The following is a 270,173-nucleotide window of genomic DNA, read 5'->3' on the forward strand; positions in this document are numbered from 1 at the left end:
TATCTAATTAATTGAAATCATGAAACTTATACAATTTAACAATAATTTATAAAAAAAATAAAAATAATTTTTTTTTTAGGGCACTATGAAATGTTTTTTTTTTTTTTTTGTTGTTGTTGTTTTTTTTTTACAAATTCTGTTTTCTTTTTTTTTTGTTTTCTTGATTGCATTTTAATGGTTTAATTAAATTGTAATAACCAATGATTTAAAATGTAATGATTTAAGCAAAACTTTCTTCAAAGGTTAAACCAACCTTTTATTTTGACGGGTTACCGTGTAGACCTTTGAGTCTCTCTGTGTGTTTTTATGATATGACCAAAGTTTTTCTCAAATCAAGCTAAAATGCTGCTGAAGTCAAGTGACTCTCTGTGTAGAGGAAGTTCATGCATTCATGTCCTCACATATAGACTGAAAACATCGCGAGCGTCATGCGTGCCTCAGTGTTTGTGTGTGTGGTAAATGAATTAAACCGTGCGTCTGTGCCACTCATTCACAGACACACGCAGAACATGCCTGATTCCTATTTTAATAGTCTTTATGCGGTTTAATATTCACAGACACTAGTCTATATCGCCATTTTATTTAAGTTTAGTGACCTACTTTTCATCCAAGATCTGACAAATTCCGTGAAATTCCGTGTTATAATAGGTAAATTCCGTTTTTGGGAGATTCTTAGACTATGGGCACTTTTATGTTCTTTGGTCATATTTTTAAAAAATATTGGACAAATTCCTCTTTCTTTGTCAAACTAACAATAAAACCTCCTTAAAAACTTTTTTAAGTTTTGCATTGCATTGCGGGAATGAAATCATATGGTCCTATGTTTCCCAATGCCAACCCCAGTAAAACATGAAGACGAAGAAGAAGATATGAGCTTGAGCTTTAGAGATGCATGGGAAAATGTAGCTTGTGTGGACGCTACCGCACTACTTGATCAAAAAAAGAGCTTCGCTACTGAAAAGCTATTTGATTCAGAAAACAGCGACGCTACCACCACACTACTGAGAAATGTAGTTAAACTATAGCTTCACTACTTTTAGCGACACTACTGCCCAACACTGCCTGTTAGTATAGCTAACACAACAACAGCATATCTTGGTTCTGTGAAACATAGCAAAACCAATGTTACTCATGAATGGAGGTTTTCAGGATTTCCCCCTTCGGTCTCTCCAGCGCTGAAAGCTTGGAAACCTAAAGCTCTTGCCTGATCATAACCCTTCTTTTTCCAGTGATATTCCTCGGAACTTTTCTTTTTTGTAATATCTCTCAGCCATCTGTCTTTACAGTCTTTCTTTAAATCTCCCTCTTGCTCACTCTCTCTTTTCCATCATCATGAGTGGACACGCCCCCTACTGCTGATTGGCTAGAGTGTTGTGGCGCTCTGTCTGATCCACTTTCAACAGCGTTTCTCAGAAATCACTTACTGCACCTTAACCCTTTAAAAGGTAAAGAAGTTCATTTTGGAATTATTATTAATATATTTTATCAGACAGCATTTAAGTCTTTGAGACTCCAAAGATAAAGGTGAAAAGTGAAGTCAGTCTCAGCAGAAGATGAAGATTAATGAATAAATGAAAGGATTCAGTCACATATGATAGGCTACGTGTATGTGAACACATTTACAAAAACAACACAACAAAGACAGACTTAAACTTTGTCATTATGTGGTTATATGTTTTTCTTCACTGTTGTCGTCACAGGTTTTATTTATTTGATTTTGGCTCCACCTTGTGGTCTTTGTCGGAATGAACGTGACATCTTTGGGCAGTTCATCTAAATAAATAACTGGTTACACTATAAAAACATTTCCCCTTATATAGCTATATATACATTTTGACCTAAAATGTTGTTTGTTGTTGGTACAATACAACAGTTTTCTATGTAATGTTAAATGATAATTGTCATTCATTCAGTTAAATGTTAATAAGATTGAGAGTTAAATACTTTCAATTAGATTTTAGGTGTATTTTTGAATATATTCATGGTTTTCATTGCCATTAACTTAGCATGCTAACAGGAATGCTCTTTTTATGCTCTGCATTCTTATTAAGTATAGATAATTATAATAATAAAGTCATCTTATTGTTCAAAGGTCAGTAGTGAAAATATGTGAGATTGTCCTACCTGTGTCATGTCAGAAGGAGATAAAGAGCTCTTTGTTTTTTTCTACAACAGGCAAATATAAGCTATTGTTCCGCTTGTGTCTCGGGGACGGATAACGCCTGTGAGCCTTAAGAAGAACAGAGTCCTCTCGTTTCATTTGCTTAATTACCTAATTAACACAACTCTAATTACTCCCTTTTTGAGCATGAGTGCATATTGAGAAGATGTTACATAACGTATAGTAATCCTCAATTAATTTGTTTTAGAGTGCCACTTTATCACAACAAGACCTAATCCACAAGGGCATCAGTCATGCCAAATCTACATGATGTCAATACGATCCGAACAAAATAGGCTTACTTTTATTTTCATTTTGGGAAACACGCTACAACATGTCAGTCTTGAGAAAACGGCCTGGATTTTTCTGGAAACATCTGGAATATGTATTAAAGTTGTGTTTTATTATAGTGGTGACCTTTTAACCTTAACGGGGAATGTTATTTACTATATACTACTATATAAAAGGTTAGAGAAATTCACATAGACACATTCTCTATAAATTATTTCAAAGTCAAATAAAGGTGTACAAATACAATATCAAATACAATATCAAATACAAATACAAGTCAAATACAAATACAAATATATATAATCTGTGTTATTTTATAGTGTGGTGTCATAGTGAGTCCATGCATTCATGACTGTACTAAGTTAATGAAATTAAATAAAAAAATCTATTTGACCTAAATAATTTGGATAATCATTAAAAAGGTGAAAAGAAAGAGGCTTAGATGTATTTCCTGTCTCATGTACATACTGGTTTAAAACATATTGTTATATATATATTCTAATATAATCATTTTGATATGCTGGTTTGCTGCTCAAGAAACATTTATTAAAAATTGTTATTGGAAATAAAACATTGATGGCAATAATAAATGTTTCTTGAGCAGCAAATCAGCATATTAGAATGATTTCTGAAGGATCATGTGACACTGAAGAGTAATGATGCTGAAAATTCAGCTTTGCCATCACAGAAATAAATTACATTTTTTAAGTATATTAAAGTAAAAAACTGTTCTTTTAATGTAATAATAGTTCATAATATTACTGGTTTTACTGTACTTTTGATTAAATAAATGCAGACTTGGTGAGCGTAGAGACTTCTTTCAAAAGCATATTTCTTTAATGTTTCCAAACTTTTGACTGTATCTTTATATTTTAATGTTTTTTTGTTTTTTTTTGTATGTCAGAAGATGTCTGTCTCTTTCTTGAAAGTATTCTTTGTTACTGACAGTGGACACAAAGTGGAAAAATAAGTCAAATTGGAGTATTTCTCCATGAAGGGTGTGTCTGTGATGGATGTATCCGTCTCATGCCTGCAGGCGTGCAGTTTTTCTGGATAAGAATATAGGCCAGTGACGCCCCTTGACATTAGATTTCATACCATTAGTAATATGTCCTGGGACAAAGCATTGTAATGCATCTCCTTGTGCTCTGCAAATGTCAAAACAGTGTTTATGAGGTACATTTGATTTTTGGAGAATTCTTCACATGACAAGAAATGTTATTCCAACAATCAGTTTAATAAAATAGATTTTAAAATATATCTGAGAAATAAAGGTAGCTCTGGAATGTACAGGTTTTGCTGCAGGGTTATTATCGTTAACTAAAAAAAAAAAAAAAAAAAAAAAAAAAAAAACATTTCTGTTAATTGAAACAAAAGCTGAAATAAAATATTATTATATATTATTCTCTTATAAAATTAAATTAAATAATATTTATAATATTAAATATTTATAATATTAAATACAATTAAATAATATTTAATATGATTAAATATTATTATATTATTTAAAATAAATATTATTTGAAAAACTTAAACTAAATGAAAATTAGAAATGTTTCCTTGGCAATAAACTGAAGTAAGTTTAAGCACTAAAATTATTAAGTGAAATAAATCAAAATTAAAACTGAGATAAATAAATAACGCAACAGTAAATAGCAATGTTATGAAATGTAAGAATGACAAAAGCACACAATGAAATGACTAAAAATGTAATTAAAATTAACAGGAAAACTCAAAATATAAAACTAAAAGATAATTAAAAATATTAATAAAACTATAATAAAAAATAACATTGCCATATTCTAATTGGCTTGTCAAGTGATTGAAGTAAAAAAAAAAAAAAAAAAAAAAAAGTCCCAGATTACTTATAATTCACTGGATAAAATTATTTTATGATACAAATGTAATTTTTGACTGAAATAATTTGAACTCATTTTCCACTGTTAATTAACTGTTATTACTTTCACTATAACTATTAATATTCTTTTTATCTCTAGCAACCAATGTTTCCCTATGCATTTATTTTATGACAAAACTATAAATTTAGCTCCAAGTGTCTGCAGGAGACACACTATTCCAGAGGGTGGCGCTCTATATCCGTGAAACACCTCAACTTGGGCCCATAAAGCAACATTAAGCTTCTTTCAAAAATTACTGTGCATTTCAGTCCTTGATCAAGGACAGTCAGATCTCTCCCTTATTCCAAGATCTTAGATGAGTGCTGCTCACACTGAATGCTAACCGGCCTACAGAACTGACCAATGATTATAGCCTTTTTTTTTCTAAAACATTTTTTTTAACGGGTTATCTAATTATATAAGTTTATATAAGGTTTACTTCACACCTATACAACAACTCTGTTCCCTGCTCACTTTTGGGATTCCTCTTGAAATGTATTAGCTGATATGAAATACTTTTGGGTATGTATCTAGCCTATATATAAAAGTATTTCATATCAGCTATATATACATAATTTATGTATACATGTTTGAGTTGCAGTTTATACATATATTATACCCTTATACATGTATTTACATTTTAATATAAAATATTTTGTGCTACCTTTATTGATTAGTTCCAGGAAACTTAAGTGAATATTGTAATATAGTATAGGCCAGGGGCGTAGAATTTAGTAGGGACGCTAGGGACGTGTCCCTACCAATATCCAGTGACACTGATATATCCTTAGCAATAATTTCGATCAAAACTTAAAATATATTTATATTGATGTCCCCGTCCCCACCAATTTCAAAATCAAACCTACGCCACTGGTATAGGCTAATATTATGAGAATTGTGAATTTAGTTACGCCTAAATCTGGTTATAACCACTGTTAATAGACACTAGTATGTTGATATTTAGACTATTAAATCCCCACACTCTCTGCACTTCCCTTCTTATGGGTTGTCCTTCTCCTGAACTTTCACCCCCCACCTTGTCTTGCTTCACTGGACAATTTCGAGGAAAAGACAGACAGAAATTCTGCATTTACATCAGTTGCAACTACCAAACTAGCAAGCAAAAATTATTAGAATTATGTCAACCGTGAAAAAAAGGTTATCCTATTTTCTATGTAACTCACGTAGCATATCTCGGACTTTTTTTGACACACTTTTGTTTTGCAGCGCAAAGATCTGCAATGAATGTTGTTTACAGCAGGTGGATGTGGATATGACGTCACGGGCGTAGAACATCAAAAAATAACAACATCCAAATCCGCGATTCTCTCTCTTTTCTGTGTGTGAGCAAAGGCGCAATAAACTGTAATAACATACGAAGCAGCTCCGTGTAGAAAGGCGGCGTGAAACGGGCTCGAAACTGCGGCGTTGCTCCCAGTCCAGTGTTTGCAGCTGAAGTTAGTACCGCTGGCGGAGTGATATATTTGTTGGTTATTTACAGTGCGTTTAATAGCACGCGCTCATGGTATACAAGATCGCGTGAAGAGTTGAATTTGTTATCGTGCACAAATTTCCGTGTCTATCTCGTCCCTGTCAAACCCCGGTAAGTTCATTCACCTCCTGCATTCTGCAACATTTTAGGGCACAATATGGACACAGTTTGTCTTTGTTATCTAATTGTTGCCTTATTGTTTTTAAGCAATATTGGCGTAATGAGCAAATTAACACACAACATTATTGTTCGCGTGTATAATAACTACTGTCCGGGCGATGCATTTTATTTGTAGTCTTTAAGTACTTTTCAGAACTTAGCTCTTTAGCTAGCAAGTTACGCTGTTCGTTTTTTTTTTGTGTGTGTGTAAACAACATATCGTTACATATGTGTGACAGCCCTGGTGTGACGTGATGCGTAAAAACAAAGTTATTGAAATCGCGATTCGCTGCTATCGATGGCGTAAAAGTTTGCGAGCCGAGATTTCTTTCGGTGTTCAGTGTTGTATAGGGGGCTTTTCCCCACGTGTTCCCTCAACCACAAACAAACTTCTACTGGTGCATCTCTTGGTTTGGAGTTAAATATAACGTTAACAGTGCAAAATAAATCTGTTGAGAATATCGCGACGGTTTCCCCCGTGCATTAAAAAAAAGCTCAGTGCAGTAACGTTACTTATCATCCGGTTGAGTTATGGAGTTCAGAGCAGAAGCGTTCAGAATTAAGTGTTCAGCAAGAGCAGGCTGTGTTTCAAAACCTAGTGAGCTGCCTAGTTAGACAGCATTTTGAGCATCATATGGGTTATGAACGTCCGAACGCGCCTGTGAGTTCCATAAACGCTGTCTCGTCTCAGGGTTTGAAATGGAGACACAGCCGAAGTGCAGCTCGAGTAAAATTGGTTTTCAGCATCACTGTGTTGTAACAAGTGTTCGAGATAAATGTGCCTTAGCTCGTACTTTCTGAATGTGAACCACACAACCGGTGGATAAATAGCCTACATTTAGGCTACATAATAAAATACAAAAGTTTGAAAAAGTGCAGGAAATAAACTTTTAAATTGTATGTAACGTTAGCTGTCTTGTACTTCAACACAATAAAAGTAGCTCTTTTCGTTTAGTAATATGTCAGTTTTGTTATTATAATTAAAAACTTTATTTATATACTATATACTATACTATATTAATACTATATTAAATACTATATAAATACTATATTTGCTCCCACTATCGTTTTTTTTTTTTTTTTTACTAAATATATAATTTAAATATTACATTCTGTTGTTTAAACATTCACAAATTAAATAAACAGAATATTTCTACATCGTACTTACAATTATTTAACATATTTTACAATGTTATATTTTATATTATTTATCTGTTTGCACACATTCAATGGATCCAGATGTAAATCAGTAAGTGCAGATTTTTATTTTGAAAGTGGAAAAGAATAAGAAATGTTGCTTTTTGCATTTGTTTGTGTATGTTGTTATTATTATTAAAGGGAATAAACTGAAATTACTAATCATTAATTGTATTATTTACCATAACCATTTTTTCCCCTCATTGATTCACATAAATGTAACTTTTAAACGTCTTTTCAAATCACACTTTTAAATGGGAAAGCAGCAGCAGCAGCTTTAGCACCCAGCATTGGTAAGGCTCAGTTCTTTGGGTTAGTCATTGTCTGAGGGAAGGAGAAGACGAAAAAAAAAAAAAAATGCTTTTTTTTTTTTTGGGTAGGAGAAGTAAAGTAAACAGCCTCCAACAAGCGAACCTTGACAACCCAGATTAAGGAAAACACTGGAGATCAAACAGTGCTGCTGCTGGGCCGTTGTCATGAGCTGCCTGAGAGGGAGAGACAAAGAGAAGGGCAGAGAGAGAGAGAGAGAGAGAGAGAGAGAGAGAGTGAGATCACTTATGCAGAAATGGACCTCTGCAAACGCAGACTGACCCAGGATTAAAAGCACTGGCTGAACTTTTCTATACAACTTTTCGGCCTTGATGCTCAACAGCAGGAGAGCCTGAGTTATTTCATCCGTTTCATGATGGGAGCGCACTACTGTACACACCAAGTACCTGTAGTAGAAAAATACAAATCTTATGCCTCCATGCTGTATTTTCTTTCCCCATATATACTTTTTCAGATTCCAAAAATAGATTTGTGCGTAATGTTACTCCGTCATGGTATTACAGGAAAAGCGTGCAAATTTTTCATTCCAAAGCTAGTATTTTCAGATTTACTCGCAATCGTTCAGAAGATCATGATGAGTCAGATGTGTGTGGTGGTTATGGCACAGAAAGGTTTTTAACATCTTCACTGAGGTAAAGTGTATTTAAATGAACTGAAATCTGAGAATCGTAGAGGTTAAAGACAGCTCACCGAATAATGCTTGAAGTTGTGATGTCTGAATCATAACGTGGGAAAGAGGTTGCCGCGTCCCGTGTCTTGCTGTGTGTTCGGGGCAGCTGTTGTGTCTCTTTAGCGTGTGGCTTTCATGCTGGGTTGCCTGGCTAGAGAAGCCAGGCCGTTGGCCAGTCGCTGGACGGCTTAGGCTGAGGATGCAGCCAGGTTCTTGTTTCTATGGCAACTCTGAACGCTGTCAGCGTGCGGCGATAAGTTTTTTTTATAAGTTAATTATAGCTTGTTGTTGTTGTCACCTCAAAGTCACACTGAGGAATCCAGGTACTTTATCATTTGTGTACTTGCAGGCAGTTGAAAATTATACAAGTGGACTGGAAGTTGCCACTTTTTTTCTTTTTAAATATCTCACCTAGTGAATATAAATAAGTTTTTGGGTGAAAATGTGATGATTCTTTCTTTCTTTCTTTCACATTTATTTATTTACATTTTAGAATAATAGTAAAATCATTAAAATTATAAATATCACTAATGGAAGTATGGGATTGTAAGTGACAATTTATTTTTATTTTTTTATTGTATAAGAATCATCAAAACTGCCACCCGTATCTAGATTTCAACTGAGGTGCCATCTGGGATGCTTTTTAAATGGTATTAAAGTTGTATCTATTTATCCTGGACATTTGACAGCTGCTTTTCCTTCAATATTCGTACCAACTAATGCAATTATTTTCATATTTAGCATCATTCACATTTATCTGCCAAAGTTTTTTTTATTTTTTTTTTAATGTAAGCATGAGCCTTTAGATCAAATGTTTTTAAGATGATGTGAAACTTAAATTCATTCACTTCTGCCCAAATGTATGACTGTATTTATATTCAAAACAATGTACTAAAATTGAATGAAAAGAGTTTGAATCAATGCAAAAATGTTTTAGTGATCAATGTACAGTAAAGAGAAATTGTTGACTTCTAGCTATAGTCATCTTGTATGTCCTTTTATTGGATTGTAAATCCAAATGGATCGGATTAGAGGCTGGATTAAATGTTGAAATGGTGTGATACTCACAAGTCCCTTTATGCCAGCTGTGAAGTTGACAGCTGAGCTGGGATCAGCTCGTTGGATCAGTTTCTCACTGATCTAGCCCCGAAGAGCTGAAGAGCAGCAGCCAATGCCTGAATTTCTGAATCCTTAAGCAGTATAGATGCTGCTCTTTCCAGGAATTCGAATCATTGCATTTGTTGACATTTATGTCATGCATAATGTGCAAGAATTCTTTCCCTCATTCTTTCTGTGCAAAAATTGGCATTGATATTGTTAGTTCAAAAAGAAACAGCTGGAAAAGCTACGGCATGCAAGAACTGCATACAGTGGTTTTCATTTCTTGTGTGATTTTTATTTTTTTATTTTTAAATCTGATGTAATATACAAGAGTTCTGCTTGATTGGTTTACCCAGAAGTTCAGAATCAGATTTTTACCCATAAAAATGAATTAATTAGATACATTTTATTCATTTTAGGTTTGATATATTTTTATTATTTTTATATCTACATTTAAAAAAAAAAAAAAAAAAAAAATTAGTTGGGGCTGGGCGATATGACCAAAATCTTATATCTCGATATGAGTCATTTTATTTTACAAAAATGATTTATGACAATATAGTTATTTTTGCTTCAAAATTATGATATTGAAAGTTGATATTTCATAAATCTCATCACCAATCACAAAAAAACTAATACTAGCCTAACTAACATAAGTAAAAATTTAAATAAAAAATGAAAACTCAAGCTCATTGAAAATTAAATAAACAGTGATCAAATAGGATCAAAGAAACTACTATAGAACAAAGATACAAATGAAGTAGACCTACCTGAAAAACTGCTAGCACTAGATACAGCAGGTCTATAAAAATACTACAAAAATTGTGTAATCAAATGTACAAAAACACTACATAGTCTTCACTGTGTAAATTAAATATACATTTATATACAGGACTCCCTGGAAGAAGAGATTTTATATCTCAATGGGACTATCCTTGTAAAATAAAGGATAAATAATAAATAAATGTATTCTTATTAAAGTTACAAAAGTGATTCTGTCAAGAGCAATGAATTTGTTTGATTAACATTAATGACATAGACGGCAGCACATATATTAGGCTGCTGTCACTTTAAGACCGAATGCACTGATCTAATATACTGATACACATTAGGGTGACCACCTGGTTATTGATTTTGTGCAATTTGTGGGAAATGTGTGTGAGATAAATGTACTTCTATTATACTATGTAATTGATTTTTATTAGTTGGAAAGACTATTTGGAATCATATTGAATGATAACGTTTTAAATCGCCAATAAGCTTTGTTAATTGTGACCGGTTCTGTGACTGGGACTCAATTTGCCCAGGTTGAATTGATAATACAGTAGTCAACATTTGAAGTGAATCAAAGTTCATCAAAGTTGTCCTAAGACAAGAACGGGTATTGTTCAAAATTCATGTATAACTTTGATGAAAGTTTTTGATCCACTTCAAATGTTGACTACTGTACAGGGCTGCACGATTATGACAAAAATCATAATAGTCGATTATTCCCTTGAATTGTAATCAATTACGATTACCACAATTTACATTGAATGATGTTTTGAATAGTTTGGCCATGGGACCCACATTTCCCCATGGTCATCAAGCCGCGACCCACCTTTTTACACTGTAAAAAAAATATATGATCATTAAGTTATGACAACATATGTTTTTGGGTCAATGACGTATAAGGATTTTCGACAGGTCAATTTTAAAATACAAAAAAAAAAAAATACCTGTTGCAATTGTTCAAACATTAAGGATGTTGTGTACACCTAAATTCATTTAAAAAATTTCATTTAAGTGATTTTAGTGTTTTTTCATCTAGATGAATTGTCCATAGCCTTAAAAAATGTCATGTGGTGCGACCGTGATTTATCTTAAAATTAATTAATTTCCTTAACATGCTTAAACATTTTTTTTACAAGTTCTTAGTAATTAAAGTGTTTAGAAACCAAGTTTTGCATTTCTTTTGAGTTTTTGTAAATAATGATCTCGTTTTTTGTTCTATAATTTCTGAGTTGCCTTCTTAAATCTAGTTAACAGACTTACTTTTCCTGTAAATCACATAAAACTGATATAAATGTTTTAAAAATATCATTTACTAAAGCATACTGTATCAGTGATTTATATTTCAGCCACAGAAATAAGATATTTTATTTTACATTTAATACAGTGATTGCTTTTATTGGTCGCACCACATGATAAGTGGTCGCTCCAAATGACACGAAGACCTTATATAGTTAAAAATCTATTTAAAGAGATCAATGAACAATACATTTTATACAATTTTTTTTTATTTAAACCAGATTTCATACAAATTTCACAGAATTTTCCTGAACATAAACTTTTTTTTATTTTTATAAAATCACATCACAAACACAAGTGCACCATTTCTTTTAACTTGACTTAGAATTTCTTTCTAACAAATAATAATGTTATAGATATAAATTATTTCATAAATTATTGTATACAGGCAACATTTGGGGTCAATAGTTTTTTAAAGTAATTAATACTTTTATTAATCAAGGACACATTCAGTTGATAAAAAGTGACAGTAAAGATAATAATGTTACGAAAATAATGTAATAATAGCTATAATGTTACGAAAGATTCTATTTCAAATAAATGTTGTTCTTTTGAACTTTCTATTCATCAAATAATCCTGACATATAAAATGTATCACAGTTTCCACAAAAATATGAACATTGATAATAATCAGAAGTGTTTCTTGAGCAGCAAATCATTAGTGACCCTGGATCACAAAAACAGTCACAAGTCGCACAGGATATATTTGTGGCAATAGCCAACAATACATTGTATGGGTCAAAATTATTGATTTTTCCTGAGAGACTTTTTATTTCAGCATACACTTAAGTCTCTGGTAGTTCCTATTGTGCTGGGTTCTCTGAAGTATCGTGGTTGCCTCTCATAAGGTAACATGCTCAAAACACACCACGCAGAATAATGTAAGCGGCTTCTTTTTTTTTCTTTTTTTTAATCGCGGCTTTGAACGATTACGTAATCGTGGCATCCGTAATCGTAATCACGATTAGAAATTCGATTAATTGTGCAGCCCTACTACTGTATAATGAACTGAATAACAGGCTAGTATAGAAAAAAATCACATTTTATACTAAAATAAATTTCCTTAAAGTCGACATGAAATCAAAATTGACCCTATTTACTTTGTCAGCGCATATTACTAGTCTTGTGGTGAACAATTAATATGTGCAAGTTAATACACAGAAAAAAAAAAGTTTGCCGTGGTAATCTTTAATCAAAATCTGAAAAGTTACTTCCGGTCTGGAATGGTGTTCCTTTTCTGATGACGTCAGTTGGACGGCTTGGGTTGAAAACGCTTTAACCACTCCCCTTGACTGTGCGTTCACATCGCCGCCGGCGAGAGCGTCAAAGTGGCTGGAAGTCATTCATTTTCAATGAGAGCCGGCGTTACTGTACGTTCACAACGTTCTCACCGCCGGCGAGAGCGGCAAAATTCGCTCTCGCCGCCCTGCCAACGACGCCGGAGAAAGATTCGGGGACGCTCTGACGTAGTTCGAAGTAGACCAATGTTTACATTTGCGTTCTCTGGAATCCTCTTTGGCGGAGGACTTCTACATTCTGATTGGTTGCCGCCGAACTCGCCGGAGCTCGCCGTCGGCTCTCATTGAAAATGAATGACTTCCGGCCACTTTGACGCTCTCGCCGGTGGCGGTGTGAACGCACTAGTCTGCTATGAGCAGAGATGGAGAGGAGGAGCGCTAAAGTAAAACCATGCCCTCTGTTCAATATTCTGTTTCACTTGTAAATACGTCACAACACTGGAGAAAAGTCGTTTGCAACTTCCGGTTCACGGGGCCTTTAAGTAGCGCCTTGTTTATTTTCCTTTATTAGACTATGCAAACAATAAATGTCTTTACCAGATTCAGTTCATCTTGAACTTTTGTTTTTGTTGGATCTGGCAGGTTTAATCTGGATGTTATCCAGTACGAGTCTAGAAGCAGTCCTGGCTGTTGTAGCTATATTTATGAGATTTGATGTCATCTACACTGGTTCCTTTTCTTCGCCTATGCAGTCGTCATCAGCAGAAATATACATGGATGTCTCATTAATGGCTTTTTCTATGGGCCGCTATACGTAAGCCGTCCGCCATATTGGAACAGTCAAGATATTGGAACTCTAGCTACAACTGTAAAATGCGGGACAGGTGGTCACCCTAAGACACAAGTGTTTTCTTTCTCAACTGTTTGCTTTCACTTAAGACCTAAATGACGGTGTTAACAAGATTACTCACAAAGACGGGCATTTTGGCACATACGTGTGTTTATTTGACCATTCAAGCCCAATAAGGCACCAAAAAGAATTCAGTTTATGTGCAAGCATTTCAGGTGTGTGCGCTCTGAAACGGTCTCGTTCGTTATACCAATTGAGTCCCTTTTTCACTGCTTATTGCGCTTGAACGGTTTAAAATCAATGTTTTTTAAACCGTAAGGCTTAAAAACAGATTCAAATAATACGCTTTCATGACGGTGCAGCACGATAACATCACGTGAGCTTAACCACGATAGTCGATAGTCCAAAATCTCTACCGGTTGACATATTTCTTTTTTCAAGATAATTTTCAACCCATTTTATCTGATATTATCAAAACTCAATTTTGATATAACTTTATAAGCTTGAAAATATCATCTTGGCGACATATACACTACCGGTCAAAAGTTTTAGATCGGTAAGATTTCTTAGCCTGACTACGTCAGACTTCCTACTTCCGCTCAATTTCATTTCGCTTCTGTATTCAGTCTGAGAAAGCGTAATAGCTTTCCGTTTTCCTCCGGCCTGAAAACAGCCGGCCAATCAACGAACAGAGGGTGGGCTGAGAGCCGTGACGTAGATGCTGATTGTACCGTGGATGCGTAGATTTACTTCACATAATCTGCAAAAGTCGTTCACAGCCATGTTCACCCCGGTATTTCGCTCGATGGTTTTGTTTTCGCATCATACATGTGTTTACAGTGGAAGTTAGATGCGGCTGAGCATGCGCATAACACACGCCATAACCAAACGTTATGTGATTGGCTTACGGGTAACCAATGATTTTAAACTTCCGACATTGTATTTTCAGCATCATTACTCCAGTCTTCAATGTCACATGATCCTTCAGAAATCACTCTAATATGATGATTTGATGATCAAGAAACATTTATGATTATTATCAATGTTGAAAACCGTTTTTTAAATTTTTATTTCATGATGCTATGATGAATAGAAAGTTCAAAAGAACAGCATTTATCTGAAATCTAGAGCTTTTGTAACATTTAACTCTACCGTTCAAAAGTTTGGTGTCAGTAAGAATTTTAATTTAATTTTTTGGGGAAAGAAATAAAATAAATCAATACTTTTATTCATCAAGGATAAACTGTACAGTTAAACTGTAAAGTTACAGTAAAGACATTTATAATGTTAGAAAAGAGTCTATTTTAAATAAATGCTGTTCTTTTGAACTTTCTATTCATCAAAGAATTTTGAAAAAAATGTGTACACGACTGTTTTCAACATTGATAATAATAACGAAGGTTTTTTGATCATCAGCTCATCATATTAGAGTGATTTCTGAAGGATCATGTGACATTGAAGACTGGAGTAATGATGCTGAAAACTCAGCTTTGATCACAGGAATAAATTACAGTTTAAAATATATTAAAATAGAATAATAACAATAATTTTAAATTGTCATAATATTTCACAATAATACTTTTTTTTTAATAATTTTTGTTATCAAATAAATGCAGCCATGGTGAGCAGAAGAGACTTCTTTTAAAAACATAAAAAATCTTACCGATCTAAAACTTTTGACCGGTAGTGTATAATTAGCAGATTTCACAACAGCAATGTTTTTTTTTTTTTTTTTTTTTTTTTTTTTTTTTTACATTGCACAAGACATGCGCAAGTACAAAAACTCTGAGCCATATGCTTTAACATGAACTCCGCTGGCTATGGAGACCTTCACACCATTTTTCATACCGAGTCAGTTCAGAATTTACACATCATAACCTTTCTTGCACTTCTGAAATCAGAGCAGTGTTGCTGCACTAAATAACAGAAATGTATATGATAAATCTAAACTTCACTGATTGCCTTATCATGACACGTTAGACATTCAAAACTTTTTCACATTGTTGGCTCTTGACTTTGGTATGATCTCAGATCCATACTTCACGGCCAGTAGTTCAGATTTGCTCCAAAGCAAATATGATGAATAGATATAATTATAGACTGTATGTTAGAAAATAAATATTTAGATTTATATGTATTCTTTTATATTTTATGAATATATTGTTTTATTTTAATAATAATAATATATATTTCTTCTTCTTCTTCTTCTTCTTCTTCTTCTTCTTCTTCTTCTTCTTCTTCTTCTTCTTCTTCTTCTTCTTCTTCTTCTTCTTCTTCTTCTTCTTCTTCTTCTTCTTCTTCTTCTTCTTCTTTTCCTTCTCCTTCTCCTTCTCCTTCTCCTTTTCCTTTTCCTTCTCCTTCTCCTTCTCCTTCTCCTTCTCCTTCTCCTTCTCCTTCTCCTTCTCCTTCTCCTTCTTCTTCTTCTATTTTAATCACTTGCCAAGTTCTGAAAATGATTTACAATGCTTGAAGAATACTTTCAAAACAGAGGAGAAACATATTTGGAAAAGGATAGAGTAGATTGTGATATTGTTGACTGGTAATTAATGTGCGTTTTGTCTCAGCCTTTGAGACGTTTTGTCTCTGCTTACGTGTTTGTTAAAGGGACATCATTTAAGTGCCCTCCAAGGGAATCGAGTTTTTCCTCCCTCTCAATAGCAGCATGCTCTCAATTAGAGTATGTTTAATCAGGAAACCGGCTCGAGTACTAATTACCTTATCATAGCATGCATGTTAATTAGTTTTCGAGAAGGTTTCTTTTTTTCCAATTGAATGTTCAAATGAATTCAAAGGAGAAAAAAAAAAGAAACGATGGAACTTTTCTTTGATCTTCTGTTTACAACTATATGTATGTGTGTTTATACCAAAATGTGGCCTATTTGCTGGTTTGAACTTCGAAGCAATTTTGGTGGTCTTAATTGACGTGTTGCTTGTTTATTTGATATGTAAGGTCTCATCTGATGGATCATTATGAAAGCACGGCAATTATCTTAAACGCTCAACTCGGTAGCAAACCTGCCTCGTTCACATGAAAGCGATAACATACGGCCTTTTTTGCTTGCCGCTTTGAGAAACTGACTGAAAGTGAATAATTTTGAGTCATTGTAACCTCACTTCAAGAAGCTGTTTGAAAGATGCTCCAACATTTATTTCAGGTCCAGAAAGTTCCTGACAAAAATCTGTACTTTGTCAAACAGGTGGTGATATCCAAGCTCTAAAGAAAAAATCAAACTCTGTAACAGAGCACCATTTGTTGGTTCTTTGTTTTTCTAGTGCAGAGCGAAGTGTTGAGAAAGAGGCCTGAGAAATGTACTTGGGGATTACTGGATATTTCTCTAAAAGCATTTTGATGTTATGAATGAGCATAATGTAGCCTACGATCTTCTGAAGCGTGGATTGATCAATTGGCCAATGCCGAGTGAACTTCGAAGCTCGAAAATGAGAGAATCAATCTTTTGATTTAATATCATAGCGGCGATATGGGAATTTTGAGTGCATTTCTGTGTACTAGATATACAATTGTTTACAGTGATTAAATGGATACTTTCAGGAGGGTTTATCACTTGCAGTTTATTGGTACAATACACTTTTTTTTTTTTTTGCTATGATTTAGTGTAATGGTTAGAGCAAATTACACTTTGATTAATGAAAAATGGATCCATATTCAAAACCAAATGTCAACCTAAATTGAATTCAGATTGTGGAACCTTTTTTTTTTTTCTTGATTGATGGTAAAGTCATGAAATAAAATCATATTCCTCAGTCCTGCAACATTGACTGTTGATTGTTGTATATTTGTGGTTTCAGACTCCTCAACGAGACTAAAGGGATTTAAGCATACAGTCTACGATCACCTGTCAATTTCTACCTTCTGAAACAGTAAGAAACTTCATACTTATTCTTGTTACACAAGCTCTTTTTCATTTAAAATGGATTTTAATGCTACTTAAATGGCCTTTTTTTTCCCACACATTTCTTTTTTCTACTGATATATCAGCCCATATTTATATATTTTGAGATCATCAGCATTGAACGATTTTTTTTTTTTTTGAGAATTATTACATATATTTGCATTATATGGGCAATTGATCACCCCAATCAGCCAATAATAACCCATTTTGGTCTATGTGTCACCGTTTTGCATTTGCTCTAAAAAAGTCAGCAGATCTAGCAGTAAAAATGGAGTACAGCTTCTACAATCAATTCCAAATACAACCAAATAATAATAATAAATAATAATAATGTTTATTTTTTATAGTGCCTTTCAAGAACCCAGGGTCGCTTCACAAAATAATACAAACATTAAATTTCAATTCAATTCAATTTCATACAAATGAATTCCTAAGCATAAAAGATATGACATCTGAAGTTATCATTATTGAGAATTACTATTCTCCTTAAGTTTAGATGGTTCTCCTTTATTCTGCAATTTCAGAACCGCTTGCTTGGATAAAAATGTTTTTGTTGTCATAATTCAGTAACATAGAAAGTACCATCCTTAAAAAAGTCTTTTGTAAAAATAGATTGCCAGATGTAAATATGCTTCTGCATTTTGGTGTGGTTAAACATCACAGGCCTGTCCTTTATCAGTGCGTTTGACAGTCTTGCTGTTTGTCGCGTGCACCGCACCATTTGGATGACAGTGGTAACTGGCAGTCGAATAACCAAATTATTTAGTCATGGGTTTTAAACGGGCACGACGGCAAATGGATGTCAAGTAAATGATGCAATTTATTCCCCTTTTCCTCCTCCTCGCCAGGCGGGCTGCCACGGGACTTCTGCCAGCCTTAAATAAGTGTTACCCAGATGGCACTCGCATGACGCCCACTTGGTTACAGAATTGTTCCGCGGGAATAACTCGGCTTGCCACAACAAGCAATAGGTCAATTGAGCAGCGAGTGCCTGTTGCTTGACCCGTTTTGCATATGCAAATCTGCTAATGTTGTGTCATTTCGGTAAATTCCAGGGGAAGGCAGGCTCTCGGGGCTTCCTAAATGAATTGGAAAGGAGCCCAGTTAATGAGGGCGGAGGAGAGAGAGGTAAAAAGAGACGCTTGCTTCCTCAGCTCGCTTCCTTGCAAGTACATCACTTCCAAGTGTCTCGGCTTTGCTTGAGCTGTGGTAAAGCGAAATGTCTGTAGTTGGGCTCTCGTGGTAATGGGATAGTCCAGCGAGCACTTGGATAAGTGATTTTTTTTTTTCACCTCTCTCGCTCTATAGTCTTTTTGAACAAAATTCTATTTTTAGGAGGTGTGGAAGACAATGCCATGGTGTTTTCTCTCTCTTTTCACTCCATCGGCATCCCCTTTCGATACCTATTTATTTATCTCTCCTTTTCTTTCCGCTTTGTCTATCCTTTTCTCACTTTCACCTTCCAACCCAACCTCTTATTTTCTGCCATTGTGCGAAATGTTCCCAGTGAAATCTTGGGTAAAGGCTACGGCTTTTATGCCGGTCAGTGCGATATACGTCTTTGTTGAATTTGGTCACGATTAACAGTGTTGTTTGGTTGTTTTACTTCACATCAGTCATGTCATGTTTTGACATCCTTATTGACAAACTAAATTGAAATGGTACAATGCTGATATTGGCAATGCTTTGCCTGGAAAATATACAAAAAAGAAGTGTTACAGGAATCTCTTATCATTCTCAAAATTTGTCAAAACTTGTACAGCGTGCGTCCGGGCTTAAGTGAACTGTGTCCTCTGCATCTCCCTAACGTGCTACAGCTGCAATCGATGCTGCCCGAGCCGACAGCAGGAGCAGGACAATGTGGAGATGATTTTCTGCTGCCAAGACTTAAGTAAACAATCCAACAATCCATAGCCCCGATTCCCTCGCAATACAAGCTCAGCTTACAACAACCCAAAGACCTTGTTTTCATTTCTCATGCTTTTTACTAAACAAACGCTCACACTGCATATCACAATTTTTACCCCATTGGCAGCCTGTTACATTTTGTAACGTTATAGTTTTACAAACAGAACATTTTCGGTTGCACAAATCCCTTGAATACAAAGGTTTGAACTGCAGAATTTGAATGTTGAAATAGATGGATTTGTATTTAGTTTATACATCACATCATATTCAATAAATAGTTGGACTTGGACCAGGATGGAAGAACACTTCATTTTCAAGAATGCATTACATGTGTTGATTTTCTTTCCATTACAATTCAGTAAATTCCTCTTTATTTCAAACAAGTTTCAGTTGAACTTCATGTAGAGTGTGACTAATTTTATTTAAAATTCCAACTAATGAATTGAAAGGGAGCCAGTTTAGTAATCTAGTTTTAACAGTTTATTGAAAGTCTGCTTTCTCAAAAAAGAAAGAGAGCATGTCTGTGGAGAGATATTTGTTGGTGTGTTGCATTAATATTCAGTTAGAAAAAGAGAAATTTTAGTATAATAAAGTTGGCTGTCTAGATTGTGGTCCAGTTTGGGCTTTTCTAAACAAGCGGCAAATTGGAGAGCGGTTTGAATCTGTCCGTTTGCATTCGATTTTGCAATCACTCCTCTGTACTGTAAGATGCCAGTGTGTAAAATCAAGCCAAAGAGTTTTTTTTATTATTTTTTTTACAGGCAGTAAAATTGATTGTTTTAGCACCTTACAAATAACAGCAATAATTGGATGTGCATATAACCTCAATTATCAAAATTTAAATGCTGTGGATTCTCCTTTGGAATTTAATTATATCGCAGCTTGTTATCGACTATAAACCCAAACAAAACAATCAAAACATATTAACAGGCTCAGCGTGATAAGGGAAACAATCTTCTAAACTGAGATAAACCATCTCATGGATTCCTCGAGCAACCCCCTCACCTTGTATTTGCTCTTGTGTGATCTCTCTGAAAGCATCAAAGGATGCAAGCTCTCTCTAATGTTTCTCTTCCTTCTGCCCAGAGAATAACCCCTCGATCACACTGCCAGCATTCTTTTTTAAAAGCGCAAAGAAAGATGAATTTGAGCCGTAAAGGCGCGTATCACAAGGGCTTTTTATCCTAAATGGTCCTTAGAATTGTTATCTATAGGGATGGCGCATTCCCAGCACTGTCGTGTTCAATCAAGTGTCCACTTAGCCGCGGCCAGGAGTAATTGTCCCCAAGTGGGCCACACACTGACCTGTTAATGTCTGTGTTGACCCTCTAACCTTGTCAGCACGTCTTGGAGAAGAGCTTTAAATCATCTCGATCTCCTCCGGCTCTTCCCGTCCTACCGGGTCAAAACGGAGACCGCCTCAGGCAGACCACTCCCTTAAATTGTCCTGTCTTTGGTAGGTCATTGTCTTGAGGATGAGGTCCAGATTCAGGATTCACACTTCTTTATCGCTGCACAATCATGGTGGTAATTGTTCAGTGCTGTGTAGTGCAATAGTAGATGAAACACGCATACAACTGTATGATAATGCAGTAAAACTATAAAAACACACTATAAAGAGTATTTACTGTGTGTGGAAAACTTATAATTGGATTTTAGTGTGTCTGTGCAAAACTTGTTACCACAATGCTAGTTTTTGTGGTTGGCTGCAAGAGCATTGCTGTGTGGTTGCTAAGTTATGGCTGATGTTTACACAGTGATGTGTAATAATTAAGTTTGCAGATTTTTGAAAAACCACCAGCACCACCAATAAATGTTCTTCGGTGGTTCTTTGCAGCACCTGAGGTTCTTGGGTCTTTTTTATCAAGAACCATTTTTCACTGTATATATATGGCCAGAGACTTTATAAGGAGAAAAGATTAGGGATGTTCAGATCAGGATTTTTGCAGCCGATACAGATTGCCGATTTCTTATCATATGATCGGCCGATACAGATACAGATTCCAATCATTCAAGTTTTATATAATGTGTAAGCTTTCTGTTGACTCCTTACACCCTGAAGGCATTTTTAATGATTTCATGTCTAATTGGCATACTTGAAAGTAATGGCTTATAGCTCTACAAAAAAGTGTCATCAAGTACATGGTCTCATTTGATAGAAAACCTTTTAAATTTAGAAGAAAATAGATTTTGATCTATTGCTTAGAAAACCCCAGAAAAAGTGATTTCAGTTTATTGATTTATTATTCATTTTTGACATGAGTATTAGAAAAAGTAGCCTATATCTGACAGGCCATAAAATCAATTTTGGACTTGTTCGCAATCATGTCAACTGCATCTGGGCCAAATTTTGCACGGGCAATAACGTCAGCTGCGGTTCTTGCTCTCTTCTCTCAGATGGTGAAGTGACACACACCCGCCTCCTCTCACTCACTCATCTCATTCACTCCGGTAAAAAGTGCTTGCATTGCACATAATTTTACTCATTCCTGCAGGTTTGTTGCTCAGATCAAAAGCGCACTGTGCGCGCGCCTCTCAGTCTCAAGCAGCTTGTGAGTCGCAAGTACCAAAATCGTTTGGTATTGATAATTATTGACTTTTTTTATAACTTTTTTTTCTTTTTTTTTTTGCAGTAGAAAAGTTTTAATTTAACTTTCAAAAACATCTGTAATAAGTAGGGGTGTAATGGTTCACAACATTCATGGTTCGGTTCGATACGTTTTCGATAAAGCAAAAAGAAAGAAATGCCTGAGAAATTTCCTTGATTTAAAAAAAGAAGAAAAAAATTTTTTTTAAATAAGTTTTCCTACATCTTAAAACTTTTAGTTTTATAAATGGGGGTAATCTTTGAAGGATGAACAAATAATGTTTTGTTCATCACATTAAAAATAACATTTAAATATAATAATATTTTAGTTTTGAAGTGCTGGAAAAAGATGTCACTCCGCCCAAGTAGCAGTGCTTCGCCTTCTGAGAATATAGTTCCCAGTATGTATAAGGTTAGAAGATGGCTGTCTCACATGTGACCTTGTTATTTGTACATGCTGTGACTATTACAAATCACAACATGTAAATAGGAAAATGTTGGTGTTATTTTGTCACTTATTGGGAGCAGTATGCTAGCTGGAGCCATTTACCTCCAGTCTTTGTGCTAAGCTAGGCTAGCGGTGGGTGCGTCACACAGAGTTACGGCACGCACGGATATGAAAAGGGTATGTATGGAGTTATTTAACTCTGGGGATACGGTGAATAAGCTAAAGTCCCAAAAAGTCGGCGTGTTCCTTTAAAGCCTATAACTAGTTCATTCATGGCACAATGTTTCTCCTGTTTTCCACGTCAGCGTTGTTTGATCCGTTAATAACGGAGAAATTTGAATGCTTATCACTGGATCTCACAGCTATGTTATTACTTCAGTGGCGAATTCAAATGCTCAGATTGGATCTCCAGCAGTGTGTAGAAACAGTGTCGCTTGATCAAGATCGGCTCGTGCTGCACCGACATTGATAGTCCAAACTGATAAACGGTCCGTGAAGCACAAAACAATGAGTTGCTCAGTTTCGTTCTGCTTTCATCACGTTTGCCATTTGATGTTGGGCAAAGTTGTGGTGGTTGCGCCAGAGATGCGCGCGCATTTTAATGAAAATATCGAGCGCTATAGACCTTATGTAGCCCCGCCCCTTTTCAGCGCTGCACTCGTTGCCTTTTGTCTTTCGGCCTGTATTTTCACAGTGATCTTGCGTATTTATGAATGAACGGCTCATTTTAAAATCTTCCTGGTCGACTGACATTTGTTAAGACATCTGCTTTAAACATTACAGTCCTCATGATAACTTTCGTTAACTTTACATTAAGTAAATCCACTTCAAAAGCTAATTACTCCTGGACAGCAATGCCATAGAAATATACAGAGCGACAGCAAAAACGGAAGTTAAAAGACAATATTCTAAAGATTGTTTCTCTGGCGCATAAGGTCTATATCGAACATTTTTTTAATATCGTTACAGATAATGGTGTACAGAATCGGCCAAGAAATTTGCAATCAGTGCATCTCTATTTTCAGATATTATTCCTGATTTGAAAATGTTTTGCTTAGTTATGTTTTCTGTAAGTTCCATCATCACAACAGTAGGTGGCAACAAGTGACTTGTCTTTGGGTGATTTATTGATTTGTTCAAAAACACTGGCTGTGTCCAAAAGCTTAAAAATTCTGCCTTCGGAGGATGCTTTGCTACGTCAGCTAACGTCAGCTGCGGTTCTTGCTCTCTTCTCTCAGATGGTGAAGTGACACACACCCGCCTCCTCTCACTCACTCATCTCATTCACTCCGGTAAAAAGTGCTTGCATTGCACATAATTTTACTCATTCCTGCAGGTTTGTTGCTCAGATCAAAAGCGCACTGTGCGCGCGCCTCTCAGTCTCAAGCAGCTTGTGAGTCGCAAGTACCAAAATTGTTTGGTATTGATAATTATTGACTTTTTTATAACCTTTTTTTTTTCTTTTTTTTTAGCAGTAGAAAAGTTTGAATTTAACTTTCAAAAACATCTGTAATAAGTAGGGGTGTAATGGTTCACAACATTCATGGTTCGGTTCGATACGTTTTCGATAAAGCAAAAAGAAAGAAATGCCTGAGAAATTTCCTTGATTTAAAAAAAGAAGAAAAAAAATATTTTTAAATAAGTTTTCCTACATCTTAAAACTTTTAGTTTTATAAATGGGGGTAATCTTTGAAGGATGAACAAATAATGTTTTGTTCATCACATTAAAAATAACATTTAAATATAATAATATTTTAGTTTTGAAGTGCTGGAAAAAGATGTCACTCCGCCCAAGTAGCAGTGCTTCGCCTTCTGAGAATATAGTTCCCAGTATGTATAAGGTTAGAAGATGGCTGTCTCACATGTGACCTTGTTATTTGTACATGCTGTGACTATTACAAATCACAACATGTAAATAGGAAAATGTTGGTGTTATTTTGTCACTTATTGGGAGCAGTATGCTAGCTGGAGCCATTTACCTCCAGTCTTTGTGCTAAGCTAGGCTAGCGGTGGGTGCGTCACACAGAGTTACGGCACGCACGGATATGAAAAGGGTATGTATGGAGTTATTTAACTCTGGGGATACGGTGAATAAGCTAAAGTCCCAAAAAGTCGGCGTGTTCCTTTAAAGCCTATAACTAGTTCATTCATGGCACAATGTTTCTCCTGTTTTCCACGTCAGCGCTGTTTGATCCGTTAATAACGGAGAAATTTGAATGCTTATCACTGGATCTCACAGCTATGTTATTACTTCAGTGGCGAATTCAAATGCTCAGATTGGATCTCCAGCAGTGTGTAGAAACAGTGTCGCTTGATCAAGATCGGCTCGTGCTGCACCGACATTGATAGTCCAAACTGATAAACGGTCCGTGAAGCACAAAACAATGAGTTGCTCAGTTTCGTTCTGCTTTCATCACGTTTGCCATTTGATGTTGGGCAAAGTTGTGGTGGTTGCGCCAGAGATGCGCGCGCATTTTAATGAAAATATCGAGCGCTATAGACCTTATGTAGCCCCGCCCCTTTTCAGCGCTGCACTCGTTGCCTTTTGTCTTTCGGCCTGTATTTTCACAGTGATCTTGCGTATTTATGAATGAACGGCTCATTTTAAAATCTTCCTGGTCGACTGACATTTGTTAAGACATCTGCTTTAAACATTACAGTCCTCATGATAACTTTCGTTAACTTTACATTAAGTAAATCCACTTCAAAAGCTAATTACTCCTGGACAGCAATGCCATAGAAATATACAGAGCGACAGCAAAAACGGAAGTTAAAAGACAATATTCTAAAGATTGTTTCTCTGGCGCATAAGGTCTATATCGAACATTTTTTTAATATCGTTACAGATAATGGTGTACAGAATCGGCCAAGAAATTTGCAATCAGTGCATCTCTATTTTCAGATATTATTCCTGATTTGAAAATGTTTTGCTTAGTTATGTTTTCTGTAAGTTCCATCATCACAACAGTAGGTGGCAACAAGTGACTTGTCTTTGGGTGATTTATTGATTTGTTCAAAAACACTGGCTGTGTCCAAAAGCTTAAAAATTCTGCCTTCGGAGGATGCTTTGCTACGTCAGCTAACGTCAGCTGCGGTTCTTGCTCTCTTCTCTCAGATGGTGAAGTGACACACACCCGCCTCCTCTCACTCACTCATCTCATTCACTCCGGTAAAAAGTGCTTGCATTGCACATAATTTTACTCATTCCTGCAGGTTTGTTGCTCAGATCAAAAGCGCACTGTGCGCGCGCCTCTCAGTCTCAAGCAGCTTGTGAGTCGCAAGTACCAAAATTGTTTGGTATTGATAATTATTGACTTTTTTATAACCTTTTTTTTTTCTTTTTTTTTAGCAGTAGAAAAGTTTGAATTTAACTTTCAAAAACATCTGTAATAAGTAGGGGTGTAATGGTTCACAACATTCATGGTTCGGTTCGATACGTTTTCGATAAAGCAAAAAGAAAGAAATGCCTGAGAAATTTCCTTGATTTAAAAAAAGAAGAAAAAAAATATTTTTAAATAAGTTTTCCTACATCTTAAAACTTTTAGTTTTATAAATGGGGGTAATCTTTGAAGGATGAACAAATAATGTTTTGTTCATCACATTAAAAATAACATTTAAATATAATAATATTTTAGTTTTGAAGTGCTGGAAAAAGATGTCACTCCGCCCAAGTAGCAGTGCTTCGCCTTCTGAGAATATAGTTCCCAGTATGTATAAGGTTAGAAGATGGCTGTCTCACATGTGACCTTGTTATTTGTACATGCTGTGACTATTACAAATCACAACATGTAAATAGGAAAATGTTGGTGTTATTTTGTCACTTATTGGGAGCAGTATGCTAGCTGGAGCCATTTACCTCCAGTCTTTGTGCTAAGCTAGGCTAGCGGTGGGTGCGTCACACAGAGTTACGGCACGCACGGATATGAAAAGGGTATGTATGGAGTTATTTAACTCTGGGGATACGGTGAATAAGCTAAAGTCCCAAAAAGTCGGCGTGTTCCTTTAAAGCCTATAACTAGTTCATTCATGGCACAATGTTTCTCCTGTTTTCCACGTCAGCGCTGTTTGATCCGTTAATAACGGAAAAATTTGAATGCTTATCACTGGATCTCACAGCTATGTTATTACTTCAGTGGCGAATTCAAATGCTCAGATTGGATCTCCAGCAGTGTGTAGAAACAGTGTCGCTTGATCAAGATCGGCTCGTGCTGCACCGACATTGATAGTCCAAACTGATAAACGGTCCGTGAAGCACAAAACAATGAGTTGCTCAGTTTCGTTCCGCTTTCATCACGTTTGCCATTTGATGTTGGGCAAAGTTGTGGTGGTTGCGCCAGAGATGCGCGCGCATTTTAATGAAAATATCGAGCGCTATAGACCTTATGTAGCCCCGCCCCTTTTCAGCGCTGCACTCGTTGCCTTTTGTCTTTCGGCCTGTATTTTCACAGTGATCTTGCGTATTTATGAATGAACGGCTCGTTTTAAAATCTTCCTGGTCGACTGACATTTGTTAAGACATCTGCTTTAAACATTACAGTCCTCATGATAACTTTCGTTAACTTTACATTAAGTAAATCCACTTCAAAAGCTAATTACTCCTGGACAGCAATGCCATAGAAATATACAGAGCGACAGCAAAAACGGAAGTTAAAAGACAATATTCTAAAGATTGTTTCTCTGGCGCATAAGGTCTATATCGAACATTTTTTTAATATCGTTACAGACAATGGTGTACAGAATCGGCCAAGAAATTTGCAATCAGTGCATCTCTATTTTCAGATATTATTCCTGATTTGAAAATGTTTTGCTTAGTTATGTTTTCTGTAAGTTCCATCATCACAACAGTAGGTGGCAACAAGTGACTTGTCTTTGGGTGATTTATTGATTTGTTCAAAAACACTGGCTGTGTCCAAAAGCTTAAAAATTCTGCCTTCGGAGGATGCTTTGCTGTCTTTGATATCCCACAATTCATTGTGTTAAATTCTGTGACAGCTACGCTAAAAAATGCCGTCTGAAAGTTGCAGTTGGTGGTCAGTTTGTGTGTAAATGTATGTTCTTGACCAACATTTTCCACTTTTGATGTAATTTTTAGTGAGAAATTTATATTGTAGTTAGGGTTGTGCCAATGGCTGACCAATCATCGTGATGCCACACCCCCCACCCTGACAGACCAGCCCAGTCTCACGGCAGTTCGTGAAATGGTCATGTAATTGAATCTTTTTATTCGTGTACACGGACACGTTTATCTGTTTGTTTGTTTTTTTCATGATGGTCAGCACGATTCCGTAGTGTTAAAAGAGCGACTACGGTAGCGAGTAGTATGAAAGGCAGAAAATCCAGTTGGTTGGGGTGGTGGATGGGTCAAACAACACAGAACTTTCACCCAGGAGACCGGGGATCGTGTCCCACGTGTCAAGTTTCCTAAACCCAACCATCCCGTTCTTTTTTTCCTAAACCCAACCGTCCCGTTGTTCTTTTACTAAACCCAAACGTCCCGTTCTTCTTTTCCTAAACCCAACCGTCGTCCCGTTCTTCTTTTCCTAAACCCAACTGTCCCGTTGTTGTCCAGCGTGTCATGGAAATGTAAGCCCACCCACTACCTTTTCCTTAACTTAAGGGGCTGTGTTCATTTCACAGAATTTTCGGCGATTCTTGCAACACTGTATACAGCTTCTCTGCTGCAGCCTGACTGGCAGAAAGAATCATGCTACTTTTTTCCCCTTACGTGCAACTTATTGGAAATCCCGGATGAGTAATTAGTTGGGTTATAAAATAACAAAATTCTAGGAAATTATAAGTAGAATTTTTTTTTTTTTTTTTTTTTATGTAAAGAGATATTGTAAAATAAAAAGTGCTTAAGAAGTCTGCTCAGAAGTCTGTCTGAAATCAGTTTCATGAGGTACCTTCATGTGCGAACGCTGCCTGCAAAGTCATTGCCTGTAGGGCAGCGAGGCAACAAATCAACTGCCTAAGCTTTCGGATACAGTCACTGATTCATTCAGCAAACAAAACATGTGACTGTCTTCATGAGCGAGTCATTGAATCATTCATTCAACATGGATTCATTCAGTAACAAAACTCAACTACTGAATGTTTGCTGGATAATTCTGCTGTAGCTTTGTTTGGAACTATTTCATTGTATAGACCTATAGTCTGGGACAGGTTAGTACCTTTAAAAAATTTCTCCTTGAGAAAACAAGGATGAGAGGGATAGAATACAGTGCTGGACTGGACTGGACAGGACTGTACTGTCCATTGTACAGCAATTCTGATTGTTCAGCTGTTAACTTCTTTCTGAAAAAAAAAAATTCAGTAGACGAAAACTCCAAAGATTACGCGATCTATCCCTAACAGCCTCGTTTTCATCTGCATTCAATTTAATTTAGCGCCTAACCTGACTACGGTCTATTAACTTCTTTTTTATTGTACTGTTGTGTAAAAGCAATATTACACATAAGCATGCAAAGGCTCAGAACATAGCATATCAGATTGCATTCTAAGATTAAATAATTACGTTTTTGCAAGCTTAATATGCAGAGATGTTTGTAAGTAAGCAATTTCTAGAATACATTCTTTGAAGTTTAAAAACTGTGACTCCGTGGTGCTTTCCAAACGTTGCTTTATTTGTTGGAGAATCCTGGTCAGCCTGGCATAGCAACAGTGACTCAGTCAATGGTGTTAGTTTGGGGCATAGCTATCTGTTTGACTGACCAATGGCAGCCGTGGAGGAGTGTTTTAGGAGATCTGTGTGAAAACAGTCATTTATGCAGTATGTTGCTAAGTGATATGCTTCACATTTAAAGAGTTTTTTTTGTAATCGTGTCATGTAAAATATTTGGTAGCAGGTTAAATTGCTCTAATTTTTTTCTCTTTTATTTTAGATTATGCATCTCATTGTAATTGATGGGTAGACAGCATATTTGATATAAAGCAGAAACAATATCATGAGTGTAGTACATTTTATCACACACAATGTGACTTTTCTCTGGTCTTTTCGCAGTTGTGGGAAATTTGACACACAAATAACTGGCAATTATCAAACTACTCTAAAGTGGCTGGTAACTGGTTTCTGTCTGAGACTGACAGTGTTGGCAATTTGTGTGAAACGTGTGGATTAAAACCACATGTTGGAGATGCCGAGGGGTGTTGTATTGAGCAGCTGGTATGCCACCAAAATGAAGTAGCTGAGTCAAACCTTTGTGAGTTCTTGCGTGCCTAGAGATGTTATTGCTTTGAGGTTGATCATTCATACATTGAACATGCATGTTTTCACATCAATCTACAGGCCATTCCTCATCATGACAAAGCCAAGCCCAGATTTATAACTTAGCATATGCAACAAAGGGTCCATAATGACAAATTTAAAAATCAATCCATCTGTGACAACTTTGCAAATTTATTAGAAAAGAAAAACTGAAATAAGTGCATAACACTGAGTTAAGAGTTTAAATACTTATGTATAGTTAAAGCACCTTTACAGCCTTTTTGGGTATGATGTGACAAGCTTTCCACATCTGCTTTTAGCGATTTTTCTGCCATCCTTCTCCTCAGATCCTCTCAAGCACTGTCAGGTTGGATGGGGACCATCGGTGGACACTGAACAGCCATTTTCAGGTTACTCCAGAGTTGATCGATTGGGTTCAAGCCTCTGGCTGGGCCATTCAAGGACATTCACAAAGTTGCCCATAAACCGCTCTTGCATTGTCTTAGCTGTGTGCCTAGGGTCATTGTCCTGTTAGAGGGCCTGCCCAGTCTGAGGTTCTGAATGCTCTGGACTAGGTTTTTTATTAAGGCTAACTCTATATTTTGTATCGTTGAGCTTTCCTTCTACTCCAACAGGTTGCCAGTCCCTGCCTCTGAAAAACACCCCCACAGCATGATGCTGCTACCACCACATTTTACTGTTGGGATGGTACAGTATCGTGCAGGTGATGAGCATTGCCTGGTTTTCTCCTTACATGATGCTTGTAACTGAGGTTCGCCAGGCCAGAGAATCTTGTTTTTGTCACATTCTGAGAGAGTCCTTTAGGTGTTTTTTTTTTTTTTTTTGCTAATTCCAAGGGGGTTTTCATGTGTCTTCACTGAGGAGAGGCTTTAGTCTGGCCACTCTGTCATAAAGCTGAGATCGGTGAAGTGTCCTGTAAATTTCTCGCATCTTCATAAATGATCATGGAGCTTAAGTAGAGTGACCATCAGCTTCTTGGTCCGCACTCTAACCAAGGCCCTTCTCCATCAATTGCTCAGTTTGGCCAGGAGGTCAGCTCTAGGAAGAGCCCTGGTTGTTCCAAACTTCATCCATTTAAGGATAATGGAGGCTACATGCTTCTGTGAACCTTCAATACAACATAATTTATTTTGTAGTCATCCCCAGATATGTGTCTTGATACAATCCTGTCTCTGAGCTCTATAGGCAGTTCTTTTGACCGCATGGCTTGGTTTTTGCTTTGATATGCATTTTCAGCTGTTAGACCTCTTATTGAGATGTGCGCCTTTCCGAATTATACCCATTCAGTTGAATTTGCAAAGGTTAACTCCACTTGAAGTGTAGTTACCTCTGTATGTGAATTTGGAATGCTCCTGTGAGCTAACTTTCAAGTGTCCCAGAAAAGGGTATGAATACTTACTGTATGCAATGCATACTTATGAACTATAAAATGTATGTGGATATACACTGGTTGCCTTGTCATTTAAGAATTAAGTAGACAATTAGTGCGTCTGACTAATCTAGCTACATTTTTTACTCTGTCTTTTTGACAGTTATGTATGGAAGCTTGTTTCCGCCACAAACATTTTAAAAGATAATTGCGACTTTTTATCTCACAATTGCGAGTTTACATCTCGCAATTCTGAGATATAAAGATCAGAATTGCGTGAAATAAAGTCGCAATTTTATAAAGTCAGAATTGCGTGAAATAGTCGCAATAGGCCTATGTCACGAAAAAATTGAAGACCGGAAGTACGTCTTTTAGTAGGGATACGGCTCTTCCGGTTAGCTTTTTACAATGGCGGAGTCCGATAGATACTGCTGGACCAAATCTCTCCGCAACCTGCCTGAAGTCACATATGACGATGTGGTTCGGATGGTAAATGAAAACTCTCAAGTGGAAAAGCGTGAAAGCTGAGTTATGGCTGTCTACGTCCTGACGCAGAGCAACCCGGTGCACTACAACAACAGCGGCGGGCCGTTCGCCAGTAAGTTAAACGTTTCTATGGTAACAGCGAGTTGGACCAATCAGCAGACGTTGCTGCTATGCTTAGGATTGTGGGTAGTGTAGTTTTTTTTTCATAAGATCGCGGATAAAACATGTTTTCCTTAAAACAAGGTTGATTTCATACAAACTTATAGCTTTACAGGAGCAAAAACCTTCGTTTCACAACCTCATGGCTCGTGGTCAGTCTACCTCGGATGGTTTAGACATTATGGCTGATAATCTAAATCCTTATTGAGAAATACTGTTGACCGGAAGTTCTGAATCCCTACTCCGTGTTCCGGAAGCAGGAAGTGTGACATAGGCCTATTGTGTGTTATAAAGTGAGAATTCTGACTTTTTTTCTCGCAATTGCGACTTTATATCACGCAATTCTGACTTTATAACACATAATTGCGAGTTTATATCTCGCAATTCTGACATCTTTTCTCAGAATTGTGAGATATAAAGTCCAATTCTAAGGAAAAAAAGACAACTTTTTTTTTTTTTTTTTTTTTACCTCAGAATAGTTTATATCTCACAATTCTGACTTTATAACACGCAATTGCGACTTTATATCATGCAATTCTGACTCTATATCTCCCAATTGCGACTTTATTTCTCAGAATTGCGACTTTATATCTCGCAATTGCGACTTTATATCTCGCAATTGCGACTTTATTTCTCAGAATTGCGACTTTATTTCTCACAATTCTGACTTCATATCTCGCAATTCTGAGAAAAAGTCACAATTATGACTTTTTTTCTCACAGTTGCGTTATATTAAGTCAGAATTGTGACTTTTTTTCTCAGAATTGCGAGATATGAAGTCAGAATTGTGAGAAATAAAGTAGATAGAGGAGATAAAGGAGATAAAGTTTTTTTTATTTTTTTATTTATTTATTATTCAGTGGCAGAAACAAGCTTCCATAGTTATGTATTCATACGGACGTCTTTAGTTTTTTTTTTTTATCCTGCCAAAGAGATCATGTTTGTTTAATTCTACTTCCTGTTGGTAAAGATGTCAATTTTTATTTAAAGGTTTATATAAATGTGGCTGATTTTTTTTTTTTTTTTTTTGTCACTTCCTCATCCAAGTTTGGATGATCCATCTTTATCCTGGAGTAGTTTCCACCTCTCTTTCACTTTCATGTGCTCTAGCTTTTCTTCAAATACTACAGTACTCCTCCCTCCTTTTCTCTCTCTCTATACCTGTAGCTATGTCCTATTGCTCATTTTAAACTCCCTATTTTTGGAGTTCAGTGATGTGAGAGTCATAAATACCAGCGAGGGGTCTTTTGGGATCGTGTATTTTCTGCAGCAATGACAAGAACGCGGGCGGCTAATCAGAGCGGCTCTTATCTGAAGCTGCTCAGCGCCCGACACGGAACAGAGGAATTCGGCCAACTAAGGGGGTTAGAGCTTGCTGAATTCCATGCAGAGGAATTACATGGAGATGAGCTGTAATGCAAGAGTTGATTTTTATTGGGTCTGTTGGGGGCAGACTGTGAATATTTGGCCTCTAGGTAGGGATGGGCCTGAGTTTGTATGTACCAGTTTTTTTTTTTTTTTTTTTTTAATTATTCAAATCTTAGTGTTCTGATGTGGGTTTTTTTTATGTGTGTGTGTGTGTGTGTGTGTGTGTGTGTGTATATGTGTATAGAGAGAGAGAGAAATATACAAAAAAGTCTCAAAGTCTTTATTTTTTTACATTGTTGCTAAATTGATTCAAAATATTTGAAATAAAAATAGTAAAATGTAGTAAGACATCAAGGCATGCGGTTTTTCACTAAATAATCAGTATTTTATTATTTTTATTCCTGCACCAATATAAAACTGCAAACCGAAAGTACAAAAAAATAATAAACAGCAATATTAATAAATGTTTAAAACAAGAAATATGTTTGTTTTATTCACACAAATTTCCCAATTCAATTTGCATTTGCTAGTCATGTTTAAGCACTATTAAGATATCTCTGTCTTGGCTCTCTCATTGTGACAAGAGTAACCGGTGTGCTGTAGTCTTTTGGAAAATTAATAGGCAAATAAAAAGTGCATTAAAATCATTGCAATGTTCACAATGTTGGTTAATTTTATATTGCCATCAAAATACTTTCAAATACATCGTAAATATTAAATGTATCGCCTAGCCTTCTGTTGAATAGCATGGCATCAATAGCCAAGCAATTTGCCATCGCACTAATAAAATGACTCCAAGCAGACCTGCGCCGGGTTAACGGAGGACAAACACTCCTCTCCGTTTTCGTCACTTTCTGTTCTCTCTCTTTTTTCACCATCTCACATTCTTTTACCCCCTCCTTTTTCTGTCACTCTCTCTTTTTGTCTCCCCGTCGCTCTTACTAAGAACACACTTGAGTAACTGCTGACCTCTGCAATAAGCGTTTTACTATGCAAATCACCTCCACTGATGCTGATTGGTCTAAGCCACGTGTCACCGACTTACGGGATCTGACAAAATGTTCCAGAGAATTCTGTCATGTAGTGTGTGGCCGCAGCATTTTCTTAGATGAGTCGTCCCTCGAGTCACTACCATTCATCAGAACAGCACTGCAGATTTGAGCTGATAATCAGATGTTCTGTATAAATATCACAAGTGTCAGAAATGCTTGCCGTTGAACATCTGAAAATGCGTTAAGATGCATTTAGGTCAGTTCTGGAATTAATTTGTCACCAAATTAAGCATTTGTGGTCGGATTTCATCACGTTTTGCCTTTTTCCTTTCTCATTTGAGTCATCATCCAGGTTTATGTGGGTTGAGTGAATTTAAGGGACTTCCCCCACCTTTAGAGAATGGTATCAATTCCTGTGTGTAATTTTGCTGACCTTAATATGCACTTGTGTCTCTCTCTTGTCTTTTACTCATTTTGTATTTCAGATTGAGTTGGCTGCACCGTATCCAATGGTTCCACCCCTGTGTTCCCTTTACTGAATTCTGATTGGAACAATGGAATGTAAATCTCATCCATACAAGTGACTGTGGTATGTTCTCTAAAGTTTTCTTCATTGAAACCACATGATTGAATATTATCTGCTGTGCTGCATCTTTTTTCTTTTTTCTTTGCATTGGAGTGATAACGATGTACATATTTCACTACACCCGGATGATTTTTTTTAATCACTCTTTCATATCTCAGAAGACATGATTTGTTGCATCGTGTTTTTTTCACATGCACTTCAATTAAATCTCAACTTTGTCTCAGAAGTTTCTCATAAAATGCCCTTGGGAAAAAAAAGGGAACAAATAAAACATTTGTTGACATACTGTAAGTGTTTAGTTTTGGAAGAATTTGAAGAAAGAAAAAAATCCTGACACATTAAAGAGATCTCCTATGTCTTGTCTACGAGAACAGTCATCCTGAAACCCCAAACTTTCTCAAAATATATATATATATTTTTTTTTATCTGGGCTGGGTTTGTTTTCTTCTACTCAATGGTTGATCAGAAGCCCCTGATCAGAAGCAAACGTGACATTTGTGCCGAGGTAATGGAATCCTTGCACAATTAAATCCCCGACTGCGAGGTGAAGTCGCTCCTTCCATCCCTCCATCCTTCTCCTTTCCTTTAATCCGCAGGAGGGACGGCTGTGATGATGAGACCGTCTCAGCACGTCGCCCCTCTCTTTTGCTCTCCGTGCCATTTTTTTTTTTAACTTCTCCACATAAACATCTCTCTGCCTGGCAATTAATTACCACAAATGTCAATTAACCCCCTCCTTCCAAAAAATAATATCGTAGGAGAATTAAATTTCAATTATAAAAATTACGTTGGAAGGCGGCAACGTTAAATTGCTTTAATGAATTGTGCTGAAGGTGACAGTTGTTATTTTGCAGCCCATCGTGGCGGGAGACCTTCCGCCTGCTCTGATACAATGTGAAGTGGAGGATGAATAGAGGAAAACAGAAGGATGGGAATGAAATGAGTGTTGAGAGGAACAGAGAGGACGCATTTCCTGCAGTAACCGCTGTACGTAATGCCTCATTTGTGGGATACAGCAGGCAATGGCGTGAATCATTGTTCTGTGCCAGCGAGAGAAAGCACTTAGGGGTCTCTTTCTCTCTCTCTCTTTCTCTCTCTCTTCCTCCCTTCCTTATTTGACTTGCACAACTGCTGATGGTGCATTTGCCCACCGGTTTTGCTCCAGGACCGTTCCTCCATACGCTATCATATTTAAAGAAATAGTTCATGCAAAAATGAAAATTCTTTCATCATTTACCCACCTTTTATGTTGTTCCTAACCTGTATGTTTTTTTTTTCTTCATTCTACTGGTTGTTCTTTCCCATGCAAATAGTTCACATGGGGACTGGTGGTTTCGAGTTTCAAAAAGGTCACAGAGAAAGGTGAAAGTATCAAAAGCATGGTCCATATGACTCACATGCTATATTACAAGTCTTTTAAATTCTTACGATGGGATTGTGTGAGGAGCAGATCAAAATAAAAGTTGTTTTTCACCAAAATGCTTCCTGTGCAGTGAGCTGTTTACCTTTGTGAGTTAAATTCGAGAAGTTCAGTTTGATTCAGTCGTCATTTAGTCTTGTTCTGAGAGTTAGATGAACCGATTCTGTCTCAAAAGAATGATTCCTTCACAAATCGTGCATTTGTTGTAGAGAGGAGTTTTGTATTTGTCTGCCAGACTATAAAATGACTATAAAAAATACTTGCATTGTGACTTGTTTTTAACCTCTTTTTACATAAGACCAGTTAGTAACCACCCAGAACACCCTGGTAACTTCTAGGGGTGTAACGGTTCTCAGTAGAAAAATCGTACCGTTCTCCACCCACAGTTTAGCATGCACTTGCATCGCGGTTCATCTCGAATCTAATGATGCATACGCATCTATAATACGGTTTGTTGAAAATAAAGTGTAAAACAGACAGAGTTGGGCTGTTTCTGTCAATGGATGCGACGTTAAACCGAGGTCCTGACTCTCTGTGGTCATTAAAAATCCCAGGATTTCCTTTGAAAAAAGAGTAGGGGTGTAACCCCAGCATCCTGGCCAAATTTGCCCATTGGCCTCTGTCCATCAAAATGGCATCCCAATTATCCCCATATAAACGGATTGGCTTCATCACTGTCTCCTCTCCACTAATAAGTTGGTGTGTGGTGTGCGTTCTGGCGCAGTATCATCCAGGTGGATGCTGCACATTGGTGGTGGTTGAGGAGATTCCCCATTCTATTTAAAGCGCTTTGAGTGCCGTGAAAAGCGCTATATAAATGTAATTAACATTTAAATTGACCAGTCATTTATGCCATCATCACCCCAGGTGTTGATAGCACGCAAGCACAGGTATCTCAGTGAGAGCAGCCTAATATTCCTGCTGTCTGTGTTTTTAATGTTAAACAACAAAAGACAAGGAAATCACTTACTACTCTTGACTGAATAGCTTTTGTAACTTTAATAATAAATCTTTATTTAATTTATACAGTGAAGATTATATGCAATGTTGTTTTACATTTGATTACTTCAAATTCTGTACCTGAAAACTACTGTTAAATACCCGAAAAACCTGAAAAGAACTATTTTATTTGTATCAATGATCTATTGTATTTGTTCTTATCTTTATTTTATTTTTAAATTACAGTAGTCCCTGAACACAGCACATATCGTACCGTACCGAAACCATGACCCTAAAATCGCGATAAAAACTGAACCGTGAGTTATTTGAACTGTTACACCTCTAGTAACTACCTAGCAACCACTCATGTTGGAAAACACAACTCTCATTCTCTTCAGAAAATGTAAAAAGTTAGTTACTACATTTCTCATTTTTTGTTTAGTAACTAGTTACTAAAATGCATCACATACTGTAATTTCTCACCATAATTTATTGTAACTTGTGTGTTCAAAAGGTCTCATGATGTCTTGTGTGTGTTGGTATGCCCTTTGTGTCTCTGACATTTCACTATGCAGAGTGATCGTATGCGTGTGAGTGTGTATGTAGGGAGGCATGAATAATATCTCTCAAAATAGAGAGGTCACCCAACCGTTTTTTTTCCAGAGTTGAAGGTTAATTTGAAGCAACAATAAAACAGATGCTACCATTTCCTCATCATCTACTAATAATAAACTTACAAACAATCTGTAATAAACTTTGGACAATCTCAGCACACCCCTGCACTTGAGTTGGACTAGCCCAAGACATCTCCACATATTCTCACCATCAGTGATTAACATCTCACTTTGCTGACAATGATTTTCTTTGTTCATCTGATTGTAAAGTGATAGAGAGAAATATTAAATTGGACCTTGATGCTCATCAAAAGCAAATTTCATCCTATAGGAAAGAGAAATCAGGAATGAGATCTCTATGACATCTCTTTATTTTTCATTCACAGTAGTTAGAATAAATGGAAAGTGACTTGACTCCTGATAAACACCCCAGAAGTATTGCATGTACATTATTTGCTTTAGAGCAGTGATTCTCAACCTTTTTGACTCCATTGTCCAACACAATATTCAATGGAATTATGACAAAATTGCTTTTTTCCAAACTTTTCTTTTAGCAGAAACTGGTAATGTTAATATATTAAATTAATTATTCAATTTATGTCATTCTGAGACCTCTGCCACCTTGTTGAGAACTACTGCCCTAGAGTTTCAATCCATGCTATACAAAAAGTCAGAGATACCAATATGATCTCAAAAATTCTCATGAAATTCTCCCACAATCACGTTATCTGACCTATTCAATCGACTTTAATATTTTTGCTCTATACACTTACTGTATGACAATTTGTCATTTCATTCATGGAGGAACATTTGAGACAAAGTTGAACTTTGAAGAGTAACTCCATGTCTCCAAGTCTCCGGAGCTAAAAAAATAAAAAGAGCAACCCTTGAGCAATAAAATTATCCTCTGGGATTGGTTTGACAGATAGATTAAGCAAATCATTGTAATTGTACCATTGCCCATCAGTCAGTCAAGCAGAAAAATGCTGTTTAGTGAATTGAGTACAGATTGAATCATGTTTTGGCCAGTTGCATATTTGTGGCTGTGCAATTAACAACAGCCTAGCAGCCCCCCACACACAGTTCAAGACCACCCCGACGGGCATGGAAATGCAAGTACTGTGTGATGTTTTTCTTTTTCCAAGCATCTGGTTATTGACGGCTATCCACAGGGCCGGACACACACGCATACATTTACATTGGGCCTACAGCCCTCTGACCGGGCAACTGAAACTCAACACTCATTTAGCAGTGGCTCAACATATGGCCCGCTTCACAACTTAACACAGCACACACACACTAAAAAGTTCATTAGATCAGTAGCCTACCTTAATTGCCTCTGTGTAACACACACTGCAGGCTCAATGCTGTATGTGTCCACCTCACTCAGGGCTGATTTTATGAACACCTTTGTTGTACGTCCTTGTAGTTGCAGCAAGTTTGTTTCCCATCCTGTCATATTTCTCTTAATTCACTTCTCTGTAATAAGACTTGATTTGATAAATTAATTATGTTCGTTTTTGAATACGTGTCATTTCTTTGAAAAGGTCAGTGCTAAATCAGTAAATTAGTCATGCATTTTCACACAAATATTTTCTTTCTTTCTAGATAAACAGGAAAGAAAGGTCTTTAATATCTCAGGAGACGTAAATGAAACATAACTGAGAACTTCAAGTAATGACTTGGTTTCAGAGGTTTTTTTCTAAATAAAAAGACACAAATGAGCTTTTTTGCCACGTACACAGTTCAGTCTCAGGAGTGAAAACCACATTTAAAAGCGAGAGTGAGTCCCCTAAATTATCGCTCTGTGTGTACGGAGCACGACTCATTCCAGAAACTGTGAAAGTTTAAAAATATTAATTTAATTTTTGGTCGTCTTGTTTCAGCTTGACCCAAAGCAATCCAGTCTATGGAGTTGTTAAAGTGAGCAATATTTCGGTCTTAAGCATTTCCATTTATTTTTTAAAAAAAATTTTATGAGCTTGTTCTTGTTTGCTGATTTGCTTGCAAGATCTAGCAACACGAATGAGTCAGGCTCTTGGCGCTTTCCCAGTGATTTCTTACACAGCACATATAGACAAGAGATAGGCTACATGCACATTAAAATACGTATTTTAACATGCATGAGAGATGTATCAAATTTAAACAATGTTTCACCTTCAATTTATTGGGGGGATTTTAAATAGAAACAAGGGACCATTGTAAAGGTTAATGGCACAGCTCAATTTTCAATTTGATTAGAAATGTTTGAGATCACATTGAAATCTCTGACTTTTGATTACAGACTTACTAGATTGTATCCTGAGCATATTTTGAGACATTCACTCTTAAAAAAGGTTCTTTATTAAAAGTCCCATTGCACAATTTATTTATTTTTATTGTGGAAAAAGTTTCTTTAGATTATTAATGTTCTTAACACTAAGAAAAAATGGTTCTGTGGAAAACTGTTCAATGTTCTGTTTCATTGCGATGATAACCTCCTTTTGGAACCTTTAATTTTAAGTGTGTTGAGATCTCTGCGGAACTCTTGCGACAGGTCAAATATTAGTCTTTTTCTCAAGAGAAAAATCAGCAAGGCAAACATCTTCAGTTCCTCTCCTTTTAAGCTCATTGCTTTGTGGGAGTAACAATTGAGATATTAAAGAGATCTCATTTGTGACTTTCTCTGTTAGATTAGCTCTGCAATATAACCGCAAATCAGTCTGATATTAATGACTGCTTTAGTGGTGTTTATTCAGTCTTATTCACTGTCCCTTCTCCGCCTTCACAAAAGCTTTGTTACACCTAGCTTCCTAACTTCCTGTTTCGCTGGCCGGCGGTGGGCCCATGTCGTAACAGTGAGCATCAGGAAAAGAACACAAGTCCGGGATGGAGTCCTAGGCAGCTGGCCGTGTGTGTGTGTTTGTAGGAAGCACCAGAGCAACTTGCAGCGAGCAGCAAATTAACGCCCATATCTCCTATCTCTCCCCTCTCTTTTCACTTTCCTGTTTGGACTCGAAGGTGATTGGAGGCAGAGGCTGTGACAGTTGACGGAAGCAGAGAGAGAGAGAGAGAGAGAGAGAGCAAATAAAAGAGAAAGCATTTATTTACAGTGTGATGCTAGCTAAGAATGCGGTTTCACACAGGATGTGCCCCCCTGCTTCGGTCTGATGGGGGCAGGCTGGAGCTCGGGGTGGTGGCCTGTATTGTGGAGCTGGTCTAGATTCTGGGCTGGATCCACCAGCACACCCTCAACGCTGTTTCCTGTCTGGGTGAAGAGAGATGAGAACAGGTTAGCGCAGGTCACTGGGAAAGAGAGCGGAGGATGAAGGACTGTCGAGGGTGTGTGAGCGTGGGGGGTGTTTAATTGTCTCAGATATGTAGAAAGGTCATGTGTTGGGTTTTTTGGGCCCTTTACCTTTCTAGTCACCGCAGTGAACCAAATGCAGTCCCACAAGAAGAATCAAACATCCTACCAGTGCTGTATAGCATTGAATCAGCGATTAGCATGTGACGCTCATAGTCATTTGAGGTGGATGTCCTCCACAAACCCCAGAAACAATCAACAGGCCGATGTAAATCAGATACACTTCCTTCGTCATATTCCTGTTTATGGGACCAATTTCAACTTCTTTGTCATCTTACATCAGAGATATCAGTATTTATTTATTTTTTTCTTAGAAAAGGAGAATAGTGAGTTTTTTTTTTTTTTTTTTGAAAAGGCTGTGAAATCTATTTGTGAATATGCAATGGGAGACCAAGTGACTTGTTCTTTGACATTAAAATTCTCCATCTAATCATATAAGGTTAATGGCCTTAATGAGGCCTAAAAACGCAATGAGACATCAGATCTACTTTTTATTCACGGATCGCTTGTCTAAATAGGAGAAGTGGCGCACTGACCGTTTAGCCTTGCACTAATGACAAATTCTGTGAAGTTTGAGCTGAGAGAGCAGACTTTGGGTAATGATGAATACATTGAACATCATGAAAGCTTTATTAAGGAGATATGGTATTTTGATTTCAAGGTGTTATGATTTGTCCTTGTTAAACTACTTTCTGTAGTGGATGATGTTCACTGTTTGATATAGCACCTAATTTGCCATATTTTTGTGGATTTAATTGGATGCACCTATTGGATTTCCTATACATATACACCAAAGTTCAAAAGTTTGTGATCAGTAAGATTTTCCTTATGCGACCAAAAATAGTAAAAAAAAAAAAAAAGAAAGAAAAAAGAATTAATGTTACTATTATTATTTTTTTTAGCAAGTGAGTCAGAAGATGATTCATAAGAGCTCTTGTCTGATTTAGTGAGTTCATTCAGTGAAGGGTTCGTCAGACTGATTTAAACCAGGAACTCCTTGGTCCACGCTGGGCATACAGGACATTGAAGTAAAATATGATTTTTCCTATCCATTTATAACTATCTGTTTTATAATAATTTTTTTTTTGTCTATACACTGTCATTCAAAGGTCAGCAAACATTTTTTGAAAGAAATGAATACTATATTCAGCAATATGCATTAAATTGATCAAAAGTTACATTAAAGACTTTTACATTGTTAAAAAAATTATATTTCAAATAATTGCTGATCTTTTGAACTCTGTTAAAAAAGTCCCATAAAAAAAGTATCTGTAAAAAATGTGCAACCGTTTTCACCATTGATAATAATAAGAAACATTTCTTGAACACCAAATCAGCATATTAGAATGATTTCTGAAGGACCATGTGACACTGAAGACTGGAGTAATAATGCTGAAAACTCAGCTTTGTCTTCACAGAAATAAATTCAAATTTAAAACATATTCAAATAGAAAACTGTTATCTTTAATCATAATAATATTTTACAATATTTCTGTTTTTACTGTATTTTTGAGAAAAGTCATGGGGATCATTTGAGACTTTCAAAAACATTAAAAGATTTTACTGACCTCAAACTTTTGAATGGTAATGTAATTCTATTTAATAAAATATAATAACATTTAATTAATATAATTTGTTTTGAATGGTACACTAGGAAGTAATGTACCAGAATAGTGAAAAGGGGCAACAGCATGCAGAATTACACCAGCAAGGCTCAAACTTACAAACCCGAAGTGTCAGAGCATGTGCGCTAACCACTAGGCTACGGCTCAACTAGATCTTCATGTAGCTGACGTGTTTGTGCCTGTCCCCTGGAGAGCAGGAACAGGAATCTGTCCATTAAAGCGGTCTCTGAGAACACTAGTGTACACTAGGCCAGAGGGGACAGGAGCAGTAAATCTGTGAAAGTGGATCTAGACCTGACAAACATGTGCAGAGCTGAGAAATCCAAACAAACAACAGGCCTGTTTATCTCCCGGTTGGGTTACAGAAACACACACACACACACACACACACACTACACTACAGCTTATGCTTCCTGAGTAGAGTTGTAGCATTTCTGTCATGTGGCTCTTTAGTTTCGTCTCTTGTAAACACAATTCACATCTTTGTTTTTGAGTCCATTATCTAGCAGACCCAATAGTCAGTCAATACAGTCTTACGGACTGCACCATTTTGCATTGATGTATGTATTTATGTGCTGTATGCAGAAAAGAGCGGCTCTTTTGTGAACATGGTGTAAACAGCCATGTCAATAAACCCATAGACCGTACCGTATCAAGCTACAGTAGCTATTAAAAAAAGGCTAATATCTGTGGCTGAATTTCTTTTCTCACTCTTTTTAAAAAATAATGTTAACGTGGCATTGTAAAAGAGACGGATGATCTATATGGCAGATTGATCAGCGGGTAGAGACCCCATTATCTCTTTCCGTGTTAATTACAGTGTGCTCAGCTTGCGTGTCAAAAGACGGATAACTGACGAAGGTAAAAGACCTTATTTATGCTTTCGTACTCAGCTGGCGGCAGCTTTCCTCTCTTTTTCTTTTTTTTCGCCTCCTCAGCGCTGTATATTTATCGTCCAGTAATATTACACTGTCAAAAACTATCATCTCTGCGGAGATATTATTCTCTATCGTCACCTTCACAGGAATCCATTTGGACCAGCTCGATCTCAAGTTACCGACTCTTCCTCTGCATGCGGAGTGGCTGAGCAAATTTGCACAGAGATTTTTGGTCGCCCCCCGGGACGGCAGAAAGGTAATTCGGGTTGCGTAAATCAATATGTGGGCAGCCCAGTCATACCACAACGAAGAGACATGGCACCGATCTTGGAATGCCCTGACGTTTTTGTGGCTTTTAGTGGGGTCACATTTTGCTAACGGAAAAACAAAAGCAGAAAGATGCAGGGGGAAGTTTCAGTCACAGACACCCAGATGCAGTCGACGCTCACCTGAATAGTTTTAAACTCAACTAAACCTGCATTTTCAACTTTAAATAAATCATTGTTTTTTGTTTTGTTTTTGTCAGACAAAACTATAAATGGTTTTAAGGGATAGTTCACCAAAAAATAGTTCCAAACCTGTGTGAGTTTCTTTCTTCCTCTTAACACAAAAGAAGATACTTTGAAGAATATGAGTAGGCAAACAGTTGATGGGCCCCATTGACTTCCGTAGAATTTTTTTCTTTTCATATCATTCAGTCAATGGGGCCCATCAACTCATTGGTTACCCATATTCTTCAAAGTATCATCTTTTGAATTCAGCAGAAGAAAGAAACTCATACAGGTTTGGAATAACATGAGGGTGAGTAAATTGACAACATTTTCATTTTTGGGTGAACTTTCCCTTTAACATTTGCGTTATGTAATTTTACCATAAAATACTGTCAAATTGATGTTTTTTGCTAGTAAAAACTTTCTTACCATATCATTTACCATGAAAAAAACTAACAGGACATTCCAAGAGGTGTGTGACATCACATATGATTATATTTTTTAATTAAATAGTTTTGTTTCTTCTCCTTTTTCTTATAGGTGATGTACATTAGCTTGCTTTGTTACATTTTATGCGTTTTTTTTTTTTTTTTTAGTGTTGTGTGTTACCTTGATGATGGGTTTAATATGTTCTAACTATAGCTTGCATTCAACAAGGTAGTTTTTAACTAGTACGTTAGATGTCAACAAACACAAAACAAGATGTGTGAGAGTTTATGAAGACGGACTGAAAACAGTCACGTTTGGTAGACCTTACACCAAGATCACGCAGCATATTTATTGTTTGCGCTGTGCCGACGGGCCCTTTCTTCTGAAACACGCAGCAGTGAAACCCCCATGAAGGGACTTTTCAACCCTGTGTTACAGATCTCTTCCTTTTTTTTCTTCTTTCTTATCACAGAGCGTGTGGTGTGAGAGGTAACATCAAAACAGTCTTTCCTGTGGTTTTGTGTAAGGGTGTCTGTCAGACCTGCAATCCTCAGGCCTTTGTTTGCACCTCTCACCAGAAAAAACACACTGTTATACACACTTCAATACACACACATTGTCTCGCTCTCCCTTTCAAAACCATTTATGCTTTTCATCACTTCCTGTCTGTTGACCACACCGAAACAGTTTTCTGAAAGGCTGTCTGGAGTCAAGCTTGATAGCTAGAATTGGGTAAACAACAACAATGAAAAGTTGATTCGCTTGGTTTATTTGCACAGAACAGAGTGTCCTGGCCAGGACTGTTTGAATTCAGCATAGTGCAAGGTGAATGTCATTGTTTTACCATTCCTGCGATGATAGCATTATCGTCTATTACTGCACCACATCGGTATGGTAGATATTTTGGTATTGTGTATGCAATACAAAGGAATTTATTTGGTTTTATGTCTGTTGAAATATTTGTGTCTCTGTTATGTGTGGATGTTATCATGTTATCAGGCGCCAGATGTTACGGTGAGATGTCAGAGCATCACCTGGTGGACCAGCACAGAACATAGGCCCTCGTTCAAATGGCAAACCCTCACATACTGTATAACTATGAGAAATCATATGGACATTTGTTTCTGCCTCAGAGTAAAAAAAAAAAGTGACTTTATTTCAAGTAATTGTGACTATGTATCTCTGTGACAATTAAATCTCACAATGTGATGTTTTAAAAAAATTTTTTTTAGATATATTAGGTAAACTATGTAACTTTTTTTGTTTAAAATTAACATTTTAAATAAGTCAATACATCATCAGTTCTTGTTCCAAACCATGTTTTTGTCTCACCCTGATTCATTATGGTAAGCCAGCCTGTTATAAGTGTTTATATTATAGACCTAGTGAGATGGTTATCACGGGAAATTGCATACATATATCGCCCATGTCTTGTCATATCCGTAAATGGAGAAAAGTTGACGCATGTGGGAGTGGCATAGGTTAGTTGCCACAGTGAGTGAGAAAGATTGACATGGAGCAGCTAAATCTTGAATCTCCGGGGAATTGGTGTAAAAAAAAAAAAAAAAAAAGCAGAATAGATGCGAGTCAGCTGGCAAAAAGAGAACGCTATCTCGTCGCATTCGTAATAAAGAGCTTGTAATAAAACGAGAGTCAACATCGGCTTGGCTTTTTGGCGATGCAGAGAACTGAGGGATATTTCTGAACAGGATAGTAGGTATTTTATTGAACTGATAAATCACGTGTAGCTCTCTATCATATTTGATTTTAAAGCATTATTGTTAAGGGTGATTTCATTATGATTGTTTTAGCACTGTGCTGGAATTTATTTTCAAGTAATTACTGTGTCTAACTCTTTCCCCTCCATTTACGAAATTTCAATGTTAAATGGTAGGGGGCGCAATTACGCGTCTTCTGAAAGAGTAAAGAATCTCTGGATCAAAACACAGGCAAAAAAAAAAGAGCAGCAGAAACAAGCGTTTTTTTTTTTTTTTTTTTTTTTTTTTTTTTTCAAGCAGAGGCTCTGTTATTTCTTTTGAGAAATGACATGTTCAGTATTAAGATACTCAAAAAAAAACAAATGATTCTGGGGGCCATTTAAATTGTGAAAATTATACAAAATTAGGGCGGTGGCTGGCAACTTTTTTTCAAATTCACTGGTGGGGAAAGAGTTGATGGGTATAGCTACAGTAACGTCTTCAGCTAGTCAGCTTGAGATCCTTTCCATCTAAATTGGTTATATTTCTTAAGCCTAGTAGTGAATGTTTTATGAGCAGTAGGTTAACCATATTCATCCGCACAGACACACCGAAGCACAACCAAAACGATTTTATTCTGCAAAATGCTTGGGGGGCCAAAAGTTACATAGTGTACCTTTTTAAATGTTATCTTACAATTACCTTTTTATTTTTTAACTGAGGCCGGAATGGTTTCTGTAAACTTACATAAACCTGATTTGTGTAATTTCCATGTCACTGTAGCGACACCAAATATAACTGCGAAAAATGATTGTTTCCAAACAAATTGGCGGAACACCCCTTATCTTCTATTGGTCAGTCTGGCAAGTGGTCCCGCTCCCAGACTCAAGCTATTGGTTGAACCAGAAGTTATGTTTTCACTCAATATTCTGAAAATACTGTACAGCTGTTTAAAATCTTTGAAAAAATCCATCAACAGAAGGTGTACTTAACATATAAATAATGAAATAAAAATATTATCGATATTGTAGTATTGTATATAGATATATTTACATTATATTTTATTTCATATTATTGTCTATTCATGATTTAACAAAATAATTACACAGCAATCTTAACAGTTTAAAAAATGTCGCAAAAATCTTTTCTCAAAATATCTTCTTTTATGTTCCACAGTTTTGTACGTTTTGCAAATGGAACAAAGTTTGGGAAAATGCAAAGCTTAGTCAGACTGAAATGTCTGTCCACATTTACTGATATAGTGGTAGAGTTCAAGCTTAGACTGAGAGTATCCGCCAGAATAAGATTGGGGGAGGCCTGATGGGGTCAAGAAGGGTCGTAATCTTAACAGGTGCCACCTCACTTCACCATCGACACGGCTCCCACAAACCACCGTCCCAGTGTATTCAAATGCAGCATGTATTAAAAACACTCACGCTCACCTCTTATCAGATTACCATGCCTTACGATTGGCCTTCCATTGGCCTCTTTATTTAATAGAAGGTTCCTTTCTTCTTTGAGATGCCATAGAGTGTTATATCACTGCGCTTGAGCACTGTTATCTATGTTGAGGCCTGTTCTTGTAATGGGCTTTATTGATCTAAACAACATCAAGCTGGCCGTGATGTTATTAAGGTGAAGATAACTTCACTGTAACTTCCACTCAAACAATGTATTAGTGTTTTATTGGGTTTAAATAACTTTGGCTTTTAGACGCTAATGCAGCCGGTTAGTCACCCCGCTCTTTTATGGCTGCAGGATCTTAATAAAGCTTTCCTCTTTACATCCTGCTGTGTGTGAGTGTGTTTGTGTGTGTGAGAGAGGACAGGAGATGCCAAGTGCTTGCTGGGAAGTTTCTGCGCCTTCAGTAAACAGCAGGAACTCTAAATAATCTGAGTAATTATATGTTGGCGTTATCCGCATTAAGCACCCCGTTATCAAACCTTATATCGCGCCGACCCGGACCTTTAAACTCGATTCACATTGCTGCTGTTTTTTTTCTTCCTTTGTCAAATTAAAATATGTGGTTAGAATTATTTGTGGTTTTAGAGTCATTTATTAACTGCGTTTCGCAGTGAACTTTTTAAATGGATGTTCGGATGTGTTTTTTTTTTTTTTTTGGTCTTCCAAGGGCACACTGAATCCAATATTTATGAAATAACGATCCCATTCATCTACAGGCATATTTTCTGTATGAAATTTAATTTGCAGCTATTTAAAGCCATGCTTTTGGTAATGAATTATTTTGTCATCCTGCTTCTGATGAGATTCATCTTTAATAACTGTAACAATTATTTTATTAAAAAAGCCATGCATTATGGCTATCTCAGCAAGGTCTACAGTGAACGAGGATTCTCATTAGGAGGGTATTATTACCCCTGCTGGGCTTTCATTCACACTACCCAACTTAAATTACATTATGTGTCAACAATGTTTGCATTAAATTTAAGCAGTCATATTTACCAATTTTTCCCTCTCTCTCGCTCCCTACTACTGACACATTTAGATGTATTAAAAAGATAAAACACAGTTCTTGATCTGATAGGATGGCTTATTGAACGTTTACCTCAGTGCTGACTTTTAATAACACAATAATATTGAATTTGTATGCTAGTTGTTTTATATTAAAATGTTTTTGAAGGCTGTAGCCAGACATATTGTGGTCTTGAAGTTGCAAACTTCTCAGACACACAGAGAAAAGATGGAGGCATGCAAAGCAAAGCTTCTTTTGACATTGCAACCACATAGCAATGCAATAACAACTGCTCAGAACATCTTAGCAGCCATTTAAAGAGCGAGTTCATTTAATAACACTCATGGTGTTCCAAACTTGCATGACTTTCTTTCTTCTGCAGAAGCTGTTTTCAAAACAACATGGGACCCATCTGACTTTTATTATTTGGACAAAAACACATTTCACAATATATTATTTAGTGATTCAGTGAAGAAAGAATGCATGTTTGGAATGACACAATAAAACAAATTGGTGTAGGAATTAATTTGAAACTAGTTCACTTCGAAATTAAATGTGAAATTTTGAGGCAAAAAGACTAGTATTTTCTTGTAAAACATACTGTAATGCTTTGTTTTATTTACGACTTTGAAAAATCTTTTTTTACAGAGTAAATGATGATAGAATTTTCTTTTTGGGGTGAACTTTCCCTTTAACAGTGGACTGACAATCAGTCAAACACATTTTTTTGTGTATTGTGGGAAGATTTGCATGGGTAATTGCATTCATTTTATTCAGAAAATTATAAATAAAATTCTATTTTGGAGAATATAGTTTTGTCTAGCAGGTGTATTTGGTAACAAATTGTGGTCTGGTAAGCACATCAGACCTATGCGATGTCACGTTCTTTTTGGTGAAAACATCTGATGTTGTGCTAAAACGGGGATTTTTGGTGGAAACTGATCTATAGGTGCATGACAAAAATCACAGCTGTGCACAAAAAAAAGGCCAGACTATTTGCATATTAAAAGCACGACCAGCATTACTGTATGACAAATGTTGCAATTTTTGTTCTCTAGTCTCTCAAGGAAGTCGGAACGTTCCAATCGGAAACAAATAATGTGTAATACCTATTTTAATGCTTCCCCATTTTTTTTTTTACCTGATGCCTATAAAAAAATCTGCCCATCTGCAAACATGGAAACCAAACATTGTAGGCTTTGTTCCGCATTTTACCACGGCGCACTGTACACAAACAAAATGTTTATGGCTCACTAAGCTGAACCTATTCTGGCCCGAGACAGAAGCGAAATTACTGAATGTGAGGTAATCGGTTATTTCAGTTTGACCACTTCCTTAAACTCCTGCTATTACATAGTTATATGTAGGGAGATGTTTCCAAAGAAAACCTCTGACTCTCCTGTAGGTCTAATGGCTTGGTTGATTGTGGAAATCAAATATTTAGCTGGACTTAAAAAGTAAAGTGGAGACTATGATTATCTATACCTGGAAATTGCAGTTTTGGGGAGAGGGCACAGTCTTTAGAGTCAGCCATTCTTCTATGCCTTTTTTGTCCTTTTGCAACATCTAGACTATGACCTGGGAATTTTGCTTCTGTTAATATAATGATACATTGTATATATCACAGTGATAATTTAATGTTATGCAGGAGACAAAAAATAAATAAATCACCATTGTAAGCTGTTTTTTAAGCATGAATAAATATCGAGATTATATATTAAATAGCAGCAAAAGGCTTTTAGCTATATTGCCTGGTACCCAATAAGCAAAAAAAAAAACTTTCTTTGTCAGTTTTTTTACATCATTGGAAATTTGTCTTGTTTTAAGCAGAAGCCATGAAAGAATTAAAAAACCCATCATGCGTGATGTTAACACAATGGTTGTAAACCTATATCGACACTCAAACACAGTTTGATCCTGTCCATCCTTTCAACTGTCACATGGTCTTCGTTATCGTCACTCCACGAGTTACGGTAATCTGCTAAATGTAGCCGCCTCTCCCAGCATATTACTTGGATGTTTAACCCTTTTCTCCCTTCTTCAAGGACAAACGGTGTACGTGACGGGAGATCTCTGTGCGAAAATCCCCGAGCTCTCTTGAAGCAGCAGATCCCTTTTTCAACGCCAGCTGTTCTTCCAGATAAACTCTGCGGCGTGCTCGCAGATTCTCTTAATATGATTCCGCAGGGTCGGGCTCAGGAGAATAGACGCGAAACAAGCGTGCCAGGAGAAAGAGAGCGTTGAATTTTTCATCAGCAGGCCCTCGTAGTGCTGCAGCACTTTTTTAGTAGGCGGCCGGCTCATTCATGAGCAGATGTTCAGCGCAGGTCCAAGCTGCAGTTAGCATGAACTCTGCTGCCCTCTCAGCCGTTGGCTGCAAGGACGTTGGCAGCAACCCCGGCATCTGAGAATTCATTCCCGGCAAAAAGTGTTGAGCGCCGCTTCGGCCAGACCCCTTTTTTTAGCCGCGTTGCCCAGCCCAGGAGCCGGCCAGAAATGGAGGAGGGCTTTTCTTTTGACAGGCCATCAGTCTTCGCTCTGACACTGATGAAAGACTCGCCCGGGTCAACTCAAGGGACCGGCCCCAAAAATTCCTGAAGACAATTTTGCTCAAGTTTATCATTAATTTTTTTATGACGTCCTCTGTATGAAAATAAGCCACCTGGCACCAAAACCTAAACAGCCCCTTTTTGAAAACAAAAGCAGCCTTTTTTCCGTCATTTGCGTGAAGGTACCCTTGAAACGGGGAATTGGTATATCAGATTAATGCAGGTGGTTTAGGGGAACGCGTTGGTCAGGCTGGTCGCTACACTAAAGCCCAGCTGCTGCTGTGGTTAGCCAGGTGGTTCGGTTAGTGTGGTGACCTCAATAGAACCCAAGAGACTTGAATAACAACCAATACAGATGAAGCATTATCGTGTTTCATTTACATAACACTGTTATGTTGCCATACGTCCATGTAGCCTTTTCCCGTCTAAAACGGCTCGAACGCCAAACCTGCATATGTTCCGCATGGAAAGTGTGAAATGTTTTTCTTCTTCTCCGTTGCGACGCATGTAAAGCTGTAATTGAAGGATGATGAGGTTTTTAGTCGTCTCTTTTTTTTTCTCCCCCTTCAAGCACTTGTTTCTTCAGCACGTCTCCTACTTCACACTATCTAATTGGCCATTTTCAGGTTGGGTTTATGAGAGCAAAACTAATTAGTGTTTCTAAATTCAGAGAGCAAGAAAAAGGGAGGAAAAAAAGGAAAACACGGTTGAATGGATTGTTCTGGTTTCCTCTCTGGTGTCAGGCTCATAACAATGAAATAAAGAGTCTAATCACTTTTAAACTGCTGTTTTTTTTTTTTTTTTAACCAACACTGAATGTCACTTTCTCTCCTGGCATTTTGTTTGGCACGATCACAAGCCTGGGAATAAAGCGAGTGCTTGCCCTCTTTACAAACTTTTTCCTTTGTAATTCGTGGGAAGGCAGTGCAGGGGAAAAAAACAATGCTCATGTTTTTAGGTGGGGTCGTTTCTTCTTTTGATTCGGAACGTCCTGGTGAAAGACGGGGGAGGGTGGAGAGTTTACAGTAGCGTTGACTTTTGCCCGTTACCTTTATTCAGAGAGCTCCAGCTGCAGCTCGCCCTCAGGAAGGCCACAACGGGCACGCACACACGCCGGCCCTGTTTGAGTTGGCACTCGCAACTTTTGCTGCCTCTGCAAGACAGACACCAGGGGCGTCCGCGCTGGCCAGGCGGGCCGCCGTTCTTCTAATCAGGATGTGCCTTTTCCACCTCTCTCAGGAAACACATTTCTGCCTCTCCCTCCCCTCGGCGCTAAAAAAGCGAGGGACGGACTTGAGGGAGAAAGTCGGTGAAGATGAGTGACAGGATTGGAGTCCGAAGGGGATTGGACTAATCTGAGTTTAGTAGCACTCCCTCAACACCTCACCCTCCCAGTCTCCACTGGGCCTTCATTTATATTGAATAAAAAAAAGTTTATAGGTCAGTTTAACAAAGTGCCGTAAAACTCGCACTATTTTTATTTTTCTACCTTGCTGCCGGAGGGATTTGCGTTTTGAGGGCCAGTAATTAAGAAGCTGTGAATCCAGGGTTAGGGAGGAAGAGTGTTTAAATGCAATTAGAGCACCCGCTCGAATCAATTTGAACCCAATTACAGTTTTCGTAAATGTGCTATTATTTGTTTAATCAAGGGAATTTTGCCCTCTTAAGATGCTAAAAATGTATCGCGATATTATTTAAACACGGAGCGAAAATAAACTCGACGGAAGCGGTTAATGAACAATTTCAAAGTGACCTCTCTCCGTGTGCCCTCCCTCGTTACCTTGTTCTTCTCCGAAAAGAAAACTCCATTTGATTTGTCTGGAGATAAAGCTATCACAATATCGCTGGATAATTAGCACAAAATCCACATCAGTTTTTTTTTTTTTTTTTTGGGAACTGGATGTGGAGCACCAGTCTCTGATGATTCAAAGTTTCAGTAGATTTCCTCATTTCTCACTGATGTTTTTCCTGTATGTCCTTCTCTCGTCTTTGTCTGCTCAGTCTTTCTACCTGCTGTCTGTTCTGCAGGCAGGAGCGTGCAGTGGTCCAGCCCTGTGGATGCTGAACGGTACGTCTTACGGTTTTAACTGCGTGAAAACGCATTTGGACACTCTAGCCACACTTCTGAATTGATTTCATTGCAATAGATAACTAAATATTAAACCAAGTGGCATTTGGTAGCAAAAGATGCGCTACTCAAAACTGCACTTTATATGAGATATTCTTGTAATTACTTTAAACCAATTGATCCCAAAGTCATTTTAGTGAACGTATAAAGTCAGTTCCCCTCGAGTCCCCCCCACACCCCTTCAATTACTATATGAACAGCAATTCTGCTTTATGTAATTTAAACAATCCAACAATTTTTTTATGAAATGTTATAATTTATTTATTGAATTAAAATAAATACCTCTTGTTTTAATATTTAATTCCTACATAATGCAGTTTATTTAAAAGAAATGCCACTTGCCAAATGCCAATATTTAATTCCCATCAAATGCTTTTATGTATTTCTTTAGAATAAATACCACTTGATTTAATATTTAATTATTTATTATTATTATTTAATATTTTATTTATTTATTTATTTCAAAATTTGCTTTTTATATTTAATTCCTGTCTAATGCATTTATGCGTGTATTTCTTTAAAATAAATGCCCCTTTTATTTATTCTTTTATTTATTCAAGTGTTTGGTAATGCATATATATATATATATATATATATATATATATATATATATATATATATATATATATATATATATATATATATATATATATATATATATATATATATATATATATATATATATATATATATATTTCTTTATATACCAATTGTATAAATAAATTCATATTTATTTAAATGCCACTTGGTTTAATATTTAATTCTTACCTAATGCAATGACATTCATATGTTTGTAAGTGTCACTTAGTTGTCTAGGTAAAACACATCTGTTGGAAAGTGCTCACAGTTTAGATGTATTTCGGCATGCTGTCAGCATGTACGCAAGGTCAGTTCTAGTTGAATAGTCTGAATTCTAGTCTGAATTCGAAGACTGTACACAGTTTAACGTAGTATACCACCACAGTTGTTTTTGATCCATGTCTCTCACGGCCTTCACTTCCTGTGTGATGTGTAAACAAAACAAACAAACCATGACACTGCCCACATCACAGTGCCAGTCTATGTTCAAACGCTGTTGTTTACAGTAAATGTTCATATGTTAATGACCTTCAGTCACAAAAGCATCCGTTTGTGGCGCATGACATGCCGTATTAGTGCTTATTAGCATATTGTCTTTGAAACAAGTGCTCAGCAAACATTAACCCACATATGCATCCAAATGTTTCAATTCTGTCATCAATGTTTGATGCGAAATACATGTTTTAGTCAGTCTTTTGTGATGCACTGTGAGTTTAATGGAGCTTCTGCAAAGTCAATTCCTACTAGCTTGGCTAGACAACGTTCTAGAAAAGTGCTTCTAACAGTTTTACCCACTAGTAAAACTGTGTACGTTACTGATTGATAGTAAATGGAAAACATGAATGTAAATTGTGTCATTTGATAATGTAAATGGAGAGCCGAGCTATTTTCCCCCACCCCCATAAAGAAATCAGCCCTATTTACATAGTCAGTTGTGCTTATGAGACTTATGGAAATCAATCTCTTGTCTTTTTCCAACTACACAATTTCACGTTAGTTCAGAGATCACCGATTTGAAAGTCAATATGGTGACATTGGCTCGGCTCCATGTTGGTAACATGAATTAAACATAACAAACAAAACAACATGTTCTTCCAAAAAACTTTTAGATGAGTTGTAATGCATTAATCCCTCACATTGCATGCGAATGAACTCAAAATGTATGATTATTTCCTCTTGAATATTGATTTTTTTTTTATTTATTTTTTTATGGCGTTTAACGGAAATTTAGCTCTTATGAAAGTCCAAACTTTTGGCTATCTGTGTTAAAAAGCACTCCAAATATGTTTAAGTGCAGGTTATTATTATTTAGTTATTCAGATTTATGACCATAACAGAAAGCGAAAGCAGGTGGATTCGAGCTTGTCCATTAAAGTGTACTTTGCAGGGTCCAGTTTTAAAGTGGCCAGCAAGGCAGCTGTGACGAGAGTAATTGAAGAGGGTCTTCGTTTAAACGTCTTGCACATGGTTTTCCACTTTCTTTAAAAGCACTTTTAGGACTCATAATTGTTGCAGATGGGTTATGACTAATGAGGGAACTACATTTATGACTCAACATGAGGACATGAAAGCTGTTCTTGCTGTTGAATTTAACCTTTTTAATATTGACTAATTATTTAGGTTAGGAAAGATCTTAAGGCACAACGCGGTACTTTAATACATTCCATTAGTTACATTAGTCGACACCTTTCAGAGCTTTTCTACCTCGTTTTTGTAATATCTTTGAGATGCATTTGACTGTAGCCTCACATGCTTGTGCAGAATATAACATTTAATAATTGAACTGTACAGGTCGGTTGACTGTTTAATAAGACCTTTGAGCAGTGATCACACCTTGGCTGAATGTGGCCCAAATCTTTTTTATTTTTCTTAACTAGTGACATGTGAACAGAAATTATTGAACGAGTTTCTGCTTTTTTGAAGGCGTGAAAAGTCTGTTCAGAATTGTGCCATTTGCAATGTCTGTTCCCTGACTAGTGTTTGATATAAACAGCGTTTTACTTTTCTTTTCTTTTTTTGCAATTTTGAGGCTTTAATCCATGTCTGTTAGCTTTGAGGTCATCTATATGCAACTATCTGTATGCTTTTAAAAAAGTTTATTGGCTATTTTAAAAAAGGACCCCTTCGTTATGTTCCGCCCCAACTTCCTGTGTAAATAGGAAATACCTCAGCACAGGAAAGAAGACTGTGCTTGTCAAGCCATTTCTTTAAAAGATCATGCAAACAACCATACAAAAAAGAAACTGAGCAGAAAATTGGACTTGCACACTGTGGTTTGTGCTGCGAACTTTGGTTTCACATATACATATAGGCTACTCTTCTTTTTTTCCGTTTTTGTCATTTACGCTATACCGTTCAAAAGTTTGGGGTCGGTAAGTTTTTTTATTTTTGAAAGACTCTTGTGCTTTCCAAGGCTGCAATTATTTGATAAAAATACAGTAATATTGTGAAATATTATCACAATTTAAAATAACTGTTTTCTATTTTAATATCATTTAAAGTGTAATTTATTCCTGTGATGGCAAAGCTGATTTTTCAGCATCAATCCTCCAGTCTTCAGCGTCACATGTTGATTTGGCTGCTCAAGCATTTCTTCTTATTATGAATGTTGCTTTACATTTTTGTTGAAACCATGATGCATTATTTTTATAGAAATAAAAATGTAAATAGAATAGAAACTCTTAAAGAATTTTATTTGAAATCTTTTTTGTAACATGATAAATCTCTTTACTCGCACTTTTAAATAAATACAATTATTCTTAATGTGTCCTTGCTGTTGCTTTTAAAAAAATAAAATTAAATTAAATTACTGACACCACACTTTTAAAAGGTTATATCTATATGTATATGTGTGTTTAAGCAAACTTATTAAGTCATTAGCAAAACTGTTCACTTTATTCACTTCAGGTGAAATAACTTTTTTATATTTTTTGGTAAATTTTTTCAACATCTTGCATTTAATTAGAACTAACTAATTTAATTTAGTTACTGTCACGTTGTCTCGTTTTTAGTAGTTTTGAGATTGCAGTCTTTTTTTTTTCTACGCGCACACATTGGCAATGTCATTTTGTCCAGAATGGTGACATAAGGGTCAATCCCATCTGTCCTCCCCCTCTCTCCCTCTGCTCGGTGGTGTTATACGCCCCTGCTTCACGCAGCTCTGCCAAAGCGACTCACCCCAGCCTGTTTGTGCCCTGTCTCTGTTTGTAAATACACAGACGGAGGACGCGGGTGCTGCTCGGGGTCATGACTGCCTCGCGGACGCTCGAAACCCAATGTGACAAGCAACAGATGAGTCACAGCACCCGGAATCTAAAGAAGCAGATAGTTTCTCTCTCTGTCTCGCGCTCTCTCTCCCCTTGGGTCACGTAAAGATTAGTGACACCTTCGCTGGCATCATATAGGCCTCTGCCAAATCCTGCCATATAATCCTGCCTCAGTGCCATTTCCCTCCCCCTTCCGTTTTCTGTGTATCTTTCTTTCTTTTCTCACCCAGTCATATTCAGAGCTTTGTTCTCGTTTAAAGATATGGCTGGTTTTCTCCATGCCAATTAAACATGAGGCATATTGGATAATTTTATATAAATGTCTGATTGCTTCAGTGTGTTGTTTTTTTTTTTTTTTTACGTCAAAATATATGCATGTATGTGTGTGTTAATATATATATATATATATATATAAAGAATGGATATATCTATATATGTATGTTTGTTTAAGCACACTAATTAAATCATTAGTAAAAAAAGGTTATATATATATATATATACAGTGAGGAAAATAAGTATTTGAACACCCTGCTATTTTGCAAGTTCTCCCACTTAGAAATCATGGAGGGGTCTGAAATTGTCATCGTAGGTGCATGTCCACTGTGAGAGACATAATCTAAAAAAAAAAATCCAGAAATCACAATGTATGATTTTTTAACTATTTATTTGTATGATACAGCTGCAAATAAGTATTTGAACACCTGAGAAAATCAATGTTAATATTTGGTACAGTAGCCTTTGTTTGCAATTACAGAGGTCAAACGTTTCCTTTAGTTTTTCACCAGGTTTGCACACACTGCAGGAGGGATTTTGGCCCACTCCTCCACACAGATCTTCTCTAGATCAGTCACGGAGTTTGAGCTCCCTCCAAAGATTCTCTATTGGGTTTAGGTCTGGAGACTGGCTAGGCCACGCCAGAACCTTGATATGCTTCTTACAGAGCCACTCCTTGGTTATCCTGGCTGTGTGCTTCGGGTCATTGTCATGTTGGAAGACCCAGCCTCGACCCATCTTCAATGCTCTAACTGAGGGAAGGAGGTTGTTCCCCAAAATCTCGCAATACATGGCCCCGGTCATCCTCTCCTTAATACAGTGCAGTCGCCCTGTCCCATGTGCAGAAAAACACCCCCAAAGCATGATGCTACCACCCCCATGCTTCACAGTAGGGATGGTGTTCTTGGGATGGTACTCATCATTCTTCTTCCTCCAAACACGTTTAGTGGAATTATGACCAAAAAGTTCTATTTTGGTCTCATCTGACCACATGACTTTCTCCCATGACTCCTCTGGATCATCCAAATGGTCATTGGCAAACTTAAGACGGGTCTTGACATGTGCTGGTTTAAGCAGGGGAACCTTCCGTGCCATGCATGATTTCAAACCATGACGTCTTAGTGTATTACCAACAGTAACCTTGGAAACGGTGGTCCCAGCTCTTTTCAGGTCATTGACCAGCTCCTCCTGTGTAGTTCTGGGTTTATTTCTCACCTTTCTTAGGATCATTGAGACCCCACGAGGTGAGATCTTGCATGGAGCCCCAGTCCGAGGGAGATTGACAGTCATGTTTAGCTTCTTCCATTTTCTAATGATTGCTCCAACAGTGGACCTTTTTTCACCAAGCTGCTTGGCAATTTCCCCGTAGCCCTTTCCATCCTTGTGGAGGTGTACAATTTTGTCTCTAGTGTCTTTGGGACAGCTCTTTGGTCTTGGCCATGTTAGTAGTTGGATTCTTACTGATTGTATGGGGTGGACAGGTGTCTTTATGCAGCTAACGACCTCAAACAGGTGCATCTAATTTAGGATAATAAATGGAGTGGAGGTGGACATTTTAAAGGCAGACTAACAGGTCTTTGAGGGTCAGAATTCTAGCTGATAGACAGGTGTTCAAATACTTATTTGCAGCTGTATCATACAAATAAATAGTTAAAAAATCATACATTGCGATTTCTGGATTTTTTATTTTTTTTTAGATTATGTCTCTCACAGTGGACATGCACCTACGATGACAATTTCAGACCCCTCCATGATTTCCAAGTGGGAGAACTTGCAAAATAGCAGGGTGTTCAAATACTTATTTTCCTCACTATATATATCCAAATTATTAAAATAAAAAGAAACTTAACAATACACTCTATTAATATATCAAATTTTAAGGACCATATCTTTTCCCAAAAAAATATGTTCATCATCTTCACACACTTATTCTGACATTTTTTGCAAGATATTCAGTCATATTTTTTCTTTAGAGACAGATAGACAGCACCGAGTCAGTATCTCCCTCTCAAACTCAAAAGATCAAAGCATCTCTCATCTTGTCCTTCTCAAAATCTGAAAATCCAGCTCGCCTTTTTTTTTTTTGCCAGCCGCACAAAGTAACAAACGCTAGCCGGCACGCTTGGGCCCAGGATTACGATCCTTCCGGAATAATCTGTCCATCTTTTTAAGCAAATAGCTTGGCCTTCCATAACCAAGGAGAACAACGGACGTGCATCGTTCTTGTTGACCTGATGAGGGTGTTTAAATGCTAAGCTGGATGGGATGATGGGCCCTGAATCTATTTGCCAACTTCAACTGCTAATTTGACCTTGCAGTGTTGACCCACATCGGAGTTTTTTCAGACGCTCTTGTAAGCAACCTGTGTTAAATTCATGTGTGTCTCTAGGCTGGTTTTCGACAATAATCACCCAGAGCTTGCAGTTATGCTATATGTAAATGTACTATTATCAACGCATCCAATTTGGTTAAATGGCGTAGTGTGGGTGGCTGTTTTGATCCTTGTACCTACAACACTTACTTCATACTTTGGGCACTTATTGTGTTAGTTTGGTGACCTTAGTGTTTCTAAAAAATGATGTCACAGTAATAGGAATTGTGACTGTTTAGTATGTATCTGATTGATCTTTGTCAGGCAGGAAAGAAATGACAAACCGCTATCATGTAGTGTGTGTACCTGCTTCATACTCGTATGGAAATTGCTGCCTTATATCTAGATCTAAAGTGAAGCATTTAAATATTCAAATATGGATCCAAAACAATTTGCAGGCATTACTTTGCATAGAGTGTTATTTGTTGGTGTGGATTGTGTTGGAACAAAGAGCGAAGGCTGGCCGATGGGAAGCAGAAACGGATACGGCCATTTCTCAGAATAGCGGGAGATAAAGGTGTTGGAAGTGTTGAGGCTACATATGAATACTGGTAAGTTCTTTAATGGAAACTAGTTAAAGTATTGGCTTGTGTTTTAAAGCAATGTACAGTGGTTATAAGTGCATTTTTGTATACATTTTTTTTTTTTTTTTTTTTTTTTAAATATTAAGACACTTTTTTTTCTTTTTTTTTTACTTTGTGGAGTTTTGATTCAGTTGCATTTGGAATTTAATGGAGCAAAAAAGAAGGTTGTCATAATTTACTGACCCACATGTAGTTCCAAACCTGTATGATTTGCTTTCTTCCTCAGAAAACAGGGATATTTTGAAGACTGTTTACCATGCTCTTTTCCATGTAACTACAGTGGAGTGTTTAAGAGTGAACAATTATGGAAAAGCACCATAAAATGTCAGCATTTCAATAGTTTTTCACTGAAAATCTTCACATCCTGTGTAGCATTTCTTGATGCTTTCATCAGAGATGTAGCAATATTAAATTCTTGAATGATTCATTTGAATCTTTTAAGTTAATCTATTAATGATTCATTCACAAAGCAAAATTATTTGTTCTGGCGTTCATTTCAATGACTCAATTCAGTTCCAGTGGTTATACATTTTCTTAAAAGCTTCTCACACAAAGAATATATCATATTAGCCATACTGTATGGATAACCTTTGTGATGCTTATGGTGATTTTGTGTTCTTTTTCAAAGCTTGAAAGTCCTTTATTGTAATTGCATGGTCTTCGGTCTTCAGCATTTCTCCTGTTGTGTTCCATAGAAGAAAGTGCATCATACAGGTTTGGAACGACATGAGGGTGAGTAAAGGATGACAGAATGATCATTTTTGAGTGAATAAACCTGCTTGAGAGTTGTGTCCACGTTGCTGCGGCGCTGAAAATGGCCCTTAAAACATCATCATTTCTCTCCACATTTCAACACAAAAGACTCTATTGTGGCCATGCTGTGCTGATGTTTATTTAAAGTCTCCTCTCTCACACAGTAACGTACGTTTCACCCAAAGAAAACACACCACCCCCCTCTTCACAGTGTATGTGAGAGTGTGTGTCCATGAGTGGGAGGGAAAGAGAGGGGGATAAAGGAGAGAAAGAGTGGAATAAATTAAGAAACATCAAGTGGTGATTTAGTAGGAAAGATAGAGACAAGACAGAATGTGCTGGGGATGGGACGGATAGACAGGAGAAATAAAGGGGGTTAAGAGATGGAGGAAGACTGGGAAAAAATAGGCTCGCTGAATGTTTGACAGGGTTAAACACAGTGAAAGATTACCAGAGAAATCTAAGACATCTGTAGCGAGTATCAGCGAGAGTTTTAATTAGGAGGAATCAGCGGTTTTTAATTCTTTTCTAGGTGCTTTGCAATAACGTAGAGATGAATAATTGAAGGGAAAGAGCTGCCTCAGAACACTGTTTAAAGCTAATGTCATAGTCCAGCCACTTGATGTAGTCATTTATCTTATCAACTTCAATTTCAATGAAATAATTGTAGTCATGTTATGTTGCAGAAGGAATTTCTTATAGGAAAACTATATAATATTTGGCAATGGAACAATATGTTTTTAAAAACATTTTCAAAATAAAATGAAACTTAGGGTGTTTTGGGTGGTTGCTATGGCATTTTAGGCTTTTAAAATAAATCAATTTTATTGTCTACAAGGGTAAAATTGTCAAATTTTGTAATGTAATAGCCGCATGATTTGAGGTACAATTCATGCACATATCAGTCAGCACTAGTTACACATTGAAGCTTATTATAGAGGTTTAGAACATCCCCTAACCCACAAGATGAGCAATAATCATAGTGATTTAGCCTGCTATGGACTGTGGAAGGAGATTAATCTACCCTAAGTTTTACTTGAATGGTGTGAATCTGTAAGTGTCCAGTGGGGAGGAGTTTGGCATTCAAATTAGGTTCTAAATTATTCACGTAATGCATGATATTCCCCAGTAGAGGTGCAGCACGTCACAGTGAATCAACTAATAGCATTTGATTGTGCTGGTCTTGTGACCTTAGTGTAAATTAACAAGTTTTACAATCATATCCGTAATGTTGACAGTCTGATTTATGCTTTAAGCATACTGTCGTTGTTTTGTTAACCATATAAACCAATAACGAGGGAAGGATCTCGATTGCTCTTTTAAAGCTGCTTTAAAAATCTCCCATCAGCTCCACTGATCATTCCTTTTGTTGAATAATTGATTTTTACTTGCTTTTTGAGTAATTAATATCTGATCAAATTAATATTAACACTGCCTGAAATATTTATGATGAATGATAAAACTATGAACTATCTGCAAGATGATAAATGGCAAGAAAATTCCAAATTAAGATAGAGCCATTTCATTTTCATCTCGAGTTTAAGAAATAAATGAGAATAATTTTTCCAGCTACATGCAAATTAGACTAATTCGGCTCTATGTTGGACGGCTAAAGACCTAAATGAAGTTTGTACTGAGGGGGAGATGACATTTGATGTTTTTTTTTCATTTGGAAGCTTGATTTATACATGATTGCAACCAAGAGAGTTAACTGAATATGTTTAACCCTTAAACACATTTTCCCATTCATCCAAATACAGTATAGGGTTGCTAACGATCCAAGGTGTGTAAGAGTGCAAGTATATATTTTTTTCTGCACAACAATAATTGAATCTTTGATGACTGAATAAGTGCAATTCCCCTTGTCTGATACACACACTCATAGTTACCGCAGGCAGAAAACAAACAAATAGGAAGTATCATCAGCAAAACTTGATATGTCTCAGCGATTTACTGCAGAGCAAGTACTGAACACATTCAAATATTAGTGTCACTGTCACTTGATGGTGGATCTGCTGAAGAAGCTGTCAGCGATCAAAATCGAATATGATCCAGATGCCGAATGTACTGGGAAATGAGCTGTGATGAGGACAGTTATGATGGTATCTGCTCAAACTGAAACCTCCAAAATATGCTTTATTTTATTCTTCTGTAATTGTTACTATAATATCAGGAGAGTTTTGTATTACTCCATCCGTGATCCTTCCGTGTTAGATATAGATCCGGGTCGCTAAAGACCCGAATATGTAAAAATGATTTGCGAAACATTCATGCATTTAAGGGTTAAATACCAAGGTTAGATGACATCATATCACCCATATGATACATAGTGGGTACATGGAGATGAACAAAACCGATGATGTCCTGTGGAGGCGTATTCAAATCAAGAAGTCAACCTAAAGCAGTTTTTTTGAGATCTAGTTGTTTTAGGCAATGTGTGATTATAGGATGTTGCCATTTGAAGGTTTTGCCTTTATGGTGCACATCGTAATTAAACATATTAAATGTGAACAAAGATTTTAATATCAAAATTCAGTGGAGTTATGAGTTATTGTACAATGTAAATGTACAAAACATCCTGTTTCTTTGACTGTTTGGATGGAATTTATTTATTCATGGTGCGGCAGCTCTCATTGTGGATATTTTTACATAACAATGTCTTGTCAGAATTAAATATTCATAGTTATCTGAAAACAATCCATGGTTTGGACTGAAATGATAGTTGCTACAATAAATATAGCCACTTGTAATGATAGTTCTGAATTTTAATGCCGGTTTATGAACATAATAAAGGCGACATGAAAGACTTGCCATTCAATATCAGATAGCCAAGGAGAAGCAAATGATTTCAAATATTAGATATTTAAATTATTTTCAAATGAACAGAGAAGTGAGCAGAGAGAAGGGCGAGGAGTTTCCCCCGGTGGTCCTTCGGGGGCTTTGTTTCTGTGGCGTGGCTCATTAGCGAAGCGAGCTCAGAACCGGCGCACACACACACCGAGCAGAGGCCCTGAGCGTGCCGTCGACATGCGTACGCTCTCTCTTTGCGGGAATGCTGACCGAGAAGCTGTCCTGATTAAAATGACAATAGTCTAATTAACTCGACCTCTGTGTCAGTGCACAAAACAGTGCGAAAAAAAGGAAATTGGCAGGCCAAGCGACTATTTCTTTGTCTCCGTCCAGAAGTGAGAGATTTTCTCTTCCTGTCGCCGCGTGGTGCGCCAAACCATTTCAGAGTAGTGTTAATGGCAATTATTTTCATAAGCTAATTAAATCCAGGGCCTGCTCTGTGTTTCTGGTTGCGAACCCTTGAGAGACTTAACTTAGGGCTAGCGCTACAAGCACCTTTAAGTAGCAGTCTGGTAGTAATTGAGAAAAATTATACACTTATAAAATGTTTGCATTTTATCTGATTCTAATCTCGAATTTGTGAAATTGCTCATTTTTAGGCAGAGCCAGGGCGACTTAGTGGGCTAACCTCCCTCACCCCGTTTTTCCTCCACCCCTTTCCAAAGTCAGCGAGAGAGAGATAAAGAGGAACAGAGATGCCAGACGAAAGGAAAGGAAACCATTTCGCTGACAAGTAGAAGAACACTAAGCCAGATAACGGCGGATCTTTAAAGCTCTCATACAGACACCATTCTGAAAGTTGTATTTTCCTCTTGCCCCCGCAATCTGTTGCCATTATTCGATTGGTTAATCTCATCTGAGGGCGGAGAAGAAAAAACAAGTGGAAAAAAAAGAGAGAGAAGAAGAAAAGAACCGCTTAGATGAGTGGAGTGGAAAGTGCTTTCAGTTCTATTATCCTTCTTTTGGTGATTGCGGCCCATAGGGAGATAATTACGCTTTAGTCTTGAGTTAATGAAATGAAAACTTTCTTTCTTTTCTCTCGGCTGAAAAGGAACGGTTGATCTTTTGTGCCACTATCTGAAGGCATCTCCCACCCTTGACAGGGGCACATTGAGGATGCGTTTTGTTTTAGGCTGAAAAAGCCCCCCCTCTCCCCGTACGCACACACTTGGGCTGTCAGTTGAGCAGCGATATGACACATCCTTCAGCATATTGAGTTGCCCGTTCCTCTCGCTTCAGATGCTCTTCCCTGTAGCTCTGCTGCTAATAAAATACACCAAAAAAACAAAACAAAAAACAGAGAAATACTCTCCATATAACACACAGCCTTTGCTCAATAGCTCAAAGCAAAAGCAACTTTTTGATGCAATACAATTATGCAATTTCGATTCAACAGAATAACTCATCTCATTAGCAAATTCGGATTTTATTTATTTTTTATGAAATAAAAAAACGAAGATTATAGGAGAAATTGAAACTATACAAAATGTAATCAGGCTTAATTTTTTTTATGAAATAAAAAACCGAAGATTATAGGAGAAATTTAAACTATATAAAATGTAATCAGGCTTAAATCATTTTTTTTATATATATATATATAAAAAAAAATCATTTATCATCAAATTTACAAAATTAAAAACTGAAGCTTGTTGGAAAAACTGGAATGATCAGATGCAATTTGTTACAGGTTAATGCAGTTCTTTTTGTAGGATAACTAGAATGAGCAATGAGATCTAGTTGAGAAATATTAAGTAAATGTGAACAGAGTTAATTTGTGTAATTCAGATAACTAACTATTTCAAAGTGAAGCTGTGGCCTTCTAGTTATGGTGATAAACGTAATAATAAAAGCAACAGTAGTTAATGCACTTAATACTTTTAGCTTAAAGTCATCATCTTATCGTCATATTTGTGGAACAGTTTTGTTTGTTGGTGTGGAAAGTTTATGTGGAAAATGCAGGTTTGAATCTCGATCATGTCCCAATTGCATTCTTGCATTTCTCTCTGCCGTTTTCTGTGAAGCAAAAATTGCCAAAAAAACAAATTAATAAATTCTAGCAATATTAATTGAATCATTAAATAATAAAAAGATTAATATATGTCATAGAGCTTTTAACTAGACATTTCTAGCTTCAAATCATCTTGTGTTTGTGGTGAAAGTTTGTGTTTGTGCACCGTCCCCGTCCACATCTGGTTTGGGACTTTAGGACCGGAGTAGTCTGACCCCTCCTCCTCCTCCTCCTCCTCCTCCTCCTCCTCTCTCACATTTCATCATCTGTTCTGCAGCTCTCCACTTCTCACTCACTCGTTCTTTGGCCTCGCTGGATCCATCTGCTGTTATTATTTGCCTCTGATAATTGGCTTGAACAATGGAATGCCTGTGTGTCCCCCTCGCCTTTGAAACAAGACACCCTGTTTATTTTCTGGAGGTCCTTTCTGTGCTCTCTCTGTTTTTTCCCCTTCCTCACTCACCTCATCCGTCAATCCCGTTCCCTTTCCCTTTTCTCTCCCCATCTTTCTCTATCTCTCCTCCTAAGTTTTTCGCTCTCTGCTCTTTTTTTTTTTTTTTAAGCGAGTTGTTAAAGTCACACATGTAAGTGCGTTTATGAATGAGTGTCAGGCTCGGGATTCTTTGCAGGAATGAGTCGTGATTGCTCAGCTTACCATCGATCATGTGATGTTACATTTCTCAACAGCCACTTTAAAGTCGAGAGAGGGGGAGAGCTGCAAGAAGTAAAGCACAGCGTTACTGAACTGCACTGTCCTTTTCACCTCCACCTTTGTCAAAAGTTGTTTTCATTCAAATTTGTAAGGTTTTAAGTTTGCAAGAAAATTGGAAACATCCGATGCAGAAAGAAGGTTCTATATAGAATCTTAAAGGGTTATGTCAGTTTATAGAACTTTTAGGGGTTCCCATAATGGCATTATTATGGATTAGTTAAACAAATCTTTTTTTTTTTTTTTTTTTTTTTTTTATGAGTTGAACAGCTTATAACATACTTTATCAGTACAAATAATTGAAATAATCTTTCAAATAAATGAAAGGATTGTGCAATTATTTAAGACATTTTCTCCTTATATATAACCTTTTTGGCGTAATGCGTCCTTTAAAATTGAGTAAAGAACCCTGGGGAGTGGAGAAATTGGAACTATAAGATGTAATCAATTTGTTTTTAAGAATTTACAAAATTAAGAACTGAAGCTTGCTGGAAAAATTGATTCTAAATTTAAAGAACTTTTTGTTGCAGAACTAGAATGAAATATGATAAGGTATAGTTGATAAATGTTTCCCAAATGAAGTAAAAATAATGCACTTACTCCTTTGGGAATCATCAAACCAAACAATTTGAGTTTATCTCCACTGTAGTCCATTTCTCCTCAGCTGTAGTTTGATTAAAGTAGTCCAGGGCCAAGACGGGACAGGTATGCGTTTCCCAGCAGGCACTGGTGCGATCGGTGCCAGCCCTTCATTTGCTGAGTGTTTGTGTTTATGCAAACGGAGGCCCTCTTCCTGCATATTCAATCTTCGACTCAGGCTTTTGTTGTGTTTAGTCCACATACCTCCAGCCCCCGAGACCAGAGTGCATGTGTGTGTGAGCCAGAGAGCGTGAACGGGGGCAAGGCTGCCGGTTGCACACTGCTCGCACCTCACTTACAACTTGATAAAGAGGCAGCTGGTGAAGAGAGGACTTTTGTTATAGTGTGGATCAAAGTGTGGGACGCTGGAGTTGTTTGGATTTGGCTTGCGGAGCACTGGGTTATGTTCATGGGTGAGTGTTCACAGACTTTAAGCGATGCATTTATTCTCCCTCTTCCTCGTCAAGCTAAAAATACTGAGTAAAATTCTTACATTTCTGACTATGCATCTCAGATCCCTGTCGTTCTCTCTCTCTCTCTCTCTCTCTCTCTCTCTCTCTCTCTCTCTCTCTCTCTCTCTCTCTCTCTCTCTCTCTCTCTCTCTCTCTCTCTCTCTCTCTCTCTCTCTCTCTCTCTCTCTCTCTCTCTCTCTCTCTCTCTCTCTCTCTCTCTCTCTCTCTCTCTCTCTCTCTCTCTCTCTCTCTCTCTCTCTCTCTCTCTCTCTCTCTCTCTCTCTCTCTCTCTCTCTCTCTCTCTCTCTCTCTCTCTCTCTCTCTCTCTCTCTCTCTCTGAGCAAACCACACTGTATCTGCCTCCGCTCTCCTGTCCAATTAGATCTTTCTCACAAAAAGAGAAGTGAATCTGTATTGGGAGATTTTGCTCTTTCCTCAGTCACTACACTCACTCTCACTCTGTCTCTGCACAGGGAAATGGAATTTGTGGGTTATTGATATTAATAGTACACAGCATCTGTGGTCAAAAGAGAGAAGAGAATGGATGAGAAAAAGAGAAAGAGAAGGGGATTGGTGGGGTGAAAGAGGAAACATGATGTCAGAGGGGATGTTAAAGCATTGCTGATATAAAAGAAATGAGCCTTAAAAATGTGTGACATAAAAACAGAAGTGGTGTTTTGTTTGTGTAATGTTTAGTGAGTGATGGACATAAACTATCGTTCAAAAGTTCGAGGTCTGTAAGATGTTTTTAATGCATTTGAAAGAAGTCTCTTATGCTCACTATAGCTGCATTTATTTGATCAAAAATGAAATATTGTGAAAATTGTTAAAATAGAAAACAGTTATTTATTCCTGTGAAGCCAAAGCTGAATTTTCAGCATCATTCCTCCAGTCTTCAGTGTCACGTGATCCTTCAGAAATCATTCTAATATGCTTATTTGGTGCTCAAGAAACATTTCTTATTATTATCAATGATGAAGACAGTTGTGCTGCTTAATATTTTTGTGGAAACTGTAATGCAGTTTATTTTTCAGGATTTTTTTTATATTTTGATGAATAGAAAAGTATCAATTAAACGATGAATGAAAAAAAATTGCTAATGAAAGCTATTGTGTAAAATAAGTATTTATACTTTTGTTTAAATTCAGCAATTTTGTGTATATATTATTTGCTACATATACTGTAATATTAATCAGCAATATGTAGGCAACCCTGATATCGGCATCGGCAGCAGCCATTAAAAATTGGATGATGCATATTTTCTGTTTTCAAATAGATATTCTCAAATGGTTTCCATTTTTTTTTAAGTGTGTTTTGAGTAAATATCATGGAGCGTAAGTACAGGTTTTTTTTAAAGTACAGTACGTATTTGTGTGATTAAATTGTATTAAATTGAACATTACTGACCCTAACCTCTAGATATCCATATTGGCATTTGTCATTAATAAAACTATAATATTTCACTGCTTAAAAAGATAACATTACATAACTGGGTTGAAACCCACAGTGACCAGTGTTAACCCTTATAGCCTTAGGCTTTAGCTGAATTAATGTCATCGGGGGAGAGGAATTGAGAATGAGAAATCGCTTTACAGTAGTTTCATGCTCTCATGGCACTGGTCCGTACTCAAAAAAAATAATAATATATATATACATATAATCCAATTACAAAAAAAGAAACAGAAAGAAGAGGGGAAGGTGAGCTTAGAAAAGAAAACAAGTGCAGCTTTTTATTTATCTTTTGGATGATTTCATTAGAATGTGTTTTGAAAGTCTGGCTGGGCCGTTTCTGGTATCCAGAGTGAAAGAATGCTCTATTCAGCTTGCGCTCTTGCCTGTTAACATTTAAATAGTGTAAAGAAATGCACTGCCTTGTTTGTTTTGGGATAGGAACGAAATACCGCTGCCTTGGTATTAAGACTGTGAAAGCTGTGTGTGTGTGTGTGTGTACTCTGTGTACTTTGTTCTTAGCTCAGCAAAACGTGAGGGCAGGTCTGAAAAAATGTCTAGACTCAGACAGCCTGACAGTCAGCAGACTATGTACCGACTCGCTCGGCCTCCAGAAGCTCAAGTGACCCACGTACAAGCCAAGATAAATTAGGTTTCTCGTCTGTTTGCATGTCGGAAACCGCCGTTGTTTACACGAACGTGGACGTGCAAAACAATGGGCGAAGCCTGCTTGTAAATGAATTATAAAAATGACTTTCAGTTTTTTTTTTGGGAATAGTTTAAATGAATCAGGCTCTGATGAGAGAGTGAGTGGGAGAGAGAGACCTCTGTTCAGTCACCTTTTTGTCAGGCTTTTGTAAACAGCTGCATTTGTCTCAAAGTGAGTCATGTAATTTTCCTGTATTTCAGAGCACAGACAGTGACTTGGAAAATCATGTGCACACACCCTAAAAACAAACACAAATGGACTCAATATAGATATCACAGCCTGTCCTCTGCTCAAGTCTCTTTTTTGCGGTCTCTCTCTTTCTCTCTCTCTCTCTCCATTTTCTCCTTTTCTGATATGATTGTATTTTTTAGATCAGTTTTTTTCTTCAAAATATTAAACGTTCATAAAAGTAGTTCTGAAGTCATACAATAGCTTTGTACAGTATGTGGAAATGACTGAAATTTCACTGTAAAATCTTTTAGCTCTCAAATCTCATTCGTCCTTTTAGCATATTCAAACTTTGAGCGTTAAGAACATGTGAGAACCAAAAGAATTAGGTGTCATTTACATCAAACCTGAGTTTGAATATGTGCATACACAAATGAGGTTTGTGAGAGCAACATGATTGGAATGACATCAGTAAATAATTTTTGTATGTTCCTAACACAAAGCTATAAAATACATCAGGGCCCAGTTTCACAAACAGGGTTTAGATTAAGCCAGGATTAGGTTCTAGTTCAATTAGGACATTTAAGTAGCTTTTATAAACATGCCTTAGAGAGAAAAAAAAAAAGAAAACAAAAAAAACACATTGCTGGTGTGAATCTTGAGACAAAACAATGGCACTGGCATATTTTAAGATATTTTAAGATATGTCAGAATAAGTTGCTTTCAGTTAAAACCGTTCAAACATGCATTTTAGTCTGGGACTAGGCCTCGTCTGTGAATTCGGCGGCAGGGTTATTAATAAAAAGTACATAAAGGTGATGCAGTGCAAATTGGGTATATTGCAGTTAACCTGGTTAAGAATTTAATCATATTAGATTTATTAATGGTAATACATAATCCTGGTTCTTATGAATTTGAGTCAAACTGGATATATTGCTACTATTACATGAATCTCAATATTATTATTATTTCATTAATGTATTATTGAATATGCATCACATTAAGTTTATTTGTTTGATTTGTTAAAACTGTGTAATCCAAATAGATGGAAATTTTATATACAATCAAAATACATAAATCTTAAATATTAGGCCTGAATGTTTTTTGAGTGTATTGTATAACTTTTTTTAAAACAAATTTTTACAATTCGTAACATTTTATGATTTTACGCAAAAATAACCAAGAGTGTTAATTTGAAAGTTCTTTGTTGTTGTTGTTGTATGGAATGAGGGAGAGTAAATGATGACAGAATGTACATTTTTCTTTTAATAATCTTTACACGCACTTTTGACACGTTATCACAGATCACACCCTTCTACGCTATTTTTGAGCACGTCAAGCCTGCTTGGTAAAGGACACTGGATAAATGTGCTTTTTTGACCAATAGGGGAGGAGAGGAGCTGGTGGTCACAGCCTATGAGCTACACTCAATTGCTGCATAAATGAATATGCTAATAAGCAGGAATGTTCATTTATGACCCCACTGCAGAAGTAGCCACAGATATGCTATTTAAGCGTTTGCAAACCGATTAATGGAATGGATTTGCTTGGTGGTAAATATTCATGTGCTCTTGTGTTTTTGGTGAAGTGAGCAAAGAGATGGTCCATTAGATGGACTGAAGAGGCGTTCATAATGACCACCAGGGCCTTTTCCGTTAGGATTGGCTTAGTTTTAGCCAGGAATTGGCTGGAGTGTGTGATTCAACAGCCTGTATGATGTAAATGTGGCTGAATAAGAACAATATTTTGTAGAAGTCCTCTTCAGGTCTGGATTTCCAAATGAGATTGTTGATATTCATGTGCATGCTATCATTTTTAGCCATTGTTGTCATGTATGACCAAAGTTTTTGCTGGCCATATCTCTAGGTCAAACGCAATTAATAGGGATGCACCGATATGACATTTTGGCCGATAACCGATATATTGGCCGATAAATCTAAATCCAAAATTAGCTCAGCTACGCAACTACTACTTTGACGCTTCAAAAAGTTCATAAAGAGATCGTAAAACTAATCCATATGAACTGAGCGGTTTAGTCCAAATTTTCTGAAGAGACACAATCGCTTTATATGATGAACAGATTTAATTTAGGCTTTTTATTCACATATTAACATTGATCAGCGAACATAAACTGAAGCTTGACCGAAATGGCTTGACGCGCGAGAACAAACCTCTTGCTGAAGCTCAAACGTGCTGCGTAACATGGGGATGAACCTCATTGGTTCTTGCTGAAGCTCAAACGTGCTGCGTAACACATGAGAATGAACCTCATTGGTTCTTGCTGAAGCTCAAACGTGCTGCGTAACACATGAGAAATGAACCTCATTGGTTCTTGCTGAAGCTCAAACGTGCTGTGTAACAGGAGAATGAACCTCATTGGTTCTTGCTGAAGCTCAAACGTGCTGCGTAACACGAGGATGAACCTCATTGGTTCTTGCTGAAGCTCAAACGTGCTGCGTAACACAAGGATGAACCTCATTGGTTCTTGCTGAAGCTCAAACGTGCTGCGTAACACAAGGATGAACCTCATTGGTTCTTGCTGAAGCTCAAACGTGCTGCGTAACACGAGGATGAACCTCATTGGTTCTTGCTGAAGCTCAAACGTGCTGCGTAACACGAGGATGAACCTCATTGGTTCTTGCTGAAGCTCAAACGTGCTGCATAACATGAGAATGATCCTCTTTGGTTCTCACGTCAAGTGAACATGCTTGAGCTTCCGTTTACCACAAATGATGTGTGAGTTGATATTTATTTTATTTACTTACTTACCCACCCACCCAGTGAGTTTTCTTAGATGATTAGTTCACCCAAAAATTAAAAATTAATTGTCATCAATTACTCATCAAATTGTCATCAGCCTACGCAACTACCACTTTAATTCTTCAAAAAGTTCATAAAAAGATCGTAAAACTAATCCATATGAATTGAGTGGTTTAGTCCAAGTTTTCTGAAGAGACTCGATCGCTTTATATGATTAACAGATTTAGAATTTGTTTACTGTACTTTTTATTAAGGTAAATATCACTTTTTGTGCAAAAAAAAGTGTCAAAATATGATGTAATTGTCTATTTAGGGTGCATAGAATGCTAGATGTTAAATTAGCCTCAGAAACACAGCAATTTTATTCCAGTAAATGTTTAAAATGTAATTTCCACCACAGGAAAAATGGTGATTTATGAGATGTGATGGAAATAACATTTTTTTGTGACTGTTTAGAAGGGAAAAGACTTTTGGACATTTTTAGCGAGTTACCAGCACAAGAACTTAAGGTTTTTTCTGTCTGTCTCTTCGCTATCATCTTCAGACAATATTTAGTCCATGTGATCATCTAGTTGTCTCTCCCGCCACGTTTCCTCCATAACACACCCATGAAGCCGATCATCTCAGCAAGTTCCCCGAGCACCAGAGTGCTGGTTCTTTTCCTTCTCCAGCTGGGTCTAACGTATGAGTGTATTTATTCACTCCCCAGGCCTCCTCCACCCCGCTGCTCAAAACACCAGCATTACCTCCAACTGCATGCATTCAGTCTGGACTGATATCGATTTAGCAACACATTACGGTGCTAAAAACTAAAAGGTAACTGCTGTTGCGCGTCTCTCTTCCTATCCCCCCCCCGTTCTTAATGCAAAACGTTCTCATCATTAGAATGAGAGAGCATTTGTCTAAATGAGCGTTAGGCATTTCAGTAAACTCATTTAGCACCTGAGACCTTAGCAGGTGATTTGAATAAATGATGTTTAGCTTTTTAAGCTGAAAAATTCATCACTTGTCACCACGAGCTATTGATTCATAACAGCAGGGATGACATGTTAATTGAAGTCTAATGAATTAGAATAAGAGAAAATGGAGTCAGCACAAGATATGCGGAAAACTCATATATGATCCTGGTGGTCACTTGTGTTTTTAGTCATTTTTAAGTAAATGCTGACCACCCACCTTAACAAGGGTGTTTAACAGATAATTGATGCAGAGACATGGACAGGCTGTACCAATGTGTTTTATCTGCGCTCACTTTACCTGAGATAAACAGATTCACTCTGCTCAAACGGCCAGCAACTGTTTTGACTGGCAAATGTAAACTGCATATTTGTTCACGTTCGGCTAAGCTTTCATGCTTTTATTCAAATGCCCGAGGCATGTTGGCCTACAGTATCTTTCTCAGTAGTGAAGTATGAGAATATGCTCTTAGAGTGTATTTTTGAGTCCAGACTGTAAATGCGAGCTTATGAACCTTTTGCCTTTTTGGCTTTTGGTTGCCTTATAAAAAGCCATACAGTGATGGTAATACTATGATCCTTTGAAACTGGCACCAAAATATGTCCAAAATATATATTTTTTTTTACTTTTTTGTTGATGGTACAATATTTAATTTAATGGAGTAGTGCTGTGATATACAGTATACTATGGTACTGATTTGTTACCATAATTATATACTATGGTATGTACTTGGTGTTCCAGGGTGTTACAAATGCACGCCACCATTCAGAAGTTGGGGGTCAGTAAGATTTTCTTAAAAAATGATAATACTTGTATTCAGCATTGATGCAATCAGTTGAACAAAGTGCCATTTTCTAATGTTACAAAAGTTTCTTTTTCACATTAATGCTCAAAGAATCCTGAAAAAAAGTGTATGTATGTACGCATGTATGTATGTGTATATGTGTTTCCACAAAATATTAAGAATCACTTAACTGTTAACATGACTTATTATATTTTTGATAATAATAAGAAATGTTTCTTGAGCATTAAATCAGCATATTAGAATGATTTAGAATAATCATGTGACACTTAAGACTGTAGTAATTGGCTGTTACAAATTCAGATTTGCCATCACAGTTACTAGTTGAACACAGTTACTTAGTAGTTTTTAAAGTTACTAGCCTCTCAGCATTTTCACTGGCCACAATTTAGAAATTTTTGGGAATGCTCTTTAAGACCGGCATTTTGAAATAATTTTGTGTGTATTTGACTGTTAAAGCGCAATAAGCAGCAAAAAAGAACTCAATTTAGTACTGAGAGGCCTCTCTATGTGCGCACACTTTGGGTGTGAGCACAAAGTCTGCAGGAATGAGTAAAATTATGCGCAATACGCGCAGTCGCACGCCAAAATTCAAGCTCTGTAACACCAACAACATTCATTCCGGAGCAAATGGAACGAGTGAGTAAGAAGAGGCGGGTTTGTGTGTAAACTTGCTGTCGGAGAGATGAGAGAGAGAGATAGCGCAGCTGGTATCGTGGATCTATTCTGCGGAAAATGAGTTTTGGAAGTGTTTCAGATATTTCAGTATCGATGTGTATTGAAAAATCTATATTTTTGACAACAGTGCATTGCACTTAGTTTATTATTTCAGATGCCTTTTTAAAAGATTATAAGTGAAAAATGTATATATTATATATGTATTTCAACCTGCCAAAGTGGCAAGTGACTGAGTTACACGCCACTGCTGAAATCCACCCGCATTTGGCGGGTTGGTCGGTGTTAATGTCAAGCCCTGAATGCAACTTTTGCTTGATATAAAGGTAAAGTTTAACCCTTTATGGTTTGATAAGGATGATAAATCACTCACTTCCATATTGTAGCTTATGGTTTAGTAATGCTGCGGATATAAGTGCTTCTCTCAAGTTTTGCCAAGTAGATGATGTGCTTCTGTATGTCCACTGTTGAGTTCTCGTTGGTTTATCTGCAACATCACAACTCTAAAATAGCTTACTTTAATGTAATTTCGTATGCACAGAGATGACTGATGGTTTGTGACAGCAGCAGTAATTTTACAGCTACAGCTTTTTCTGTGTGTTTGTTGTCTCTGCAGGGCAGGGAGGTTAAACGCAGCGCTGGAACTGAAGACGGACGCAAATAAGCAAGTCCTTGGAGAAGGTAAACAAGTGATTCATTATTAGACTCCATTGGAGCCGAGTGTGTGTGTTTGTGCTTGTTGACAGACTAGAAAGGGCAGGACTAGTGCTAGTATTCTATATAGTTTCTTTATCTAGTATTCTATATATTTTTGTCAGCAGCCATGTCACCCTGTAGCCCAAGACTGGTTGCCCTCTGAAGCTAAGTAGGGTTGATCCTGGTTAGTACCTGGATGGGAGACCTCCTGGGGAAACTAGTTTGCCGCTGGAAGAGGTGTTAGTGAGGCCAGTAGGGGGCGCTCACCCTGTGGTCTGTGTGGGTCCTAACACCCCAGTATAGTGATGGGGACACTATACTGTCAAAGAGCACCATCCTTCGTTTGAGACATTAAACCGAGGTCCTGACTCCCTGTGGTCATTAAAAATCCCAGGATGTCCTTCGAAAAAAGACTAGGGGTATAACCCCGGCATTCTGGAAAAATGTGCCCATTGGCCTCTGTCCATCATCATAGCCTCCTAATAATACCCATATAAACTGATTGGCTTCACCTCTCCACCAATAAGCTGGTGTGTGGTGTGCGTTCTGGCTCAATATGGCTGCCGTCGCATCATCCAGGTGGATGCTGCACATTGGTGGTGGTTGAGGAGATTCTCCCCTTCTATGTAAAGCGCTTTGAGTGCAGAGAAAAGCGCTGTATAAATAAAACAACAATTTGATTTGTTGCTGCTCTTGTCTTTGTATACTTTTCTCAAGGTTGAGAGAAAAAGAGGTTGTTTATTTTTGTCAAAGTTTACCGCTAAACAGGACGGTTTATTTGCCCTACTGCACAGGTCATTTTGAGACATGATTTGGCTAACTTGCTGAGTCAACACATTTTAAATGGTCATTGTCAGTAATTAATAGGACTTTTTGAGTTATCCAGGTACTACGACAAGGAAAAATTGTATTTGAAAACGATGATTGATTTCTGAATAGGTTTCCCAACCTGTCTGATTCAGAATGGAACAGCCCTAATCAGCTGACATGGAGACCAGAGCAAACCATAGAAGTGATGTAGTACTGTACATGAACACCCCATGTACAGTATTAAGGCGCAGGGTATGAGAAGGACTGTGTTTGTGTGTCTGTGTTCTCTGACAGTATGGTGGACAAGGAAGGGACTTCCCATCCTTTCCCATGAGCTCATGCTTACATGCTACATTCACACACACCCAAATACACAAACCTTGTTCACTATGTGATTGATTTCTATTTTGTTGTTTTGCATGTTGTTCTTTCTATTTTTCTCACCATAGAGCTTCTTAAAAAGCTACTGTTGATCTCCCTCTTGTCATTACACACTACAAACACTGTAAATCTTATTGTAATCAGTATCTTTGTCTAGTTTTTCAGCAAAAATATATAAATATTCTTAAAACAAATGTACATATAATTTGCATTACAGGCAGACTTATATAAAACATAATAAGATTTGTTTTCAGTGAAAATTTCATTGGCAAATTTTTTCAGTTATAAGTCTGACAAAACATTTTTTGCTTAAACTAAATGCCCAACATTACCAAAGAAAAAGTTGTCTTGCTTTTGATATCCATTACATCCCTGGTTTTATTGTTTTTTTGTTTGTTTTTTAAAGTGCTGCCCACAATGCTATTGGCTTCAACAAGATTAGATATTTTAGATATTTGGAAAACAGGAATATTAGTAATAAATATTTATTTATTTATTTATTTATTTATTTATTTATTTATTTAACCACCCACCCAGTGAGTTTTCTTAAATTGTTAGTTCACCCAAAAATAATGAAAAATTGTCATCAGTTAGTCATCAAATTGTCATCAGCCTACGCAACTACTAGTTTGATGCTTCAAAAAGTTCATAAAGAGATCGTAAAGCTAATCCATATGAATTGAGTGGTTTAGTCCTACTTTTCTGAAGAGACTCAATCGCTTTATATGATGAACAGATTGAATTTAGAATTTGAATTTATATTTTATATTTTATATTTTAATTTATATGTGAATAAAAGCCTAAATTCAATCTTACATCAAATAAAGCGATTGTGTCTCTTCAGAAAATTTGGACTAAACCTCTCAATTCATATGGATTAAGTTTTACGATCTCGTTATGAATTTATGAAGCATCAAAGTGGTAGATGAGTAGCTGTCAGTGGAGGGACAAAAATCTCTTCAGTTGCGTTACAAAGATGAACTAAATTTTTTCGAGTTTGGAACGACATGAGGGTGAGTAATTAATGACAGAATTTTAATTTTTGGGTAAACTGATGGGTGTACTGTAGGGTTTGGCCATACCATTGGATTTCTGGGAAGGGTGTAGGTCTATCTCCCTTTTTTCTCTCCCTTTTAGCAACTGGCCAGCCAAGATAAACCTCATCATACTAAACGTTTTTGCACAGGATTTGCATATGTCAGTGTTTAAAAAAACAGTTTGAGGTGCAGATTATAATGATAATGATGCTGAAGTATTACATGATTTTGATAATTTCACACACTTTCAAACTTTTTAATTTATCATGCACTTTGGTATAACGCAAAATGACTTGCTTATACATTCGATTCAGTTCACTTTCCAACAGAAATGCCTGTTTACTTTTGTATGGATGCCTGGTATAATCTTATCCCCACTCAACCACTCTTACGTAAGTTAAAGTAAGTGTATATCCACTTAAACCCTGAGTACTTTTTCAGAGAGCTAAACAGCAGGGGAAAATATAATATTTGCATGCTGTGTGGCGCCTGCCAAGGGCTAAATTGGAATGCCTCTGAAGATCATACACTTGATTATTTACTTTATTTGCCTCATCCTCTCGTTTTACGGCAACCACAAAGATGGAAATTCTGAGGTAACACCAAATGAAAAGTTGTATATTGATGCATGTTAGGGCGCAGAGGTGGATTAGGGTCCATGTAATAGCTCTTCCGAGTACATTTTATTGCTTACTACAAAAAAAAAAAGTAATTCTGTGTATCAGCATCAGGTTGAAAATTGCTTTGTATTAGCATTAGCATTTGGTAAGCCCCTAATTCCCCTGTTTCTACAGCTGAGTGTGTTTCTATGCATTTACAAGTGCTTCCGATTTGTAGGAGTTCACTTAAATCTCTTTTTCTGCCAAAGCTATGAACATAATAAACAAGCCAGCATGGCTAAAGCGCCACACGGGGGAGATTGCTAACGAGAAAGTTAAATGCTTACGCTAGTCACACAGTTGTTTATGCGCCCGTGTGCATAACTCCAGAGAGGATTTTAATATGCTGTAATAAAAAGTTTTTAGAGCGGTAACATCTTGAACTAGAGAATTAGCACTAGCTTTGTTTTCTGTTAATTATGAAATTGTCAGCATTTTCTTACAATGAAGTACTGTGGAAGTGTCAGATGTCAAAATTGTATGGATGATTAACACAATTATATATAGCAGTATTACCATGGTGTCCAAAACATACCTTTTTTGTGTATTTGTACCGTTTATAACTTGAATATAAATTGAATAACAAAATGATGATGTTGTATCAATTAGATTTTTGGAAACAGTCGAGGTCAAAACAGAGGTGGAACAGATCCAAATTGACATTTCAATTTTTTGATGCATTTAAAACTGGCTACCTTTCCTTTCCGTGCCTTAAAAAAAGTCACGTGTTTTTTTTTTTTTTTTTTTTTTTTTTTACTTGATGAAAGTGTACTTCTCTGAATGCATATAGAAAATCACAATTACAAATCCATTATGTTTTTCATGGTATTGATAACTTAATGAATTCTGCTCTCTTAGAGGTGGAAAGGCTTTGATATAGTTGGTCTGCCACTGCGTCGGAGCGAGTCTTCGTGACAGGATCTTTGTACTGAATGGAAGTGATGGCAGTCAGGCTGGCAGCAGTCTCTGCTTCTGTCAGAGGAGTTGTCTTCAGAGAGATGAAAGGAAATCTGTCCACAAAAACGCTCCGTGAGGAGTGTGTGCGAGAGTGTTTGTCACGTATATCACAAAGCTCAGTTTGTCTTCTTTTCATCTGAAGACATTCGCTGTTTTTCCTTTCTTTCTTTTTTTGCATCACTTTTCAATTTCTTCATCCAGCTGAAAGGAGATGACCGTATTTTAAATGGGTCAAATTGAATGAAATACTGATTTTTAGGTGGTTCTTTCAACATGAAATGTATGCATTTGCTTCTTTTATTGCTTAAGTAAGGTTGGTCTGTTCTTCCAAAGTACTAGCAATGCAAATACACCACATGGTTGAACTCATTTTGGTAAGACGAAAGTGAAATCATTAGCACATTGTTGAACATAAGCAGCGAATGGGCTTACTCTATATATAAGCATGCTCTCTATATAAGCAAGACTAACTATGGGCTTAGTCTTAGCGTGCCTTCCTTAAAAATACACCAGATCAAGTTCATAAATCATCATGACAATTGAAAGTATATGTCCTTAATGACTTACACAGGTTGATGTTTATTGTTTTCTATCTGACATTTGCTATATTCATGGTCAATATCATTTTGGCAGTGTCTCGCTGCTGTATTTATTTGAGGAAGCAAAATCCCTTTTAGGGATGAAGCACCTGGGCCTGGATGCTTAATGGAATAGCTTTAACATTAAGTAAATAAACAGCTTGCATTTGAAAGGTGTGTGTGTGTGTGTGTGTGTGTATCAGAGACAAAGAAAGAAGGGTGTATTTGTGCTGTGGGTAGGAAAGGAGATACGCCTACACTGGTTAGCTGAAGTTTTGTTGTGGCTTTTAAACTGAAATAAGAGTTTGACTTTGGACTTTGTTAAAGGTGAAACGTGTGATTTCTTTGCCACTTTCGGCACCAAATTGAATTGCGAAAATATTGTTATTGCAATTACTGTAATGCATTTTCCTTTGTAAGGGAAAGTCATTAACTGATTTCACAATGGCATATATCAGTGGTATCACTTTGGTTGGTGATTTATGCAAAGGCCCTACTTTTGTACTATTTTTATGGTTTGTAAGTTAGCATTTTTCAAACTGGGGTCAAATTTTCTGGGTGTCTGCTGAACATTTCAGAAATTATTAAAAATCCATTGATTCATTTGATTCAAAATAGTAAACTGAAAATCAAAAAAGTTGTAAAGGAAGAACGACTGTTCATATAATCAAATATGGAAATAATACTAGACTACAATAATAAACTGTTGGGTATAAAGTATAAAATGCAATATATTAGAGGCCTGCGAACAGTTTGTGGTTATGAAAGGGGCCTTTGTTTTTTTTTTAAAAGTCTTTGAATGCTTTGCTTTGCTTTGAATGAAACATGTCTTTTTTATGGGGAAGTTATCACTTTTTAAATTGCTCTCTTTGCACTTGGGCTGTAATATGTAATTTTTTGGGCTAAAAGACTAAATTACAAACTGGCATGCATTTTACTTGTCACTTCTCTGGTTGAAGTCGTCTTCCCTGTAGACTGAAAGCTAATTCAACATTATCAAAAAAAAGAAAAAAAGGAAAAAAAAAGTGACCAGGCACGTTAAAAGCAGATCTGTTTACTGTGTGTTTTGCAGCAGGTCGAGGACTGGCCGCTTTAGTTGTTATTCATAAACACAGTCCTCCCAAGCTCGGGGGAGGGAGGGAAAAAAGAAAGAAGACGTGGAAAAAAAGAGAAAGAAGCAAAGAGCTTAAGTCCAGGATTGAAAACAGGAATGACAAACACCATTAGCTGAAAAATTTCCATCTCATTGCAACTATGTTATTGTTTACTTTAGCATACACATCCTAATATGGTTTCATCTCTGTTAAAACAGTGCAGAAGGAAGGCCAGGGGCCCGGCCCAGGGTAGGGGCCTTTAAACTGACACTTAGACAACAAGAAACATATCTCACAGGCCTTGCCCTCTCATTATTACATTATTCAACCTTATGATCGCTAATGATAATTAGGCTTTTTAATTATCTGGGTTCTGGGTTCTCTTTTTCCCTGTTCACAGCCATTCATATTTCATCTTTTCCTCACTAGTTTGCTTAACAACGGTTTGTTTGCCGGTTTCCTATTAGAACAGGAAGTTGGGGCAGGACATATCAAAATAGCCAATAGCCTTTAGTTGACATAACAGTCATAATTTGCTACTTGCGGACACAAATGTGTGTAGGATGAATCTTAATAAATATTTCAGATTTTTTTTTTTTTGTTGGTATAATGATAATTGGGAAGAAAATGGAAACAATACTGTAACAATTTTCTTAATTGTCATGACAAAATATAAATATATATATATATACACTCACCTAAAGGATTATTAGGAACACCATACTAATACTGTGTTTGACCCCCTTTCGCCTTCAGAACTGCCTTAATTCTACGTGGCATTGATTCAACAAGGTGCTGAAAGCATTCTTTAGAAATGTTGGCCCATATTGATAGGATAGCATCTTTCAGTTGATGGAGATTTGTGGGATGCACATCCAGGGCACGAAGCTCCCGTTCCACCACATCCCAAAGATGCTCTATTGGGTTGAGATCTGGTGACTGTGGGGGCAATTTTAGTACAGTGAACTCATTGTCATGTTCAAGAAACCAATTTGAAATGATTCGAGCTTTGTGACATGGTGCATTATCCTGCTGGAAGTAGCCATCAGAGGATGGGTACATGGTGGTCATAAAGGGATGGACATGGTCAGAAACAATGCTCAGGTAGGCCGTGACATTTAAACGATGCCCAATTGGCACTAAGGGGCCTAAAGTGTGCCAAGAAAACATCCCCCACACCATTACACCACCACCACCAGCCTGCACAGTGGTAACAAGGCATGATGGATCCATGTTCTCATTCTGTTTACGCCAAATTCTGACTCTACCATCTGAATGTCTCAACAGAAATCGAGACTCATCAGACCAGGCAACATTTTTCCAGTCTTCAACTGTCCAATTTTGGTGAGCTCGTGCAAATTGTAGCCTCTTTTTCCTATTTGTAGTGGAGATGAGTGGTACCCGGTGGGGTCTTCTGCTGTTGTAGCCCATCCGCCTCAAGGTTGTGCGTGTTGTGGCTTCACAAATGCTTTGCTGCATACCTCGGTTGTAACGAGTGGTTATTTCAGTCAAAGTTGCTCTTCTATCAGCTTGAATCAGTCGGCCCATTCTCCTCTGACCTCTAGCATCAACAAGGCATTTTCGCCCACAGGACTGCCGCATACTGGATGTTTTTCCCTTTTCACACCATTCTTTGTAAACCCTAGAAATGGTTGTGCCTGAAAATCCCAGTAACTGAGCAGATTGTGAAATACTCAGACCGGCCCGTCTGGCACCAACAACCATGCCACGCTCAAAATTGCTTAAATCACCTTTCTTTCCCATTCTGACATTCAGTTTGGAGTTCAGGAGATTGTCTTGACCAGGACCACACCCCTAAATGCATTGAAGCAACTGCCATGTGATTGGTTGATTAGATAATTGCATTAATGAGAAATTTAACAGGTGTTCCTAATAATCCTTTAGGTGAGTGTATATATAAATATAAATGTAAAATAAAATGATGATTAGAAATTTGGTTGAACAATTTTAGACCATTTTTATAAATTACCAAATTTATAATCATATTTTCTGACAATTAAGAAAATTGTGATAATTTGTGAAATTGTGATCTTAATTGTCATTAAAAATATGATTATAAATTTGATCATTTATAAAAATTATTTAAAAAATCTTTTTTTTTCTTCTTTTTTTTTATGATAGTTGGGAAGAAAATGGAAAATTTAGATTTTCTTAATTTTCCTGAAAATATTATTATAAATGGCCAAATTTATAATCATTATTTTATTTTATTTTATTTTATTTTATTTTATTTTATTTTATTTTATTTTATTTTATTTTATTTTATTTTATTTTATTATTATTTTTTTTATTATTATTTAAAGGAAATGGAGACTGGAAAGATTTTCTTAATTGTCCTGAAAATATATGATTCTAAATTTGGTCATTTATAGAAATGGTCTAAAATTGCTTTAGACCATTTTTTATTATATATAAATGGTCAAATTTATAATCATAATCAATTTTATTGATTTATTTTAAATTTATTTATTTATTTATTTATTTATTTCTATCTTTAGTTTTTGGATGAATTATTTTTTTTTTTTGTAAATTCATTAGTATATATATCTCTGTTCTTTCGTCTTGTATCTCTCTCTCTCTCGCTCTCTCTCTCTCTCTTTCAGTCTTTCAGTCTTTTGTTTGTTGTGGTTGCCTGTTCACTGGTTGTCTGTGTTTGTCTTGTTTAGGTATATATCAGCAGGGGATAAGGGTTGGTGTGTTTCAGAACAGATTAGTGTAGTCACAGGTTGTGTCCCTCCTGTCACTGCTGCGCCCTCATACATGAGACTCTTCAAGCGCTATATGACCAATCAAGCTCTTTTATCTTCTTCTCTGATTGGTGAGTAACTTTAGGACCTTTATTCTGCTCATGTCTGTAACGTGTTTAAGAATCCTGTCGATTTAATGAAGATGTTCAGAACACATGGCTTATGTGATTAGTCAGATGAGCCTTCATCAAAGGGACCATGAAAAACGCTAATGCCAAGACAAATGACAGGACATGGATATGGCTTCTTTTTTTATGTGTGTTTTTACAGCAGATCCTTCAGGAAATGGCGCTTAAAGGCTAGATCTCTTTTCGCCCTCTTCCTTGTAGGTTAAGGATGTGGCCGGCCTCGCCTCAATCCTAAAATCCTCATGCTCATGATATTTGCTCAGCCTTATCTGCAGCTGTAGATGAATGGCATTCTGGGACATTGAGGAATGTTGAAGGTCATCCACTGTAACCTTATATCTGAATCAAGCAGAGCTTCAGTGCAGGCTCACCTTATCTATGGGCATATTGTCATAACATGGATTTAAATGGAGATTACAATTTTGGGGTGTTTTTTCAACTTTTACTTTTTTTCTTTACCTTTAGGTTTGGACATTGAAATGTGCACTTTTTTTTATCTATAACATTTTTATTTCAGTTTCATATCAGTTTGCAAATGAGCTTTAAATTTTTTTTAAATGTCTATCTGTCGATCGTTCTATCTATTTGTCGTTCGTCCTATCCATCTGTCGTTCGTTCTATCTTTCTGTTGATCGTTCTATCTAGTGTTCTGTCTGTCCTTCTTTTTTCATCTATCTATCGATCGTTCTGTCTGTTTTTCATCCATCTATCTATCGTTCTGTCGATCGTTCTATCGTTCTATCTGTCGATTGTTCTATCAGTCTGTTGATCGTTCTGTCTATCGTTCTGTCTGTCTTTCTCTTTTTTTTCATCTATCTATCGATTGTTCTGTCTGTTTTTCATCCATCTATCATTCTGTCGATCGTTCTATCTATGTGTCGATCGTTCTATCGTTCTGTTGATTATTCTATCTATCGTTCTGTCTGTCTTTCTCTTTTTTCGTCTATTTCTATCCATCTATCGTTCTGTCGATCGTTTTGCCGTTCGTTCTATATATCCATCTATCTGTCTAAAAATCGATCGTCCTATCTATCGTTCTATTGTTCTGTCGATCAATCCGTCTTATCTGTCTGTCATCTCTTAGACACTACAGACAGTAGTAAATCAGTGACTATATTTTGCTGTCAAGTGTTTTTGCTACTTTCAGGCTGGAATAAATTTCTTTGATTAGGTTTGGTTGTGTGAGTAATGAATGGGGCCACATAGATTCATTTTTAGATCTTTTTTCCCAAACGCTGTCTGGCTCAATCCTGCCTAATAAGTGCACAGACAGATACACTATTGTCACCTCACTGAATGGAGGCGGATAGGACATAAGTAATCCGTATTGATTTTGACATTACAATGTTGTAAGTGATAACTACGTTAACAGGCGCTATAAAACCAAAGCCCTAATTAGGCCGTATTTCATACTCACCATTAGGTAGGCTTTTTAATTCAACGATGATACCCAAGTGATCAATTTTCCCTGCGTTTTGTGTTTTAGAAAAAGCAGTGTAAAAAGCCAGCTCTGTCTTTGAGGCAAAAGGGAACGGCATTGTTTTTAACCTCCTCTTAATGAACTTTGTGTGGCCGTTGTTTGCAGACTTCAAGGTCGAATTCGTAGAATGGCTGCACATTTTTTGTAAACATGTTTACATGCAGACATGTGTCAATACAGTAGACGTGTACAGGCTCAGAGAGGCCATACCGGTTAACTCAGTGTTGTTGTTTTTTTCTGATTACCTTATATGCACATGAGTCTGTTTGTGCAAACGTCTGTGTGGCCAGGCGCTCATGCACCTGCAAAAAAATATAGTTTCACAACCCCATAATGATGCTTCTGCTCACAATGAGCATCTGTTTGTAATCTTTTCCACAAGTGTTCAAAAAAAAAGAAAAGAAAGAACTAAAGGCAAAAAAAGAGAAGAATGCTTGAGCAGCAGTGGTATTAAATATGAATTAATGGAATGAAGCCTAGACATGGTTGTAGCGACAAAAAAAAACATTAATAAAATTTATGTGACTGGCACGTAGGTACATTTGGACTTAGTATCCTTTAATTAGAAGTGAGATATTAGCATTTCATAGGGATTTACACAGGGAAGACACTGCCACAGACAGGAGCACTTTCATTCCGCTCTGTTCTGCATGTAATGAGCGGTGTCATTAGTTGATGGAGAGGATTCTGCCCCGACTCTACCTTGAAAGGCACGTCATTTACATACTTCTTAGGAATACAGTCTATAATGGATTCCTCAATGAATAAAATAAAACAGCACTTCTTTAAAATTTCAAGAGTAATGTGCACAGGCTCTGATTCGTTTGTTGGTGCGGTTTGGCTAAGTCAATTGAGATGAAGTCCTGGCGGGTTGGTGAGGAGAGATTGACTTATGTCTGAGAGTTAAGACCTCAGATTTTGCTCTGGGAACAGAGAAGTGCGTCATAAATTCGGAATGAGATCAATAATGTGGTGACATGAAAGTCTTAAAGCTGCGGATCAAAAACAGTGGGAACGAATGATCCGTCGAGTCCGGGTTTGATGGTTTTTGTGGGATGATTTGGGTTGCAATGCTGTCATTTTTGGTGCAGTTGCTTTTGGTAGACGGCAATAGTTAAATGTCATTATTCATGATAATTCGACTGGAAAGTGGAGGTGTTTTCCTTCCCCTTTCAAATGCAAGTTTATAAGCCCTCAGATGTCATCCCTCCCCCATCTGTCTCACGTATTACTTTCACTTTTTTCCACCCATCGAATCAGCAGTGAAGTGATTTTGTATTTTATTGATGAGCTCCGAAGTGGCAAGTGTAGGAAATGGAACCTTTGATCAGACCGTCTCTAGGAAATGGAAGTTGAGGGTGTGAAGTACGCCAGGTGAGACACATCCAGCCTCTGTAAGACCCTCCCTCATACATTTGAGCGAGACAAGAACCCTCTCACCATCTTCCTGCCCTCCCCCCCACCACCACCGAAAACACATATTTGTTTAGGCTGTTTTCACTCCAAGTTACATGAGCGCCGATTACAGCTTTTCATTAGCGAAAATTGGGTATTTGTTTTAAACTTTAACCAGTCACTTTGATATGCTAATTACGCTGTAATTTAATTTGAGTCCCGTAATGATGATGCCGTTATTATGGACATAAATGATGCAGTTAAGCAGAGAGTAATCTCATTTGCATACTGTACATGCCAGTAAATTAAAGCCTTTCCTGCTTGGCTTCAACTTTAATTTTCCACTTCTTTTCACACAGCCTCTCTCCCAGCCCTCCATCTAATAACAGGCCTTTGCTTGTTTGATGTGGAGAGCCGCTGTTGCGCTCCGAGTCTAGTCACAATATGTAATACATAAAGGGGCTCGTTAGCACACTGAGTGTGCCTCTAAGATGCTGCCATTAATAGGAAGAGGTGGGTCTCACTTCGGGCTTTTTTCGTAGATACTTGCACCCCCCTGATATTCTTTTCTCCTGGCTGTCTTTTTGTATTTCCACTTTTTGTCACCTCAGAAAAGAAAAGAGGAAAAAAATATATTGAAGAACCGAAGGTTAGCCGTTTTGCGGCAGGCGCCGTTGTTTTGATCATGGAGAAGACTGGTTTAAAGGGCGATTTGTGTGCCGGTGCATGATTCATGGTCATGGGATGAGCAAGGTGCACGTGTTTATTAAATCCCTTTTTACCCTATCACGTTTATGTTGACAGCTCCTTAATGCACTCGCAGTAAATCCTACAATGTCACCGTCTTAATTCTCATAATTGATTTTTTCTGTTATTTATGTATACATTTTTTCTGTTATTTTATATATATACAAATTTATATGTGTGTGTGTGTATGTATATATATATATATATATATATATATATATATATATATATAGCCTTGTTGGGAAACGAACAAAAAAATAGTAAAATGCTTATCATTCTGAATAATTCTGAATGCACTTCCTTTTTGTAATTTAAGAAAGATTGCCCGAAAGTCTGTCTCTCTCTCTCTCTCTCTCTCTCTCTCTCTCTCTCTCTCTCTCTCTCTCTCTCTCTTTCTTTCTTTCTTTCACTGGGTGGAGGGGATATTTTATGGACTTAATGCTGACAATACAATTGCCCTTCAGCGCGAATGCTTTTCCATTTTGTACCATAAAGAATATTATTTTCCTGCCAGCCAATTTTCTCCGTTAGTCCCTAATTGGCTCCATAAATCTGGTGGCGTGGAGGGTGAGGAATGTTTCGCTGTCGCAGAGTGTAATCCTCACCCTTATTTACCAATTCATTAAGATTCATTGATGCAGGATAGGGTGAGAGGAAATGACAGCATAAATCAGGGTTCCAACATAATGACCCTAATCAGCTGGGAATTGCAGAAAATGGCATGATGAACTATGTCCTTGCGTTAGTGCCCACTGTACGTTGTCATTGCGCTTGCTTTATGGGTGGGACGCATCTCCCTGACACGGACTGTATTTAACACAAAAAAAGAGTTGTTAAAAAGCCGATTCCATTAAAGCGCTCATCGGTTTCACGCGAGGTCTTTTGCCGTTTACCCCCAGCATGCCCTTTACCTTTGGTTTAACTGCTTAATGGAAGACAGGGGACTCAACCCTTTCTTTTTAACCCTTTCAGTATAATGTATTAATATGTTTTATCTTAATACACAAACCTCTATAGGAAGAGGTGCATGACACCAATATGGCAGAATGGATGCCTATATGTCCGCTCATTTTCTAGTAAACGTTCAGAAAGATGTTTCACTTTTGAGCACAAGTCTTTAATTTCTGCACCGGCACCTCACAGCTGTGCAATATCCCTTTCTCGATATTGCCTAAGTATGCAGGATGGAAAGTATACCAAACGATGTTGTGGTTTGATGTCTGTGGTGAAGAATCTTAGTTGTATAAAAATATAGAGAGGTCATGTGATTCCTGAATGCTGCAAAGTAGTCTTTCGGGGTTCCCCTATGGTTTTTGCTTTTGATCACAAGACGTAAGCTGTGACGCCAAATGTTTTCGTGCAGAAATTAGGTTTTGTGCATGCAAGCACTGAAAATTGCTGATATTATACAGCATGTTTATACCCGATAAAGCCAAACGACTAATCGATCAGCATGATTTATGCCTATTGTGTATTCTGTAATCAACACAGTATGAATCAGAAAAAGTGTTTATAGAGTGATTGTGTTAACATTTTCTTGTCATGTATTGACAAATCAGAGGGTAATTATGGTTGTTATTAGATCGTTTGATAATAATTTCTCATGTAAAAAACGTAACAAACTGCAAAAGTTGACCAGTTCTGCGTAGAACTTGCTTATCTTGAATGAACTTTTTGCTTTCTTTCTCCCTTGTTTGAGTGTGTGTTTTTTAACAATAAGGTCACAGTAAACTATCTTATAAACTTTTAATTTTGGCAAATTATGCAAAAATTGTGAATATATTAATTATTTGGGTGTTTTTTCAATTCATAGTAATGATTCATATCCATTACAGAATGCTGCCAAACACGATGCATTGTTCGAAATGTGATGGAAATGAATTCATGTTTGTTTAGTCAAAAGTATATATTTAATTTACTTGTTAATACATTTTATATCATTTCAATAAACTTTTTCAAGCATTTAAATGATGATTAAATTTGCTATATTTTTTTAGCAAGCAATGTTCACATGCTACTGGGCCTGCAAATTAGGTAGCGAGTATTCAGGTTCCTCTGCTTGACTGTAGTTATGTTGTTGCCTTTTTCCATTACTGCCAATTGACACTATGGCAGTGCAACTGGGTAATTTACCCCCAAGATAATGTTTCTAATAATACAGGCCCTCTCATGGTTTAGACTGGAAATATTAATTAGACAAAGTTCGTGGAGGCTAAACTCCCCGTCCCACAAATACGCGGTTGACACATTTCCTCTGCGCAAAAGTCCGCGTTCGCTCCACCCATGGGAGTGCTCGTTGCACGAATTTCAAGTAACAATGATTAAAAATATATGACACACTTTTAAATAATATTAAAACAATATGCACTTTGGCCAGTCCCAGAGGACGCGGGAGATTGAATGCCTTGTTTTCTTTGCCGAGTGCGTGCGGGTGTTTGACAGTTGTAATTTGTCCGTTGTGCTGTGGGGCCTTTTGAGTGAAGGCCTCCTTCCCCACGGCTCGATGCCTCACATGCTTACGGTTGAGACCCGGCTCATGGTTACTGACTCTTCGCTGCCGTGCTAATCATCCCAAGCTGTCTGTGAACCAATCCTTCAATGTCGCTTGAAGGAGAGTCGCTCAGGAGTTTGTCGTAAACCGCTCATGACTGTAGTTCCACATCCCAAAATTGGTCTTTCTATCCTGGTAGCGGCTGCATTAAAACTCATTAGACTTCTTCTTATTTACTTTGGTCTCTGTTGGCTGTTTCGCTAAAAATACCGTGGCCTGCCTTACTTTTGTGCGTTCCATCATAGTCTTGGCACAGCAGGGCCTTAAACGCAGCGCAGACTTTGTCGTAAATTCATTGAGGAGACAAACTGTTTTGTGTACGTCTTGAAATTATACATCTATTTAGCCTCTCCGCTGGAGTTGTCTTCCGGTTGACGGCATCCTGATTGTTCATTTCTTGTTCATTTCTCAAGCTTGTAGTGTGATAATGGGTTCATATTTGTTTGAATCATTGTGCGCAGCATTAAGGAGCACCGGCACCGGCTTGCGGTGATGGTCTGGTGATATGTTTCAATCTGGATTTCACGCGCAGGGATCTTATTACGTTTCTCTCAATGTGTAATAAATATATGTTTAGACCCCTGTATCACTCGTTTTTGCAGCTCTTCAGAGTAGGGATAAATCGATTTGGAGTGGTAAATGAAATGAATGTGAGAGCGGTTGGACTGAGAAGACAGCAAGTTGAAAAAGCAACTGTTTCTGAAAGTGAAAAGGACTTCTTCAATACTTCAATACACTCTAGAAGAACACTCTACTGACCATCTTGGTGCTTGAAAAACTAACTCTAACTTTAATATATTTTAACCCTTTGGGGTCTGAGGTGTTTTCTGGGGGTGCTTTTTTCAGTTACACTCAAGGAACTTCCGCACACTAGCAGTACTTGCAAATGAATATCAAATTTTTTTTAGCAACGTTTCGGTCTCACGACCTTCATCAGGCATATCATTCATTTACACAATTTCATGGCTTAAGTCATATTACACAAACTGTGCTACAATAATAGTTTATTCCTGTGATGGCAAAGCTGAACTTTTATGATGAACATCATCATCATCATCAACATCACTGAACATGATCCTTCAGAAATCATTATAATATGCAGATTTGGTACTCAAGTAACATTTCTTATTATTATCAATGTTGAAAGCAGATGTGCTGTTTAATATTATTGTGGAAACCATTTTTTTTTTCCAGGATTATTTGATGAATAGAAAGTTCAAAAGATGTTTTGAACTGAACTGATAAGAAAGTAAATGTGTACCTTGAAATGCAATGTAAGTCGCTTTGGATAAAAGCATCTGCCAAATGCATAAATGTAAATTGTAAATGTTTTTGCATCAATGTAAAAGTCTTTACTGTCAGTTTAGCCTGAGTTTCAGTTTAATGCATCCTTGCTGAATAAAAGTATTGATTGTGCACCTCTTCCGGTAGATATAATGAAGCATATCCAAGCTTCTGTTTTCAAGGAAAGAGATTTTTGCAGTCAAATTCCCCAAAAGGACAAAAGCACCATACTAATTATCCATATGACTCCACTGGTATATTCCAGTTCTTCTGAAGCCAAGCATTTGGATTGACTTGAGGGCAAGTCATTTTTAGTTGAACTATCCCTTTAAGAGAATAGTTGTTTATGCCTTCACCACCTATCAAATACTTGTTTTGTACTGACTTAGTCAATACCATTGTGAATGTTAACAGTACAATTAAACTTGACGCATTGTAAATAGAGTATAGACAAGAACCCACAGCCATAATTGATATGTTCCGAGCACTAGTTACTGAGTAATTGACTGGTAATGTTTAACTGGTTTTACAAGTTCCTTGTGCTGTTTTCGTGGAGGCAATAAGGATGATGCAGCGTGTCTGTTTGTTCCGCAGACCGAAGCCGGACGTATAGGAGGAACGTGAGGTCCTGTTGAGTGACGCATTCCCGCCCCTATCTAGTTCACATTCACGTTGACCGTTAGCAGCTGTAGCCCACTCATCCTAATGCTTCTTTAAATGTCAGGAGAACGACTGTTTGTTTGTCTTGAGTTTGTTTATTCAAGACGGGCTGCATTTGCATTGACCTTGCTATCCATACATGCTTGCCCGCCGCCTTCCATTCTCTCTCTTTCTCTAAAGAATGTTTACATTTCGGCTCGCCCTCTGTGTAACCTATGGGATCTGTTGATCATTCCACCTGGTTAATGTTAAATTGCTCTTTGCGAGAAGATGTGTTTGTTCATAAACAGAAAAAAAAGGCCCTGTTCTCCCCCTTGTTTACCGTAGTCATGGCAGCAATCAGTTATTAAACAAATAGCGAGCTTTGTTTGTAGGAGCTGCCGGACCGGCATTAGCCCTACAAGGTCTGGAAGCAAACTGAAGAAAGCACAAAAGAAAAGACGAAACCCGTCTGTCCAAACGTGGTGGGGTTTTGTTCTCAGATTGCTGCCACAGTGGTGTCGAGATACGTTTCTGGCCTGGAGAGGCCCGCTGAGATTAGAGGGGCTGTTTGGTCTCGCTGTGAGATCTACTTTTGGCAGAATGTCATTGCTGCTGTCATTTCCTCTTTGAGAGGGTGACGAGCAATTCTTTTCCACGAGGGCGAGTTGCTAGCCCTGATTGTGCCAACACGTGTGAATGATGCAAAGTTGCGCCTTGAGATGGAAGACCCAAACCGAAGCTAACACAATGCTTGATATCTAGCATAGATAGTGATAGACAGACTTTTGAGGAGGCTTGATCACAGTCCTAAGTAAACTTATTTATAAAACGTATTATTTTACTTTTTTAAATAAGATTTTTAAATGTACCCCTGGGATTTATTTTGTGTGTGTGTGTGTACTTGTACAACTATCTTTGTGAGGACCAGTTTGAGTTTTAGACCAGGGGTTTTCAAAGTGTGGGGTGCGCCTCCCCAGGGGGGCGCCAGAGCATGCCAGGGGAGGTGCAGAGAGTGGTAAAAATGATAGCCTAATAATTAGTTTAAATTAATAAATGTAAAAAGTTAAATTGTTATTATTCTGAAAATACACTGCAGGTCTTGATGCCCAATTCTGATTTGTTACCTTTATCCGATTTTTTTTTTTTGTTGGTCCGTCCGTTTACACGTTCTTTTAACTGTGACCCATTTCCGATTCATGCGTTTACACTTGCCATACTATCTGAAACATCACGCATGCTTAAAGGGTTAAATTCTCTTGCACAGATGGACGAATGCGAAATATGCTTGATACTAGATCTGCGATATATGCAAAGTTCGCCAAACATCACCATGATTTTGAGGCGGAGGAGTTACGAAAAGTGCCGCCATTGCAGCCTGCGCATATGCTTCAGTTGTTGTGTGCGAGAGAGATCTCAGGCTGGTGGGAGCATATTGTGTTTAAATATTGGCTTTAACGAGGAGCAGTGGGTCCAAAATTTTAGGATGAGCAAGCCAACCTTTGATATGTTGTCAACGTGTGTCCACATTCCTCTCCTACTACGGCACAACGTTTCGTCGGGTCATCCGTCCCTTTGCAGATGCGCGATTCACGCGTTTAATGGGGTTGCTCTCGTCATTAAACCGCGGAGACGTAGCCTAATGCCTCAGAAAATCCGATCTGCCTGTTTACATGACAGTCGCATTGGCACATATCTGATTTATATCTGATTTATTTCCACACATGAATGAGGCCTGAAACCGATCTCGAAATATCCGAATGCACGCGTTTTTTTTCCTGTTTACACTGTGATAGAACACATCCGATCTGTGTCGCATTTGAGCGAAAAATCGGAATTGGGTCACATTTCACTGAGGGTGTAAACGAGGCCTAACTGCACTTTTCATGTTAACACAAACAATGATAAAAGTGAGGAGTTAAGAGTTTGACATTGCTAAGTTTTTGGGGTTTTTTGGGAGGGGGCGCCATTGGGTAAATTGTGTCAAAAGGGAGGCCCACTGTCTTAGATTTTTGAAAACCCCTGTTTTAGACCATTGGGTCAAAGAGGACAAAGAGAGTAAAGTGAGGACATTTTGGCCGGTCCTCACTTTCTGAGACCCCTTTAAAGGCCTGTTTGAGGGTCAAGACTTGGTTTTAGGGATAAGGTTATAATTAGGTTAAGGGTAGGTTTAGGGTAAGGGTTCGGGTTAGGCACTTAGTTGTGATGGGTAAGGTTAGGGTAAGCGGCTAGAGATTGCATTGTGTCAATGAATGTCCTCATAAAGATAGATGTACAAGAGTGTGTGTGTGTGAATTTTATATAATATACTGTACATTTTTCAATTGTGGTCTTTTAAAAAGGCATCTGAAGTAATGTGTAGTGTCAAAAATATTGATTTTTCGATGCATATCGATACTGAAATATCTGAAACTCTTCCACAGGATACACAATACCAGCTCTTCCTCACGCAAGTTTCATTTGGTCCGGATTAATATTGTTGATGTTACAGGGTTTGAATTTCAGCGTGGGATTGCGCATATTGCGCATAATTTTACTCATTCCTGCAGATTTTGTGCTCACACCCAAAGTGTGCGCACATAAAGCCAAGTATATTGGCTATATAAAACCGTATAATGGGTCTGTGCGCCAGGTCTTAAAGTGACAGCAGCCTAATATACCGGCTGCCAAATTATGAGATAATATTAAAAATATCTATATGGCAGTTTTTCCCTATGGTATCAATGTCAAAATTGTGGCCAGTGAAAATGCTGAGTGGCTAGTAGCTTTGGAAAACCACTATCCACAGTGGCTGATGAGCAAAAAAGTTTGTATATGTACTGTATATACAGTGTATATATATTGTTTTGTTTTTTGTTTGTTTTGACCAAATAGTGTAGAATTTAAATATTGTCCATTTATTGATTATTCACCATACAATGAAAATAATTATCAGCTTATCAATATCGGCCAGAATTTCTACATTCATATATGAATAATTGGTAACGCTTTATTTTACAGTGCCCTTGTTACATGTACTTACCATAGTAATAACAGTAAATTATGCATAAACATGCAACTAACCCTCAACCAAACCCTAATCCTACCCTAACCGTATAGTAAGTTCTTGTTGTTAACAATTAATACTCAGTACTTAAATATATAATTACACTGTAACAATGACACCTTAAAATAAAGTGTAACCGAATAATTTTACCTTTTGGTTTGTGTCCAAGTTCCAAACAATGCTGCATGGTGTTGTAATATATAAATAATTTTGGGGTTGAATTTCATGCACAACTATATTGCCATATAAACGTTTAGCGTTATATAAAAATGTCACACACTGTACTGTAATATTAGGTCATAATTTTGTTCATACTACCCATAGCCAAAATACGACCGTCTGCATTACTCATCATGAATCCTTGAGAAAAGATAAACCTCAAGATGCTCTCACACCTTTTCAGTCGAACAGATTATTGTGTTGTCTAGACAAGCAACAACGTTGAACCTAAACAAGTGTGATCATGGGGTTTTGTCGACCTTATTGTGACTACTTATCTGAAGCGTAAGAATGTTGTGCTTTTGTTGAGCGCTTGTGTAAACAGGGGTGGTGTGAGAGCAAAGACTTGTAAGAGCAGGTGGGCTTTCATAACTTACCGGAATGACAGCATCTTTTTAACGTTGATGGAGTCTGCTTTCCGGCCTGGTGCACGGCACACACAAACAAACTCTCGCCATAAACACACTCGCTGTCAAATCCTGGGAAATAATAAATAAGGGAGAAAGCTTTTGATTTTTCTGTATCTGCTCATGCTTTTATGTAGGCCAGGTGTGGTGCGCACATGATTTAGTGTGTGTGTGCTCGCAATATCAGATGAACCGAACAAAACGTCAACATACGCAAATTCTGACCTTGTTGTATTATCTGTTGTTTGTTCCAAACACTTGTTGTGTTTAGCAAGCAAGCGTTTTGTGGGGAAAAGGCGCAGACATCTGATGATGGAGGTTGTTTGGTAGGTGCCTGGTGGTGGGGGCTTAATCTCTGGGAATTTCCATTATTTTGAAGTTTTTGCCTTAAGTCTTTGTTTTCTTTTTATTTAAAGCCACCATAAACGCTGTAAACAAACACATCTGTTTCTTGTCAACTCTCGCTTGTCTGTTATTCGTGTTTATGTTGCATGCCTTTTTTGTACCAAATTCAAGACAGAAAATCACAAGCAAAGAATTGCACTTTTGTCATCAAAATGGGTCGAAACTCAAAGCTGGAATCATAATGATGATACAGTAAAACAATAGCTTAATTCATAAAGCCGTTGACATTATTAATGCCCTTCCACTAGATTATTTTTTCCCCTCCATCTATTTGATATTTGTGATGGATAACAGGCATTTTCTTTCATCCTTTTTTTTTTTTTTTTTTTATCGTGATATTGCTGCTTTTGAATTATTCCATGGTGAAATTTAATGAGAAACTAGATTTATGGGTTTCATTTGTTTGTCAATTCCGAAATTAATTGGGTGTTAATTTTAGCTGGCCCTCTTCAGACGTGGATTTGGGCACGTGTGCATTACTTTGCATTCGTTGCAGCTTCACGTCTTTATTGTGGGTCACTAGTTTCGCATACATTAAAATAGCCCCCCGGCGCATTCTCATGATTACTTTTAGAGATGCCACGCATTCGCAAATTTACGCCCTTCCTTTATAATTATGAAAATTTAGTACGGAATGACAGTGCATGCATAATAGCCATTATCACCCTCTTTTATGGAACACAATGGAAAAAAAGGAGAAGAACAAATGAGACCGTAAAAGAGACAGAAAGGGGGAGAAGCTTGCTAAACAAGCCTCAGCTTGTTTGTGGGAGTACCAGGTACTTGGTCCGTTTATCTCTAATTGAAAGGATGATTTTGAGCATAGAGCAGTTTATTTACACATGTAATTTATTTACATAGTGTATTCAGGGTGTTTTAGAGATAAAACTAAAATATGTGATTTAAGGGGTTAAGAAATGGACAGGGCTCCCTGAGATTTTAGTCATTGATGTAGTTCAGTATGTGTGTGCATATATACATTTTGGTCTAGTAGTTGATGTGGTCCAATTGGTCCCAGTCTTCTTGTTTACATCAATAAATAGAATAGAAGAGCCGCAGCCCTTCGGTGTCCAGATGGGTCAATCCCCAATGCGTCTGTAACCGCCTCTCCCCTGCAAACCTGGCTGAACAATTATCAAGCGCCTTATTACTGTCTGAGAGGGTCAGCATTATAAATCTGAATTCTTTTCAATTTTCACCTGCCTATGTGATTAGCACCCACTGCTTTAAGGGCATTCATTCTGCCTCATATCAATAATTAATAAGCCAAGTTAATTTACTTCTGCCCGACTTGGTCAGCTTCATTAAGATGGTCTGAAACAGGGCTACAAGGCACTCCTTGCCAACGAGTGCCACGATGAATGCGAAAGATATACATTTAAAAGTCTATCTCAGGACGACATGGACAGATCAGGAGAAAAGTGTATCGCAGGGTTGGTCTGTTAGATGAGAAGCGTTGGAAGAACAAAAAGTCTTTTTGTGAGCTTGAATAGGCAACATTAAAGTGTAATGTATTATTGGAAATACTTTTGGAAGTACATGGGAATATTTTCAGGTTTGTTTATTTGTGTGCGGGCCCAGGACCGCGGCGTTAACTCAACACCCTGGATGCGAACGTTTGCTGAGAAGTTTTGATTTTTGAGATTTGTAATCCGACCAACTCCCCTGCCCTGTTTCCCATTAAAAAGCCATCGTGCTGTGGTTCTTCTGGGAGCAATGCGAGTAAATATATCCATTTCACTTGAACAAGTTTTGTTTGTGAGCGAGCGTGTTTTCTTGGGCCTCTCTGCTGAGACGTGACCGAGGTTTGGGTTCCCATTCTGTTTTGCTTTTTTGCTGTTTCTTCATTCTTTCAGGCCCAGCAGAAGGATGGAAAACAAACAGAATATGATTGTTAGCGTCTTTTAAGGGAAAGCTGTAATTGAGCGGGACAAAAGGAAATTGACGTTTGCGTGGAATTGTTTTAAAATGCTTTTTTGTTTGTTTTAACACTCTTTTGCATCTCTGCTGCAGGTTTTTAAGTCATGATGCAAGAGTCGGGGACAGAGGCGACAAACGAAACAGCCAATCAGAACGGCGCCGCACCTTGTGTGGAGAGACACAGAGAAGCCACACCCTCCTCTGACATCACAGCATCTGACCTTGTGAACTTCCAGCAACAGCAGGTCTTTACTTTTTTCCTCCTTACTTTAATCATCTGTTCATTCGTTCACACTTTCTTTTTTAATTTTGCTTCCTTTTCCTTTATTCCTTCCTTCTGTCTTTTTCCTACTTTCCTACTTTTTATTCATTACTTTCATCCATTGTTCATTCGTTAGTTAGTTTGTTCCTTCTTTCAGTTCGTCTTTTCTTTCTTCCTTCATTCCTTTCTTTCTTTTTTTTTTCATTTTTAAATGATTCCTTCCATCTTTTGATTATTTGTTCGTTACTTTGTTCCTCCCTTCCTCCTTTTATTTCTTCCTTTCTTCATTCCTTCCATCCTTAATTTGTTTGTTCATTCCTACCTACGGCCCTACCTCTTCTTTCTTTCATTGTTGCACCTGTCTGTTATTAACGCATGTCAACGGCATTCTTCTCTCCCCTCTTTAAGTGCTTGTAAATATTTAATCGTCGCACCCCCTCCAACCAGAGTACATAAACACATTATTATGATTATTTATGTATATTGAGAGCGGTTTGAATTTTTAAACGCACTAAGTGCTCTTTCTGTGATTGTGTTTTTGGTTGCCAATGTGTTTATCCCGGCAACTCGGCATCTGCATTCAGGTGAAATATTTATCAACAGACAAATGCATAGGTGCAATGGAATTTACAGACAGTTGTGTATGTGCGGAGTCCATCCAGGTGCCACAGATTTCACCTGTCGCTTTGTAAACACCCCTAACACTCAGGTGGAAATTTTGGAGAGCTTCCATTCAAAGCACCGGAGCGTGGAGTGTTGCAGCCGTTTTTATTATATACCTAGAGCGCCCAAAGCATCCTCACTCAGACTAAAATAAACAGACAAGCTCTTTCTGTCTGTCACACGGCAGCGTGTTGAGCCGGCCAGCATTGAAAAGATCAGCCAGTCGTATGTTATCTGCACCCCACGGCATGATGGGAGATGTTGTCAAGGGTTGTTTGGTGGGGGATGGGGAGCTTCTGAAGTAACTGTCTGCCGGAGTAACATGGCTGTTGTTGAACTGAGGAGAGCGATGCCTTGATTTTAATGCCAAACAGGACAGGTCTACGTGACGTCTGGTTTGAGAGGAGAGAACAACCCAAAACTGATTTGTTTTGTATTGTGTTTAAATTGGTAAGATGTTGGTTGCAAATTAGAATTATTATTTTGGATAACGAATAGGAATAAAACTCATTTGACATTTAGATTTTCCCTTCAGTCTTCTAGAGATCAATCTGTAACTAGAGTATATCGCCATCAATCAATAATCTGAAGCATCTGTGATTGGTTCTCGCTTTCGCCTTCTCCTGTCCTCTGAATTGCTTCAGTCTGTCGTGTGCTTCTCTGACTTAGCGTGATGTTGTCGGTTCGAAAATCACAGGCATGCTGAATTCATTACCGCAGTCGTCACACAAAACCAAGGATAAGATTTCAATAACTGCAGGCCACAGTTGAGTAAACAGTTGCACTGAAACTTAATTCCTGTTGACTTTGCCTTCATTCTGTGCCAGGGGCTCAATCTGATTCACTCGGCTGAGACAACAGGGGTTACTACTCTGACAAATGCAAGGAAATGGAGAGAGAAAGAAGGAAGAGGAGATAGAGAGAGGCTGAACGCCAGAGCGCTTGACCGAGTCAGGGATGTGCACTTGACATTGTAACCAAAAAAATGTTTTTTTACATTTACTCCGTAGTTTTACTGTCACTGTGATGCGTGGAGGAACAGTTGCTTAACTGCATTTTTCAGTAACATAGTAGAATAGTCTAACTTAAAACTTTCCAACAAGTAATCACATTTTGCATCTCAAATTTAAAGAAAAATATTTAGTTTAACGCTGCTGTTTATCACTATTTTGGAAATACTGCTGTGATTGAATTCTAAAAGTTGATTTATTTTTGGGAATATTATATAATATTAAAAGGCTTCTCAGAACAGAGTTAATATTGTAGTCTAAATGTCAAAGCTTATACTGTAAATTATATTTTGCTTTTTTTATCAGCTTTGATCATTACAGGTTCTTTGTTTTTCCCCCGAAGAACAAGGATTCAGTTGTGTGATAATTGACAGCTCTTTTACAACACATCAGTCTCTTTGCTTGCGTTATGCACACAATACATAAAACGTAACCTTTTTAAACCTCCAAAAGCCCAGTTTCTCCCCTGACAAGCTGTAGGGTTTTATTATCTTTCAATTTATAAACTCCTACGACTCCTTAAATACGTGAAAAACAACAAACCTGGAGGCTGACATATCATCTATCCTGATTAGTCGACATAACTGTGAAAGACAGTGCTCATTAATAAAGACTAGGGATAAAATAATTGTAATCTGTTTGATCATCTCGACCTTGACAGGGGAATTTATCTTCTCGAACTAGTCAGATTTGGGGGGAAGTAGACCATAAGCTTCATTTAAACATCTCCATTAGGAAGTCAAATCCCCAGTGCTATTACCTTATATAAAAGAGATGTGTCCCTAAATGGGAGTTCTCTAGATAGAATAGAGCCTTTAGATTCAAATAAAGCCACCTCAAATGTCTTTCATCCTTGTACTAAAGAATTTAGGTCCACTCTTTAAATGGTTTATGCATATAATTCACCAGCATTAAAGGAACAGACCACCCCTGTCAGCATTTATGCAAAAGATTTCCATTATGGCACAAGCGCCATCTCCAATGAGCAATTCATTTCTCTGTGGTCTGTGGTCGACAAGATCGGGGGAAAAAAAAACATGTCTGTGGACATCCTTATGATGTAGTTGGGATGTGATTCCAGGAAAAGCAGTGGAGGAAAGAAAATTGTGCATGTATCAAGATGCTGGTTTAGGGAAAATATCAAAAGAAATTGTATGAAAAACGATCCATTCACCATGTTCATTAAGCACAGTTAATTATATATACATACAGTACGTATATGTGTATATATAATTAAGTTAAATAAAATAAAAAACATGACCTCATGACAAAATTTAATCAAGAGTCCTAGTCTAGAGAGTCCTAATAAAATCATATATTATATTATATTATATATTTTATATTGCATGCATTGCATTGCATTCTGTTTTATGCAGCGAGGATTGGTTTAGATGCGTTTTGTACACATAATGTGTTATGTAGTTGTTTTTTTTTTTTTGTTTTTTTTTTGCATGTCAGCCATCGCTCATTGCAGCAGCGACTGCACCCACAGGAATTTCCCCATTCACAATACAAACATCCTTCCACAGCCACACAACCAAGACAGCCATCTGATTGATCGCATCTCTCATGTGCTTCCCAAAAATATGACACAATTGTGGCCCAAACAGGGCATCATACTGACCTATATCTGATCTCACCGAATGTACAGTACACTCTGTACAACTTAAAGCAAGAACAACGCCAATCCCGAACTGATTGCGTTCCGTCACCGACTGCTATTCGGGGGCCTCTTTAAAAGCACACAGAGTCTTGTCTTGCACTCAGCGAGGCAGAAAGAGAAGTTGTGGTTTTCAGCAACATCTTTTGATGAGGAAGTGAAGAAGATCTTAAGAGATAAAGATTTAAAGAAAATAATGCCAGCCTGCACTTATGCAAGCGCAAAACACATTTTGGTGTTGTTGTTTTTTTGGTTTTTTTGGTCTGCTTTCTGCAAAAGGGAGTCAACATGTGTGAATCGCACTAAAATAGCTGTACAACAAGGATGTTGTCGTACATTTCTGATCCAGGCTAAGTTTACAGGATCATCCTTCTGTTTTCCAGAAATTCATGGCAAAAGTATAGCTCAGATCATTTGGCCAATGAAGAATCTGTCAATAATTTGGTCAGATAATTTAGTCAATGATGATGATATATAATGTACACACAAGTCAGACTTATAAAATAAGACTAGCCAATTAGGATTTTTTTCTTCTTTCTTTGGATTAGTCAAAGTGTTGTAAAAACTGTTGAATATAGTTGCGATTGTTGTCTCTTGATCTTGAATGCTGTGATGACACTGATAATAAATGTACAAGATTTTAAAAATGATTTACAGTACATCCTGTTTATGGTCTGTCAGAGGCTGATTGACATCGAAGAGGGTGTTAGCTCAGCGTAGCTCAGATATTTTGGTCAAGAAGGTGTGACAAATTTGAGATTGTATTGAGATTTCTGATGTTTAATTGCGTACTTTGGTATCTTGGTTTGAGTCATGTTTGAGGAGACATATGAGGTCATTGGGCTTTTTGTTTAACTCCCAATAAATCTCAATGCTGCCTTGGAGAAACTATTGAGATTTTAAAGATATGTATATATAATTTTTTAATAAACAAATAATTAGCTATTTTCTTTGATATTTGCATTCTTAAGAATGTGTGCATCCAAGCCTCTATATGGCACAATTCCTGATGAGTTATGAGTGATTAAGTTGATGTGTGTATATATAATCTCTTGCATGTTTAAGCAAGCAGCGATTGCCAGGAATCCTGCTCAGCTGATGCTGCTCTTAAATTTGAAATATTAATGCCCTGTCTCATGGCAGACTTTTTTAATCACATTTTAGAGCACCCTTACTCAAAGGCATACCAACATCATCTCAAAACCACAAAAAACAAAGACGACTAGATATAAAGACAGACGAAAAGCTACAGCATGAGTAAGTGCTGTTCTTTGATGGGAGGGCAAACTCATCTGTTCATTCTGACAGAATCATGCTTTTTTACAAATCATAAGGATGCAATTAGCAAGGGCTTTTTCTTGTTGTTGTTTTCCTCTGGCCCGTAAGCATGGTTAGGAGCTGGTGAGGTGATGTCTTCGGGATCGTCACAGGCAGAACAGTCTGAGTAAGCACAGGTGCAGCTTGCATTATGCAACGTGTAGCAAAACCTGGAACCCACCGGTACAAGAAACAAACTCAGAGGAGTGACAAAGCATGTATGGTGATGAATATACAGTGCTGGTCAGAATTATTTCCCCCCCCCTTGGTAAATATGATCAAAGATGGCTGTAAAAAATAAATCTGCATTGTTAATCCTTTTGATATTTTATTAAAAAATGTGTGTGTGTGTGTATATATATATATATATATATATATATATATATATATATATATATGCTATGCATAAGTTTAGGCACCCATGCTAAAGTTGACTAAAAAGAGGAATAAAAAATCGTCTTTTGGAAATTGAACTTAATGCCTTAATTAAAAAAATTAGGAAAAATCCAACCTTTAAGGACACCAATTTTCTTTGTGAATGAATAATGTATCGTAAATAAATGTTCTTCCTTAAAATACAGGGTGCATAAGTCTGGACACCCCTATGTTAAATTCCCATAGAGGCAGGCAGATTTTTATTTTTAAAGGCCAGTTACTTCATGGATCCAGGATACTATGCATCCTGATAAAGTTCCCTTGGCCTTTGGAATTAAAATAGCCCCACATCATCACATAGCCTTCACCATACCTAGAGATTGGCATGGAGTACTTTCCATAAGATCATCTCTCAATGCAAATCAAACCAGCTATTAGGCTAACTGAAATAAAACCATGCCAATCTCTAGCCTCTATGGGAATTTAACATAGGGGTGTCCAGAGTATTCATTCACAAAGAAAATTGGTGTCCTTAAAGGTTGGATTTTTCCTAATTTTTTTAATTAAGGCATTACGTTCAATTTCCAAAAGATGATTTTTTATTCCTCTTTTTAGTCAAATTTAGCATGGGTGTCTAAACTTATGCATAGCACTGTATATATATATAACATATAGTCTATATGATATTGTATATGTTAAATGTTAAGTAAATTCCTTTTCTTGTCATTGCAATTCCAATTCAACATCCTGTAGGCCTCAGATTCTAACTAATGAATTGAAAAAAGAGCAAATTCTTAAACTCATTCTTAAAAGCATTTTAGCAACCCTGCTCAGAGGAAAGATGTAAGATGGTGAAGAAAACACACATTTGTGCTCTTTTTCACTCTCTTTTCGCTTTAAGGTATCTGCTTGTAAACTGTTAATATTGTCAGATTGCACTAGAGAAAGGCAGAGCCTCCAACTTATTGCAAATCCTGAGCAGGAGATTGGTGTTATGACACCGCATATTGCCCCAAATTGCTTTATTGGTAAAACGCTAGTGCTTCCTTCAATTTTGATAATTTTATGGAATCCCTCGTTGAATGGTTTAATTATGTTATCACCCAACTGGCAACATCTGTCTTTATCCTGGAACAGGTGACAGTTTTATTACGGGACGAATCTCTCGGCTGGATCTCCCGATTGATGGCCGATCTGATTCATAATCGTACAGATGGAGATTGAAATTGTACATTAATGTGCTTGTACGTAGAAGAGAGGAGAAATAATTATTTGCAAAGCGGGAGAAAAAAAAAAACAGAAACACGCTCTGCGTGATTCTCCAAAGCCTGCTACAATTGAAGCATATTGCTTTTTGGGATCGTAACTAATTGTCGCAGGCAATATATCCCTCTGGCAGTGCACTTCTCACCCCCCGATACCCCCGATGCTTTAGCTCGCTCATTTACAGAAGTGACATTTACAGCAGGCTGTCTAGAATCTTCAGGACTTAGCCGCATCATCGCAACAGCATCTCTGATCTCCTCTGCGGCAATGACATGCAATTCGCCAGCGATAAATGCATCTTCAAGTAGTTTACATCCTGTTTACCGGGTTTGATTGACGGCTCGGCGATGAGGAGCGCTCCTCCGCAGTTGGATCGGCCGGAGCGCTGTGGAGAGCCTCTATGTTAGAGTGTGTGCTGGAAACTGCTTTACTAATGGATCTCGGGTCAGATGGTCAGCAATGGAGACAAGTAGTGGAGTGAGTGAATGTGTGCATGCATTTGAAGAGGCTGCCAAAGTGAGCCCAAATGTGTGCGTCCATATGCGTGAGTGGGTGGGTTTTGCATCACTGCATGTGTATAAAAAGGAACATCCTATTGTTCCACTTCCCATATACCCTTGCTTTAAAATGGGGGTCAATTTGTATGCGTGCATACGTATGTGTTTGCTATGCTGGTACCATTAGTGAGTATGAAGCAGTTCTTATTGTCTGCTGAGGCCGGATGGGCTTTGATGCCTGTGTGTGTGTGTGTGTGTGTCTTAAAGAGGGGAACTCTACACTCGGAGCAGGTGTTCCCAGCAGCTGTCAGACTGTGGCTGCACTGGGAAATGCATCCGTGTTGTTTTAGTATTAGATGGCTTATTTGGAGTCCCGAAAGCAGTAAGGGAGGATTTCTTCTTAACGCACCGCTTGAGTTTTCTCATGAAAGAATAACCTCTGTCTCTCTATAATCCTTCACGCTTTTCAAACAATCAAACATTGCTGCGGCGTGCATGCCTAAATAGAAATGCATGACGATATCATTTCATACTTTTGAAACGCACATATTCCCATTTTCACACGATCTTGATGTAGTCGTCGTCATTGGATCAGAATGTTTACATACAAGCAAATGAAAAGACTATTTAGCGGAGGGCGTTTCTTTTTGTTTCGGCTAATATGACCCAATTTATTAGGGATAAAGTTAAAAGATGCCACAATATCATGGGGATACGTTTGAGCGTGGGGCTTGTGCAATTTTAATGAGTGTTTCTCTTTAAAAAACTTCACAGAATTAATATGTATCAAGAAAAGTATATTTTTTTTCCAAGGACCAAAAACTTCTGGGTAATTAATATTCATAGACTGTGCTTGTTAACACCCCCAATGCAAATGCAGTGGAGATCCAATTAACATAGAATGGTCCCTGAGGAATCGGGACGATAAGGGTTAAACGAGCTATTGAAATTGAAACTAGGCCTTTCTAGAAACACTTATTTGTTTCAATAAAACGGTAAGCCGTGTAGCTGTGCGTTCCTCAGATTAAGGCATCTCAGTTGGGCTCTGGAGGCTCAGAATGAAGGTACCGATGTGTGTGCGCTCGTAGTGCCCACCCGTCACTAATGCAGAAGTGCTGTAGCTGAGGTAGCTTTTATTTCTTATTCATAATCTGCCGGCGCTTGGCGGATAATAGACGTCAGTGTTCATTCAGAGAGCGGCACGTCAGCCAGACCGCGGCTGACAGAGCAAAGTGCTGGGGTTCTGCGCGTCTCTAGCTAGCTACCGGCTCTTCCCGTATCGCTCCCAGGGGGGCCGATGAGAAACGCACCTGCCGAAGCGCTACAAGCGTCTTGAAGACTTAATAATACCAATAAACGTGATTGTCGTGTGATTTGATGATGATGTGCTGCAGCTGTTTGTTTTGTTTATATCTTACATGCACATATTGCCTCGCAGAATCAAATCTTCATCAGTGGATTATTACTGTAGAGAGGGTTTAAAACGTGGGAAGGACATTATAAAGACGTTTATGACACACATAAAGATGCTAGGAAGCATTATTGGTAATTATAAGCATCACAGGACAGCACTTTTTTTTTTGCACTTGTTTAGTAATTGTTTTGAGGAGGTAAAGAAATTACCCTTGACATTCAGAAGCTAAAACAAAGATTTACTGTAGTAACCATAAAATATCATATTTACAACTTTAACTGTGGTAACATATGAAAATGTCTTGGGTCTGATAGGTGTCTTGTTAGGATCTGATATAAATTCATTGTATTTTATTTTATATTCATATTAATTTATGTTTAAATATATTAATAATTTTCATATAAAGTAACTAAATTTGCTTGCACACTAGTTTTACTATGTTCTGCCATTTTTTTTTTTACATGTACACTACCATTCAAAAGTTTGTGGTTTGTGAGATTTATTTTCATGTTTTTGAAAATCTTTTGTGCTCATCAAGGCCGCATATCAACAATAAAAAATACTGTAAAAACAGTAATACTGTGAAATTTTATTACAATTTAAAATAACTATATTACAATATACATTTTCTTCAGCCGTTACTCTAGTCTTCAGTGTCACATGATTCTTCAGAAATCATTCTAATATGCTGATTTGGCTGCTCAAGAAACATTTCCTATTATTATAAATGTTGAAAACAATTGCACTGATTTTTTTTTTTTTTTTTTTTAAACAACAGCTTTTTTATTATCATATATTTTTGTAACAATGTGAAAGTCTTTCCTGTCACTTTTGGCCAATTGAATGCATGCTTCCTGACAAAAGTATATAAAAAAATCGATTAAACCGTAAAAAAAACAGTATTATGTGATCAACATATTGAAGAGTCCCTTAGTTCGTTGAATGTGGTATTAGGGGAGGGACATGCTCATTGATTTTATCTGACAGAAACTGTGTAGTGTAAGATGAATATTTATTTTCCGTATTCCCAGAAGAGAAAGACTTTGCATTTTAAATATGCAATGTGCATATCAGCTAGTTTACAGTAAAACAGATGATTTGTGAGTTTAGAAACTAATAGACACGAACTCAAAGGATTTCAGGAGTTTTTTTTAAGTATCAAATATCACATGATCCTGTGTAAAAAGATTTCAGGAAATAAAAAAGCTAAAATTTCATTCTGTTAGTCCAGAATGAACAAGTCTGACCCCTCTTCCTCCAGCAAACCCAGTTATGTTCATCACAGCCCTTTCATGCCATCACTCCTGCCAGTAATAACCACTTCCTAGGTGTGCGGCAGTGATGTGGCCTCTATTCCAAAGAGAAATGGTGCCGGCCGCTGACTGCTTGTGTACCATTTGGAGAATGATATTCCCTGTCAGTGCCGTGATGTCTTCCCATAAATATCAGTGATGGCACCTTGCGTTCTAGGAATGACGCCCACCATAAATAGTTCCCCTTTTGCACACCGTACACATAAATCCTTCATCCTACCCTCCTTTCCTTTTTTTTTCCTTCCATAAGAAAGGAAGGAGGGAAGGTAGAGATGATGTATTATTTACATGGGCAATAAAGAAACAAATGTTTTGCAGCATGGAAGAGCGCAGAGAGCAATTCCCTTCGCTGTGGTGGGCCGGGAGTCGCTCTGAGCGTCAGTGAGCTGTTGTTATTTGCTTGTTTACAACCTCTGACATGATGTAATGGGACGGGCCGTGAAAGCACTAGCCAGCAAATGGCACAGAAAATAAGACGAGGTCTTTATGTCCACGCACACTCGCTGTCTATCCCTTTTCTCACAGTCATTCTCCCAGTTTTTTTTCTTCTTACCCACTGTACACACAAATATATTGTGCTTTTGACTACAGAGACATGAACCATGAATGCAAGTCACTGTTTTTTGCATTAAGATCTCCCAGAGGTGAATAGAGAGAGAAAGAGGAAAATATCATGTCCAGCCATGAAATGCAAAAGTGAAATCTAGCAGAAAGAAATATTTATGACCATTTTCTGCTTGATTAGATGTGGGCGTCGTGAGCCGGGAAAGACAGAGACGCCGGACAAAGAGCTGTGCGTGGCTTCTGAACAGATGTTCAGAGAGAACACAAGAGCAAGAGTTTGATTGTTTGAATGGAAACAGGGTTCGAATGATTGTACTGTAAATAGGAATTGGAGAGTTGAAGCATCCATCAGTAGTCCTTATTCTCAGACTGTACGCACTACGCCACTACTATTCCCAGCATTCCCTGAAAATAGGTCTGGACAGTACGACAGTATATATCGTGTTAGATTATCTTTTAGTGGGCGAAACGTTTGTCAATAGCAAGAAAAGCTGATACTAAGATAGATCTAAAAAACTAAATATATTTTATATAAACTTAAAAATATATATTCATTCACCAGTCAAAAGTTATGAAACATTACTATTTTTTTTGAGTTTTTTCAAAGAAGTCTCTTATGCTCATCAAGCCTGCATTTATTTGATCAAAAATACAGGAAACAATATAAAATATTACTACAATTTAAAATAATGGTTTTCTATTTTAATATACTTTAAAATACAAATTATTTCTGTGATGCAATTCTGAATTTTTATCAGCCATTACTCCAGTCATCAGTGTCACATGATCCTTCAGAAATCATTCTATTATGCTGATTTATTATCAATGTTGGAAACAGTTGTGCTGCTTATTGATTTTTTTATGACCTGTGATACTTTTTATTCATCAAAGAATCCTGAAAAAATAAAAAAAATAACAGCATTTTTTTTTACACTTGTCTTAATGACAAATTTATTCAATCATACATATATAGTTAACCGTAAATAAGCTCCTCTCTTTTTTTATAGCTAACTAACAAGCTGTAAACATAGGTTTCCAATGCAATGTGAAGTGACATTGTTCAGAAACTGATTGATGTATTTCCGCTGGTGAGAAACAGATTGAGCGATTACATGTAAGTTGTACGGTATATTTCAACATACCTTCTGATGTTCATGCATGTTTTTTGTGCTATAACTTTTTTTTTGGAAATTGGAAGAAAAAACTTTTCGAAAAGAAAAAGCGCTGCCCGCTGCTGCTTGAACTACAGTTATCTGTCACGTCACATTTAAGAGCGTCAAAATGTTGTTTTATTGTTTGGATTTTGTGATAAAATGGACAGAATTTGAAAGCTGAGACTTTGTTTTTTATTAGATGTAACAAAGCACAATGTTTGGTGTAGGGAAAAACCGTGGACCTGGCAACCCTGTTTTGAACTACGGGTGATTCAGGAGGTTAAATAGAGCCTGCTGTAACGTCCCTATTTTCAAACTGTTAATGTGTTATTGACGCGTTAACTTCGACAGCTCTTAATTCAAGAGACATTTTCTTCACACACCGTATGAGTTGCAGTGTGACACGTTTTTCTGCCCCCTTTTGATTGACAGGATATAATCGGCCCTGATCATTGGCTGTTCTCATATATATATATATATATATATATATATATATATATATATATATATATATATATATATATATATATATATATATATATATATATATATATACACACATATTACAGTACTGTGCAAAAGTCTTAGGCATGTTAATATCCCCTATCCCCCCCACAAAAAAATGGTTTTAAGTCAGTTATTTATATCTTTTGCTGTAGTGTGTCAGTAGGAAATATCAGTTTACATTTCCAAACATTCTTTTTGCCATTAATTGTAATAATCCAGTGAGATTTCTGTATGCACAATGTAAACTGATATTTCCTACTGACACACTACAGCAAAAGATATAAATAACTGACTTAAAACCATTTATTTTTTTCTGGATATTAACATGCCTAAGACTTTTGCACAGTACTGTATATAACAAATATACAGTATTGACTTTGTTTGGTAGCTTTGTGTCAGTTTTGTTTGCAGCTCTTGCATGCATATTTTTCATAAAAAGCAAGACTGTACGTAAATGCAAATATTATCTTCCTGGGGGTTTTTGTGAGTGATTCTTTTTGTGTGAATCTGCACTGGTCGTGTGTGTGTTACGGGGGGTTGTCAAGGGTTTGTGGGTTATTTCCCTGATGTCTTCTCCTATCAACAGAACTTCCTGTAATATAAGACATCTTAGTGAAATGGTCATATTGTATTTGACTGTAATCTATCTTCATAAACGCTTTGTTATGGTATGATAAACATTTCTATTATCATTAGATCTTACAGCACAATAATTTAACTAGCATGCGTGATGATGAAAAGCAGCGCTAGTAAATAATCTCTTAATTGCAATATTAATGCAGTTGTTTTGTGCACAAGCAGTCTGTTCAGCTCTCCGGATGGCGTATTTGACATTTCTCAAGGAACAGAGCATGTGTAAAATTATGAGTATGATTAATTTTTCAATTTCTCTCTGCGGATATCTAATAATTGTGCCCCCAGATTGCCAAAGGCTGCTATTAAACATTAAAATGCAGGGAAAAAAGAAACCGCAAACAAAACGAAGGAAAGTTAGCACTTCTGTAGGGCAACAGATAAAATAAAGCAAACTAGTCAAGGTTTGTTCAAAGCCTTTACACTTTATACTACTGTAGGGTTTTAAAAAATGCAAAAATGTTATTTAATTTAATGCTGATTTAATTCACTGTTAAAGGAATAGTTTACCCCAAAATTATAATCTTTTAATAATTATTAACTCTAATTTTCCCCCAAAGGCTTAAGACTTTTTTGCTGCTGAATGTAAAAGAAAGCAAAATTTGACAAATATTGTCATTGCTCTTTTCCAATGAATTTGAAAAAGTTTGAATTGGTCAAAAGTTATGAAACATTACTATTTTTTTAAAAGTTTTTTTAAATAAGTCTCTTATGTCCATCAAGCCTGCATTTATTTGATCAAAAATACATGAAAAAAAATAATGATTAAAATAATGGTTTTCTATTTTAATATACTTTAAAGTACAAATTATTTCTGTGATGCAATTCTGAATTTTTATCAGCCGTTACTCCAGTCGTCAGTGTCGCATGATCCTTCAGAAATCATTCTAGTTTGCTGATTCATTATCAAAGTTGGAACTTGACCTGTGATACTTTTTTTTATTCATCAAAGAATCCTGAAAAAAAATCAAATAAATAACAGCATTTATTTAGAAAGGGAAATGCAACAGGTTTGATGTACTGCAGGAGATTCCTATAAGAGCACACTGTAGTGTGTTTTGTGTCTATACATTATGCGCAGATGTTTGATTGTATTTGAGATGATAAAAAGATTTTATCTCTCTGCCCGTCTATCGTCATCATTCTCCCAGCCTCCATCTTTCCTAAATCCCCAACCCCCTCCTGCTTAGCAGTCTTTATCACTTTGCTCTTTCCTCTTAATATCATCTTCATCTCGGATTGCCATGGCACGGGGGAGATGCGCTTGTTGATCAAATTTGGCTCGCGTACCGCTCAGCGATCCGCTTGGCTGAAGTGTCCGCAGTGTGTGCTGAATGCTGAGGACGAGCGCCGTGGTGGTGCGGTGATTGATTGATTCAGTCTGCCACAGGACAAGATAACAGCATCAGTAAATACTGATGGAGTAGCTCGCTCTACTCCTCCACAGCAGGCCACCATGGGGCAGCAAGTGTTTCAATGTGCCCTGGCCCCCTCAGGAACTGGGTTATATCGAGGGAGAGGTGTGTGTATTTCACTCCAATGATATTTATTTAGAGTGTCGCTCTGTTAAAAGAACAGTTCACCCAATAATGAAAATCCAGTCATTTTTTACTCATGTCCTTATAAACCAATTTTCAATGTTCAAATTTCATTTGTGTTTCCACAAGAACTGAATTTAAGTTGCATAATTTAAATTTGTGCTTTTTCTCACCTTCTGAACACTTTAAATTTAACTCGTATGAACTACTTTTATGGTACTTTTTAGGAGCCCAACAGGCCCTGAATACACTGCTGAGTTTCGGATCAGTAGGTTTTTTTTTTTTTTTTTTTTAAGAAATATACACAAGGATATGATAAATTGTTCAAAAGTGACAGTAAAAACTTTTATAATGTTTCAAAAGATTTCTAAATGGTAGTTTGTACTTTTGTTGTACAGGGAAGAGCAGTGTGAACATCCTGCTAAACATCTCATTTTGTGTTCCACGGAGGACAGAAAGTCATAAAGGTTTGGAACTACATGAAGGCTAATAAATAATGTCAACTTCTTTTTTGGATGAACTAACTCCTTCCTCAATGTGGTCTAGTTGACAGGTCTTAATCTTGATAACACTACTTTAGTTAGTGTTAATTAATGCTCTTTTGCTGGCTTCTCCCTCATTAATCAGCTGCTGATAAAGCCAAGTTAGGATTTGCACACACACACACACACACAAAAAGTGAAATTGTGTACAATAAATTAGTTCTTCATCTTCTTAATAAAACCAAAGCGGGCATGTGGAATGATTGAGGTTATTTATAGGCCATTGGGGAGATAGACAGACACTGGGAAAGTTCTGGGCAGGGAAGCTGGAGTTGAAAATGATGTCCAAGTGAAATGATGTCCCCTCCCCCCCTCCCTCACTGTATCTTTCTCTCCCTCTCTCTTTATAATTCACACCCTTAAAGGAATAATTCACCCAAAAATGTTAAGTAATTTAGTAATTTTCTCACCGCCATGCTATCGCAAACCTTTATGACTTTCTTCTGTGGAACACAAATAAGTCATAAAATGTCTATGTTGTTTTTGTCCATATAATTCAAGTCAATGGAGTCCAATGTTGTTGTTGACCCCTCTGTTGTTCTGAAGAAGTAGTTTAGTTCAGGACTTAAGCAGCACAGTTTAATTGTGAGCAAATGAAGGCCTCCACATATCCCACAATCTTCAGCTCTTGAGTACAAGCATTTCAGCTGAGGCAATCTATAAACTGCTGGAAGAAAGTGCGTTTCCACAGAGTGTGTATATGTTGTGTGTGTGAGAGTGTGAGTGTGTGTGTCATCTGTTTTTATCCATCTTACTAAAGCCAGAAACACACACATATTTCAAACAGATGTTGAAGTTAGGAGGAGCACAAGATCCCGCAATCAAAATAATTATCCTTACAGCCCAATGTTTATAAAGTGTTTATGTGACACTAAGCATTGGGTCTCACTGAAGTAGCTATCATGAGTTAAACACGTTAAACTGCTTGTCAATCTCTAAACACCTTGACACTGTGTGGCTTCATACAATTATTTATCATTATTAAGAAATAATTCATTTTTTACACTGCAAACAATTTACAAAACGGCATTTTTGTATTCATATTCGTACTAAATGTTATTGTTCTAGAACAATTTTAATTGCAAGTAATTGCTTTATTAAAATATATATTTATTTATATATAATTTTAATTATTAATTATATATAAAACAATTATGGGAGAGTATTTTAAAGGGTTAGTTCACCCAAGAGTTAAAATTCTGTCATTAATTTCGAAGACTTTTGTTCATCTTCAGAACGCAAATGAAAATCTTTTTGATGAAATCTAAGAGATTTCTGTCCCTTCTAGTGTTGTTTTTGGCGGCCTGTTTTAATTTGAGTTTTAGTCTAGTCTTTGTGTCAAGCTGTAATTTTAGTTTTTATTAGTTTTAGTCACGTTCATACTCTTTTTAGTCTAGTCAAGTTTCAGTCGACTAAAAGTCTGAGCATTTTAGTCTGATTATTAGTCAGAATTATCCATGACTATTTTCGTCTAGTTTGAGTCAACAAAAAAAGATGACATTTAGTCTAGTTTAAATGTCTAGTAGTCTAATATAGTCAATGAAAATTGTATTTTAGTCTCTTTTTAGTAATGCAATTCTATTTAACCCAGCCAATATAGTATTTCAAACAAGGTTATCTTCTTATATTTAGGGCTGTGACGGTGGCAGTTTTTTTTTTACCACCACGGTGATAATGGACCAACTTCCGGCGGTGGTTGGGGGGTTGTAAAAAAAAAAAAAAAAAAAAAAAAAAATGAAGTGTTAATTTGAGCAATTCCGTCAAAGAAACAACACACATTTTTATGCATGTAAAGCATTGAAATAAATATCATAAGCAGAGAGTAGGCTCGGTTTCTTTTCGTTTTGAATTGTTTTGTTTAAAAGTAGACAATTCAAGCTTTCTATATGGAATAACTAATGGAATATTGTTAAATTCGCTGATAATCGGGTGACCAGATTGCAAACCAGAATTCAAAGCCGACAAAGCTTTTATGGGCTCACGCACAACTCTCTCATTCGTCGTGACGTTATAACATTTCGTCTCGTCTCGTTTTGGTCAACGAAAATGAAGAGACATTTTAGCATAGTTTTTATTTTGTAAACCACATTTAGTCTAATTTTTATTCGTCAGCAATATTGCATTATACATTTAATTATAGTCATCGTCACATGACCAGCATTTACGTTGCGTCTCGTCTCGTTTTCGTCAGGTGATAAAGGTTCCTTGACGACGATATTTAGTCATAATTTTCATTGACGAAAGCAACTACCAAATTTTCTGATGAGACACAATCACTTGAAACATGAAAACAAACCTCATTGGTTCTTGCGGAAGATCAAACGTGCAACGTAACATGAGAATGAACCTCATTGGTTCTTGCACATCAAGCAAACATGCTTGAGCTTACGTTTACAACAACTGATGTGTGAGTTGAATGTTTATATGTGAATAAAAACCTAAATTCAATCTGTTAATCCGTTGGACTAAACCTTATGGACTGAATTCATATGGATTAGTTTTACGATCTCTTTATAAACTCCTTGAAGCTACAAAGTGGTAGTTGCATAGCTGTCAATGGAGGGACAGAAAGCTCTCAGATTTCATTAAAATATCTTCATTTGTGTTACGAAGATGAATGTTATGTGTTTGGAACGACATGATGGTGAGTAAATGATGACAGACTTTACATTTTTGTGTGAACCATCCCTTTAAGAAGAGACTAATGAATGTTAAAGGAGAACTCCGGTCAATTTTAACATTGAGCTAATTTTTTTGTAAATTTGGAGTGCTGTCAATACAGAGAACAACGACAAAAACTGGTGTTGCCTACACCGTGTTATCCTCTTTTTAAAATTTGCACCCTGTTGACTTCAATGGGGCAAGTTTTAAACCTGCTTTTAGCCTCTTAACATCCTTGATGTGTCATTACAAGTGCACAGCCAATGTGAGTGATTCCTTCAGAGTGAACACGGGTGAATCTGACTGCAGTAGATGTGAAAGATATGAATAAAAATGATGTTATTTCAGCCAGCGCACATACCTGTATTTACATCCTGTTTTCGGTCGAAGTCCATAGTAATCGATTGTCGAGTTCACGCGCATATGTTTAGTTACCTATGATCACGCGCATGAACTCGACAATCGATTACTATTCAATCGTATGTTTCAATGTATTCGACCGAAAACAGGATGTAAATACAGGTATGTAAATACTCCTTTAAGAAGGGATGTGAGTCTTGAATTTGTATAGTCTGCATGAGCTCACTTACCAGTAAGCCACAGCTCCAACATTTATAATGCACATTTTAATTCATGTTCAGCTTTAAATTAATTTTGCTTTTTGTATCGTTTTTTACCTGCTGCTTTCATTGTTTAATTGAATCGTCTCACATTTCAAAAAGAACTTCTCTCATCTGTTAATGAACACACACCTTTTGTTGAGCAGAAAACCCAGAGAACTTCATATTTCACACCAGCAATGAAATCTTGTGGTGCTTTTCACAGCCACTGAGATGATGCACAATATAAGCGCTCGCCGTAATAAAGTCAATTAATTGGCGCCCGTGGCTATAACGTGGACATTGTGTATAGATGGAGATATTTAATTTAGGCCAACAGTCCTTGTGTTTGTTCCATGGGGATCGAGGGACAGTGGTGCGTCCCGAATGAATCAAGCAGTAAATGACGAGCAGAAAAATAGGTAATTATGTTAATCTCACAAATGAATGAGACGCTGACCTCTCGCATTAATTGATTTTATGCGCCTGAATCCTATTTATCTCTCTTTTGATATATTTTTTCCATTAACATTTTTGATGTAATTAAAAAGGTTTTATTTTGAAGGAAATTAGCCCTGGATGCCAGCGACCATTAAAGGAAGAGAGTCACTTTTATGCCGCGTTAACGAGACAGCGGCGTGTTTTAGCTGCGCCACGCTTGCCCGCACAAAGACCTTAAAGCTTAAATAGCCCCTATTCTTTAACCTTAATCACCGCGTTGGCTTGCCAGAAACTCTGCCTGACCGCGTACACGCGCCCCATCGCGAGCACCTCGTGTGCGCTTACGCCCTTTCCGGTTTCTCATTTTTGCACCTAATCAGCAAAAAATTAAACTCGTTGTGGGCTTTGCTCCATATTAAATGGGTGATTATTGGTAATAAATACTTTTTTTAATACTCGCTTATTACATAGGCAGTTTTCTTGCTCAGTTAATGAGTGTAATTTGATTTGCTCGAGAGATTACGGTCCTCTCAGAATTAATGCGGCAATCCCGTCCCCTGGATTTAAAGACATCTCGGATTCTTCACAGGTCGTGTGCTTATGCGAAGCTTCCTCTCTCACATAGCAGCTAATGGAGTTGAACAGCAGTCTGTCACTTCACTATATAGCTCATGTGCCCTTGGTTCCTGCCGAGCTTGTTGTTTAGGGGCTCCACTGTCGTTTGAGCTTTAAATGGGGTTTACCAAACTGGTTCAAGTGGATGCTTTGCCGTTTAAAGGTTTTTGGGGGAAATCTACTATATAAGCTGAGCTAAAGTGTGCCTATAGACCAAATGATGGTGCACAGCTTGGTGTTAATCACACACAATCAAACCACAAACGTTACTTCCAGTCTTCTGAGAGGTGGCACAAATTTCTTCCTTGATCTGACAGTTTCGTATTTTTATCACACATCTGCTGTAACGCTTTCAGTCCGCCGCATAACTCGCCTTCAGCTCTGAAGGTGTGATCGTCTAGGGCTGAGGGAATTTTGACGTCGACCTGATGCTGACAAGTTTTTTGTTAGTCACATTCTGATGCCGGCTAAATGTCTCTTAAAATAAGCATCACCGAAATACTTCCAGTAACTTTTTACCGGAAAAAAAAAGTTTTTTACCCTCAAAACAGTTCTGTTCTGTTTAATTCAAGTATAAATCACAATGTCAATTTACTGTCTCATGCTGAGTAGTTTTGTAAATCAAAGCACAGTTTGAGACAAAGTCTGTATTAGTAGTAAAATAATTGAATATGCACTACCATTCAAAAGTTTGGGGTCAGAAAGATTTTTTTAAGAATACTTTTAATACTTTCATTCAAGGCTGCATTAAATTGTTCAAAAGTGACAGTGAAGACTTTTACTTTGTTACAAAAGATTTCTATTTCAAATCAATGCTGCTCTTTTGAACTTTCTATTCATCAATGAATCCTGAGAAAAATGTATAATGGTTTCCACAAAAATATTAAGCAGCACCGCTGTTTTCAACATTGATAATAATAAGAAGAAATGTTTCTTGAGCAGCAAATCAGCCAATTAGAATGATTTCTGAGGGATCATATGACGCTGAAGACTGGAGTAATGATGCTGAAAATTCAGCTTTGCCATCACAGGAATAAATTACATTTTGAAATATATTAAAATAGAAAACAATAATTTGAAATTGTAATAACATTTCACAATATTACTGTTTTTCTAAACTTTTGATTAAATAAATGCCGCTTTCGTGAGCATAAGATTAAAAACAATCATTTAAAAAAATTACTGACCCCAAACTTTTGAACGGTAGTGTAAATAAGTTCTCATCAAATTGTTCCAACTCCAAGAAACCAACTCTTGTCTATGTATATTTAAGCTAATTTCATTACAGTGTTTACTGCATGTCTCGTTTGCATCAAATTTTATTTTTGTTCTAAAGACTTTTTATAGAAACAACTGAGACAAAATTGACACTTACATAAACCATAACAGGAAACTTCATGCTTGAGGGAAAAAAAAGATGACTTCTGAGCACAGTTTTTTTTTTTTTTTTTTTTTTTTTTCATCTGAAAAATCTGTTTTTATTGTAATTTCTTACTTTTTTTTAGACAATTCTGCAGTCCATCCCAAAGCAGTAGACACCTTCAGCATCTCTTTTTTTATGACAAAAGCAATCTCGTTCTTTCTCTCCCTTCTCTCCCCCCTCTCTCTCTCTCTCTGGGATAACATTACCCAAGTTGGAATGACTTGAGCCGAGTCTGTAATTCCCATGAAGCTGCTCCCTCTCTCAGCAACTCAATCCCAGACCGTGGCCAATCGCACTGTGATATATCAAGAGCTTTCTCTCCGGGCTCACTGCCTAATGACACCAGGAGCTGACCCTTTGTGTCGTCTTCAACCAAGAGCTGCACACACACACATTGATAAAGCTGACTTCAGGTGAGATGAGTCTATGAAAACGATACCACAGAGATTTGGCAGAGGGGTCTGTGAATTATCGTGCCTGTGTGCATCTTTGTCAGTTACAGAAATTGGCCTTTTGGACAGATAAGTACTTGACTTTAAGTTGGATATCCTGTGGGAAATTATGAAACGTGCTTTTGCTAATTTGTGGTGTTCAAATTTATTTATTCGTGTAATTTTAATTTGACCTTTTTTCTTATTTAGAGTATTTGTTCAAAAAGTGTATTTGTTTTTCTGAGTTCTTCAACACTCCAGGTCAACTTTTTGAAAAAAATTGCAGGTTGAGGATAGCTGAAAATGAAAGACACTGCAAAAATGAGTTATTACATTTTGGTGAAAGGCTATGAAGATAAATATTTGTTTTCTTTGGAGTAATATCCAGTTATTCACAGTAGGATTTGATTCAATTTAGAATTTGTGTTGATTTTTGACCTCCTGTAGACTTCAATCTGGTTTGAAATCTGGCCAACTAGTCCATGCTCATCACCATTCTTTCGAACAATCTGCCAATTTTGCCACAAACTAGTTTATGCATTTGCATGCAGATTCCCTTTATTTGAGAGATTTGCAGCTTTTTGTAACAGCAGCCCACCACTTTCACTTTGACACGCTACTGTAATGACAACGAGACAGACATTGCTTAATATAATACCCCAAACCCGTTTTTGATTTAAAAAATCAAAAATTAAGGCACTAAAATCTAAATACTAATCTGAGTCAGCCATCGCTGTGTTTGCAAGCACCTCTCGCACCCGCTTATTCTCCTCTCTCATGCACCATACAATCTGATGCAACATCTTGAGCATAAATGCAATAACAGAAAAAGAATAAGTTCTTATATTCCACATTCTCTCTGAATCCCCAGCACTGTTTGCATGTTCCGTTTTCCATGTTGACAAATGGATTACTGGAGCAAGCAGTGACAGGTTTACCTGAGCATTACATCCTCTAAAAGAAAATTGTCAGATGGCATTGTGTATGTGTTTGTCTGTCTGTGATGGAGATGTAACTTCAGCTCACTTCTTAAGTTCCCTTCCATCACCTTCATCAGCCTTCCCAGCAACCCATCACAACTGACATCCTCAAGGTTCCCACGCTGATGGAAAACCTGGAAATATTAGTGAGTTTTAAAACTGTGATTATTCCTGGCATTACTGTTAATTTCGTTAACACAATCTGTGACAAAATGTTCGTCGACAACCATGACTGTTTTTTCAATGACTAAGATGAGATGATGATGAGAACACCAACACCATTAAACGATAAACGATAACTGTGACTATGGGGCTGTTTACACGACACCGTTTTCAACTAAAAACGTAAAACTTTTTATGCATTTTGACAACAGCGTTTTGGGTGAAAACGCAAACTTTTGAAAACGAGTTTCAAAGTGTTCAAAAGTTTTTGAAAACGGTCTCTGTGTAAACAACAAAAACGCATTGTATTACGTGTATAGTGTTTCATCGCCATCTAATGGCCTGGCAGCAGAATACAGGTTTTTTTTTGTCGTTTTTGCGGATCCGTGTGAATGGCAAAATAGCATTATTTTTTATATGTAATATATATTTATATATATTTATATATAATCTGCATTCTGATTTTTTTAAAATGCATTTAGTTTGACGGTAATGAAAATAAGACTGGAAATGGTAGTGATTAATAATCTGTCATTTAAAAACCAGACTCTGCATTCTTAAATCTAAAGGTTTCAAAAGGAGGTTTTCCGCAGCTAATATGGCATTAGAACCATTTTGGGTTCCACAAAGAACCTTTCAGTACACTTTTTTTTTTTTGGTGAAGAACTAAGAATAATCTAAAGTAGGGTTGGGCGGTATTACGGTAATATCGTATACCGCGGGGTCTTAAAATAGCAACGGTATCAGTTTCAATACCGTCATTACCGGTACTTATATATGATATATAAATATAATTTATTTAATGCCTAAAAATGCTTATGTGTGGTTGTCATCAAGTGACAGTGTGGAGGAGAAAGAGAGAGAGAGAGAAGGGAGAGGCGGGAGGCAATTTGTAAATTGTGCAATAAAAAGGTGACCGCGAGAGATGGAAACACCTCTAACCTAATGTCGCATCTCCGAAACAACCACCCACTCACTGCTGTGAGGATGCATTTTGCCCCGAGTTCATTAAATAAGCGCATTAGTTCATATTTGTTAAAATATTATAATATTATTTTTTTCATCTGTTGATAATGAAAAGTGAACAGCACGAGTAAGATGGGATGCATCGGGAGTCAGACATTTTGACCACTTAATTAAGTTTCGTTTTGTAAAAGGCCTTTCTTTAAAGTGAATTTCGTTTTGTATAAATTGTATCTTAATTTTAATAATTTTTTCATCAACCAATTGCCTGGATTAATAAATAAGAATCAAATATAGCCGACAATAATCATGACATGATCGTGCGCTAGCGCGCCGCGGTCACTTGCATTGAAATCTCATCATAAATTAACCGAAACTCAGTGTATGCCTCACAGACATGACAGATAGGCCTATATCTAAATAAAGCTTGAAATTTCATTAAACAAAACAATTCAAAACGAAAAGAAATAGGCCACTCGCTGATTATTTAATCCATGATGTGCATTTCTCTCTATGCGCGTTCATACGGAGATGGCGATCATCAAATTCATTAAACGAAACTATTCAAAACGAAAAGAAATAGGCTAGCTAGCCTACTCTCTGATTATGTAATCCATGATGTGCATTTCTCTCTATCGTTCACTATGAAGATCGTCAATTTCTTTAAACGAAACAATTCAAAACGAAAAGAAATATAGGCAGCATACTCTCTGATTAATCCATGATGTGCAGGCGCGTTCACTACGGAGATGCCGTTCGTCAATTTCTTTAAACGAAACAATTCAAAACGAAAAGAAAAAGGCTAGCCTATACCTTCTGATTATGTAATCCATGATGTGCATTTCTCTCTATATATGCCCGTTCACTAGGAGATGGCGATCGTCAACTTAATCTTTGCAGCAGATGCTGACAGAAAAGTTGTATTAATAAAAATCAATGGACGCGTGTCACCGGATTTACAAATGCACTTCTTGCTTGTTGCATGCACACATTTCAAAATAATGAGATATTATGTTGAAAAAAATTATTAATAATAATAAAGCACCTGCGTTAAAAAATTATTTGGCCCATGTATTAAAAACAGTCAAGTCTAATCTAAAGATTTTTTTTCTGTATAAAGAACCTTTCGTGCAATGGAACGGTTCCATCAATCTTAAAGGTTCTTGATGGAACCATATACAAGTGTATTCAATATGTTGTACTGTCTTCCGTGGTTTCTGGAAGTTTTTTTTTTCCCTGAAAATGGTGTAGTGATGTAATTTTAATGTTTAGCCTATATAGTAGTCGAAAAACAGTATGTGACAAAAGAAGTATGTCTGAATTCACAGTACTCATAAAAGAGCAGACAAACGTATCCGGATGACCTACTACCGGCGAGATTCTGAAGTGTGCATATGATGGACACTTTACTGTCCCATGAGGCCTTGGGAGAGGATTTGTGAATGGGAGTGAAGTGACGCAACTGACGCCGGTACGTCACGTGATAATGACAACATGGCGAATGTAGTACGTCTGGATTACCTACACTTTCAGAGGAAAAAAAGGTACAAAAGCTGTCACTGGGGCAGTACCTTTTTAAAAGGTACACTTTTATTCCTTTTAGGTACTAATATGTACCTTTAGGGTACCGATATGGTACCCTTTAGGTACAAAAGGGTATCTTTTGAAAAGATACCGCCCCAGTGACAGCTTTTATACCTTTTTTTCTGAGAGTGACAGAGATTGCGATTTTGGACACAGCCATTCTCTAACATAATGACCTGCATTGCTTTCTACTGGCTTGTTTCTCCCAATCATGTCCTGCCATCTCTTTATGTCTCAGTCAATGGTGGCAAAAGTCAGTGTCACACAGACACCTCACCACTAAGAAGGTGGCATCATCATTGCTTATAGTACCGAACTGCACTCTTAACGGCACATATTTCTATGTGGCAGGTTCCCCACGCCTCTCGTTCCATTCTCATTTTTTTCTGCTTGTGGTTAATTCATCTATTCTTATGAGTCATTTAGTTCTTTAATTACCGTTAGCAGCAGATGCACAATGGAGTATTAATGTGAGTGGGTTTTACGGCCACTCCATCACCGCGAGACTGTGAAGTCTAAAGACATAATTGACATGGAAGAGAGCTTGGAGATGAGGAGACAATATTTTGCAGATGGCTTTTCTTGTATGCTAGAAGGATGTTTATGGGTATACATCACACTAAAGGGGCAATAAACACAATCGTAATTCAATAACTGTCTTGATAGACGGAATCTGGTGTCAGATGCTGGATTGAGGTATGTATTAAATGACAAGGGGAATTTAAATTAAATGATAGGGAGCGTGTGTCTATGCGACCGTTTCAGTGCATGCTTGTGCTTTTGTGTGTTAGGGATGGATCAGGATAGTCAACTAGTCATCCAATAACCAACTAATGGGTTAGTGAATTCAATTAGTTAATTTCCTGTCGTCTTTTTATTTTACTTACATTTTTGTAGCTTAATTTTAGGGATGCACCATGTATTGGTGCGATATCAGTTATTGGCTGATATTAGAGTTTTTATTATTATTATTTGTTTCATTATTAACGTTAATTTTTTTTGTTTTTACATATAGATATTGTGTTTTTAACGTTTTTGGGCTTTGTAGTCATCCAACACTCAAAGTTAATCTTACATTTTACATTTACATCATTTATATACTTGGATTTTATTATTTATTTGTTATTTTATAAAATAAAATGAATGATATAATAAAATAAATAATTAATACAGTTTTAGGTAACACTTTATTTCACAGTGTCTTTGTTACATATGTTACATGTAGTTACTATAGTAATAACTATAAATTATGGATAATTACATGCAAATAAACATGCAGCTAACCCTAAACCAAACCCTAATCCTAACCCTATATTAAGTACATTTAGTTACTTAATATTACTCGGTACTTAAATGTATAATTACAGTGTAACAAAGACACCTTAAAATAAAGTGTAACCCAATTTTATTTTATTTTGTATTATTTCTATGAACCCTAGCACCCGTTTTGCAGTCACCTGGGTCCCATCAACTAGTCTATTTTGAAAATGTCATTTTGTACATTTCTATGTGTGTCTTCATTTAAGGCAGAGAGAAAACAAGCCAACATTCATGCACAGATCTCAGCATACATCACCTTGTGTGTGTTTGCGTATGTCTCCTTATGTCCGGCTCCATGAATGGATCCCCTCTCTTGCCATCTGTTGTTAAGCTGCTCCTGAGGCGGAGCTTCGGAATCCAAACAAACTGCAAACTGAGGCTGTCAGAGCCGCATAGCTGAGACGACCCCCAGGCCCGGGGTCACACATCCGTACCAGGCTCCACACAGAGCCCTGTTTACTCTCCCTATACCTCCTTCATCATCTCTCTCTTTTCTCTCCATCGCTCTCGTCCATCCATCAACAGTCATGCACCCCCACCTCCCGCCTTCCACATGGAAACAAATACACAAACACACACATGCAAACACTCTCCCTTCATACCTTCATGCACCCCCTCGATCGTTTTTTATTATACTCGCTAGACAGAATGCTTGTCAACCCTAACCGTTACCAGTCAGTGTTTTTTTTTTTTTTTTTTTTTTTTTTTAAGACAGTGCTTATCTACTGCAATCATTCACCGAGCCTTACATGGTTTGAGCACAGCAATTTGATATGTTTAGTGTTGTCATTAATATTAATAGATTGGTAGAAAAGTGCAGCCATGGGAGGGAGTAGTAATGGTTTGAAGTGGGTATATAACATTGATTTATTTATGTATTCTACATGAATTAGTTTAGAAATCTAAACAGCGAGCGTGTTTCCAAGAGGCCGTGATTCTACGAGCGCCTGTTTTCCATGTGAAGAGGCTTTTTGGAAATTGCATCAATTAGATACTTAACAGGAAGCTGACCGGCCCTCTTTTGCATTGCAGATAAATGTCCAATCTAGAAAACGAACAAAAGAAGGCAGAATTAGCAAGAGAAAGAAGAACTCAATTAATACAAACAGTCCTGATCTTCAGTACTCACATTCTCATGCCAGTGAAGGAGCATTCCTGTAGCGTATGAATTTTAATTAGGTGACGCTGACAGTGAATGGAGACTAACACTGTTTCACTTTTCACATGTATTTTTAGTTAGGATATTAAAGGAATAGTTCACCCAAATTGTTCAACTACAAAGAGTAATTCATTTTGTCAGTGGTATTTTATAAACAATTATTTCTGTTTCTATTTCCATATTCTGTTAGTTTAGTTTTGTCTTTATTATAGTTGAGGCCAGTTATTGGACTGCACTTGTGTTGCCTCTAAAACACTGTGAAAATTTAACTTTTGCAAGAATGGTTTTAAATGTATTCATTATTGAATTTACACTACCATTCAAAAGTTTGAAACTCACATTTTAAAATATATTAAAATAGAAAATGCTTATTTTAAATTGTAATAATATTGAACAATATTACTGTTTTACTGTGTTTTCATCAAACAAATGCAGCCTTAGTATGCATAAGAGAATTCTTTCAAAAGCATTTCCGTAAACCGCCAAACTTCTGAGCAGCAGTATATCTCTTTAAATGTTGCCCAGAAAGGACTCAAATGGGTTTGGAATGACACGTAATGTAAATGAGAGTGAATAAATAACATCGTTTTTATTTTGAGGTGTACTGTTGCTTTAAGGATCACTCTCACAGCCTACTTTGGCATTTTTAACTAAAAGGAGACAGCGATGGATTGGGACTGGATTAAAATAAGCGATTGGGAAAGCAGTATAGTGGTGTATCCGGATATATTTTTTTCCTTAAACTTTCTCATAAAACCTTGACAACTTTTAAACCTTCCCAGGAAGCCCTTAGGACCATCCTGCCCAAAAAAAAAGTCAATCTAATAACTGTGACATTTAAGAAAAAGCCCTCCAGCTCTGTGGAGAACAAGAAGATGTGCTTAGTCCACGACAGTGCTATGCGCTAATCTATTAGCAGACTTTTCTGTGTGCCGTGTCTGAGGAGCCCAATCTCCAGACCTCTTAACGCTGTGTAAACAGCCTCCTCTACTTCGCAATGGCCTCTGGGACACAGTTTCACCTGTACGCACATCTCCCATCAATTAAAGGCCCGATTAGTCCGAATCTCATTTTTCATAGTCAGGCCTGCCTTGATGTACACAAAACCAGACCCTCAGAGGTTAACACAAGCTGTTGTCTTTACATATGTCCAGCATTTACTGTCTCAGCAAAGTTTTCATATCAGTGAAAAACATTTTTTGTTCATTTTTGCCTCCTGACAAACATTAAACAGATCATTTTTTCTTTGGAGGTGTTTGTTATTTTGCTAAACTCTGGGGTTAACAGCCACTTTTACTAGTTAACAGTTCAAATCAATGGAACTGTGTGAGAAAGTCATTTTCTATGTAACTTATACAGTATGCTTTTAAATTTGACATTTCTGCTGTCATTGCCAGGCCCGATGAAATATGCAGACTTTTTTTGCATTTTTGGTGCTGAATTTGTGTAATATTTCTATTTAGCAGGTCAAACCACATGGGGGGATTTGTCATAATGGAATATGCCTTTAAAAAGCTTGTTACTGTTATTTAAACAGTACAACAATTGTGAAAACGGAATTTTATTTATTTATTCATTTTTAGGATTGTTATGTTTTATTATGTACTTTATCCAACAGATATTACAAATGATGTTACTTTTTTTTAGTTTGCATTTTTTATTTTTACTGTATTTAGACCGTTTTGACGTAAATGTTTGAAACTAACATACAAAACCACGGCTAGAGATGACAAGATTTTGTCTAATTGGAATTTTTATTCAATCTTAGTTACTGATATATACACTGCAAAAATTATATTCTTGATGGGTAATTTTGTCTTGGTTTCCAGTTTAAAACAATTTAAAACAATATACATTTACTTGAGAAGCAACACTGATTAAGATGATAACCTGAATAACTTTATTTTTTAGACTTCTTGAATAATTCTATATGATTATAAGTCTTGATATGTTATGCAGTGTTGCCACTCAAGTAAATTCTTAAGGATTTTTCGATATTTTAACTGAAAAACCAGTCAAAAAATATTTTTTTGCAATATTGACCTTGCGATAGCCGGTCTGGACTCCCCTATATATACACTGTATATAACATATAGAAACTTCCTCTATCATTTTCCATTTTTTTCTGGGTAAAGTGAATCCACATATAGGGATTTGTGTGCAAGCCATTCTGGTCTTAAAGGAGCCGTATGTAAGATTGTGGCCAAAACTGGTACTGCAATCACTTTCAAATTACTGTAGAGTGGTGTATCCCCTCCCCCTCTCCCCTGACTCGAGGTTGCCAGATAGGCTGCAGGATCCAGCACGAACGTTTGTAGCTGCAGCTGTCGTAACTAGAGCTGAGCTGGCAACCTGGATGCTGAAACTCTACTGACTTCGTGATTGGTAGATTGGTAGATAGGTGGAGGGTGGCGCTTCAGGCCAAAACACAACATGACAACATCAACATCAGTTGAGGGCTGCAACTTCACTTTTTAAATGACAATATCCTGGCCGGACTACTGTTGTCAGTGATATAAGTATTTGAAATGAACATGATTTCTTAATGTCTAGTGACATATCAGGGCCATCTTATGATTAATTGAAATACATTTCTTACATACAGCTCCTTTAAACATAGGGAACCCCCAAAGCCTGTACATTATCCACATGTGCTAGTGACATAAAGACACACACAAGTGCTGGCTTAGATATTATACTCTACACTCGAATGCAACACAACATGTAAACAGATGTACATATGCACAAGGATGCTGTATGTGTGGAAGTGTGAGCGTAGGAGATGACAAATAGGAAAAATATTGTTGTCACTGTCAGCGATTACGCAGGGGGCCTTGTTGGCTTCTCAAGGGTTGTTTTCTAATCACAAACACCTGGAGGGGTTATCGCGTGTGTTTGTGTGTGCGTCGGCGGAGCCATGACATCAAATAATCCTAACAAGGAATTTTAATGAAAGATTCGCAAGACATCAGATGTCCGGCGCTCGACGAGTCGCATGAGTCACTTTCAAGCAGTGTTACGGCGCAAGAATTAAAAGGACTAGACAGCCACTGCTGACCTTTTCTTTTGCATTAAGTGATTTTAATGAACGTGTTTTCTTTCACTTTTTTCCCCCATCCTATCCACTGTCATCAATATGTATTTTCGCTGATTAGCATCAAGTTGCCCATAGCGAGGCACGCTTGTGCTCCGCCGTCATCTGTTAGCATTATCTGTCTTTGAACCGTTTTTGTATCCGATCAGTTCAGCCTAATACGTCTCTTGATTCGCTATTGTAGCGCCCAGACAGCACGTTGTTCTCCTCACTTTAAACGTGCCTTCAGATGCCTGGCCTGTCATCGTCTGGCAGTTTATCGTGCTTGTGTCTGGAGCTGCTTTTAGCCTAGCGCGTCTATCAAACCCCCGCTACCTTTGAATGCCAGATCAAAAGATGAATTCCAGGCAAAGAGATGGAAAGGGGGAGCGCAAGGGGGCTGTTTGTGCATGTGTGTGTGTGTGCGTGTGTGGGGACGGGCGCTTTGTAAACATCACAGTGACAGCTCACAATGGGTCGCTTTACCCTCCGCCAGTCAGCCGCGCTCGCTAGCTTGTTAAACAGCAAATAATTCCTTTGCCCGGGGCCCGTGCTCACCTCGGAAACGGTGCCAAGTTCATCCTCTCTCTTCTCATTAGTTTTGATCCTGACAGAGTCTTTGAATCATCCCTTCGTTGCTCTTTTGTCTTAATTGCCTTTTTCCCGTCGTTTTCGATGAAGACGTATCTTTTAGCTAGCTGCATTAACAACAAGAAATTTGTTATTATTAATTAAGGTGCGCTTGTGAAGTCTTAGTTGATATAGAAGATGTTCTCAGCAGGAAGCAGACTTGTGGTTTTGCGTAGCCTAATGTTGGTTTTTTTAGACCTCCGTATCTCCTGATTGATCATCTGGTTTGTTTGTTGACAGCCTTTCTGACGCAATTAACAACTGAAAGCAACACATTGTACTTTATGTCCTCATCTTGAAGTGTCTCAATATCACATCCTGTTGACTCAAATATACTTGTTCCAGCACTGTCTCAGTGCAAACTGCGCACACCAAGTATTTTTATGTCATAAAAGTTTCTGTGTAAACAAAGCGCGTGCAGCGTCAGTGCTCATGCAGTAATCTTTATCTTACGGTTGAGGGAGCGTGTTTCTGTTTTATGTTCCGTCTGGCATAACCACCAGACCTGAGAGTGAGAGAGTGAGTCGTACGCAGCAAAGTATTACTTTTTATAAAAGAGGTCTGACTCATTTCAACATTTTTTATCTTTGGTCACATGGGACTTTGCAAAATGCTGAGAAAGAGCACCTGAGAGGAAACGCATAAATTAGTAATATATACACATGGTTTCTTGGCATATATATTTTTTTTCGATTGATTAAAAGAGATAAAACATAGAGAGAGGCATTAGATTCAAATCTTGTTTCCGCTTGTTTTCATTTGGGTTTAAAAACATTTAATAAAATAAACATGTAAGCATTTTTATTGACACTTTAATTCATTGCGACTTGTATGTATATCTGTGTGTGTGTATATAGATGGATGGATAGATAGATAGATAGATAGATAGATAGATAGATAGATAGATAGATAGATAGATAGATAGATAGATAGATAGATAGATAGATAGATAGATAGATAGATAGATAGATAGATAGATGTGTGTATATACACACACATAGTAACATTATAACATTATTGTAACATATAAAACACAAAATAATATACATTCAAGTATTCTGACAAATTAGTTTTTCAAACAGAACTTTTCAGAAGACTTTTTGCTAATCAAACCTACATGAGCACAAAATTTCACTTGTTTATATCCACGTGTCCCTGTCTTTTGAGTTCATACTGGATGGGTTTTCTCACATTTCTGCTAGTCACCCGAAATGAAGAGTTTCAGTCCATTCATGGCACTGGAAGACTTTAGTGTCATATTGTCATGCATATTTAATTAGGCTTCTATAAATAGGGTATTTATTTTTTCTGCTGCGTGCGAGCGCCTGGCTGGTCAGTGTGGGAGGGGGAGAGCGTGGTGCTGGTGGTTTGGGTGAGAGAGTGGCTTAGGGACTGTCCCTTTCAAATAAGCCTCCGTCATATTTAACGGGCCTCAGGTCAGCATGGAAATATCGCTCATTGATTTATTTGATGAAGAAAGTTTTTTTTTTTCTATTACTGGAATTTAAATCACAAAGAAATCGGAGGGCAGAGGAGCCGTTGGTATGTAATTCATAAACTGTTAAGTTCAGTCTGAATAGATCAGAGACCTTGTTTAAAACTTCAGCAGCACTTTCCTGATGTTGGGATCCTTCAGATATTCGGCACAGTATTCACGCAGCAAGGAACAGAAGGTTTGATGAATTTTCCCATATATAATTATTTAGGAATAATAATTGTAATTGTTTAGAGCAGAAATCTTACAAATTCATGCTTAAAACAAGAAAGAAAAAAAACTACTAAAAAGATAATTATATTTTCCGAAAATGTCTTTTACACTTTTTTTTTGTAATGAAAATTATTTTTGCAGCCTATCTCAAAAGGTCAAGGAAAATATGATTCATCTTGATATAACCCTTTTACTTCTGTGCTGTGTATATATATGGTAATATACGTTTTAATGTAATATAGTGTAGCGTGATGTGTTTTTGTCCATAATGATGACGGTCAGTGTCAGACGGCATTGAAGTGGCCCCTCTGTAGCCTGTTATTATATTCCTGCCTCATGATGTCATCCCACAACTCCAGTGCATGAGAAGGTCACTCACTTACACACACTCTCTCTCACACACAAACAGCTGGCTTCTCCAGCCCAGCACTTCAGTCCTCATCTCCATGGCTTCTTTATTGAGCTCTTAGAGAGCAGGACCAGACAGTAACCCTTTACTCTCTAATATAGCCCTGCACTTTATCTCAAAACCACCCCCTTTACCTCACTTTTTACATGAAGTGATGTAAATTTCATCTCATTCAATGCAAACCCACGTGTTTTGCACACTTTCTCGAGCCCTTTATGGCATCAGGTTGCTAATAACAAGCCACTAATGTCAGATAATATAGACTAAACTCCGCCCACCGAGAAGCCCAAGGGTTTTAGATGTTCCTGCGACTGTTTGTTGAATTGTGGGAGTTTTTGGTGTGATGAGGGTGGAAAGAATGAAGCAGTTATTTACTCAGATGGTTCTCTGGTGTAGGTGTGAGTCTGCCCCTGCTGTTCTATGGGAACACGCTGCTTGCTTTTCTTGGTATTGGTGCCCTTTTTTTCTTCTTTTTTTTTTTTTTTTTTTTTTTGCTCAACTGGAGAACTTTTATTTTTCCGAGCACTGCTGTTGCTTTTGTTTGCTCTGGATGGCATGTCTGATTATTTATGGTGGGGGGGGGAGGGAGTAGTCCAGCCAGTAAACATGTGACTGCACTGTATTTTGTTTTCCACTCACAGGGCCGTGTCCTTTGACAGATATTTTGAAGGCTAATAAACTTTTTATTTGCTTTATGATCAGGGGAAGGCGGGGGTAAGCAGATGAACAGATAAATGGAGAGAGAGAGAGAGAGAGACTGCATACCACACTAACATTTCTGTAGCATATAGTATGACAACGTAGTATGAAACATTCTATATGGATAGAATATCCAGACCAACTACTACAGTTGTCAAAAATTACAGTAGGCAACAGTATACAGTGCTGGGTAGAGTAAGTTTTTTACTTATTATTTACTCAGCACTCAGGAATTTAAGAGATTTTAACACAAATTTGAATTGTTTTTGTATTATATTACATTTAATTTATATTAAATTATAATAACAAAATATTATATTTAATAATACATTTATATTTATTTAATTAATTAATTAATTATAAATAATAAATGTATTACCATCTAGTTGATTTTTACCTTAGCAAGTACATTATTTGCTAAAAGTTTTTTTTTTAATTTTTTTATTTTTATGTGTGATCATTTGTTTCCGAGCTGATAACACTCATGGTGTCGTGTGACAACATTGTAGCGTATGTTTAATGCCATAATGTGTTAATTTCCTTTTTTTTAAATAAAAGTACTATACAGTATATACTAGGGTTGTCAAACGTACCGGTACAACTAAAATAATACTACTAAACTAGTAAACTAATTTCGACGTACCAAGCCTCGGGTATATTCAGTACCCGCTGATAAGATGCTGCTTTCAAACACTCTTGTTTACGTATGTTTGAGCACTCTCTGAGCGTCAAAGGTTTCTATTTAGAGTGTGTTTTTACAAGCGTTGAGCATTGTAGCCAATCACAATCATATCTGTTGAGCGTGTGAAGTCACGCAATGGCCTATCAACTGTGCTGCTCAATAAGTCATCAGAATCCACTTGATACCACTGAAAACACTCAAGGTTTTGTTTTGCTCAACGCGAGCTGCATGCTCACCAATCCTTTCGTTATAACCAACTGTAAACACGATTTAAATAAGAAATGTATTGTACAATTAAGACAGCTTGTTTTATTATAACAACAGTTTTCGCGAGAGTGCAGAATTCAGTGAGCTTGCGCTTTATACATTGACAGCCTTAAACAGTTATTATAAAGGGAGGATCTTCTCTTGCTTTTGGTTTAGTACCCATTCACAATTTGAATACAAGTTTAGTTTTTCATGCTGCTAAGTACACTGCAAAGTTTCTGGATTGACAACCGTATTTAAATACGCGATTGAATGGGAAACTGCGATGATTGACAGTGATAACCAACGGATGAGACAAAACAGGACAACATTTTCTTAAAAGTTCTTAAAAATTGGTACCGAGAACCATGAAATTTCACTGGTATTGGTACCGACTACTGAAATTTCGGTACTATGACAACCCTAGTATATACAGTAGTGTACAGTATGCTAATACTTTATTCTGAACATAGTCATATTAAACAACAGCTTGTGTCCTCCCTGTTCCCTGCAGCTGTAATCTATTCACTGAAAATGTTTTGTTAACTGTTTTGATTACCATTTTTGATAAAAGTTTCCTATCAACTTATTTTCACCTTCTTGTTTGTTTTGGGGACTAATAGTTGCACATGTGACCAAATGAAGCTGTACATTTGTTTGAAAACAGAAGAGATGGAAAAACAGTATCTTGTCCAGCTGTAAGAACATGGCATCATTTGGATTACATCTTTGACGTCAAAAAGCAGTAGGGCTGTTCTCAAGGGACTGTCAGTCCCCAAACACAACACTGTTGTTCATGAACGTTTGTTTTCTCACACCGTTTTTTTTTTTTCTCTGTATTTTTTTCTCACTCAGGCCTTACAAGTTGCACGGCAGATCCTTCTCCAACAGCAACAGCAAAGCAGCGCCCTCAAGTCCCCTAAAAATAATGACAAGCAGCCTGCACCACAGGTATGTGTGCGTGTGTGAAGCTCCGATGTTGCTCAAATGTTGCTTTCTGACTGCTCAGGAGACTTAATGGAGTTCTCAGAATGTTTTAGTAGAAGTGTCAACTGTCTCAGATGTTTCTCCTCAAATACGTTATGAGAAATACAACAGAAACAAATGAGAAAATTGCTGAAACACAATATCGACCTGTAAAATGTATGTGGATATAGGTCAGATGATGAATAGATTTTGGCATAATTAGGTGAGAAATGTTGTGGTTCATATTATCATCTTTGGTGTCTAAGATAATCTGAGCAATGTTTGAGACTGGATTTCTGGACCACTTTTCATGATTTTCTATTTCAAGTGTGATGAATATCAAGTGTGTGGCAATATCAGCCACAATTTAAGCTGTTTTTTGACCCATTATTCATTTAAAGATTTTAATACAAAGTTGGATTAATATATTTTTTATTATAATAAATATATAAAAAATTTAATTGTTATTCATAAATAATGCATTTATGAACAGCTAGTTTACATATTTTCTGATGTGTGTGTGTGTTTATGTGAGTGATCAGGCATTATTTGTTTACATTTATATATACAGTTGGTGGTACAACATGTACCTGTCAAAGCTTGACAAACAGGAAATTAAGGCAGACAGGGCTGAAGAGTTGGAAGCACATTAGCGTAGTGTTCTTTCATCATTCACAGTAATACTAACAAATCACGCACAATGAAATCCTGTCAGTTTTAGCACATTATGAGCACATGGATATCTAACGTGTGTGCAAGTGTGAAGAGCAAACAACATTAGCTTATTTAATAGAGGTACAGTAAGTATGGCATTCTATCTCTGTCTCTTTCTCTCTGATTTCACACTTAATTCTGTCATCAGCAGTTAAAGGGGGCGCCCGGGAGCATCCCTGTCTCCCGTCTCAGCCTCCGGGCTTTCTATTTGCCTATCCTTTGTGATGCAAAGCAAATCCGGCCCTTTTCATTTCCCCATCCGCGCCCCTTTAAAAGAGAGCAGCTAGCCGTGTCTGATGCAATATTTACGTTTATTTGAGATCATTCTCGCTCAGATCCTTATCTTTGTTTGAGCAAGGTGGATGTTGTTTGTTTCATGGTGGAATCGCAGGAGACCAAGGGGCATATTTGTTAATTAACGCACATCCCTGCTTTGAGTGAGTCTGTTTGTGTGTGCAATCACTATATAGGCAGGTTTTTTCGTGGTACTCGGTAATGAAACAGACAAATTATGCATTTTCTAAGCAATTGGACTGAGGAAAAGGAGGAAAAACATCTTAGACTTGCGTTGAAGGAGTGACTTGAACATCAAAGGGGCTTGGAGTTTGGCTCTTTTCACCCAAAACACAACATAGCAACGTGCTAAAAAATACTCTAGCTACCACATAGCAACACCCTAGAATCATGACGCAAGTTTTCTGCTGGCATGCACCACTCACATTTTCTTCATCAAAACTAGTTTTTACTGAGGTGTTGTGGTAGGGCTGCACGATAAATTGAAATAAATCCAACATTGCGATATGCCCTAGTGCTATTATCAAATTGCAAAGGCTGTGATTAAATGTAATGAATATATGCGCTGCATGTTTCAGAGTGAAGCGAGGAAACTGTTCTTTCACACGCGAGCAGCTCATGATCCGGTGTTTTCAGCGTCTCAGAGCGGATCACAGGAAACAGGGAACTCATCTCTGCATCTTCTCTGAGTTTGGCTTGCTTATAATGTGTGTTTGGGAACATGCAACATGTGCCAACCATCTTCTCAAACTTGTAATGAGAAGCTCTTATAAACTTCTGTTGTCAACAAAAAAGAAGCTGCAATTTTCTGACAATATAAAAGCTTAATGATTTAACATTTGAAAGTGATGAAATTAAGGCAACCATACATTTTAGCATTGTAATTTTACAGTTGCACTGTGAAATAAAACTAGTAGTACTTGTATATTTTCCTTAAATGCTCTTCTTTTTTCTTTTTTCTACAGTGAAATATTACAATAGTTATATTTCTTATTATAGTCATCACGAATATAGTGCAGTATCACAATTTTTATCAGAAAAAAAAAAAAACTACAATTTTAACCCCCAAAATCACGCAGCCTCGCTTTGTGGCATATCAGTATCATGCCATGTATTAAAAAAAAAAATTATAGATATCACTGGAAATAAGCCACAAGGGAAGAAATACGGTATCTGTGACCTTTAGGTTCTGTGTGAATTTGCTGGCATTGAGATAAAGTCGAGAGGATCAAGCTAAACCGCTTCACTCATCAGGCTGAGGGGTCAGCGGCCGGCAGATTACACTATCCGGACTGTTAGTAAGTAGAGGAGGAGCAGACCAGCCTCAGCACACAAAGACAGAATTAAAATTCTAATTTATTTATGTATACAGAGAGCATGGCCAACCTGTCACTCACACCAGTGAAAAAGAAAGCATGTGTGTTTTTGTCTTTCTCCCTCATGCTCTCTTCTCTCTTTCTATGACTGTGTTCAAGATGGAATCCTAGCGTACTGCATAATAAGTACTGTATACTGCTTGCTATTTGTTTTTAAGTTTGCAAATCAGTATGATAGAACAAACATTTCAAACATGTAGCCTACAGTATGCTATGTTGTATGTCTCTTGCTGGTGCAGTACTCCTTAATGTGAAGTTTTTGGCTGCGCCCAAAAGCTGAAAAATGCTTCGGAGGATGTATTCCAAGGTAGGAACGCATCAAGGAACGCCCAAATTCAGTGTTGGCTTCACTTCCTGTCTCCTGTGATCCCTTCATCTAATCGTTTTTCGAAGGCAGCATAGATATATCCTTCGCTGCCTTTGATATCCCACAATCCTGTGCTTTCCATTCAGTGACATGTTGAGCTACAAATTAAAGATGGCATCTGAAAGTTGTGGTTGGTGGTCAGTTTGTGTGTAAATGTACGTTTTTGACCAACGTTTTCCACTTCTGATGTAATTTCTAGCGAGAAATTACTATCATAGTAATTAAATATTTGCTTACTAAATCACTAAAGCATGCTTTATTTTGCTATAGATCATTAAACCGTTTTGCTGCCTCAGAAGTCTGTCTGAAATCAGTTTTGAGTACTTTCATGCGTAGACAAAGTCATTGCCTATACAGCAGCAAGGCAACAAGTCAGCTGCCTAAGTTTTCAGACGCAGCCTTTAAATCAAGTGGTGAAGTTGAGCACAGTGCATTATGGGATAGTTCCCAGTGTGGTGTGCTTTGTTGTACATTTTGGCACATTCGTTCTTTGCATATAGAAAATATTCTGACACTGCATAGTATGCATATTATATACTGCAGAAATAGTATGGAAGTATGCCATTCTGGACAGAGCCTGCATCTTTTTCTCTCCTTCGTTCCGTCCAATAACTCTTTAGCTCATTATATTATCTGTGCACCCAATAGCTCTTGCTGTCTTGTGTGATATACTATCATTAGATGCTGATCTATATTAGGTGTTATTGCTGTATTGAGGCGCCAGAAGCCAGTGTCAATTTGCTTTCCTTACTCTAGAGCGTTTTATTTGATTTGTGACCGTTTTCTCACCAATTCAACATTTCAGTCACCCTCCACCTAAGACTTTGAAGATTTAAGTGTTTGCACATTATTTATTTTGGTCAGCAGTGAGAAATGTAATTGTAGCACACTAATTGTTAATTGTTGGGCTTATAGGGATCACAGGGTATGGCAGTAAACTCATGGGAACCTTTGCTAATCGATGGGCGTCTCTAACATACAGTAAGTAGTGCATTGGATGCTGGACAATTACAGTGAGGAAAATAAGTATTTGAACACCCTGCTATTTTGCAAGTTCTCCCACTTAGAAATCATGGAGGGGGCTGAAATTGTCATCGTAGGTGCATGTCCACTGTGAGAGACAATGTAAAAAAAAAAAAAAACCAGAAATCACAATGTATGATTTTTTAACTATTTATTTGTATGATACAGCTGCAAATAAGTTTGAACACCTGAGAAAATCAAATGTTAATATTTGGTACAGTAGCCTTTGTTTGCAATTACAGAGGTCAAACGTTTCCTGTAGTTTTTCACCAGGTTTGCACACACTGCAGGAGGGATTTTGGCCCACTCAGATCTTCTCTAGATCAGTCAGGTTTCTGGGCTGTCGCTGAGAAACACGGAGTTCGAGCTCGCTCCAAAGATTCTCTATTGGGTTTAGGTCTGGAGACTGGCTAGGCCACGCCAGAACCTTGATATGCTTCTTACAGAGCCACTCCTTGGTTATCCTGGCTGTGTGCTTCGGGTCATTGTCATGTTGGAAGACCCAGCCTCGACCCATCTTCAATGCTCTAACTGAGGGAAGGAGGTTGTTCCCCAAAATCTCGCAATACATGGCCCCGGTCATCCTCTCCTTAATACAGTGCAGTCGCCCTGTCCCATGTGCAGAAAAACACCCCCAAAGCATGATGCTACCACCCCCATGCTTCACAGTAGGGATGGTGTTCTTGGGATGGTACTCATCATTCTTCTTCCTCCAAACACGTTTATTGGAATTATGACCAAAAAGTTCTATTTTGGTCTCATCTGACCACATGACTTTCTCCCATGACTCCTCTGGATCATCCAAATGGTCATTGGCAAACTTAAGACGGGCCTTGACATGTGCTGGTTTAAGCAGGGGAACCTTCCGTGCCATGCATGATTTCAAACCATGACGTCTTAGTGTATTACCAACAGTAACCTTGGAAACGGTGGTCCCAGCTCTTTTCAGGTCATTGACCAGCTCCTCCCGTGTAGTTCTGGGCTGATTTCTCACCTTTCTTAGGATCATTGAGACCCCACGAGGTGAGATCTTGCATGGAGCCCCAGTCCGAGGGAGATTGACAGTCATGTTTAGCTTCTTCCATTTTCTAATGATTGCTCCAACAGTGGACCTTTTTTCACCAAGCTGCTTGGCAATTTCCCCGTAGCCCTTTCCAGCCTTGTGGAGGTGTACAATTTTGTCTCTAGTGTCTTTGGACAGCTCTTTGGTCTTGGCCATGTTAGTAGTTGGATTCTTACTGATTGTATGGGGTGGACAGGTGTCTTTATGCAGCTAACGACCTCAAACAGGTGCATCTAATTTAGGATAATAAATGGAGTGGAGGTGGACATTTTAAAGGCAGACTAACAGGTCTTTGAGGGTCAGAATTCTAGCTGATAGACAGGTGTTCAAATACTTATTTGCAGCTGTATCATACAAATAAATAGTTAAAAATCATATATTGTGATTTCTGGATTTTTTTTTTTAGATTATGTCTCTCACAGTGGACATGCACCTACGATGACAATTTCAGACCCCTCCATGATTTCCAAGTGGGAGAACTTGCAAAATAGCATGTTCAAATACTTATTTTCCTCACTGTAACAGACAATAACTCTTATATTTCTTCATTAGTCATACTAGGAGATTTAAAAAAATTAAATTAAATGGGGGGGGGGATCTTTATTAATATGACACACAACATAGAACACCATAAACATCTGGTGTAGTGACAGACCGGAGCAAAGGCTAAACACACTCGGCTGGTCAAAAAAAAAAAACGTGAGTAAATCACTGACAAAATGACACGCATAATTAAGAGTCCATGCCACTTTACCACTTTACACCTACAGCAGAGAAGAGAGAGTCAACAAGAGAAAGAGAGAGAGAGGAAGATCGAGAGAGTGCAACTCCCTCCTTGCTAATTACGGTTATCACTGAAATGGTAGGGCTTGAGTCATTAGTTCCATGTGCATTTAATTAGAGGCAGTCTGAAATTGGATTTAACTTATTACTTTTTCATGGATCGCTTTCTTGTCATCACTTCAAATTGGATTGCAGCCCCAGGTAACTAATTATGCCCGCCACAGGATCAGGAGTGGAGAAATAGGTAATTAGGAACAACACTTGCGGACCTTCCTTGATAGTCCACCCTTTCCATGAAATGAGGGAAAATAAAAAAAGACCAAAAACAGAGAGAGGATTATTTGCGGCAATGCTGTAAAAGCAGGTGTGGTTGACTGTCCGTTGCCGCAAGGGATGATGGGTAGGGAGCTGCCACCTATGGAGGATTACAGCTGGGTTGGCTGTGTTATTTTGACATGATTTTCACCTGCCAGCATAATGCCCGTACTAGACACATTGTGGTTTAGTTGATCATTGCACAGTTTAAATGTAATGCCTATTCTCATGCACTCGTGAACTTTTGCCGGTAAAGGCCGCTTGAGCGTAAACTTTTGGCGTTCACGCTTGACTTGGCAAGAATTTATAGCAAAACAAACGTGGTGTCAATAGGCAGCTTGAAAAGAGAGGCTGTTTGTTTCCTTGGAAAGTGTTGGCGCTTGTTGAGATCAGCTGGTCTGTTCGCTTATTTTTGGTGTAAACATGTGCAAATCATCTGGAGTTTGTTGCTGTACAAAAACTCAATGATAGAGAAGCTTCAGCAAATGTGCTTGTTGCGAAGTGTGCTATTAGTTATCTAAGCTGTCAGACCTTTTGTCAGGTTGACACTAAAATGCATGAATAATCTCATAGACTTTCAGTGAAGAAGGGACTTTTCTAGGGATCCGAATGTTATCGAGATTTAGACCAGTAAGCAACAATTCAGATCACAATTTAAAAGGCAATGCGAAAACACTCAGAACACACTAGCAGTCTCATAGACAGCCATTCAGAACATCTTAGCAACTGTATAGCAACACCCTGGCAACCACTCAACATAATACTGCAACATAGTAAATGGTTTAAATCTAATTGTAAAAATGATGACCTGACCTGACCTGACCTGACGTGTGTGTGTGTGTGTGTGTGTGTGTGTGTGTGTGTGTGTGTGTGTGTGTGTGTGTGTGTGTGTGTGTGTGTGTGTGTGTGTGTGTGTGTGTGTGTGTGTGTGTGTGTGTGTGTGGATGGATGGATGGATGGATAGATACGCCAATATGTAAGATAAATAATATAACAAATTTACAAATAAATGTTTACATTTATTTAATTATTTTTCGTTTGACTAACCTTTAGCAATTTAATGTTGGACCCTGTTCACAGGATTCCACTCCTACATTAAGACACCAGCAGCTGAAGTAGTTTTGGAGCATTTTATAACATTCACTGTTCATTAAATGTCCTCTGTTGTGAACTAGACTCGCTTGTTCTTTTGGGCCTCAATGGTCATAAATGTCAGTTTTTTTTTTCAGTGTTTTGATGATGTCACAGGAAGTAATCAGTAGAGCTGTTTTGCACAATCTTTCTCCTTCTGTTTCTCTTTGCCTTTCTTTCATGATCATATGCAGTCGTTGGGAGGGCAAGTGGAGGTCAAGCGATAATGTCCTCTCACTTTAACAAATGATGAAGGGACCGCACCACCCCCCACCCCCCCCACCCCCTCCCTTCCACACACACACGCGCAGACAGACTGCAATTCCTCGTCTTCATAGAGTGCTACATGACACAGTGCAGAAGTCAGGCTTTGGCTCTCCTTCACTAATACCCTCTTTCTTCTCTGCAGTTTTTTCCCCTCCAGTCTTTTTTTGAACTACCGTGTTTTTTTTTGTTTTTTTTTTGGTGGAGACCCATGGCATTGTCCTGACACATGTATACCACAGTGTAACAATCTGTAACTCATTAGCGGTGTGGTGTGCTGGGGCTCGCTGGAGCTCGGCCAGAGCTTCCAGCCTCTCTTACAGACAAACCCAGCACAGCATATACAGTAGAGCCCAGCTCAGCCACGAGAAGCCAGACGCGGGCTGTGAAGTCTGTCAACCCAGCGCTGATCTGGACATGACAATGAGGCTGTTTGCAATCCAACAACTCTTGATAATGTCAGTGTGAATGGGAGTTTAAATGTTTGGGATCGGTAAGGAAAAAAAAAGTCTCTTATGTTCAGCAAGGCTGCATTTTTTTGATAAAAAATATAGTAAAAAAAAACGGAGGGGAAACCGGTAATATCGTGAAATATTAATAGAATTTAAGATAATTGTCTTCTATTTTTATATACTTTAAAATGTAATTTATTCCTCATTTTAAGCATCAGTCGCATGATCCCAAATCATTCTAATATGCTGATTTGGTCCTCAAGAAAAATCTCTGATTATCAGTGTTGAAAATTATGGAAGCTTGTTTCTGCCACGTAATAAAACAATATAAGAGATAATTGCGACTTTTTATCTCGCAATTCTGACTTTGAGGGAAAAAAAGTCCGAATTGCGAGATAAAAAGTCGCAATTACCTTTTTTATTCTGTGGCAGAAACAAGCTTTCATAGAAAATGGTTGTGCAGCTTAATATTTTTGTGAAAACCTTGCTTCTTTTTTCAGGATTCTTTGTTGAATTAAGTTCAGAAGAACAGCTTTAATTTGAAACAGAAATAATTTCTAACATTTTAAATGCCCTTACTATCACTTTTTATCAATCAAATGCATCATAATAAAGCAGCATCCACATAGACACCCAAGTATTTATAAGATGACACTGTTTCAATCTGAATGTCTTTCCGTTTATAATAAGTGAGTTCCTTTCACACCACTCAACCCATCTGTCTACAACATGATGAATACTAGAATCATCTTCAATACCTAATAAAGACAACAGCACAGAACAGCTAAGATATTCTCCAGAAAGTCACTTTTTGTGTCTCACAGAAAAAAGAAAGTCAAATGGTTTTGGCAGCATGAGGATTAGTAAATGATGACACAATCGTCTTTTTTGGGCGAACTATTACTTTAAAGTCATAATCGTTTTGCTGCTTTTTTTCGCTCTGAAGGACCTCAGAAGGAACCGTCTGCGTATTTCTCATTCCTCCATCTGTGGCTGTAGCCACATATCATTCCTGTTCTCTTCAGCCGTTTGTTTTTTCTAGTCATATTGTAAGAATGCATTATGTGTAATGTGTAGATGAGAAACAGGTTTGGATGATGCTGTCACGATGAGGTCATCACGCTTTTTTCCAGACCGTCTGGCTCAGCCAGTGAGTAACGTCCAACCATCAGATTGCTGTCGCATCAACTCCGAGCGCCAACCCTTAAAGCAACAGTGCCATTTTAGAGACCTTTTCACTTCAGTCATGTTTCTTTTCTCCCCCCGAGCAGCCCACCAGCCCCTTCTTCTTGTCTCCTCCCCTTCTCCCCTCATCCCTCAAATCTTTCCATCTTTTCATCCGTTTTCCGCCACGGTATGCAGATGTGTGGTCCGTGTTGCTATGACTGATTCATTCGTCCTGCGGGGAGTTTATGAATATATGTGATTAGGTCGTATTTGAGACTCCAAAACACTAACAGCAATATGAGAAGCTTGGTGAAGTCTCTTGTGTGAAGCCACATCTGACGGCCTGTGGGTTCACTGGAGAACTGACGGTTGTCAGTGGTTAGCATGAGAGGCTTGGGACAGAGGAATATGGGCTATTGTGATCAGCACGTGTATGTTTAACTGCTTTTAGTAGTTGAGCTCTTTCTCGCTCGCTCTCTTTTTCTTATTTTTTTCTAAAGTATTAATATTGTCATTGAGAGTAGACAAAACCCATATGGTGTTGGTTTATATTTATTACAGATGTTAAAATACCTTGCTGTGGCCTTGTGCTGCTTTGTTTGGAAAGGTCGACTGAGTTTAGTAAAGCAAAGATGTTCACTAGATGTTCGCTTGCATTTGGCTGACACTCCTTGCGCATGGCAGTACATTTTTTCTTTGATCTCAGAGGATGCCAGAATGTATAATGAATATATTAAAGCAGATTCCTTAACTTAATATTTTATTTTATTTGTGATAAACCATTTAAGATTAAAATACTACTACATTTATTATTACATTTAGTTTAATATATTATGTGTAATTAGTATTTATTTAAATTATCTACATATTTCCAATATTTTATTTGTTAACTACCGTTAAAATGATTGTTATAATGATAGTTTTTTGGTTACACTTTATTTTAAAATGATGTAGTAACATTGTTCTTACTCAAATAAGTACTGAGTAACATTAATTAACTACTGTACTTACTATAGAGTTACAGTTAGGATTAGGATATGGTTTATGCTTAGTTACTTGAAATTATGCATAATTTACTGTTATTACTATAGTAAGTACATGTAGTAATATGTAACTACGTCACCTTAAAATAGTGTTAATACTTTTATTCAGCAGTTAAAAAAAAAAAAAAAGATTCAAATAAATGCTGTTCTTTTGAACTTTCTATTCATTAAAGAATCCTGAAAAAATGTGTATTACAATTTCCACAAAGTTATTAAGCAGTCCGACTGTTTTGAACATTGATGATAATAATAAGAAATATTTTTGGAGCACCAAATCAGCATATTAGAATGATCACCGGAATCAATTACATATTTTATTTTATTTTATTTTATTTTATTTTATTTTATTTTATTTTATTTTATTTTATTTTATTTTATTTTATTTTATTTTATTTTATTTTATTTTATTTTATTTTATTTTATTTTATTTTATTTATTTTTACAGTAAATATTTTATTTATATACATACATGCATACAGTAAATATTATATATATATATATATATATATATATATATATATATATATATATATATATATATATATATATATATATATATACATATATATATATATATATATACATATATATATATATATATACATATATACATATACATATACATATACATATACATACATACATACATACATACATACATACATATATAATATTTACTGTATGTATGTATATAAATAAAATATTTACATATTTATTCATATATTTACATATACACACACAAACCGTAAATAGGGCCTCCTTTTGCAGCCAAACATCATCAGTTAATCTTGGGAATGACCGATACATGTTTCACCCCACGTGTGATGCTGGTGGAGGAAAAGGTTTTCTGGCTTACTCCTCCAAAATACCCCAAAGTGGCTCAAAAATATTCAGATCTGGTAACTGTGCAGGCCATGGGAGATGTTCAACTTCACTTTCATGTTTATCAAACCATTCTGTCACAAGTCTTGCTGTGTGTATTGATGCATTATCATGCTGATACATGGCACCCCCTTCAGGGTACAATGCTTGAACCATTAGTCCTCCGGAATGGTTTGGTAGTGACGCGCCCATCAAGCACAGCAGGGAAAGCCTTGATATTACAGACCAAACCATCACTGATCCACCGCCATGCTTCACTCTGGACCGCAACAGTCGGCTGTTAAGCCTCTTTGCGGCTTCTCCACACCGTAATGTGGGAAAGACAGTGAAGGTGAACTCATCAGAGAACAATACGTTTCACATTTTCCACAGTCCAAGATTTGCACTGTTGGGACCATTGACACCAACATTTGGCATTGGCAAATGTGACCAAATGTTTGGCAATAGCAGCCTGACCATGAATATTGACTTTGTGGAGCTCCCAATGAGCAGTTTTTTTTTTTTTTTTTTTTTTATGTATATACAATCCAGGTTAGTCCCTGGACATCCCTTTCAGACAGCTTCCTCTTGCGTCGACAGTAACTCCTGTTGGATGTGGTTCGTCCTACAGTACGTGTTGGTACGCTGATGTTACCCTGGATATTATCGTTCTCGATGCACCACAAAGACTCGCCGTCCTGGTCACAGATGAGCCAGCTTCTCGCTGTGCACCAACAGTTTTTCCTCCTTTGAACTCTGATATGTCTCCCATTATGTTGTGTGGATTGCAGTATTTTATGGACAGCTGCTACTGCTCTGCTAATTCAACCTTCACACTCTGCTCTTACTGATGGAATGTAAAATCAGTGAAGATTCGCCACCAGGCCACGCATATATAGCCATGAAACCTCCAATACTAGTTTCATTGTCCAACCGGTATTAATATACACATTTCGGTAGCACTTTATTTTACAGTCCAGTTCCCCATGTACATTCTATGTACATGTTATAGTTATTACAATTACTGGGTAAAAACTAGCCCTAACCTAAACCTAACCTTAGCCCTTGTGGTTACCTTAAATGAACCAGTACTTTCTTAGGTAAATAGACTGTAAGTACGCATAGGTGTGCGTACTGTAAAAAAAACAAAAAAAAACAATTAAATGAAAAAAACTACATAAATTAAATGAAAAGATTTTTTTTTACAGCAGGTAGTGATTTTTTTCGTTTTTTTTCTTACACTGTTCAAATATGGTAGCTTGTTTCTTAAGATTTTGTGTTTCTTTCCTCTGATCGAAATGTTTTGATGACGCCTCCAAAAAATAGTGTCTGATTCAGAGCGTGTCCTTTTTTTGAGTCAATCACAATAGAACATAAAGAAAACAACATTCCCCCACCCACTTCATTTATGTCCAACATCACCAACAAAAGCTCGTGTTTTGACTGAAGTCAAAGCCGCAGCGAAGCACAGACCGTGGTGGAACACTTTTCGCTAACGTATCAGCACAGGATTAGCAAAACAGGATCTGCTCGATATTAAGCAGCTTTTGTCATAGTGCAAATTGCTAAATGCACATGTAATCATTTCAGAGTTTGTGGCTTCTGTAGTGATTGTCTGTTCCTCATTACCTGTGCCAAATATCAACACCGCACACATACTGTACTGAAACTGCTGCCGTCATGATAGTCAGAGGTCAGAGATGACTGTTTGGTCTCTGCTCATTCATTAATAGAAGTGACATTCAAGATGCGTGTGCGTGTGTGTGTGTGTGTGTGTGTGTGTTGGTCCTTCAAAACGAAGGTTGTTGCCTACAGCACCAGCTGTTTTCTGTTAACATCACACCTGTTCATGCTAAAACCTGTAAACAACGGATTACGTTTAGTCACAGGACAGCGTTACTAATGAGTTTATTTAGACCCACACAAAGGTCTAAGAACGGTCTTTAAACAAAGAGATCTCGTCATAGTAGTAGTACTAGAACCCGTCACATCTGTAGTGGTTTTGTGATGACTCTTCACGAGAGGATTCGAATGACTGTGCGGTTCAAATGCTAAACTCAAGCAGGTTACCAGCAAACACTTATCTGGGATCAGTTTCCCCCCCCCCCCCGGCCCATTGTCACCCTGACAGTCATACGGGGAACCGTAGAGCCGATCTGAGATGGAGCGCGTTATTGTTTGTGTGTCAGTCTTGCAAAGGAGTCAACCTGTGCTTTCCAATTATCTGTAACAAGACATAAATGAATAGTGTTGGTTCTGTGACTCACAAAGTGATGGAGTGAATAAACAGCAAGATCTATTAGACGGCTTGGATAGAAAGAGTATGGGTAATTATGGCGTACAGGCCTGAACACAGCACAGATAGATGGAGAGAGAGCGAGCGAGAGACAAGAGGAGGAGGCTTGAACTGTATGTCTGCTAAATTTATCATGAGCCCTTTGGGAGCAGTGAAATGAGAACAGTGGCCTATTACTGCTAAGAAGGTGTTTTATTGAGAATATGCCGACATTCTGCCCAGGGGAAACGGCATGGGAGAGGGGGTACGACCGTGTGTGTGTGTGTGTGTGTGTGTGTGTGTGTGTTATGCGTTATGTGTGCGTACATGCACGGCTGCTTGCCTTTTTGCCCTTGCTTGAGCATGTGTTTTTTTTTTCATAAGTGTGTCTATGTGCCCTGAGAGTGTTTATCAGAGAAACAATGAAGTATTTCATTGTATCATTCATGTATAAACTTTTAACTCTTCATTTTCTTTAGGTCAGTAATTAAGACAGTCAGTCTCTTGTAGACTACAGAAACTGTTGTTTACAGTCCCACAAACTGACACTACAATGTTTTTTTGGACCCATTCAACATAAATTCCACTATGTGAATATGATCATTATTTTGTGTTGTTGTTTATGTACAGTACCATAGCATGATGTATTATTATTTGATACTACCACAATATTTTCTTCTAAGGGTATTCATTTAATAATCATACATGTTGTTTATTTTTATTTATTTTTGCGCTTGTTTTTATATTGCTATTGTAATGTCTTTACTGTTTCATTTTGATTTTCAAATTATTATAATCTTTCATACATTAAATGTATTATTAACATAATGCAAAATAAAAAAAAGTACTATTATCTTGTCTAAATATGATTTTTTTTCTTTTTTTTTATTACATGCAGGAGTTAAAAATAATGCTTATATTCTAATTTAAAAAAAACCTATTGACTAAGGCAGTAAGTATAAAATAACACACACCGCGGCTGCGAACGGTTGGAAGTGCTCAGAGCTAGCAAGTGATTAAAACATCACCACCTTCTCACTTTTTTTTTTATTATTAAAAAAGAGGGAAGTTTAGCCTTGGGTTTTGAGTGTGTAATATAAAATGTACCAGTAGAGGGCGAAGCAACTTTTCTGTGTTTTCCCCCTCTTTTTTTATATAAAAAAAGTGAGAAGGTGGTGATGTTTTAATCACTTGCTAGCTCTGAGCACTTATGTTCTAACCGTTCGCAGCAGAAGTGGAGCTGCGGTGTGTGTTATTTTATGCTGTGGAAATTAGTGGATTTGGAAGGAGTTGGACTGTGAATTGAACCCACACACAGTCAGTCTGTGAATTGAAACAGCAGCCTTTTCAATATTTAAAGTTTGACTCTGATCAAATAGATTAGAATGTAGGCTACACTTTAAAGTATCTGAAAAATTGTAGATTTATCCTAAAATTTTATATAAAAACTAGCCTATTTTACATTTAAATAACTGTCATTTATATATTTGTAATATGAAAGAAAATGCAAAATCCTCCCTTTTTTCTTATTAAAATGAAGAGCTGTTACTATAAACAATTGCACTTTATAAGAACAACAACTTGCAGATGCTCTCGGTTTCTTTCTCTCTGTCAGATAGGCTAGTGTTTGTTTATCTGTTGTTTAATTAAAGGGTCTCTTTTCTTCACTCTTCCATTGTTTCACCAGCACGAACAAAACCTTTACTAGGGTCAAAGGGTTAATAGCCATCAACTGTGCTGCTTTTTTCTTTTTGTTTTGTTTTGGTTCTTTTTGTTCTCTCTCTCTCTCTCTCTCTCTCTCTCTCTCTCTCTCTCTCTCTCTCTCTCTCTCTCTCTCTTTATTTTAATACGGTGTCCCACACAAAGGCATTGCTTCACCTGCCCCCTCCTCCTCCAAACACACACACACACACACGGCCTGCGGCGGCCCCTGCCGCTGCTTGTGTCCCCATTTGAATTGATTATGTTTAGAGGGCTGCTTGTGATTGGTGGAGAAAGGGCGTGGTTGATTGGATAGTTTTGTATCTTGTCAGCTAGGGAGCAACCTTGCGCGTGCAATCTGTCCATATCCCCGGGAAAAAGGCTCGAGACGCGGCAGCACACGCACACGCTCACTGTAAACGCCTCTCTCTCTCGCTCGCTCGCTCTCTCTCTCTCTCGCTCTCTCTCTCGCTCTCCGCTCCGCGACTCGTGTCTTCTCATCTTCCGCGATCCTCCAAACGGCCCAGCTTCACTCTGTTTACCCTGCCAGCCAAATGGAGTTTGTCAGGTTTGTCAATATGATTGATTCTGTAATTTTTCAGTGAAAGAGCTGTTTCTGTTGCCGTAGAAAAGTTTTACAATGCATTGCGTCCAGGGGAAAAGGAAAAGAGGCTGATTTCTCTGCGTGCTGTTTGTATTAGTTTCTATCATGCTGGTTGGTTAGGAGACACTGTGTAAACACTGTGATGCGATTACAAGTGGATGTTTGAAGCTTCTCCTTTCACTTACAGCTTACAAGCGCAGGATTTTTACGAGGCTTTTGTTAAATGTCATTCTGTGCTGTACATATGTTTTTTTAAAAGACTTTTATAGTTATGCAGAAACTTATGCAGCTTTTTTCAGTTGTAAAAATGTTTTTAGATTGCACATGCTATTCAATGTTGGATTTAATTATAATTTAAAGAGATTGTTTAGTTCTGTGTTGCATCCTTGTGTGTGTGTGTGTGTGTGGGGGGGGGGGGGGGGTGGGGGGTTGGGGGGTTGCTCCCCTTCACGATTTGACACTTGTATCATGGGCCCTCCTGTGTGTGTGTGTGTGTGTGTGTGTGCGCACATGCCAGTGGTGTGATCACTGAAACTAAGGCAAAGTTTTGACACTCTCCTTTACTAGTTTTGAATGCAGTTATTTTCTTTGATTGCTTGTTTTAAAGATATACAAGTTTAAAATAATAGTTTTATATTTTAGTGATGCATTTAAATGTTATTAAAGGAAATGATTTAAATGCTGAGATGCAATAGTTAGGACAAGAGTTTGTGGTTGTCATCATTTTTCAGAATGTAATGATTGTGAAGTTTGGGACTCGAGGTCAGGGGGGGGTGCTTCAGTTCGAGGATGGCAGGAGAGGATTGAGAGGGGGAACGACTGGACGTGTGGAAAGTAAAGGCTAAACAGGGAGCCCCGCGGAGGGTAACGCCACACAGCTGTGACCACCGGGCCCCTTCGTTTAGAAAGCGTGAGAGCTGATTGGGCTGACAGTTTGTAATCAGACTTGATTTATTGTTCATTAGTAGTGCATTAGGGTCCGCTCTGGCTGGGGCCGAACCGCATTTATGTTGTGCCCTGACAGGCCGTGAGCCTGCCAACACCTGTCATTCCTACCGCTCGACACGTATTAGCGGCCACGACCATGTTGGTGTGTGAGAGAATATTCACGTGTGTGTTTACATGAGACTGGAGAACAAGCAAACTGTGCGTGTTAAATAGATATTTTCCCATAAGAAAGGGAAAAAGGAGTTGGGTGGGGGGGTTATCTGGTCAGTCGTTCATGTGGCTGACCTCTTTCACAGACGTCTTGCTCTACATTATGTGGTAAGAATCGAGAATACTTTGGTGATGACACACGGCATTGCCAGCTGTTCTTTTCTGTTGTCTTTTTTCCTTCATTCTCCCACAGAGGAAAAAACTTTAGTTTTTTTTTCTTCTAAAGATGCATTTGTTCTTCCTTTTCTCCTACTCGGTTTCCAGAAAGCACACCAGGTGAGCATTCTCTCAGGAAAGAGCAGCATAGTGACGAATTGCTCTGAAAGACAATTTTATGATATACAGCAAAAAAAAAAAAAAAAAAATCTTCCTCAACTCACACATCTGCAACTTTTTACTTTCTAAACTAATTTTAGGGCAGAACAGAGATTTAGAGATTACATTCGGTAGAAATTATTGGCACAATTTTTGTAAAAGTTTTGATTTTATTTCACAAATTACAACAAAGATAAACTCAGTTGTGTCTTCTTTGTGCATATTAGCTCTTGCAACATGCCAACAGTATCTTCCACTCAATATTAATCAACCCTGACGAGGAACATCACAACGTGGCCGATGAAAACACAAATCCCAATTTACCGAAACCTTCATGTGATGTCATGGAAACACGGATTAGCGTTGTTGTCGTTTGGCGTTGTGCAGAATGAGACCTCTCCCGTGCGAGGATGTGACGACCATTGTCTCGAGTAAATTCTCAATTTGAGGGGGATTTGTGTGGCTGTGATCTTAATTAAATCTCCACCGACTCCAATAACACATCTGAAGGCATGTGCGACGTTGCGTAACCTCGCTGAGCTGGTAAACCATAAATCATATCAGCGGGATGAGTAGAGCAAAAGAGAGAGAGAGAGAGAGGAAAGGGCGTTAGGGTATACTGGAAAGGTGTAAAGTGGTCGAAGGCAGTTTGTCGACACCATTGTTTTTAGTGGCATATGTCAGACTGAGTTGAGCAGGAGACGTTCAGCGGTTTTGCTTTGTCTTGTTTTAGTGTGTGAGAGGAGAGTCACGTCAAGGGTCACTTGGGGTTGTGTTGAGGTTGTTAGAAATGATTATTGCTGCCAGTCATGTCTGTAAGGTTGCTTTTACAAGATCTCCACCACAATGTCATATTTACCTGTGGGAAACTCTCTGAGCCCTGTTTTGGGGGGGGGTGAGCGTGTTAGTTAAATAATCATGGTGGTAGAACAGTGGATCTGATTATAAACAGTAATTGTAAAACATGTTGTAAACTGCTTATGAAGAATAGTTAGAATGGCTTGCAAAGAAAAATATTACTTATTTAGTCTAGTATTTAATTAAACAGAAATTAGTCCCATAATTCTTTGTGGCAGCATATTTAATATTTAATTTAAAAAGGAAATATTAAATTAATGATAATAATACATTTAATATACTTTTTTTTTTTTTTGATAAATTGCTTGTGATGTTCCTCATTTGTAAGTTGCATTGGATAAACGTGTCTGCTAAGTAAATAGATTATACAGTATATTTAATGCTCATCCTTTGCTGTTTATTTAGTGGTACTAGAAATAAACAAAGCTGTCTTTGTTGGGAAGTGAAAACTGGGGAAATAACTTTTGAATTTGGCCAGAGCGTGCATTTAATTCTGACCACAATCACTTGAGCGCACAGCACATCGTAATTTCTGAACGCATAAGTAGGCACTTCCATGAAGGCAGTAGATGCCAAGGGTCAGGATATAAAATATAAATATATGAATTCAATATGCAGGTTTTCATTCAAGTTTTGCATCCTAAAATGCAGAAAGATGAGAAAAAGAAAAAAAAAGCTTTTAAATCTGGGTTAGTTTGTGTGATTGTGTTTATTTTTTGTGCTCGAATCCCAGGCAAACACTTAGCAACACATCAAGACATGACACCTCCGTATGTGTGCTACATCCGTAATGCATCCACCTTCAGTTTGTGTGCAAGATTAAGCGAGTATCCCCTGAGTCCCGGGGCTGATGGTCCACCCACCCCTTCGGGACACCCACCTGCAGTGGGGTTGAGTTAGTGTGGGAAAGGCAAAGCTGAACCTCATGCTCTCCTTCGCCCCTGCGTGTTTGTTTTACGGCAGACCGGGCCAGCTCTACTGAGAACTTGTTTGTTTGTGGTTTAGAAGTTAATTAAAGCGCAATCTGGATTTTTGTTTTTACAGTTGCCTTGAATGGACCGCTTTCCCCCCGCAGAATCTGCTTGGTAAATGGGCAGAAAATGTGACTATGATTATCCTGTTTATGTGAACTGTAAACGGGCTGCGCGAGAGCCAAAGCGAGGAAGAGGGAATGGGAATTATTCGCTATTCAGAAGCGGCTGGGGGAGATTAATATATCTTTGCTTCAGCCCTAGAGATTTTTTGTTTCATAACAATAATAATAATAGTACATGCATGTTTTCATAAATGTATTAATATTAGACAAGAATATCTCCATTTAATACATTAGGAATGCAAATTCCATGTTAAACTGAATTTTTTTACTTGTTAAATGAATTGTTTTAGAACTTTTAAAAAACATTTGTGCAAAACTAAATTTCCAGAAATGAAAATTGTGCATTCAAATGAATAATTACAGCTCACACGTAGTATAAAAAAATCATTTTTTTCCACGGCACTCCATGCCAAATGAGCGTACGGACATTGCTATTCCCTATATCTCTGGACAAGGTAAACCAAGAGGCTTCAAACAGACCAAACCTCCTCTGATTTCTCAAGGGCTTGTTATTTTGTACTTCTCAATTCTATTTGATGTCCTGACAAAACAAGATGACACCGGGGAGCTGGCATTAAAATTTGATTTTCTTTTTTTTCCTGCCCTCTTTCTTTCTTCCTTTCTTTCTTTCTTTGCAACCTGTTTCCGTGCGTCCAGTTCAATGTACGAGACGCTCTGATTGAAGTTGCCCCCCTTCGCTCTTCATCTTAATTGCCTATCTCTCTTTCCCTCTCTCTCTCTCTTTTTTTTCTCGTTCTCTCCGTGCATGACATTTTGCTCTCTCAGGAAGAATGCGTTCTTCATTAAGTCAGTATCAGTGTTTCTGAGGTTCGTCAGATGTGTGTCAGATGTTTCCTCATTAGAGCCGTATTTTTGGATGGCGTTTCCCGTTCATAGTCATGGACTGAAGATGAACTGGACGGTGGATATGAGCGCCAGGCTTAAATGAGCTGGATCCGCTGCTGCGTCCAATACGTTCCATCTCTCAGCTGGCATCGTTTTGTCGTATCCCTTGTGATTCAACACCTTCAAGTTAAAAAATAAATGTAACATCATTCATTTTAATGCCCACAAATGTTTGCACTTTTATGTTTGATTGAAGAGGCAAAGTGATTAAAATATATATATTTTACGTATTATTTTAAAATTTATTTTAATGATTGGTCTTTTTTGTTACATTGACATTTTATATTTTATGTATGTTTTTTTTACATTTACATTTTTACGTTTTATTTTTGTTACATTTACCTACTTTAGCTTTTTTTTTTTTGTTACTTTTTTTTTAAACATTAGTGGCCGCTTTCACAGGCTTAAACCTAGTTCCAGACTAAAATGCATGTTTGAGCGGTTTTAACTGAAAGCAACTTGCTCTGACGTATCTTAAAATATCTTAAAATATGCCAGTGCCACTGTTTTGTCTCAAGATTCACACCAGTAATTTTTCTTTTTTTCTAAGGCAACTTTATAAAAGCTACTTGAATGTCCTAATTGAACTAAGGCCTAATCCTGGCTTAATCTAAACCCTGTCTGTGAAACTTAGCCTAAGTATCAGGTTCACTTATTATTCATTTTTGCACATTGCAGATGTTTGCATGTGTTGGCATGTGAATGTTGAGTGTACAGCATATGATGTGTGTGTGTGTGTGTGTAGTTTGGGTAGGGCCTGTGGACAGCAGGCCTGCGCTAGCACATTGCCTACAGTACAGTCACATAGCAGCTGTTTGAGTACGTTTCACTTTCTGTGTGTTAATGTGCTACACTCACACCTGGCCTACCTACACCTCTTTCTAGTGAAATTAATAACCTTCAACTTTCTTAAGTATGCTCAGTTTTCTTTTCTCCTAACAATTCTTTCTTGGCAAACAAGTTTTGTTCTCTTTAAAACCTGTCCACATGACAGCTGAAATATGCGTTCATAAAATTCCCATCTCGTTTAACCAGATATATGCTCTATCTCATAGCGCTTTCATTATGAGACGACTTGAAATATGTATTTGTTCTTTCCTCACCTCTTATCAAGCGATACAGCCATTTACCGCAATTCATAATAATAATTTCATTCCGCACACTTCCACAATTACGGCCAGAGGAGAAGAGCGAACAGCTCTGAGCAGTAAGCAGTGGTATCCCTCACTCCTCTTAAGTGCTGCTGATATAGTGGCCAGGATGATATTTTTCAGCTGAAGTGCTTCTCTTCTGCGGCAGGCCTGTCTTAAAGAGATTCCAGCTCATTCACCAGCGGATTAAATGCTAGTAGTTACAATGATCAATAGGTTAAGAGGAGGCCCATCCCTCTCTCCACTAATGACCTCAGTGGTAATGGGCAGTAAAATGTGAGCTGTAATAGCCTTTCCGCTAGAGCTGAGGTTTGGTAGAAGTGGACACACACACACTCACACACACACACACACACACACATGTTCATGCAGTAAATGAGGGTGTGAAGCTGGTGTCAGTGTGTCTGTAAGGTGTGGATATAAAGGGTTTAATTGGAACAGGCTGGCATTGTAATTTCTCGTGTCCTGAGAAGTTAGTAAATGTTTATTTGTTAGTTTGTTTTACAAAGCGTTTACATTTACTTCAGATGTTTAAAAGGATTTATGTGGTAGTTGCAACTGTAAAGTAAATTTATTTTAAAATTTTGATTGGTTTCGAGAACAGTTCCACCCTTCACAAAAAAAATATAAGAACTTAAATTGGTAACGCTTTACAATAAGTTATCATTTCGTTAACATTAGTTAATTTATTAACTTACTTGAACTAACAATAAGCAATACATTTGTTACAGTATTTATTAATCTTTGTTAATGTTAGTTAATACAAATCGGCTGTTCATGTTTGTTCAAAGTACATTAACTAATGTTAACAAATACAACTTTTGATTTTAATAATGTATTTGTAAATTCTGAAATTAACATTAAGATTAATAAATGCTGTAGAAGTGTTGTTCATTGTTAGTTCATATTAACTAAAGGGGAAACCTTATTGTAAAGTGTTACCCAAAAATTAAATATGTAAGTTTATTCCACTTTTTATTTGGCCATTTCAGTTAAGATTTTCTTTTTTATTCTCAAACATTTATGAAAATTTTACAAGAACATTTTTTTTAAATAAAAATTGTCCAAATCAGCAAATACATTTTTTTGCTGAGTGTAAATGTTTGTTCATGTTTTATGTTGAAGTCTGATCAAATGAAATTCGTAAGTAAATTTAAGTTTAAAAAATCTGTCTCTTTCAAGTTTTCAATTGTTAAAAAAAAACTGAAACATCCAAATTGGATTTCATAGTCAAGAATAAATGTACAAACGTGCATCTGGCGTTGTCTGTGTGTTTTAGCTCGTATTGTCTCACCACCCACTCGTCTGCCTCTCTGACCTTCAGAATAGTTCATCAAAATTAGTGGCGCTGAGAAATAAGGACATGAGTGCATAATGACTGTGAAATGAAGAAATCAAGGGGTGCAGCCTATGCAAATGGTGCGCTAAGCCAAGTGAAAAATGGGCCGCATATTAAGACGTACCAACCGTGTGTTGCGGCGCCTGCCTGTGTGTTCAACTTTGATTCCAAGCACCACATATCCATTTTGGTGATGAGTTTATAACAAGTTCAACCCCGTTTGTGACATTGCATGCGTTTTAAGGTTTTTTGTTGTTATATTTAGATTAGTTTGAAATAGGCGGAGGCAATGTGACAGTTAGCCCCGCCCCTTACACACTCATTTACATTCATCAAGACGTGACAAATTCAAACGCGTGTCAGCGGTTCTGAATCACAGATGCAATTGAGGTAACCTTGGTGAAGGGAGACTGTCGCCCTAATGTCTGGCCAATCTGCAGCAGATGTGAGACATACATCTGCGATCTCGCACACGCTTGCTAAAACACACTGGGGATATGTGTTAACAGTTGCAAATGCCCGCCGCTATCAAGTTCAGCACAGACTTGGTTTGTCACCCAATGTCACAAAGGAGATTTTAATGGCACGGTGTATCAGAGAAAGGCTGACACTGAGACACACGCGTGTACTGTATTCACACAGCCTCTTCTCTAATTAAAGACCCGTCAACAGCACGAGGACCCTCTCAATGTCATCACACGCCATTTTCTTTTACGCCCATAATATGTGTACTCTTTTTATTCCACTTAAGCTTGTTTGTGTGCCCTTAAATGTGTTGTTTTGATATATTTTTTAGAGAGGGACATTTTTTTTTTTTTTGTACTTCCGAACTAACAAAGAACACAGTCGACAACACGTCCTGCATTGACACGATTACATTCGTGTTAATTGATATTCAGCCAGCGATTTTAAGTTTCACAAAAAAACGGTACACCGTGAGAGTTGTGACCCATTTTAGTGAAGTATCGCAGGGACAAGAAGCTTCACGCTGATGAAGAGGGGGGAAAACAATCATGAAAAAAATGAAAATACAAAACGTATTCAAACAGTCACAAGCAAAACATGGACAGCACTCCAGAATAATGGCCAGTGGCCTTGTCTCTGGAGTGGGACGTTTGATGATGGGGGACGCTCTGTGGTTGTTCAAGTGTGTTTGTGTGTGTGTGTTAGGGTTTTCTCTTTGTATCTGTCAGTCTCCCATCAGTCAGCAGCTTTGGCTTCGCATATCACTGGTTCTGAAAGCTCCTCAGGTGGTTTTTTTGAGAACAGATCTTGATCTCATAGCACATTCATGATGGTGACAAGCTACTGATAAGACATTTTACATGTTATCTTTAGTGTATGTATTGTGAGTAAGTTCTTATGTGATTATCCAATTGTATTCATATGTCCGTCCTCTTTCTGTGTTTGTGTAGGTCCCAGTTTCTGTTGCTATGATGACACCACAGGTCATAACTCCTCAGCAGATGCAGCAAATCCTCCAACACCAAGTTCTGAGCCCCCAGCAGCTCCAGCTGTTACTGCAACAACAACAAGCACTGATGTTACAGCAGGTACTTGCCCTCGTTCTGTGTCATACCGGATATATTCCTTCCGTTTGAATGTCTCAAATATTTCTCGGGTTTAAACCAACACTATGACATTACAAGAATTCTAAGTAAATTAAAAGCCCTGAGGATCTTTGCGTCACGATGTGAAGCGGAGTTCAATAAATAATCTGAATAAACAATTTGGAATATAATATATAAATGTATTATAGTAATAATCTATTATAATAATATAGAATCTATTATAAAATGGCAACAACAATTAACTACTAATAAATTCCTAATTGCCCTACAATTAGTTCCTTTCTCTTTTAATGCATCAAACATACAGTAATTCCTCCCTTTCAGCTGGCTTAACTGTTGCTCAGTCTATGTGACAAACAAAGAGGATTTGTCATACATGTAGTAGTGAAGCAATAAACACAGTTTGGTATATCTGTGACGTGACTCCACACACGAAGAATTCAAAGAATTCCACACACACTGTAGGCTAGTTCTTCCTAATTCTCGTGAAATTTGACTTTTGAAAATTGTGAAATGTAAAGGTTATATATCATGAAGAACAGGATTTTTTTATGTGGTTTTGAACCAAGAGGAATGTGTAGACAATCTCGCAAATGTTCACAGCGTGAAACGTCTTCCTTATTCCCTTTCATTGCTATTCAATGTGATTTAGAAATTACAAAAATAGTATTATGCATGTTATGCATACATTACGTATGTTAATGTTGAAGATTTGAGGTATTTTACAGTACATTACTCTTTTAATTCTTAGGATCATAGTAGAGGAAATCATCTCTTTTGTAACATAATACTTGGTCTTCAGGAGAAAATAAATAAAACACAGCAGAAATACAGAAGAGGCGTCTTTAATTTATGACTCTGTGATTTTGCAGCAGCAACTCCAGGAGTTCTACAAGAAACAGCAAGAACAACTCCACCTTCAGCTCATCCAGCAGCAGCATGGCAGCAAACAGCAGAGTAAAGAGGTATGCTGACTGCATTACTTTACACACACACTCAGCCCTGGTGTTCATTACCTGCCCCCAGTGCATCAAGCAGCTGTTTCCCACCAACACAAGTACAGAATCATTCCAGTGCATTGGTGTCATCTTATTTTTGAGTTGAGTCGACAATGGGAAGAACCCTGTCCTGCTCTTGTATTTCTGCTCCGTGTCCTAACCAACCGCAACACTATAACGCATTAAGCACTAAAATCTTGATTAATTTAATTCGAGTTCTTGTTCTAACCAGTCGCAAGATAAAACATTGATCTAGTTATGTGACGTCGCCCCCGCATTATAATCTCATTGGTCCAAAATAATTCTCTAGATAACTGGACACTAAAATATACACTATATATACTAGATTAAGAAAAAATTAAAATAACTGTCACCAGCTGTGTTTCTGGCTGCTCTAATGACAGCAGGAGAAGGCAATGCTCTGGACAAAAGAAGCGATTATTGTGCGGTCAGAAGCAGTTCAAAGACAATCAGAGTTTCACTTCTTAACTTCCCCACTGAGAGCTTCGTTCTGTAACCGGAGAGAGCGTATAAATGAAGGCGAATGTTGTAAAACACACACACACACAGCCGTACACACACTTTCACATGCTTACTTCAAAGTCCCCCAGCTCGCTAATTAATGAACTGGGGGCTTCAGTTTGGACAAGTTGTGGTGCGTTGCCTCCATAAATCAATGCGACAGGACTGTTTCTCTTGCCTCTGACAGAAGCTGTCACTCTTTATCTCTCTCTATCTCTCTTTCCCTCTCTCTCATGTCAGAAGGACAGATGAGGGGAAGGGGACTCTAGAATGGGAGGGGGGTTGAAAAAAGGAGGGTGGCACCGTCAAAAGGAGAAACAATTGATCAGCTGAATGGAACGTGACGAACAGGAAGGAAAAACACCATTTTAAAGAGTATTATGTATGATCACAGGAATTTGATGCAGCCCTCGAGAGGCTCTCCTCCGTCTGTGCGTGTTTTTCTCTCTCACGCGCTCCCTCTCCCTCCCCCCCCCCCCCCTCCTTCGGCTTTCTCTCGCGCAGCCATCAAAAGATGGAATACGAATTGTTGCAGCGACTCCCCCCACGGGGGTCAGACAATAACCCCCCGCTGCTGCTTTGTGCCTCTTTTATTTAAAAGACAACAACATTTCTAAGGTTTTCAAAGATTTTTAACTTTGGATTGGAGGCGAGGCAATAAAAGGGCCTGCCAGCGTCAGTCTGGATCATGTTGTCATCTGCTCTATTCTCGCCTCTCTCGCGTGCCACTCCGAGTTAACCTCCCATTCGCTATGCCAGGCTGGCGTTAGGTTAGCGCTCGTGCGATGAGGAAGATCTCAAGCTCATCCTTCAGGGTGACGTACAGATGAAAATAAACACAATTTATGATACGGTTCAATTTGTTAGCATGAATATTACACTAATAAATGCTGTAGAACTATATACCTTATGCATCAATATTAATGAATTTAACTTTATTGTAAAGTATTACCAATTTTTTTTTTTTTTACAATTATAGTCGGCATGAAACGGAAGTTGCAGTTTGTCTTTTCTTCTCTATTGCGACTTATCCGAGTGAAACTGCTTCTCAAACGAAATAAAATGTAGGGCGGGACTTGATTTTTCCATTGGGATTTGATGGACTGCCCTCTCACTGGTGTACATGTCATAAGAGAAGAGAAGAAATGCCGTTGCAAGGGGGGAGAGGAAGTTATTTTGATTAAATATTAAAAGGGGAAATAAAAATGTTTAAATGATGGATAAATTGGTTGTCATATTCCATAAAAAATAAGAATTGTCCATTTTGATTTCATGATGACTTTAAAGACATCATGAAATCAAAAGTGACTGAATTGAAGGTTTTTATGTGCACAATTCACAGTATTAAAAAACATGTTCGTTTTCATAGTCTTTCGTAAAAAATAGATTTTTCTCCACCTTTGAGCCTCGTGATCAGGGTTAGAGTGGAGAGAGAGAGAGAGAGAGAGAGAGAGAGAGAGAGAGAGAGAAAAAGAAACAGACCTTTGACAGGCAGATGAGGATGGGTGGACCATGAATGAGAGTGGAAAAAAGAGCAAGCACTTTATCAGGCTGTTTCAGATCTGTTCTGGGTCTAAAGGTTGACCTGTCCGCGCCTGTGTTGCGGGACCTTTTTTGTGCGCCTTCTGTTTGGAGAAGTAAACACAAAGTGAAGCATCCTGTGTTTGGGAAGAGGGTGCGGCACACAGCTTGGCAAAGACACGTTTGCGCTTTAATGTACCAACAAACACGTGCACACACAAACACGTGACCCCCCTCAGTGTCCGTTTTTTCACCGCGGGTCCATCAGAAACCTTCAGAGGAATGTCCCGTGATTATGGCTTATGTTTAGTCGTTGTCATGAAACTGTCATAATGCATGGAGGAGGTCATAAACAACACTGTTAGCGTTGAAAGGGGTCAATGCAAGGGTTCAATAGCCCTGTATCTCCATAACATCACCCATTAGTTTTGACTGAGGGGTGATTGGGGATGTTAGATAATTTCCTCCCATTTATCGTCCTGACGACGCAGCAGTTCGTTTGCCCATTCCTCCCTCTCCTTCTGTCTTTCAACACTCTCTTTTCCCTGTTTCCCTTCCACTTTTACTTACTCACTCCCTTCTTCCTCTCAAAAATTTCCCCAGTCTTTTGGCACCTTCCGTTCTCTAGAAAGTACTGTGCATGTGGAATGTAGAAATGGCATAATGACGTATGACCCTTGGAACGAGCTCTTGTAGTTGTTGAATATAGTGTCATGAATAGGGTTGCAAAATTCTGGGAATTTTTAAAGATGGAAACTTTCCATGGGAATTAATGGGAATTTAAGGGAATTAACAGGAATTTATGGGAATAAACGGGAATAAACTGGGAATTTTCAAAGTTGAGGGTTGGCTCTTCATAGGGAACTTAAATATAGTTGAGGAAAGTATATTTTAGCATAATCTTGACCAAAACAAACAGATGCCATTCAAATACACTTGAATATCCATGCCATTCCTCAATCACATTCACACAGCACACTGTTTACTGCATGGCTATTGAGACCACACCCACTACTGGCACTTTGCATGCCTCCATCACATGTACAGAAGCCCAAAGCACAAGACTATTGAAGGCACACATTTGAGCCTGTGGACTAAACAAAGTGAAGTAAGTTTTGATGATATTATGGGGAAATATATTTATTAAATGTTTAAATTGCAAATATCACATACAAATGTATTCATCTAGTAGATAGCAAGCTGATAAGTTAGATGCTAAATAAGCTAGCATAACTTTATTTACCACATAAGTAGGGCTGGGCGATATGACAGTATATATCGTTACCTGGAAGAAAATGTCAACCGTAACAGATTTTTTTTTATTCCGTGTATACCGCGACATGTAAATAGGTAGGCGTGGTTAACTCACGTGCAGCGTGCGTGAGACTGAGACACTGATATTTGTCAAAGAAACATGAAGAAAGACCAAGAGGATCCACAAAAGGAATTACGTTTTCAAAATTAACGTGATATTTTCGGGGGGGAAGGTGCAGAAGTCAACTAGAGCAGTGCAGCACACTGAAAGTTTAGAGATACGCACATGCTCGCAACGGGGCTTACTTGACAACAAGTTCATATATCAATATTCTAACGAATAGAAATAACCTTAAATAATGTATCTATCCGTCTCTTATGTGTACAGTTACTTTCAGAGTGGACGCGCAAGCGGTTGCCGTGGTAATGAATATTTCCAAAATTCCCCAGCTTAACTTCCCATGGAATTTTACCGGAAACTTTCCGGAAATTTTCCTCCCCTTTGCAACCCTAGTCATGAATGACTGTTGTGTCATTCTAAAATTCTCCTGGCTACCACTCATTATCTGTGAAGTGGAGCAGGACATCATCCCACCGGACTCTTTCCTAACGGTTAATGTGTTCGTTGTCTCCTAATTAGGACCCATAATAGATAAATATTAAGTCTGCTGTTTAAAACAGCAATGTTGGAGAATAGTATGTGCAAACATGGGAAACTATGTATATTCGTGCAATGTGCGCATGTCAAAAACTCAATTCCCGATCACTTTATTTAGCATTCATGTAAACACTACGTTCGGATTCATCAATCGGAAAGAAAGAATTCCGATTGAAACAAAAGTTTTGCATGTAAACATAGCCAATGTCTATTGAAAATATCAATGAACTGAACCTTTTTTTAAATGTTACCTTTTTTAACAATTAAAAACATCATGAAATTAAAATTTACCCTGTTTATTTTATGCATAAATGTTTTAATGTCCACAATTCATTTTATTATATTTTTTATAATTGCATCTAAATGTAATTTTCTTTGCCTCAGAAATAATTGTATACAATGGCATGATAAAATTGGCACATACGCTGCTTAGCTCTCCTCCTATTGGACAGTTCCCCTGTTACTTCACACCCCTGATTTATCCAAAGGAGACAACGGTTGGCTCCCCCGGCTCTGCACTAACACGCTGCTGAATATTAAGGAGCTCCTTTCAGTCACAGGTTGTTTGCGGAGTTATGAATGGCCATAATTAAAATCCTGTGGCTCTTATTAGGAATGATTAACAACATTTCATTATTTGTCACGAGTCTCCCCGACGACTTGTTAATTAAGAGGGTACGGGAATATGGGAATGTACCTGTCCGTGCCTGTTTGTGTGTGTATGTTTATCTGCCCTGAGTGAATAAGTATGTTTGTGCACGTGTTGACATAATTGTTTGTGAGAGCGAGGATGATATGTAGACCCCTCATCCTCTCTCCGTCTCTCCCTCGGCAGGTGTCTGCGCAGCAGTTGGCGTTCCAACAGCAGCTGCTCCAGGTTCAGCAGCTCCAGCAGCAGCATCTCCTGAGCCTGCAGAGACAAGGGCTGCTGTCCATTCAGCCCAACCAGACTCTGCCCCTGCACTCCCTCACTCAGGGTAAGAACAAGCACATCTATCACCCCGCAAGGGGATATTCACACTGAGAGCAATGGGAATTGCTGACACATATCTTATGAAAAGTGCAAGGAACTTATTCTCAAAATTACAATGTGGTTTTTCATCAGCCTCCAAGAAAATGTCACTTCTTTTCACACCGCTAGCCTGCAACGGCTTTTTTGTTTCTTGTTTATTTATTTATAGATTGCAACATCTGTGTAAAAAAAAAAAAGGATCCGTAGGGTTTCGTTTTCGGGATCCATAGGGATGCAATATGCATGTATAGATTTTTATTATCTCTATTATTTTTTGCTAAATGTGGGGTGGGGGGAACAATAGCAAGAAGATTACACACTCAACATGAAGAGGTCTTACGGGGATATTATATTATTTTGCACCGAGAGCAACAGGAATTGCTGACAGAAATCTTACGAAAAGTGTTTTGATTTACAACAAAAAAAATTCTAAAGATTACCTACGAAAAAATATCACTTTGTTATGTATGTAAATATGTGAGGAAAAACATTTACACGCACATGAAGAGGTCTATAGGAATAAATTGTTTTGTGCAGGAAAAGCAAAAAAAAAAAAAAAAAGTTTGCACTTTTGAACATTTTACAGAAATTTACGAAATTAGACCAAATATTGCTCTCTGAGAGAATAGGCCTTTATGTTCTCTTTGCATTATAGTTTCTGTTGCTTTTCTCTTTTAGAATGAGAAAATGTGTCCTAGATTTTCACTTTTCAATTGAATACATATATCTCTGTTTTATCTCTATTGTCTCATGTTGGCTCCTCGTCAGCCCCTAAACATACTACAGTAGCACCATTGTTTTCTAACTTCAACCCACTAAACTAGTCAAAGATTAATCACTTCACAAGCAGTCAGTGAGTCAAAAGGTGTTTTTCCAGGAGGTGTATTGCTTTATTTTCCTTGTTATGTTTACTTAAGGAGCAGCAACAGAATAAAGACTGCATTCATACCAGTTTTGTTTTGAGTTTTGTTTTCTTTCTTTCAAAAACTGACTGTACTCTCTCCGGCTAAGACAAACAAGCCCACAACAAGATAAGGCTGTATAAAGGCTGGGGAGGGGGGTGCTTGGGTAACAGGCAAATACAAACTGTGTTTGTTTAGTCTTGTTATTGTTTGATCAGGGCATAGTCGGAAAGCTGAGCAACTCCACATACCCACGTTGCCCTGGGGCTGGGCGAGGCGATGCTTTACAATGCGAAGCCATTGGCTAGTGTCAAATAGGAGGCCATCTCAGTGAAGAACAATTTTATTTCTTCAACAAGTGATTGAATGACATCTCGAGCAGACGTTACCCAGGGAACATTGCAAGCATGCAATGCCCAATCAGAGGGCAATAATGAAAAACACAGAGAATACATGCTGTTGTTCTACTGCAGAACACAAGATATTGTTTAGATATATAATACGTTTACTTGGCAGTAAAGGGTAGATTATTTCCTAGTTTCCTAGAACCTGTCTGTCTAGTATTAATCTGACTGGGTAACTATAATAGCCCGTGGCAGATTCCTTGAATTGGTGGTTGAGTGTTAAAACCAAAGTGGTGGTTAAAGCCAGAGTACAAAATAAACTTTTGCCCAATTTTATTAGCCAATTTTAAATTTATTTTGGAACCCAGTTTAGGCTTTTGATTTTTCTATTCATCAATATAATCAAATGTGTTTCTTCTGTGTGTGCGTCTTTGCCTCTAACTAGCAGCATTTCCTGTCAAACATCAGTCGGAGATGTCCTACAGGTCGCCTGGCACAGTGACTGGTAAAATTGGGCCCAAATTTGACTGGCATAGGGGGTAATTTCATACCCTGATTAAAACACATGTCAGTATGTGTGTCAGTGTGTGTTTGTGTGTGTCCTGCACATTTTCTGCTTCACTGTTAAAAGTTATTGATGACCTTTTTTTCTTTCACACTCCACTGCATTCTTTCATGCTCCAGCAGCCCAGTTTTCCATTCGCAAGATGTAATCTACAATATTCAGTAGTTAGCCAAGTAGTTAGCATTGGTGTGATAAGTTATGTTACCTCCTTATGTGTGCGTGGTGATTATGTGCTTGGGCAAGCTACTAAGTAAGATTACTCGGCCAGCAACATGGTCTGAAATTGGCTTATTTATTAGACTCTGACTTTGATACGTGAATAAAATATTTTTACATCACGGCTTCACATTTAACGTACAGGCACATCCAGTCATTTTCTACCCGATTTCTACCCTGTTTACAAGCGTGCTATCTAGCTCTCTGTCACGCCGCAGACATCTGAGACTTCAATCAAAACAATGTGTTTTAATCTGTTGTATTTGGGGTTATATCACTTATTTGACTTTTTGACTTTGAAGTTTTGGAGAGGGTCAGCTGAAGTCTGCTATGAATTAGAACAATGTGTTGGAGGAGATGAATATCATAAACGGGGTCCAGAGAGAGAAAATAACAGAGGACTTAGCAGTGTGAGTAACAGAGTGAGAAAACAAACAGAGCAGATGAATATTCAAGAAAGGCAGAGAGATGTGGAGTAAAACCAGTTCTGGCTTCTTTACTTGTCCCACGTACACAATGCAAATTTTTGGGAGAAACAAGCATATTAGAATATGGTGTGAATTAGGGGTGGGCGGTACACCGGTGTCATAGTCATCACCGGTGTGACATTGCGCCACGACATGGATTTTCTAATACCGTCAATACTGTAATAAATCAATTATGTTCCTTGAACGGCTGCATTTACATTAGGGCTGTAGTCAACCAAAGAAATGCTTAGTCGACCAAAGTCCTGTCCTGCACAACGATTAGTCGACTAAAAAAAATAAAAATAAAAAATAAAAATAAAAAAAAGACGCGATGTTTTGCATTTTGATTGAACATTTATTAAACAATTGTCAGAGCATTTATAAAACAACAACGAAAAAACGTTTTTGTTTTTGTTTTATTGACACCTGGGATCCCCCGCAAAACGGTTCTCATTCGCGCTTGAATAAGGCCGGCGACACACTGGCTGCTGGCGTGAGAGTCTCAGCTGCGTTGGGTGTCTGTTTTTATTTCGGCTCCCATGTTAAAAGGTTGGAGTTTGCACACTGCCTGCGTGAGACACGCGTCTCAGGCGCGGCTCGAGCCACGCGGAAAACGCGTGCATGCTAGAAATAGAACCGACGCCTGAGTGTTCCTGCAACAAGAGTGTTCTCTGGCTAGAGCGCAGAACAGCGGAGTTTGTATGAACCGAAGTGCATGCCTGAGCTTGTATTGCTGCTGTTGCTTTGACATTGTGGAAAATAGAATAAACAAAATGTATTAGACTTTTTACCCGTTATTATCAATCTAAATTAATCTCGTTTTTAATTTAGGCAAACTTAATTTCGTTTTTTCTTTATTTAAATTTCGTTTTTCTTTATTTAAATTTTGTTTTTTCTTTATTTAAATTTCGTTTTTCTTTATTTAAATTCCGTTTTTCTTTATTTAAATTTCATTTTTTCTGTATTTAAATTTCGTTTTTTTCTTTATTTAAATTTCGTTTTTCTTTATTTAAATTTCGTTTTTTCTTTATTTAAATTTAGTTTTTCTTTAGGCCTATTTAAATTTCGTTTTTCTTTATTTAAATTTCATTTTTTCTGTATTTAAATTTCGTTTTTTTTCTTTATTTAAATTTCGTTTTTCTTTATTTAAATTTCGTTTTTCTTTATTTAAATCTACCCTTTACTGTGTCAGTAATTTGTTAGTCAGAAAAATATTAGACTACCTTAAAAGTATTGCTTAATTAACAGACTGTGTGCGTTTTATATCACTAGTGCAGTGTCCGTTCTCGGAGAATATAGCCGCCCTGCTCGCGTGAGGTGCGCCGCTTCCCGCTCGCGCTGTTCTGTAGTTTACTATTAATTCTGAACGTGTCGCGTCTCGCGTGTCTGTCTATATTGCACCAAATGCGACACTGCACTCCCTTGTGAAGTCGATTGGATGAACGGTTCTCGAAATAATCAAAATGCAAACGGACAGACAGACACATAGAGATTACTACCTATATTCCTTACTGAGCACGAAGCAGCAGTGCAGCCAGCCACAGGTGCGGTTCCCGAGTGTTCTACGTGGTGCGCTAAACTGTGGTGCTGTTACAAAATAGCCTAAATTAAAGCATTTAAAGTTGTGGATAAAACATAGGCTAATTATATTTAGAATACAGTAATATATAACTGCTTATAAAGGAATAAATATCAAGGAGTAAATCAATGAAAATTTCTTTATTGGTGAAAAAAAAAAGTTATACCGTGATATTATACCGTCACCGTTCAAAAGATGAAAAATACCGTGATATTAATTTTAGGTCATATCGCCCACCCCTAGTGTGAATCCCCTAAATTGTCATTCTGAGGATGTACCCAATACAGGAGTCACTCCAGATCCTGATAGAACATTTTTTGTGGCCTTTTGAGATATAAATATAACACAAAAAAGTTATTTTTAGTGACTTGTTTTGTTTTATTATTTTTAAAACGCTTAGGTGCAAATTTGTTTTTCACTTTTTATCTTTTTTTGAATGAATAAAGCGATAGGGATCCATTGTTGACATTTTGACTAAATTGTTGACTAAATCCATCCAATTTTGCTGAAATTGAAAAATAAAAAAATTGGTGGAAACCATTCCTTCGTGGTACATGAGGTCAAACCTTTTCTTGAATTAATTTGCTTTCACTTTTGTAAATAACTCAACTTTGTGTGAACAGAATGGGATTAGGCAGAAGAGGCCTGGTTGTCTACATTGTGGCTGCCGGATTTATGTTTGTACCTCATTTTCCACTATTAGCGTGCTCTCGTCTAAATCTGTGCTCTCCTACACACATGTTGTGAATCCCTCAAGTTCTGGAGTTCATTCTCATCCCCAGCCGCACATTAGTTGTCAAGTTGTCCAGTCAAGGGCCACAGGACACCGACAAGACAAATTTGCCACTAATATGAAAGCAGCGAATGTGTCCAGGCATGATGCGCGATGTGCGCGCGGACCCATCAGGGGACTCCGGCCCCTCGTCCGGCCTCGCTGGCAGTGATTGATTGGCTGGCAGTGTGGCACTGTTTAATAGCTTCTGTAGCATTAGGGAGGAACGTATTTTAGGCCTAAGGGCTGCATATCGAAGGCCCCAGTGATCATAACCCCTTTAACAGGAGGGAGAGAAGATCTCTGCCTCACAGAACAATAAACTAATAGTAGTGTCAGTTTGCCCCCAGTGGTGCCGTGGCAGTCTCATCGAGGAAGACGTGGTCACTGATTTCCGCGGCCCCAGTGCGCGACAACATTTTTTATCGGGCTGCTGATGGGCCACAACTAATGTGGTTGTGAACCTTAAATCAACTTTCCGCTTGCTCGAACACGGTCACCAGGGTACCGGGGTACAAGGACAGGAAAAGGTTGAAGCGAGAGTTCGGGGCCCCTGTCTGGGTGTCGCCGCTACCTGCTGCGGTAAAAATTGAGTTGCTTCGCCAGCGATCAGTCAAACGTCTCAATGACATCCATTTTTTAAAAACGCAAGCGTGTATCTTTGGCTTTTAATGAGAGGAGGTGCGGTGTTGAAAAATGACTTTAGGGCCGTTAAAGCGATCTGGAGTTTGCAAGACGGATTTAAGGACAAAGAACTGTTTTAATGCTATGTGTTAGCTGCGAAATGTTACATCCATCATCGGCTACTAAATGAGGATAATGCTGTAGCATTTGCCAGATTGGTTGAGAGGTCATGTGAAGATATATGCAGACAGTTTGGGAGATGCATCTATGAAAAAGATGGATACGGGATGGAAACCAAGGCTTAGAGTGAGATATAGACCTGCAGAGGAAAAAGGCTTATAGGGGGTGTCAGACACAACAAGACAGCTTCGTCCCACTCTGTTACCCCTCTCATCAGCTCCCTTCCCCCCTCCGGCTTGGATTCGTTTCAGTAAACAGTGGTGTCGGGGTCACCTGGACTTGTGGGTAATTGAGGGAGAGTGGGCCGCCCTGTCAAGCACGTCGGCTAAAAATACATTGCACACTGTCACTGCGCTCCAAGTGGGGGGAAAATGATTGTTCCCCTCTATGTCCAAACCCAAAAACAATCACCAGCGCCGTGACCTTCTTGAATCCACACGGGCAAGTTTTCCCTCCCTCACAATGACAACAGCAAAGACAAAAAAAACAAGCAAGTCGATACCTTCGGACACCGCCGTCAGTTTCATGAGGACGTTAAAACACTGCAAGATGGCACAAAAAAAAAAAAACCAAGGAAGCGAAAGATGCCACGTGGCACGTGGGAAGGTTATTGATTCGTCCTGCAATAATTTCCGCTGGCTCTTTTATATGCAAACGATCTTGTGCGAATTTATGGCAGTCCTACCAGACTCATTTCACAGTTTTTAGTCTCTCTCGCTCTGTCTCTTTGTCTCTCTCTCTGGAGTCTTAGCCGCCTCATTAGCTTACTGTTCTCCATTACTGACATAATTAAAATCTTTAGTAGCTTATCAAATTAAAAATATTTTCTGCTGATCGTATTGAGATCTTCACCTCGCCGTTATTTTGCCACAACAGGAATAAATTAAGACTAAGCGATTCTTGCACAAATGCATTGCGCCGGAGCGCTTGAAAGAGGCCACTTCTGGTATCTGTAAAGAGAATTATGAAGGAGAGAGAATGAGAGAGCGAGGGGGGAGGAGGAGGGAAAACAAGGAGACGAATGAAGATAACCAAGACAAAAATTGCTCTCCATTTGCTTTCGCTCATTTCGAAAATCGATTTAATTGTGATGTTAAGCGATTGATCCCCCACCGCCCAAAACAGCCCCTTCCTGTTTAATTTCACAAGACATACAAAGAAATGTATAAAGTCACACAGTGGGTGCGATTCATTCAGCGTTCCATTCACATGCCCTATTCCTGAAGCAACATAATGGTAGTTATAGTAGTCAGATGTGTCAAAATGTGTTTGTGTGTTTCTGTGTATATATTTATATTATACACTATTGTTCAAAAGTTTTTATTAGACTGGACAGACTTTTATAATGTTGCAAAATAAATAAATGCTGTTGTTTTGGACTTTCAAGTTATTAAAGAAGACTGAAAAAAAGATTATCGGTTTAAACAAATATATTAAGCAGCACAACTGTTCTCAACATTGAAGTGACACTGAAGACTGGAGTATTGGCTGCTGAAAATTTGCCGTCACTAAAATAAATTACATTTTAAAATGCATTTAAATTAGAAAATCTATTATAAATTGTAATACTTTTTCACAATATTACCATTTTTACTGTATTTTCAGACCAAATGCAGACCTGTTAAGCATAAGAGACTTCTTAAACATAAAAAATATATTTAATATGGAAATTTAACAAATATAATTCATAGCTTCAATTCATATTCAGTATTTAACACTTCTGAATATAACTAAGGGAGGTCCTTGGCCACTCCAATGGGCTAATTTCATTGTTAGCCCTTTCTAATTCTCAGCCTGCTAGCGTTGAGTTGTACAGTCAGCTACATGAAACACTTTGCGTTGCGTATGTGGGTGTGCATGTAAGTGTTTGTGTGTCTGTCACAGAATTGAGGCAACATCTTGTCTTCAAGCCATTTTTCTTCCCACTTATCTTCTTCTCTCTTTTTTCAAAGGACGTATGAGCCGCAGTGTGCTTGACTTGTTAAATGAGGTTTAAGTCGTCTGTGTCAATTGGAGGCGGTGCAAAACTTTAAGCATTTTGCACATTAACATGCTTTCGAGAGTATTACCCTGGGGGCTTGTTCGTTCTTTCACTTTCTCCCTCTCTCTCTCATGGAGAGGGATGTTTTTGTGGTCTTGTTTTGTGTGTGTGAGAAAGAACTGCCTGAGTTCCTTGTCAGAGAAATAATGGTGATTATTCAGATTTCATGCCTTGTCTGTATGTTAATTATTTACTTCAAGCATGAAATGTGCGTGAATGCCAGGGAATTTTTGTACACAAACACGCTTCGCAAAGCACGTAGGGGGAAAAGAGCGAGAGAGAGAGAGAGAATGGCAGAGCGAGAGGGCAGACGCTGCGTATCAGCCTGTAGTGGAATAATTAATGCCCCCTTTTGTTTACTGAGCCCTTGTTTTTTATTTAATTATGCCATGAGTAGAACCAGATTAGCTGTTAATTGATTTAATTATCCAATTTGTTTGTGGCAGGCATGATTCCAGTCGAACTGCAGCAGCTGTGGAAGGAGGTGACAAACAGCTATGTGAAGGAGGAGAACAGCGCGACCAATAACGGTCACCGGGGTCTGGACCTGTCGTCCCCCTCCCCCGTTCCCCTCAAAAACCACAACCAGCATGGATCCACCAACGGCCAGTACATCAGCCACTCGCTCAAGAGAGAGGGGTAAGATCGAACAGCCATTGACCTGAGATTTGGGGAGAATTGGAGGAGAAGAGTTTGAGGTCACTTTTGGTCGCAGACTTTGGTTTCTTGGCAAATCTGAGCACAGTTTGAGATTTAACTCTTGTTAAAATCTATATACTCAGTTGGATTGAGTTCTGAAGGTGGAAATCGCTGCAAGGGAAGCCAAGTTGATTGACAGGTGCCAATAGGGCATTTCCTGCAAATAAATAGTCATTTATTGCTTCCAAGTACCTTGGAATTTTCATTAAGGACCGGGTCTGTCTACTCAATCCTGTTCATCAGGGAATTCCAGTCAAACACCTAAGAGAATGGTGCTGTTACAAAGGTTAGATTACTGTAATGAAATTCCTTTCTTTTTAATTATTACAGAATTACAACAGGCATGGTTTAGCTGTATTGCAGTTCAAGGGATGTTTTACTTTTTCTGATTTATTTATTTATTTATGTGGAAATTTTAACTTTTTAAAAAATATATTCATTCTGCTTCTTATAAGATATAAGAAGCAGAATGAATATATATTTTTTTTAAAGTTCAAATATCGTAAATTATATTAAATAGTTATATTGTAAATATTTTATAGCGATTTGTCATCAGAACAGTTCATTTTTTGCCGAATCATTTCATTTTGTGTGGCAAATAAAGAGCAGTTAATTTAATACAGTAACAGTTGCACAACACAGCACAACTTTGCTAAATACTGGAAAGCCTCTTTAAAGCCCTGACACTTAAAGATTTATTTGGAGGAAGCGTTGCATCACTGTGTCTTTAAGGAAGAGATTAATTTGGTTTATAACACGTTTGCTTGTTTTCATGTGCTCAGGCCTGATCTTTGAACCGCTGGTGAGAAGCCTCCAGGCACTGTGAGCTCATTTATTTGTGTCTCTCTCTCTTTTCACATCTGACTCAGATTTGGCTGATCAAAACCAACGTGTCATTATGAAAGCAATGCGAATGAAAACACATTTAGCCGAAGGTAAAGGGAGAGTTCATGTACATGTCTATCTGCTTATGTACCAGTGTAGAGCAGAATGGATTTCATGACAGGTTTGCTCAACATGTCAGGGTAACTGCCCATGATCTGATGCTGTAGAACTCATACAAGTTGCTCTTTCTCTTTCTTTCTTTCTTTTTATCTTTCTTTCTCATTCATTTGTGCCACACAAATAAGAGACTTGAATCGCTATTGGTTTGTTTTGATGTCAAGTCAAGGCACCTTTATTTATATAGCGCTTTTTACAATATAGATTGTTTCAAAGCAGCTTTACTGTTTCAAAACAGCTTTACATGTTGCTACGCTAATGACACAATGCTTTAAGCGTAGAACTTCAACTCTCACAATATTGACCCAATGCAATGATTGGACGAACATTTTATGGTCCTACGCCTTCCACAGATGAGATGTATACATATAAATATATTTAGACCACTTAACTTAGTGATTTCTATCACTATGTGATGAGACTTTTAACCAGCATAGCACAAATGTTTCTGGAATAAATCGCCTACCCTGAAATTAAGCATTTATAATGAATGTTTCTCTCTTGCACTTTGGATGGATTTTTTTTACTGAGCTTGTTGCAGTGCATTCTGGGATTGCCTTCTCGATGAATGATACGTATATGCTGCATTAATTGTGTGCAGCATAGTTGAGTACTAGTCTTGTGGTGAACAGTTAATACACAGAAAAAAATAGTTTGCCATCGTAATCTTTAATCAAAGTCTGAAAAGTTACTTCCGGTCTGGAATGGCGTCCCTTCTCTGATGATGTCAGTTTGACGGCTTGGGTTGGGAAACGCTTAACCACTCCTCTCAAACCGTTAGTCTGCTATGAGCGAGATATGGAGAGGAGGAGCGCTAGAGTAAAACCCTGCCCTCTGTTCAATATTCCTTTTCACTGGGAAATACGTCACAACACTGGAGAAAAGTCGTTTGCAACTTCCGGTTCACGCAGACTTTAAAAATTCAAAAAAATTCAACTTCTTTAAAACCTCTTCAAAAGTTTTGGCTAACATTCTAACTTTTTTTTTATTGAGTGGAAAATGTAATTGAAGAAAAAGTTTTAAAGCTCTTTGAATCTACTCTTTAAAACTAGAATGATTTTTTGTTGTTTTGTTTTTGCTTTGAAATCATACCAGTGGACAGAAAATATCCCCTAATTGAATAATTAGGTCTAGGTAGGCAGCTCACTAGGTTTTGAAACCAAGAAACTCACTCGTATGCTCACTTGTTCTATTTTAGTAGCTCTTTTTCTCCAGTCTATCACCCTTTTTCCTCAGAGTGCACAAACATCTAGTCCTCTATCACAACACCACAACCCTTTTCGTGCCATAGCAGGCTTGAAACGCTCAAAAAGACATGTTGGAAAGCTCACTGCTTCTCTCTCCCTGCCTCTCGTTCGGTGTCAGAGATTAAAGAAGACGTCAACAGCAGTTTAGCACTCATGCTGTGAAGAAGGCGTTTTGTAGACTGAGTATCTTAGATCTGTCAGAAAAAAGGAGCAGGTGATCAGCCCTCTCTCTTCCTTCCGTTAGCTGCAGAATTAGTGCTAGAAATGCTTCCAAATCATTACTATACAAATGCAGAGGGAAATTAGAGTGACACTGCTAATAACTTGGCACTTTGATAATTTTCCATGTAGCATTAATATCTTTGTAGTTTTATTAGTAAATGCGCTTTATCACTACACCCAATGGCCCTCCAAGAAAACATAACACTGATTTCTAATCCATCTACGGATTTCCATTGCTCGAAATCCAGGGTTTGGAGTGTGAGAAAAGAAATGTGGACTCCTCACACACGAACGTTAATGAACTTTTAATTGATGTGGTTTTCCCAGGTCCCTCTTGTCGTGAAACAGGCGGGCGGCTGCGCGCTGATGGACTTGCTCTGCTCTAGCTCTCTCAGATTGGTTTACCGCCGGGGTCTTAAACACCGCACAGGCCGTTTCATGTGTCATATCAAATCTGGCCAGTCGCTGCGACGCCTGCAACTAAAACCTTAAGTGCATCCAGCGGCATCATTCACTGTCTTTTCACTTCCGTCTTAAAGGAAGGAGAGAGAAACTCAATCACTCTGTACATGTTTAGACGCGATGCTACCCTGCTTTTAGCAGCCTCCATCGGCTCCCACTGGTGCCTGCACAGAGACATCCACCGCATACACACCCAAATATGATAAAAGCCTTCAACGTGTCAGTCCACCCGACCCATCGGCGCTCAGATAAGGGACAAAAAACACTCATGGACCCGTGTGAACCTTTCTAAGGTGATTGAAAATGAGGTGTCGGCTATCTGACCAAAGGCCAACAGGCCCATACCTCTTTTTTATTTTTTTCTAGTCAGGGTCTAAAAGATATATACATTTATTTATTATTATTATTATTATTATTATTTCATTTAACAAATATAGAGACACCTTGTTCAGCAGTTTTCAGTTCTCCTCAATGGAAGGGACCCAGTTTGAGTCACCTCTCTTCATTCTCCTCCCAGAATCCTTTAGGAATGCTACGCTCAGGGGGATTAAAACCCAGACAATTTGTTTTAAAGAGATAAATAATCAGATTTGCCCCCCTAAACGAGCCCCTTAACCTCCCTTTTAATTGATCTTCAACTCTGCAAATGATAATTAAAACATTTTTGGGGGGTTGGGAGGGGGCCGTGTGGTTGGGCATACTCTAAAGGATTGAGTCGGGGGTCTGGGGATTTGATAGTAGACTTGGAGGAGGAGTGCGTCTTTGATTTCTCCCCACATGAAGACGTGAGGGAGAGTAATAGTGTTGTGACAAAGTGCTCAGTTCCTGTCTGAGCTCTCCAGACGTCAGACCTCTCTTCTTCGTTAGGTCAGCAGCGATGATACTTAGGTACTCAGTGCGTGATAATACGATCCTAAACCATAATGTAATGAAAGATGATATGACAGAGCCTCACAGGAAAGCATTTAGGCTGGTGCTGTAAGAGCCGATCAAGTGTATAAATGCACATGTAGTGGTGATTTTGATTTGCTGTTTTTTTTGTTATTATTATTATTTATGGCCATTTTTTACTTAACCTTGAATGCAAAATGTCACCTTTTTACTTGTTACAAGATAATTTGTTTAGATTCAAGTCTGTCTGTCTTTTGGTTGTCACTCAAAAAAGCCTTTTTTTTTTTTTTTTAGCCTAAAAACCAAAGAAATTACCACACACTTCAAAAGACAGACAAGATCACTGACAAGCTTTGACTCAGTCTTTATTGTTTTTTGTTTGGAATAAATGAGGTCAGGCTAGAAAGAACACCCTTGTAGTCTGTCAGTCTTCCTCAGAGTTGTTTAAAACTGTTTGGTCATCCATTGTTTAAAATGAGCCTTGTTTCCTGATTCACAAGTCCTTAGGATTTTCATAACTTAACTCTTATTAATAATGCTATGGCCAATGTCATCTTGGAATTTAAACAAGATGTGGCATGGCACATTTCTTGTTTAAAAAGAAATTGTAATATATTTGACATACATTTTAATTAAAAAATTACATAAGGCATGAATATTAAGGCGACTGCTTTTAAATAAGCCTTAAAGCCTAAATATGTATACGTTCATGTTTTGTCTTTCACTGACAAATCCAATTTTTCTATTATTTCATTCTTGCACTGATAAAAAACCTTTGTGTTAATAGTTATTAAATGTTGATAATTGGAGATGATGAGGGTGTTCAGTAAGGTCTAAACTTTTATGTTCAGTTCAACTAGATTTTTAAATTCAACAACTGCCAATACCTTCCCTTCTGCAGATAAAACAACACTGTTGAAATTGAGAAAAAATAGGTGGCTCTTCACAGCTAAGCTTAAAGTGCCTGCAGTGTAGTTCATATAAAACTGTGCTGTTCTGAGCTGTTGATGATCCTGTGCAAGCGGATAAATTGATAACAGGTGGGGTGTGTTTACTGTTTGCGCTTGGCGGGAACAATCCAGATGGATTTGGGAGCTTCCTGTTGTGGGAAACACTTGTTGCTCCAGGTGGACGGCAGGGGCCACGGTTCAGTGGTCAGGGCTAAAGGACATGCTGTCTCTCAGAGCCCCGTGCTGCCCTGATCAAAGCGTTCCTCCATGTGCATCAGAGGAGACCTATAATTGGCTATTGATTGGCCAGCACTGGGCTGTGATAGGCTGACAAGCAGAGATAACACGGCTGGGAAATCTTCCTGTAGAAGTCAGTGGTCATATGAGAGTTTGTGCTGTGTCAATAAAACAACAAGCTGCAGTGTATTTTTGTGCTGAAGGGGAAGGTTTCTTTATTAGTTGTCATATTTTAGTGGATAAGCCATTAATATTACATCTAGTAGTATTATGGAGATTAATTACTCTTTAGCCTCTTTCATGAAAGTCCAATGATGCGTGAGTGTGTGTGTGTGTGTGTGTGTGTGTGTGTGTGTGTGTGTGTGTGCGTGTGCGTGTGTGTGTGTGTGTCAAATATTTGCAGTCTGGATATCACAGAAATGTGTCTTTTCTTCTTATAGATCAGCGTTGGATGATCATTCCCCTCATAGTCACCCTCTCTATGGTCACGGCGTCTGTAAATGGCCAGGATGTGAAGCTGTATTTGATGACTTTCAGTCGTTCCTGAAGTAAGTATCTCTCTCACACACTCATACACACACACCTGGGATTGAAAAATGGAATGTATACATGGTTCGAATTGGAATTAGCCTTTGGAATTGGAATCATATTTTAGAACCAATCCTAAAGGTTGTTAATACAGTAGGAGTTTATATGAAGGATTCCATATAGGATAGTTTCATATATGATTCCAACACAAAACTAAAACTAAAGCTCTTAGAACATACATTTCCCACTATAAAGGATATTTTTGTTATGTTGGAATCCTATTAAATATTGGGATTATGTCTAAATCATAAGTCCATAGCAAATTTCGAAAGAAATCATGTACATAACTGTATTTTTTTACATGTTCTAGATCAACCTAGTCAAACCTAGTGTCCCATCACAGTATTTTTCAATCCTTTTCCTCCTGATCTTTCTCTTTTTTTGATTTTTCCTCTCGGTGTGTGGGCTGGGTTCTTGACGTGGGTGTGTGGTGTGCTGCTCTTTGCCTGCTCTCTGTGGTGTGGTGTGGTTTTCCTCAGGGTTCTGTGCTGCCTGTGATAACTGCAGTCCCCATGGTGATTACTGACACTTTGTCCCAAAACAAACAAGTGAGGATGTTTATCTACGGTGGGCCACATTCTGAGAGTACAGTGGGTTTGCCCTTGTCTGCCTTTTTACAGACAAAGTAGAAGAGATTTCTCTCTTCTGGTTTTTAGAAACATATCATTGGTGCTTGCTATTCATATTCCTCATACTTGAGGATTTTGACAAACTTTTTAACATGGTCCAATAAGCATCCATCCAACAACCACTCAGAACAAGCTAATAAGTACTTAGGACACTTCAGCAACCACTTAGCGACAACCTGACAACCACCCACAATACACTGACATTTAGGAGTCCGACGGGGCCCGACTTATTTACGCCCCTAGGGCTGGGCTTTAGGCCGATTTTCACGTCATAGCTCACACGCATCGGGCCTGGTTTAGGCTTCTCTTTCTTTTTATATTTTCAACATTAATTAATGAAAAGAAACTATGAGATGTGCTGCGCTGGTGGAAACAAAACGAGACCATGTATGTTTAGTGTTCCTGCCAGCAGCAGTAGCAGCGAGCGTGCCTTCAGCGCAGCTGGAAGAGTTATAGGGCCTTTTACACCTGGTCACTTCATGCATTTTCTCTGATCGGACATCTATCTGATTTGTTAAAACGGTTACATTTACACTTGGCCACATAAATGTGTCTCCGCAAAACGAATATAAATCCAATCCAACCAATTCCTGTGCTATAGGCAAATTTACCGGAGTTCACGTCAATGAAAGCAACGGATACGAGTTGCATTTTATTTATCGTCAGCTAATTTCAAGATCAGAGACCGCGATAGGAGAGAGAGCGGCATAAGAACTGGTAAGATCATTTAGTCTCATTACTTCTAATGAAGATGATTGTGTTTTGAGCATCTGTGACTTTCAGTTTTATTCTCATTGACTTGCTGAAGAGCTACTCAGCTACTCTACTGTGGCAATTCGTGTTGTAGTAGCACTGTCATATCTGGCTATAGCATGTCATATAGCCTATAACACACTTAAAGTAAAATTTACATATGTGGTTTCAACAACCAGATGCATTTACATTCGTCCAGTTTCATCTGGAATGAGTCCCAGACCACCACCTGAAGTGGTTTGAGTGATTGGATTTAAATCCGTCTCGAAAGTGTTTCGGAGGGCATTTACACTTGGTCTTTTCCCCTTTTTTTTGTCTAACTGTTGGAAACTCTTGAACAATGAATGGCCATGTTCTGTGGTGAAGCCTTGATTTTTAATGCATAGCCTAGGCATAAGGTCAGACAACCTGCTTTTTTTTCTTTTTCTTTTTTTTTAGATTGTATAGGCCGTTTCGTTTACTAGCGCCATTGCGAGCAGCAGAGCAGCCTGCCTCAGTTTGTCAAAAATGCCTTTTTACTGTGGTGGTGGTGGTGATAATAAATGTTTAAACTAACATTGTGATATGCTTGAAGTGTTTTATATCTATGAATTGTATTGTAGGCAAGTCAAGTGTTGATTTGAGAGGCTAAATGGATCAAACATGTGGTCAACTCCCTGTCGCCACTTGGCCGCTTTAAAACAAAAAATTAATTTAACAAACAAAAAATGCTTCAATCATTTTAACTTAATAAAGAAACGAAAAGAAATACAACTACTTTGCCATTAAAATCAAACCTGAACTATTCTAATGGCTACAACAGTATTATAAGCTGTGTAATGGGGAGGAAAAAAAAAAAACGGGTTCCAGCCGGACTTGGGCTGAGAATACTAATAAGCTGATGAACAAGCGCCGGGCTAGGGCCTAGATTTGAGACCCGTGCTGGGATTTACTTTGAGCTGTGCCACTCACATTTTCAGTGTAGTTTTTTACTACTATGAAAAACAAATATGTAAAATGCAAAAGTTTGGGTTCAGTAAAAAAAAAAAAAATGCAATGCAATTGCTTAATACACTTGTGGCATTTCCAAAATCAATCTGCATCACCCCCACAAGCACCACACACTGGTATCTGAAGCACCACACTGGTATCTGAAGCACCACAGCTCTAACTGTTGCATTGGTTTTACCTGCAACCAGTGTCTGTTCACCTGCCCACTATGTATTTACTCAACTGAATCACGCCTGACCTGTCCATGCTGTTAAAGTCCATTCTATACTGGCCAACACACAGCGGCACGCTCCCTAAATAACACCTAAACCAAAGATCAGGCTAAAGGTGCACCGTTTACACAGCGTTCACCCTGGTCCCTTCTCTGAGGAAGACCTGGTCTCACTTAATCTCCACTATGTGTGTGTGTTTGTGATGAGATGATGAGAACATGTGCCGTGTGGCAGCAGATCAGTTAGTGTGTGTCAGGCTGTATTAGTCCCACTCTAAACAAGATATGACACTGTTCCATTATCCCGGGTTCAAACTAAAACAAGCCCGGCTCAAAGACCCACAAGCCGAGACCAAGGAGAAAAACGAGTGGTAAGCAGAACCACAGCTGCACTCCTACCCCCTTTTCTCAGTCTTGTGTGTGTTTTTTTAATTTTTTATTTTCCACTTCTGTTTCTTTCAGGGTCGAAGCTTGGGTTTTAAACAGCAGGCTCCTCGTGGCAGTTTATTTGAGGGCGTGTTTAAAGCTGGCCCAGGCTCTTTTGCAGATAGTAACATAATCTATCTCGAATCTGTTTACCTGTGAAGAAAAATGAGAAGTGCATTCACTCTTGTCCGCCAAGAGTTAAGAAAGTTTGCTACACTGGAGTTTCTAAACCACGGATCTCATATGTTTTTGGATTGTGGTTCACATCGTTGCCTTTTTTCTATTGGCCAAACCCATGATTCACCATTTGCTTATTGAAATAAGAGAAATGTAGCATTTCAGAGCTGAAAAAGAGTGAGCCAGAGAGAGAGAGAGAAGTTCTCTCTTTAAGTACACTCTGCAATGTTTACACAAGTGTTTTTATCGTGGCAACATCTTGTTTACTTTTCTTGCCTGCACTAAACTGCTTGGAACATGCTGAGAAAACATTTGGAGATGCTCTACAAAGCTGCCTTTGTAAAAAGCGAGGCTGGGTGAGAGTTCAGCTGGCACGCTGAAGGTGTTAACCGTCCATGTGCTAAACATTCCCACATGTACATCCTCCACCCGACAGGCCTGAAGAACCATAAAAAGAAATCAGGGAGTAAATTAGCTGGATGATAAGAGTTTTCTGGGTAGCTAGAGATGGGGGCCCGGGGCGACGTAGCGAGGAACGGTGAGAGATGCGCCCTCACGTCACGTGGATCTCCGCCAGCCGAGCCAGCAACAACAAACGATAACGTGCGGCAGTGTTGTTTTAAACCGTATGGGTATTTATTATGTCTTTAAAGGAAAATATCTTGTGCTGGATGATAATTCGGATAAATAAAAAAAGGAAACCAGTCACAATGTGTGTGTTTCCAGCAGAACAGGAAGGGTGGGGCAACGGTTTATATAACAGATTGGACGCTTTTACAAAGGTCTGGGGCATCTATAACCAGTGATATTTGAAAGGTCGAACTCTGTATTGTGAGTTTTCGTGTCGTCTTATATTTATCTTCTTTAAAATTCACATTGCTTAATGATTGGAATACAGTTTGTAGAGTATTAGTCTTAGAACTGGTTTCTGCTTATCGCATATCGCAAACACGCACATTGTATTTCCCATCCTGGAAAGTGTGTTTACCCATCAAAGACAAGCAATATGAGTAAACAAAATCAGTAGATAAGCATAATTCTTTTACATAATGCAATAAGTTAAGGAAAAACAGGCGGATGTTTAGCTATTGAAACAGCTGCGTGTGTTTGGGAATAAACAATACTTGGTCCCGCCAACACTATACTAGAAAAGACCTTTCAGGGCGTCAGCCTCCTAGAGCATCATTAAAACCTGGGCAGCTAGCTTCAGTGATATGTAAAATGCTGACTGTTTAAGTAATGTCTATTTAACTTGTTTTATTGTGGCCATTTACATTAGGGGCTGTCATCCTGCCAGAAAGCTTTTAAACAGCCTTCCTTTGAAGTCCAGAAAGTGACACATGCCAGCGCTCATAGTCTTTCTGATGTCAATTCTGCCGTTCTCAGGAGCTCCTCTTGTCCAGACACTCTTCCGAGAGGCTGCATTAAGGGCCATTTGAATATTTCATTTCCTATTAATTATGCACTGTGACTCTACATGTCATTAGACGGAACAGAGGAGAGGACGGGGGTGGGGGGGGAAGAGAAACGTCCACTGTAACAAAGGATGAAAAGAGGTAGCGGGGGCTCGCCGGGTGATGCGAACTACGAATTCCAAAGCATGTCACGTCCAGCCATGTTCATTGAAAATGCGAGACGCCCTGCACCTATTTTATCTCTCCGCAAATGAAAACTGGGTGGTTGTTTTGAAATGTTTACATGATCCCTCTTCAACCTTCCCTGACTTCAAAAGCGGCTTGTTTTCAGTTGATTAATGTTGGAAGCCAGAACAGACATAGTATAGTTTTAAACAAGGTGTGGATTCATTACATTAAAACACTCGCCGCCTCTAATCCTTGTGTTATTTCTACGAAAAGATCTATTCAGAATATCTTTAAAGGTGCATTCGTGCGGTGTCAACGTTCAAAAAGACACGTGGTATTTATATGCTCACTCTGAAGGAAAACAGAGTCCGTTTGGCGCTCGTTTAGATCATTTCCCTTTCAAGGTTGAGTGCTCCACTTCCGAAGTCAAAACCGCTCTCTGTCGAGTGTTGTCGAGTGTGTTTTCCCCACATGTATCTTCAGCCGAGCTCATATGTTGTCTTTATTCTTAATAATGGCGCCGCTGCCATCATGTCACGCCACCTCGCCAAATTTATTACACCATCAACATCAGTTCTGGCTCCCCTTGTCTCGGCCCCTGCTCAGGTCCGGGCACGACATTTTGATTTGCTGCAGGAGACTCTAAACGCACATTTGGGAAGAAGAGCACGTGGAAAACGCCACTGTTCCGTTCCACCAGCCTCTGCCTGGTGACAGTGACCTACATGGTCAGCGAAGATGCGATATAATTTATGATATATATAATATATTGGATCCATTAGCGGGCATAATGAAGTAGTGAAATGAAAGGGTATTTGTGAAATCGGTTCAAACATCCTGCACGGATTATGATTAAATGATTAATGAAATGCCCCTGCATAAGCATTTTCAAACCATAATTCATGCGAGGGCTGATAAAGATCCTCCAATCATATTTCCTTCAGTCGTGAGTCTTATCTCCACCATTTTATATAAATCACCATAAAAAAACGAAGAAGAGGTAAAAAAAAGGAAAGCTTGGCCCGCTTTGCCAAGGCCAGCTACTTATTTAGATTAGTTATAAACGTGCGAGGGAGGAAAAAAGGTATTGGCGGTATAAAATAATCATGCATAATTATATTCATAATTCAAGTTTATGACAGATTCCATCTCTTTTCTCCTTGTTGTCCTTTGCCTTTTTCCTCCTGGCTTCATTTGAGTTCTTTTAATCTAGATGACATAATTAACTGCAGAAGGCACCAAAAATAAGAAGAATCCATTTAATTTTAAAAGCTGGGAGGGTTGTGGAGTGCACGTCGGACAATTTATAATATCGTTTTATTCACCTGAGTTTTGGCAAGGCACTTTTCCCGTCCGCTCAACTCCGTTTCTGTAGGTTTGCATGAAAAACGGCGACTTCGTGAATTATGCATGAGGCATGTAAAGAGCGCTTCTATTTCTGGTAATGCAGAGATCTTGTTAGAACACTCTTCATTTGTGTTTGGGGAATTTGATATTTGTGGATGTGTGGACATTGGCTTTATTTACTTTTTATCATTTTAGTATGTGCGCATCTCAGGCCATTTTCACTTTTCCAATATGGAGAAATAAATGACTGCCCTGCAGAATGTGCAGATAATGTAATTCAATATTTTACCATGAAAGTTTTATCAAATGTTTAATAGATGGCTGTAAAATATGGTACTAAAATGAAGGCTTCTCTCTCTCTCTCTCTCTCTCTCTCTCTCTCTCTCTTTCTCTTTCTCTCTCTAGACATCTGAATAATGAACATGCCTTGGATGACAGGAGCACAGCGCAGTGCCGGGTACAGATGCAAGTAGTTCAACAGCTGGAATTGCAGGTATCATTGCATTTCTCTTCGTTCATCTCCTTTTCTGTCTTCATCAAAACTTTGATTCTTGTCTCTCTCTCTCTCTCTCTCTCTCTCTCTCTCTCTCTCTCTCTCTCTCTCTCTCTCTTTCGTTCGCTCGTTTTCTCTCAAGTAGCAGCTCAGAGATAGAAGAGGGAGGGATAAAAATGAAATTATTTTGTACATTTGTGAGTAACCAGTCATTAAAAATGTGTTATGTTCGCATGACAGCTAGGCAAAGATATATGGATTGCCCTAGGGCTAACTCCACAAGATAATTACATTTCCTGGGTTTTAAAGTCGTTTATGACTTTTAACTATTTGGCACCACAATAAAACACTTTGTGAAAAAACCTAGGCGCACCAACAATAGTGGGTGCGCTACCAGTCATTTCAATGGATTCATTGACTCATTTTGTTTATTGTATTGCATTGCTTGTTAATACACATTAATCGTGACAAATACTCACCAAATGGCATCATAGAGCTGAGGATATAGGGTTAGTGTAGAGTTTCGGTTTTAAGAGGAGAAGCGAGACATATTCTCTCTTGGATTCAGTCAGATCTCACTAGAAAGTGCCAGCGCCATTGTGCAGCAATTAACACATTGAACTGGTGTGTTCATGCAGGCAATTTGAGGTCAGAATCCAGCTCTATATTTTTATCAATGTTTTAATTTCTTAATGTATACGACTTTTTTAATTATAGGACCTTTATGCATGCTGGGAAAATTCACCCCAGGCATCAAAGTGCAGTGATCATTCTCTATTTACTGTACATGCTCATCTGTCCATATATTAGCCATTTATACTCTATTCAAATGCTTGAAATATAATTAGGCTTTTATACGAGTGATTGTCATGATGCCGATAGAGTCTTTAAACTTTTCTTCTAAACTACACCAAAGCAGAGAGAGAGAGAGAGAGAGATTTAAAGAACCACACATACAGTGTAGATTCAGAAGAAGTACAGTAGCAGCTGAGAGGAGCAGAACTACATAGGCTGCATTCCTCAAAAGCAAGCCTAAGTAGACCATAGAGACCAAGTCCATTGGTGCCAATGGTTTCTATGATCTACTCAGACTAACAATGTTTTTGGTCCAGATCAGAGTGTGTGGAGGTCCTCTAATGTTGATTGTGGATTCACTTTGGCTGAAGTAATCATGACTGAAGGCTAGTAGTGTGTGTGTGTGGTCATTCTCATTTGCTAATAAACCCCTTAGGGTTGTGTCTCTGGATCAAGTGTAAAGGTCACATGCACATTCTGAGAACATGTATGTCATGAATAAACATGCATATGTCAGTTGTCCTTCCACAAGGTGTTATTTGTTCTACTGATAGCTGCGAGAATATTACACTAAAATGCATGTAAAAAAAAATCTAACCTTTTCTAATTTTTATTATAATTTTTCTGTCTTTTTTTCTTTCTTTTTTTCTTTTTTTAAAGTTATCAAAAGACAAAGAGCGTCTCCAAGCCATGATGACTCATCTTCATGTGAAGTCTACAGAGCCCAAACCCACCCCACAGCCAGTGAGTACTCATGTCTTTGCATACTATCCATCCTAAATAGCATGTTAGATAGGAATTAGAGCACACAAAATGATAGAATGTGCATATATTATATACTTTCTTTTTTGGAGTGCATCTCTGTTTGCTTTTACGGTTCTTTGTCATTCACTTTTGACTTTTCTTGTTAAAGAAAATTTAGCATGGATTGAAAAAAAAAAATATATATATATTTTTTTTAATTAATAAACTTAAATTTTAGTGAAAAATGCTGATGTTATTTGTTAGTCCTAATACTTGCATACTTTACATACTGAAACAAATGAAAGTACATACTTTTAAGGCAAAGTATGAGTTTTTAAATTGGGATGCACCATGTTGTTACTCTCTTTTTTGGCTGGCCATCTCTCCCCATGGGCAGCTTGTAGCAGAGAGGAGGACCCTTACAAATAATCCACTTTATTATGAGCTGCTATTATTGTTTTTGTGTACTGTATGCTTGATGGTCAGAAGCCATTATTTAATATTACCATTACTTGAAATGTGTTTACAGAGCTTCCATTTGGTGACGTTTTACTCAGCAGCATTGTTGTGCTAAAAGCCTTGACATTTATTTCAAATGAGCTTGGCTTATTTTGGAATGTGTCTTTAGTTTTAGAGTCACGATTTTACTCATGAACAAATTAGATGTTTTTTTTGCGGTCTGATATACTGCTCATTAATCTTGCCCCAATAACATTCATATTTATCAACAGCTCATTTTAAGAGATATTTTGCCTCAGGCTACAGTTGTTTATGTGTTTGTGCGTGCACATGTGCATGCACGAGTTTACGAACGAACGTGTCACTAAACGTTCTCGTCAGTGATCTGACCTTTTCACTGTCCATAATTAAACAGCAGATTTTTTTGTTGTTGTTTGTTTAGCTTTTTTTTAGCAGCTTGTCTTCTGTTTTCCATGGCAGCTTGGCAAGTCAAAGCCAATATAATTAGATCACCAATTACCATTCAATTATTTTCAATCTTAAGTCTCATTTTGCTGGTGTATTGGAGAGCACCCAAATGGTAAAGGAAAACAAAAGGAGGGCGATTACTCGCCTGTCTGGCCTATTGTAGAGGCTACTCACTGTGGATGAGGAATATAGGTAACAAAGCTAGCTGATGTGCGCAGAGGTTAAATGAGTCCATACTATTCAAAACCCCTGGCCCAAACTGAGTCCCTTTTATTAGTCCCCCTATTTGTGCATGTCATTTTATCCTTGCAGGGAAAGCCTGATAGGTCGTATATGCTCAGGCTTAGGCTGTATCTTTTAGTGTGTGTGTTTAATGGAATCTAAAGTTACATTTATTCATTTCAAATTTTTACATTTATTCATTTAAAAATAGCTTTCACATTACTTTCCAAATTTTCTTTAACAAAAAAAATTAAGTGAATGACAAACAACCAGTGTTATTTTAGCATCAATAATATACTATTATCATTTTTTTTAAGATTTTGAATTAGATTTTTTTTTTTTTTTTTTTTTTTTAAAGTTGTTGAAGTTTTAGTAATTTAGTTTTTTTTGTCATTTTTATATATTTTTCCTTTTTTAATGTCAATATAGTTTTTTTGTTTATAATTTTAGTTTAATTTTAGCCGTTTTATTTCAGATAGTTGCCAAGCAACATTTCTCATTTTTTTATTCTTTACGTTTTTTTTATACTTTTTTTCAGTTATTTAATTAAATTTTTTAGGTATTAAAAATGTTTTTATGGTTTTAGTTAATGATGATAACCCTGCAAACAACTCCCTTGCCTTCCTAAATAATACAAATATTATCTGTATTTTTTCATTATAAGGCAGTGCAGTGATATACAGTAGCAAGGAATCAAAACTGGTGAATTTTAACATGACTGGATCCCGTTATTGACCAATCAGCATCAAAGACCAGAACTGTTGGTTTTCTAATGTGATTTTAGCACAGAGAGAAACCAGTTAACAACAAAAAAAGGTTAGATAAGCATGAAGACAATGACATGTCAATGACATGTGAAGCTTCTGTCATCCCTCAAATTTCTTTATTATGTACCTGTCTATCAAACGGGGCATCTGTATGGTAATGACCGTTAATAGGGTGTGTGGTAATTGCGTGGCCTGCGACGTATCTGCGTGGCGGGGGGTTAGATGTTAAACACTGTCTGTTGGTTTTCACTCGCCTCGCCGCCGTCTGCACTGTCAGCGCCGCCATTATAGAGCAAAATTAGACATCTGATACCTCCAAAGCAATTGACAGCCTTGACATTTCATTAATTTGTTCACCCAATCTGTAGGCGATTGTGGCGCACGACGAAAAACCCACCTCCGCATGCCCTCTCGATGTTTTTTTTCTTTGCTCCTCTCTGCTTGTCCATGCATTCATCGCTTTTCCACCCTCCCAGTGAAATCATGTTTAATTTGGTAACAAGGCCTCCTTTGGCAAATTAGCAATTAGAACAATTTGGTGGGGAAATATGTATGTGTGTCATTAGCTTTTTTCCCATCGCCTACAAATTAATAGCAGGAGCATCGGGTCAGGATTGCGTTTTCCACTCCAGTAGAAGAGGAAATCTGACACTGACGACTCAGCGCAGCTGTTGGTAGCGGGACTGCACCTTTATGAACCCACTGGTTAATTAGTTTACCTTATAGCCATTATTACTAGACCCCCACATCGTGCCACTTGATCAGGGAGGAAGAAAGTATTTTTCTGGAAACTATTTCTCCAGAAGAACCATCTTATGCCAAACCATCGGGCTGATGAGGGTCATTCAGATGTGACGTTTAATTGTAGTATCACCCCTGTAAGTAGCCACTAATTAGGGTCCTTACAATACAATTTGAGCCTGTAATTAGTGTAGATTGACCTCTCTCTGTCTGCGGCTTATTAGGAGCCTCTTAGGGCTCGGTGAGAAACTCATTCCATCAGCCAGCAAGACTGCTACAGCCGCCAGAGAGCAAAGAGAGTGAGCTAGGCATTCTGGGAGCACGCCAGCAAACCAAACAAAGAGGCGACCAGGGGGGCTGTACGCTATTTGCTCGCAGAATGATGGACGCAGAAAGCGAAAGCATGGTGTTTACAAATATTTACAAACCAACATGCTCCTCTGTGGCGCAGAGATTGATTGGATGGTGTGTTAACAATTAGCATCCGCAGGCATCAGTGGTGACTAACAATGCTCTGTGCTTCTTTTCAGCTGAACCTGGTGTCAAACGTAACTTTGTCCAAAACGGCTCCCGAGGCCTCGCCGCCCCTCAGCTTACCCCAGACACCCACCACCCCGACTGCCCCTCTCACGCCGCTCTCACAAACCCACTCTGTTATCACCCCCACCAGCCTGCACAGTGTCGGTCCCATGCGCAGACGCTACTCGGACAAGTACAACATGCCCATATCTCCAGGTACGGGCAGACTCTGTGAAGCTTCCTTGTGACATACAATACATTGATTCAGTGGGTGAATCTTACGATAATATGCCAAATCACATTCCCCAAAACCAACATAAATAATATTAATTTAAATAATTATATGAAAATGTTTTTTTGCATGGCAATTAAACAGCACAAATTAAACACAAAATCTCATTACTGTAATATGTCTGGATGTTATGTTGATTTATTTTATGTATTTATTTTATTTTTGTAATTATTCTCAGTGTTGATTCTCATTAGATTTAGTATTATTCTGTTTTACTACTGTCATTCTTTTATTTTTAATACTACTATGATGTATAAATACTATAGAATTTTAAATAGCACATGATTACTGATTACATGATTATTTATTTTTTATCACTGTAATGAAAATGAGATGTTTGTATATGTTTGCCTTCTCTTGTATGCTTCTTATATGGAAAATAGCTTTCCGGTCTTTTTAGTTACAATTTACCCTATACACTGTCACAAATTACAGTTTAATGTAATGTAAATTGTGACCAGGTTTTCTTTAGTTCAATTCTTCATATTTTTTTGTCTGGTCTTTTGTGAACAGATATTGTCCAGAACAAAGAGTTCTACATGAATGCTGAAGTACGACCTCCTTTCACATACGCTTCGTTAATACGACAGGTAAGACCACAGCAACTTTCACATGACGCATTTAACCCATCTATTGCATTGTAACTGAGCATCTACACTTTAGATTTTACATGCATCTAACATGCTCCACTGCAAACTTCTTTAAAGACAAACCCCTAAACCCCCACCGCCGCAGCCATTAAATTTCAGATGCAATTTAATAGCAGAGCTCAAGATTAGCCATCTGCAAATGAGCGTGAGAGCACTTGCTGTTCATAGAGGGGCAAAAAGCCCATATATAACAATTGCTTTTGATTAAGTATTACAGCCAATGTGATTATTACGGAATTCATTTCACACAACAGTAGGAACGGGGCGTCTTTGAGATGCCCAGTCAATTATCAGGCCTGAACCGGTAATCTGTGATCACACGGGCATTAATCTGGGCCCGGGATAATTGCCGCTTTATAATCTGGCTCTATAAAATAGTTTTTTGTTTTTTTTTTCCTCCTTGTTCTGGTCGTTTAGCGGAAAAGGATGTGCTCAAATTGCCACATTTGCATAAGGAAGCGTTCAGTAAACAAAGTAGCTCCCATTTGAGAACGGAAAAGCGTGGAGCTGTTTTACATGCACCCTCAGATCAACTTTAACTTGACATACCATGTGCATCTCACTTTGTTTTTGCTCCAGGTTTGAACGGAAATGAAACAGCTTTTTGCTTATCAGCATTTGTGTGTGTGTGTGTGTGTGTGTGTGTGTGTGTGTGTGTGTGTGTTTTTCCAGGCAATACTAGAGTCGCCGGAAAGACAGCTAACACTAAACGAGATCTACAACTGGTTCACGCGAATGTTTGCATATTTCAGACGCAATGCAGCGACGTGGAAGGTGATCTCACCGTTCTTGTTCTCTATTTCCTGCTGTTACTAATATACAATGAATTTTGGAATTTTCCCAGTAATTATATATATATTTTTTTTAATTAAGTAGAAACAAAAAAACTTGGTTGTTGAAGAATGTGGAACTGTTAAGCCCTTGGCAGTAGAAAACCACCCCCAGAATTCAGCACACACCACTCTTATTGGACCACACAACTCTTCGCTCATTACAAGCATATATGAATAAGGGAGATACAGTAGAAGTCTGAGACTACATTACAGTTCTGGAATTTAAAATCCCAAATTTGTGAAATTTACCATATGAACTCTTTTGTTTAGATGGTCAACTTATCATAACTTTTCATAATAATGTTATGCTGCTTATATAATTTGTAATTAAAAAATGATGAAATTAGATAAAATTAAAATGCAAAATATAAATATTTTCACTAGTGTTCTCAGACTTTTAGACACCACTGTATATTTTAGTTATTTAAACACTGTCATACTGGCAAACACATTTTCTGTTTCCAGGAATTATCACAGCATATAATGACCATTAAAAAATATCTGAATTATTCCAAACAACACCAGTCCTCAGAAATACAAACAGAAATCATGTAAAATTGCTGTACTTTATACCATTTTGCCCAGTGAGATTTAGTTAACAAGTTCAAATTACCCAGAGAAAGTATGCATTTTTCCCCAAATATGATTTATTTCACTTAATGGTCCTTAGACGTTTTTGGAAGAGACCTCCTCTTCATTTGGATTTATTTTGAAAGTGTTTTTTGGTTTTCTCTGGAAGAATTTCTAGAGCTTTAAGGGGAAATCTGGTCATTTGAGTAGGATGTTTTCCCCTGGCTGAGTTTGTTGAGCATTGGCATCTAACTCAAGCGTTTTCAGTTTCCGTTTTTGAAGTGAGGCAGAAAATGATGAACTATCTGTGACTTTTACCAGAGCTGAATGATCAAGCACCAGAGTGACAACACCCACACAGACCTCCATCAATCAAGGAGGGCTTTATTTGCTAAATATCACCCTCATGTTGTACAAATGGCCTGATGAAAGGGTCATTTATAAGGACGCAACAAGCAGAGCATGTTAGAATTACTTCTCTTCCCCTCATTGTTCAGCTACAGTGCTAAAGTCATAACTGCCAAAGAGTCGTGTTTATCAGACTATTTGTGCAGTCTGGAATTTTGTTGGTAGTCCAAGATGCTGCTACAACTGGCTCTTGATCAGTGCATTTCTTTGTTTAGGGAGTGTTTTGGAAATAGCAAACTATTCTGCAAAAACATTTTAATATTATGCTCACCAAGGCTGCATTTATCTGATCACAAATACAGTAAGAAATATTATTACAATTTAAAATAATTGTTTTCTGATCAAATATAATTTATTCCTGTGATGGCAAAGCTGAATTTTCAGCATCATTCCTCCAGTCTTCAGTGTCACATGACCCTTCAGAAATCATTCTAATATGCTGATTTGGTGCTCAAGAAAATTTCTTGTTATTATCATTGTTGAAGACGGTTATATTTTTGTGGAAACCGTGATACTTTTTTGTCCAAAATTCTTGAATGATTAGAAAGTTCAAAAGAACAGAATTTATTTGAAATTTATTTTTTGCTGGTACTTTTTTAATTTAATGTTACTCTAATTTAATGCATCCTTAAAAATAAAAGAATTTAAAAAAAAATATTTAGTGTATATAACATCAAAACAGCTAGTAAAAAACTGTGGGAAATGACATGGTATTTGATATATTGTCTGAAAAATGTTTTAATATGTTCTGCAATTTTGCTTTTCAGGTATATATCTTATTTTAAGGATTTTTTTTTTAGATTCTTAAAATTGTCATCATTTACTCGCTTCAAAATGCTAGCATTTTTTTTTCTGTGGAACAAAAAAAGGAGATGTTATTAAGAATGTCCCTGCTGCTCTTTCAAGCTCCAAAAAACACCATAAATGTCATATATGGCTTTGTGTGACAAAAGTCCTGCTGTAGCTAACAAATATCAGTTCAAACAAGAGAATCAGTGACGTTTGGTTTCATTGGCATTCAAGACATTTTGCAAAACATCTCTTATTTTGTTCCACCGATTTTGAACAAGGTGAGTAAATGATGACAGAATTTAAAATTCCTTATTGGAAATGTATTACAATGTAAAATACAAGAGAATGTGGGTTTTATAAAAAAAAAGAAAAAAAAGCTGTTGTACAAAATATTAAAATGTCAAAAAAATTTCCAGCACATTTCCTTTTGCACTTATAGCTCTTTTCTTTCTCTCACACCAACTGCAGAATGCAGTGCGGCATAACCTTAGTCTTCACAAGTGTTTTGTGCGAGTAGAAAACGTTAAAGGGGCGGTATGGACCGTCGACGAGCTAGAGTTCCAAAAGAGAAGGCCGCAAAAGATCAGCGGGTAGGTGTTCCAGTGCCACCCCATACAGCATGGCTGAGCAAACCCGTGTCTCGTGGTGTTGATGGATGGGCTCCATGTCATTGTCTCTGTGCTGTGCCACCCATTGACCCCCTACTAGCTTTAGCGTGCGTCTCTGTGGCTGTATGCGAGTCATGTGCTGGCTGTATGAACCGTAACCCCTGGTCGCTTGTGCTTATCCATTCATTCACTTCATATCCTCTTCTTTATCACTGTCTGTCTGTCTTACTACATCCGCATCTGGCTGCTTGCTGCCCCTCTCCCCCATCCCAGGGTGCTGTGCGCACCAATCTCTCCCTGCATAAATGCTTTGTAAGAGTTGAGGATGACTTTGGGTCCTTTTGGACCGTAGACGATGAAGAGTTTAAACGCGGCCGCCACATACAACGAGGTCGCCCCAGGAAGCATGCGGTGGACGAAAGCTGTGATGATCTGCCTGTACAGTAAGCTCCGCCTTCTGCCCCACCCCCTCCCTGCATGCCCCGCCTCCATGTGCTCGCTCATCCTGTATGTATCTCGTGCTTTTGTCATATCTGGTTTTCATAATAGATGAAATGGCTTATTTGAGTGTTATCTGATTTATATTAATATGTGATTTTAAAATGAGACAACTTTACATATATAAGCTCTGTTCCAAAACGTGGCGAGCTTCCTTGTTAATCTATTGTCTACATAGGCAATTACCTTCTAAGTATATACTGTAGAAAGAAGTAAACATCCCATTCTTTTTCTCTATCCACCATTTTCCTACGCCCCATGATGCTTTGAGATTAATTTCTGTTCAACTGTAAACCAACAGCAAAGGTTTCAATCTTTGAATGAAATAAGCATTTTCAAAAACTAGGCACCATTATTCTGTTCACATTAAAAGGAAATTTAAAAGTGTAAAAGCATTAACAAATTACTACAAAAGACCAGGATTAACCTCAAAAGCTTGATTTTTTTTCACAGCAATATTTCGGCCGAGTTAAATATCACTGTAGTAATATATGTCTGTATTACGTAACATATGTTGTCTTAATCAAAAACGTGATAATATTTCAAAGAGATTTCTGTCATTTTAACAATAAATATTGTATTTACCTGCTTTAGAAACATTCCAGCAAACACTAGGGTTAGAAGTGAAAAGAGGAGACTATTACATTTTAAAGCATCCGTGTGAAAACAAACCTGGAATGAGACGTGAGGATTTGGTGAGAAAACGAGAACTTCTTAGAGCATTCCTGTGAATTTTTCATGGGATATATCGTAATATAAATCAGAAGAGTGGACCACAGATGTGCAGTATATGTTGTCTTTTTCATACTGTTACAGTGAAATAAAAAGGAGAAAAATATTCTTGCCATAGATATTCTTGTTATACCATGTCATATTAAAATACCAAGCATTGTGTTATTCCCCTGACTTCTGAAAATAGAACATGAAGGAAATTGTACAGCTCATTCAGTCAAAATTGACAGATAATGATTATTTATAGCGCAAGCTTTTCGAGTGGAACTTCCCCAGACTGGAAGTGCCTCCCATAATCTAAAACACAGTAGGGTCGTTAGGAAAAAGGTGGATAGTGGAATTTATTTATAACAAAATACTTACTCAGCCAAGGCTGCTGAAAAAGTTTTGCACTCTATAAGATCTGATGCTAGCATGTTGCTAAGATAACAACACAAGTATAAGAATACATAGAAATATTGGGTACAATATTCAATCAAGTCAAAATATTAATGATACTTTTTCGATATCGAATGAAATTATTTTTTCTCTCTTAGCTTGTCCCAGTGCATTCTGGGATTCCCTATTCCACAACTGACAGATGCATTGCTTTTAGATATTGGCCAAAACAAGCTAGCATTATTACAAGGCTGCATTATTATTTTGAAACCGCCTTCGCATTGGAGGTGAAGTAGGCCAAGTAGGCAGCTAGTTTTGGGACAGAGCTCCAGTGTTAAAGAGCTTTTGATAGTTTAGTGCCATCTATTGATTTTGCTACTGAGTTTCATTGGAAATCAGATTGTACTCTAAATACTGACTTCAGTGTAAAATCAATCTGCTCAGTAGAGCGGAGACAGTATGACTTGTTTCACTACTGAGCTGAATGTGTGTTTATATTTTTGTCTCTACAGAAGTCCAGCTCTGGTAAAGAACATCCATACCACTTTGGGATATGGTCCCGCCCTTTCTGCAGCCTTCCAGGTAAAATCACAAGCTTGCAGCATCCAATCCTGATCCATATTATTTATATGTTTTAATGTTTAGTTGCTGCCTTCATCCAGTCATTGACTGTACAATATAGTACTGTATGTACTCATTTTGAGTACAGTTGATGAAGCAATAAAGCTTGCCTGAAAATATTGCTCTTTTAGCTGGTTTATAAGGTGACAGTCTTGCATGACGAAACCTCAGTTTTCTATTATTCCCTTGAGGGCACTACGAGAATGATAAAACTAAAAATGATCGAGTACACACCTAATGTGCGTCATTTGCATTTCATAATCATGCCATCATTATCACTTTAAAAACTTCGAAATAGTTTCTATAATAGTCTTCTAAAAATGGCTAAAATGGTTATTTATTTTGGATTAGCCCAAGTATCTGAAGGCCATCGAATGGTCCCGATGTTTTGAAGAAATTGGTCTTACCGAGTTCATCTCCTCCATTCTGTTTTAGGCTTCAATGGCAGAGAACAACATACCTCTATACACTACCGCTTCCATCGGAAGTCCCACTCTCAACTCGCTTGCCAGCGCCATCCGAGAGGAAATGAATGGGGCCATGGACCACGGGAACAGCAACGGTAGTGACAGCAGCCCTGGACGCTCGCCCCTGCCAGCTATGTGAGTGGCTCACATCCCACCTTCAGAATGTGTGTGTGTGACTGAGATAAGAGCGCGAGGTACAGGGAGATGTCCAGGAATCATTAGGCTCACGCGCATGCAGGCCGACGCTCGTACAGCTTAGGTGGTGGACATTTTTCACCAGGTCGCTAGGAGTTGAAAATAGTCTCCGAACGCACAGTAGGGTTCGATGTACATTACAGTAGATGTTTAGCCAGCCGTGAAATTATATAGAAAACTGCAGTTGACAAGAGGAAGCAGGAATTTGTGAATTGTGAATGCAGTCTTAGAAAGGAAACCCCACCTTTGGCAGGTTTCGAGGCTGGGGGAGCTCGTAAAGAAAAGAGTGTCTCTCCATGTTATTTCGAGGAGAAGTTTATAAACTGGCTTTTATTACGGGTCAATAGTGTGCGGCGTTCTACGTTGAGTTCCTCCCTAATTATTGCCTCCATTTTGTTTAAATATTTACAAAAGTGGTGAATAGAAGATGACAGAACTGGCCTCCTTTTTCCACCCAGACAGGACTCGCAGCACGTCCGAAAACTCTCCGAGCTGTCGAGAGTAAAACAACGAAGGGAGGGGTGGGGGGTCGTAATTAGCCTCGACGAAACTGCTCCAAGATTTCCATGTAGCTGAGCTGCGGTCGGGGTTGGAAACCACAGCTCCCCATACACTTGTTGTATGGGAGGGGCCGGCGTTTTGTTTGAAGCTTAAAATAATACGGTGCAGACAACATGGTTTCCAGATGTTGGAGGACAGAGCGCTGATTTGTTGCTCGGCCAGATTTATTGCCGTTTCTGTGAAACATCAGCAAATCGTTTTTTTATTTTTTTATTTAATTTTTTTTAAATGGCGCGGTAATGAACTCGTGAAGATGTGGATGAGAGAAACGCTAATGACAGGTAACATAGCTGCAGGCCTGCCCCATCCGCAGGATACAGAGAGACAGGATGAGGCTGTCTGCCTCTCACCTCTCCAGGCATTTGCCAACTTAACGCACTCAAAAGCAAAGATGTTGCCCAAACACGAGCTGTACAAAGTGTGAGAGAATGTACGAGCATACATAAAACATTCACATAAAAACCACTGAGGTTTATTAAGTTAACCAGATTTATGGATCATGTTATCAAGGGCATCGCGTTTCAGTTTCGGTGAAAAACTTCTTTTCTCAGTAATGGAAATGGTTTGGATGTCGCTGATAGATTAGGCAAGGAATCTGTTCAAGCATAAATTACTTTTCAATGCAAACAATTATTTACAACTGTAATTAAAATCTCAAATAGTATTTCCCAAACATGAGTTTTATAAAGTGTGTAAATGTATGGCCCTGCATAAAACAGGAAAAGGAAAATCTATTTTTTTTCAGAATATTCTGATTAACATAATTTATTTTTATGATTTACATTATATATTTAGGTAATATCATTACTTGATATTTACATTATCAAGAGCATCATGTCATGAAATAAAATATTAGTAGCATGTGCTTTAGGCAAGTGCTTTTTTCTATGTAAATGCCATGGAACGTGAATATGGTTATCACCCACTACCACGGTATTATCATCTGACACCATCACTACTTTTTTGTAAAGTGTTACCCTTTGCAAAAACTTTTTTAAAAATGTTTTTATTTTGGATCTTCTCAAATCAAACAAATTCTGTGTAGAAATTTTTAACTCAAACATTTTCAAATGGTGTAATTAAATGTCAACTATTAAAAATGATTACATAGTATCGTCAGTTCAAGTATGTAATTATATCCATCTTAACATACTATGAATTAAGCCAGGCCTGTAATTATGTTGTAAACACACAGGTACATTATGATAATAGAACCTCTATATGTTAGCATTATTTCTTTTGAATCACACACTGCCTTATGATTCAAAGTCGTAAATTAACATCTAACAAATGGGCCTCCATCTGCCTCACCTGTTTGTTGCAGATGTCTGCAATCAGACGCTTCAGTCCCAATTACAATGAAGGCTAAAGCGGAGTGCATCTCAGTTGCATATTAATAACAATTTCATGTTTGCCCTCCAGCTAGAGAGGCAATGGGATACATGGAGGTGCTTTGATCTGAAACCGATAGAATGGGGAGAGTTTTCTTATTATTCACACACAAATGTGATAACTCATTAGCATGGCTGCTTTCTTAACAATCGTGGCTGAGAAGCACACGAGAGAAATAAAGATTGTGGCTAATTACATTTGCCAAACATGTCTCAGCAAAAACCTATAGTTTGCCATGTGAGACTAATTAACTTAAAGGCTTTGCTACAGCTGCTTCTAATGTTTATTCTTTCATTGGTTTCAGTTTTGGTCCTCGGTACAGTCAGCGCTCGCTCATTGGCGCTCTATTCCTGCAGTGTTTCTGTAATGAGAAATTTGGCAGATCTCATCTCTGTGGACAATCCTTTGCCCAGACTGTGGGCCGGGGTTCATGTTTTGCCTTGTTTACAACTGACAGCGTTATTATTCTTGTAAGGGCTCTGTTTCTTATCACAGGCGTTTGTGTTGGGCCCCGTCGTCAGCGCCTCCCCCTTCCCCTCTCCCCGCCTCTGCTTTTCTTCCTCTTATTGACACTTTGGTTAGAAGTTGCATTAATTTTGCGCGTATTTAAAGTATACGCCGCGCTGTCTGGTCACAGTGTTTTTTTTTTGTTTTTTTGCACGCTTGAAGTTGATTAATGACGGAACCTTGCGCAGGGTCGTCCTCTAGAGACCCGCCTCACAGGTTGTGCATGTTAACAAGAGAGAAGAGCGGCACTGATCCCACACCACCGGGAAGCTGACAGGACGTCCGCTCGCTCGTTCCTACGCCTGCCACCGTTCTCCGCGGTCCATTCTCTCGTCGCAAAATCGCATGTTATTAATCTCCCTCATTTATCAATTCAAAGTGAAAACCCCGTTGTCGGGCCAGCTGTGGAAAATAAAGCCGGCTGGTATCCCGGTGTTGGAAGAGCTGTAAGGGAAGTGTTGCTGTGCCACCTCTGTTAGTCTTTCATTATAGAAACAGCTGGTCGTTACTTTATTCCTTTTTATTTTTTAATATTTAGACAGCGGGGCTGCACTGATTCAATCATATTGATTATATGTTGTTTTGGGTTTTTTTACCAATTTGTATAGACGTCCTCACCAAAAACGATTCTTTGGTGTGTCGACTTAAAAACTCAAATTAAAGAAAAGAAAAAGTCAAAGCCACCTCATAATACCTGCAAACAAAAGAATATTCATTCATTAAGATTTCTTCTTTTTTTTTTCTGAGAATCTAGCCTTTTTTTTGTGCAAATAAATGAAGGTTCCTGTTCTGTTTTTTCCGAAGGCATCATCATATCAGCGTAAAAGAGGAGCCACTGGACCCTGAGGAGCACGAAGGCCCCCTTTCCCTCGTGACAACAGCCAATCACAGTCCAGACTTTGACCACAACAGAGATTACGAGGACGACCATGGGAACGAGGACATGCTGTAAGCCTGGTTTCTCCCAGGTCCTCTGCCGAAGAGGCCATACTAACTGCGGTCACCTGCGAGACCACTCCAGATATAGACTGGATTCACAATTCTCTTGTTGACAGCTATTAAAAATGTTCCGATTTACTCTTAGTGCCATTAAATACAAAACGAAATACGAGATAAGAAAATCTATTCCATTTGGAAGTATTTTTGATTTGTTTCTACTTTTCGTTTAAAAGACGAGATGCATAAATTTCTACTCATCGTCTGATGAAGAGACATTTGGTACTGGGGCCTGCTTCTACTTCGTTTCGGCATAAGTGTCACTGAGACCAGAGCGGACATGAAAACACAGCTGAGAAAGACTCGTTGCTCTTGGGGGTCGAATAAACACTGATCACAAACTCTCTCTCACACACACACACACACACAAATCATTAGCGCTTCAATGAGCGTGCCACTCACAGTGTGCGTGTACGTTTGTGACTTTAATTCATTGCCTCTGCCTTCAGATCTTCTTAAAGGACGGTTCAGCCAAAAATGAAAATTCTGTCATTTACTCACCCTCATGTCATTCCAAACCCATATGACTTACTTTCTTCCGTGAAACACAAAAAGAGCGCACTTGGTTGCTTTTTCACATAATGAAAGGGAATGCTCTCCCTGGGAGTTCATGGGAGAAGTAAGCAGGGTCCGAATTGTGATTCTTTTGAGTCAAATCTTTTCAATGAATTAGTTCAAATCACTGATTCTCGTGTTCAACTCAAGAATGAAGTGAATAGCAGCTTAAATTTTGGTTTGCGCCTTATCCAAATCAATCTACAACTTGGAATATAGTAAAGTGAGTTAATATATGATGCTTTTGTGTCCTTTTTAAAAGCTTAAAAGCTCTACTCCCCATTAATTGCAATTGCATGATAAAAAGCAGTGAGCACAGAGGTAGCAGAGTGTTTTTAGGGGTAAAATGTCATATGATGATGAAGAATTTACAGAATTTTCATTTTTTAAGTGCACTTTTCCTTTAAGTTTGCTGTCATCACAGCTGGAGCATATCTGTAATGGTGTTTTGAGGGTTTCTGGGCAAATAATTTAAATGTAGTGTCCTCTCATTACTCTGTGCTGTTAGCTATATATTCATTTTGTTGGGTTTGTTTGTTTTGGTAACTGATCAGACCTCATGAATAATGACGTGGAGTTATGGTGTGCTTAGCACTGGATGAATGTTAAGGCTTCTCATGCTCTCTCTCTTTTTTCCCTCTTCCTTTCCTTTCGAAATTGAAACAGAATGTCGCATTACCGTGTAGTATTTTTCTGTCATTTGTTCCTAGCGTTTCGAATCGCCACTTTGCAGTCACATTGCCCTTGCGTACCGACACACACACACACACACACACACACGCTCGCTCTTTCTCTCTCTCTCTCGCTCTCTCATGCTCTTTCCCGCTCATGAAGTCCATCTGCAAATGCACTACTCGTAATGAAGGCTCCCTCTCCACGCACCAATGAAGTTTAATTTTCACGTGGAATGAATGACAGAGAAATCAACGCAGGTTAACGTTTATCGTTCTGAAATTATACTTTCAAAAATCCCCTTTTGTGGTGATGCATGTTAGCGTCAACCAAATCGCTGATCGAAACCATCATCTGTATTGCAAAATGAAATGTCAAAAAATGTTGAAATAAGCAGCAGGGAGAGAATTGTTAGACAAAAACTAATTGTGATTCCTGTCAGCTTATATGAAACTTTTTTTTGGGAGGGGGGGGGACCCACTTCTATCATTTCAAAGACTGTCTGGATGACTTAAAACTGCATTGCCTCTAGTTTCGGTATCTGTTTCACCACATCAATGACCGACTCAGCCTCCGTTATTAGACATGATAATAATTACACATGGGATTAAATGTTAAAGGGATTATAAACTGAGGCTGACGGCACAGCCATGACCACTGAGCATTACGGCACTGGGGCGGCCCACTATGACCATTCGCATCTTGCCACATCACCTTGGAAATGATTGTTTCCGACTGACTGTTTCCACGCGGGCCGGTTGAACCCGGGAAACAACTCTGAATTGGAAGCTGCTGCCACCGGCTAGTTTAGGTTCAAATTTTGGGACTGCGTAAGGATGAGAACAGACTTTAGATTAGGCTTCTACAAATCGTACACGATTGCGTTCATTGTTTTGTTTTTTTAATGACTGCAACCAACCACTTTCTATGTTCTTATTTATTACTTCCATTTTTGTTGTCATTTTGTTTTTACTTAAGTTGATGTTTATGTCTCTTATCTGTGACTACCAAAGATACAAGATACTACAAGTTGATATATTCTATGTTCCATGCAATAGCTGAACGAAAGGCCAAATATCCTTATAGTGTTCCCCGCACTGGCCGGACACAAAAATCGTGAAATGTCTGAAACTGTGTCGGGCTTATTATGGTGAGAGAGAAAAAAAAAGAAAAAAAAAGCCAAAGGGGTTGTTCGATGGGCAGCTGTATGTCTTTGCCTGTGACCAAAATAGGAGAGGAGAGGCAGAGATGGAGACCAACACACGACCAAATCAAAGCAATGTTGTCTTTGGGCCAATGAAAAGGAAAAAGGGAGTGTTCTATCAGGAAATGATGGCTATAAAGGAGAAGGATATGGATGAAAGAGTTTAGGACTGTTCACTGTCGTCACAGGAAATTTAAATCCATTTGCATAACACAATGTGAACTGAACTTCGACTGGACCACACGATGATGAGAGTTTTATTTGTTCTCATACTTTAGGTTGTTGTTGTTGTTGTTGTTTTTTGCCATTTTATTATTTGAAAAGATTGTATGCCACTTACCTTGTAAATTCGAAACGGGATTCCCGATGTCCTTTTGTTAATCTTGGCAATGCTCTATGATTGTGTTTTAGTGTCTGTCAACTTATTACTTTTTTATATTAAAAAACACTCCTGTCAACCAATAAGCTGGGTACAAGGTACTTTAATGGCAGTTACTACTATTTGTAAATTTATCCAAGCATTTCTTATTGATGGGCACCCTGTGGTTCACTAAAATGAATTAAGCATCCGGGCAGCTGAGGGACAGTGGGAAGGATTCTGATTGTTATTCTTGAGCAGGTAGATGAGAGCATTCACCGCATGTGTAGCTCTGCATTACTGAAGAAATACAGCATGAGAAACTGTTAGTATGCATACCTCACTTCAAACCTATAGGGAATGAGTAACTAAGAAAATGTAACATTTCACTCAGTTGCACTTACTCGTATGTCTTGCATGTTTACTGTAGCAAACTATTTTAAGAAAAAGATTTTTTTTTTACAAAAAAAAAAATATATAAAAATCAGAGCTTGTTTATCATGAGGGTCTCTCTCTCTTTTTTTTCTTCTTTTAAACCAATCCAAACCTCAGGATTTTTTATCGTTAAGAAACGCCATTCAGCTTTAATTTTCAATTTATTTTGCTTCTCACATGCGGTAAACTGTTTCCTGTCTCTGCTCTTTTAGCTCATGTTGAAATAGATTGTACATACACCACATTATAGCTTGTGTGTCCTCTCATCTTCTGATTCTTTTCAAAGAACAAAAAAATACTGTTTGTATCACCATGTTTGCTTTATCACAACTGCTTTGTATTTACTATTAAAAAAGACGGAAAAACACAAAGAAATGAGCTACTGTATGTATTCCAATAGCAAACTGTGCTGCAAATGTAATTGACTTCATAATCCTTGCTTTTCTGGGAGGGAAAAAAAGGAAACTTGCAGACATCTGTGAGCGAGAGGGGAGGGAATGGATCCGGGGATAATCCTCCGTTTTTGGATTCTAAAAACTGTAAAATACAAAACAGATTTGTCTCCGTTATCATTGACCGAAGCGTTTTGTTCGGTCTTTCCCTTCTTTCCTTGTGTTAAGCTGTTTTTAATACGTTGGGAAAAAGATCCTGCTTTTCGTGTCTAGATTAGCTTTGAAAGCAGGTGTACTTCCTCCAGAGCACAAGGGGAAATTCTTGCGTGCAAAAATCATTTTCATAATCCCTATTTTTCTCTGTCTTACTGTATTTTCTAAATTTTCTATCTAAATGTGCAATTTTGCTTAAAGTAAATTTCTTTTAACGTTTTTAAAAGTTCATTCAAAACATTTTGGGGAGGGGAGGTAGGAACTCGATTCACAACATATTCTCTGAAATAGATTTTCTTAGTATCACACAAATTGGCCTTGTTTTAAGGTACAGTTGTCTTGTTTCCCAGTAAATGTACTGATAATGAAAAAAGGTTTGCTATGAGGAAAGTCTAAGAATCATGAACACATGATATTGATTCTCTAGAAAACCAGACAAACTATGCAGAGCAAAGATTTCTTTGAGGTAATAAAACTTAAAATGATGTATCATAAAAAGTGTTGGGGAAAGTTACTTTTTAAAGTAATGCATTACAATATTGTGTTTTTTTAATAACAAAAAAAGTTACATTTTTGGCAAATGTAAAGCCCTTTCACACCAAAAGTGAAATGAATAAGCCTCAAGTGGATGTGCAAATTCACATCTGTACGGTTAATAAAGTGAGATTAAATGCATAAAGTATATGTGTTATCATATTTTATTATTGCAGGTTTGCATAAAATTCTGAGTTTGCATTTCACAGTTTTATTCTTTTTGAGGAATACTGAATCTGTTTTTGTGCACGTGAGATGAGCAAATGCATGTTCATATTTAATCTAGAGCTACAATCTAAAATCTTTACTTTCTCACTTTGCTGACTACTCCACTATAGACAGTCTAAACTTGACTCTCATGTTCGATATAGATACAATAAAAATGCATTTTGTTTCTGAATTATATGCATATTTCATCACCTGTGCTGCTGTACATGGTCACACTCTAATAAAAGATCCAGATAATTATTTGTCATATATGCACATATGACATGCAAAGATGAGGCTCAAGGCAGAACTGAACTGCATTTATCAGTTTCAGCACAACATTATTGAGTGTCTTTCATAAGATTATAGACAGCGATATTTGGGCTGTTTGTTATCGAACGCTCAATGCGACATCTGTAATGACCGGCACTATCATGGCAGCTCGCACATTAAATTACCTTCTAATTAAAAAGAGACAGTTAAACTGTCCTTTACCAACAGCAATTTAGGTAACTGCATTTGACCAGCTATAAATTGTTACTGCATTAAAATCCCAGAAATATTAGCGATATGGATTTCTTGATGGAAATTAATGCTGATGATGAGGAGTTTGCTTTTTATGAGGGATGCACAGGGTCATGCTAGCCACTAAACAGCAGACAGAGATCAGGCCTAAGCATTTTTAATCTTGTGAAACAAGCAATTACAAATAGTTGCATTGATTTGTTAAAAAGCTTTAGGTGACATAAATTGTTTCCCGCTTAGCTTATTGCTCTGATACATAAATGTCACTGAGGATATTATTAATTAAAGATGCTGGAAGACAAGATTTAAAGGAAACAATATACAATTATGGTTAGACTTTTTGGTGGTAATATTTTATCCCGTGTTTGGAGCTTCTTAATTTCATTGCTGTTGTCTCTCCAATATTTCCTGCTCATAAGTGCGAGCTAGTTCTCTCCTCATCCGCTGTCATAGTCTGTACTGTTCCTGTTTCCAACCAAAAAAAAGATTGTTTTATTGTTATGCCTGATTGAAAAGAGTAAAAGCCCTTCATCCCTTCACACTAAAGCTTCTATAGTTTGTCTTTGGATAAAGAGTCACTTAAAAATCTATGAAAGCAAATTATTGTTTTAAATTCTATACTGTTCTTTTTTTTTTTTTTAAGGATATTACATCATTGTTATTTTAGTATTACTGAGATACTATTATATTTTACTAATATTTTCAATTAGTTAGTCTCTTTATATTTTCTCTTTTAAGTTTAAAGTTTGTCATTTTGTTGCATTTTGTAGTTTTTTTTAAATGTCAATATATTTTTATTCTTTTTTTCTTTCAATTTAAGTTATAGCTGAAGAAAAAAAAAAAATTCAGTTAAAATGTATTATATTTCAATTAACAACGTTTCTTTAATGTTTTTAGTTTTAGTTAACTACAGTAACCTGTATTTCAATATATATATGTGTGTGTGTGTGTGTGTGTGTGTGTGTGTGTGTGTATATATATATATATATGTACAGTGAGGAAAATAAGTATTTGAACACCCTGCTATTTTGCAAGTTCTCCCACTTGGAAATCATGGAGGGGTCTGAAATTGTCATCGTAGGTGCATGTCCACTGTGAGAGACATAATCTAAAATAAAAAATCCAGAAATCACAATATATGATTTTTTAACTATTTATTTGCATGATACAGCTGCAAATAAGTATTTGAACACCTGTCTATCAGCTAGAATTCTGACCCTCAAAGACCTGTTAGTCTGCCTTTAAAATGTCCACCTCCACTCCATTTATTATCCTAAATTAGATGCACCTGTTTGAGGTCGTTAGCTGCATAAAGACACCTGTCCACCCCATACAATCAGTAAGAATCCAACTACTAACATGGCCAAGACCAAAGAGCTGTCCAAAGACACTAGAGACAAAATTGTACACCTCCACAAGGCTGGAAATGGCTACGGGGAAATTGCCAAGCAGCTTGGTGAAAAAAGGTCCACTGTTGGAGCAATCATTAGAAAATGGAAGAAGCTAAACATGACTGTCAATCTCCCTCGGACTGGGGCTCCATGCAAGATCTCACCTCGTGGGGTCTCAATGATCCTAAGAAAGGTGAGAAATCAGCCCAGAACTACACTGGAGGAGCTGGTCAATGACCTGAAAAGAGCTGGGACCACCGTTTCCAAGGTTACTGTTGGTAATACACTAAGATACACAGGGAGACTGCACTGTATTAAGGAGAGGATGACCGGGGCCATGTATTGCGAGATTTTGGGGAACAACCTCCTTCCCTCAGTTAGAGCATTGAAGATGGGTCGAGGCTGGGTCTTCCAACATGACAATGACCCGAAGCACACAGCCAGGATAACCAAGGAGTGGCTCTGTAAGAAGCATATCAAGGTTCTGGCGTGGCCTAGCCAGTCTCCAGACCTAAACCCAATAGAGAATCTTTGGAGGGAGCTCAAACTCTGTGTTTCTCAGCGACAGCCCAGAAACCTGACTGATCTAGAGAAGATCTGTGTGGAGGAGTGGGCCAAAATCCCTCCTGCAGTGTGTGCAAACCTGGTGAAAAACTACAGGAAACGTTTGACCTCTGTAATTGCAAACAAAGGCTACTGTACCAAATATTAACATTGATTTTCTCAGGTGTTCAAATACTTATTTGCAGCTGTATCATACAAATAAATAGTTAAAAAATCATACATTGTGATTTCTAGATTATTTTTTTTTAGATTATGTCTCTCACAGTGGACATGCACCTACGATGACAATTTCAGACCCCTCCATGATTTCTAAGTGGGAGAACTTGCAAAATAGCAGGGTGTTCAAATACTTATTTTCCTCACTGTATGTGTATATGTATGTATGTATGTATGTATGTATGTATATGTATATATATATATATGTATATATGTACGTATATGTGTGTGTGTGTGTATGTATATGTATATGTATATGTATATGTATATGTAATTCCCTATTTTCATTTTTACTTATTTATTCAAGGCTTGAAATTAATTAATTTTCAGTCAACCACAACTAAAACGGATACTAAAACATACAAATAAATTGTCATTACTTATTTCATAACTTATTACTAAAACAAAAAAGTTAACTGAAATAAAATAAAATATTTTTAAAAACATATTTTATTTAAGGTAGTTGCCAAGACAAAATTTCTCATTTTAATTTAGTTTAATTTGAGGACCTTAAAATAGACATTAATAAAAACTATATAGCCTAGACAAATTAAAAAATAAAAATAACACAACAAAATACATCAGAGTATCTTTGCAAAGCATGAAAACCTTTTGATCCTAAAATGAAAATATGGCAGAAAAAATCCACGAAAAAAAAAAAAAAACTGTCTCTATCATGTCATTCACACCAGTCTACTTATGTTACCAAGTGCGAGTCTAGCCCTTATTACCGAGCCCACAGTCTGCGTAGGCTTTTGGAAATGAAATGGACAGATTAGTGCATTATCTTATTTACATATATTGAATTGCAGTAACAAGACTCCGTTCCTACCCCTCGTTTCATTCTAATTAAAGTGTGGCAATGCAACAGCAATCCACACAAGAGCTTTGCTTTAATAGTCAGAGCTGGCAAATTCCCAATCCTGCGACGTGGCAATTAGCAGGGGCGGTAGTGTTTGCTATTCACGGGTTTGATGTTTAAAAAAAAAAAAAAAAAAAAAGTTTATTAAGATGAGCAGCTTCGGGCACTGGTGGGCAATAGACCTGCTGCAATTAGATTCCAATTATTTGTCAGTTTCTGATATTGTAAACCGCCACTTACCGCATCAGTTAAATTGACACACTGTGCTGCTTGGTTTAGCCTGTAATTAAAACATTTTGTGTTAATTAGATGATGACCACTTCATTCCAGGGCCTCTTGTGTTTGGAGCTTGTGTTTTTGCGATTTGCATCAGGCATGCTGTTTGGATCATGGGTTGTCAGATGCTGAGTTAATCAGCCAATGTTTTGATTCAATTACAGCCAGCTGTTCTACAGGCCTCGCAGGGCTGTGCATCCACACACAGTTGCAGGAAAATTCATTCATTATAAGATTAGAATAATAATTTAAATTTTTTTTTTTTTTTTTTAAACATACATTTTAAACGTATTTGCATTCTTATAAATATATTGTAATCTTGCTTTTAAAAAAGTCAAATAATCAAATATTCAAATTCATTCACTTAGCACTCATTCACACATTTTATTTATTTTTATTTTTAAACTGCATAAGCTGACTGATCATATAATCAAACATTTTTCTTTTGTGCTAAATGGAAGCATTGTTTGGATTAATTTCCACATATTTTCCATATTCAAGCAGGATATCTGAATAATTTAGATGATGCAAAACAACATGAATAATTACGAGTCTCGCTGCTTTACGCCACCACGCATTAATGGATGTGGCCAAGTTTACTTTTCATTTACATATCATGAGTGTAAAAAGCACATTTGCTAATGCATTCATCGAAGGTCAATACATATTTAACCACTAAAGTAGGTCTGAATGACGTTCTGTGTAGTATTACACTCACAGTATATGTATGGAATACAACTTAGTGTCTCTAATACCAATGTACTTATATCATTAGCAATTATGTGAAACTGCAAAGTTCTAGTGCATTTTATTTCATGTTTCTGTGTTTTACAGATTGATTATTTCCAGGTTTAAGATGAATAATTCTGGAAAAATTCGAAATCCTAAAAGCAGCAAGGCCTACGTTCCCCAACTGTCTCATTAATATTTGGCACATTACAGTTTGAGATTAGAGCCTTTACTTTTACAGCCCTTTTACACACTTTTACAGATGCGTATTAATGCAGCTTCTGATGTGACTTTCAGTCGGTGCAACTCTCCACATCTCTCATTTCAGCCCAGATTTAATGCTCTTCTTCAGGGGAGGGCATGGAAAATAACTGTCATTAAAATATGTCATGGCAGCTGTTTACCTGCAGTGAACCTTGATTGAAGCAGGTCTGACTTTACACTGATGCCCCTCTAATCTGTATGACTGGCATGTTAATTTCCCCGACGCCGCCATTCAAAAACACAAACATGAAATGTTGGTTTTAGGTCTGGGAGCCCAGCTAGAGTGAATTTCAAGTACTTATTCAAATATTTCATTAAAATGTAAATTTTACATTGGTCCAACGCCTAGCTGTGCACAAGGCATGACTTAAGAAGTTATGAAGTTATAACACCAATCGTTTTTTCACCCCCTGCCTTTCCAACGGCAATTAACTTGGACTATAAATGTCCTTACCTTGTTTTATCTCTTCTAACCGAGTGCCAAGAAATGCATCAAATGCAACAGGAGTGAGACGGCTCGGCATTGACCAGTATTGGGGAGGGAAAAGACGGAAGCCAATTAAACATCAAGCGTCCTGCAGACTGCTAGCTAATCAATCCTCTTATCGCCACAAAGTGCAAATGCACTGATGGAAATTGAAGCTATGCAAGGATAAAGGCACGGTGTTGAGGAATTGCAAATTAGAGATTGTTCCTAAATGCAAATGCATGATCTAGAGGATTTACCAGCATGGTTCATATAGAGTTTTGGTCTGTTAATCTGTGTAGCATCAGTGCAATGTATATTGTGTGCAGTCTGACTCCATAGACCTCTAGTCCTCATTTTCAATATATTAGGCAAATATCAGGTGTTTCAGATTGGAGATTTAACAGTGTATTGACAGGAATGATGTGTTCACAATACATCTCGAGCTTTAATATTCCTGTTTCTGAGGTGTGGGATAACTGGAAATGGCAAACTGATTTAATCTGTCACTTCCCGACTCGCAAGCTCTCGTTTTTTTGTGTTTTCCTGCCAGGAACAAACGCTCAAACTCAGCGGTTTGCGAATTCTGGCACGTCACGTTCCGTCTCCCTTCCACTTTATTTCGATGGCGCAGACAACACTCGCCTCCTGTTTCTTTATCTACTTCCCTCTCTTTTTTCTTTCATTTTTAACATTCAGGGGGAAGATAAAATGGTTGCAGGTGGTGATGAAAATAAAAGCCATCCATCATTATTTATTAGGCATGAAAAAGATACACAATAATGTAATTTAATCTCTCAGCAGACAATTATTTCCACATATTGATAATGCAAAGCGAAAAGTGCCATGAATCCTAATATGATGTTTGCTTTTATTGGTGTATAATACAAGCAGAACAAATAATGTAATTGTATCAGGAAGAGAATGTAATTATTTGCACATGCTAACATTATAATAGCAATCTGCCTCAGACAATGGTATCATATTATTTTGCTGTGCTTAACTAGTTACAATTTGCATTTACTTATTATGTCTCAGTGGCAATAAAGCCGCCCCCTCTTGTGCTTGAAGTAGACCGCTGTTATTATCTGAACCCCCGTCTCCAACTTTTGATTGTTTGCAACTTGCTGAGATTTGAGATCATGAAAGTTTAAGTTTACACCCAGGAGGAGTGTCGTCTTTATTGAAGAGTTTGATAATATCATCTTGCATTGGACTAATTCTTTTCAGACAGAGTTTATTAAAGTTAAAGCATCAAAAACTCACTTTGATGATTTCGTAAGACTAGAGGGTGAATTATCACGGCTACAATTTCACCTCTCGTAGCTTATACTGCTAATGGGGTCCAAAAGTAGACCACTAGTAGAAATACTTCCTAGAATCCCAGAGCCTTTGGACTCTCACGTCTTTTCAACAGGATCATTGCTTCCCAAGGACCCCAGAAAGGAAGCCCCACAAATCCAGACCAAGGCAATAATAATTCATCGTGACCTAACATGCTATGAGAAACAAGAATCCTCCTGAACAGCAGCCTTTAAACAGATTTTCTCTATTATTTGTAATGATTAACCATTAAACATACATTAAAAAAGCATCTTGATGCACGGACTGTCAGGGCACATCAGGCATGCGTCCTTCTCGCCTGTATCTTTAATAAAATGGTGTTCATGCCATATTGAACTAATGACCAGGAGAGTCAATGTAAAATTAGATCAAGCATCCACACTTGTGTCTCCCTGACATTATGAAAATGTTTTATTGATGACTCATTACAGGCCGTCCGGCATGAGGTGAGGGCTTTTTTTTCCTCTCTCCTCGATCCATCCTAATAGAAGATGCAAAGCCTAATAATGATAATGCCTCCTGAATAATTAATCCCCCCAAAACCCAATCCATCTCGACATGGGACATGTACATATTTTAGCACCTCATTTGCATATTTAGAACAAACAGCAGCACAAACCCATTAGAGGGGCCAATGCTCACCTCTTGTGTTTGATGCATAGTAATGAAGGGCTTTTGAGTGATTGGCTTTTCAGAATTAAGACGAGGACGGCCGGATGCCGAAAAACTCCCAGCGCTTCTTATTTCAGCGGCTGCTCCCATACTGTGTTCTGCATGCATCCTCCACCGGAGGCTAGAGCACTGTTCTGAAGTCATTAGTGATTTGTAAATGATGTTTGCTCCCTTGTGACATATCATTTGAAATGCTATTTCTAATAATAACTGATATTAAAAACAACCGTCGCATATTCCACAAACACGAACATCTTGAGGGGGGCGAGCACTTCTTAATGTCAATAGGAATTGTGATCTGAAAGCACATCTAACAAATATGAAAGATTCCCTGGGGTTTCTTCTAAACATTTAACCGTCTTTCGCCACAAAGGCGAAAATTATACAGGGGAGATTACGCTTCCAAATTGGCCGAGGATAAACTTGACTTGGAATGGAAATGGAAGAGCGAATTCATTCTGATATTTTGTGCTGTGCTTTCATCCATCAAGCTAAAATAATGGCATTGTGGCTGATTCCGGTTGCTGTAGCACAACGAATCAGAGGTGTGGTGATAAAGCAGCCAGCGCTCCCTTTGGCATTGTCGCCGCCTCAAAACCACTCATTTGAACTGTCACCTCCTTTCTTAATGAGTCCTTACAAATCCACAGCTTCCTGCGGTGCGTTTCCTGCAGACTTCATTGTGGGGGGAGAGCGGGGTGAAAGGAGAAGGGAACAGAAAACGAGAGAGAGATACAGTAGTTGGCACAACACCCTACGCCAGCTCAACCGGAAGCCACACCAGCGCTGTGGTCCCGTTCTACCATGATCGTTCACCTCACCCCAACGCCAGGTAATGCTGCCAATCGGCACCAGACGAAGCCCGCAGACCTTCTCTGGATACGCCACTGGTCTTTGAAATTAAAGTCGGCTTTAGTAATCCACAGAAATGGCCCCCTCAGACTGCTCTTGCTTGCAGTTTAGTTTCACCCCGGCTGGCGATAAAGCATGACAGAAATACAGAGCGCTATCTGCTAGCGGACGAGCTGATAGGTTCTGCCAGCTTATCATACAACAGGCAGCTAACCTTCCTTCCCCTGTGTCTGGCCCCAGAACACAATTGAGGAGTCAATTTACAAAAGCAGTCATGTTTGGTTGTAAATAAGACGGCGTGTTCACCCTTCAAAAACGAAAATGTAAGTGCACGAAGCATAGAAAAAGTTCAGATTTAACCTCATTTCTACCCTAAAGTAAGTCACAACCTGGTGTAATACGGCAGACTGGGAGCAGGCGTTAGCAGGGAATGCATGTAAATCCAGGCCGAGGAAGGGGCTGCAGATTGACATGGATCTAGCCGAGCGGGTTTCGTCTGTACCAGGGTGGGATTAACAAGCTTAAAGAGGGCTTAAACACCATCCTCCAAGTTTACCTGTTATACTGCGCAACTTCATCAAAGGACGGGTGCAACGCCGCCTCAAAAAAGCTTTTTATGTTTGTTCACAGTTGTCAGTCTCGGGAATGAACTCATTTGCAGGGTTAACGCTGGTAATCGCTTCAAAAACAAACCTCAAACTTCAGAGGCGTAAGTATTATTGATGTGAAATGGACTAAAATGTGGGATTGCACAAGTCCTATTTTGCCTAAGAAGATCACAAATTCAGGCACTTCCGCACATCAGGTAAACATCAAAGTTCAGATTTCTGACAGTTGAATGTCACAAAGTCTCAACCTCACAAAGTTTTTGAAATTTAATGCATATTTTTTCACCTAAAACTGTCCGGTTTATAGTGATACATGGATATTCTGGGCAATACCAATGCGCTGATAATTATTGTCTCTTTATGGCATATAACCAGTAAATGGCTGATAATATAAATCTATAATACTACACTGCCCAGCCAAAAGAAAGTCACTGTTTATGGGCTATGTAAATAGGCAAATGCTTTACAGTCTATGATTGGATCTTTATTTTAGTGATTATTATGTTTCTAGCATATTATATGTTTGGCAACAGTTCTAACCCTAATGGCTGGAGTGTGTAGATTTTCATTTCTAAACCATGTAGGAAGACACACCATGGCCATATTCCAGCTTGACAATGTTAAGACTCATCAGGGTCAAAATATGAAAGAATGGTTGGAGGGAGCATGAAGAATCATTTTCACACATGAATTGGCACCTCTGAGTCCAGACCTTAAACTCATTGGAAGTCTTTGGGATGTGCTGGAGGAGACTTTACAGAGTGCTGGACTCTTGCATTGTCAATACAAGATCTTGACCAAATATGGATGCAACTCTTGATGGAAATAAATGATGTGATGTAATTTCCATCAAGAGGTGCATACATTTTTTGTCAATAAATTAAAAAAAGTGAAAGTGAATTTAGGCATCACAACAGTATACAGTATGAGCAATTCTAAATATTTATTTTTGAGTTTGAATCTGGTTCAAATATAGTAAAATTATTAAATATATTATTTATACACTAACTAGATCTAAATTTTAAAGTGGGAAAAATATCCAATATTAATCAAATATTGTAAAATTAAATATAAATAGCGCTAGATGTTTTATAGGTTATCTAAATATTCAATTGAAATAAAATAAAAATGAAATAATTTTATAAAAATATTTTATTATAAGGTACATCATTAATTTTTGCTGCCTTTGTGCACGCAAATAGTTCTTGCCAAATACTTTGTTTCTGCATGTTAGAAAAGTGCAAGAGTGTTCCTTTTGGACAGGATGTGGCTCTGGGCACAGGGGCTTTGAGCGCTACCTCCAAGGCTCTGCAACGAGCACTACATTTCAGACCCTACAGGCACCAAAAAAGAAAGACAACCACAGTTAGCTGAGGTGAAGTTAGAGAGAGAGAGAGAGAGAGAGAGAGAGAGAGACCGAAAAAAGCAAAGCCAAGCATTTTTTAAGTCTCTGTTTTGACTGTAAACAAAAATCCAGCAAAATGGTGCCAACTCAAACAAAATGATTTGGAGTTTGTTTTCTGCTTAGAGGTTTAAGAGTTTTCTGGGCGCTATTTCAACGTGGGCTCGCCTAGCATTTTTAGTATCTCTCAGGAACCGAGTGCCATTTTAAAAAGCACTGTATTTTGTTTTGTTTGGGTTTTGTATTTTCCTCCTAAACAATGATAACATTTTTCTGAACCGGAGTCGCTGCCAATGAAATTAATGGGAGGGTTGTCAAGTGCATACAGGAAGTGAGCTTTTTAAATAAACACATTGTTTCAAAACTAATCCACACCCTTATTGTTTACTGTTGGAGAGCAGAGTCTGGGTGTTTTGTACAGACAGCTTGACACTGGCCTCCCCCAATTAATCCTCCCTGACAAGGCCATTCTGATTTAGAGGGAGGAAAAAAAGGAAAAGAGAAAGCGGGAACAGGGTGGGGGAGTTTTCTCCTCAGATAGAGGGCAGACAGTGTCTAGATCAACGGAACACCTTAATGACTCTGTCATCAGTAGGACACTCTCGGGGAGTTTCGGAAGGTCTTATTTACATGACTGCTAGAGAAATTTACACAGGAAAATTAAATAAACAACAGAGGCAATTATAAAGGGTATACCGTTAATATAGATATTTCATATATTAATATGTTAAAATTATTATTCATTATTTGTTCTGTTAAAGTATCTAAATAATAGAATCCTTTTAAATAATTTTTAAGTAAAATTAAAACTAAAAGATTATTATAAAAATATTAGGTTAGAGTCCACACCTCACTATTAACTTACTATTAACAACTTTTTATTACTGCTTATTAATAGTTAGTACGGTAGTTGTTAAAGGAACACGCTGAATTTTTGGGACTTTAGCTTATTCACCGTATCCCCAGAGTTAAATAACTCCATACATACCCTTTTCATATCCGTGCGTGCCGTAACTCTGTCTGACGCACCCACCGCTAGCCTAGCTTAGCACAAAGACTGGAGGTAAATGGCTCCAGCTAGCATACTGCTCCCAATAAGTGACAAAATAACACCAACATTTTCCTATTTATATGTTGTGATTTGTAATAGTCACAGCGTGTACAAATAACAAGGTCACATGAGGCACAGCCATATACATACTGGGAACTATATTCTCAGAAGGCGAAGCACTGCTACTTGGGTGGAGTGATAAGCTAAAGTCCCAAAAAGTCGGCATGTTCCTTTAAGTTTAGGTATTGGGATTAAGGGATGTATATGAATGTCCTTCCTTTCCAAGACAATCTCTTGACGTTAAGCATAATCTCAGCCAAATGCAATTATGTAAAATCATGTTAGATTAAAAACAAATATAATGTCTAAGCCTAATCAATAACATCTCTTTTTTTATACAGAATCAATCTGTATGAAAACATAAATGTTCAATCATCAATAAACCAATGTAAGGGTATCAATTACATCATCACAATATGCAGTGTGTACTATTCATAAATACTAAGAAATGTTTTTTACTTTGTTAATACAGCCCGTTAATTCATACACATAGTTATAAACAACACTGTGACACAGATTTAGTAGGCCGCAGATTAGTTTTGATCATTCTTACATCTACCAATAAGCTCTGTTTAACTCATTTCATCATGTTTTATTTCATCCCCCAAAATCAGCACAGAAAAAAAAAAAAAACGCTAAAAGGCTCTGTCTGAGTACGCGAGTGCTATCATTGCTCTGAAGTCTGCATAGGAAACTACAGTCACTTTGGACAGCTTTGTTTCCATGCGCTCCAGAGTTGGCGGCTCTAAAACAAGCTCGAAAGCCATGAAACCTGACCTCCAACACATGAATCACAATGACCTCATCCTCCACTTCTCCTGCTTATTGCCTTTTAATGACTCCTGATTCATATTACCTTGGTATCATGGCCGACATCTTTTCCCTTCACCCTGATTCGTTTATTTGTTATTCTGATGTGGGCCAGCTACACTTAGCTTGAAGTCTTGTCTGGTCCTACCATATGTGCACAAATAGATGGCAACAAGAAATGAATGAAAATAAATAAAAGGAAAATATACTCATCACACGTCACCACAAACTGCTCTCTGAGGCCTTCTGTTTTCCAGCCCCGGCTCCACACGTGGCCTGCCTGAATATTCAAGAGACATTTATAGGAAATAAATTAAGAGACGAATTCAAACCATATGGCGGCAGGGGGTGGGGGTGTTTGTGAAAGGTCCTGCATCAAAGCTCGCTCCGCAGATCACACCATATTAGCTCTGTTTTTCCAGTCCGGTAGAATCAGGGAAGGGAACCACAGCCGTGCTGGCGATAGGAAACATATGAGTGTGGACAGCAGACGGGGAACCCAGAACGCAGGGTTGAGGGCAAGGCATAGAAACGCGTCGGTAGAAACGATTACAGCGTGTGTAAGACATATGTGACCCTTGATCACAAAACCAGTCACAAGTAGCACGGGTGTATTTGTGGCAAAAGCCAACAAAACATTGTATGGGTCAAAATTATCGATTCTTCTTTTATGGCAAAAATCATTAGGATCATTTTCCATGAAGATATTTTGTCAATTTTCTACCGTAAATATATAAAGCATTTATGTTTGTGAGTGGATGCAACTTTAAAGGCGATTTTCTCACTGTTTCGATTTTTTTGCACCCTCAGATTCCAGATTTTCAAATAGTTGTATCTCGGCCAAATATTGTCCTATCCTAACAAACCATACATCAGTGGAAACCTTGTTTATTCAACTTTCACATGACGTATAAATCTCAATTTCAAAAAATGACTTTGTGGTCCAGGGTCACATATGGTGGCACGGCTGTGTCATTCATGCGGTGTGAGTTTGTATGTGTTTGCAACATGTGAGCTATTTGTTATATTTGCAGGGTAATGTAATTTGACTATGGTTTGCTTACCTCCTGACAGGTTTCTGAACTTTATAGAGGAAGAAAAATAATATAATATATAAGAAATGAATACTTTTATTTAGTAAGGACACATTAAATTGATCAAGAGAGACAGTAAAGACATTTATGATGTTACAAATAATGTTTATATTTCAAATCAATGTTGTTTTTCGGGATTTTCTGTTCATCAAAGAATCCTGGGGGGAAATAAATGTATCACGCTTTTCAACATTGATAATAATGTTTCTTGAGCACCAAATCTGCATATTAGAATAATTTCTTAAGGATCATGTGACAAAATTTCACAGTATTACTTTTTTTTCTGTATTTTTGATAAAATAAAAGCAGCCTTGGTTAACATAACAGGCTTCTTTCAAAATATCAAACTTTTGAACAGTGTATTTAAAAATATATAGGCCTGCCATATTTAATATTTAAGTACAACATTTAATCATTTAAAAGCACATTCTATTTATGAACTAGTAAATTTATTTAAATAAATAGTACATAGTTTAAAATAAATAAACATTCTTTAAGGTTGTTAAAGTTAAAATGGCACCCTAAAAATAAATAGGCTACATACATTCATGCATATTATAAATAAATAAATGAATGAATGCATACATGCATGCATACATAACATAACATACATACATACTTTTTATGTATCATTTAGGAAGAATATATTGTCAGCAATACTACCAGTTATTAGTGTCTTCTGTCTCTCTGATCATTGAAAACATCACACCAATTACCTATTTGACTCATTTTATAGAAGAAACCCCTGAGGTTAACAATTTATTTTGATGGTCCACTTTAGACATTCTGCTAACTATAAATAACTTTGCAACTACATGTCAACCAACTCTTACCTGTAGTAGACTGTTAGGTTAGGGTTAGATAAGGGTTAGTAGAATAAGTTGACGTAGTTGCAAAGTTACGTTTAGAATGTCTGTAGGGGACCATCAAAATAAAGTGTTGGCAGATATTAAGCTGAGACAGTCTACTAATACTCTAAAGAGAGTCAGTTGACATGTAGTTGCAAAGTTATAGATAGAATGTCTAAAGTGGACCATCTAAATAAAGAGTTACCCAACTGAGATATTAAAGTGGTGTTATTTGTGATCTTTTGTGAATTCTCCAGGGAGTTACACGCTGTTACAAGAGCATCCTCAAACTTCAAAGTCACCATTCATCAGACACAGTGGTTGCTTCTTTCACATGTGTGTTAGTTCTTCATTGTCCTATCATTGTTCTTTCTGTCAGTAGTCAAGGTCACAGTGAGTGCATGAGGGCGGCTGCTGTGCTAGTCTTTTTAGTCAGTTTCTGTTTGAATAAACTTGAATCTCTTTGTTTGTGCGTCCAAGATCTGTTTGCCTATTGTTTTCACGAAGGATTTCACTCCTACTTCATGTTTACACCTTGACACTGGATATCTTCCAGATTCCAGTCCAATCAGATTTGCAACAGAGGTGTCGACAGACATGACTGACATGGCAGTCCTGCAACCAATCAGGGCAGGTTGCCACTGTCAGCATATCTCGCTGCAATCGGCCACATACCCCCATTGTTTACACTCAGCAGCCATGTCAGTCACAAGAAACGGCAGTGACATGTTAATGAAAGGTGCATACGGGCTTATTGCATCCATATTCAACACAGAGACAGGGCAGAGAGCCAAGGGGAATTAACAGTGGCTATGCATCAGTCAAGAACCCAATAACTCACAGCCCTTAAGCATGACTCCTCAGAACACACAAATGCAAAACTTTTGAAGTTCAAAGAATTCTAAGAAAAAGGTGTAAACCCTCAAAAAAAGGGGAGAACTGTTTCCAACCTGTTGATTTTGGAAGCCGTCTAGGAATAAAACAAGTAATACAAACAGACTCACTTGTCTTCGTCCATGATAAATCAACAACAAAGCACAGCTCAATCCTGTGAGGGCTATTTTAAACAGGGCAAAAAATGATGAACCCTTAGACTTATCTCACAAGTTTTGCCGCCCGTGAATTTGTCGAGTCCATATTTCTGAGTAAGTCCTTCATTAATGCTGTGCATGTTAATTCATATGCACAATGCAGCGAATCACAGCAGCGGTAGCATCAGGAAGCCTGCTGAGAGCCAGTGGGCTAGTTTACCTCAGGACCTAAAGAAAATCACTTCCAGGAATAGATGGAGGGAAAGAGGTTTTCATCAAAGCCGTAGGCCTAAGGCGATAATTAACTGCTGTTTAGTTTGAAATGTGGAAGAATTTGCCGAGATGGTGACATTTATTTATTAGGGCTGCTTGCTAAGGCAAGCATCGCTATTACTATTGCTCATACTTGATGAACAATGAACAAACCTCTGACCTTAAGTATTAAAAATTGCATGCTATGGCAATGAATGATATCTCAAACTATTGCGGTTTGTTGAGGAAAGAAGCGCTATTAGTTTTTAGACTTGCACAGATTCATATAACCTGGGGCCTCATTTATAAAATGTTGCGTAGAAACCGTCCCACATTTGGATCTTACGATCATTTCTCCAATGTGTGTACGTGTGATTCAGAGAAACGAACATTAGACCCATCTCTTAAAGATGTGAAATCTATAAATTGCAATTGATCTTGAAATCTTACTTGAAAATTACCTTTACTTGAAAATGATTTCATCAAACAGATCTTCATTTGTGTTCTGAAGATGAACGAAAGTCTTACGGGTTTGGAACGACGTGAGGGTGAGAAATGAATGACAAAATTTTCATTTTTGGGTGAACTATCCCTTTAATGGACCATTTACCATTTCAACAAAAGTTGTTTTCACGAAGAAAACAAAGTAAATCTTTTACAAAAAGGTACAGGGTAAAAAGGCGATCCTTTATTTCATATTCCAATGCAATATTTATACAATGTTTCCCGATAAAACAAAGGCAAAATTCTGGTGCCAACCTTCACGATTTAAGGCTGTTCCTAAAGCTCCAGCTAAAAAAGTTCCCTTGGCTTTTTGCATGCAGCATACAGCCCATGCCAGGCAGGTATAGAGACGCGCTCTCGTTTCTTTCTCCTCTAGTGAACTGCAAACTCTGTTCTCCTTCTTTCCCCTTCTCGTTCCCCGTGTGCCACCCGCACATCTGGAGCGGGCGTCCTGCTTCACCAGTTTCCAGGAGTCACCTGATTTATTGATATTTAAAATGTTCTGATGGTTTTATGTGCTTTGAATGGATTCTGAATGAAAAGGCTTAGTCAGAAACCTGCATGAAAAACATCTACGGTAGTAAAAAAGCCTTCAACACTATCTAGAATGTGTTTAAAGAGAACGGTTTGATATATAATGATAATTTAATAGAAAATGATTTGAGCTGAAATACGCACACGCGTTACGATGGATAGCATCAGCTTTCATCTTTTTGGCCATACTGACCTATTCAAACAAAGCAAGCTTTAATACAGTCAAAGCATTGTTTGTACAAGCAGATAGAGATCGAGAACTTTTACTCATACACTCTCCATTAAGCTTGTCACTCTCATTGGTAATTTGTATATGTTGGCCATCAGTCTTGTCTCTAATATGTGTTTGAATCTAATTCCTGAGATAGTGCTCCACGAAACGAATAATATCCCCTTTGTTGCCACTTCCAGATTTATCAAATCCCGCCCTGACATTTTTCTTGACTTATTATGTTTGAATAACCCTCGTTTGCAACATTTTCGTAAGCTCCTTACAGATGAGGTAATAGTGTTTTTGCTTCAGAGAATGTGGGCTATGCAAAAAAAAAAGCCAGAGATGGCTTTCAGCACATGTGAAGTTCTGAAAGATATCCATAACTCTTAAAGACTCTTAATTTGAACCAGGTATTTGTGCTGGGTGGGGAGGAAAGCACTGTTTATAAATTGTCTAGCACGGTAAGTCCGTGTGACGGAGTCCAAGAAGAGAATAAATTTGTTTCTGGTTTACAACTGCGATGGCTGATGGCAGTAGCAGACTGGCTTGTGCGGAGGTTCGCTGGAAAAAAACAAGTCCCAGGTTTTCCTTCAACACGCACAAGTGTTTTTTTGTTGATAAACACTACTATTTGGAGACCAAAATGGTGATGTAAAAAAGTATAAATTGATGAATGTGGACATCTTATGATAACATGCCAAGCATTTAAACAGTCTAAAAATGCCAGTGACCCACAGTAAGAATTTGATGCTTTGTGCCAATAAAAATAGCCCTGCTCTGTGCGTGTCAGTCACAAGCCTGAATGAAAATAAGGTCCTATATTAAATATTTGACAGAAATCAAAGAAAACAAAGCAACATCTGGTGTTAAAATTGTAATGAGTCCAATCACATGACATGTTTGCTTAATCTACGATTGCAAAGGTCTCATTATGGATACAGTGGCCTGTATTTGCAATCCAAAAGCTCAGCCTTGTTAGGCTCGCCACTGACTCATTACTGCAGACGACCAGCAACTCTGACAGGCAAGCGTTTACGGAGTACTGCTATCTAGTATGCACAACATTTAATGAAATACATTTTATAAACAAATCAAACGGGGAAAAAGCGTCAACCAAATGACAAGTAACTCCGGGCTGACCTTTAAAAAGATTGTTTGAAACGGAGCCAGTGCTGTAGGCTCTTGAATGGGTTGTTGACAGCCCCGAAAGGCCTTGCAAATGAAAGGACTTGTTATCTTTAGTGGTAGTAAACCTAATATGAAAAATCTGCAAGCATGGAGCATAGAAAATAAAAAAGCAGCAATTGTGGTCAATCATTTGTTTAACAAAACATGTAGGAAAATATATGCTATTAAAACATGGGGAGAATTTTTATTTGCATTACGAATGCAAATAAGAAAGTGTTCATATTTCTGCCAGACAAATAATAATGCAGGAAACCGATATGCGATGCTTTCAAGCCAACCCCTTTGAATGCAAAACAACAGATCATTGATTTTAACTTGCTAGAATATGAAATGGATCATTAAAGGTGAGAAAAGCTTACCTTTTATTCATCCAAAATGTAAATGTCACTAACGTCCTCTGATGTTGCTAAAAAGAAATGTATGCATTAAACATATTTATATAAACATATACCATGTGCATTCATATTTTATATTCCTTTAATCAATCATTTTGAGTGAAAAAATTGACATTGATGTTCTCAGGTTAAAAAGGAACTTCATTACTACAATTTTAAGTGATGTCAATAATTATACTTTTACGACCTCAACATCCTGTTAATTATTCAATGTCAGAGGTTTGATAGAAGAGTGCACATGTACAGTACACTATATATAGAATTAATGTGACCACCTATATTAGCTCACATGTTTTTGAGTAAAAAAATAAAATAAAAATAAAATATGTTATATAAAGGAATATTCTTATTTCCAAGATGAAAACCTGTTGCACAGTAAATGGCAATGAATAATATATGACTAAAACAAAATCTAATACAATACAACAAGAAAAAAATAAAACAATTATACATTATATATTTATCTGCAGTCGAAAGGCTCCTTTATTTATCTAGAAATAATAGATGATTCATCGACCCTTATTTTTTTAAAATTAAATTAAATAGAATAGAACTGAATTGAAATAAATGAAATAAATAATATAATAATAATAATAAAGCAATAATAAAGCAAAAATAAAATAAAATAAAAAAAGAGATCACATGGAGGCCAGACAAAAAAAAAAAAAAACACACACACCAAATTGGAATAAAAATGCAAAATAATCTTTCTTATTTCCAATATGAAAACTTGTTGCTCAGTAATGACTAAATTACTAAAAGATAATCTAATATATGAAAAATATATGAAAAAATAAAACGATATTATATGACAAATCATCTGCAGTCGAAAGGCTCCTTTATTAAACATCTATAAATAATGACTCACTGACCCCCTCAAAAAAATATTTTTTTAATAAATTAATAATAAAAATAATACAATTCTTTTATCTCTTTAATTTAAAAATTGACATTCATGTGTCTTTGGGTAAGTTTATAGCTGTTGCACGCTGTGCCACAAACTATGAAATAATTCTGTGTGCTGTTGTTGCATTCTTCACATCAAAAGCACTTTTAATAAGGCCATTATAAATACATCAGAAAAAATCTACTCTGATATTCAGCAAACAAGTCAATCCAGGATGCCCACTATTCACTGCTCTTTTACAGGGGTATTGCGTCTGTTCGGACTGAGAGGGATATAATGAAGGCCAGTGTACTAGATTTCAGGTTCCCACTGTGTTCAAAGATGCCCGCCATATCAAAAGCACTTTTATAATGGAAATAAAGGTAATCTTTCCATTCCTTTGAAACAGAACTCAACCATTCTTCTCCTGTTGGCTGGAAGCAAAGAAAACAGTAGATTTAAGGCTTAAAGGAGTGAATCAAACGTAAGAACGAAGCTTGAGGAGAGGTATGGTCTTCTTACAGGTCAGAACAATTGGCTGAAGAGGTGTTTGACATTGAAATGATTGCACAGTGTGTGGTTTTTGTGCGTGAGTGTGTTTTGATCAATGCCTGTGCTTCAGCCAAGCATGGTGTTTTGTGGAAATACTGTTAACAGAAGAGTCTTCTTCTACACGTTTGCTCTCAATGTCAGAAGCTCAAGCGTTGACTGCTGACAAACCCATAAGAGGGCCTTTTGATCCCAGACCTGGAGTGATGCACTTATCTCCTTTACCCAGCCAGAGCCGCTCTGAAGGCGTGCAACACGCCTCATATTCTCATGATTTATTAAGGACCTGTGCTGGGCTGTACATAGACCTTGCCTATACGGAGATCAAGTCGGCTCTGTGTATCCCTTTCTTGCTTTTTATCCACTTTCCTAATCTCCCTTTGTGTAACGTAGCACGTGTTTGTACATTAGGCCATGGGGACCCTGTACCTCCATGCAGTTTCATTCCAATGCAATATTTATAAGAGGATGGTGGACACTGTGGATCTGTGCTCTCTAAAAGCATCTTCATGCAGCAAAGCCTCATGGGAAAGAGAAGTGTGACTTGAGAGAAACAATTCTGATAAAATAAGGAATGAAAAAATTGCGAGCAAGAAAAAACATCATCATAGGTGTACTTCTGTATATACAACGGTCAAAAGTTTGGAATCATTGGGATTTTTTTTGTTTTTTTGAAAACGTCTCATGTTCATGTTTTGATTATTTGATTAAAAAAAATACAGTAAAACAGTTCTATTGTGAAATATATAATAATTTTTAAAAATGGAATTTATTCCTGTGATGCAAAGCTGATTTTTTTAGCATCATTGCTCCAGTCTTCAGTGTCACATGATCCTTCAGAAATCATTTTAATATGCTCATTTGCTGTTCAAGAAACATTTATTATTATTATCATCAATGTTGAAAACATATTTTGCTACTATTTTTGTGGAAACTTTTTTTCCGGAGTCTTTGATGAATAGACTTTTGAATTAAAGAACAGCATTCATTTGAAGTAGAAATCTTTTGTAAAATTATAAATGTTTTTACCCATCAATTTTGATCAAACCAAGACTTTTGAATGGTACTTCACGCCACGGTTTCCACAAAAACAATATTAAGCAGCAAAAAGTGTTTTCACCATTGATAATAATAAGAAATGTTTTTTTCTGTACAGAAAAATTTGTATATTAGAATACATTCTGAAGAAAATGTATAATTATAATTACATATTATTATTATTATAATTATAGTTATTATCAATCAAGTAATTTAAATTATATATATATATATATATATATATATATATATATATATATATATATATATATATAACAACCTTATAATAATAATAATAATTCTGTATTATATACTATTATTTTAGTCATTTGTTTCAAGAAAAAGAAAAATAATAATAAAAGTTATTGTATTGGCTGTAAAATTAGCTAATTTTAAATGAAATAAATTGCATAATGTTACAAATATGTTATTGCAAAGGGATTATATTTGCTGAAAAAATATCTAATATAAACACAATTCGAAGTATTGTGGCAGAAAGAAATGTTTAATCACTAGTTTATCCTTTCTAGAAAATAGGGGTTTGAACCCTCTTGTTTGGCCTACAGTGTCTCCAGGACAAACACTTAGTATGCTTTGACCTCCGAGACATCACTGAGTGTGTTTAGAGTGTGTTTAAACAGCAATTCAATTTTAACGTAGCAGTACATTTGAGAAAGCGAACTAATAAAGTCTTAGAGAGGTACAATGTCGCTGGACACTTGGTGTTACACAATATCTTAAAGGCAAATTGTAATGTGTAATAATGTGTTTGTGGAGGGTTATTGTGATTCCAGGACCCTGAGGGGGTGATATGGGTTTATTGACTTCCTGTGATGTTTTCTTCTTGTCCCTCGGTTAATTGAGCAGGTTTGCTGTGCAGGAGAGCAGGTGTCCTCGCGAGGGTTAGAATTAGAGCTGATCACAGTCTACACAACATCTGCAACACACTGATGATGCTCATGCATTCTCTTATTAAAACCTCACTGCTCACAGTAGAGGAAGAAAAAAATGGTTAAACTCAGAGAGGCGCTGGCTGTAGATCTGTGAAGAGGAAATCATTCTTTTATCCACATAAATACACTAAAAATCTTCCAAAAGTAGAATAGTGCCAACGAACATCGAAAGTCTCAAATGTCTCATATTTTACACAAACCCATTACGGCCAAAAGCACAAGGAAGAACAAAGAGTCCAGGACAGGTTACATTAGGTTGTTTATTAAAATAAAACAGGTCCAGAGTGGCAAGAGTATTGATTTTACTGCCAAAACATAATCTTGTTTTGCCATTGTGATTCTGATGTTGACATCAGAACACGTCGCTTTTCACCCAACGCTGCCAAGTAATGGTGTTTACCACATGATCGGCTGATAGTCGCCATGACAACATACACCACAATTAGACGAGTATAATCCCACCTTCAAACATGTGCGTAGTTAATCACCGCAGCAGAGAGGAAGTGCAAAAAAAGGCAAAAAGGGTTGAGTTCTCAGCCACAGTTCAAAACTAAAACTTTTTTTTTTTTAGGCAAACTCAATTATACAATGCAGCTGTGAGAACCCCAGCGCCCCTGAAATTGCAAATTTGATACAGAGCAAAATATTTGGAAACCTGATGTGAAGTAACTCTTAACGGAGAGATAAATATGATTCCGTCTTTCTGTGTTCGTCAATGTGTGTATTTGTCATTGAATCTTGACTGTCTTTATGAAGGTCATTCAATTATTTATTCAACCAATTCGTTCAAAACACTGATTCATCCAGGATCAAGACGAAGTGAATAATTTGCTCAGCTGATTCGTTCAGGAACGAAACACCACTAATGTGTGTTGCTCTGAGGCACTCAATGTTCAATTCTGCACTGCCTTTCACACCAAGGACGATAACTATAACTGTAACGTTTTAATGATGAATGATAAAAACATTGACAGTGAATCAGAATCCACTTGACTTTTAAGAGCTTGGGCATATAAAGAGGCAAACGACATAACTGCAGCACTTATAAAAAGACAGAACATTAATGTCACCTGGTGTGGACTTGCTACTGCCAATACACACACGGCAAGCTGACATGAGCATGTAAGACATGCTGCTGCTGTACAATATAGCGGACATGAATTAGTAGCAGATCTATACAGGTGGAGCTGGGGAAGGTGGAGGGTTTCTGGAAGTGCGCTGCACTGCTAAGGCAAATGCTAACCAAGTATTTGAGGTTGAGCAGCGAGCTCATTGGCTACTGATACAGCAGGAACCAATCAGCTGTGCCCTATAGAGAAAGATGTGATTGAAAGCAGGTTGAGCTAAGAACCAATTAGCCTGCGCCATCTAGAGTTTCATGACAGAACTTTGTATTTATCGTTATCATTATAGTTATCATTATTATTGTTCTTGGTGTGAACAAGTCTTAATTAGTAATATATTGCCTAAAATGTATGTATTCAATGTGTATATCTTGTTTATAAAAGCAATATCACACTCATAACTGAGCGTTTTTGTAAAAAATAAAAAATGATAGGCTTACAGAGAAAAATGAAGCAGACTTGGCTGCAAATTGCTCCTAAGCAGCAGAGTTTGCGAAACCACCTTCAGACTAACCAAACAAATCAAACTCTGCTAACAAATGGACTTGGGTGAGCAACACCAAAACCTCTAGTGTAAAAGAACCATTAGACATCTTTCGGATGAGAGGTCTTTCAGAGTAAATAAATAATTGGTGGCCCTGCCAACGAAGCATTTCGTAAACTGCTGTCAGTTTCACTCAAACACATTTCTGGCCTTAGCACCGGCTTTCCTCGCGACAAAACAACAGAAAAGGAAAAAGAAAAGGCGAGCCCCCATTCCCCAAAAGCCCACCACAGACACCCATTTACTCTCCCCCTCTGCCGTGTTAACAGAAAAACTTCATTTGGCATGTATTGTTAAAATTTTTATTAATGGCAATTTGTGTCACTCTGACAGGCCTCTTCTGGAGAAAACATCCATGCCTTGTACAAATCTATCACTCAAGTTGTCAAAAAAATTTGTTCTCATGCAATATGGATAGGTTGTATGCTGGCAGAGATCGGGAGAGAGAGAAGGCAGGAGAGAGATGGGATCTGTGTTCGGAGACTTCTCCATAAAAGAGGTCATGCTGCTCATATCGGGAAACCTCAATCACAAACAAATGTTTTATTTAGAGTACTTAAGCGTTGTTTACTTGCCGCTTGCTCTCTCTCTTTATCTCCCAGCTTTCTTTCAATCTCTCCGCATCCATCTCTCATCCCGTTGCCTTTCAGTATGTTTTTAACAACCGGTGTCATATGAAATGATGATAAACTCATGTTGACAAAGCCCTCATCTATATTCTAGAGGAGATGAGGGATGAAAGCCATCTACAGTCAGATATAGAAAATATCCTCATATTATTCTATTAAATTCCCCACTGTATCCATTACCTTAAATGCTATATTACTTTACTTTAAGGTTGTATCTTTAAAAACTAGCTTCAGATTTGCATTCCTGAATTTGTAAGAAAACCATCCACTCCTACTTTGCTATAGAGCAAAGATTTCTGGGTAAATATAAAGGTTTGCATGTGTTTTTTTTTTGTATCATTTTTGATACATCAAGCTTTTATGGCTCATATTGTATAATATAGGAGAATAAAGAGATCATACTTGAGGAGGAAAAAACACCCCCGTTTTATTCGGACGGGCAAACTGAGCAAAAATATGCAGTTTGGTGCAGTTGCTGATATTTATATGATCAAAAAGTAAGATGAAATTCTGATAGCTTGTAATGTAAATCAATGAGATTTTTATAACAGTATAACAGATCACTTAAAATGCATATGCATTTTAAGTAGTCTGTTATAAAAATTGTGTCTTAATGTCTTTAGTAAGAAGATAGAGCTCTGTATTTTTTTATTTTTCAGCAAAAATGCAACGCAAAGATGATCGGCATAATCATCAAAAGCAAAAGCCTGATGCATAACATGATATTTGTATAGAAATTAAAAATAAAAATGTATGTAAGGATAATAAAGTAAATCTAAGTTGTTTCAGTCCATTAAGTGTTCACAGAAAAAGGCCTGACCCAAAGGTGTGTGTGATACAATGATACAAAAACAATGATACAATTCACTTTTCTATGGTTAATTCCTTTCAGTAAAACAATACACAGCGATTACGAACCATATTATGAAAAAGATAATAAACAGGTATTAACTTTCATAAAGTCTTTTAATGTTTAAGTGTTTAAAGTATTTTTACTTTTTACTCTCCTTCCTTTCATATAATTTTTCACTCTAAGTGGTTGACCAGCACTGACAAGAGTGACAACATGAATACCTGCTAAACAAAGGAGACACTTGTACAAGAAAATACAATGACAAACAATGGATTGTAATTATATGACATCAAGCACAAGCTTATGGGGCGAGAAGCAGAAATAGAAGCAGAGGTATTCACAGACACACTCCTCTTCAGAAGAGGTCATTAATCATGGAAATGTGGCCGTGGTTATGCTCTCCTCTCGTGGAGTGACATATCGCTGCTCTTCCTGCTTTCTTTAATTGTGTCCGCTCTCCCTGCTGGGCCATTGGCTGCGGGGCTGATGGACAGAGGAGGCGGGGCTCTGGCGGGGTGCCGCTCAGAGAGTCCAAGCTTTTTCTTTCTTTCTGTGACCATAAACAGCATCCCCCATTAACAACACACATGCATAACGGTGCAATAACACTCTCAGACAAAGGTGAAGGTCTAAGTAAGACACTCTCTCAACTCGATTCACTTTTGTTTTCACCTAATCCTCAACATATTTTTGTGACCATGACCATAGGTGGAACACAAAAGCTATTTTACACATGACACTTTGTAAAACTCAAAACTCAAAATAAGCACCATAAATGTATTTTGACTCCTGTACTATATCAGTATATATTACTATATATATGTGGCTCAAACAGTAGAGCGTTGGCGCTTGCAACGCCAAGGTCATGGGTTCGATTCCCAGGGAAAGCAAGAACTGATAATAATGTAAATGTGTATCTTTGCAATGTAAGTCGCTTTGGATAAAAGCATCTGCCAAATGCATAAAATGAAATATTACACATCTTCTGATCAGATATACGACTGCATGATATGGTGAACTAACCAAATTTTAAGTTGATATTCACTATAAATTGCTCTACAATTAAAGATACTGTAGGACTGACTGCCATGATATCAGACATTATTGGTTATTTCATGTTTTGTGACATCAACAATAAATCGAAATGTCTAACGGCTTCCTATTGGATTTAAAGTTGTAGCTGAGGGGAAGATTTTCAGTAAACAATGCCTTAAAATTACAGCTTCAGAAGACCGGTAAAATACAGCAAAATATTGTGCGTGTATACATATATATATATGTATGGAAAACTTTTGGTGCTTTATGATGCATTTGTGTTTTTTGGAGTCCATTTCTGCCACATAAGAAAAAAAAAAACATGCTTTGGTAAATCAGAATTATATGACATAAAAAGTTGTAAGTATAATCATAATTATAAGGTCAAAATTATGAGATAAGTAGTTATTCTGAGATAAAGTGAGACACAAAAATTACAAAATGTCGTAATTGTGGCGCATAAAATCAATTATGAGATTAAAATGTATAATTACGACAAAAATCTACTATTTAAGACTTAGTATGTCATAATTTCGACTCTTTCTCTCATAATTATGACTTAGTATCTCATATATGTACAACATTTTATTAAGACCTCTTAATAAATTAAGACCTTATTAAGATTTGCCAAAGATATTTATTCATTTTTATTTTGTCTTATAAAGATTTATGTGGCAGAAATGGGCTTCATACTTGACAGACATGGTTATTATAAAAATCGTAGTTAGTAACGTAATACATTACGTAACATTTTAGGTAATATAATCACGCTATACTTTTTGATTATACTTTTGACTTTTGACGTTTATCACATTGAATTGAACATAATAATATTCTATCAATAAATTATGATTTATTTACTGCCATTGTGTGAATAATATGTAATCATGTGATCAAGAAAATAGTATCTGTAGTCTGATTATGAGTATTTTACTCATAAGTACTTCAATTTTGGAATCTGATTACTTAGATTACATGTAATCAGTTATAACCAGAACTGATAACATGACTATGAATTTTTGTTCTATTCCTTAATCATTGCCAAGACACATTAAAAAATATATAAATAAAATTGAGACATACTTCGGCAGGCCTTATAGAAGATTTGAACTGATATATTTATGTGCACTAGCAACATGGACAGTCTATATGCACTGTAACACACATGTGAGAACCCAAAATCGATGACTGTGTCAATACAGTGTGTCTAAGTGCAGAATTAAAGGACAGAGATACGGCAGGAGAGAAAGAGAGACACACATCATTCGATCAGGACGTTCTGAGAGTTATTTACAAGCACATCCCACTGCTGCGATCAACGATCAGTTTAACAGAGCATCATTTTAACAGTGACTGAAGTCCGTCTCCCAAAGCAGGGGTGGGGGGGCATCTTTACCCTTAGGGCAAAAAACATCATTAACATTATTATTGTTTGAATTCTCTTTTTTCCTTACTATTCTCCCTCCTTCTCTCCAGTAATTCAAAGGAGTCATATGTATATGCCCATCCTATTGAGTGTATAATTTCTATAGAGCTTGCATATGCAAATATGCAAGGGTTTCAAACAGCAGAAAACACATAGCCTATGTGCAATTATGTAAATTGTATTTTGTTATTCATGCAGTTATTCACTTGCATATTCGGTCATGCATTCATTTGTGGTATTAATGCCTAGTAGAGTTGTAACAGAGGGCTGTAGGGCTCTCTCCACAGGATCAGATGCTGAGACAATAGACTGATGCGTTCACGCCGCACAGAGAGCTGCTAACTTGACTGAGAGTCAGAAGGAAAATGTTGTCTTAAAAGTGACACAGGCTCACAACAGAGGAGGAAACAACAGAAAGACACACGGTTTCCTTTCTCTTATTATTACTTTCAGATGTCCACATCTGGCATTACACAGTGTTATTCTCAAAAATGTAAACAGTTTTTGGAGGAGGCACCTGCTGGTCCTCATAAAATGGGGAAAGAAATGTCTGAGCTGGATTGGATTTTTATTATTATTATTATTATTTGACCAAGAAAAGAAACAAACATTTAAACTTTCTTAAAAAATAAAAAAATAAATCTAAAAATGCTATAGTAGAAATACCAAGAAAGAATGCATTTCTTTTCAGCACAAAGCACTTAAACTTCACTGGTTTTGTATCAATTGAAGGAAAACTTGACATGTTTTAATCCTTTCTGCAATACAATTGGGTTTTAGTTCTTTCTTCACTTCACTGTGTCACTGTATTCCCTGCTCGCTCTCCCATCTGAGCAAACCACTATGTTTGGCTAAACTGCGTAACAAATTCAAGAGAATAGCTACAGTCAAAGACACACCACAGACTCCCAGCAGAAAAATAATCTTTCATAATTTATGATTCCACATGGGCCCTGACATTGCAGCCTGCTAAAACCCAAGAACATATCTAATATTGAAGATGTAATGGCCTCAAAATTGATGTTAAAATAATATGATTTTTTAATAAAGATAATATTTATCATTGTATAATAAAGCAGTGTTGTTTTAGTATCACTGAGATATTTTGAATCAGTTTTTATTTTAGTTAAAGTTTTGTTGTTGTGTATTTTTGTAATTTATGACTGTTTTCTTTAGTCTATATAGTTTTTATTCATTTTTATTCAAGTTTTAGTTATTTTACTACATCGTTTTGACTTTTACTACTGACATTTTTCTCAAAATTGCGAGATATATACTTACAATTGTGAGTTATAAAGTCAAAATTGCACAATATAAACTCGCAATTATGAGAAATAGCCGCAATTGTGAGAAAAACAGTCCGAATTGCTAGATATAAACTCGCAATTGCAAGAAAAAAGTCAGAATAGAATTAAGTCCAATTCTGAGAGGAAATAAAATCAGCTCACAATTCTGACATTTTACTGCAATTCTGACTAACTCACAATTGCGAGAGAAAAAGTCGCAACTATCTTTTGAATTTTTTATTCAGTGGAAGATTCCATAACACAATTAACTTCAGAAATTCTGAAATACATTTTGAAATTATTTTCTGTGGTAATCAACAGCATGCCACAAATATGCTTGTTTTGAACCCAGAACATTTCTTTTACATGCTTTAACCTCCCTGACCGTTCAATGTAGAAAATATTACTTACTATAGATTTAGTCTTGAAGACACATACTATTTGCTAATACTGTTTGTAGCTATATTCATTATGTTAATCTACACCTACACGTAAAATAAACATAAATTAAAGAAATCCATATGCATAGCTACAGTAAGTAAATGTCATTGGCAATTAAACTAAGAACAACACATTATCACAATGGCATACTATAGCCCTATTTATATTGATCAGTGTTATATGGGTCAGCAGACATTGTAATATATTTGCTCCATTTCTAAAAATGCTTCAGAGATTCTAACATAATGAAGCCGAGCACTGACCCATCAACTGCTGTGAAATTTCCAGTATAATATGAAGTAACGCTGATGGAAAGAAAAGAATAGCATGATATTGTAAAGTATCAGATGATATTACTGACTGTCTAATATTGCTTATGCTCACATGGATATCTAAATTGTAATGACTCCATTCTGCAAGCTTAATGATGGCTGAGACCGCCTGTACTTCACTTATGGAATAGATTGAATTACTCCCTCTCTCTCCTTCTCTCACTCTCCAACACTCATCCACACATAAACACCCTTCTCACCTCGCTTAAGCACCACACAGTCATATAGATCATTTAATCTGAGAGATAATGACCAAGAGGGAGAAGTAGCAATGAGCTTGCGTTTCATTAGAACAATTTCTTTAATTGCGTCTCTCTCTATCTCATCCTTCTGTCCTACTTTGTGGAATCAGCAACAATGAGCTAAGGGTTCACACACGCACACTGGGTTTATTATTTAGAGTCTCAAGGATAGGGACACTTGGACTAAATTGCAATTTCCCTCAGTACGATGAAAGAAAGCTGAGGGTAAAGGATAAAGGGCATACTGAGTGCTCTACCTCAGAGATTTTGGGCAAGATGAACAGCTGAGAGTTTGGTTGTTTTCCACTGACAGGGTCCCAAATTGTACCGTCCAAATCCCTTGGACTTCAGAGAGTAAGCATTGTAAATTGTGTAAAGTACAATAGGTTACCCTGCTGCTGCTGCTGCTGCAAAAAAAAAAAAAAAAAAACTGGTTTAAGCTGGATGTAGCTGGTTAAGCTGGTCTCCCAGTCTGGCCAAGCTGGTGTTCAGCTAGTTTTAACTGGTTGGTCAGCTGGTCTACCAGCCTGAGCATCTAAAGAAGTGGCCAAAACCCCTCTCGTGACCAACCTGCTAAACCCGCTATGACCAGGCTGGAAGACCAGCTGAGTCCAGACAACCATTTTTGTCTGATTTTAGCTGTGTTTTTTTTTATTCTTTTTTTTTAGCACCTGTTAGCATTATGCTAAGCTATTCATTAAACTGAAAACACAAAGAAAGAGAGGTGCATCTAAAATAAAACGATAGGCCATTATTTACAACTATCTTGCTATGAACTCATCAAAAGCATGTGGCTTGCAATATCAAGAAGGTGCATTAAAGGGGTCATGAATTGAGATTTTGACATAAGAGGTTATCATTCAATTAGAATATCCTTTGCAGAACAACTCGTTGTGGAATGTGCCTCTTTATGACATAATAGTGTGACGAAAGAGCGCCTCTGCAGAAGAAAATTAACGCCTACTTCATCATTGCAACTTTGGCCCCGCCCACTGGCGTGTTAGTGAGATAACAAGGATAGAAGAGCACAGGATCACTCACTGGACTAAAAATAACATTACCTTAATGCTATGAATGTGGTTATTTATTTTCAACAATGTGAATTTCTCAGTTGAGCATTATTTGTTTGTCAAGTACATTTCACTGTGAATTATTTGGTAAATCAGTCACAATTTCGGCGCAGACTTTGCAAACAGACTTTTACGATATGGTCTCGACAGTAATGCGACAACATGTAATTCTAATGCCTGATCTGTGACCAGTAATTAATGATTCATGTACAGTCAGATTTCCTTTGTTTATGTGTCAGTAAATCAAATCAGTCACTAAACGGTAAACTTCACATTGTTTCCCTTAGTAGGATGAAAATAATCTGTTATTTAAACTGATTAATATGCTCATCACTGCAACCTTTCATGCCATGATCGAAATATAATGCTATAGATCGAAATATAATGCTATAATCAACACTTTTTACGATTAGTTAATCTTGAGAGCTGTAATAGTAAAAACGTGCTAAAAGTTTTCGAGAGAGTTCTACATGTAATACTTATTTCATATGCAAAGATGTTAGCCAATCACAGCAGTGGACGTTTACACTGAAGTCTCACAGCAGACATGCCCCTTCAAACAGAGCATTAAAATCAGAGGGCTAAAATTAGGTTAGGAAAAATACCTTTTATTTCTATATTTTGACAATTTTTGATGTAAAAATCATACTAACATTATAAGTCCACCCCAGAAAACATAAAATAATAAAACAATGCAGTTCATGACCCATTTAAATTACTTTAGATGCTAAAATATCCTTATAAGAGTCGTTGTTCAGCTCTCAAGTCAGTGAAAACATGGACAGGGAAGTCCACAGATCCTCAAGCTGAACACCATTTCTATCTGTGAAAGAGACACAGAGAGTGAAATAGAAGCTTGAAGCAATGCACACTTTTTACCAGAGTTACCTAATGTCCCAATAAAACTAGAAGAGTTATAAAGCCTTGTATAAACTTGCTGTTCCAGAGAGCATTCTGTACACACAGCGAAACTAAGCCACACACAAAACTAACCACATACAAATACACATGAGGAGATCGTGATTAAATATGACCCGTTCTAAATTAACGGGTTGGTAAGGTTTAGGAAAAACAAATTGAAAGTTAAAACAATCCAGGAAAGTTTAAACCAGGACAAATGACGGAATAGTCTTACCTCACCATGTTCAAAAGTCTTGAGCATCTTTTCTCCCTGTAGACACTTGACAGTTCACCCAAAAATACAAATTCTGTAATTATTTAACCAGTAAGCTATTTTTGAACAATTTCACATAGCTCTTTTTAATGCAACTACAATTGATAGTGACAATGTCTGTAAATAAAATAAAAAGGCACTATTTAGTATTCTGAAGCCATATGATAGCTCTGAATGAGGAAAAGTAAGGAATTTGTTATTTATCTTTTGTGTTCCAATTGAAAAATAACATCAAATTTGGAACAGACATGAGACTGAATTTTCAGCTTGTGTACAATGTACAAAAACAGTAAATCTTCTTGTCTTTTGGCATATTTGTACAACAAGACAAGGCATTTTGCAGTGTCTACAGTAATCTTTTACTAATATCTTGAGTGAATCAGTTAATAAAAGTGAACTACATCATTATCCAGAAAATTCAGTGGTTAACTGGCATGTATTCTCAGATAAATACATTAGCATCTTTTCTCCCCCATGCAGCTCCACAAGGTGAGTTCTTATCTTCCGCCTTCAAACTGTGACTGAACACTATTGATCTAGAGCATGTTGTCATTCAAATGATAATTAGGACTGGGTTACAGGTCAGGCTAAGATCCGTTTGAACATCTGGATGAGAGTTCCTCAAGGACAATGCAAGCAGCAGGACTTCTGAACCTCTCTAGGCCGTGGTCCATTATACAAATTATCTAATTAATTCCATCACTCCGATGCGCGGCAGCTCACTGGCCACCAAACCAGGGAGAAAATACTGCTGAGGGAAAAATGACACAGAAATGGAAATGGAAACATGTTTTTATTATTTTCATCCGTTGGTGAAATGTATGGAGCAGCAGCAAGTCAATACAGACACCTACAATAATCAATTTAGTAGTCAATCTACAGTGAGGTTTGTCTGGAAACGATTCCAAGTTAGCTCTATTAAAAAAAAAAAAAAAAGCTGCAATGACTAATAACAATTATACGTTTATTTGTATGAGATAATTGTGGCAGAACTCAAATTCACTAAAGAAAATTAATAAAATGACTGATTGCAACTTTGCATAGTATAGTAAATTTTGCTGTTCCATGATGAAAATAACATTGTTCAAATATGTAATATACATAAGCAAACCCACTTCTCTTCAAGATTATCCCAACATATCCTACAAAATGCAAAAAAAAGGAAAAAAAAAAGGAAATATAATGGACATACTTCATTAACATTGAATAAATACATTTTAAATGTACATGCTTAACTTCCATCTAAATTAGACCTATACCTTTTAAAGATTATCGATTAAAGCCATGTTAATTTCATTTAAAAATAAACATTCAGAAATTGAAATGTGAACTAAAGTTGAATGTAGTCAAAGAAAGGGGAAAAAACACTGCAACCTATTTTGCAAATTTACCAGGTCCTGATAAGCATTAAAACACGTCTGTGGAAGGGAAAAATAAACTAGTATTTGCAGGTGACGGTTGCCAAATAGAGATAGTTGCCTTTAAATGCATGTCTGTGTGTCAAGTGTGGGCTGTAGACACTGGCGGAAAGGTCTTATCAGACTTTACTGTGAACATATTGTTTGCATGTTATGATGTAAATGAACAAACTAAACTGTTTTTGATCCCAGCATGCAAATACACACGTCTGATGTAAATGAGAGCACCTGGGGAGCAGACGGACAAACAATGCAAATATTGCCCTCTTGTGGCTCCCCTGCTGCCAAATGCAATGTGCATGATCCCTCTGTAATACCCTGTATCATCTCTTTTTTCCTGAGAACAGCATGATATGTAACTGTTTAAAAGTTTTCTGCCAATTTTACTAACCATTATGATGTGGTCACCATCATATTGATACACTTAAAATTGTACTTTTGGAGTTACTATGCTAAAACAAAAAGTCAAATCTAATGGAAGAGGGTATTTTTTTGTTTCTTTTTGAAATTTAAAGCACAATTCTTTTTGTATTAAAGTACCTCAAATAGCAATTTATTAATGATTTTAGCCTAGCACATAATTATGCATATAATCAGTGTATTGTACAGTAAATAGTGTTAGATAATAGAGTCTGCTAAATCAGTGACTCTCACCTGATGGATTGCGATTAAAAAAGGGTCACGGTTCTGTTCTGATAGGGTAGGTTACAGCAGAGAAAAAATATAAAATGCAACCATTTGTGCATAATTAGGATAGCACAATGAATAATCTTGTCAATTTATGAGAGCGAATAGCAACCAAGAAATGAGAGCAAGTGAGTTGACATGTACTACTACTGTATAAATGGAAACATTATATATATATATACACACACACACACACACACACACACACAAATGAAATAAACAGTGCTTTCAGGTTTTTCACGTAGGTCTAACAGTATAACTTAAACATCCTTATCAATTAATCCTTATTAAAGTTACAAAAGTTATTCAGTCAAGAGCAGTGAGTGATTTTGTATTTGTCCTTTGTTGTTTGATTAGCATTAAACACAGGCAGCATCATGGAATATTAGGCTGCTGTCACTTTAAGAGCGAATGCGCGGACCTAATATACTGATACTGTACATATGCGTTTACTTTCTCAACTGTTTACGTTCACTGAAGACATAACCGACTTTGTTTACTAGGATACTCGCTATTTCTTTACATAATTTTGAATGTCCGCTCAAATGCAAGAAGATGTGAAAGAGAGCTCAGTTTAGCATTCGAAATGAGCTCCCTTTCACGTATCCTCGAGCTTGAATATTTAAACTGTCAAAGCATAAACTTTCGTGACGATGGAGCACTGGCCCGTCAACTGTCCCGAGTGAACGCGTGTTCATGTTCATGCATTGTTAGAACTTAGAAGTTACCGGCCAACTGATGAGTGACACCGTTTCATATACTCGCCAACGCAGATTTTTACTCGGATTTGGCGCTTGGCGAGTGTTAATTTCATGTGTGTGTATATATATATATATTATAGTAACTAAAGAAACTGAAATAACATTAAACTTATGAATTTAGTCCAACCTTCCCCTCTTGCAATGTCACTGTTAATTTATTTGTAGCTTAATACTGATGGACAAAGGTCTCCATTTCAGCTCGGAGACACTGAAACAGGTTTATCTATGCGGGTTATTAACCTTGACCCACTGCAAATACGCTGCACTTCCAGGGGCCTCCGGTCCCATGCCATACATTTTTATGCCCTTAAGAAGTTCGCCCCTGCAACAGCTACAGTACAGGCTGTCCCATCGCTCAAAGCGCTTTAAACTCATCTTAATTGTCACATGGGAGCCGGCGACGGGCACCTTAATTGATCTGACCTTTAGCTGCGCTTTTTAATTTCCAATCCGCCTTTCATTGTTCCATCTGCCACTTTTAAAACGACATCTGGTTAACTGTACTTTACCGGGTGATATCTGTTCGGTTATTTTTAAAACGTAATGTATGCTTCAACAGATGTTAGTTTTTATAGACTAGGAGTAAAACTGTGCTCAGATATATTCGCAGTGTCTGCAATAGTTCCCCCAGCAATTCAAATATTGACACCAGGAATTACAAGCCTCTTGGCCGCCAGTGAACTCCACTATTATGTGGAGGCTTCTTATTTTGCAGCCTATTAGCAAACATCAATTCAAGCTGTATTTTCTCTCATCATATGGCATAAATAAAACATAAGCCTGCAGTTTATAAAACGATAAACATTATTTTGCAGCGGAGGACTCATTTTTACAAATATGACTGCTGTCAGCAATAAAAGAAGACAATTTGCTTGAAAAAAAAACACATACAGATGCCGTTGGAGAAAATATTAAAATATGCTTACTGTAAAACAATTGTGTTGTCTATTGGAAGGTCATACGGCAGCATATCATAATGGGGGCCAGTCATGTACAGTTAAGTCCTAGAGGCGTTCCAAGGATTATTGTTGTGAATGTATAAATAAGCCTTACTGCCTTAAAGCTTTTTCATCTTTTGGCGCACTACTGTAAATAAGATGTAACTACAATCACATCTCTAAATAACATCTCTTCAAACGATTATCTTCAGTGGTCACACGGTTACATTATATGATTTTCCTTTATACAGAATTTTTATTTATTTATTATTATCTGTTGTAATATTTTGGTTTGTGGTCTAAAAAATGTGTCCATTTTTAATGGTCTGGCCAGTGAAAATATTGGCAGTGCAAGAAAAAAAAATACATTAGCAACAAATAGTTTTGATGCAAACACAATTTTTTGACTTTGATTAGTAGTAACGTATAATGTATCATTTTTACAAGTAAAATTCCACAACACAAATAACCTTTCAGCATGTCAGATATTAAAACGAATCTCACTATCTCTATAATGAAACCATACAAGTGAAGAGATGAAAAGCCAGTGCCTGGGTTCCACAAACTCTCTTTCACATCCTCACACGACAACTTGTCGATTTTTACATCCCTGCTTGAGAACTTAATTGTCTGCCTTTACATTTTCCAATAGATAAATTTCCTAAAGCATTATATTATCACGGAGATGACTGTACCTTCAGGGGCGTTAAATTAATGGCATATAATTGACTAATTAAATGCTTATTGATTAGCAAGTTCCTAGGTGATGAGGATGCAGGAAATGGCTACTTTTACGCATGAAAAAGTGCCCATTTTATTCCAGTCTCCATCCCAGGAGTACCGGAGGCCATGGACAACAGATTTTGTGTGAAGAACAGAGACCTTCTGACATCAGTTTGGTACTCTCATATTTCGATTAAAAAATATTTCACCCAAAAATAACAATTGTCAGCATTTACTCACCATCATGTTGTCCCAAACACTTTTCACTTTGGAAAAATAATTAAATTACAATGAATGAGGCAGTGTTGGGGGAAGTTACTTTCAAAACTAATGTGTTACAATATTGCTTTACTTTCTAAAAAAGTAACAAACTATGTTACTTAGTTACTTTTTATGGAAAGTAATGCATTACTCTACTTTTTACTAACTACCTTTTGCGTTACTTTTTCCTCAACTGGGCTGGGTTTGCTTTTTGGCAAATGTAAAGGCCCTGTCACATCAAAAGTGAAGTGAATAAGTGTCAGGCTGAAGGAAATGCATATTCATGCCTCAGATATTTTGTTGTAAATGTAAAAGTAATTTGTTACTTTACTCGCTACTTGACAAAGTAATGTAATAACATAACTCAAGTTAACTCACACAGTAACTATGTACACGAGTGATGTCATGACTCAACAAAATTTAAGTCATCATTTACTAATAATCCTCCTTCTAGTGATCTGTTAACCGGATCATTAAGTCATGACAAGTTGAGTCCCATCAACAGGGCAAATATTTTAATAGATATTTTAAGATAGGCCAGAGAAAGCATTTTAGTCTGGGACTAGGCTTAAGCCTTGTCTCTGAAACCAGGGGTTAATGTTCTACTTTTCACAAGATTCTCACACAAAAGACATGGTGATCAGAAAATGACAATTTTCATTTTTGTGTGAACTATTCCTTTAATCTGAAAAACATATTTCTGTACTATATTAGACTTGGGATGTTACTATCTACAAATTGCAACGCGGTATTGGTCATGGCCTCTTTTCCCTGACATAAATGTAACTACAGAACAGGTTAATTCCCTACGAGGTCCGTGTGTTTGTGTGTGTTTGTATTTTAGAGCAGAGAGACTTTGACATGTTTCCTTGCTCAAGGTCAGAACAGCATCACTCTCCAGCCACTGATGGACACACGTGGTCCCTCCAGAGCGCGTTTGCTTGTGTGCGTGTTCACCCCAGAACATCTGTTCACCACCAGCCCTGACCGCTCTGATCTGACACCACCCTCGGCTTGATCGTACCACCCAATTCCCTCTCCGGGGCCAGATGGCGGCCTGCTCCCTCCTTTATACCCCTTCTAGCTCTCTCCTTCCCTTTCTCTCTCTTACCGGAGCTGCTTCTGCAATACCCGTTCAGCCACCCGCCCCACAGGTATCGCCCCAGGCTCGGGCCCTGCCACTCACTGTTGACCAGCCTCTGGTGGCTTCATTGGTCCCTCCTGTCAAAAGACAAATTGTTCGACAGCCTGAGCTTTTATGAATTCAGCCCTGAGGTCTAGGGCTCGGGAAAATAGGTTAAGGAAAATCCTTGGCCCGAGCTATCCAACTTTGAGTGGGAAGTCGAGGTTTTCAGAAAAGTTGAGTTTAAGCAGGTAGAAGTCAACAATGAAAGCTGAAGTTAATCACTTCAATTTGGCTACTAAATGCGCCACAAGAACAGCGAGTCGCCATGCCAAATGCTGGGGGAACTATTGCAGACACTGCGAATATATTTGAGCACAGTTTTGCTCCTAGTCTACTAACATCTGCTGAAGCATACATTACGTTTTAAAAATAAAGTCAAATCAATCATATCGATTTATTCAGGTGTTTTCAGGAGCTTTCAGCAGTGAGTGAAATAAAACATATTGGTGGGAATTCAATAACAATGGTTTTAGTTGAATGTATGAATGCTCTGTTTGCATTGAAATATCCAATCTGATAAAAGAATTTTGCAAATAAGATAACAGCTCAATCATGGCCAAAGATTTTGTGCTAGATGTAAATGTCCCAAACTTTACAGGGAAACCAATGTAATGGCAACCTGATAGTATATATACACAAGTTATAAAGCTATAATCTTCTCCATCACTGGATGTGATCAGCAGAGACATTTCTCTTTACCACCCGCTTGGCTTAAAAAGTACAAATTTACAAAAATAACAATTTAAATGAATGGCGAAGCCAAGGAATGGCAAATTTATATATGGTGCAGACTGCAGTGCTATTTCTGGGAATATTAAACAGGACTGCAGGTACTGTATTTAGTGAAAAGCAAATGGACAGGAGGACAAATTCACTTAACGGTTGTGCCACTTTTGGCATTCAAGCGCAAACTTAGGGTGTGTTCACACTTGTAGTTTGGTCCTTTTGGTCCAGACCAAAAAAGAAAATAAATAATTTAAACACCAAAGACACAAACCAAAAAAAAAGCTTCATGATGTACATATTTTGCACGTGTTAGGCTAAATGTGCTCGCTGTATGTGCGTACATGGCATTTTTTTTAAACCAGCTGAAAACTCACGAAGAGCTTATAAAAGGGACGGCGGTTCTGATGCCTGTACTGGACTGTAATGGACAACATAGCTCCTATGATGAGAAGAACCATGTATGCTTGAGCATTCTGTCCATTTTAGGGCCGCATTTTGACATCACATCCTATTGTTGGGTTGTTTATATATCTTGGTCCATGTTGCATTCATATTTCAGTAGAACCACACCAGAGTGCGTTCGGAAGCGGACAACGGTGGGTCTTGGTCTGCTTGTTTGGTGCGCACCAAAGTTTACACTTATTCAAATAAACACAGCAATCGCTCCAGAGTTTTATTTAATCGAACCAAACCTGCCAAGTGTAAACACAACCTCAAACACCAAAAGTGGTACAACAGTGAATTTGTCCCATTACTGGAGAAGAACCAGTCTACTACTGAAGAAATGCACCTTAAAAATATATCTGCAATATTCACAAAATTAGTCATAAACAAGCAAATAAAAGATTTGCAAAATCATCAACTTAATTTAACACTTGCAATACAATTTTAATCATCATTCAGTGTTAGAGTTCTCAGTTTGTGGTTGCCGTCTACAACAAGAAATGACTCTTGAATCACCTATAGCCAGTGAACATTCAGACGCACCCACAGGGAGAAAGTCTAATTTCTGTTGAAATTCCAGATTGCACTAATTAAACCCTTTCTTCACTGCAAAGAGGAGGGCGCACACTTCTTGAGCACTCAATAGCTCAAAGGATTTCTTCCTGACCTGAGCTTTCAGGTATGCAGACAGACCGCCAAACCCACGCAAAAGACTTTAATTCTGGATCTCAACAGCGGAGTAACCCAAAAACACACACAGTTCCTATGCAAGCAGCCTGTGCGCTTAGGTGCTTTCCGGAAGTACACATGTAGCCAAAGGCATTCGAAAAGATGAGGGAATTTTGGTCCAATGCCCTCTTTTAAATGCTCTGCTAACCACAGATGAGGCACAAAAAAGAGAGAGGATCATTAAGTGGCAACAACATGAATCTTTTTTAATTACTCATCCCTGCCTTAGTCGTTAACGAGAGGGAGAGTCTCCACTGATAATCCGTGTAATTGGACAATGGGCCTCTCTCATTCAATTATTGACCACTGGCTCTGTTAGTGCACTGATATCTTCCTTTGCTTGTTAAGACCATGGAACGGTTTAATCTACTGTAAGGACTATATATCTTTATTTCACCTATATAGACACAGCACACTGGTTCACTGTACACATATGCAGTAAATAGAGTATGCGTATGAGTCGATAAATTCCTTGCGTTACATGTATGGTGAAATAACCAATAACATCCACAAATAGCATACATGATGAAACTAATTCACAAAGGGGCAATTTGAATTAAATCTTGCACTGATGCAACTCAAATGCATTGATGGTTTCATTGGCAATGCAGAGCCAATGTTAATTAACCCTGTACTTACAAAATCCACACCTTCAGCTACAGCCATTCTCATAACTATTCCCAAATATGACCCTTTTAATTGCTACAATTAATGCACTCGAATGAATATTTCGCTGGCAAAAAAAAATAGTCATTTTCAAATCAACAGCTTTTTCAAATCATTCCACATAAATACAGATAAATACACTAATGTTCCTTTGGAAGTCAATGTGGCATGAAAATGATTCCAGTGTGCCTCAGCAGAGAAAGAGGAATATGGTTTTGGTTAATGAAAGCCTTCCCTTAAAACACTTTATGAAAAAGGCTTACATTTAGGTCGATGATACATTTGTATGCTACACACAAATACCTTTTCAGCTAGAACAGAATCATTGTGAGACCCTAAATTATACCATTTTCTTTTAGCACACACCATTTGTGAATTTTAAAGCACTAAGACGATGTATCTGGAACAATAGGTGATAATTTATGTGGATCATCAATGCACTGCTTTAGGGCCACATCAACAAGCTCTGTTCTTTGCAAAGAGTCAAAGACAAAAGAGTATTTTTTCTAGAAACCATATGTAATAATACAAAACCTGTCTTTAAAACTAAAATAAGATATAAGATGTAAAAAAGACTCATCATTACTGCTGGCAATTTATTGATTTTAACAATGCAATAGGCTTAAATAATGTACCTAGTGAAAGCTATTCTCGGAGCACAGCGTAATCAACAGATTGTTAGACATGCATTTTCTGGGCCTATGACAACGCCTGATATATGGGGTCGATGAGAGTGTTCCTAATCCATCCATTGCTACAATTTATTAACTTATTATAATTGTATACACAAACATTGTAGTGATTTAGGTGACACAGTGGAAAGATGAAATCCGTTTATATTAAAAGGGGTGCTCACCCCTGAAACACAGAGCTGGCAACACCTTTCAACGGCTGCTTTTAACAACATGGTTATTGTTTTATTGATCAGGATTTTATTACATATTTGACACCCGTGTTATGTGTTAATCGAACGGCGTATAATTTTCTGACACATATTTTACGAGATTACGACCGCAATTAATTTAATAACCATTATTTTTTTGCACTTTTCTGTCTGAGCGTGGTTTGTGCTGGAGTGGACCGTTTGTCTTGTGGGTATTGTCAGTCATGTGCGCGCTCTCTCGGCGGGATAGTGCATGACCTGAACGGAAGGGACGGAAATGGCCGACGGTGCACGGATCACAAACTCACCTCTACTCCTCTGTTCTCGCTCAGCCTCCTATCCTTTTGTTCCGGGGAGTGATATCACTATTAGTGGGGCCATTCATTGACGTATAATTCCACCGCTCTACACTTAAATGTTCCCATTTTATGGGAAAATTATACGACCGCAAAAGCTTTGCACTTGTATACTTTGGTAATGTCACATTTTTCAGCGAAGGACGAGTTAACCTATAGGATGAAAGAATAAAATTTGTCACAAGAGCAAAAAGTAGCATCGATGATATTAATTACAGCACATTTCTTGCACCTGTGCTACAGTTATTGAAAACCAACACACAATATCAGTTCTGAAAAGCATAGTGCTGTGTGCTGAAGTAGAAATAAAGCAAAAAACTGAATTCACACAAAACAAGAGACGAATCAGCATGTGCTCTCATGTATATCTCAAGAGTACATTTGCTGAAGGTGGCAAAAACTGTATCAGAACTATTAATTAATTTGTTCATCTCATTCTCCATAATTGAAAGATCTTATTAGCCCAGATAATAAAGGCTCTGATAACTCTCCCACCTGAACATACAGACGGAACTCTGTGGACCTCATACTCTTAAGTGGCCTTGTCAGCAAATGTATTATTTGGCACAGAGCAATAGCTAAGAACAGTTTGTCAAACTCATTTTCTGTCTTTTTGAAATATTCACAGCGACTATGCTGTGCAATAACCAGCTTCAAGACCTTGAGTGCCCAAAGGTCTTTTCGAACAACTGTAGAATAATTGTTCTCCACAGGTATTTGAAGTCCAAATTGCTTAATAATCATACATTTAAAGTCAAAATATGGTAGTAAAAATAAAGGCAGAGTCCATGTACTTTAGATGCCATTGGGCATATTATTCACTCAACAAAGGCATTTGTAGTCATAAATCTGTCACATCTCCAAAATTAAAATCTGAATGTTACTGCAAATCTAAGATGAAATACACATAACATAACATTTCCTCTATCTTGCCACAATGCTAAATGTAATTAGTAAATAAAGAGCAAAAACAACGTAAAAAGGCACATTTTCAGATGCACACTCACTTTGGAATCATTTTGGAAGTTTCAGCAGATTTGTTTGTTTTACAGTAACAAATCTTGTAACTTTTAATTACTAGGTACTATGAGTGAGGTATTCTCAGTGTGATTTTAAGGTTGGCATAAAACGGAAGTTGCAATAGTTTTTTCTTCCCAATATATTGTAACGTATAGGCCTATCCAAGTGAAAAGGCTTTTCGAAACTTGATTTTGTCCATCGGGAATTGATTGGATCATTGTGATTTGCTATTGCTATGATCTCATGTGAGTGACAGATTTGTCCAGCCCTCGCGCCAGTAATCATGTCAGTCGTTGCAAAAGCAAGGGGAAGTTATTTTGATTAAAGATTATGAGGGCACATGAATTTGAAAAAAAAATATATATATGATGTGCATGGATAAATACTGCAATATGCCATAAAAAACAAAAAATGTCCATTTTGATTTCATGGTAAACACAATGTGTTTAAATGTATTCCACAGATTTTTTTTTCCAATATCCCCATAAAATGTGTAAAAAGTTCTGTGTAAAAGGTCCTGAATATTTGTACAGAATAGGCTGAATGGCATCATGACCTCCTCTTAATTCCCATATCAGTTTGAACATTTGACAACAAGCAAGCAGTTGGTTACACTTGCACTGTTAAAATCATTTAATGAACAATTTGGCACATAGGCGCCACCATTAAAAGCACATTTGAGCACAACAGTCCAAGGTAAGACATCAAACAGACCCAGGAACACAATAAAACACTCACTATTGGAAAACGCCAATCAATGAATACCAGCTGTTGTGAAAGTTTACATTGCACTAGAGGGTCTTTTACTCTGTTTTGTAGTTGTGGTATTCAGTCTACCTTGAGCGATGAGTATTTGAGACATATCACATTAAAAGATACAGGGGGATATGCTTCAGATTTGTCCCAATTAACCTTGTAATAAGATGTATCAAAGGCCTTATTAATGATGGTAATGAGAGAGATGAATTGACAGTGTTTAAAAACAGTGCTGTGTGAAGATAAGCCTGCAGCACTAGTAGACAGAGGGAGACCAGACTCATGAAAATGTAGGACAAAAGAGATCCTTACAAGCAAGGACACACACACATAGATGGAGAGAGAAAATACAAGGCTAGCATTGTGTTACCCTTGACTCTTAAAGTATATATGAATCAAGGAGCTTATTATCTGGTTGACACCATAAAAGAGTTGTTCCCTCCTCAGCACTACTTAGGGCTCACCTCATAATGTGCCTGCGCTTAAACCCAATCATAATCCGTCTTACGCAATAACAACAAGACAATACTTTACTGAGAATGTCTGATGTCATATCATAATTGCACTAATGGTAAAAGCTCTCGTTGCAAAAAAATGTGCATTTTAATTCGTATGGTCAAATGTTTTCTGCTGATGACTGGCGTAGTATTTCTTTCATCAAAAAGAACAGAAATGCCATAATGAAGACAAGAAAAAAAAAAAGAATATATGGAATTTGGATTATGGAAGTCCAATAATATAAAAATAAGTTAAAAAAGAAAATGTGACTGCAAAGTGTCTAAGCAGGTTAATATAATCTGCTCCTCAGACTGGAATATCTATATTCTACTAGAATATCCATTTAGTGCCAAGACAATATTGCCAGGAATATCAATAATTCAAAAATATTCATCAAAGATGATCATTTTGACTTTGACATCTAATTAAATAAAAAACAGAGAGTCAAATAGTCTGCCTTCAACCAATGTGGGGCTATCAGTTAATAGAAAAAAAATCTATTTAGTCATTTACTGGGTTGAATAACTTCAAGGGTTTTCCGATCCCCTCTTGGATCACCCTGGGAATTCCCAAGTGAAGCCATCGCCTTAGGAAACCTTCACTTTCTTTGTTTGAGAGAGAATCCCCAAAAGATTTAAGTCATATACTGTTTAACTTCACCAAATCCAATTTCCTCCTTTTCTCATATTCCTGCTATATTTTGCAGTATTGTGAGGTCATTTATCTGTAGTCTTAATTGGAAATTCTGATATCTATTTCGATTGTCCTTGGGAGGGATATTTCTTTGTCATTTTCACTGGAATATGCTGGTATGATGGCCTGGTCAAGTAGCTGTCCTCACGATAGAAGCTGACAAAACCGAATAATACAAGGGAGATTTATTGGTATTATTAGCAGCCTGATGTCATCATAACCTTGTTTTAAAATTGAAGAATTATCCGTGTTAGATACAACTGTGAAGAACAACTAGAAACTTAAAACTGAGGTGTGGAATTTAAACTTGTTCAGATATTTCTCTTTTGCATTGTGTGATGCAAATGCTGCAGAAATTACACTCTTCAGCTTTAAAAGTCTCGTTCATTTTACTCAAATCAATCCATGAGAGTCTTAAGTATGAGTCTATCAGTCATTCTGTTTCAACTCATCCATCAAGATGTAAATCTTGGTGCTCAGTGTCTGTGTATGGGGGATGGGAAGCTATATTTATCATTCAATTTAAAGCAGCAAGATTTTTCTCCTTTTATACAAATGAATTAATCTATTTTTGTCATTACGCATAATGTATTTCATTACTGGAGGATAAAAGAGGGGTTAACTCATAAATAATTTAGAGGAAGGGAATCAGGTTGCAGTATAATTAATTATCAACTGGATTTAGAATATGACTCCATGGAAGATCATTTTATCTGTCTTTGTCTCAAGGTAAGAAGGAAATATTATGTATTATGAGCAATATTCCAACATATCTGACATTTTACAATGTAAAATGTATGCAAAAAAGCAAACAAATATACACCTGTGCATTGCATGTTGTCCTCATGATATATGGCAAAGGTACGCTGTAGTTGTGTGCGAAATCACCCCCTATACTATTCACTATTCACTATTCACTATTCCCAACATCATTCGGCACAACCCTCACAGTGCATTATGGGTATTCTTTAGTCGTTGAGTGTACATCAGTTGTACACTCGTTATTGCGGTGCATTATGGGATTGAAAGAGTGCACTCGATAACGTCCACTACGGTTTCGGACACCACTACAAATTGCTGTCCCCTCAAATAAGGGTATAAGGGGTGATTTCAGACACAGCCTATGGAACTTTTGGCCCTCTAATGGTTAAAAAACAAAACTGCATACATTTTGGTTGTGCGTCGGCACTGCGTGTATGACCCTTCACAATAGATAATGCCTTACAATAACTCTGTAAGAGAGCTACACACAGTATGGCAATTTATGTTCAATGCCTTACTCACCTGTTGAGTAATAAAAACGCGTCGATCCGAAAAGCCAAGCCAATGTTGATTCTCGTTTTATTACGAGCTCTGTCACATTCTCTTTTTGCCAGCAGACTCTCCTTGGTTTTGCATTTCTTTAAAACAGGTGATTCCCCAGAGGTTTGAGATTTAACATGCTCCATCCTGTCTGAAAGAGAAACACTTACTGTATAATAGGCTTACTTTAGTGAATCAGGGTAAGACAAAAACACATTTTGAAAGGATTGATGATGTATTGACTCATTATTTAAATTTTTGAAGAAGAAAAAAACAACTTACATTTTGTACCTTTAAAGATAGCACATACTCAGTCAGCACCTGATTTGACAAGACATCTGGTATAGTCAAGCATTCTTATTTTATGTTCAATTAGCAGACCTCTTGTACTGTAAAAATATGCAAACAAAACTGATTAAAACTGCATATAATTGCATGTTGGCCTTGGATGATATATAGCTTTAAAATCTTGCAAAGTTTGGTATCAAATCTTAAATTAAGATTAAGATTAAGACTGCAATCCTTCAAAGTGATGTTATGTAGTTTTTTATGCATTATGTTTATTTGGAATTGAAACATGCATTGTACTGAACCTACAGCATTTGATTCATTTATTTTAATGTGTGTTTTTTCCCTAGGTGGGTAAGGAATTGTCTTGTTAGCATCAACAATTAGCTCCTGCTGGTAGATACTAAAACTGCGCCTTTATGATAGCAAAATATTTGATTTCCTTTTTTCAAAAGTAGCTGAGTAATCTTACTTTTTTTTTCTCAATCAATTTAATTGTATTATAGTTGATGTTTTACCAGTGGCTGACTATTTTCAGATGCCCCAAATTATCTAATTACTTATATTTTTGAACCCATGTCTACCACTTTAGATGAGGGATCAGCTACATAACAAACAGGCATTTCATTATAATCATTATGGCACAAAGCAACATATTGTAATGATGGAATCCTAGTGATCTTAACATAACCATCTTAATCTGTATCCTGCCTGTTGTATCCAACCTGTAATATTCTTCACACTTAACCAGCACTAACTGTTGAAGAAGGCATCTGGCTTAGTCCAAACCCACAAACATACCCACATCTTAATTTTTCAATTAGCAGGCCCCTTGTTCTCTAAACATATGCAAACACAGCGGGGCATCCTTTAAAATGCAACTCTAATCTGCAGGCTAGTTAGAGTAAATTGGCAGGCTTGTAAACCTTGAGAAATCTGAATAGAGCTCATTATCAGTTTATCTCTGCTGACTGGCTTTCATATGAGGAGCATGTGTTGTAAGCTGAACTAGATTGTTTTGTGTGAACACGGGTATGTGTAGACATGTTTGTGTGCAAAGAAAAAGCTACTGAACTTCAGTGCAGTAGTGCTACAGGCTACAGCATAAGGCTCTGAATAAAAAAAATAAAAATAAAAAAATTCTTGTGAAACTGTGTGAATAATGCTGGAAGTAGCAAGTACATTCATAATTGGGTTTCTTCAACTTCTGACACTTTTATGTCCCAAGGGTTGATTTTTATTAACACTTAAAAAAAAATTTTTTTTTTTTTTTTTATATCCAGTTCACATTAAAACTGTCTTGGAAAGATTCGATCATGCCTTGATTATTCATTTTTCCAATGCAGTTTAGTACATATAGATTGTATATAATTTATCCCAGACTAAGACTTTCAAAATGAAAATCAATCAAATATGTCTAAATTTTAAAGACTATGACAATTTAAACGAGTAAAAAAGCCTAATATTTAATATATATTGCAATATGTATTGTGTGAAATGTATGAGGATGTTTCAAAATTGCCTTTTTTTCTCAACTGTCCAATTGTTGTCATTTCCACCACAAACAATTTTGCACGTTTACCAAGTGAATAATTTCACTGAAAAGCATTCAGTAAACATTTTAGCATCAAGGTAAACAGCACTTGCAAACAAATTATTTTTAATGTGCATAATTTCCAATCAAGCTTTTGTTAAATAGATTTAAAAAAACAACAACTTGAAAATAGCTTATTGAAAATAACTGAAAATATTGCTTAATTGTATTTAACATAGATATGCAGTATAGCTATTACATTTTCTTTAGCAAGACAAAAGAGTTGGACATTTTATACCAAACCCATTAATCATAATTGAATGAAAAACGTGAGAAAGCGTGTCGTTACCTTGAGTTTTTGTTGTCAAACGCAACACGTCACGACCATAGCACGACGTCATCGGTGGACTTGGGTTGGGTGTGTCACACATGTCAATCAAAGTTGATGCTCACTTTAAACCAGCAGTGACGACTAGCGGGAGTGTGAGAGAAACGAAACCCTTTGCTTTTGACGACAGTATACTTCTGTAATTTTAAATCTCAGTAACTTTCTTATTATCTATTTAAGTGAAATACCTAGACGTGTGTAGCTTTAACTGCTTAAATGCGCATGCGATTATTTTTGTGTTGCTGAAGGCGTGTCGCGCATTATGCTTAGAGCTCTCATGTGATGCATTTATATTGTCTTCACTAAGATTATATCAATGGTAAGTTTTCATACACAGTTTTAGCAGTGTCTTTGTGGGGGGGGTTTATGAATCGGTTCATTATTAACTTGATATTTGCTTTGATATTTTAATCACACTGTAAGACAGATGGCTGGACAAAACTCTGAAATCGAGCTTGATTTGATCAAAACTGAAGAGAGAAGGTCTTTTGTAAAAGCTGGTAAGTTAGTAATAAGCAATGTAACATGTTCAAACATTAGTCTAACACTGTTCGATTTTTGGTATGGTGTATTATGTATGTTATGAGAACAATGTTTTCTCACTCATTTTGTGATGGTTATTGATTGAAGAATGAGTGCATTAGCTTTCACAGCAGTTAGAAATAGGCAAGGTGAATCCTGTTCCCTGTCATAATGGATCTGTTTTTATCCCTTTTCCCCTATAAATATCCCTTTCCCCATCCAGTAAATCCCCCAAAACCTTAAATTGTATATTTTTTTTAATGGATTTTACTCAGAGACTAAAATAAGTTGAGACCGGGGTTAGTTGTCACACTGTCTATGACTCCTTAGATCTCCATATTTATTTATCATAAACACTTGTATTAGAGATTATATCATGCATAAAATGGTAATGCATGACAGATGTGCTGTGATTGTGAACAGCTGATAATGGCACACCTGAGAATCTGCCATTTAAATCCTGTGACTGTGTTTGTCAAAGAGCATGCGCTCTCCCGTAATAAAACAAAGATTAATCTTCCACATCCGTCATATCATAACATTTTCACTTCACAAAACGAGAACACAGTGAAGACAAACTACAGAACTTTCTGGAGAAACAATTCTTTATCCTCTTTTCTAAATTATTCAATCTGAAGGAGAGAGAGAATAAAAAAGGCCAATACAGCCCAAAGCCATTTTCATTTGTCTTTCCTTTCTCTTTTTTATTTTAGACTAACAATGCAGATTCCTCTACGGAAAATATGTCCCGCGTGTTAATTAATCATAAGACATTAAATGTTAAATAAAAGAGAGAAAAGCACATTGAATAATTCATTTGGGATAGGTGGAAGAAAAAATAAACAAGGTAGTGCAGCCAAAGCAATGATTCATTAATAGTTTGCATTCAGATCTGGCAGATTCATTATTGAATGATTTCTGGGCTCACTTTGAAACCAGTGAGAGCATAGGAACACATCTCAACATGTTTTCTAGACGAGCCTTGAAAAACATTGCTTCAGGATGAAAGAACTTTTGAAACCGGAACTGACATGGTGGATTAGAGAACATTGATTATTTTGTATATATAGTGGTGGATTTGTTTCTGACAGGGATCTTTAGAGTATTTAAGTGATTTAGCATTGCAAAAAATAAATGTGCAGATATAAGTAAGCTTTCCAAAAAACTGTATGAGCGACTTCTGGCTCAGAAGTTACGACGAAAGTGAATGGGGACCAGGGCAGTGAAGCTCCAAATGGACACAAATAGCATCATAATATTTCCCCATACATCTCTGGTGCTATATTTAGACTTTTCTGAAGTCATATGAAAGCATTGTGAGGAAAAGACTGAATTTATATTTACTGAAAATCCACAATAGGAAGCCGTACACATTTTCCTTTTTTGGATGAACTGTTCCTTTAATGCTTTAGAGAATATTTTCATTCAGAGATTGACAGTAAACAAAATTAATATAACTTTTTTGTATAATCTCACTTATTACACTGTCACAAAAAAAAAGGTAGAAATGCTGTCACTTGGGCAGTGCCCTTTCAAAAGGTACACCTTTACACTTTATTTTACCCAAAGGGTGCATATTAGTACCTTAAATGGATAGTTCACCCAAAAATGAAAATTACCCCATGATTTACTCACCCTCAAGCCATCCTAGGTGTATATGACATTCTTCTTCCAGACGAATACAATCAGAGTTATATTAAAAAATGTCCTGGCTCTTTCGAGCTTTATAATGGCAGTGAATGATCGTTTATGTTTTGAAGTACATCAAAGTCCACCCATTCATGATAAAAGTGCTCCATGCGGCTGTGGCGGGTTAATAAAGGCCTTCTGAAGCGAAACGATGCGTTCGTGTAAGAAAAATATCCATATTTAAAACTTTTATCGACTAAAATAACTAACTTACGGCAGACGGCTGTAGGCATCGATTTATGGCGAAAGAGTAACTTTTGACATGACGCATAACGCAGTGACGAATGCGGAAGCACAGAGGATAGAGCAAAACAAAACACCAGTCACAAGTCTAAAACGAGAATTTTTAAAGAGAAATGTCGGGGGAGCTTGAGTTTGTTTGAACCGCGAGAGGCGTCGGAGCTTACGCTACTTCTACGTCATACATCGTCAAGTGATACTCTTTTGGCGTAAGTCGACTTGCGTAGGACGTCTGCCAGAAATGAGTTATTTTAGTCGATAAAGTTTTAAATATGGATATTTTTCTTACATAAACGCATTGCTTAGCTTCAGAAGGCCTTTATCAACCCCCAGGGCCGCGTGGAGCACTTTTATCATGAATGGATGCACTTTTATGGATTTCAAAACATAAACGGCCATTCACTGCCATTATAAAGCTTCTAAGAGCCAGGACATTTTTTAATATAACTCTGAGTCTATTCATCTGAAAGAAGAATGTCATATATGCTTACTCTAGGATGGCTTGAGGGTGAGTTAATCATGGGGTAATTTTCATTTTTGGGTGAACTATCCCTTTAAAGGTACATATTAGTATGTTTTAAAAGGGTACAACCCCAATAACAGTTTTTGTACCTGAGAGTGTAGGTGAATATAATCAACCATATCTTGCTCAATATAAATGTACTGTAAGCATGCAGATTATTCAAAAACACCTTTTTTTCAGGAGCGGAGGTGTCCAGCACAGCAACTGGGAGGCTCTCACCCATTCCTGAGCTGGATCCCTGGGAGAGAGAAGCAGACATGGACTCTACAGAATTCACTTACTCCTTATGCTCAGTGGACAGGTACAGCACGGCCGGCTCCTCCAGCAGCTCCCTGTCTGACTCCCAGGAGAGAGAAGGTGATTCACGCATCATCACACCTGGGTTTGGGGATTGGCCAGCTTCCTCTTTCCCAGACCCCCATAGTGCCCTAAAGTGCTCTAATGAATAATAATTACAACATCAGCTGCCACCATGAATTGTCTTGTATTAAAATTAAAACTCCTAATTTTCTCTCAAATGAGCAGTGGTTTTATACATGGTCTTGTTTTTTTTTTAATCCTTTGATTTTTTTATGAATTTATATGTTGCCAGAAGCAAATAATTATGCATTTTTAAATTGTAAATTATTAAAACGTATCTTTAATTTAAAATGAATTCTAAGGAAAAGCTTGTGATTTTAAAGCTGTCTACATCAGTTGAATAACTGAATTAAGCAGCACATTTGATTAAACTTACATATAGAGATGAATTATTAAAATCATGCACTGAGAACTCTTTTGCATGAGTATTACAATTCAACAGTTTTTTCAATATGAAATTAATTAGAACAATATATTTCCCTTCATTCAGCCAGTAGGTTCAGATGAGTTAAGGTGCTGCAGTCATTATGTCGTAGTGTCGAGCTTTACACATGCGTTACAATGCCTTTCCTGGTGTAATATTCAGAGGTTAATCTAATTCCAACTCTTATGCTCAGAGGCAAGGGTATTTTGTCCTGCATTATGCTCAAATCTACTTAAAGTCTTGAAAGCCCCATTTGAAGCTTGTTTTTTTTTTTTTTTAAATAAGACCCTAGGCTGTGTGGAAACATTTCTTAAAAACAGACCATCACATTAAGTCAGCTTTCCAAAAATCCTGCTAATTATTTTGAGTCTGTGTCATTCTTCCATTTATTCAATCACCTGGAAGTCTTTCGCTCTCCAGCAGAGCACAGATGATCTTTTAAGGGAAAAACACCTATACAGACAGATGATAATTGATTACATCTCCACACAGCTCTATTCCTTCTCTCTTTGGAAGGAAAAGGTGATTCAGTAAATTATGCATGTGTACAGAAGTGCCCAGCGAGAGCTGGTGGGCTTTTAAACTGTTGTATACAAGAGGTGCAGACAGACTGCAGGTCAATAAGGGCCTTTGAGTGTCTATCCCCATCAGCCGAACTCCCAAGGTGAGAGTTTTCAAAGAGGCATTTAGGTTCTATAACATACAAAACACTGTGTGGGCTTTCTAAGCTCTCGGCATGATCGTGCCATGTGTCGTTCATTGAAGTGCTTCATTTCAGCATTTCTGACATCATTTTTGTGCTTTTTGACTTTTTTTTTTACTATTTGATGGTAACGGCATGCTGTGTTGGACAGATGTGATTATTTCAATTAAATTCTAAATGGATGCATATTGTAATGTACTGTAGTACATTTTTGAATATGTGCAAACAGTGTGATAGAGCCTAAGTCTGTTAACTAACTTATTAGCAATATCATAATTTTCCGTACTGGTACGTTACAGCTGTTTAAGGGTGTTTCTTCAACTATAGACACTTTGGCCCTGTGGGGTTTTAGAAAATATACTTTTGTACAAAACAGATTTCTCTCACTAGTTTTTTTCCCCACTAACAATGTCCAACCATTTATATACATGCATCACTGGAGAATTCTGTAATTTTTGTCATATTTTAGACATTTCCACCTCATCTCAGATTATGCAGTTTGTTTGATGGAAGTGATGGAAATGACGGCAGCATTTGAAAACTGGACAAAAAACAAAGATACAAGACTGTGTACTGAACAGCTGTAATGTGTGAAATAACTACAATACCATGAAGCATTGCAAATGACTAATTAAAAATGACAGATAAATATAAAACTATTGAATTAAAGATGTTGACAACATTTTAGGTTTTTTGCTAAATATGCTAGTAGTTTGAGAGCATAGTGAGCACTTTTATAGTTAGCAGTTGGTGTATCTTGTTTAAAATGTTCAATTATAGCCTTTCGATTTCATGATATCTAACTAGCATCTGTACATATTTTAGATACCTCACGTTTCTGCTAACTAAACAGATAAACTGCAAGTGTACTCTCCATTAGGGAGGTTTTACACACTTCTTTATTGCTTCTTAAATGCAACCATGAATAAAGTATAGATGCTTTAGCACTCCCTGTTAACTGCCCACAATGTCATGATTTCTTATTTCTGTTGTTCAGAGCTCTGTGCTGGGATTGTACTGAATTGTCTCTTCTGCCGATTCTACGACATGTTCCTCATGCTACCTGAAACATGCGAGCGAGCTGCTATGTCCATCTGCCCTACCTACATGCTTTTCTCTCCACCCGCGGAACCTGCTCACACCAACTGGAACTGCGGTTGTGATTTTGACTGTGGACTTAGGGACATCTGCCATGAAACAGGGGAATGCCTTGAGCTAGCGATGGAAATTTCGGAGGTTTGCTATCACTAAGGTGCCTGCAAAAGTGAAGACGTCAAAGTTGCTTTGTTGGAAGAACACTTTACAATTTCGTGTCACTTTGCAAATTTTGTATCAAAGAGCACTACAGTCTATGCCAAAGCAAGCTAATAGATGCCCATTTAGAGCTAGAATAATCAAATACAAAAATATATAAACATTTAAAGCTACTATAAGTGATTTCACATGAAATTGCTACATTTCCCATCTTCCATAGTCCGACCCCTAAAGTCACGTCATTGGTTGAAGTGGTAGAGAAGCGCCTCCCAAGTTTTCGGATTGGTTAAGGTGAGTGGCTTTCTCTTAAATAACACAAGACCTCTTGTTAAAAAGGCTCCCTAAAGGGATAGTTCACCCCCAAAAAAAAAAAATCAACTCGCACATCAGTTGTGGCAAACGGAAGCTCAAGCATGTTCACTTGCTGTTCATGCTCAATGAGGTTCATTCTCGTGTTACGCAGCACGTTTGAGCTTCCGCAAGAGTTTTGTTCTCGCACGTCAAGCAGGATCGGTCGAGCTTCAGTTTATGTTCGCTGATCAATGTTTATATGTGAATAAAAGCCTAAATTCAATCTGTTCATCATATAAAGTGATCGAGTCTCTTCAGAAAATTTGGACCAAACCTCTCGATTCATATGGATTAGTTTTACAATCTCTTTATGAACTTTTTGAAGCGTCAAAGTGTCAGTTGCGTAGCTGTTAATCCCTGTTAATCAGATTTCATCAAAAAGATCTTCATTTGTGTTCTAAAGATGAACAAAAGTCTTAAGGGTTTGAAACGGCGTGATGGTGAGTAATTAATTACAAAATTTTCATTTTTGGGTAAACTATCCCTTTAACATGTTTTGACCCAGTTCGATTATTATTGAAGTGATCAAATATTGAAGCACTAAAGTTAACCAAACTTAAGCACTTTCAGGTTGTGTATCGGAAGGCTGATAAAATGATCCAATGAGCTTCACTCGATAAACAGTTCTACACAATAACAGGCCCTTGTGCCAGCGTATGTTGATTTTTATCACAACGAAGAGTGGAGAGAAAAGGCCTTCAGAGTCTCCCCATGTTGATGGCTTGTTTAAACTAGAGTGCAGTTGTTAAACAGCCAGTTTGAGACGATGTTTTGTAGGACACTTGTCCTTCTAGGGCCCATCAACCTTTGTTCTTCGTTCAGGAAGACTGCTCTCTCGAGTGCACGGCGACTGTGTAATAGATCGTTTTTGTCAGCGCCAGGCTCTCGTCACGTAATGGGGAAAGCAACACTTTTGTTCGTGTGTTTGTGTGCATGTAATTCAGGCATCTATTTCAGGGAGAGGTCAAGGTAAGAGAACGATCACGCCAGGCAGTGGGCTGGAGTGTTATTGTGTTATCTTGGCTTGCTAAACATTTATTTTCACTTATCAGATAGAGATACCCACTGAGTAACATGGTTGTTCAAACAGCAGGAAAACCTCAGCGCAGTTAGCCAAGAAGTGAGTAGTGCTGTCTTTTTTCCCACAATCCTAAATGGTTGACTTGATACACATTTACACAAACAATTGTAATACTTTTTTATCTGTTTCCCAACAAATCAAATAGGCGCTTTTAGTGGATTTGCCAAAATGTTTGCCAGATTAGTAGCATCACATCCTAGAAAAAAAATGCATAGGGGACTTGTAGCATGTAAACTTGATATCCACAAGCAAAACTGTATATCCTGATTTGTTTTCTGAGTTACTGTATGGTTTTTTTATAACAAATTTCCTCGAACTCAGACTGGTACAAAAATTATTATCATAGTTAAAGTTTCCACCAAAATGCTAATGTTATAGTTATTGATACTACAATATTTAGGGGGCGTTTACACAACACCTTTTTCAACTAAAAACTTAAAACTTTTTATGCATTTTGGCCGTTCATTTACACAACAACGGCGTTTTGGAAACGCAACTTTTTGAAAACGGTTGCAAAGTGCAAATTTATGAATACGATACCGCCATTCTCATGCATATTAAGAGTTCAGTCTGTTGGTGCGTAGTGTTTCTTTACAAAGTGACATTGCCAACTACTGGCCTGGCATGCATAATACAGCGTTTTTAATCGTTTTCGCGGATTCGTGTGAACCGGCATCGTTGTCTGAAAACGTGTGTACAAACACCCAAAACATCATTTCTCTAACAGTGGTGTAAAATTCCTATTCTGTATTTTTAAAAATACAAAATAATGAGAATGATGACATATATGGAATATTCAAGACTATATCACTTTATTTTCAGTTTACTTGATTTGTAATCAGATGGCTTTCACTGTCTTATGCACCACACTTATAAAAAAATCACTTTAATTGCTCTCTTAAAAAGACTTTGGGGGCCTGTCACATTTTCTCTGACATAAAATGCCTGAGCAAACAGATGCCTGCTTAAATGGTAAACATCTGCATGTCTAAGCTTTTGGATCTTTGTCAAATTACCTGATAGCTATGGGAGCCACAGGGGCTGTTGGGCCTCGCTAATGGTGCTGCATATGTTCTTCCCATCTATTTAAAGAACTTCACAAATGTTTGCATCTGTGACTGTCTTTTCATTGTTCATAAGGACTTTCTGATTATTCTATGGTTTTATTACTGTTCAGGGCAATGAACAGTTCACAATGGATTATATGATGGTGGTGGTGGGTGTGGGGGTGGGCTTGGGAATCACTTGAATGAGTTACCCAAATAGAAACTTGCCAAAACCACTCCAGACACCAAAGCATCCTATACACAACCATCCACAATACCCTGTTCTGCATGAGCAAACACCATTTATACTTTCATGTAAAAATCTAGTTTGTTGTCAATGTTACTGTATGTTTCAGAAAAATAAATCTTGTGTAAATACATTTTATGCAGTTATTGATGTCTTAGGATGTGGAAATGTTCTTGAATTATGAATGCTGAACTGTGCATGTGTGAAGTCCATTATCCCTTATTTCCCAGGATAGTCCCCAATAGGCCATCAAACAACTCATGGCTTTTGAATCTGGGCCATCCGAGAGGATGTATGTCAGCCATATATACAATCAAAAAGTGATCTCCCCCTCTTATGAACTAGGGTGGGTTATATGCCTTTGGGCTATGCAGACGATCAATCCCAGTGTGCGTTTCACAGGCTCATCAAGCCCATGGGCTCATATCAGAGATACCTTTCAATCAGTAAGAGATCCCCATCTGACATGACAGGTGATTTTCCTCTGCGTCCAATTAATAACCTCATTTTAACAATTAACAGTGGAGGATTGTGGAAAGCCCTGTGGAAAGTGAAGGCCTGAGGGATTGGTATTAGCAGTTTTAGGTTTTGCTGAAGCAAAGCAGATTCTCCTAGGTTCACTCCCATCATCCCCAGTCATAAGGCCACGCCCTTTTCCAGGTGTTACCCTATGAGAGGCCTCCGAGGATGGGACGGGGTAAAAGGTGGGGTTGAAGATGGGCTGGGGAGGGAGAGCACATATGGCAGCGAATGATGGAGTACGGTGTGAAACCTCTCTGCCTTTACGCCCCACGGAGAAGAGGAAATTAAAGAGCAGGCGGAGGGAAGGAGAGCGTTAGGGGGTGTTTGTGGAAGGAAAGGGTGATTTAAGTGTCAGTGCAGGGGGGGATGGGACTGTGGAGTTAATTACTGAGTAATGAGAGACAATTTATTGTGTTCTTGTTAGACACATCAAAATGCCTATTGTGAGACTCTCTGTTAATGTGTCCCCTTAGAGCTTGGTGCTAAAGGTCCCGAAAGCTTGTCTGGAGTTTTAGTAGCCAGCCAGAGTCTGATGCAGCCATCCTGGGACCCCATGGGCCCCCCGGAGCCACTGAAATACCACCAGGTGCTTTTAGTGTCGGTCCCCGAGTCAGGAGAATTTATTCCGAGAAATAATGAGAGTTGCATTAGCAGAGTATCGATCCCCCTCAGTGTGGCCTTCCCTCACTAAATCTTCACTTCCTCAGTTACAGCCCTCTCCTGTTGTTTTCTACCTCCTGTCCATCTGTTTTATTTTAGGTCAAAGTTTGTCGTTCATCTCTGGATGTAATATTTATTCTGGAAATATTAAAACTAGAAAAATAAAAACGTGATTAGATGTTTAACGACTGTATTGTTCAGTAAAACAACGAGGTGTACCATTTTAAAACAATTTTATCAAAATCGGACCTGTACAAAAATGTTATTAAAGCCAATATTTGATAAATAAAATATGTATTAAAAGTGTGGGGTCAGTATGATTTTTTTTTTTTTTTTTTTTTACAAAATGAAATTGATCAGAAGTGACAGTAAAGTGTTTCACATTGTTTCAATTTCAAATAAATGCTGTTTATATTCATCAAAGAATCCTGAAAAACAATATATCACATGTTTCTTGAGCAGCAAATCAGCATATTAGAATGATTTCTGAAGGATCATGTGAACAAACTGGAGTAATGATGCTGAAAATTCAGCTTTGCCATCAAAGGAATAAATTACATTTTAAAATAAATTAAAATAGAAACCAGCTATTTTAAATTGTAATAATATTTCACAATATTATTTTTATCAAATCAATGCAGACTTGGTGAGCATAAGATACTTCTTTTAAAAACATCAAAAATTCTTACCAGTCTTAATATTTAATATAAAAAATAATGTTTATATAATTAAATTATTTACAGTTCTTATTTAGTATGATTTTACAGTTTTAACATTACCTAGTAACTATTTAGGTGGAAACCAGGTTATATTTTTGTAAGGAATTTTTGTAATATTTTCAGCATGTGATAGACACTTCTAATAGACAATCGTAAAGGAAAAGCCAGTAAAATCATCCTTCAGCATGTTCGTAGAGAGAGAAACGCCAGCCTTTGATGTGGTACATGTGAACTCAGACCATAGAACAAAGCTGCCGTCACCAACAGCCAGATGTCAAAAGTAATCCGCACCCATTATTATTGAGTACCTGTCATGCATGATTCACAAGCAGCAATATCAATAGAGATATGTAAGTCTGCATGACATATAAACCCCAAAAGAGAGGATATAAATAAAATCAGTTGTAAATAACTCTAGAAGCCGTTGTGTTCGAATTAAATATGCATAAAATGCTTGTATTAAATGTATGCAGAACTCGTTTTTGGTTCTCTTCTTTTTCTTTAAGACATTTTCACGACTGACATCTTCTCCCCACAAGCAGATCTTAATCTAAACCCAGTAATAATGACATCTCTAATCTGTGATAATGCATATTCTAATCTGAATTGTGTTCCTTGTTTTGTAGCTCAAATGAATACGTTCCATCAGCAGCTGAATCTGCCTTTGAAATGATCTCTCTGGACGCACGAGTAGAATATGGAATGTCTATAGAATGCAAATGAGATTTCTCTGGACGTGCATAAATTAAGCAATGAGGTTCCAGCAAGAACACAAGGCTGTGAGTTGCATCTATTAATAGATTAATAGAATTTAAAATGAGACTTTATTTACAGGATTCCTGCCCTGGTGTTTCAAGAGCCAGTGGAACAAAGTCTCTGTCCATGCAGTTTATCATAATGGAAGCTTTCTAAAGGAAAATGCATCACTTTTTGCTTTACAAACAAGAACTAGATGTGCTGAAAGTGCATTATAGTGCTTTCTTTATAGCACATTTGAAACCAACAGACACTGCATCAACTTACAGGTCACACTTACAGTGCTGCACTAACATATACTGAATGCCATACGTTGAATATACATAATTGAACTCCTCCGGAGCGGTTTTATTAGACGTATTTGTCGTGTTGTTCTTTTTTATTCTCTAAACGTCCCTTAGGGCCACCAGCAGCAAGCCCAAACACCTCTTATGAAGAGAGATAACAATTTTCCACCATACGAGTCAACTTTTTCATTCATCAAAATGGCAGAACACATATGCATCCAGCTCCCCATAGAATTCTTCCCTAAGGAACATGCTTGTCACTGAGAAAACAAGTATACCAACAGTGTGTTAGGTAATAGGCCACCTCATTAATCACCAGAAGTTATTGCTTATGTAATGGCAAGACAACCTCAGCTCAACAAACTCATAACTTTGTGTTTAGACTCATGTCATGTACAAAGTACAAAATTGGTTGTACTATGAATTTTCCCGTTTTAACGCGCAGACAAGCTTCAGTCGAAGACAAATATACTGTATATAATGGAAAAACAGGAGTCTGAGGATAATAAAAGAAAATAAAAATGTTTAGAAAACTGATGAATATTGCAATAATCTGTAAAAGACATGAGTGTTGGAAATTGGCACAGAGCGAATTTGTATCAGTGCAATTAAGGTTATTAGTTTGTTATTTTGAATTTATTGAAGGTTATGACTCAAGGATCACAAGCAGAATGGCTGAAATTAATTTCTGAAGGTTCAAACAAACTACATTTATCACCAAACAATAAAAAAAAGTTGCTGACTTAAAATTGTAAGTACAATCAACTTGTATGTTTAAGTCATTTCAACTTAAATTACATTAAACTGGCTTAAAAATTTGATGAATCTTGTATAACTTAGTTTAAAAAAATTGCTTATTTTGATGAGTTAAAGCAATGTAAAAACAAATTGTCATAACTTATTGATCATATAATTGTTTTACAGCGTGTATAGATATTAACTTTTCTTTTTAGACTTTGAGTATACAGTGCAGCAATAGCCACAAAAATATTAAAATACATTTAAAAAAAAAGTAGATGGACATTTTAAAAAGTCCATTACATTTTTCAAAAGTAATGCTTCTTTTACTTTAAGAACACACACACACACACAGTTTGTCAATTTGAGTTTAGGAAGCACAATTTATGGTAGCCTACAATTCTTATCAGATTGTATTCTCTATGTCATTTAAATGTAACATTGATTAGCATTTTCAGAGAATTTGGTCGAAAGTAGAAAGCAGCTATACTTGACTAAAAATAGCTGTCAATATAGCCATGAGTGGGCTGACATACCGTAAAAAAGAGCTATGATGCATAAAACAAAGTATTTAAAGGTTAATCAGCTGGGGGTTTTTTTTATATGACTTCTGTGACAGCATATCTAGGAAAGCCAGCTTTGATAATTCATGACGTTCAGATACAAACCAGTTGTTTTTGTAGCAGCCCATTGATTCTGTTGTGCCTCAGAAAAGCAAACGTTCAAATAAAAATTGTGAATCAGTAATTCATGAGGTTCAATGTTTAGGCAGCTATGGTCAAACAGGCCCGTAATCTGTGAGAATGATGTGTCGTCTACATGAATAATGCACATCTGTGTGGCCGGTTTCCCGCCTCTATTCGAGTAGAATCGAGCAGTACGGCACAGGTTGACAAAATGTTGCCCTTTTTATTATTTAGTGGAAATGTGCCTTTTCTGCACACTATAAATGCATTTTGAAGTCTTGTATGTCAGCAGGTGAGCCTGATCCAAGCAAACAGCGCAAGCTTGCTATCATCAATAAGACATGAGATCACAAACAGGGCATAAACAGAGCTTACACATCAGAATTAAACTCCTGTACACTCACAAACAGCTTGAAATGCAACTAAAAGTCTTCAGAGAAACAAGTCTACGGTCAGCCATTTTCTCGCTGAAATTAAAATTTCATAACAGATAAAACAGCTACCACTGCCGTGATGACCCCCCTCAGCCCCCCATGGGGTTGACCAATTTGGGTTTATCGATAATTGCTTATTGTAAAATGCAAATAATTACAACTCGCTGTTATTCCCAAGTTTGAAGCAAGGACTCTCAAATGTCAACTGTTTAGCAGCGTAGAAAGGTTACAGTGCGGTGGCATCTGTGCAAGTATGAATGTGTGTGAGCCTGACATTTGTATACTCACTTTATAATACAAAACAGAATAAAGATCTCTCTAGACAGCTCAGCTAATATAGACTAAGGCTGCAACAACAATGTTTTTTTAGGTCAAGCATAATTTAAAAAATAATACAAAAATAAAACAAAATTGAAACTTAAAAAGCTTAAAATAAAAAAATTAAAATTACCTAAAATCATACACACACTCACCGGCCACTTTATTAATTACACCTTGCGAATACCGGGTCGGTCCCCCTTTTGCCTTCAGAACTGCCTTAATTCTTCATGGCATAGACTCAACAAGGTGCTGGAAACATTCCTCAGAGATTTTGGTCCATATTGACATGATAGCATCATGGAGTTGATGCAGATTTGTCGGCAGCACAAACATGATGTGAATCTCCTGTTCCACCACATCCCAAAGATACTCTTTATGATTGAGATCTGGTGACTGTGGAAGCCATTTGAGTAGTGAACTCATTGTCATGTTCAAGAAACCAGTTTGAGATGATTTGAGCTTTGTGTTGTGTGCTATCCTGCTGGAAGTAGCCATCAGAAGATGGAAACACTGTGGTCATAAAGGGATGGACATGGCCAGCAACAATACTCAGGTAGGCTGTGGCATTTAAACGATACTCAATTGGTACTAAGGGGCCCAAAGTGTACCAAGAAAATATCCCCCACACCATTACACCACCACCACCAGCCTGAACTGTCGATACAAGGCAGTATGGATCCATTCTTTCATTTCGCTTATGCCAAATTCTGACCCTACCATCTGAATCTTACAGCAGAAATTGAGGCTTAACAGTCCAGGCAACATTTTTTCAATTTTCTATTGTCCAATTTTGGTGAAAGCCTCAGTAGGCTTAGCCTCAGTTTCCTGTTCTTATGTGACAGGAGTGGCACCCGGCGTGATCTTCTGCTTCAAGGTGTTGTTCGTTCGGCAGACCTCGGTTATAGAGAGTGGTTACTCGAGTAACTGTTGCCTTTCTATCAGCTCAAATCAGTCTGGCCATTCTCCTCTGACCTCTGGCATCCACAAGGCATTTACACCAACAGAACTGCTGCTCACTTGTTTTTTTTTTGTTTTTTGTTTTTTTCAGACCATTCTCTGTAAAGCCTACAGATGGTTGTGCATGAAAATCCCAGTAGATCAAGTTTCTGAAATACTCTGACAAGCCCGTCTGTCACCAACAACCATGCCACCATGTTCAAAGTCAATAAAATCACCTTTCTTCCCCATTCTGATGCTCAATTTGAACTTCTGCAGATTATCTTGACCATGTCTACATTCCTAAATTGAGTTGCTGCCATGTAATGGGCTTAGATATTTGCATTAATGAGCTATATACCATGTACAGAAGAAACAATGGTATATCTCCAAAAAAAAACAACAACATTGTACCAAAGTAATGTCTGTCCTATGGTGTACAGCAATAATATATCGCTGACACTCATATCGCCAATATCTCCATATTTTCATACAGAAATTGTCCAACACATTTATGAGAGTTAATCTGATGTTTACATAGACTGCTAGAGAAAAAGAACAAGCAAAGCAGAAGTTGCTTTTTCCACTGAAGACGTGTTTAGCACAACACAGTTAGCCGTGCCCACGCTCCTGACAGTAATTGCAGCTCAAGGAGGTCATCAATAATGTATTCAAGATCACTCTCACATCGTGGAGCAGTCATAGGTTTAAAGAGAAATGCTTCTACCCTAGCTATAAAAAAAACACCAATGGTACAGGAGGTTCAGGGCCTTCAAAAGAGAACTTGTAAACAATTTACAGCAGTAAACAAAATATATCATAATTTGTACAGCAGTGGTCAAAAAGTGGAAGTCAAAACCTTTCACACAGAGAGGTGTGCAATAGATTTGATTAAAGTGTGTCTTGTGACCCTTTTTTAACTAGTACAAGTCATTTATGGTACAAAAAAATGCAGCTATAACATTTGAAAAGTACAATATATAATACGTGAGACAAACATTCAGATTAATATCTTAAATTATTTTTGGTTTAGTGCTGCACAGAGTTTGCATTTGCAAATATTGCCACCAGTCTCACGCTTTCACTTAGAAATATGAAAAAGCAGTAGCAGTATAAGTGCCCACATTAATCCATATTAATTTCTAGTGTGTAGAGAAACTGAAAGAAATAATGAGGAAAAAAGTACACTAATATATATATATAGATAGATAGTAGATCTAGATAGATAGTAGTGAAAATACAATTACAGATATCAAGAATTATAGTTTTTACTAGTTGAAATTCAATTGTTGATATCAAGAATTAGCATTTTAACTAGTGAAAATAGTATTATAGATATCTAGAAATGTAATTTTTACAGGTAAGAATAGCTATGGTAATGAGTTTATGAATATTAATGAGAACTGGATTTCCACCAATGTCTCCGGCACGGACACCAAAGTCTCTGGCACGGACACCAACGTCTCTGGCACATCTCCACCGTTTCCGGCACAGACAAGTGCACGGACACCACAGTCTCCGGAACCGACACCACCGTCTCCGGCATGGACACCAACATCTCCGGAACGGACACCACCGTCTCCGGGAGGGACACCAATGTCTCCGGCAGGGACACCAATGTCTCCGGCAAGGACACCACCGTCTCCGGCACGGACAAGTGCACGGACAACACAGTCTCCGGAACCGACACCACCGTCTCCGGCACGGACACCAGCGTCTCCAGAACGGACACCACCGTCTCCGGCATGGACACCACCGTCTCTGGAACGGACACCACCGGCATGGACACCACCGTCTCTGGAACGGACACCACCGTCTCCGGCACGGACACCAGCGTCTCCAGAACGGACACCACCGTCTCCGGCACGGACACTACCGTCTCTGGAACGGACACCACCGTCTCCGGCACGGACACCACCGTCTCTGGAACGGACACCAACGTCTCCGGCAGGGACACCACCGTCTCCGGATTGGACACCAACGTCTCCGGCACAGACACCACCATCTCCGGAACGGACACCACCATCTCCGGAACGGACACCAACGTCTCCAGCACGGACACCAAAGTCTCCGGCATGGACACCACCATCTCCGGAACGGACACCAACGTCTCCAGCACGGACACCAAAGTCTCCGGCATGGACACCACCATCTCCGGAACGGACACCACCGTCTCCGGCATGGACACCAACATCTCCGGAACGGACACCACCGTCTCCGGGAGGGACACCAATGTCTCCGGCAGGGACACCAATGTCTCCGGCAAGGACACCACCGTCTCCGGCACGGACAAGTGCACGGACAACACAGTCTCCGGAACCGACACCACCGTCTCCGGCACGGACACCAGCGTCTCCAGAACGGACACCACCGTCTCCGGCATGGACACCACCGTCTCTGGAACGGACACCACCGGCATGGACACCACCGTCTCTGGAACGGACACCACCGTCTCCGGCACGGACACCAGCGTCTCCAGAACGGACACCACCGTCTCCGGCACGGACACTACCGTCTCTGGAACGGACACCACCGTCTCCGGCACGGACACCACCGTCTCTGGAACGGACACCAACGTCTCCGGCAGGGACACCACCGTCTCCGGATTGGACACCAACGTCTCCGGCACAGACACCACCATCTCCGGAACGGACACCACCATCTCCGGAACGGACACCAACGTCTCCAGCACGGACACCAAAGTCTCCGGCATGGACACCACCATCTCCGGAACGGACACCAACGTCTCCAGCACGGACACCAAAGTCTCCGGCATGGACACCACCATCTCCGGAACGGACACCACCGTCTCCGGAATGGACACCAACTTCTTCGAAACGGACACCGGCACAGACACCACCATCTCCGGCACGGACACCAACGTCTCGAATTATGAAAATCGAATTATTGATATAAAAAAAATCAACATTGTTACTAGTAGCAATTCAATTGTTGATATCAAGAATAGACATTTCAACTAGTGACAATTGAATTCTTGATATCGAAAATAAAGTATGTACTAGTATGAATTGTATTTCTGATATGTGAAATTGGAATTTCAACAAGTAAGAAATTAATTATTGATATCAACAATTGATTTTGAATGGCAGCCTATGGTGACATTTCACTTTTATACATATATACATACATACATATACATATATACATATATACATACATACATACAATTTAAGTTTCTATAATAATATTAAATAAATATTTATTATTAACTTTTACATTTATTATTTACTATTTATTAACAATTTAATACTTTGAATAAATGGGGATTCAAAAAAATAGCCTTTTACACAGTGATGTGTTTACTACTAAATCTAAAGGTCATTTGTGATGTGCAAAAACATGTTTTTCTGTAGCATTGAAATATCAATAGACTGAATAATAAAGCAAATATTTAGCCTAGTATTCAAAAAAAAAAGTATGTAGTTTGAGCAGCATTTTATATTAAACAATCCTCTTCTTTCTGCAGATTTCCCATGTAAAGAATGAAGACAATGGGCAATGACAGTTTGATAGTTCTTCAGTGATCTGGGCTGGTAATAAAAAAAGAAGCACACACTGAACTGAAGCTTTTTGACTCCATGCTTCCACTTAGTGGACAGATAATGGATCACACTTTTTAATTTAATCACTGACGTTCTTATTAACACTCACTGGCCTGGTTTTACAGAAAGGTCTTAGATTAAACCAGGATTAGGCCAGATTAAGTTAGGCCTGTGGACAATTAGGACATTT

At 37.6% G+C, this 270,173-nt stretch overlaps 2 protein-coding genes across 14 annotated transcripts; both read left to right on the forward strand.

The window, feature by feature from the left end:
* The first annotated feature begins 5,682 nt into the window (after positions 1-5,682).
* Positions 5,683-202,650, forward strand: foxp1b (forkhead box P1b). Of its 13 annotated transcripts, none has more exons than XM_084129443.1 (21): positions 5,683-5,953; positions 17,265-17,336; positions 34,396-34,499; positions 52,959-53,025; positions 75,706-75,770; positions 98,384-98,535; positions 133,646-133,741; positions 157,428-157,565; positions 158,459-158,548; positions 163,372-163,513; positions 171,685-171,877; positions 177,389-177,496; positions 184,058-184,145; positions 185,601-185,684; positions 188,872-189,076; positions 189,666-189,742; positions 190,475-190,576; positions 192,874-192,995; positions 195,134-195,203; positions 195,678-195,844; positions 199,169-202,650. In XM_084129443.1, exons 6-21 carry the CDS (start codon positions 98,395-98,397, stop codon positions 199,314-199,316), a joined length of 1,971 nt encoding a protein of 656 aa, XP_083985569.1. In that variant the 5' UTR covers positions 5,683-5,953; positions 17,265-17,336; positions 34,396-34,499; positions 52,959-53,025; positions 75,706-75,770; positions 98,384-98,394; the 3' UTR covers positions 199,317-202,650. The 13 variants fall into 13 exon arrangements, with proteins under 13 accessions (XP_083985569.1, XP_083985580.1, XP_083985579.1 ...); XM_084129447.1 differs by lacking the exon at positions 52,959-53,025 and adding an exon at positions 43,465-43,574 and having other exon boundaries at positions 5,685-5,953; positions 158,456-158,548; XM_084129442.1 differs by having other exon boundaries at positions 5,685-5,953; positions 158,456-158,548.
* A 49,317-nt stretch (positions 202,651-251,967) lies between these two features.
* Positions 251,968-257,998, forward strand: mdfic2 (MyoD family inhibitor domain containing 2). The gene is made up of 4 exons (XM_084129902.1): positions 251,968-252,240; positions 252,345-252,421; positions 255,076-255,252; positions 257,380-257,998. Exons 2-4 carry the CDS (start codon positions 252,349-252,351, stop codon positions 257,631-257,633), a joined length of 504 nt encoding a protein of 167 aa, XP_083986028.1. The 5' UTR covers positions 251,968-252,240; positions 252,345-252,348; the 3' UTR covers positions 257,634-257,998.
* The last annotated feature ends 12,175 nt before the right edge of the window (positions 257,999-270,173 follow it).

The sequence above is a fragment of the Abramis brama genome, assembly GCF_963993115.1.
Source record: "Abramis brama genome assembly, chromosome: 11".
NCBI classification, from domain to species: domain Eukaryota; kingdom Metazoa; phylum Chordata; class Actinopteri; order Cypriniformes; family Leuciscidae; genus Abramis; species Abramis brama.

Coding starts and splice junctions, on each gene's coding strand:
- foxp1b (XM_084129453.1), top strand. CDS start 98,395: ATGATGCAAGAGTCGGGGACAGAGGCGACAAACGAAACAGCCAATCAG. Junction 163,514..171,684: donor CCTGCACTCCCTCACTCAGG/GTAAGAACAAGC, acceptor TGTTTGTGGCAG/GCATGATTCCAGTCGAACTG. Junction 184,146..185,600: donor TTCAACAGCTGGAATTGCAG/GTATCATTGCAT, acceptor CTTTTTTTAAAG/TTATCAAAAGACAAAGAGCG.
- mdfic2 (XM_084129902.1), top strand. CDS start 252,349: ATGGCTGGACAAAACTCTGAAATCGAGCTTGATTTGATCAAAACTGAA. Junction 252,422..255,075: donor AAGGTCTTTTGTAAAAGCTG/GTAAGTTAGTAA, acceptor CCTTTTTTTCAG/GAGCGGAGGTGTCCAGCACA. Junction 255,253..257,379: donor TGACTCCCAGGAGAGAGAAG/GTGATTCACGCA, acceptor TCTGTTGTTCAG/AGCTCTGTGCTGGGATTGTA.